Below are 228,763 nucleotides of genomic sequence, written 5' to 3' on the forward strand. Positions count from 1 at the left end.
GTTAGGATCAAGTTTTGCTGATAAAAAATAAGGAGGTGCCATGTTGGTGTCAGTGCTTTTAACCTTTTGACATTAGAGGGTATTTGCACCATTAATACATTATTGAAACAGCTTATTTTAAAACAGGACTTCTTACAATAAAGCTAGCAAAAAAGGAAAGTCTCAAAATTAAGATATAAGTCTCAGAATTATTAAAAAAAAATTGTCTTTGGTGTGTATAACTTGGCAGCCCCTCATGTTTTCAGTCCTTACCATTAATTTTTACCAAGTTGATGATTAAAATCTTGTAGAAAACTCAAAAAAAAACCCAAAATCCAGAAGAAAGCGAAACATTTTCCCAAGTACCCTCAGTGTGGAAGTCTGTCACCCCCAAGTGTTTGCTCCCTGGTGTGCTCTGCCACAGATCTAACCCATCTGCACCTGAAAGAAAGTTAGGACAAAAGCCAGAGCACTGCAGGATAACTTAAAAGCTCCAGGCATCTTGTGCCCATCTAGAAATACCCTCTACACTCCAACTACACCCTACACTGCAAACTTCAAGTCCCTGGGGCATGCCCTATTACCCCTACACCCTGGCTACGCAGCAGGGCAGAGCAGCGCAGGGCCAAACGCACACCAACACCCGTGACACAGGACACCACAAACGAGAAGGACGCAACACGGAGAGAAAAGGCTCGGCAAGAAGAAGGACCCTGAGGACCAAGAGAATGCGGAAGGAGATGACCGAGGTAAGATCGCTCTATCTTAAGCTTACACCCACTTGGCCGCTGGCATCCTGGCCCAGGACATCTTGCAAGTCGACCACCTAAAAAAAACCAACCAAACAAAACAGTGGATGCTTAGAGTTGCACCAGAAATTGAGACCTGAGCAATAGCAAACTGCTTCTGTCTGCTGGTCACCGCTCACCTTGTTCACTTCACCTTGATTGCCGATATCCCCCTTTACCTCCTAAAAATAAAGACAAAAAACAATGCTGTAATACAGTCACCATTTACAAGTGCCTGAGCAAAGCAAAATGTTACCTGTAAAGTCTTCTTTCTACTCCACCTACCCACTAATCTATTCCACAGGCCAGAGCAGTTCCAGAATAAATACAAATAACACATGACACTACAAACAGTGTGACAAAAGGATGATAGGAAAAAGCTCCCGACTTATCTTTTAGATGACCAGCAACGTAAATCCATGTCGGGCCTGACATAAGTCCACCTCAGAAGGCCCCATGATCACAGTTAGCCTCTTAGTCAGCTACAATAAATAAAAGCAAGACCAATGTATGAGTTTAGTAGCATGTGGGCCAAATCCCAACAGGTCAGGTACTCGCCCTCTCCTAAGTCTGCCTGGATCCTCGAGTCTCTGGCTTCATCCTGAGTCTAAGGCTGTAGCTCTTATTAAAGATCTTAAAAGTCTTTAAAGATCCACATAGGTGGATATTTTGTCTAACCACTCTGAAGGGCAGTGTCCAAAAAGCTTTAGCAATCCCTTGTCTTCTGCTGGTTGGGCAGCATCTGACCCCAGTTCTCAGGGGCTGCATGGTGATTCTTCCCTGTAGTGGGCTCATCCCTTGAGGATGAGCCACAAAGATTCTGTTGTTAGACTGGGTGAGTAACTATTTCTACTTAGTAATTGTTTTTGCTAGCTTTAATGTCATGGCTGCAGTGCTCCTTCAGACATCGTGCCCTGCTCCAGCAGTTCCAGCTCCTGTGCTAGGCAGAGAACACTTCTGGGGAAGGACTTTCTGTCTCATTAGTTTCCATTTAAATCCATTTATCTAGCATTAGGGTTGCTGCCTGCACCTGCTCTCAGGAAAACAGGGGTGTTGTGAGTGGAAATAATTTGTTTTATTTCTATCAATCTCTCTGGTTTGCCACCCTCGGTCCCATGGGACAGAGCTGACACAAAGAGACTTGGAGAAACATTTTCAAGGAGGCACTGGGGAAGCACTGACAAGACAAAAGGAAAAAGGTGAAAGATACTCTCTGGGATCCCACATGCAGCCCTACCTGCTTGGGAGCAGTCCCTTGGCACAAGGGCTTTCCATTGGCATTTTCTTAGATCAATGCTCCATGCCCAGGTGCATCCAGCTTCTCTCCAGTCCCTACAAAATGCTCCCACCATGGTTCCCGGAGAGACACTGAGGATGGACCTTTTCATCTAGCAGTTCCCTGTGCAGGTGTGCCTGGGTAACCCCCTGAAAGCAGCCCCTGGCAGGACCCACCCCCTCCTCATCCTCACAGGCTGCTGGACCATAGACTGGGGAGGTGAGGTGGAGAAAGCTCCTGCTGGTTGTTCCCTCCCCTGCACAGCTCTTTGCCCCTGAAACATGCAGGCTCTGGGCTTTCCTTCCTATGGAAAAGAGCTATTATCTTCCTCCAGGGGTGGCTTGGAGAGATTTAATCAAGATGTGGGGTTGCTGGGATAACTTCATTGGTTTGGGGCTGATTGGTAAGGGGCTGATGGAACAGTTTAGGTGTTCCTGCTTTCTAAAACAGGTTTGTGGACATTAAATATAGTTTGCACTTTTACAGGCCCCCTAAAAGCCTCTAGGTTCCCCTAAATCCTGCAAGGCCACTATAGGCCCTCTGAAACCCCTCACAAGCCTCCAAGAGCCCAAGGGGCCAAACCCTATGATGTCTACAGTGATGCCTTGGGAAGGCTGACCTGGAACAGAGAGTGGATAGAACTAGAGGATAAAACAGCTATTTATTGAAAGACCTTTAAGGGTACACCTTGGGCAGCACAAGAGCCTGACCAGGGTTACACCCATGGTGGACTTAAAATGGTCACAAAATGGACAACTGGTTACAAGGTCTTATACTTTTATTTCGGTCCATTTGCATATTGGGGTTTAATTGTCCAATTATAGCTTCAGGTTGTTAAGTCCTATCCTTTTCTCTCTTCTGTCCACCGTTGTTTATGCTTTTGGGCCTAAAATTTGTACTTGTTGTCCTTGGTCTTCAGCAGGAAAAGGATTTGTTTTGTCTACCTACTCCGTGAATAACGCTTACTAACACTTAATATGAGGCTTAGAGCTACACCCCTAGGCAGCACAGAATCTGAAAAACATAAAAGCTAAAACTTAAGGCATCAATAGTACCCCTAAAAACCACAAAGGCCCCAAGTTCCTGCTAGGAGCTAACAAAACACCCAAGGTTCTCCCTGCAATGATCATGACTCTCAGCAGGAACCCAGGTCCCTCCCTGGGCCAACAAGCTGTCACGTAATGTAGCTCAGAGAATCTCAGTGCCTCCCAATCCACGTGATCCTCTGTTATGGGTACTGGAGGATGACCATGTACAAAAAACTTGAGTTACATTTATAATGGCAGAGCAAATTGAATTTTATTAGTCACAGTAGCAATTGATAACATACTGACCCCTGGATTCTTGAGAAGCCACCAGACAGAAGGAGACAGAGCATGCCTCCTGAGTAGAAGGGGTAGGCAGGCAGCACACTTTCAGGGCATCCCCTGGATGAAAACAGCATGCATCTTGTCCTGTCTCCCTCCACCCCAGGACTGCTACTTACATCTTCCTTCTCAGGAGTGGCCAGTTACAACATCATGTCATGCAGGCAGGCTCATGATACCAACTCCATGCCAACAGGAGCTTCATTGTGTATTATTTCTCTTTCACAGGTTGAGGTTCTACTAATTGACTGATAGCTTGTTTCATTTTTGAAGGTTGAGTTCCTATCAACTAACAATAAGATCTTCTCCATTATCTTACTGATGTGCACAACAGTGGATCAAATATGGCAAGGCCTTATACACATCTTCGGTCCCTGACACACCCCCTGAGCCCCCAGTGTCACAGGGGCACAAGTAAGATGTCCCCTGGGAATCCAAGGCCAGACAGAGCAGTAGTTCCTGGCAGATTGTGTCTGGCAGAAATCCTCTGATATCATAATTCTATGAGGTAGATTCCAACTTTTGGCTCCGGTGTGAACAGTAGCTCTTTCCCACACATATGAAAGATTTCCACCCTCGTGTCTTGGAGCCAGTTCAGAGGAGGGCCCTGGGAGTCAAAGGCCAGCCAGAGCCCTACTTCCTGGCAGCTTTCATCTGGGAGAAAACCTGTGATGTTTCCAAATTAAGGAGATGGGATTTCGCTTTTGGCCACAAGCACTTGGATATGAATGATAGCGCTTTTTAGAAGAGAGCAAAGCTTACCACCCTTGTGGCTTAGAGACAGTTTGGAGGAGGCTCCTGGGAGTCCAAGGCCACCAAGAGCCATAGTTCCTGGCAGTTTCTGTCTGGGAGAAATCCCTCAACGTTTGCAATTTAAGGAGATGGCATCCCACATTCCCACAAGTGCCTTTGGCTTGGCAAGAGGCCTGGCATATCCTAGTCCAGGCTATTGGATTCATTTGCCACCCTTTACTGCAATTATCCTGGCATGGGGACCGTTAAATCACAGACTACAGAAGGAGAGACTCTTCCTGAAACCGAAATAAATTCCAGCTACAGAAAAGCTCACTGACACATTTAGAAACATTTCAGCAAAGCAAACCCTTGGAAAAAGCAAAGGTGATTTGTGGTCACCCGGGTTCCCAGGCTCTGTGAGCTAAACGGGAGAGGAGTTTAATGATAGAGACAGGGAGACAGAGAATAGTCAAGAGAAAAATAAGCTGAGAGACAGAGAAGGAAGAAATTAAAACATTGGGGCAGGGACCTGGAATGAGAGCATCTATGAAAGAAAAAATGTACTTAGAATACGAGGCATAGAAAATGAGGAAATAAAAATTGGAGGGACATCACAAACAGCTAGAGGGTATATGGGGAGAAGTTAAAAAAATCGAAGACATAAATGGAAAAAGATAAAAATAGTAATGGACTGAGATAGAGGATAAAGACAAGAGGGGTGGGGAAGAAGACGGAAGTGCAGAAAGAAAAAGAAAACAGAGAATGAGAGAGAAAGATGGGAGCTTGGAGAATGGGAGAGGTGCAGAGAAGCAGAAAAAAATTACATCAGCAGGAGAAAGGTGGTGGGGTGGTAGGGGTGGGATTCCAAAGAGGGGCAACATGGACTAATGGGACCAGGACTCATTCCAGCTCCCACTCAGAGCTGCTGGAAGAATTTGACAGTTCAGACGTATCTTTGTCTCTCCATCCCTTACTCTGTACTTCCAGTGGCTTAGCTGTCAGCTGTCTGAGACATTAAATTAATGTCTCCCAACTCTTACAGTGTAAGGCTTCACATGTGCACACATTACATGGTTACACATACAGGCCTTACCGTGCTCGGCGATCTGCTTAGGACTACGCTTAGAAAAATTCTTCCTCATCCAGAGAGACAGAGGAGATCTCAACACTCCTCCCCGGCAAGAATGACATGCTTTTCCCCTGAAATTTGCGGGGTCACGTCTCAGACTTTGTCCATGCCCCCCCTCCCCACGGTCAAATGGGGACTGGAACGCAGTGCTGCCGGAGCTCCAGTGCGGTGACCGAAAGCCGCGGGGACGACGACGCCACAAGCACCCGGAAGACTGCGGGCCTCATTCGCCGCCCGGCAGGCGGCTGGGCCGGCCCGATGAAATGGGGCAGGCAGCGGCGCCCGATTCCGCCGGAGCCGAACACCGGGAGACCGACGGCGCGGGGGAGCTGGGACCACATCCGCTCCGCGCCCCGCCCGTCCCTGCGGCAGCGCGCACCGCCCCCGTCGCTAGGGAAGTGAGGTCACGCAGTATGGTGTCTCGGGGCCGGAGGGGCTGAGGGGCCGGTCGTGTCCGGAATCCGTATCCATCTTGCCCGGGAGCTGCGACGACGGTCTTGCCTGTCTCGCCATTATCGAGTGGCGAGACCAAAGCCGCGATGGCATCCGAAACCGCAGGACTGTGAGGCATCAGAACGAGAGCCAACAGGCCGGGCAGAGCTACAGAACCGGTCGCGGACGAGGCGAGCTGCCGTCATGGAGCTGAGGGTTGGGAACCGGTACCGGCTGGGCCGGAAAATCGGGAGCGGCTCCTTCGGGGATATCTACCTGGGTAAGGAGGATGTCTCACTAGGGATTTAGCTTGCCTTTTTTGGCTGTGTGGAGAACATCGAGGGCCTAGCCAGTCGGGCAAGTACCTGGGCTAGGGGCACAGCAGCAGTAATTTAATATTTCGTTGACATCATGTCCTAATTTGGACAGTGCAGAAATCGGGAATTCTGGTTTACTCGGCTGCCACTTCTCATTGCTGTCTAGTGACCTTGGGCACTGTTCTCGTCTGTAAAATGGGCGTAAGGGTAAAAATGGCCTCACTTGAAAACGAGGAAGAAAAAAAACTCAAAACCACATAAACCCTAAAAGCTCCACAACCCACCACGTTCGGAAAAACGTTTCGGGAAAGAAACGTGTACCAGGGTTAAATATCGCTGCAGTGGACTAGGAAAAATTATTGTCAGAAGGATGTTTCTTTCTCCTGTGAGGCCTAAAAAACCTACACAATTACAGGTGATTAGGTTACAGTAAACAAATCCCTCTAAATCCTTCAAATAATCCTGTCGCCTAATTGTGATCGCTGTGCAACTGTAAAACGTTCAAGATTGGAATTGTCTTTGTCAGTCCATTATTATAGCTCTCTAACAGAATAGCCTAGTGCTGTTGCTTATGACAAGAACAGGTAGTGGGTACAACAAGTTTTCAAAGCAGGTATTTTTAAAATACTCTACATATTCGGCAAACTCTCAAGCCATGTGAAGTGGATTAATCAAAAAAAATGCGAGCGTTATGTCCCATCCCGTAGACACAAGTACTCTTTTGAAAATTGTTTTAACTTAGAAAAGCAAATCAAGAAAGAGGGGGAGGGGAGGGAAAGTGGAGCTTGCAGGGGCTAAGGTTCATTGACTGCGTATTTGTGGAATATAAAAATAATGTCACTTGCTAGATTATGGTGTATGTTTGGCAGTGCATGCAGTATGAGAGGTGGAGGTTGTTTTTCTAGACAGCAGGGCTTCATCTTGCAGTGCAGAGCTGGCATTCCAAAATAATTCGTTACCTAAAGCTGCTTGTCTACAGACAATGCAATACTGTTATCAATAAGGTAGATCATATGCCTAATGAAAAATACACATTTTTAACTGAAGGTATGTGGTTGTCTAGAGACAGAAAACATGGTCATTCTTCTCTGAAAAGCATGTATAGAAGATTGAAGACGTGATCATAGAAGACTGTGGTAAAGCTTGTGCAAAAATCCTCGTTTGCTTCTGTTGGGCTTGGGGGAAAATTAAGGCAGCAGTTAAAATCTAAAGTCTTAGATGATTTGAAAAAAAAATTTAATTTTTAACTACTGCTCAGATAAATTGATTGTATTACAGTAATAATTTCAATAGTAATAGATTGTATTACAGTATTAATTTCAAGTGCAAGTGAAATAAACGTTTATGTGTCACTTTTATCTCTAAGCATGCAGCTCACACCAGTGAAGTTGCACAAAAAGTAGTAGTTCCCTGTATGCTAGTGTATATATTGATGCCATACTGAATTCTGCACAATAAATCCTCTGGGTTTTACATTTATTTTTAATTCTAAATAATCTTCATGGATTTACTTTCAGGGCTTACTGCAGATGTTATGAGTCAGTAACTAGCATGGAACTATGTGAATGGAAGATCCAGCTGGTGGCATGGGTTTAGTTTTCCAGGGGAAATTACTGTCTCTCAAGAACTGAAGCCTTTTGTAGAGTCCCATTTGGTTTGCCTACCATTATCTGGTAGAGCAAATGTATGAAAACTATATTTTTCGTGATAACGAAATGTGGTCAGTTTCTAAAAAAATTCCAGTTATTGCTCGGTTGTTCAGACTGTACTGTAGACATAAGTGTCTTAAAATAATTCGTAAAGTTATTTCAGAAGTCATTATTTATTTTTAAGTACACATGCCTTCTGATAGGCCTCAGTGAATTTGTAGATTACTTCAGTGTACATTGCCAGCTCAGTTTTATGCTTTGAAAAGTAAGATTTGACTGTTTTTGCCTGTTTCCAGTCCCCAGGTTTTGTCTTAAATGCAGCTACAAGGGTTTCGAAGACATTCCAGAGTAGAGGGGAGGGAGTTCCTCCATTTTTCCCATCCTTTCCCTTTTTCCTTACTTTGGAATAAGGAGCTAATAACACTGTTAGGAGCATGGCTCTTTCACATTCTTTCCTCTTCTCCTTCTCAAAATTGGTTTTCTGGAATTTGGAATGGGGGTCTGTGGGACAGGATTTTTAAATGTAAGGCACTACTGTAAATAAATGAGCATGGACAACTTCAAGAAAGTAAAATTTAGGAGTTCACCTATGTTACCTTCTAGAGGAAGATACGAAAGGAGTTGATACACAGATATTCTAAGTAGTATAAAAGGTGGACACGAGTGTGTGGATCAGAGTAAGCATTTGTTTTGTTGCCCGGACCATGAGGTCAGGAAGGAATGAGTCATGACGACAGAGTAGTCAAAGTGCTTTCATGGTTTCTTGTGTTATGTGTATATTTTTCTTATGAATGACTTTTAGGTTGTAAACTAATTAAAATAATTTTCAAGGCCTTCCTTTGGGAAGAGGACTTCACAATTACAAGTAAATTAGAATTTTGCATTAAAAAAAAAAAAAAACACTTTCACAACCTTAGCTTTCTTTTTCACTTATAAATGGTGATTTCTCATTGTTACTTGTTACTATTTTTTCACGATTCCTTTCATAGAACTGCTGCTTCTCAACTATTACATAATCCTTAAAGGAAGCTAAGCTTTTGGTGAAATACAGAGTGCTATAAAATTTTAGAAACTCCTACTTGGGGACAAGCACTGGATTGCTTGACAAAATGATTTCCATTTGTGTGCCACTCTCATTGGTTTTGCTGGACTCAAAAATATTAATTGCACGATCTTCATATGAAATCTCTTGACTGGATGGAGAGGGCTTACACGGAAATGGAGTTCAGGCTAAGGATCTTGGCTTTATTAGATGGTAAAGACTGCTTGGGAGGAGCAAGTATGCTAAGAAGTGACCTACCAGATTGAGACCACAGGCTGTCAAGTAAGCTTAATAGTGCATTGAGCAGATCTTGATCCTGATAATACAGGTCTTGATCCTCCTACACAGTTTTTGCGTTAATTAACCAGAGAAGTCTGCAGTTGTCTTTAGAGAGATATATCTTTCATTATATGCAGATGGAATATTGTGTCTGTTTTGGATCAGAAAAGTTTTTTTAAAAAGCCAAAACAACCAGAACCCCAAAACAGCCTCATTGCTGTTGATTGCTCATATAGTTAATATGGTCTTCAGTCTACACTCTCCCTGATTTTGCCTCCTGTAGAACTCAGGAGAACAAGCGATAATCAAGAAAGGTTAGGAGTTGTGCGGTTCAAAATTGAGACTTTCATTTGAGGTGGGAAGGTCAGTATTAAGTCCTTGCTCCATGTATTGTTGATACGTTCTTTCAGATCTCTGGGTTGATGTTCACCGTGATTAACTTAAAGTCCACCAGAATAATTCATTTGTGAAATGTGAAAAATACTAGATTATATGTTGAAGAGCTTTCAGTTGCTGTGACTGTACTGTGACCAAAGGAATGATCCAAGATCCTGTCACCTGTTATGCTAGATAAAAAACAGTCCTATGAGACAGATACATGTACAGCCTTATTTTTCTTTCACGTTTTTCAGTTGTGGCCTTGAGTTGTGCTTATTGTATCTAGAGCAAGCTTTGTATGTTTTGTTGATTTTTAGGGTGCGTTGTGAAATGCCTAATAAATACTTGCTGGTGTGTCCTCTCATTGCAACTCAGTGTTGTGGCAACACCACCTTGATATCCACGTGTGTATGCAAATGGAAAGACATTTTATTACCGTAAAAAAAAGATGCTTAGTCTTGTGTGAGCTCAGATGATTCCATGCGGTATCAGTTCCTGCCAAAGTGAACAGTCATGTCTGTTTTGAGGTGTGGGATGTTAGCATGTCTTTGTAGCCTTAGTTTTCCCAACTTAAAAGGATAAAAGCCTGTAAAGCACTGAAGTAGCTCCTTAATCACAGGAACAGGATTTTGCAAGTATAGAAGTTAGGTCAGTACACTGTAATGGTCAAAGAAAAATGTAGGGGAAAAAATAGGTAGGCAGAAAAATACGTAATTATGCACGTATGTCTTAATTGCTTCATGTGACTCCCAAAAAGGGCATTATGAAGTACAGATAAGAGAAAAGGGAAATAATATGCAATAATTCAAAATTACCTACACAAGGAATGACAAGTGTTTGCACTCTGAAAATAGTTAAGGGAAAGTGAGGTAGTATAAAAGTGTATGCAATCCCGATCATTGAAAAAGTGAGTACAAAAAGATCATTTGTTCTTTCTCAACAAAAAAATAACAGCCAGTGAACCTCAAGTTAGGCTTTTGAAAGTGAGGATCAGATCAAACAGTGCTTCACATGATTCCTGAACGATGAGGTAAAGCAGAAGAGGGCCAGATTCCAAAAGGAGAGAGATTTGGCAATATGTCTATGAAGTGTCACATGTTTTCTTTTGCTATTTCCTCTTTTCCTATAGTTTGTAAGTTGCTTGGCTGTGAGAGTGTGTATTTTCTTTACTCTTTCTTTTTAAGAATGGCAGCTTCTCCCTACATACTTTGAAAGTAAACTGGTAAGCCATTTTTGGATTCCTGAAACAAGAATTTAATGAGATTTAAAGAAAGCTTTTGTGGACTGCAGGTTCTTCAGTCTAGATAATCTGCCTTCCAGGCAAGTAAAATGAGGTGTCAGGGTACAGCCGGAGTATGTTGAGATCCAGGGAAATTGCAGTCTCTATTTCCAAGACATAAGAGGAGGTGATTTGAATTCCTAGCATTTCTTCCATTGGTGGGGCTGCGTGCCACGTGTGTAAATATTAATTCTGAGCATTCTTACCACAAACTGGAAGTGGAAAGACATCCCTGAGAAGATGCACTTGGTTTATTTTTGTTGTTTGTTTTGTTGTTTTTTTGTGTTTGGTTTGTTGTTGTTGTTTGTTGGTTTGTGTTTGGTTTTTTGGTTTTGTTTTGTTTTGTTTTAATGGGATTGCAATTTTGGCTTCCTGTGCTACAGTGTCTAACAATTGTCTCTTGTAATCCTAGTCTGTTGGCGAATATCTGTAAGGTCTCAGAAGAGTTTTTAGATAATCATGGCTGAAAGTACTCAATCTCTGGATGTTTGCCATTGAGAAATAGTTTGTTGATGTTTGTTTTGTTTTGGACTTGGCAAAAGAAATGCATATTAAAAAGTATTTTGACCAATGCTTAAATTCTTCCGATTTTAGGAACTGATATTGCTGCCGGAGAGGAGGTTGCAATAAAGTTGGAATGTGTGAAAACCAAACATCCTCAGCTCCACATCGAGAGTAAAATCTACAAAATGATGCAGGGTGGAGGCAAGCAAACTATTTTCCTTCTTCAAAGATTTTACTGGTTTTACACCTTTGATGTATCCGCCATCTGGCAGTTAGTGTTTGGGGGGTCTCTTTTGACAGATAAGGAGAAGGTGGGAAAGGTAGCAGGGTAGATGAACAGCAGCATTTCAGTTCTGCAAGGGTTAGAGAGGAGCAGTTCCAAATCCATAGCTGCCACATTTCATGATAACCAGTAAGATCCTCCAAAGTTTCTCATAGGTCCTAAAATATTAAAATGGGAGGACCTTGTGCAATGTGGAACAAAGTTTGGTCCCAGAATAGTGATTTATTTCTGATTCTCATGGATCACTGGAAGATGGTAACCACTGCTTTGGACCAGTTCATCTGACTTGCTTATTATGGTAGCACAATTCTAAACTTTTAAAATTCAGGTTAATTTTTATTGTACATGTTAGTATTCTTTCTTCTGAGTTAAAAATACTTCCTTGCTGGAAGAGTTGAAAGACAAAATGGCATTAGTAGTGGAGAATAGGAGTGCAGCAACTTCGTAGCTACTGCGTGTTGCTCTGCTACAGTAACTTATTAATATATTTTGGGATTCCGGAAATGTAAGATTCCTGTGCAGTTCTGGGACATAAACCTGGTGTAGTTCAGTTTTGCATTTGTTTCATAGTCCCTTGAATTCTTCCTAAATGAGGATACATTTTGCATAAAGAGTACATCCCACACTGTGTCTCAAATGCCAAGTGTGTATTTGCATTTAGTTATTTTTTAATTCTCGCCTCATTCAGTTGCCACCTGTGTGTAACCCGAATAGCCTTCATAGATTAACATTCTTCCTTTAAATTTGGTGAATTATGGTGAATTTCACACCAAAATGCATAGAATTAACTCAGAGTAAGGCATTTAAAAATCTGAATGAGGCTACCTACATACAGGTTTCTTTCAAAATATATGACCATTTCTACATTTTTATGTGAAATAAGGTTCCTGATTTCCTCCGTAAATTTGGACTAATTATCATACTGTAAAACTGAATGAATAATGTGTCTTGTAAACAATGCTACTTTGATAGAGATTCATCAAACAGCAAATACTACGGAACTGAAGGAAAAGACAAGAATATGAAGGAAGGGTGGAAATTCATTGCAAATTTTGATGAGAGATAGGTATTTCATGGTGATTTTGTAGGCTTTGAAATTAAGTTAATTTCTAAGGCCTTCTTCAGTAATAGTATCTGGTGATCTAGTGGTTTGTCAGGGTCTTTCTTTTCAGACCTCTGATTTGTGTCTTATTGCATTTTAGAGACTATGTGAGTGTTAATATTGGTAAAATGCTTAGGGTTCAAATCCAACAAAGATGCTCAATATGTTAAAGTTACAAGGTAAGTACGAAGACTGGAAGGTTTCTGGGAAAGAGAAGAAAGGCTATTTTTAGACCTCTGTTGCTATAATTTTGTATTGATTCTGCTGGAAGTTATCAAACATTTAATTTTGGAATGTCTGAAGGTAGTGTAAAATATTAAACTTCACTAAATGGAAACACCAATGGTAATGACCCTCAGAATTCATCTTAAGAGCCTTGAAGATTTGTGTGTATGAATTAAATAAATCAAATTGTTATACTGACTAAATGGTTTATTTTTTCCTAGTGGGTATTCCCACAATTAAGTGGTGTGGAGCTGAAGGGGACTACAACGTTATGGTGATGGAATTGTTGGGACCGAGTCTTGAAGATCTCTTCAATTTTTGTTCAAGGAAATTTAGTCTCAAGACAGTCTTATTACTTGCTGACCAAATGGTAGGAAATGACTTTGTTATCTTGATAGTACAATATGTGGGATATTGAATTTTTTTTGATAGATCATGTACATTTTATTTCTCAAATTTAGAGCTGAATAGGTTTTATTAATAGAGAAAAGATTCAAATTTAGTTCTGTTTCTGTCAACTCAAACTATCCCATCAAAATTGATTACCAATTCTTCTTTAAAAACTGGACCTGCACTGTTTGCAAACCAGGTGTTGCACTGCTCAAAGACTAAGAAATTTCAAGAGAGTTTGTGGAAACAGATGTAAAACTGACACGGGCAAAGAGCTGGAGAGAAGGTTTGTCCGTTGTCTTCTAAATTATGTTCTCTTTAATGCCCTTATATTTTACAATAAAAAGGGGGGTTGCCTCTGTCATTATTAAGACAGAATTGCTAGTGTTTTTGTCAGAAAAAGATGTGTGCTTAGTCTTTTGACAATGATTTTTTTTGTGGTTCTGTATTTAGATTAGTCGAATTGAGTATATTCACTCTAAGAACTTCATCCACCGAGATGTGAAGCCAGATAACTTCTTAATGGGCCTGGGGAAGAAAGGCAATCTTGTCTACATTATAGACTTTGGACTAGCAAAGAAGTATCGAGATGCTCGAACTCACCAACATATTCCATATCGTGAAAATAAAAATTTAACAGGAACTGCTCGTTACGCATCTATCAACACTCATCTTGGAATTGGTGAGCTGGGGAAGGCAATAAATGGAAACATCAGAAGTGTCAGTGTGTGTAATTTTAGTCCAAGTGGATGTTGCTTTGTGAAGGCATGGGAGACAGTCCCTGGTTTTGACACTAAAAGTGCAGCATATGTGGCTTTGCATATCTTGATTAGGTGGGATTCAGTCAGTTTGTAATGCTCAGGTATTAGCACATTTTTTAATAAGTGCAAGGACAATGGGCTTTTCTTGTACTGAATGATTTTATTCTGGGTATAGTAACTGTCAGCTGTCTCTTGTTTTTGTAAGGGTCTTTATAACAGTCTTGTTGCACAGACTTTTGTTTTTCCAGTAGAAAATGAAACCTAATGAGTTCACTTTTTTATGCTGTTGTAGAGCAATCTCGCAGAGATGACTTGGAGTCCTTGGGCTATGTACTGATGTATTTTAACCTGGGCTCCCTCCCCTGGCAGGGACTGAAAGCAGCAACAAAGAGGCAGAAATACGAACGTATCAGTGAAAAGAAAATGTCTACACCCATTGAGGTTTTGTGTAAAGGATATCCTTGTAAGTTACTCTTCTGTGACGCTAGACCTATGTGTTCATGTTTTAGTGGTACATCTCCTTTCTTTAGTAATTAAATGCTACTAGTCTTTTTCACTCTCTCTCCCCTCTCCCTCTCTCTCTCCCTCTTCTCTTCCCCTTCCTCCCATGATTTTATCCCTATGATTTTTATGTGTGGTAAAAATTCTATGCTGAAGACACACCTTTTTGTGTTCATAGAGCATTTCTAGTGATCCTTTGTCTCAAATGTTGAGATGCCCTCAAGAGGAAGGGTAGCATGGTACATCTGATTTGTGCCTTATTTTTTGTGCACCTGTTAGCTGCATAATTTCTAACAGACAAATAGCATTTTAACGAACTGCCTCTTTCTCTGTCTGTGTGGATACTGTTTCTTGGATGAATTGGATTGTATAGTCCGATGCACCTCTTTTTTGTTGCAGTTGTTTCACTTGGGAATTATTATCCCAGGTTCATCTGGTTTGGCCTGCTCACGGATTAGAATTTCTGAGAGGCGTAAGAAACCCTGCTGTATCCCAGCATCATGCCTCAAAGCAGTTCTGTTTCTCAGTTTGTTATTTACAGCAAAATGATAATAAGTAATTTTTGAGTATTGTAAAATGATACTTAATTTTTTTAAAAAACCTAGTAACACTAGCAGTCATCAGAGAACATTTTCATTTCACAAAGAGTTCTGTCTCTTCTTTCCACTCTCTTGGCTTCAGCAACTAGTTACAATGACAAGAACTATACCTTTTGGTTGGCTTGTATGAAAATTCATAATTTTTGATGTGTTCCAAATGTTGCTTCAGACATGTTCTTTTACATTCATGAACTACATGTTTTCTCTGGGGTTCACAGGCGGGGAAGACTAATCAGCTTCTCTTGTGCCATTTGTTGGAAATTCGTTCTTAATATAAATTTAATATCCTATTTCATTTTGGAAGACCTAAAGTCAAAGGCTAGTATTTTGATACTGCTATTTTCTCTGGTGCACTGAATTCACTACAGTGTTCATTTTTTTGCTTTGTGTCTAGTATTTTGCTTGCCATTTAAAAACAAGTGTTCAGACTATTGTAAATTAAAAATGTGGCATGACTTATCTGGGAGATTAAGTTTTTCTGTGTTTTGTGATGTAGCAGACATGAATGTCTGTATGGCTTAACAAAGAAATGCTGTTCCATGTCCCACAATAAATTGTGTTCAGTATATTCCAAGTGTAGTTTTAAACCTTTTCTCCCCCACCAACTGTTGGTTAAAGAACTGTACTATTGGGTTCTCTCTGCTGTTGAAAAATGAGATCTTTGCCTGCTCCATGATAGAAAAATAATTCATTTTTCAGGCTTGACATCATAGTGTTCCTTTTGGTGGATTTCTAGTATTAGATCACTCATCTTTTTCTTATATTAAGAAGATTCCCTGCTTTTCAGATTCAGGGTGGTTTGGGTTTTTTTTTTGACTCAGAATTACAAAAAGCCAATGTGAAGCTGAAGATAAAAAACTGACATCCTTTAATTACAGCTGAATTTGCCACATACTTGAATTTCTGCCGTTCTTTACGTTTTGATGACAAGCCGGATTACTCCTATCTAAGGCAATTATTCAGAAACCTCTTTCACCGGCAAGGATTCTCCTATGACTATGTATTTGACTGGAACATGCTGAAATTTGTAAGTAGCTCACATAGCTTTCTAAAGCTTTGATTTTTTAATGGTTTCAGTTGGGTTTTTTACTACATTGTCAGTTTTGAGTATCTTAACTGATACTGTATGATTGTCTTTCACTTGTCCTCCTGGCAACTGTACTGCATAGACAAAAAGATCAGGAAATGAGGAAAGGGAGGAGGTACGGGATCCATGCTATAAAGCTTGGATGACAACTAAGTTACAGTTGCAAGGCTTTTAATGTGGCTTCTTAGGTGCTTTAGGGCAGTCACCAGGATAGGTTGTGGAATTACTACTTTCTCCCACCTTGATCTTTAAGATGGGTCATTTGCAACATTTGAGGAGGTGTCCAGCTGCCATAACATTATCTGTGTACATTAGCATTTTGAAGACTATCTGAGCAGCTGTATGAACAAAACCTATGGCAGTTTTCAAGAAATTTTACCAAAGCCGATGATACCCTATCAAACTTCAGTTTACACATTGTCCAGTTTTTTCTTTTCAGTATTTTTTTATCTAAACATATAGTTGTAAGCTCAATAATCCCCCAAGTTGTTCACTAGTCTTGACCCCTAGGGTGCAAGCAGGGCAGCTGAAGATGCTGAACGTGAAAGGCGAGAACGAGAGGAAAGGTTAAGACATACACGAAATCCAGCTGTACGTGGATTACCCTCTACTGCTTCTGGCAGGCTAAGAGGAGCACAAGATGTTGCTCCTCCTGCTCCCCTTACCCCAACTTCACGTGCGGGTAAGTAAGCTAGCATCTGGGAAAGTGTGTTTTGTAGACTACTCTAATTGGCAGTTTGTCTCTGGGCAGAGTTTGGCCGCTTGGTTTGTTTTTTTCTCCCTTGCTTTTTAGTAGATTGAGGGTAGTTGCATACGCTCATTGCTTGGCAGTTGATACTTGTATTTCTATGAAATGTTGAACAACAGCCTTGATTCCTTGTTAGGTTCTTCGGTATTTTTATGTGCAAACGGCAAGAGTGTAATTTTTCCAGTGATCATGTTAAAATGGCATTTCTCATTATGAGAGTCTAATGAAGTTTTTCTCATAGCCAACACCTCTCCTCGGCCAGTGTCTGGTATGGAACGAGAAAGGAAAGTGAGTATGAGATTGCATCGTGGTGCCCCAGTCAATATCTCGTCGTCTGATTTAACAGGCCGACAAGATACCTCTCGCATGTCAACTTCGCAGGTAAAAAAAAATAAATCTGTATATTGAAGAAAATGAGGGTAATTTGATAAAGTTAATTTGCCAAAAGAACTTACCAGGTAATTGATGTGATTTCATAGTGTTTTTGCAGATGATGTTCATGTACGTGCTTGACATTTAGCCTGAATGATGTGGGTGTAAAGAAATTTTTATTTTTACCTTGACAGCAATGAGAGGATGCAAAATTCTTGAGGTGCAGCATTTTAACCTACTATTACAGGATTTAGCTCCTTGACTCATTGAGTTTCTTGTATCTGTTACCAGTGAAGAAGCAGAGTAAGAGACAGAAGTGAATCGTGTTTCCAGATCAACAAAGCAGAGAATATTGGTGCAGAAAAGGCAGGAAGCATTTGGTGAAGAATGGAAGGTGCGATAGTGAAGAAATACTGTAGTGCAGTGCCCTTAATTCAGAGCTGATAAGAGGCCACACATAAGTATGATGGATATATTGCCGGAGGCTCATTTGAAGAGAATGGCAGGAAGATAAATGATAATCATTCATAGTCAGCACTGAAATCATCCTTACTGTTCACAGTGACTTAGTAAAGAAGTTTAGGGTTACCCTTTCTTTCCAGGGCTGACAGTGTTTAATGGGTTCCTGAGTCTATGCTACAGCTGAAACATTTCCTTCCTCAGCATATTGACAGTCTTGTCCCAAACAGTGTGTGGCTTGGCTTTGTACAATTTACTTTCAGTCTTACAAAATGGGAATCAGCCAATCTGTAGACATTCCTGCAATATTTCTGGGAAAGCAGTATGTTAGGAGGACTGTTGCAATGACCTAGGGGTTTTTCCATCATGCCTCTCTACTGTGCAGGAGCTCTAACTACATAATTTTTGCCAGGGACTTGTTCCTCATTGACAGAGCACATTGACAAAAATGAACTCGATTCCTTTGGCTTCATCATTTAATTGGCAGAGTTAATCACTTTTGGATAGTACATGTTCTTTTGTATGAAATCCTACTGCTAGAAAGAACAGTTTTTTAGATGGGAGCCAGTAGATATCACTAATGAAGACTAAGAGTGAGCTGGGTTTGAGAAAAATTCCATTGTGATAAAAGTGAAGTGGGATTTGGGGGGCTGTTTAAGCTGAATGGGTTATTTCACCATGTAGGTGCACAGATACTTGTGCTTGCACAAGGGATGAACAGTTCAAGAGCAGAACTGACTGGGCAAGAGTAGGGGATAGGTGAGGTTTTCTGTACTGGCTTTGGGTACAAGTTTCACCATCTTAAATTATTCACTGAACTGCTATTCTTGACACCAGAAATCCTCACATTAAAGTATTTTTAAATAGTATGAAAAAAAAGAGGGTAGAGTTTTGCATAGTTATGGATCTTGTAAATTTTGTAAATCCCTGTTAAAAGAACGTAAAGAAGGTGCAGACAGACTGTTCACAGCAATATCCAGTAAATGGACAATGGAGAGTGGGCACTAATTGAAATACAGGAAATTCAATTTAGGCATACAATGAACTATGAAACTGTACAATTTACTATGAAAGTGGGCAAGGACTGTAACAGTTTGCCCAAAGAGGTTGTAATCTCTCCCTTTTCCAAAATACTTGAAGCCCAATGCGACATTGTCCTGAGTGGCCTGCTCTAGTTGACTCTGCTTTGTGTAGATAGATAGGGTTACATGATTTCTAGGGGTCCTTTTTGAATTTGGATATTCTGTGAGGTTATGATGCAGACTTCGGCCTGAACATTTTCTTTAACGTAAAGATGGTTTCTTGGAAAAGTGTATATGCCAGGTCTTCGGCATTCAGAACAAATCTCAGATACTTTGTCTCTGTTAACAGTCAGATAAATAAGTAATAGCCATAGATAGAAATGTAGTGATACCACCTGATTCTTTTAGGTGAAAGTACATCTTTAATTTTTTTGCTTATGTTCATGACATGTCGCTCAGTGTGCAGGTGACACTATTGTAAACATTTCAAGATAGGAGTAATACAGTTGGCCTTGTAGATAGATTTTGGTTCTGCCTGGCTTGTAAAATGTGAATACTGTGAGGGCAGTGGTTGGTTTTCTGAGTGGTCTTTAAACGTCCAGATATATAATTTGTGTACGGGCCAACAGTACTGTCTGGCTTAATGGCACATTCCATACCTGCTCTTTTCAACACTCTGCTCCAGGTATAGGATCGTGTGGTCTGCTTCTTTACAGTCTCAACAGCAGTCTAGTTGGGATCTTCTCTTGAGTTTGTTAGAACTAATAATTCATTGACTGCTGTATTCATTTAGTTCTTAACACAGTGAACCAGTGCTGTTATCTACTCATGGTGACTGAATAGCTGTGTGTGACTGTAGTATAATTTGAACAGATTCCTGTGGGCCTGTTGCAGTTGGAAGGCAAGAGAGATTTGCCCGGGGAGTGGATTGGATTGGAAGGGACCTTAAAGATCACCTCATTGCAACCCCCCTGCCATGGGCAGAGAACCTTCCAGTAGGCCAGGTTACTCAGAACCCCATTCAGCCTGGCCTTGAACATCTCCAAAGATAGGTAGTCCATGACCTCTCTGGGCAACCTGTTCTAATGCCTCACTGCCCTTACAGTAAAGAATTTCTTCCTAATAAATAAATCTACCCTCCCTCAGGTTAAGGCCATTCACACTTGTCCCGTCACTACATGCACTTTTTACATGCCATGTGAACAGCCTTTCTTCAGCCTTCTTGTAAGCTCCATTTAGGTGCTGCAAGGCTACTCTCAGTTCTCTCCAAGGTCTTTTCTTCTCCAGGCTAAAGAGAGAGCCCCAGCTCTCTCAGCCTGTTTTTGTAGGAGAGGTGCTCCAGCCCTGTTGTTAGCTTAATGGCTCTCTGGACTCATTCTAACATTGTCAGCATTGTTCTTGTGTCGGGGTCCCCAGACGTGGACGCAGTACTCCAGGTGGGGTCTCACAAGAACAGAATAGAGGGTGAGAATCCTCTCTGTCGAGTTGCTGGTCACTTTTCTTTTGGTGCAGCCCAGGATGCAGTTGGCTTTCTGGGCTGCAGGTGCACATTGCTGAGTCACGTTGAGGTTCAATCCTTGAACACACCCAAGTCTTTCTCCCCAGAGCTAATTTTGATCCATTCTTCACGTAGCCTGTACTTTTGCTTGAGGTTGACCCACATGCTGGACCTTGCACTTGATCTTGTTGAACTGCGTGAGGCTCTCCACTTCTCAAGCATGTTAATGTCTCTCCGGATGGCATCCCTTTCCTTCCAACATGTTGACTGCATCACACAGCTTGTTGTTGTCAGCAAATTTGCTGAGGATACGCTTGTTTCCACTGTCCATGTTGCTGACAAGATGTTGAACAGCACTAGTCCCCATACTGATGAACAAACACCACTCATCACTGCTTTCCACTTGGACATTCATTCACTGACCATAGTTTATTGAGTGCAACTATCTGTCCTATTCCTTATCGACCAAGTAGTCCATGTGTCAAATCTCTGTCTTGTCAGTTTAGAGACAAGGATATCATGTGAGACAATGTCCAGTGCTTTGCACAAGTCCAGATAGGTGACGTCTGGCTCTTCCCTTGTCCACCACTGCTTAGCCTCACTGTAGAAGGTCACCGGATTTGTCAGGTACAATTTACCTTTAGCAAAGCTATGTTGTCTGATGCCAGTCACCTCCTTATTCTCCATGTGCCTTAACGGGTGCCAAGAGGATTTGTTACATGATTTTGACAGGCACTGGGGTGAGACTGGCCTATATTTGCCTTTATAAAACTGGGGGTTATGGTTTCCCCTTCTCCAGTCAGAGGGAACTACACTGGACTGCCATGATGTCTCAAATATGATGTTTAGTGGTGTAGCCATTTACTCAGCCCATTCCGTTAGAGCCCATGCATGTATATCATCTGATCCCCCAGACTCGTGCACTTTCAGGTTCCTTAAACAGTCCCAAGCCCGGTTGTCTTCCACAGTGGATAGTTCTTCATTTTCCCAATCCATGCCTTCACCTTCTGCAACTTGGGTGGTGTGGCTGAAACACTTTACTCAGACTTCAGCTTGTAACACTTGAGCTTGTTAGAGGGAATTCACTATTCATTTTCCCAGTTCTCACTCTCTAGCAGGCAAGATGGTGCAAGTTGCAAGTGTTGACAGATTATGCTCTTTACAGTCTTCATAATACTAAAGTAGCTCTTCTGTAATCAAAATTTATCCTTAGATGTTAGCCAGGTTAACAGTTACAGCCATGAGTTTCCAATTTTATTTATACCTTATTCTTAGAAAAACACAAAGTATTCAAGTTATGTGGCAAAGTCATTAAAGAGAATTTTGATTGGAGAGGTGTAAGAATATAGAGAGTCATCTGTATCACTTCTTATCAAGAGAACCATAGCAAATAGCAATCGTTTGTCCATTTCAAGTGTGCTAGTTTCATTAGTAAGTCTTAAGTAAATATTACCATAGGTCCTTTTTCAGGAAATGCTTGAGTTATACTTCTGGTAGAAAGCAACTTTTAGCATTTGCCATGCATATCTACAAATGTTTTCTGTTAAGAACTACATTTGTTAGAGTTCTTATTTATAACTTGGTAAGTTAGTTTTGTAATTTCATTTACTTTATGCCTTGGTTTGGTAAGCCAACAGTGCATCTGTAATCTCCACCTCTGATCATTTAGAGGAAAGGCTGCTGCTTGTTAAATTCTGGACAGTGAAATGCACAGAGGTTACTCAAATGAGGAAAGCTACTTGCCTCTAAGCAGAGTTCTTAAAGATGACTGCTCCACATGTTTATCTTTCTTTTTGCCAAACTGAATTCTGATCAGGTCAGACTGAAACTCAAAAACTAAGGGTGTGAATGTGAATAATAGCAACCAAAGTTCTCTTGTGAAAACTAGGCATTCTCAGAGAAATTTAATGCTTGTGGAAAAATGGTGATTAGGAAACATAGCAAAATAAGTGTCATTTATTCCCCAAATTTATTCCCGACCGTGTCTATGAAATGGTTTGTGAAATTTAAGTGTTTCTAATGAAATTACGTAAATTGTATGGCACCTATTATTCAATACTTTTCTGGATTATATGAAGCGAGTGCAACAGCAAAAAATCTGCAAGTCGTGAGTTCACATCAGTAATAAACACCAGTGGGAGCTGAACGGTCGAGCACAGTCTATTTAAAATTGTATTCCTGCAGTACTCCAAATTCTGGTTAGGATGAAGGAGTGGAGGCCATTTTCCTGTATGGGGGAACTGTATCTGTGGTAAGTAATGACTGAGGAGGCAGGTGTAATGTTGGAGAGGTTAGTGTGGTTTTGTAATCAAGGGGCACAATTTCCTCCTTGAATCTATGTATTATACAGTAATGACAGAACTGGAGATGTTATTTGGTCTCATTAGTGAGATGGATTGGGAGAACAGATTGTACAGTGTAAGAGTTTCAAATCTACTTCTTTCAGTTTGTCTGAAAGCTAAGAAAAAGTCTTGAGTGAGTTGGTGTAGTGTTTGAGACACAACGATTTTAACAGGAGTTCATGTTTAAGGAGAAAACATGCGAAGAAGCTGTTGCTTAAAATTAAAACCACTCACAAGTAAAGAATGGCGAAATAGAGGTCTAAATAAAGGTAGTTACCTACTGAAACAACTTCTAAAATAATTAAATCATCTCTGCCTTTGCATCAGTACTGGATTTATTTATAAGTGGTGTCTTCAAGTCCTAAGCAAGCATAAATTACAGGTCTGGACAGAAAATCTACCAGCTGTTAAAAGATCCTTCTGCTCTTAAACTCTCCAAGCAAATTGTTCCCTAAGTCACCTTTACACATAGTTTTTAAACATTTAGAGGCATAGTAAAGGAGGTAGTAAATGAGTAAAAACTAGTAAAACTATTCCAGTAAAAACTACTTTGAATCAGTTCTGTTGGTCCACATGCACAGACTGCATCCTGAAACCAGTGATCATCTTAAGAGTCTAGTTATGGGTGAGTAGTCTTTGTTTCTTTCAATGAAAGGTTCAGTCTGACTGCTCGTGGTCCCACAGTAAGTTGTTTAATACTTTTTTCTTGAAAATGTAGCACATTCAGCATCCAACAGTCAAAGCTGTGGCAAATTCCTATTGGTAATAGAGGTATTCTCTCTGTAGTATGAGGGAAAGATTGAAATGCTGCACAAATAACCATTTGATTAAGTCTCTTTCGCAGAAGAAGTTTTTAGAAGACTATAGCCAACACTGGCATTGAATAACTTAAATGTTGTGCCATACTTCCGGAGCTTCTGCGTTTTCTATTTCCGCATCCGCAGATCTTTCTCCACATATCCATCTTAATAGGCATCATACTCAGCATTGTTCTTCTGACCCTGTCTGCTTCCTTTGAGGATTAGTATTATGTGTCTCTTAATATGATAGAAATGTCTTACAGAAGTCTGAAATCAGAGCTTCTCAAAATACAGAGTTGCTACTGGAAATTCAGGTTGGATTTTTGTTAAGACATCTTTATATATTGAGACAGTGGAACTGTTACAAATTGCTGTCTTTTCCCCTACCTCAGAATAGCATTCCTTTCGAACACCATGGCAAGTAGCTGCTCGTCTCCTTTCGTTGGAAGGCAGCACTGGGTGAGTGCTCATTAGACACCAAAACTTTATATGGGGTGGGGAAGAAACTCTCTGGAAATGTGCGACTTCCTTCTACTCATGTGATCTCATAGTTGTACCTGTGCCTTCTGGTCAGATGCTTCAATGATGAAACATTGATTTTTCTCTAACTTAAAACTAAATGTCTTTTCAAAAGCTCAGTTGTTGCTGCTGTTCCACTTGGACTCTCAAACAGAATTGACAATAATAGTGTCCTGAAAGGTCCCTAAAATTGCTCAAGTATCAACAATAAATAAAATAACCAAGTCTAAATTTTAGCTGTATGAGAATCACATATCTTTCCAAGGATGTTGATGCAGCAGTATGTCATCCATTAAAAACCAGATCTGCTTCAGAATCATAAAAGCAAAATACTTGTATGAAGACTCAACTGACAGTATTGCTCAAATGAGGCTGTCTTGTCTTGGCCTGAATGGAATGTTCTGCTACAGCCGTGTCCATTTTTCACTGTTTTATATTCTTCTCCATGCCTTATGAGCTCTCATTTTAAAAATACTCAGATCTATTTCAGATCTATATTTAAAAAAACATTCACATACTATCAGCATCTCAGAGGTAGACAGACTTGAATTTGGGTATTACAAAGTCCTTTCCACTGTTCAGTGCAGTAGAAGTTTCTGCCTTTCTGTGTGCAGCTTTTGGCTTTTTAGTCTGTTCTGCTTTTGGCAATAACAGGTTTCATATGAGAAAAAACAGCTTTCAGTTGGAAACTGAACCTTAATGGCTGAGGGATGCTTTTCTTAAGTATTTCTAGAGCTTCTTTGATTTGCTACTTATTAATTAAAAAGCTGTGAGATTTTTCTGTTCCCTAATTAATTCTGTTGCATAACTCTTGTCTGCTGTCTCACTTTCTCTATAAAGCCTAAGCTTGCATTAATCCTGTATCTCTAGTTGGTGAAGAATCCTACTATTTCTCTTCTGTTTTCTCCTTCTGCTTTGTGTGCTTGGCTGACTCTGCACAAGCTGCTTCATGAACAGTTCATAACGTTAAAAAGATCCAACTGTAAATGGCAGCTTAACACTTCGAAGACTAGTTATCAGATTTTAGTAAAAAACAATAGATATTATAAAAATGCAAAAAAAACTTTGCATTGAAAAGCCTGTGTGCGGGAGACGTGCAGATTCTGGTCTTGGTTGTACCTGCGTTGGTCAGCCTATACTGTATGCCTTAGTATTTTTAGCTGTTCACAACTAAAAGAAATACTAAATACTGATCCAACTACGTAGATGTTTCTCACTTCTTAAATTGCAGAGCTGTATGGTTGTTTTTCACTTTCATGGTGAAAGTGGTACTGAAATAGTGCTGTACTCTTACTTCAGTAGGTCAAGCTATGGAAGTATAAGAAGTATCTTTTAACACAATGTCCCATGGAAAGTGAAAAGCTATTAAAAATAATTTCTTTTTAAATTTTTTTAATTAATTATCCATTGAGTTTATTACTGTGCACTAATAGTGTTTTCATCTGGTTGGTTCTTTCTTCTGCAAATGTTTATGCTCTGTCTAATTCTCTTCAAAACATCCCCTCTGGCTGGAAAGGTGAACTTTCCATGTTAACTTGTGATAAAAGAGAAAAATAATAGGGAACTTGGTGTAGCTACAGGTGGGTGTGAAACATCGTATTGCTCATTGTATTTTAAATTCACACATTTAAATTTTTGCAATTAATAGTTTAACGTTGCGAGACAATTGTATGTTAACTGGAAGGATATGTGCTGATGTTGTCTTGTTTTTTGGCTTTGGTAGATTCCTGCTCGGGTTACTACCAGTGTTCTCCAGTCTGCTGTGCACCGATGAAAATTATTTTGCCATGGAGGGCAATAATGCATGGCTGATCTCCCATGTTACCAATGGCTTTACTAGCAAATATACCCTAAAATAGAGCGGAAATTGGCGTTCTCCATGTGACCTAAAAGGTGCTTGGAGGAACATGCAGAGACTCCAGCAGCTGCCATTACAGGATGCTTTTGCCAGAAACCCACTGACCTTAAGAGAACCCTGTGGTAACAGGGCTGGAAAAGAAAGATGGTTTACAGAGTTCACCGCCTGTTACTGGACGGCCATTTCAGTTTTCCCTCCACAGGCGGCAGACTTTACTCCCTTTTTATTATTCTACTGTAACTATAAATCTTTTACTTGGTTTAAGAAAATTTTTTGTATCATTTTGCTAAAATTATTGGCTTACTTCTCTGTAAAGAACTCTTGCTTTTGTCTGATTTAAAAATGTAGAATATAAACAAACCTGAACTAAAGACAATGACTTGAAATTTCTTGTTTAAAAGATTAGACAGCAAGGGAACATGTAAATGAATCAAAACCATCTGATGTTATTTAAATTGTTCACTTCCATGTATTGTCCTATTCTGAGTCAGCTGTCTCATGGAATTTTTAAAACTGGTAGAAGTTTATTTTACTATTTGCTGTCTTCATTCACACTGGACATTTAACTTTCTGCGTAGCACAGGAATTTTTAATACTCACTGTGTTTCATAGAAGAGGATAACTAAATACCCTGCAGGAGAGTCTTAAGTATAGTAGAGATTGTAATGATGGAATTTTTGTTTTGTAAAGAACATGAAGGACAAAGTGAAAGACTGGTGTTTGAGGGATTTAGAATTAAAAAGCTTGTTCTGTCTCTCTGCTTCGTTTGGGTGAATGCATACTTTCAAATGTTTTTACTGGGAAAATTTTGTTTCCTCTTCTCTGAGGCTGGTTAGCCTGGAGACTATTACAAGTGCAAAATAGACATTACTGCTTAGTCTTCAGTGACTTTGCATGTTTCATTCAGTTACCCACATGTTTATAAATAAATACATTGATTTAGGCCTTCTGTTACATGCAGAGACTCAAAAAAGGAATTCTTAAACAAAAAAGAAAAAAAAATCTCCCAAACTTAGTAACCTATTCTTGCTGTAAAATCCTGAGAATTTTTACAATTCAGATGCATATCATATTTAATTCTTAAGTATGTCCAACCTCAGTATGCCCAGAGTCATTATCTAGGCATGAATGGCAACATGCTCGGGTTGTTGGCTCCTGTTGGTTATAGAATCTGGGAAATTCTTCATATTGTCTGTTACTGTAAATGGTCTCATAAAAGTATGTGTTCTGTCCTTACAGTACTTGGAACAGTACCAGAACTATTATGACTGACATTATGGGAAGTTCTGTGCTGGAAATGAAAGTATGTACCGAGATTTTGTTTGAACAGTTAGGTATTTTGAGAAATTCTTCACTGCCTGGAGACAATTTTTAAAGGTATATTGGTCTTCAGGTTTTTTTGGAAAGTAGTTGAGGTTTTTTTGGGTATTTACAAACTCTTTTTTGCTGCTCTCAAAAGTCCACATACTAAGTATTATCATTCTTCTTTGTATATTTTCATAACATCAGCTATTTGCTTATGTGTACTCTGGGTCAGACTGGGGAAGTGTGTGTTTAGGGAGAGTATAGTAGAAAAGCTTGAGTAATTGATGGATTGATAAGTTTGAATAAGAGAATTATTTCCTCAGTTGCTCTAAACTTTGGTGTTTTAGGCACGTGCACTACCATTCGAGCAGTTTTACACTTCACTGTGCTTTCCTTGTAAATATGTGTGGTTAATAGTATAATGTTTGAGGGACATACAAAAGCAGCCTTTTTATTTCGTATGTATCTGGACCATATAGATTGCTGTACTATACTTAAAAGATGACTGCAGACTCCTAGAATTGTACTCACTTGTGGGCAGTTTTTGTCCTCATAGTAGTTAAATTCCATCGTGCAGAAAATAGTTACGCTGTCTATATAAACTTGTGTATAAACCGGTATCTCAAAGCACTTCATTTGTACTACCACTGTATTTGTGTACTTTAGCCATTGTGTAAATACATTCATAATAACTTCTGTTCTTTGGTGTAACTTACTGATTTGCAGTGAATCCTTACCCTTTACCTGATGCACCTTTTTTCTTTCTTCCTTTTTCTTTCTTCTTTTCTTTTTCTTTTTCTTTTTCTTTTTTTTTTTTCTTTTTTTTTTCTTTTTTCAAGGGGTTTCTGTATCTACAATGAATATTGTCAGTTGCAGACATTTGAAGATACTGTCTTGGTACCAAAACTTCCAGTGAAACAGTTTTATAGTTATGATCCTGGGGTATACAGGAAGAAAGAAAAGGCAGTAATTGCTTTGCTCACAGAAAGCATGTCTTTTTGTCAGTTTAAAGGTAAATGTTTTTGTTTGGATACTTTTTTTCCAGAAGTTTTTCATTTTTTACAAATGCTTTTGCTCGTCAAGTAATGCATGGTATTGATAAGGAAGTATAGAAAGGGAATTGAGAATGCATCACTTATGGGAGCTAGGATAAAAGCAAGGAAAATAGTGAGCTCTAATTGCAGTGCCCTGTATAATAAAATTCTGGCTTTTGCTACGTGATTCTCAAAAGTCTATTATAATCTGAGGGTAAACACACCTTCAGGAACCTCCTGTGTTTTCTTATTAGCAGGTCTTTAAAAGTTGGATGGATATTTTAATTTCTTCCAGTGGTTTTCATTTAGAACTGTGTATATGTGTTTAATATGGAAAATACCACCTGTGCTGCTGTTTTACTAATCTTGAATGGTTACAGAGTTCTTGAGTTTTCTGTGGTACAAGTAAAAGAAAAAAAAAAGAAAACAAATCCTCTGCTTTAAGAGAGATATTAAAAGAAAACATTTGAGTCCATATAGTCCATGTTAACTTCATGAAAATATTCAAAATACTCCTTGGAGGAAGGCATATTGATGAACTCACCTTTTCCAGTGGGAAAAAATATTGTAAGCACAACTATTTGTCTTTGGTTCTTCATGTCCCAGACCCTTGAGTATAGCATTGGCTAGAGCAGCATACATGCTGATTTCAAGACTATTTTATTTCTTTTTTAAAATAACTAAATAAAAAGGTGTTTATTTTGTTCTTTAACTTTTGCTTTACAAAAGCTGCACTTCATGTGTACAAAATACCAAGTGAAAACAAACAGTGCTGCTGGTTTTTTCATAGTGCTGAGCCATCTGGTCAGAAATTAAAATTTAAGCTTTGAGATTGTGAGAAAGTGTAATCCATCATGAACTTAATCTGACAGTAACTTCTAAAATTCACTGGATGAGGTAGGTTAATAATAAAAAGGGTTGACTGTGAAAGAATGCAGTACTTTGTTATGAAAAACAGTACATGTCCCTCTGATTCATTCAAGTGTCAATTATTGATTTTATGTGTATATGTCTAGATTTAAGTGACCATATGAACCTGAATTGTATAGACTGTGTATAGATACTATATTTTGTCAATAGTTTTGTACAAGGAAAGTGCTCAGATGCCTGGTCTTCAGTAAGAATGTGTTTACCCGCAAAATTGTACTGACTTTTTCAGCAGATATTTGCATAGTATTAATACTTTACAACTTCTGCTTAGACATTAGTGGATTTTTTTCTTGCTTAATACTATTAAGACCAGTATGGTTTGTTTCTTCTGTCAAAACCATTGCGCACTGCAGGCAGAGACAGTAGAAAATGAGAGGAAAACTACATACAGAATCTACAAAAAACTGCCTAAAAGTGCTCTTTGTTAATCACATTCTGGGCAATTCTTGATTCAAAATGCTTAGGATCTAGGTGTGAGAGGTATGTGTGTGTGTGTGTGTGTGTGTATATATATGTGTGTGTGTGTATATATATATATATGTATATGCATGTATGCATATGCCTAATGGACAAGGAAGAATGTGGAAAAAGGGACAAATGGTGCAGATCATCCTAAATTACTAAGCCCTAGTCTACAGTCTTTGTAGACATCCCCAGTCCAGGATGCTTGGGGTGGGATGTGGAACAAAACAAGAATTCATTTAGTACATTATGCACTAGGAAGGAAATACCTAGTCCTGAGCATAACAAGAAAAAAAATTTCTTAATTACAGTCCTCAGCTTGGTTCAGACATGCAAGCATTACAGCCACAAAGGCAGGACACATCTTCTGGTGTTTCCCTTAATCCTTCCTTAAGTGAGGAAGGCTGCCAGCCTGAAATGTTGCTGACATGACGAAGCAAATACAGATATCAGTCAAGGAACTAACAGTGTATAACTAGAGGTAAGTAGCTTTTTACTCTGTCTCTAATTAGCCATACATTCTCAGACAAATACAGGATACACAGATACAAATACTGGATCTCACAGATCATGTCACACAAATGCTGATCTCACAGACCATGTCACTAGCAAAACGCTTTTAAGAGCATAAACATTTTAATGCTCTTTAGTAGATACACCTTTTTTCTATTGGCACAAAGATGAGCTCTATCTCAGAAGCATTGAGAAAGCTGCTAAAACAGCCCAATCCAAAGCTGTTGCTTCTCATAGACAGTGCCTCTGCTGTTGTCAAGGTTGTTTGCTCCTCCACAAGTAGAAGAGTACTTTCGTCAGCAGGTCCAGCAGCAGGGAACAATAGCTGTGCAACAGGTTGAGCCCATTTTTCCCTACAGTGAATGGCCCTACTTCCTTCTTTCAGACTCGAAGAGAACCAGAGGGAAAATAAACTCTGGTTTTCTGTCACAGGAATGAGGTGACTACATGCTAATAAGTTCTGTCATTTTAGTCCACGCAGCAACATTAATTCCTGTAGCAGCATATGGCTTGATTTGGCCATTGTGGTGGCAAAGCATATGATTTCACCTTACGTCTTGCCAGTGTAATTAAACTGAAAAGGTAGTCATGTATTTATTCACACATGGGAGGAGTTTATGTAAACTAGACCTATGATTTCTTTCAGTGTAGATACATAGAGAAACTTCTGAAGGTGAGCTTAGAGAGGTTTCTCAATGATTTTTTTCCCAGAGATACTTAGAATTTAGGACAAGTAGGTAAGAGCTTGTAATTTTCAATCGGGTGTTGCCTTGAGATTATGGCTTGAGACACCAGTCCTAGCTGAGATACCATAGAAGACAAAAAAAACACAGCATAAATGTATTTCTGGACTGTGTTTTCTTAGGAGCTTTCAGGTTCTAAAGAGCATCACTTGACAGTAAAGACAGCTTGCTGGCGTGTCGGTATTCAAAATATTTTGGCCTTTATAAGTCATGACGGTTTGTAAAACTGTACCTGCAAACAAAGCCTGGAGCACTATTCACAGGAGAACATTAATATTTTTTGCACAGCACAAAACGAATCACTGTTATTTTAAATTAGATGATGTTTTAAAATAGTCTTCAGAATCATTTGTAGCAGAAGCACATATCCATTTTGGAATTGGCCATACTATGAGTCACAGCAAAAGCAGTCCCCTTGTCCACATTAAATTCTGGCTGCCTGTCAGCTAAGTGTCAGCTCTTCCCTATAAACACTCTTGTCCCTGTGTAGCTGTTTAAAAAGCATTTGCAAATGAAGCCAAATGTCCATATCGGGGTGTTAATTTTTTCTGAGCTTATTTTCTCAAACCCACAGTTTTTGACAATCACATATTTATTCACTACATTTGCAACAGTTTACTAGAAAAGCATGAAAAAAATCTGAGTATAAATATACACGTTACATTAAAGTGCCTTAGCAAGAAACAAAATGTCATCTCGCACAAAATTGAAGTGTATTCCTAAAGGTTTAATCCTAATCCTGTAGTCCTAAAGACAAGTGTGGCAGAGAGACATAGACGCAAGACATACACAATACTTACCACTGTAACATGTTAAGAGTTTGCATTCTGAAATTCTTCTGTTTATGATTGTCTACCAAACTAAACATTTCCTTTAGGATGTACCAGAGGTGCATATGTGAATTTTGCTTTTTCATTTTGGAGTTTGGTTGCTTGATTAGGGAAATGGTCTAATTTATTTTTACAGAATGATTCTACATTGCCTAATACACGTTTGTGTGGATGGAATTTATATTAGCACGAGATCTCACCCGTCCTTTACACCATACCTTCATACCATCTTAAGTCTTAACTTTAGGGAACTGGCTTAGCTTGAAACAGATAGCTGCATCACTTTAAGACTTCTAGTTCTGCTGAGGTCTTCTAGGCTCCAAATGGCTACAAAATATTTAATTTAGAATTTTTTAAAAAGCAAACATCTTTGTATAAGAGGAAGAAAATAATTTTAACTCTGCTTATTGTCTAATAAATGGGCAAACTCTCTCAAACATACTCCTGGGGGTCTTCTGCATATTTTATGCAAAATACACATACATATGTAAATACGTATGTGCAAACATACGTATACTTTTTAACGTAGTCTCTGTGTATTACTGGCATTTATACACATTTCATCGTGCATCAGGCCCTTATTTTCCTAAGATCCATTACATAATCAATTATACAACATTTTGACCATAAATCCTACAGTACACAATTTATAGAATGTATAAAGACCCAAAATGCTTTATAAATTTTGCTAGCCTGCAGGGTAAAAGATCATTCACTCCTTTCAGAGAAATAGTCTCTGAAATGTCTTTTTTGTTTACTTTCCAGACTTCTTAGATATAGTCATGAACTCTGTGTCTAAGGAAACTACATTTGTTTCAATAGCGTATGATGCAGGAATAAACTATAATCTTTGGATGCTTGGCATCAGTTGCATGATTACCTACATTCCCTTCCTTTTCCTTTTCCCTTTTCTGAAATCACAAAATTTTATTCAGGTGAAGGTTGAACAAAGGTTCTTCTCGGTAGATATTGCATGAAACTGTTCTGCCTGTGACCCTGAGCAATCAGTGTTTCTTCAGGAATGCTTTATGGCTTCGATCATATACATCCTTATGGATGAGCACATCTCGCAGACTGCTCTTTAAGGGCATCGCAGTGGTATTGAGATTAAAGAAATACAGTACCAAAATACCTGGAGGAATTTTAAATCCATTCCTTTTAAATATATAAAATACATATTTTTTGTATTTATCAATCTATTTAAATATTTACAATAAGCGGAGTTAAAAAGGAACCTGGCTGCACAGTGCTGGGAACCTAAGGACTAGCTGCTTGTGGGGTTTAAGTTTTGGTTGTTTCGGTTTTTTAACACATTGGGGAGGAAGGAGAGAGGTCTATAAAACAAGAGATTAATGTGAAGGCCTTTGCGGCCATGTCAATAGGAACAGTTGGATACATGCTTCAGCACAGTCTAGTATACTGGCCAGCACGTGTCCAGCCTAGGGATCTGGCATGGTGGTTTCTTTCCCATCAGTATAACAAATCTCTTTCCAAGAAGATAAGGGCAGCTGAACAGAAGGAGGACTGGAGGGGTAGTACACACTTGGGTGTTAGCCTTGAATGAGACAGAATGAGAGCAAGGAGCTTAATTGTCTGTAGAACTCTGAAGTACTCTCAACCCTGCTACTTTTGATGTTGCCAAGAGAGCTGCATTAGGGTTTTCTCACCTTTGTATTGATGCTTCTTGTAAGTAATTAAAATTATTAAAGATTTTACACTGCTCATACAGCTTTTTAAACTGCTTCGTTAATTAAATTCTAACCCTTTTTTCCCTCACAGTCAATAAAGGAGTCCTGTGATTTGACCAGTCTCATTCAGTAAACATCTACTGTCATAAATACTGCAAGCCTTTGGTAGGTCTGTGCTGAAAACAGCACAAGAGCATTCGCAGTCCCAGTCAGAGTGATTGATCTTCGAGTCGAAGAAAATAACTTTTCTGTATAGGCAAATGAGGCCTTTCTGTGAATGCTAGTTTTACTTACGAGATTATTTATGGTTTCTTGTTGAAACATGTCTCCTTGTCTTCCTAACTTCCTCTTCTGTCTCAAATCACATAAAATTGCAACATAAAACTTCTTGTTTCCAGCTTAACCTTAAAACTATTACGTATGGAAAATGAAACAGTCTGGAAAGTCAGTATGATTAGCACAAATTACATTCTGTCACATATAAAGCAGTCTAGACATTTGCAGAATGTACAGAAACTTAAAATTGCGCCAAAACCTGAGATCAAAGGAAAAACCATTCAGTTCTGGGGTAACAGTGCAGCATCATCTAGCAAAGAAATCCAGTCATCAAAGCACACTGACAAAAATGGCTGAGAATCTGAATTCACCTTGGAAAGGTTTCTAGTTTTTACTTTTTGAAACAGGGAACTGCAATCTGAAATCTGTATCAGGCCTGCATGTATCATCTGAAGGAGTCTTCAAGGATATAATGAATTGCTCTGTGCATTTCATTTTTCTCTTGCCTTCTGGACCTATCAGTGTTGTGTTTCAAGTACCAATTTACTAGTCTTTAGCAAACTGGAGCTAAGTTCAGTAAGTAAGCTGGCTGTTACAACTGGGAAATGTCATTCACTACAATTGCTGCTATTAAATTAATAAAAGACTTTACAATAATGCACTATGTAGGATATAAAAACAGTTTATTCTGTGCAGCATCCATTTCTTTTAGAAGTTATGATTCTAACTTTCCAATTTCTGTGTAAGGTTGTCCTAACAATGCAAAACCGTTTTGAAGAAACTTTCAAAATGGAAGCCGGTATCTGAGATAGTTCATTAGAGAATGGTTCATGCTTTTGGCACTTTGTTTCTGTTAAAAATTTAAAGGGGATACTGAGTTTTAAGGGATTAGGGTCTTCTCATTTTCAGTTACTAAGCAGAACAATTTTGGCACCCAAAAGCCAGTATTCCTTTGCTACTAATAAGAAAATGGAATCTTTTAACAGTTAGTCTCTTTTGAAGATTTTTACTGCAGTTACAAAGCCTAGACAGCTTTTTATAAGCAGATTTGAGCGGTGGGGTACAGTAGCATGATTTTATATTTAAAAAATTACATTTCTTGAGTGGTTTCAGGTGGAAAAAAAAAAGAGAATGCCTTCCTTTTGCCTTCCTTTTCTATTCAATACTGTGCTATCATAAAAATGATGAACAGTTCTATCATGTTTCCTCAAACAGCAAGAATGGCACTTTAAACTTCCACAGATTAAGTCAGAGAGTAGGGAGGTGGGATAAACAGGGAAGAAAAAAATCTCAAAACCAAACATGTTAAACCTTCCTATTTTAAAATGCTAACATTGCATTTTATGGATGACTAACATGTTTCAAAGTAGTTAGTCTCTTCCCTAAGTCTACCCACTCTACAGGTCATCTGGAAACTTAATAATCATCTTCTCCATGTTCTACTAAATCTAATAATCATCTTCTCCATGTTACTTGTAATATTTTACAACGCTTGAGGGGAATTTTACTGAAAACAGTGTATGGAATTGTGGGCTAATTTTGTTTGCTTAAGGTCTGTCAGGATCCCTTCTGCTCATTTTTTTAATTTTAGTACTACCTTGGAATACCACTTACATGATCTGCTGAGGACACTATCGGTAATGTGCCTTTCCAAAAACAGGACTTCCAGATGATAATTGCAAAGGTTACAGGTTTAGGCAGAAATGCATTTACATAAGTCAAAGTTACAGATATTATCAAAATTAAATTAGGGCTGAGCCAATTAATCTAAAAAATATAAAAAGGTAAGAAATTCAAAAACCTCATGGAGACCTTTAAGTTCCTGAGATTTTTCAGCCATCTCAAACTCTTTTCCCTTCACAGAGAATATAGGGAAATTATATTTAGCCACACAATACAGCAATTTCATTAATATTGTCTGAAAACATACATATAATTCCACTTTTCTTAAAATATGCTTTTTCTGTATCATCCAAGTGAGCAGTTTCTGGTGATGCATAGCAAGAGCCTAATTGTGTTCATAAAAGCTTTTTAGTTTACATGAAATGTGTAACCACAATGTTCCACCTTTTACCAATAAAGCTAATTTTCCAGGAAGATGTTGTCTAGCTAATCAGCTTCCAAAGAGACCTGGTGAGCTGACTAGTCTGCAGTTACTAAATCAGATGGCCCAGCCCTAAACTATTTCTGTTTCTAAAATAAATAGTGTTGAAAATCTTTCTTTCCTAAACATTTTTCAGTTCCTTGTCATGCTCACACACATGTTTCTGGGTTAGTTACAACTTCGCCATTTTTTTCAGGCTCATCTTTCAGAAACTGCTCCACTTCAATAGAGTCCAGCTTGGCATCTTCAGGAGTTTTGTTTTCAGATTTGTTTAATTCTTCTCTCTCTGATGCTTCTTCTTTTATATGTGGTTCTTCTGATTTTTTCTTAATGCAGAAGAAATTTCCCAAGGCCAATACAAGGGCTGAAGTGGTAACTTCAATTCCAGCAATAATGAAAACAAACATGTACCTCCCTGTTGCATCCAGGAGTTTTCCTGAAAAAGGCAACATTCCAGGTAATCAACAAAAGTGATTATCGTGCAGTGAATATTTTTTGCTTTTTTAAAACATTTTGACTCGCCTGTCTAGAATCACCATGACTACCTAACCAAGTTTTTTGAAATAGGATTTAAACAAGTTTATAACAAAATATTTCTTAATTATTTCAGTTCAGTTTAACAGTCACTGACATTACATGAGATCCCAAAACACATACTCCACTGCACACACAGAGGCATTGGAGTTCAACTGAAATAAAACCAGCCTTGCCTTCAGATGCAAGAGATCAAACACATGCATTGTATTTCAGATAAAAATGTGTGCATCCATGGATGGGATCTGTATCACCTCTCTCATGATCTGATCATCATTATCCTCTTGCTCCCAATCTCATTTACCTTTCTACATGGGCAGTGCATTGTCTGCTTAAAATGCAAATCTTAGTCAATAGTCAGTCTGGAGTAACTGACTGATTCAGACACTGGTAAAAGTAAATTTTCACAAGACTTAGTGGATGTGAAAGAACAGGTAGGAGGATATGAAGGAAGTGCCTCTCCAAACCTGAAGATCAGAGGAAGCAGTGTATAGTACTGGTTTTCCCAGTACTATACAATTTCCCTTGAAGGGGGTTCTGTCAAAATAAAAATACTTGATGTTTTTAGTGTCTGATATAAACAGTAAACATTTTATAGCAGTGACATGGTAGGTTTGGGGACAGAAAGTGTCTTTCAGTTCAGAGTCTGTAAAATGTGTGTTCTTTGATTAGTAATTAATTTGTATTTTGACTTCAAATTAATGGATTTTACTATTTTGTCATGTCCCCTTATTCTGGGGTTGTAAGACATTCAATAGAAGCACTCTACCTTCCTTAAATCAGTGCAATTTTATAGTCCTCCTTGTAAGATATTTTTTCTTCCTTCAGATATTGTTTCCTCCTCCAAATCTACTGTGGCTATAGACAATATATCCTAGTATTTCTCAGAGAAAATTGACAGGTTCCATATTCTGAATCCCAGTCAGCTATCTACCAATAAGAAGTTCAGCACAGGCTTTCAGAAGACAAATAGCAGCAGTTAAATTTCCAGATGGCAATTTAACCAATCCTGAAATAGATCCAAGAGGGAAAAGGTTCATTCCATCCCTTTTTGGACTATTTCAGAGTGTAACTGCAGAAAGCCTTTGAAACGTGTGCAACACTAGCACACTCTGCATTTCTTGAATGACTCTCATCTTTTTCTCAGCTCCCTTACATTTTGTGTAAATGGATGCAATGCACAATTTTGAATTATCAACTAAATGGCATACTTACCTGCTGATGGCGGACCAATCAGAACAGCCATAGCTTCTGCCAGGAGCACTAAACCGATAGCACTGGAAAACTTCTGCGTACCAACAATAGCCATGAGAACTTCAAACTGAAGAGCTCCTACCATTCCATAAGAAATGCCAAAGAAAATGCAAAAGACCACCAGTCCACCATAATCAACAGACATAGAACCCATGAGATCTGTAAACCCATTAAAAATCATAGCAAAACTGAAGAGGTAGACACAGCGTGGTCTAACCCATTTAAGACCGGCTACCATTCCACAGATTGGACGAGCAAAGATATCAATGAATCCCAGAATAGTCAGAAGAAAAGCTGCTTTGGTGTCTTGATTCCCTAAATCCTTGGCATAACTCACAACAAACACTGGGGGAACAAAGAGGCCAAGCACCATGATAGATGCTGCTAGCGCATAGATTACAAAGCCACCGTCTTTAAAAACGCTGAAATCCAGAAGTTTTTTCTTCGCTTTCTTCTCAGCTGGCTCTTTGGTAGCTTCTGACTTTTTTGGTAGCTCCAAAGGTCTCATTAGTGCTCCACATACACAGCAGTTGAGCAGCATCCCACCCAGGATAAGGAATCCTCCTCTCCAACCATACTCATGTTGTAGTATCTGCCCCAATGGTGAGAGAGCACAAAGAAACACTGGACTCCCAGCAGCAGATAGCCCATTGGCTAAGGGCCGGCGTTTGTCAAAGTAACGGTTTAACATGATGAGTGAAGGCTGAAAGTTTAGCGCCAACCCCAAACCTGTAGTAGAGGGTACATAAAAATTAATGATGGCCTACAATATCACTGTTAAAGATATTCTAATCACAGTTTTCTGACTCATGACTTAAGAGAAAATAGTTTTATTCCAAACAGACAAAAGAATCATAAGATAACACAAAGTATTCTACCTCCATAGTATTCTACTTTATGATTACACTTCACGCTATTAAACATTCATAACAAAATAAATGACCTTTTAATTCCACATTTATCTGCCATCTTTATAAAAGCCCAGCTGGGTGATCCTGATGCTTCAGGTATTTCTCACTTACTCAAAACTTCAGCCTAAAGCTGAGACCTAAGTTAACACATTTCAGCAATGCATAGTACTTACCTGTAATCACACCTGCAGTTAGATAGATCTGAACGATGCTTGTGCAGAAGGAAGCTATCACCATCCCCAAGGAGGCAAAAAGGCCACCCACCAGCATGACAGGGCGACAACCAAAGCGATTGACACATACACTACAAAGTGGACCTAGGCAAGAAAAGCAAGTTACAGCTGCTAAGATAAACCCGCTTTTGCAACTGATTTTATGACACTTTATTTCTTTGGTGGACTTCAAAGTTTAACATTTATGGTTGGAATCAACGATCTTAAAGGTCTAAGGTCTTTCCAACCTAGTGATTCTGACTCATTTTGTACTTTGTCCATATAGTCAAGCCAATCAGGAAAAATGTCCTTTCCTCTGTAGTCAAATACTTCAATCTTTTTTGTCTTCAGCATGCCTTGTGATTTTTCTTTTTTTTTTATCATCTTTAGCAACTACCGAGTTACAGAGTTGTAATTTTAATTACAACCTGGATGGGCTTAAATAATCTTTTGGTTTGTGTGATTAACAGTAATTCTCCTTTGGAATGCCTTACTTGCACACAAGTAATAATATTCAGTCATGATACACACTGTAAATTGTTATTGTGAGCCTCACCAGAAAGACACACTGGAGTCCGGAGTTTGGGTATCTCAGAGCAGCAGCAGGGAGAAAATACCCACTTTGTTTATTACTTCCTATTTTATACTTCTCACAAGGTGACCATGGATTGGAGAGTGGGCATTCCCACTTCTCACCACAGTGGTCAAGGAGGCTGTCATTCAACTCCCCCTTCTCTTGGAGAAGGAATTCATAACAATGGCAATATTTTAAAAACACGATCTTCTGTTTATATTAACACGCGTGAGAAGGTGCCCCCTTCTACTTTAGTATGAATGCTCAGCAAACTAGGAAGATCTCATGGTGACAGTAAATGGCTGTAAGATCTACAAACTTAGTTGTATGGCACAATAATACTGTTTCAAAACCAGATAGCTACTCACCTGTTCCGTAAAGCATGGCCAACAGAATGGAGGAAATCCATGCAGTGTCGCTATATCCAATGCCAAATTCCCGGATAAGTTCTTTAAAGAAGACACTAACTGCCTTAGGAAAGGCATAGGAGAATCCTGTGATGATAAAACAGCCAAAAAGGACAGCCCAGCCCCAGCCTCCATCAGGGGCTTTAACACCTGATGGACCATCATCAGCTACCACAGCTCCCATGATGAAGAAACTTGTGTGTTCCCTAAGAAACAAAAAGCAATTAGTGTCTATAAAATTGCACTACCATTAAAACTAAGACATGGAACTACTTAAAATAAAAGTCTTGAAGATGCAGTGCAATTTAAACTATGCCTTGTTTGAGTTTAGTTCTTACAAAGCTTGCAAAAATACATGAAAATGAGATGCACACAACTGAGTTTTAAATGAATGGCCCCTCATGGCTCTCAAAGTCAGAGCTGGATTTCATCTAAATCACATAAAAAAACTGAAGCCATAACAGCACTTCAGGGGTGTATCTGACTTTCACAAATATGTAATAATTACTACATTAAAGTCTGCAGGATTTTTTATATAAGACCTTGTTGCATGAATCCCCTGGCCTATTCACTTAGGAGACCTGGTGCATCACAAGCGTTCTGTGAAATGGTGGACTAGTCAGCCAGATTTTTTTATTCCCCACTGAGGACAGCAGTACAGCCCTGATACACTGTTATCTTGAAAAGACAGAAAGATAGAAAGATCCTTTCGAGATGATGATGAACTATCATTTTTCACACATCAAGTAAGTTTGTAAGCTAAACTGTAATGAAAGTCTCCATGAGCTGTTTTTGTGAATGCTGGGAGTTAGTAACTGCAGCAATGCTCAGTACAACTGCCTGCCTGAAGCAAATACTTTCCATTGTTGTTACTACATGATCAGTAAGAAAAAGTAATATTTGATAAATCATATTTTTCACATTTTCTGTATGCAGACATAAGCATCTTTGCCTCTAAAAATTAAAATCTTTTGTTATGATAATGTTACATTCTAGGCAGTAATGCTGCCAGGTTTTAAAAGGGAGAGATGTGGGGTAAATAAGATACTGAAAAGGCACATAAAGAGTCCCTGTATGTGAGGAAAGCAGGGAGTAACTTCATCACAACAGCTAGGTTTTTGTAGGATCTGTGTTCTACACAAGTCTTGAAAATGTCAGTGACCTATAAAATAGGATCATTAAGCATTAAATCATATGTGTACAAAAATTGACCATTTCTTTGAAGTGCAATTGATTGTATCAGTGTTTCTCTTCAGTAGTACCTAAAAGAGGAGAGCAAGCACAGTTGCACAGAGTAAAGAATGTTCCTGCTTGCAACAATTACAGGCCCGCACAGAGATTGTTATAAGTTGGGAAATGCATAATTCTTACAGCTACATTTCAGTACCAGGCTATATATGACACAACAATGCGATGCAGACTTGTCTAGACAACTGAGCATCAAATGCATGATTGTAATAGGCCGATATGGGTGTACTTACTATGGTGTTTAGACCAGCACTCCCACTTCTTGTAAGAAACAACTTTATATGCATGATACAGAAATAAATCTGGCCATGACTATGGCTGTCCTAATGCCTTGGCCTATATGACGACATTAAGCCTCACAGTATTAGCTTCACCTCTTGTTTTCTGGAAATCAAATATAAACAGAAAACTATTTTTCCTAAATCCAAACAACTAGAACATAAAATAGTTTAACAGGAAGGGAAACAGAATACCTCCACAAAATTACTCACTGAGGTGTCTGTGGCTACAGATGGCTCATTTGCTGATTCCTGAGAGTATGTAAAAATGCATATCTTGGTAAACTCAGCAATTTCTGCAGCAGGCATTGAGTTGCTAAATAACAGTTATAAGATGCATCTCTGCCAAGACTCCCAACACTGGGATCTGTCCAGCCTTCAAAACTCTTTTTCCCAGGAGCTTTTCTTTGATGTAAGGTATAAAACATTCTTCAAATAAGGACTTGGTTTTTTAAAGCAATAACCAGGCAGCACAGAGTAAGTGCACAAAGGATAATCCCTGTGACAGTGGCAACTCTGTAATATTAATGTTAACAGGGGAAATGCTGACCGAAGTGTCTGAACTTAAATGTATAAAGAACAGGAATAAGATGTAAAATTGAAGCACTCAGGGGGATCACTTACACTACTTCCAAGTTGTCAGAATATTTCATTTGGAGTGAAGGTTTAAAATGTTGGGGGAAGGGTTAGGCAGTTTTTGTTCGTTTCCATTACCCATCTAATAGGAACATAAAGTTAGTAATAATATATGAGCATGCTTTGTTGAAAAATAGCAACTGGCAATCTCTCCAGACTGCTTATACAGTGCTGGATGGAGACATTCAGTACCTTACAGCATTCAGCTCTGCACGCAGGCTGGGCCAGTCTCCTTTACTGCGTCTACAGCAAAGTTGTTAAAAAGGCAGCCTCTACAGACCTACAGTGCTGAACCCGGATAGCAAAATACATCCACCTCTATGAAGCGGCGAGTGGCTTTGAGAAGAAATACCGTTAAGAACTACTCCGCAGCACGCTTGTTCCTTCCAAAAGAGAACTGTCCAGCCTTTTCGAGGGGATGGAAGCCAACTCGGCACCCGGCACACCGAGCCTGGTGCGGACGCGGCTCGGAGGAAGATCCATTCCCCGTCCGCTCTCCGACCCTCGGGGCAGAGGCTGCAGGAGCCGCTCCCGCCCGCGGCCCCGCGTGACCCGCGCGGCGGTGCCCCGGCAGGGCGCGCGCGGGCAGCCGCCGCACTGAGACGTGCGGGACGTGACTCGGGCGGGGGGCGGGCGCTGCTCGCGAGCTGCGCGCGCGGCGCGGGCGGAGCCGGGTCGGACCCCGCTCGCAACCGCGATTGCCGGAGCCCAGAGCTCACACAGGAGAGGGAAACATCCTCCTTCCTGTTCTTGAGCTGTTGAGCTCCATGCCCAGCAGAGCTAGTCAGCCTGTAAAAGACACATTCTGTTGAACCTGCCTTACGGAACTTACATCTTTGCCATGAGGAATAGTCCCTAAAACGGTTTTATGTTTTGCTCAAAGAGCAAGACTTGCTGATGTGAGGGCCTACTTTCCAGCATTTAATAAAAATAGTCCTACAGAGAAACATACAGTAATATCCATTTACTCTTCTTTACATCATGCCTACTACCACATTGGGCTAAAAATCACCATAAACCAGCACACCAGATCCTCAAGTGCCATCCTTTTAAGAGTGGTTCACATTTGCACACACATGCATCAACACTAGCTCTCTTAAAGGGAAAGCCTGAGAGAATTTAGATTGTTCAACCTGCAGAAGAGGATGCTCTGGGGAAACCTTATTGTACCTTTCCAGTGCCTAAAGTGGCTACAAGAACGCTGGAGAAGGACTTGTTACAAGGGCATGTAGTGATAGAACAAGGGGGAATGGCTTCAAACTGGCAGTAGGTTTAGATTTGGCATTAGGAAGAAATTCTTTAGTTTCAGGGTGATGAGGCCCTGGCAAAGGTTGCCCAGAGAAGCTGTGGCTGTCCCATCCCTGGGAGAGTTCTAGGCCAGGTTGGACGGGGTTTGGAGCAACCTGGCCTAATGGAAGGTGTTCCTGCCCATGGCAGCAGGTTGGAACAAGATGAACTTTAAGGTTTCTTCCAACCCAAACCACTCTATGCTTCTACAATCAATGTTATTCATCTGGTTTTGTCCATTGGTTGTTCATGTTAACACATCAAAATAAAAATACCATTAACCAGGACTAAAGGAACCCTGTCTCCATAAACACAGCAAAGGATGCATTTTGTCCTGTTGTGGTGTGTCTTACTAGGCTAAGACTGTATTCACCTTTTTAAGAAACAATAAGGAAGTAGTGCAGAGGTTTATGTGTGAAATGTACAAACAAGGGGCACCACCTTTAGAAAAGGCAGACTTGTAGTTGATCTCTACCGGCAAAATTTTTACTTAGGATTTCACTACAGTGCTGGGATGGTATTAAAGCCTACTAAGACAGGAGGCTACTGCCTAACTATTGCAACAGCTTGCTTTGCTTTCTGCTTTTGCTAGCTCAGCCCTATTAATGGCAAAGGATTACATTTGACTGGCTGTGGCTCCATTTCATATCTTCACAACAGACATGATAGTATTGTCAGTATTTATTCCAGATTCCTTCTGTCATGAATGGGTTCTTGCTTTGGTAATGTGTAAAATAAAGATAGCATCTGGGGTTTCATCTTCCTGATATTATCTTGTTGTCATGGAAACTAATATAGACTCAGGATGGGGTATTAGGTAGCATTGTGGGCGGTTTGATTGTGTGGTTTCCGGAGTGATGTATATAAAAGGAGAATATTTGTATTATAAGAAGGAGCAGCTAGAAATGGCAAGAATCTATTATTTGTGTTTAGCCAATATTCTTGCTATTTTTAGCTGTATTTCATGGTCAGCAGTATGGGTAGGAATGAAATTTATGAGCATGTACACTGACCTATATTGCTTGAGAATTTCCTGTTCTCAGAAAGAATTAATTTCAAGAACTCTCAATAATAATTAATTTCTTCTAACTGTGGCTGAAATCTAGACAACCTTGAATTTCTATGATACAAATAAAAGATGTTTATCAAAAATAGAACATAAGCTTCCAAGCAGGGAACCCAGTTCAGCCTAGACTTCAGTCTGGAACCCCACCCACTTGAGAAATGTATAACTACAAAATAAGGAAGATGGTCTAAGCTGAGCAATGTAGACATCCTCCTTCAGTTTTCTTATCTGTGAAACAAAGAAAATAATGACTCTCTCTTCATAGGATGTTGGGGGTATGAATACACTGAAAAGCATAGGCTGCTCAATACTGTGTTAATAGGAGTTAGAAACCTCCTGTATTTGCCCAAAGGTATTAAAATCTAAGCAGACTAAACAAAGTATGCATGTTATTCTTGGTTTTAAGTGAAGATTCCTAAGACTAACCAACTCTACCGAAATTTTTCATGAAATGATTCCTGAAAAAAAAAAAAATTAATATACCCCAGACCATTATGATAGCCCTCTACATATAGAGCAACTACCCTTTGTGTTGACATCACTGACATCTACCTATTCAGCATGACTTTAACTCCTTCCTGATTCTCTAAAGTACAAAAGCATATATCTTTAAATCAGATTTTATTACAATGATATAACCCACTAGTACATTTTCTGTGGCTTACTTGCTTAAATATCAGCCAGTTGAATTATATGTTCATTCCAAAGGCTGCTACAAACTTTTGTTCCCTACAAAATCACTACCATATTTACCAGTGCCTATCCTGACCTCCTGTCCTCCCTGCAAGGCCCACCAGTGACTGCCGCTGTCCCATTTTGGCCTCCTCCATTTCAACTGAGACAACTTTCCAGATCTGCTGCCTTTCTTAAGGGTTTGCCAGTTTCCTCCATTCTCTCATCTCCCTCTCAGAACTCCTAGGATAATTCTGTGCTGTCTGTAGCTGCAAGTGATGCTCCATACCAGATCTTGACTAATAATAATTCTTCAGTCCCCATTTAGCCTCGAAACATCTTAACTGTTCACTACTACTGCACAGTGAGTAACATTCATCACAAGTTATTAGCAGACTGCACTGACAATAAATTCACACTGCAATTTTATGTGTAGCAGATAACACTAACCAGTCTAAATACTATTACCTGGGTAAAGTGCTCTATAGGGAAAGTTGTGACTATTTATTTGCTTGTTTTATTTTGTATCATGACAATGTTAGAACCCCACTCTTTATATAATTTGGGAAAACAAATATACTAGTCCTATTACAATACCATGGTTGACCTCCAGATTTATTGTATCTATATCAAATGCCCAGTTCCTGGAGAAGTGAATTTATTTTGCTAAAAGTCTGTGGGGTTTTTTTACACCACATCCATTACCGTAAGTTCTTCATGTCAGCATCACAGCAGCACCTTAACACCAGAGAGCACATGTCCTTTCTGTGTTCACACAGAAAAGTGACAAACATGCCTTCAGTTATATTGCAATTATCTGACTTTTTCCATATGTTTTCAAAAATGTAAGTTGCAGCATCCCAACTTCATTTAGGAACAACTTACAATTAATTTTCATGTATCATGAAAATTAATTTCAGCCCTGCAACTATGATGGCTTTGCAACGTGTTGAAGCTTTAGAAAAACAGAAATGCTTGTCAATTGTTTATAGTGAATAAGTGTCCTTTTATTGTTTAGTATAAAACAAAAAAGTGATAGAGCTAGATAAACATTAATTAAGGGTCTAATCCTGTCACCAGCTAGGCATCTGTTTTTAATTTTGCAGAATACCATGGAACTACCCTAATATATAAAGCGCTTGCATGCATACGCACTGTATCTCAAGCTAGGTAAGCACATGTAGCTGAATATAGTGAATAAAGATTGTCTGGCTCAGAGGTGTCATTTTACACAATCACTTTGGACAGTGCAGCTTCATAATAGGTTGTCATACATTGAGATACGTGAATTGCCACTTCAGTCACAATTTAAACGTCACCTTTTTATTTCTATAATATACCTTGGGTTATACTTCTGACTGAACCACAAGAGGTGTACTGTACGAATAGATTCTGATTTACATTTTAAAACGGCTGCCACACTGCTTCTTCTGAAATAAACACTGCAAAACCGTACATGACTTTACTCTGTGATATCCTAAATTGTATGGTTTGCCCAAGTGGAGTGCATTTCCACTAGTGCTAACGGTCTGCACCTGTGAGGAAGCTGAATTACTGAAATTCAACTCCACTTTCGTGTGCTTTTCTTCTCTCCACAGAATTGCTTAGAAGGCAAGCCGGAGTCTCCTCCAGGTGGATTGTGAGCAGCATTAAAAAAAAAAAAAAAAGCTCTTTCCCAAGAGATGGAGAGGGGCTGCGACGACCATCGCGCGGGATGCGGTGGGGGTGGGAGAGGAGTTGGGAATACAATGGTGGCGGTCGCGACGCCGCCGCCGCCACGGCCACGACCGCTCGCGTGGCGCTCCGGGGCGGGCACGTAGCCCGCGCAGCCCTCAGCCGAGACGGCTCCCGGGGAGTGCTTGGGTCGCTTGAGCCTGGATGCTCAGGCAGACCAGAGAGACTCCGCGCCCGGGCGCCCCACCATTCTCAGTGCGCCTGCTGAATCGAGTAACGCAGTTCATGCTCGGGGCTGCGACGATGTCCTTATGAGGGAACAGTCCCTTAGACTGCTCGTCGCTCGTTCTGACGGACCTGAACCGTCACCGCTGTGACAAGGAACTCCGAAACCTCCTGGGGCTCGACACTGAAACAGGAGGTGAGCAGTAGCGAAGGGACCGCGGAGGCAAGGCTTTCGCGGAAATCCTCGTCCTCCAGTAACAGTATGAGGCCACGAATGGCGGAAACAAAGCTCGAGCTAGCGGGTGTCCTACGAGCCACCGGTGTGGCACTGTACGTGCCCTCGGGCCGGCAACATTGCGCGCCTAGGCGTGACCCAGCTGCCAGAGGGGAAGCCCGGGGCAGCGCTCTCTCGTAGCAGGCGGAGCGGGGCTCTGTGGCCGGCACCGCTCAGCGCCCGGACAGCGCTGTCAGGCCGGTGGCGCTGAGGGCGTTGGGCGACTCATATGGCAACGCGGGTTTCCCGGCGAAGAGGTGCGCCCGCGTGGCCCTATGAGCAAGGAGAAACGCAGCCGGCGGGACAGCGCCCCGCCGACCCTCGTGGAGTGGTGCCAAGGGGTACGAGTCGGCGTCGTGCCCACGTCCCCACCGGTGCCCAGCGCAGCTTCTGGACAAGGGATGAACCCACAACTCCTCCGCCGCGCTTTGCCCAAAGCTTGGGCGGCGCTGGGGCGCATCCGCTGGCCTGGAGAGCCCCGTGCAGAGAAGGGCTCTCGGTCAGCCCGCCGCTCTGGATTCGGCTCACCCGGCTCCGGACCCCCCACCCAGCGCTCCCCACGGCGTTCGTCCCCGTGCGCCAGGTAAGCACTCCGAAACATCACGCACGACGGCTCTACCTCAGTACCTGAGTCACGTCCCGCTCTTCAGGGTGAGGATGCCCGTGCTCGCGCCGGACCGCAGCCCGCTCTTCTCCGTGTGCCCACGTAGACCCGCCCCAGCCCGTCTGGTCCCGCCGGCTGGGGAGCGCTCCCGCGAGGCGGGTCTGTGGCTGCTCGCCCCGCCCTGCCACACGGGGCCGCGCCCAGGGTCCTATCGCCGCCGCGGTGACTCTCCCTCCGCCACAGGTTCTTCCGCGCAGGGGCCCCGGCCGAGTGCAGCGCGGCTCCGCCGGCGCCAGCTCGGAGCGCGGCCCCGGGGCCTCGTAAGGCATCAGCACGAACTTTGCGCTGCTTGCGCAGAGTGCAAGGCAGGGCTGGATCCTGCCAGCGTGGATGCTGCACTGTCTGTCCGGAGGAACAGGACCCGAGCAGTGGACTTCAACTTATGAATGGGTTTATGCGGTTGAGGTTTGTTCTGTGGTGCCGTTTCTGTTTTCCTGGGAGCGATCACAGTTTCTTCATTGTCTCCTTCCATGAGAATTACTCTTACGAGTTTCCTTGCTTCGTTGTTTTCTTCTTAGTAATTTTGAGTGTGATATTGTGCATTCCGTAGACAACCCTCAGGCTTCCCTCCTCATCCTTTACCAAGGCAGCACTCTCTGCGAATATGATTTTATAACATACTCCTCCTTTTACGTCAATACGGAATGAGCTTTCTGCATTAATCTCTTGTGACTCAACTGCGATTCATACGAATGTTGGATTGTAAAACTGAATGCGTGCTGATATTGCTATTTAGCATCAATGAAAGTTGTGGTGGGATTCTCAAGTGCACTACAGAAAATACCACTCCTATAGCTACCTGGGGCTTAGGAAATTTTGGAGTAGGTGCTCCACTCTTTTGTGTGCTTCTAGCACACAATCCACTGTGTAGGGGAGTGGCGTCACACCTTAAATCCTGTGTTCGGTTTTCAGCCCCTCACGACAAGACAGACATTGAGGGGCTGGAATGTGTCCAGAGAAGGGCAACAGAGCTAGGAAAGAGTCTCGAGCACACGTCTGAAGGACAGTAGCTGACGGAGCTGAACAGACTGAGCATGGAGAAAAGGAGGCTCAGGGGACACCTTATCACTCTCTACAACTACCTACTACTACAAAGGAGATTGTACCAATGTGGGCATCTGTCTCTTCTCCCAGGTGACAAGTGACAGAACAAGAGGAAATGGCCTCAAGTTGTACCAGGGGACCTTTATATTGGGTATTAGGAAAAATCTCTTCTCTGAATGGATTGCCAAGCATTGGAATGGCGTGTCCAGGCAAGTGATGGAGTCACCATCCCCGGAGGTTAACAGTTGGACTAGATGATCTTGGAAAAGAATCTTTTCCAATCTAAATGATTCTATTATTCCTATAACCTATGTTGAGAGACACAGGGGTAGGGTTCTAGCTAGAAGAGGATAGGTAGAAAACAATATTGTCTTTTGAGAACTATGATATTGCACAGATTTGTAGCTTCCAGTATTTTAAAACCTACTTGCTGAAATCATGTAATACCAAGGCAGGAATTGAAGCTCTTTCAATGACTTAGAAGTTTTTTTCTTTTCCTTGCACATTATGTTTGCATTGGCTATTTGTTCAGTTTTGGTAAAGAATAGTACCCATTTGTACATGCTTAAGGATTCATTGCATTCATGTGTGAAGATGAGCAAGGCCATGTGGTTTGAGTAGATAACATACAGCCTATAAGACTGATACTGCTAATCTTAAAGACTAGTAAAACCAGTTTTTGACTGTCCACTGTTATCTGAATTTAAGCCATCCGCTGGCAGACTAGGTATATTCAGGTTTCAGCATCAATCTCCGAATTGACATTGTGTAGACTGTAGTCTTTTTTACTCACCATTAATGTTTATCTGTTTGGGCACTACTTAATCACTGGAAGCCATCAATTACTCATTTGGGGAACTAACATGCATTTAACTACGTGACTAGAAGCTGAGGGATGAAGACAGCTAATTTGAAAGGGGGAGCAGGAGTGAGGAAGGGTTGCAAAAGATAATGCTGTTGGTAAATTAGGCAATGGCTAATACAAAGATGTAAATAATATCAGCAGTCAGAATGTTGTGTGGATTTAGACATTTGCCTAATATTCTGCTGATTCTGATGAATGCTCTGAGGGGCCAACTGCAGAATTTAAATTATGCTGGGACTTGCACTATAATTTCTGTGTGTTCAGATGTAGAAAGTTGTTTGAAGCTGATTTTCACCATTGTATTTTAAACCAGAGGTGATACATACAAATAAATGAACTAAATCCCTTTAATAGTTGCAGTATTCTGAAATTATAATAAGCAAAATGGAACTTGCTTTATTTCAAAAGTCAAAGTGTTAGTTCTGATTCTAATTTTCATTAATAGTTCCTGGTGAAAATAAACCTCTTCTTTCTATAACTGGTATGGGGCTAGGACACACAATTCTCTTCTGATGACATATGGAAAAATATATAAGAACTACTGATAATACTCTATCTTTTCTAAATTAGTGTACTTCAGGCATCATTTGGGTGCAGCATTCCAGTTTCTGGAAGGCAAAAGCTGTTTATATGATCTAGAAAAACAGAAGAGTGACAGAACATTACAGGAAGTTTGCCTCATGACTTCCAGACAAGCAAGTCATCCAGCGTGACTAAGGGAAAATCGTGCTTTAGGCCTGCTTTACGTGTTACATCTTCCTCTGTCTCACCTAGACAGTGTAAGGCAGTTTAGTTGATGGATACAGTTTTTAATAATTAAGGGCCTTGGCAGCAGAATGTATCTATCTGTTCTGCATGACCTCGTGTTACAGTTGGCCTGAGTTTGTTTTACAAGCTTTGTAAAGTTTTCCACATGATGCGGTGGGAGTTCAGAGAGCATGGGAGGTTTGTTCACACCCCTAAGGGCTGTACTTGAAAGAGGCCGTCTCCTTCCTGATCTATGCTAAGGAGTAATTGTTTAATACTAAACAGTTGGATAAACAAAATTTGTAGGAAGACAAGTGAACGAAAGAGCGAGATCTGAGAGTATGGGACAAGTATTAGCTGTACTTGTTTTGGGAGAAGGGGGTCTTACTGAACGAGACCGGGACTGCAAAAGAGTCCGTGCTCCCATTATGCAGCGAAGAGGCTGCTGCATGAGAGTAGTGAGGATGGAATGGGGAGAATGTGAGGAGGAGAGAATACACTGTCGCGTTCCTGGAAGTGAATGCAATGCGAGGAACTGAGAAACGCCGGATAGTTGGGCAGGAGAGGAGCCAGACGGGGCCTGGCGCTGCCTCCCTGAGCGGGGGCCGGAGAGAAGGCGGCTGGCAGCCGCGAGTGGGCGGAGCGGCAGCGGCCCTCTAACGGTGGCGCCGCGGGCCCCATGGAGACGGGCCCGCCTCCCGGCACGGGCCCGCCCGACGCGGCTCTCGAAAGAGACGCGGCCTACAGCCGTGAGCGGAGGGATGTACAGGTTCGTGCCGTCGGGAGGCGAGTCGTGACTGGGCTTCTCCATCAGAAGGCAGTGCGGTCGCACAGCATCCCGCTGTGCTGCAGGTTGTCTTTCGGAGCTCCCGACGCATTGCCTGCGCATCTCGCGCTCTTTTTTTCTCTCTGGGGACCCACTGTCTTTCTGCACCCTTCCTGCTAAGTGCCCACTCTTGTGTTGTCCCTGAGTCCAAGGCATTATCTTGTACTGCTCTCTACTGTCTTCATCTAACAGGTTTGACCTCGACAGTCTGCCTGCCATCTTCTCTTCTGCCTCAGAACATGTCACCCTCAGGCCTCTCCATGGAATCCTTCCTTGTGGGGTCTGCATCCTGCTAGCCAGTCGCTTAGTTGGCAGTGTTGTCTTTTCCCGACACTCGATTGTCTTTTCCTCCCCCTGTGCACTTCAAATTTATTTAATCTTTTTAACTGTGGCAGCCACCTGATGCATTTGGAAAACCTGTAGCTGAAAGCTTGATACAGAAAGAGCAGATCTTTCAGGGTTGTATGTTATAGGCAGGGAAGCAGTACTATTCATGAATATCCACATTATTGTCTTTTTAAAAAGGCATCTACTTGTCCTTACACAAATTAAGAAGATATTACTTGCACTATCTCTACATGGTAACGTGATTTGAATGCTGCCAACAAGAATCAGAATATGATGAGAAAATACTCTTGTAATTAACTTAGGGATAAATATGAAATCTTGGCCAGGAGAATTAAAAGACCATCAGATCATTGTGTCCTTAAGAACAGTTTGTTCCTCAGTATACCTGGGAAGAGCAAGCTTGAATTTTTTCATACTTCTCACATCCAACGATCCGTGACTCATGTTTTGATCCTAGAGAACTAGAGTTGTCTTGATTGTTTGGGAAGAAAAATGTTGTTTAAATTATGAAACCTTTAGCACAGAGATACTGCATAGCATTTTCTGGTCTGAAAGTCTCTCTTTTATTTAAAAAGATTAAAGAGCCACTATTTGAAAGGCATGCTTGTCTGATTAATTCTCTGCATCCCTGTGCTTATTCAGAAAGGATTATCTGCAACCAGTGACACAAAATAATAATGTTCAGTGAGAGTGTATATTGACTGCAGAGATTTTCCCAAATCTCTGGAGAGAGCTGAACAGAAATAATTTATTTTTTTAAAAGCATCCATAGTGCTTAAAAACAATGTTGTTATCTTTCTTCTACAGAATTTATAATTAGATATGAGGAAAATATGGAGAATAAACAATAGGAAGAGGTGGATGTGAAGCAAGTAAAGGATTTTGCCTGTAAAAGCACAGGCTCTCTGTTGGTTATTTTCTTTTTAAAGTAAAAGCAGGCAAATTAGACACAGTAGTTAATATTGTTAATAAAAGAGAAGGCTGAATTATGCCTTGACCCATCATACATATCTCAAAGCAAAGAGAAATATGTGTGCAAGTTTGCAGGGTGGAAGGAATAAACACTTCTTTCTTGAGTTCTGTCTGCACATAATTCTTGTTTAATGTAACAACTGTCATCAGCAATAACAGTCTCTTTGGGATTATTCTCTGTTTAAAATGGTAATTGTTGTAAAGTGCTGTAAACTATGCTAGATCCAACTACATGAGGAATTCACCCTTCAAAAATCTCTGTACGTGCAGAGTTCACTAATCATCATCCAGCATTACTTGGATTGTTTTCTGATGCCCATATCCACGTGCTTCAGTGGTGTTGTAATTGATACCTTAATAATTTGACAAATTGAGTTATATAGACAGAGGGGGAAAAAAGCCCTCACATTAAGCCAACTGATTCTATTGAGAAAAACAGACAAGCTTTCAGGAAGCGGGCTTGTATAGCTAGAAGTTTGCCATCTTTTTCCAGCTGTGTTGGTTTTTGTGTAATAAAATAAATTATTTCTGCCTCTAAACTCTACCTTTAGGGTATCAAAAGCTTACCTGGCCATTAGTGGTATCCATGGATCTTGAATGTTGCACAATTGGAGTTTAATTTCTGGTTTGGTTTACTTGTCTTGGGTGTTCTTTAAAGGATGCTGTTGTAATAGTGGATCTAAAACCACTTTGTCCTATTGCAGTCTTGACTATAAAGATTGTATGACCAACTGTTGTTTACTCAGCAGGAACAAAAGAACTGCAACTGCATGTGCACTTACTAAATGTAAATTTGCACATGTTGCTTACTCTGTGTCATGCAGTTTAAACTCTGATGGCACTTCAGAAGAAACCTTTGATCTTTGCAATTTTCTGACCTGAGTTCTTGATTGGAGATCTCTAATACTGCTTCTAAAACTTGCACCTTCTCTCTCTTTCTACACTGTGTTTTCAAGGTATGTGAATGCAGCATCCTTTTAGCCTAGAAATTTTACCCTGACAATGCAGCAATTTTAATTCCTAGCTCCTCCATATCTCATTTCTGATATCAGCAAAACAGAGACATGCTCTGGATGGAAGTACTAAGAGCAGTATTGATATTGAAGGGCAGTTTATGCTGCTTGAGCTGAAATGACCTGATTCTAAATACCCATACAGATGGACCCTCAGAGACTACTGAGCTCTAAGCAATTAAAATGCTTTTGCTCGGTAAAATGCTAAGAGTAGAATAGAACAAAATAAAATAGATAATATGTAAAACAGAACAAGGAAAGAAGATGAGGACAATAAACAAAGCTGGATTAAACTAACCCAAACCAGACCCAAACAGACAAAAAATATCCACAAAACATCCTTAGTATTTATTCTGCTGAAATCAACAGGTTTGCTCTTTATATCATAGGTCTAACCAACACCCATCTCTGGCAGCTGAGAAAGAATGGATTCTGAAACAGAGTAAAATGCAAGCAGAACTGAACTGGCAGCAGCTCTGTGAGAATGCTGGATGTAATTGGTATCAGAAATCAGAGGATCTAGCACACAGCCTGTCTTCATCAAGAGAGGAGGTGAGAATTTCAAATTAACTGCACATCTATTGCACAGAGAGCTATGGAGTTTTCCCACCATGGTATTTCTCAGGGAAGTATGTCTTTAGCCTTCTTTTGAAAATCTGTAAAACAGTAATTCTGTATTGTGCACAGCAGTTCATCACATATATTTTATCAGAGACCAGATTAATTTTCATGAACAATCTCTAATAGTGGCCTTTTCTCCCTTTCCATGTAATCAAGTTGGCTTCAGAGATGATTTTCCTTTGCCATTGTAGCAAAAGAAGAAAGATGTCTCTTAGAGTAGCCCCAGGGCAAAAAGAATTTCAGATCACAGTACCACTTGAATTCTATCAAGGGAACATTATTAGTCCTGAAAAGCTCTTGGGTATTTTTGTATGGAAAAAAAGTCCTATTTTGTGTAGTGTACAAACTTTATTATACAATGGTTAACAATTCTCAATGCCCAGTTGCCCTGAACTCACAGGTACAGATGAAAAACTTGTTCATGAAGTTCAGAATGCTGGCATTTACTCTAGTGTTTTATTTTATCATTGTCTTTCCAAAATGATTCATAAGCATCAATAGCTGTAGCATGTGAATGCATGAGGGTGATAAATCATCATTTTCCATTTCACTTAAAGAAGATAAGAAAATGATGCTAAACTATTTGTCTGTTAGGGCAGTTTTTGACAAAGAAAAAAGGGATGTGCTTAAGTTAATGTGCTATGTTTTAAAGTATTCTTGATTTCCTTGTTTTTCTTTATATTTCCCTTTCCCTTTCCCTTTCCTTTTCTCTTATCCCTTCGTTGTTGAGGTACTGACATCCTCCACCTCCCCTCCTTTCCTTCAATCCCAGCTTGAAGCTGATCTACAGAAAACAGACTACAGGTTGCATGAAGTGAAGACTGTTCTTTCTGCTTTGACTGTTGAGAGAGAACAGACAATACAAGCATCATTTAATCACAGTATTTTACCGGAAGGGGAGAAATAGTAGAAATGTCTACTTAATGTAGTCATGGATGAATTCATTCTAAGATAACCACATTATGGGCCTTGTTTCCACTGGACTTACTATAAACAGTTCTTCTGTTTCATATGTTTCGTTCAAAATACAGACATATCTAGCCTGGAATACACATAGATTAGGTGTCATGGGCTTAATTATGTCTCTCCTCCATTACTCACTGGCAAAAGGAGCAAGCTGGATATAGTTGTTCCAAAACGTGACAACGTGTTGTAGCATCATGGCAATCAAATGGGAAGAATTAATTTCTGGAGGTTCTGTGTCAGTTGCAGTTCAGGGTTGATTTTAAAGTTGTAAAGTTATAATTGTAAGACAGCATTTCAAAATACAAATATGCCAGCTGTTTAAAACATTGTAATGTCTTGTATTTGATTATCACTAGCTAGTTTTCCTTTCATTGCTACCTCTTAAAATGGATGTATTTTAAAAAGCCATTCAAAATTGCAAATGTAATGCTGGTTTGAAGTCATGCTGAAGGATAATGCATTAAGAGTAAAAAACTGTCTTTGGTAAAAGAGTGAAAGTAAAGCGTATGCTGCAGTGCACTCTGCTGGGCTGCTACAGGTGCTCAACTGTGACCAGTTAAGAGCATGTTACCAGAGCTTGGTAAGAAAAAGCAGTGCTAAGCAAGCCTAGTTCCTGAATGCAGCAAGTATTGTATTCAGAAAGATTTATTTCAAACTGGGCTGATTAGCTAATTGATCATTGAGATACCAACAGAATCAGGGCTGGACACAGTTTCTTCTTTTTATTCTTATATTCTTCTTTGTATTCACTATTCTCTTCAAGTGTGGTTGACAAGACTGTCTTCACTGTCACTCTTTTCTTTTTGTTCTTAAAAAACTCTGGCTTTGGACTTTTGGCGTGGAGAATAAGCAGTACCCATCTCGGCAAAACCTTTTTGGTCTCCTTCCTTTTTATGGGAAGGGCCAGTGTTTAAAAAACTAAATAACAAAATTTAAAAGTCGACTATTCTAGTCTAGAACCTTTTCTATACAAAATGGAGTGTAAACAAAGAGAAGAAGAAAATGTACTAAGACATTTGTGTCAATGAGTCCTCTTAAAGATGGAATAGTACATTGGCTAGCCTCTGTTTCAGATGACTGATGCAAGAAAGATTAAAATTTAAATATACTCTAGTACAGTGTCTTCAGTATAGAGGTCCTTTCTTCAAATTGGTCTGATACCCCAGCAGTGTGCTAGAAATGCCGCAGTAGTCATTCTTGGCCTTTCAATAAGCAACTGAAATGTGAAACACACCAGCCTGAAAAAATCTTGCTTATAACTTCTAATTTAGCATGACTTGGTTCATGTTTGTCTAACTAGACCATGCTAATAATATCATACAAGTGGACAGAAAATGGAAGAGTGCTTCAAGTAATTCTGGTTTATTAGAGTTTTTAGGGTCTAGACCCATTTCCACTTACAAATAAAAATGAAAATCTGGAACAGTTGTGTTTCTGGTTTAAACTGTGATGGTTCATAGTGTATATTGCAGGTTGAGATGAAGTCCTGGGCCCAAAAATTCAGATATGGGTGTTGCATTGCTGTCTACTGGTGCCTTTCCCTGATTCACCTTAACAGCCTCAGAGAGATTGTAAAAGCAGAATAGTGATTATTCTCATCTTCTAAGTAGCCTGTACTGTTAGGGTAGAATCAGCCACAGGAGAAAGAAACTGCAGGGCAGCTGTTTATGTTTTACGCCAGGGAAATTTAATTTGAAGGCCATTAGCATTCCAGATGAGACTTTCAGATCACACTTGCAGAACAGACTTATGACTGGGAAAGTAAGGGGGCTGAAGGAATTGGGGAATGATGGAGAAGATGGAAACAGAGTAGTCTTTGAGGCTGTGCAAGGCATAAATGTTGAGACTGAAGTATTTTGCTGAATTGTGTTAAGCACCTCATGGATTGCCATTCCCTCTGAAGAGGCAAAACTGCTGCTTTGCAACAATTTAAGGTTAGGGTTAAATATAAAGAAATGTTTACGGTCACCATCCCTGGATCTGTTTAAAAAAAGAACTGGATGTGGCACTCAGTGCCATAATTTATTTGATGAGGAGATGTTAGGTCATAGGTTGGACTAGATGATCCTAAAGGTCTTTTCCAACCTTGTTCATTCTGTGATTCTGTTTTAGCAACATTTTGATACAAGTACTCGAAAGATATTTCATGGCCTTTTACTTGTGCAAAACATCTGACGTGAACAGCTTGTGAATTAGGATTTGTTTAAGGACTGTAGGAGTATATATTCCTCTATTGCATGGCTTTCTAATATTCCTGTATCAAATAGTATCTGCATTTCTTAAATGGATGATGACACATGTTTCTGTGAAAGAAGATTTTACAGGGGTAGAATCTAAATTCTGTGTTCTCTTTTGGATGAAACCGCAGTTATAATACAGGACCATTGATCAAATGAAACGTTTAAAAATCCTTGCAGACACACTTTGAATGAAGAAACAGCAAAAGTAAATAGTATTGGGACCCTAATATCCTGGTCTTGATATCCCATTGGTCCTACTACATATTTTTTTTCCTGAAGATTGTGCTAGAATTTCAAGTGACCAGGAAATGTGCTTTCCGATCAATGTCTGTGTTTTCTAGATATTGTCCACGTTATGTGGGTGTGGTCCATACACTCCTTCCCCTTTTTTGGTTTAGCAGAGGACATCCAGTTTCTTTATGTTTACTGGGGGCTAGGGGGGTGTGTGTGTAGGTTGTTTGTTTGGGGTTTTTGTTTGGTTGGTTTTTGTTGTTGTGGTGGTGGTTGTTGCTTTTGTCCCCAGGAATTTTCTTCCCCTTCGTTGTCAGGTGAATAGACGGCGATCCGGAGACACACCATTGTAATGGTTCTGAGGGAATAGGGGGGAAGGGGGGGCGGCGGGGCAGAGTTATTTTGGCAGTTTCTTAGCTGGGGGTGGGCAGTCTTTGCCCGGTTGGGAACAGGGACTGTCGTGCGGTTTTTCTTCGCCTCGGACCTCTTCTGCGCAGCGGTTTTTCAACACTGCCATGGAGCTCCGCCTGCCGCCGGCTTCTGAGTCTACTGCTTGCAAGAGAGAAAGGGAGCCCGGCTGCTCCATTGACTGGGACTTCTCCGGCTGCCAGCGCCGACAGAGACCAGCTCAGTCCACCTGGGTGCCTGGGGAAGTCATTCCCTCCGCCCCTCTCCCGGAACCGCCTCATGGAGAGCCTCCTGAAGCTGGAGCAGCACGTCCGCCGGACGTCTTCTCTGTACGGTAGTGCGACATCGCGGTAAAGCCCTGCCTCCCTTCCCAGTGTGTACTGGCTGCCGTTAGCGATGTCGAAGACCGATCACCGCTCGCGTGGGTGCCCGGGGTAGTCAACCCATCTTCCCTCTCATCTGAGCTGCCATCACCATCAGGGCGGTCCCGGTCTTGCAGCTGAAGCCGCAGAGGAGTCATTGCAGCCCATCCGCCTCGACACGAGCCTACAGCGCCCCCTGTCGGTCGTCATCGTAACTACACCAAAGGGGAAATGGTTGATGGGCAGCAAAAGGCTGTTACTGAGTTTTCCTGTCGTTGCTGTTTTTTGTTTTGTGTTGTTTTATAGTTAGATAGATAGATAGATAGACCAGTAAAGAACTATTATTCCTTTTTCTATATCTTTTCCTGGAAGCCCCGTGACTTCGAAGTCATAATAATTTGGAGGGAGGGGTACTCTTTCCATTCCAGGGACATTCCCATCTTCCTTGGCAAATATCTGTCTTTTAAACCAGGACAATGTTATTGTCAACAGATGATCTCTAATGACACTTTCAAGACCTTGACAGGGCAGAAAGGGGACTGCTGTTACTGCTGTTGAGCCTGTAAGTTCATTAAGTAAGTGATTACCTTCACATGGAAGAGAGATAAACCATACCTGCAGAACAACAGTTACAAAACAGAGCCAGCTCTGAAGCCATGGTCCTCCCCATGTGCGCCTCTTCCTATGATGTTCTCAGTACAGCACTTCTTTCCCTGACAAATCCTCAATAAACACATTTTTTCCTCCTTCTATGGTATTTTTCTCCCACATATGTTTATGTGTTGAAAGTATTTGGATCTGTGTGGGGGGTGGTGGTGTGGAAAGAGTATGTGTCACTTATTAATGAAGGGTTCTTTTTGTCTTGTACTTTTATTTTCCAGATATTTCAGTATGATGATGAAAGTTCTCTGTATAAAGATATCCCTGCTTTGGAAATAAAAAAGCTGCAGGAACAGAATGCCAGCCTTCGGGCTGCTATTGCACAAATGAGGAAAGAAATGGAGAGTCTTGATGAGCAGATGTTGTCTTCTCTTCCTGTAACAGAAGACAGACAGCTTGCAGAGCAAGGTGACAACTCTTGACAAAGAACTTCAAAGTCAGTTCAAAGTTTAGCAGTCACAGTCACAATCTATGAGGGCAACCCAATCCACGAGTGTGTAAAAATTGTTGTTGTGGGCTTCTCAAGATTGCACCATACACAACCACACGGTAGTTTGAGATTCTGTGTTACAAATTACAAAACAATTATTAGTGAAAACAAATACACACACACACGCTATAAGTCACTACAAAATTATCACTAGAAAAGCAATCATGTATATATTTTGCAGGAGTAAAGCAATTCTATGGATGTTACAAGTTATAACAGAATTCCTGATAGTGAAGACAGTATTTAGAATCACAGAATCTACTGAAGTGGTATACAAGAGGAGGTTCAGGGGGAACTTACCACTATCTACAACTACCTGAAAGGGAGTTGTCGTGACATGGAGATCAGTCTCTCTTTCCTAGTAATAGGACAACAGAAATTACTTCAAGTTATGCTAGTGGAAGTTTAGCTTGGATATTAGGAAAAAATTCTTTTTGAAAAGGCTTATTCAAGCATTGGCACAGGCTGCCCAGGGAAGTGGGTGAGTCACCATCCCTGGAGGTGTTTAAAAGGCATGTATGTATGGGCCTTTTAGGACATGGTTTAGTGGTGGACTCGGCAGTGTTAGGTTCCTGGTTTCACTTGATGATTTTAAAGGTCTTTTCCAACCTAAATCTATGGTTCTGTGATTCTGTAACTAGACATTTATATTCATGGGACAGTGTTCTGAAGCAGCTCTTGCTATGAAATCCTAAACTCTCTTTAAATACATATACTGCTCTTTTAGGTTCATTGAGCACAAACAAAATTTCAACTGGAACCACACTGAGCAACATCAAAGTCACTTCAACTAAGTTGGATTGTATAGTAAACCCAAACACAGAAGAGGTATGGTGTGATTTAAACTACCTAAAAATATCTGTATGTATATGCGTGTCTGTGTAATTAAGTACCTAGTGTATTATTTTTGAGTAAATATTATAAACAGAAGTAATATGTGCTTATGTGATTGGTCAGATGAGAACCAGCAAAAATTTTTCAGGTAAACTTACTCTTATTCTTTCTGGGCAATAAATTTTGACTAGTCATCCCCTGGCACTAGTCACTTCTGATCTTGCAAGCCAGTCTTCATGGGTTTTTTTCCCACTTGGAACTGCTTAAGCCACTGTGTATCACCTTTTCAGGTTTTCCATTGTAAATCCATATTTTAGTTTTTTTTTTTTAATACCATGGTATTTTAAAGGGTAAGAACAATATCAGCATTAAAGTGACAGTGACATCTCTTGGACAAAAATCGTTATGGAATTGAAAACTGGGACAAATATCTAACACTCTGTAAGGAGTAGGTCACTGTATGTTCTCTTCCTGTCTTCCAGCAATTTTATGGCATAGTAAACAGAATCTGAGGTAAGACAGTTTAAAAAACAATTTTAAAAAACAGGGTTTACTAATTGTCATCTGTAAGATCTGCCAGTTTCAGTGTCATGCATTAATCTTGCTTTTAAAACCCACTTGTAACCATCTAAATTCAAGAACATTGAAATAATAGCTAATAGGTAAGCATGAGAGGTCTTGATTGAATAGTTAAGAGCTTTAAAAACTGAAACAATATCAATATTTTATTGAAACTTAGAAGCCTTGGGAACTTTGTGTGGAAACATGCATAACCAACCATGCACAAATCATGTTTAATGTGTTTTTTCTCTTTGCTGAATATAGAAGACAATTTTTTGTTCATGCTGTTATATTATATTTAGAAAATCATTGTGTGCCAGTAGAGACAGTGAAGATTTATTTTTTCTCTTTGGCTACTTCCAGAACTAGGTGACAACTGAACTTTATACCAATTCCATCCCCTCCCCGAAAATAAATGTCTTACAAACTCCTGTCCAAGGGGCATTATGATTTTTTTTTGCATTTCTGTAAGTGAAGATAGAGCCTTAAAAAAAATAGTCACTTTGCCTTGAAGACCGTAAGATAAGAAATAAACTTTCTGTGTTCCAGAGGCTAATCCTTTGCTACATGACGATGAATTATAATTGAATAATCATGGCTGGATATGAGAACAGGCAGTGATTTGCACCTATAGTGTGAAATGCTGAATTACTTGGGCTTTATTTGTATAGACATATAGCAAATAGGGGATATTCAAGGCAAAACTTCAAGTGAATAAAATGCTGGAATTGTAGTTGATGCTGTTTTCACTGAAGTTAAACTATTATTTCTTGCCTATTTCTGCTGTCTGCTTCATTTTGTCTTTCTCAGTAAGCCTTCTTAGACATAGACTGAGCTGGAAACAGTCCTGAATATGTCTTAAAAACAATGGGCAAAACTTCATTTTCGTTTCTTACTGCATTTTACAAGTGCTTATCTTTAGTACTTTTCTACTTCTCTGTGCTTCCTACATTTATTAATTGCATGCTAAGGATGTACTTAAGGCAATAAAGAATTACATGCAAAAATATTTCTACCTCAGGAAGCTCAGAATCTGTTAAGCAATAATGGTAACTAAACATAGGGGTGCAGTTGAAGTCAGTAAGGAGAGCCATAGTGATAGGTTTCTTTTTTCCATTTAAATAACAGAGTTTCTGTGACCATAATCTGGAAATTATAGCCTCCAGCACTAAAGAAGAAGAGGAAAGTTTACTGTGGAAACTAGTAAAAATAGCATGTAAATTTTTGCATGTACATATATTTTTCTTTTGTATCAGCTCTGAAGAGAGTTTTTCCTCCCACTCTTCTTTAGTATCCATCTTTTCAGTGTTTTCTCTCTTTTGTACTGTGGAATTTTGCTGTGGACATAGATCTACTGGTAAAAAGATTTCCGAGTTCCACTCCTAAGTCTACAGCTTGGAGTCTGCCACCTGAAAAAAAAATATCTCCTGTGCAATGCTGTGGAGCTTTTTCTGAAAAGTTCAGGAAAAATAAAAGTTTAAGCAAATGGCATTCCTTGTCCCAGCCAGGCGATGTGCTTTTGTCTCTTGATCTGGTGAAGGTGGTCCACAGTGTGACAACCAGTGGTGCCATAATTGGTAATTTCCTTTACCTCTCTTTATGTTAAGCTTTAGTATGTCAATTTCACTGACAAAGGTAGACTGTAATAATTTGTGGCTGCTTGTATTAGTTGCTTTTATACAAATTGCTAGATGTATGTCAAAGTGCTGTTCCTTTTTCCTTTCACTTTGGTGTCTGTCTTAGTATTTTTAGACTCTAGTCGTGCACTAATTTCTCTACCTTTCTCCCCCTGTTTGTAGGCCTGCATGCTTTCCCTGTATGTTCTCAAGAGCCTTCCTTTTTATGTTAAAACTATCCAAAGAAATAGGAGCATGGGAGTTACATGGCACAATAAGGCAACAATGTTTTGTTTTTTCTCAGTATGGATACTAGCTTTCAGTGTGTACTTCTTGAATCACAGTGTTTAGGCCGATTTAGTTGAAAACTGGGATTGTACAGTCAGTGTAGTATGCTTCTAACTGGTTTATATGTAAGAGAGTAACCATACCGATGAGTAATTGTAAAACAATTTTAATGCATGTGATACATTTAGATACTTATGGCTATATGTGAAATGTAAAATGTTTATAGGGAGATGACTGTTCAGTGAATGATGACTATTTAAATGGATATCAAAAAGTCTCCTCTTTGGGGGCTGAAAGAAGATAGTATATAGGTCTTGTAAAACAAGGATGTAATCTTTTGGGTATATAGCTTACCATTATGCATATGTGCAGGTGGACTCAGATTGGCAGAGATGAAACAGATTATGGAATCTTTACTTTTCACTAAATGTTTTAAGTCATATCTACCCCTTTTGTTTGTATCTACAAATGATTAAACAATGTACACAATGATTAAACAAAGAAGGATTTGTAGCAGATTGCTATTTGGTATAAAGAAGGGGTTTTTTCCACATTTTATCTTCAAATTAAGTGCTCTTTAGTTTACAGTTATACACTGTTTATCCTATGTCTATTATTTTACACTTATAGTTTACCATATCTGTGACAATGTCTCAGGCTATTACAGTGTTTTGCTCCACAGTTTATTTTGCCCTACTGCTGACAAAGTCTTGAAAATGGGCCCTTAAAAATTGACCGTAGCCTTCAATTTTACACTTTTTCTTCAACTGACCCTTTATGCGTATTTGTACAAATCTCTGAACCTGCAGACCTCACTTTCAAAATATTCATTATAAGCATTATCTGTTTTATTCAGGGGCCAGAACCCAAAGTACTTGAAGAAAACATGGTAAATTTTGGACGACAGCTACCTGATGTAGGTACTAGTATTGGTTGTCAGTATAGTGTCAAACACACTCTACAAGGAATGCAAAATAAACTCGAGGAAGCGGCAAGACAAATCTCAATTCTGAGCCAAGAAAAGCGACAGCTGATTGAAATGGGAAACAGACTCAGGGCAGAACTTGGAATGATGTTAAAGGAAGGTAAATTTATTCTAAAGCAAAGTACCAGCTTATATATTTAGATTAAAATGGGGGAATCAGTTCATCTGTTGAGCTAGAGAAAGCTAGGCTTCATTAAAAAAAAAAAGGTGCTGGACCTGACTGACCCTTGATCTGCATAGCTCTTGTGAGACTGGTACTAATCCTTGCAAGTAAGATTATCCTGTAATAGGAGATGCTAAGATAGAACAATGACAGTCTGTATGTAGTGTGTAGTACATGTGTACTTTTGTTGATAAGCATCTGAGATGAAGAACTCCCTAGTGCCTACATGTTAGTGTGGGGACTGGAACTTTAAGACTTTGTTTATGAGCAGAAAAGAGGTAATGTACCTATTGGAATAAAAACTAACACTTCAGGAAAGTGGAAGAGAAAGCAAAATAAACTTAGTATAAACTTGAATTAAGAGTATATATAATGTAAAAAGATTTCACTGTGGTTATGTAAGTTCCATAATTTTTCTGGCAATGAAGAAAATGAAAAAAGCACGAGGCCCATTTCTGCATAGCATTGAAACCATCTGCAATGAGAAGGCCTGTGTTCTGTGGTTATTAATATCTGCTGTAAACACTTGCTGGAAATGTAATATTGTTGACAAAATATCAACAAAGAATTCCTTCCTCAATATATTCTTTCCTTTATAGGACTCTGGCATCCTATTAGCTCTAAACGTTGCACAGTTTGTATTGCCTTTGGTAGTCTTCCTCCAAGAGAACTTGTCAAAAGAACACAGTGTCAGCTATCAGTTCTAAAGCATCTACAGCACAGACTCTCAACACAGGTAATTATATGCTGTTTGAAATCTATCGATAATAAGCCATTAAGCCAGTTCTAATTCCATGAATGTAACTTAAAATTCTGCATTTAAATTAAATTTGAGCTAAACTCTTACTGAGTTTATCTCAAATCTATCTTTGGAAGAGTCCATAGAATCATTGACTATCTGGAGCTGGAAGGAATCCATGAGGATCTTTGAATCCTGATGTCACACAGGACAACCTAGAAGTTAAGCCGTTTAACTTAGGAGCATTATCCCAAATGTTTTTTTGAACACAGAAAGGCTTGGGGTCATGACCACATCCTGTGGAGATTGTTCTACTGCTTGACCACCCTCTCAGGGAAGAATTGCCTGAATTTCCTGGTGCTGATTTAAGCCTTTCCTTCACATCCTATCACTGGACACCAAAACCAAAAATCAGCACCTCCTACTATTCTTCCCCATCACGGAAGGAAGTTATAGAGAGCCATGAGGTAATCTGTCAGCTTCCCCTTTTTTAAGCTGAACAAGCCAAGTATCCTCAGCCACTCCTTGTAAATCTAGCCATCTAGTCTTTTCACCATCTTTGTTGTCCTCCTTTGGACATATTCTAATATTTCTATATTCTTCTCATATTGTGGAGCCCAAAAATACACACAGTACTTGAGGTAAGACCATACTGATGCTGAGCATAGTGGGATATTCACTTCTTTTGGCTGATTAGCTGTGCTGTCCTTAACACACTTTAACACACTCCTGGCCACCAGGATACACTGTTGACTCACACTGAGCTTGCCAACAATCGAAACCCCCAGATCCCTTTCTTCAGGGCTGCACTTCAGCCTCTTGCCCCTCAAGTGTATACAGATATTCATGTCTATAATCCTGGGTACAGCATCCAGCTTTTTTGCTCTCATTAAATTTCGTGCAGTTGGTCATTGCCAAGCATTCCAGTGTATCAAGGTCTCCTCGTAAGGTCCTTCTACCCACAAGGGAATCAATGAGTCCTTCTCATTTAGTATCATCAGCCAACTTACTACCCTCAATTCATGCATCCAGGTCATTGATCAAAGACTGGAGAGAACTGACCCTAAAACTGAGCCCTGGGAAACACCATTAGTGACTGGCCACAAGCCAGATGCTTCCCCATAAGTTTAAAGGGTTTGGGACTTCAAAAGTAATATTTTTAAACATGATCTTCAACCAAGATATTTCAGAAACACGTGTGTTTATGCAGTGTAAATGCAATCCTAAATTACAAATTTCATAAGGCTTAGTTTTAACTAAGCAAAAAAGGCCTGAAGGATTTGCACTATGTTCTAATATAAACTTTAAAATGTTTAATCAGTGAGGATATTTCCAAGTATTCACAGTGGTGGAATTTTAAAGCACCCATGTCCAAATGACTGTAATAGCACCTTTTCCATATATGAAAGCGGTATATATAGTTAACCTGTCTCATATATTTTGTAATTAAAATACAACCTTTAATAGTTAAATTGCAGCTTTTATCAGAGAGACTAATGAATAAATCCTGGCTTCTCTAGTAGTTAGTGGCAGACCTCCCAGTAACTTTGATTGTCAGGATTTCAAACATTGCAAACATTCTAAACCATCCACCTGACAGTGATAAACTGAGAATGCCATCCTCCTGTAGCTTTCCAGAGCTAATGGAGACTTATTCTTCCTCCAATATTGCATATAATCTAAGACCACAGAAATGGAGGACTGTAACATGTCAGTCAGATAAGTGCAACGTGAGCTGGAAGTTATGGTATATTTTATCAAATTCATCTAATCAAGTTCTTTTGATTTCAGAAGTATTAGTGAGTGCATCAAAAATATGAGTTAAGACATACCATAGTGAAAGCCATCTGGGCTGTAAGACTGGGGATGATTCAAATTACTTGAGTTCTGTGACAAAACAGGAATCCAGTGCTGTTTTTCAACTCTTCATTGACAGTCTGAGGACTTGATCAAGAGTTCTCACAACAGCACTGCCATGAGAAGTATTAGCATCTTGCTGTAGCGTGAGGAGGGTTCTCAGAGAAAAGAATTAGGGACCATCAAATAGCCTCACTGGCATATCAATGCCACATCTTAGGGCATGGTGGCATGGGCTACTTCTGGAGCAGGATATTTTTAACTTCTTGTGAAGTCAAACTCCAAGGTGAAAAGTTCAACTCTGGTCCAAGGTGACAGTCCTGACCATATGATTCTGACTTCCCTCTTATGGGGTTTCAAAAGAGAATAGGTGAGGTGGCTGTTACAGTGTGCAGGATGCCTGGAATGTAGTCTGCCAACAGATGAACTTATTGTGGAATGCCTCAGCATGCTTGTGGATATATAATTCTTTTTCTGGATGCTTGTGATCATCTCATTAACTTAAAGCCACAAGCTTGGGATTCTTTGTTCACTCAAACTTTCACCTCTGTTTCAGAAATAGTGACCTGTTTATTAAACATTAACACTGGAAATAATTATTAGGAAATTAGGGTTCAGCAAACTAGTGTAGGAGACCTCTTGTAACCTACTTGTTTCATCTGTGCATTGCTGGGATTGAGGTCTGAAAAGGATTAGCTAAATGCTTATACCAAACATATATGAAAATGACTTCCAGATCTGGACAAAATTGCCACAATTCAAAACCACTTTTTTTTTTTCTTTTCCCACCTCTTTAATTATTCTTTCTTTCATAGCTCATCTTAGAACTTTGCAGACTCTCAAATTAAGACCAATGAATATTCATATCCGTCCATCCCAGTCTTCTCTTGCCTTATTTTTAATGAGCCAGATACTGTGTTTGTATTTTTCTACATATCTTGTGTCTCCTATGTTCTGTTAAAAATCATTAAAGATGATTCTTGCTTATGTAAGAATAAATAGATTTTAAAAATACAGTATGACTGTGGTGCTTGGAGAAGTAGAATTTGACTGTGAGTTTCCAGATGATGAGCTAAACTCTGGGAGTTCAACTTCTTCAGCTGATGGGTTGCTTGGAGGTCATGGCTGAAGTGGCTGTCATTGGGGATCTTTCCACCTCTGGAACTTTTGATTCATCATTTGTCCAGACTAGAAGAATAGCCCTCCTTACATCCAAGCTGTTCCGTACTCTCATTCCAGGCTGTTCTTTACTTTATTTATCTTTAATAAACATACCTGCTGAGGCTTCAGTTCCTACACTAAAGCTGGGCTCCAGGTTGACGTTTCAAAGACAACTATTATTCTGGTTTGGGTGTTTTTATTCCAGGTGATCACTCTTACTGGCCAGGCTACATATGCTCCCACATTGGAAGATCTGCATCCTTACAAAAAACCAAGATAATTTGTGACTGTCAGAGCTAGAGGAATTTCACTGTCAATTACTTTATGTAATGGGCTCACGTTTTGTTTCTTTAGTCTTAAATACATAGCAAAAGACTTCGATGTTTATTTGCATCTCCTTTAACAGGGCTGAAGCAGTTTGCTCTTCATCAAATCTCACTTTAGTTGCTACAAGTTGAAAGTTGGTGAAACTTCAAGAGATACATTAGTTTATTTTAGCTGCTGACGATTTACTTTTCCATGGCTGCCGTATTTTATTTGGGGTTTTAGGTATTGTTTTGGAGTTTTTCTTCTGTAATTTAATCATGGGAAAATACAAAAGTGAAGAAGTACCCTGACAATATAAGCTTGAACAACAAGCAAGGTGATAGTAACAGCACCAGGAAATGTAGATTTTGAACAGATTTGATACTAGGTTTATTAGAAAGGTAGTTTGGCCCTGTTGATCTGAAGGGAATATAATTTTGTTTAGTATTATTTATAACTGATTATTTTAAATCTAGCAGTGTAACAGCAAACTGAGCTATGAGAGTTAATTTTAGGGACCGTGACTTATTTGTGTTAATGTAATATTTCACATTAGGAGCTGCCGTATGCAAGGCAGCAGCATCTTTCAAGGTTTTCTTCTCTTACTGCCTGCCCTAGCTTAAAGGAAGAAGAAGCTCCAAGCAGCTATGGGGAAGAAACAGAATTACCATCTGCTGAGGTACAGTGCAGTTTTATGATCAATGTAATTCACTTCCATTTGGATTTTTCAATTTGAATTGCTCAGTAGTCATCTCCCGAAGGACTTAAAAACCTATGTATTTTTTAAATTATGCATTGTTCCTGTACAAAACAGAATTTGTTAACACTAAATAAACTAGGTTTTCTCAATCACTGTCATGATGTTGTAAATAATCTTCTTGTATAACCTTTCAAAATTAAAAATCATAGTTTTCTTTTGTCTTGTCTCTTGCTGAAACCCTCTATCTTTCCAAGTCCAAGATGTCAGTATGAAATGTAACCAATTTTCTGATGTCTTTGATGTGAAAAGTATGTATATCTGTAAGATTGTGTTTGAATTTGAACAGGTTCGGCTAAGGTTCGGCAATTTCTCTATTGAAAATCATGAGCCAGAGACATTCTCTGCAACAAATGCAGATACATCCACAAAAATTGTTCAAACTCAGCTGCTCAGTCAGAGTCCTAGTCAAGTCCAGCAGGTCCAGTTTTCTTCATCTAGTGCACATAATTTCTATCAAATTTTAGACACGGGATCAAGCCTTTCTCTGCTCAGTCCTCGAAAGAACACCAGCCAGGGTAAGCCTGCTTTGTAAAGCAGTCACAATAGTTCACTTTTCTGGAAGTGTGGAAGTACAGTGGATTCTGTTGCCATTCACTAATTCTTTTACATACTGTTCCTGTTGTTACAGTTCTGTGATCAGAATCTGAATGAGTTACTTGAAGGGAATTTCATGGTTGCCAGCAGAAGTAAGAATTAAGAGGGATGTCTATATAGCTTTCTGGTTTAAATGCCATCATTGTAAATACTTCTTCACTTTTTTTAAGTATTCCTGTAAAATGCAAATTCTATTTTGACATGGTGTAAAACTTAGCTGGGGCAGATAGAAAAGTGTCTGTTTGAGAACTGCACACTTGATCTGTTGACAAGTGATTGTTAGATCAAATTGTAATTTGCAAATCCTTGCTTAATTGGTTTTTTTTTTGGCTGATTTATAGCTACAATACTGCTTAGAGTGCTAAGACCTAAAAGCCAAAGGTGATATCACAGGCATAATGCTGGTATATGCTGTGGGGTTTCCCTAGAATTTTATAGTCCACTGCAACAAGTTGGAACAGGAAAAAATAGAAGTAGGCACTATTTATTATATGTGAGACAGTGTACCGTCTTTGCACGTGAGACAGTGTTGAGGTTAGGATGACAGGAGAAGGTAAAACCTAGGTCATAGACAGAACATGAATTAGTGTTATACTTCTACATCTATAGTAGTAATATCTATATTTCTACAAAAATCACCATGTGTTCTTGGAAATTTTAGCAAGAACACCATTTGTGAGATATGTGCAGTAAAGTGTAGCCTCTTTACAGGGCAAGTTGTTAAGGAACTTTTTAATGGCAGCTATTATGTTGAGGTATTATGTATTGAAGCTTAATGTTACATATTTCAAACTACTGGTCTGTTCATGAAGTAATCCTTCATTGGCTAAACTGTGGGAGACTAACATCTGCTATAGATAGGACAAAAAATAATGGTCTTACATTATAATATTTGAAAAATTTTAGGGATAGGTAATAGTGAAGTAGTTCCCTAGAGGTATTGTAGACCTTTCTTTATAAAAGATCTTTATAAATGGACAAACATTTCTCCAGAATGTTCCAGTAAAAGTGGTTTTTGGTGTGTTTTTTTTTTAATAAGAGGTGTAGCTTTCAGTAAGTTATTTCTCAAAATGCTGTAGGGTTTATGTGAATTGCTTGGGCTTTTTGCCTTGATATTATTATTTTTATCATTATCATTACTCCTGAGATCTGACAGTATCTGTATAGTAATATGGCAGCCATTTAGACTTTTCAAATGAGCTGTATTACAATTACATAGATATTCATATGTTATTAATCACATACAAACTGCAGGAACAAGAATGTAATCACTGGATTGAAGGAAGTGATTTGTTCCCCTCAGTTTGGTACTTGTAAGGCCACTGTGTCCACCTTTGGACCCTCTTGTACAAAAGACTGGCAAACTGCAGTCCAGTGGAGAGCCACTAAATGTCTAGGGCATCGGAACACAATACATGAGAAGAGGTTTAGAGAATTGTGTTGTTCAGTGTAGAAAAGAGTCGGTGAGTGGTCTGATTGCTGCTTTTTAACTACCCAGTGAGGGATTTTGGAGAAGACAGAACCAGACTCTCAGAGATCCACAGTGAAAAATGGCAGTGGACACAAGTTGTGTCAAGATACATTCTGAGCAGGGAGTGATAAGCACTGTGACATTTCACCCACAGGTCCTATCCAGCCTACGTTACATCTATTTTTAAACCAGTGTATGGAGGTAACGAACCATCTTTAGTAGCTCACAAGAAAAAATAATACTTAAAAGGCCTTTCAAAATGAAGAGTGGATTATAAGTGTATTTATTCACAACTGTAGTGCATTGCAGGGACAAAGTAATGTGCATTCACAGACTGGCAGGACTGGAATGGACATAGTGCTGACACTCATGATTCATGTGCTTTTTTTGTGAGGACTTTTTCAGCTAGGACTGAAATAGGAAGAGTATTTCACGTCAGGCCTATATTGACAGGATAAGCAAAAGGATGTATTTGAAACATTACTGATAGTGCCATGCAGTTTCATGCTGTTGGATGTGTGATGCAACAGCTCTTGGCAGCCTTACAAGGACATTAGTTTCTTAACGTCTAGAAATTTCCAGCCACTCTTGCAAAACTTAGTGTAGATTTTTGGGGATCTAGAAATAGCAAAAGGGACAGAGGATACTGCCAACGTGGAACAAGTGCAATGTGAGTCAATATGGGATAATATTTTCCTGAGACCAAGTTTAATTCGATCTCTGCATCCAGATTTATGAAGCACACCAGAAAGGAACTTCTTACTTAAACATGCAGGCCCTGAAATACTGCATTGCAAGAATACGATTTTTAGACACTCTTTTATTGCTGCTTAGCTTTCTTCTCCAGGAAAAGATGTCCTTAATTCCACTGTACTGAATTCTGTATTTCAGAATTAAAAAAAAAAAAAAAATATGAATGCAAAATCTTTCTTTTTTTGGAACAACATCGCCTTAGGAGCACTATATACAAAACTTTCAAATTCTGCTTCTGATTATTAGCAGGCACGAGCTATGGAAATTAATCCAATCTTTCCTCTTTAAAGCCACTCACTTGAATTTAATACATTCATCAGATATATTGGATAAAACAATGGATAGAACTGTTGAGACAGAGTGACTTGGAACTAAGCTTTCAGGTACAAGTGATGCACATAAAGACTTGGAAGCTCAGTGACAAAAAATTATTTGCAACAAAGCACTCAAGTTAGTTTGCTTATTCAAACCTTTTTTTCCCCAAGTTCAACTCTGTCCAAATTGATACACCAATAGATGTGTTTTGTGGGAATTTCTGGTTAAACAGAACTGTAGCTTGAAAACTATTTTTCTGAACCTGTTGAACAGTTTCATTTTTTTCATGTTACACGTACAAAACAGCCTACTGGCACTCAAAATGGTTGGCATGTCAAGTAAGCCCTGCAATTTGCTGTATTTCCAACATATTACACAATGCAATGACTAAATGTGTTTTTTGAAGAGTTAATGACTACATCTTAATTACTGAAGTGGACTGTTATATACTTTATTCATTTCACCATCAAATTCAGACCTTGTGTAAGCTTCCAAGCAAGTCAAAAGGCTATGAGATATTTTCATTTTCTCTCTCCTTACTCTATGTGCTGATTTTCAGTTTATTGTAGAAATTAGATGGATTTCATTGCTTGTATGTAAATTCTGCAGATAAGTAGAAGGAAGTGTTTAGAAGGATCATAGGTCCCTTCTTCAGGTATTTTTATTTTTCTGTATTATTGAATACAGAAATACCTATCCTACAGACAGATAGGTACAAACCATGATGATATTAAAAGGCTACATTGGATGGGATGCATAGACTGTACAAGTAAGAAATACACCTCTGTATTTCTTTACTTTTTAAATGTTCTATCCCAGAGGTTGAGAGCAGGTGGAGATTTTGATTGGTGATCCACATCATATGTACCTTGAATGCTGATGACAATCCAGCCTCAAAGGAAAGTAGAGCCTTTTTTGATTTTAGAGTAGATGTTAGGCAGGAGGAGGGGAAACTTTGTAAAACCTTTAGAAAATGGAAATTCATTTTTCTTCTATTTATCTGGATAAACTTACTATTTACTGTTGAAGATGCTTACTAGTTTTTCAGAGGGGAAATAAGCAAACATCACCTATTGAAGTTCAGCTGTAATACTGCATTTAGCATGAAGCCAGTACTGTGAAGGGTGCTGTGTGGCACTGTGTGAAAAACTCCTTATCTGCTCCAATCAGCTATCCTGGGTCAGCAGAGGCTGGGGTCAGTGCAGGGGGAATAAGGGTGTAAGGCAATCTGACAAACTTGTCAGCTAGTCATTTGACATACATATTTAGAGCAGATGAAACTTTGTATTTTCACATCCCACTGTACATTTTTGAGAAATCCCACCACACAAATACTCATAACCACGTCCTGGGTTTAATAATTTGTATTTACACTGTAGCCTAACAAAGAACAGGAGTGAGCTGCTTTAAGGTAAAGTAACTTTTCAAATTTAGTACTTGAGCTTGGATAGGGGAATTTCTTGTACTGTAATTCTCACTGTAACTTGCAAAGCTCTGTCCTCTGAAATTCCACACTTCATGGATCAAAAGTTACTTTAAGTGTTTCCACACTAGACAGAATTTCAACAGGTTTGACATCACTGACAGTTCTAAGAGCAATCCGTGTGGGTAAAAAGCTGGCCAGAGAAAGAATCTGGTAAAATATTAACAAACAGAAACAGTGGTCTGGCTCTGGCTTCACTGCAGCTCCAATCAGAGAAAGACTCTCGATCTCTTTTCTGCATTACATAAAACTTCATCTTTGAAGTGTTTCACAAATATTAGCTAATGCCTTGGCTACATTTTTTTCATTTCTGTTCTTCTCCTGAATAGGAATTTGTTTGAATTGGTGTTCCTTCAGAAGCACTTTTAGCCATAAGCAAACATCTAGTGACAAATTTCTTAAATGAAACTTCCTTCTGAGGAAATTTCAGTTTGCCTATACAAAATGTCTATATATATCTCTTTCATCCTGAAAAAAAACTCTGAATGTTAATTTCTGACTGAAGTTAACACACATCAAATAGAAGATATGTTAAGCATTTCAATACAATAAACATTTAGTTCAATTTTCAAAAGCAGTTTAGGTGCTTAGCTATGATCTTGCTAGCTCTGGTTACCATGGTCACTTGTGAAAGTAAGTTGCAGGCTTGTGAATTAGGTGTGGTTTTTTTATTGGTGTGAAAACCAAGCTACTGCATTTAAATAGTATTTCTAATACTGGAGTATTGATTCTTTATCTTTCCCTAATTTTTGGAACTAACCTTACAAGTTTGCAGTGATGGTTTTAAATTTCTGTGTTAGTATAAATTTTTGATGGTCCAGAACTTAAGAACAGCCATGTAGAATGCTTGTGTGCTGTGGTGTTGTTCCAAATACCTAACTAAGTAGCCTTTACTAGTTACAACTATAGTTTCTCTACTAATGACAGGACACAAGCATACAGAAGTCTTCACAGGAAGGGATGTATGTGGTGCATTGGTGCTTGGTTACTTTGCCTTTGGAATGATGCAATTAGGGCCTCCCACATTAATTTATGAAAGTCATTCCCTTGGGTGAATACAAAAGGGCCCCTGAAAAATGAGTGAGTATTTAAAAAACCAGACTGTCTGTAAGCAGTGTTAACTGTGTGCTGCTGATCCATGGATCTGCTCATTCCTATTTAGACCACAAACAAGAAGTAGTATTATTCTGCTGCTGTTCCTGCTCTAGTAAGTGATCTTTGAATACCTTTCTGACACTGCTGCCTACACTTTTCTAAATGGTTGATGTCGTAAAATTCTGCTTTCTTATCTGCCAGATGTGATAGAGGTGTTCTAATGATAAAAGTCCATTTCCCAGGCAGGAAAATACACCCAACAATCTTCATGGGCTCAAGCATGCTCTTCCATACCTTCTACATCTGTAGGAAGCCACTAGGTGGCAAGCTGGACAACAGGATTTCACATCCACAACTCAAGAGTCCACTGAGCTTGTCACCTGTGATTCTCTGCACTTAATCAGCCACCAAGCTGACTCTGTGTAGAGATCACACACACGAGTGAACAGCTGGTTCAAGCTAAGTCTGTGTATAAAAATTATTTTGAAAAGTGTCATGTTTTGACACTAGCCACAGTGTCATGCTTTGCACAGAGCTATAAACCTTCAATTGATCAATTCATTCCGTAATTCAGGAACATGCTATATTTCCTTTGATGTAGAATTTTGTTTAGACTTTCTACCATGTTCAGTTGACTTTGAAAATTTACCTTCTCCTACTAGTAACTGATCTTTGTCAATTTGTGCACCTTTTATTCCTGCTGTGATTAAGTAGTATCTGGGATTGCAGCCTATGATGCTTATTAAATCAAGCTAGTATAGAATACTGTAGCGTGTGTTATCAGAAGTTTATTACCTTCTGCTGTCCGCTTTGGCACTCCACAGAAAATCCGAAGTTAAAGTCTCAATGCCTTGAAAAATAAGGATTAAGTGGCTGGAGCCAAACACCTGTAAATATTACCTATAGTTTACATTGAATAATGTGATTGAACAGTTCCACTTCTCTTACCTAATGAAATGTGGTAAGACTGAAGTTCAGTTAGTTGGAGATAATAGTTTTTGGAGAATTATGTGAGAACTACAAGATGGACTCTGACTGCTATTAGGACCAGTCCCACTGCTTCCCAGACAAAAACATTTCTATTTGACCTAGTCCTTTCTGGAAAGACAGATATTTCAGACAACAAAACCAAAGATTTACATACTAAATGCTTTCCTAAGTGAGAGAAGATTGAAAAAAGACCCAAAAGATAATGGTAGTAATGAAGCTTTATCAAGCCAACAGTTAGCTCTGCGCCTTTTATACCATGCATATCCAAACACTTTTTCTCACAATGAGAGAGAAGTGTAAACTTGTAAAATATGATGTTTTAAAACAGCTGAACAGATAGGTAGTGCTTGACTTGAACTGTTACACCGACCTTCCAGCTGTCTTCCTCTCTCAAGCAGTTTGAGGCTAATGGAGAATGACCATATACAGATGAAGTGAGGATTGAGCAGAAGACGCTGTGTTATACAATCAGCATGGCAAGTCTTAATGGACTCTTCTGGGCCTCCTATGTACAGAAATGGTCCTGGTAATATAAGATTTTGACAATGTGGCACTATGGCAGCAGTATATTTAGAGGAAAAGAGTTAAACCAGCTCTCTTCAACTATCCAATCTCATAATTGAATACAAACATAACTACAAAGTATTTTTCTGTCTGTTTTTTGAGTAGTGGAGTTTGAAGTTGTACATTCAATCGAGCAATCTGAAGAATCTCAGCAAAATATCAAAGCCAAGGATAAACTTGAATCATCAGCTGAAGATTTGAAAGTCAGAGGAACAAGGCTGGAAGTTCGCCAGAAGTTAAAATCCAAGAGTTTATCTTGTGCTCATCTATTAAAACCAAAAATCTCTTCTAGCATGGCAAAAATACGCAATTACAATATTAAAGACTGATTTCTATGTTGACAGCATGTTGTAGGTCCGTGCTTGCTATTAACTTGACATTTCTATATCAGGTCTAATTCTCAGCCTCAGTTTTGTATGTTAGCTTGAGATATTTGCAGCCAGAAGAGAGAACAAATACCCTGCTTCATACACTGAAGCCTAAAATAAAGGGTTAATCTGTGTATATTATGAGATTACAGTCTTCACTGTTAATACTGATTTATTTTAATTATATATGTTAAGATTTTCTTGCATCATGGATTTAGAAATGCTCAGTTAATACATAGGTAAAGCCTCGTGCCTTCAGGCAGGGCTTGCAGGACTTTAGCAGATATTTTGTTGAGAAACTGTAGATGTGATTTAAGCTTAGAAGTGGGATGCCTCAACCTACTTGTCTTCTTCTAATTAACAATGCAACCGTTAATCCTGTGCAACTTTCTACTTGAAAGAAAGGGGTTTAAAAACATTACACCTGAGTCTGTATTATTTCTCATCTTCTGTAGCTCTTTCCACTTGTCCAGAGAGCATGAAAGAGTATAAAATTAAATTTCTACTGTCACACCAGTGATTGTATTATCCCTTGACAAGAGACTGTACAGACTTTGAAGCAGTGAGAAACACTGCTACCATGTTAGAATCATATACTCAGAACAATACAGACATGTCATAAGAAGTAAGTCTTAAAACAGACAAAACTAAAAGAAAACGTGAATGAGTTGTGATGTAACAAAGGATAGTTATGTAGTAAAGAACATGCCAGGACACTAATACAAGTAATCAGTGTATTTTTGTAGCATTTCCACTAATGCTGAGCTGTCCTGGGATATTACAGAGATTAACTTTCCTATAAGTAAAGGAAATGCACATGAAAATTTCAAGAAAAAACTTTTAATTGTGGGAATGGTCAAGCACTGGAACAGATTGCCCAGATGGGTTATGGAGTGTGTGGAGATAGTCAAAACCCAACTGGATGTGGGCCTGGTCAGACTGTTCCAGCTGACCCTTGAGTTGGGGACTTGGACTAGGTGATGTCAAGAGGTACCTTCCAATCTAAGAGATTCTGTGATTCTGCAAGTGGTATCACTGAAGTGAATAATACTTCTCGATTGCTGCTAAACATATAAAAATGATAAACGAAGGAAGAGAGCTACTTATCCATGAGTGTCTTTCTTTTTCTGGAGCTTTTTTATAGATATGCTTTCTTGATAACTCTTTGCAAAGAGGTGCTCTCTTCAGTACCTGATAATGTGGTAGTAATCCATTTGACAATTGGAATAATTATTTTGTACTACCTGCTGAAAATATTTTGCTTTAGTGCAAAGGTACAGTGATACTATAATCAGATGCCAAATCTGCAAGAAATTTCATGAGATGTTACTAGGCCAGTATGAGGCTGAGAGACCTTGTGAGCTTCTTTCTAAATATTTTCATTACATGAAAATCCTCTTACTTGATTCAACATTGTTCATGAGCCAGGACAACATGATGCACTCCCTTGAACCTGGCCCTGAATGAGCTCTTTCTGTAGCACAAAGCATAGTGGTTTCTAACAAGTACAGGAATTTTGGCCCAGATCACACCATTTAAAGCATTCACTGGTTATTTCTAGAACTTGGTGTGTAAATTCCAAATTTTATGATAGCTGTAGATCATCCTGAAAAACTTTTTGGTCTTTCATGATTAATATTTACCTGTGGAGATGCACAATAGTTCAGTGGTATCAGATTCTGTGCATGTGTTAAAAGCAGCGTAAAAGAGCAGTTTGTTCCATGATATTTGTAATAGTGCATCTGAACCTGAAAAATATTTCTCTGTATTTCTTACACCGTAGGTGTAAGCTGATGTGCTGCAGACTTCAGAAATGCTTTTGTGTAGGTTTGTATGCAGGTTTCAATGGCCTTTTTTTGTTTGCTTGTTTGAGGGTTTTCTGGTGTGTTTTTGTTGTTGTTGTTGTTGTGGTTGTGGTTGTTTGGTGTGGTGTCCCACTTCATCCTCCTCCCATGTCACCTGGCATGCCTGTTTCATGCAGACCTCTTGCCAGTAATGCAGTTTAAATTTATTCAGTTTCCCTTAGAAACAGGTTTCCTTAAGTAAACTGTAGGTAAGGAAAGATGATAGCTGGGTCGTTTCATTTAATTTTACTCATGCTAGAAAAAAAAAAAGAAGTAGTTCAGTTATTGTACATTTCAGAGTACTTCTAAGAACATAGCATGTAAGTATGAAAATTAACAAAATATGTATAATAATAATATGACCATACTGCTTCTCTCCTGTGTGGGGAGGTTGTCCTAAGGGTATACCAAGTACAGCAGGAAAATTCTCATTTATTTCTTTTATGACCAAAATATTTTAAAAACTGGACACTGATTTCTAAGAACTAGATTAGAAGAGTGGCAGCAAGGTACTACTGTGGATACTATTGAATTGTACAAAGAAAGGAACGACTATAAAGAAGAGAATTCAGGCAGATCAGAGAGTACTGAAAAGGTAAAAGAGGGCATTATTTATTATTGTCTTATCAAAGGGTTAAAAACCTGTTATGTTGAGGAATATATAGAAAAAGGCAAAAGGTCTGCCCCGAGAAGGTTGAAATGGAGCTGTATTGCGAAGCGGCAGTGCAAGCACTACTCGGGAGTGGGGCTCTGCCCAGAGCCAGTTCCAACCCATGAACGAGAGACAAGGCGGGGGACTTTCTTGTATCCCCGTGTTCAAACCCACATTTGCCGACCGAAAGACTTTTTTGTTTCGAAGTGGCAGTCGTAGGTAATACAGAAGAAAATTCAGCTTCGTTACTGTTCGGGTTTAACTGAAGGAATGCAAGTTACAGGGAAAGTGGATGAAAGGTGCCCACACGCAGAGCGATCCGCCCCGTTCCGTCGGTGGGAAGGGGGGCGTAGCAGGGGCACGGCGGGGAGGGAATCTCTGGTGCCCGCCCCCCCGCCTCCGGACTCGCGGTGCTGCCGCCAGTCAGGGCGGCGCGACGGGCCTGGGCACGGGGCAGCGCATCCCTCGCCGGCGTGCCTGCTGCCCTGTGGTAACCCCGGGACCGCGCTCTGCCGGGGTGAACGACCGCCGCCGCCGGAGAGCGACGGGCGCTGCTCGCTCTGCCGGCGGCCCCAGCCATCCCTCAGCCGTCACCACATCGCCTTATCGCTTAGCAACACCGCTCGGGCCGCGCGATTGGCAGGGTCGCGCCCCCGCCCACGTGCCCCCGCCTCCGTATTGGGTGCCGTCCCGGGATTGCACGTCCGGCCCCGCGTCCCTTTCCTTTGTGCGCCGCGGGTGCGCGCGGGCGCTGCGCGATCCGATCGCGCTTGGACCGGCGCCCGCGTCAGTCGCCGAGCCACGGTGCCGGCACGGCATGGCCGTACGCCCAATAGTGTACCTACCCGCGGGGAGGTGGGAGAGGGACACGAAACGATCCGCGCCCACGGGGGATAGGCGCTACCTCGTCCCCGGCCAGGCCAGCCCAAAGCCAGGCACGCCCGCAGCGCCTGGGCTTCCGCGGCCTCCAGTACGGGGCGGGACGCGAGAGCTTGGCCCGGTGCCGCAGGCAAGGGGGCCCGCCTGTGTCCGCCCCTGGCCTGGCCAGGGCCCCCTCCTCCCGTGGAGAGGCTCCGGCGGGCAGGGATTGGCATCACCCCGGGTCTGACCGGGGCGGCCCTGCCCCGGCTCTCATTGGACTGCGGCGAGGCGTAAACTGTCAGCCCATGTGGCGTGGCCGCCGGAGGTGGCGACTGCTTAAATAGCGGTGGGAGCTAGAGGGAGATAGTGAGGAGAACGCGGAGTATCGACCGTGCGCAGCTCGGCAACAGCCGCCGCAGCGTCCACCCGCAGCGCCCGTCCCGCAGCATCCCGATCCCGCACTGAGCTGACGACACAGTCTTGCCGACACGAAGCCACCCACAGCTGTGCAGGTATCGGCGGGACAGCGGGTGCGGCGTGGTGAGGAAAGTGGCAGCTTCTGCTTCAGGCTCCGCGGGCCGCTGTGCCCCGGAGGGAGGGGAGGCTCCATCTTGCCCTCTACGCTGGGTGGGCGATGAGGATCCACGGGTTCGGTCCACGCGACCGGAAGGTTCTGCTCACCGGCCCTGGGGTTGCCGCGCCCTGTTGCTGCGGGCCACTCTGTCGTGGCCCCGCGCGGTCGTTCCGAGGAGAGTCCCCCACCTCAGCGGCTTGTTACCGCACCGCAGCTTCCCACTCCGCCCGCCCGGCAAGGTGGTGCTGGCGCTCGGCCATCTTGGCGGCGGGCGGGGACTGTGCCGCCGCCACAGCCGCGAGCCCTCGCCGCCGGGCCGAGCGGCATCGGGGACACGGCCGGGCCCCGCTGCCCGCAGTCCTCGCGCGCGCCCGGCGGCAGCGGCTGCGCGAGGGACCGCGCATGGCGCGGGGCTGGGCGGCCTCGGCGGCCTCGCGCTGCCCGAGTTCGAGCGCACTGCCTCGGGTGGGCGCCGGGGCTGGACGGGCCACTCCGCCCGGGCAGCGGGGCGACGGCGCTGCGCTCTCCGCGCCGCCCCGGGTTAGCGCGAAGGCACGGTCGTGGCAAGCTGAAGAAGCTTGTACGAGAGGAGATCTGCGCTCGATATTGGGAAGGGACACTCGCTGATAGGTTCTGGGAATCCATCTGGAAAAAACGTGCCGTGTACTGCTAAACTATTTTTTCCCACTTCGATATAAACCAGCGGCTCAAACGAAATAGCCCGGTGATCGTCCACCAGTATGGATTTGATGATGCGATTCTGTTAGGAACATGATCGTCTTCTCTCTTTGGCTGCTTTCGCACCTGTTCGGTTCTTATTCCACGTTCCTTCCCTGGCTACGGCCCTGTAAGATACTGAATGCATATTTTCCTAGCTAAAAGCTTTATTTGTATGCTTAAATTTAAACAGGCAGTATTAAGGCTGTGTAAACTAACTTGCATACTCCATCAGACCACTTTTGTGGGCTTTGGAGCATATCTTGTCTTAAAAAAATGGGAGAAGAAATCTCAACCCACATGAGCAAAGGATTCATTTTTCCTGCAGCCTCTATCCTTGAAACAAAGTGAATAGTACATTGTGAAAGGCTGCATTTAGTGGGTGAATTCAGAGAGTGAGGGCAGTTATGAACAGATACTTTACAAACATGATCTAGTTATACTTGGGACTTAGATTTTTATACAGGTAATTTCTGACCACTTAGGAATAAACCAAGCTGTGTTGATCCCATGAGCAAAGTCTAACTTACTTTTTCTCCAGTAACAGCTTTGAACCAGATTGTGTTTCCCACTAAGTTGTGCATTTTAGATTTAAACACACTCTACTGTTTTTCATTTGTGTTGTGGTCAACAGGACAAATACTTACCCGAAACAGAGGCATTTGAAAGGTCTTAGTTAAATTGAATCTGTAACATATAGATTGATGGTAGCCAAATGATTTCAGAAGAATGAAGCCTAGACTGTATTTTCTTCTATTCTGTGAAGAGGTCTTTGGAGGCAAGTATTATAGCTTTTCATAAGTAAAGTTTCTGTGTAAGGACAGTTTTTTATTAAAAATTGTAGAAATTATAGCCAGAGATTAGGAAGCTTGGGTTGTGATGTAATCATTCTGAAAAACAAAGAAAACAGTCCTTTTGTCAATATCTGTGCTGAAGAAAGCTATGGAGGAGTCATGAGTGTCTCCTTTTACAATAATGAGAGCACCAAAAAAGATTAAGATTTAGACTGTCTAGAAAAATAGCAGAACTGACTTTAAGGATTCTGCCCCACCGTGATGACAGCTATCAAAATAACGGTGAAATAAATATTTTGATCCTGTCTAGGAAAAGGAAGTGCGCATCAGGCAAAACAAGTTTTCGTTTTTATTTGTTATTTCTTTGCGAACAGCTGTTTCTCCCTCCCTCTCCCTTTCTTCACCAAACCCTAGGTGAACAAGTTACAGCAGAACAAGTTTATGCTCAGTGGTTGGCAAGTCAGGTATGAGCAGGCGAAGGCATCAGATTTTGCCTTCATTTTGTTTGTAGTTTTTGGGGTTTTTTGGCTTTTTTTTCCCCTCTGTAAGCTTATATGCTTAATGGTCAGAGGGTTATTTCTGTAGGGAAACAGTAGATAAAAGTATTATAAAAAAGTTTACAGCTGCCAGGGATGGTGGAAAATGATGGTTAATGCTATTTTGATTAATTTTTGGTGCCAGATTAGTGAGGGATGGAAAAAATGTTTTAAATGCAATAGAAAACAGTATTTCAGTTTAAGAGTAGCTTTGATACCAGAAGGGGTTGTTAGTTATTACTAGTCACAAACTGATTGAGTCAGCAACACAATAGAATTGCTGAAAAATATTGTGCAAATCTAGCGAGATGATAGTTTAGGCTTAACTGAGGTATCTACTGCACTGATACTTCATCAGAGCGAGGGAAGGTTGGCTGTGGTATGGTTGCTCTCTACTCAATTAAAAACACAAGCTGTGAAAGGAAAACTTGCACAACTCAATTTAAACAAAAGCATGGGATAAACTGAGGAAGAAGGATGTTAGTTGTCTAGTTGGATTCAGAAAATACAGCTTTAAGAAACAGAAGACTCCTGTTTGTCCGTCTTTGTCTTTGTCTCCTGATTTGACCTGTTGCTTTTGAACACTGTGCTCATCAGAGGTAGTAGGAGCACTCTGTTTGTATGTTTGCTGTAGTCTAATCTCCTTTAAAACATGTAGAAATAAATGTTCTTTCTTGATCTGTGCTAAGCCCTATACTTGAAAATTTGTCAGTGTACTGTGTTACTGCATATAGTCAAAAATGCTCTATGGAAAGCAAGTCTCTAATAAAGTAAAATAATAATGCAATACACCATTTGGGGGCAAAGTCAATCAACTTTAAAATGGTTTACCTGAATACTGTCCGTCAAGGAAGACCGAAAACGTTATTGGTAGCTGTAACAACTGCTGTAATCAGTGTTTAATCAGGGATGGCTTAATATTAATGACTTTTCTTCTGACCACTCTTGTTTTCCGATAGCAGATTCTCTGTGCTCTCTGCTGCTTATTCCATAATTTGTATCTTATCTTAGATGTATTGTGACAGTGTGTGAAACGGATTTGAAGCACTTGTCTTTGTGACAAGTCTAAATCTTTCTGGTTCTTTGTGTATTAAAATATTTCAATTTGTGGCTCTTCTTACCCAAGTTAAAATTATCTTCTTGGCTCTTGTTTTCCTGATTTTGATTACTGCAGCATCTTTTTCTCCACCTTTGACATAGTCTTGCTCAACTACATTCATAACAAGTTGGCAAAAATTGCTTTGTTGATGAATTTCATTACTTCACTCTCTGAAAGGAGTGCTTTGTCAATTGGTTGTACCTGGATAGAGTTTTTCTGATGATCCAGGATGGGAAGGAACAATCCCAGAAGTCATGTTTCAGTCCCCTGAAATAAAGATTACATTTCTCTCCTGAAGGATCATCAACCAAAGAACTGAGGTACAAAACTGAGTCGTACTTAAATTGTAATTTTCATGTCTCATACCTTAAGCTTAAATAGTAAACTTTGTGCCCAAGATCTCTCTTTCCCTGCCCCAGAACAGAAATGGTGAAAGTGTAGTGGAGTTGTGGCCCGTGATTGGTGTACAGTGGTGAGGCCAGTAGTAAAACTGATTTACTAGTTTTGTGTGAGTGGAAAAACTGAGAGGTTTCTCTCAACTCTTCACTGGGTGGACTGAGCTTATTACTACCAACTTGAATTTTGGGGACTAGTTTCTCAGTAAGGGCCATGGTCAATTTGGCCCTTAGTGTTTCCTTTTTTAAATGAACAAGAGGGGAATAGACCTTCTGTTGTTTGGATGTTTAGCACAAGACCTAGAAATCCAAGATGTCCTTTTGGGAGCACTTCTGTTTCTGCTCCCAGAAGGAATGGACTGGGTGAAGTAATCATCTCTTCTGCTTCATGTTAGGTGTTGCATAATTCCAGTTACTCCACAGATCTGAATCAAGATTACTACTGAAGGAAAGAAGGGCAAAAGAAATCAGACAGACTCTGTGGTGTTACATTCTGGCAGAGCTACACCTCAGCTGTGCAGAGGGTTCTGCTTTCCTTCTGCACACCCTATCAACCTCATGCAGCTATGAGAAGTATCACCTTGCCTGAGCAGTCTAGTGTGTGGATGGAAGAGGGGCCTGTTTCTTGCTCAAAAGCATCAGGAAGTTCTGAAAGAGGCTGCAAAACAATGCCCAGATGAAACATCTTGGGTTGGAAAAGCTGCAACTAAGCACTCATCAGAGAGTACCCATTAGTAATGTATTTTGGAGATGATCAAGCACCAGCACCACTTGAGCAATGGGCCTGCATACCACTATGTAGTGTAATATCTTATGGAAGTCAAACTTCAGCTCTTTCATAACAAAACTTTTCCTTCAAAGTCATTAAGGCAGACTTGTAGTTGTTTGAATGCCTACTTTTCTTTGTATTTTTTACTTGTTTAAAATCCCACACATTAAAGAATATTTTGCTCCTACTTACCAGAAGGATTATTTAAGGAAGTACTGTGAATGCTTACTATCTCTTTGAATCCTGCAGCTGTACTTTTATTTATTCTCATCTTAAAAACCTCCCACCATATGTGTGAGAATTTCCCTTACTCCTTTAACTTGTCTACTTAGGATCTAAAATAATTTGAATTTAACTGAAGCATCAAGTTAACTTGCCTCATCTCTACTTAGTTGTTAATGCATTTTTACTGTAATAGAAGATAAAGGAGTTTGGTATATAGTCTGTCATTTGGTGCTGATGTGGTCTGATACAGGTGCCCTGCCATGCTATGTTATGCAGCATGATGCTTTCTTGTGGTATTTGAGATTGGGGTCTTGAATGCAAATTTCTTGGGACAACAGCTGAAGTTTTTCATCCTGTCTGTATTCCAAATCTCTTCTGCCAAAGCATATCTTAAAGCACCACCCTCTATCATGTGTAGTCAGCTCTGCATTCCCAGTTCTTTAAACATGTGGTGCTGCAGGGTCCAGTTAGGAAACACTTTAGATGTAACATTTATATCTTCTGTTTTGGCATTTAAAGTGATGCTAAATGGGAGGGGGGGGGGTGCGGTAGGGGGTTAGGGTTGTGCTGTTTATTTGGGGAGGGGAGGTGATTTTGTGCAATCTTGTAGTTTTGTTTGTTTAAGGTTTCATTTTTTTCATGTCCAACAAATCTTGATTATTGATTCTTAAGTTAGCATTTAACTTTGGAATGATTGTAGAACTTGTTTTGCTACCTGTTAGGTTTGCCTTGTAATTATGTATTTTACTATATGTATTTCATAATTTCTCCACCCACATCTGCTGCAGCATGTTAATCTTTCTTCTCTGCTGACTTCACAGAGGCTGTGCTGTGCATTTGGTAGAGGCAGACTTACTAATTTTCTGATTGTTATATAGAAACTGGTGGTTCTCAGACTCTGATGCTGCTTTGGGATAAATTTTTCATCCTTATCAACCCCGTGGATCTTATGATCTGTTTGATTAGTTGGAATTTTTTTTTAATAGTAGAGACTCCATGGGCTGTTCCTGTGTGGGTGTTCCTGCAAATATGCTTGTTTGTCACAACATGTCAGGAAGACAAGACACATATACTTTGCTCTGTGTGAAATCTTACTAGCCTTACTGCTTTGTGGATCTCAGCAACAGGGAGAAGTTAAGAGATGGAGGACGTGGTGATTGCAGGCATAGCAGGAAGGCTGCCAGAATCTGAGAACTTGCAAGAGTTTTGGGAGAACCTGCTTAATGGAGTTGATATGGTCACAGAGGATGATCGGAGGTGGAAACCAGGTAAATGTTTATTGTCCGTCCTTTTGGAGCCCTGAGTTCTAGTGTTTTAGAGGAATTATCCTATTAAAAGAGAATTTATGAGATTGAAATCCTGCCAGACCTGAATTAATTTCAGATAAATCATCAAGAAATTCAGTAACAGAATACTTTTATGAAGGTCTCACGCAATCCATTTCATAATGTTACGTCCTATGCAGTAGCAGCTTATAAATAATATGTAGCTTACTTTCAAATTCAAGAGCATTCTGACAGAGCAGCTAGGCAACATTAATCCTGTACCTGCACCTGATAGCTGTGACAGTATGATGTCTCTGACATTTTTCTGCTGTTCAAAAGTAGTACAGGGATTCCAGTCCTGTGGTTTATGACTTCTTACAATGTTCCTTTTTTGTCTGATTGTCCTTTTGAAGTATTTGGCACATGTCTACCTAATCCAAGCTAGTGATTTGCAGAAGTCAAAAGCAGCTTTTGTTTTTCTTCTAACTGGTGACTGACTGGAACCACCATTTAGACTATATGCGCTTGGTACAACTTGCCAAAGCAAAAATGGTTAAACTAGGTAGATATCTTTTGCTGCTATATCCAGGAGATCCTAAAAATTGCAGTTGTTTTTGCTAATGGAGCATGCTCATTCCCAGATGAGGTAGATACTCATGCAGCCCTCTGGGTACTGCACAGGGGTGTGAGGTTTCATGTGTAATTGAAAATCAACTGCAGTCATTCTGGTCATTCTGTACTGTGTTTCACAGCTTGTAGCTGCTTTGCCGTTGATGTATTTTGGGACTCAGTGTCAGATTTTTCTTCACAGGAATTTATGGACTGCCCAAGAGAAATGGAAAGCTCAAGGACATAAGCAAATTTGATGCGTCTTTTTTTGGGGTTCACCCCAAACAAGCTAATACGATGGATCCTCAACTTCGCTTGCTGTTGGAAGTTTCTTATGAAGCTATTTTGGATGGAGGTAAGTGGATGAATGACTAAAGAGGGACAATTAAGCTGTATTGTCTTTTTGTAACAGGTGCAGACATGCACCTGTGTGATGAGAACTCTAACAAGGGAAAGCCATCACATTAGAGAGGAGATCCAAGACATGGTATGGGGGTTACCAGATCCCAGTGTAGGGGTTAGAACAAAGCTGTTGTCTCTGGAACGCAAACAAGGAATCAGTGCTGGCTGCTAACAAATCTGTACCTGCATCATATGGTACAACCAGTATGACATAATCACTTCAACAGTTCTTGAGCTTTTCTGTTCTTCTGCTCTACCCTAATATTCCGTAATAATTCCTTTGTGAGAGGAAAAGGAGCATGACTTGATTAGAATTCCCATCTGTGGTCTAAAAGAATGACAGATGGCCTGATGTATTCCTGTCTATTGGCCGGATGCATGGAAAAGCTGTAGCATTTGATCTGTTTGTGTAGAAGGTTTTCCTAGGAAGTGTGCTTTCTGAAATAGGAGCCTCTCTCTTCTATCACTTCCAGTGTTACGAGATTTTGAGTTACTTATCCACTGAGCCAAGAACTTTATTTTTCATGTTAATCAGTTTCATGTCAGAACAAAAGCACATGGGGAAGAAGTTGGAACCACCTCACTAGTACTGACTAGTTACAAATTGAAAGACAGCAAACTTAGGTTAGATAGGAGGAAAAATTTCTTTGCTGTCAAGGTGGTGAGGTATTGGAACAGGTTGTTTTGGGAGGCTGTGGATGCCCCAACCCTGGCAGTATTCAAGACCAGGTTGGGTAAGGTCTTGAGCAGTCTGGTCTAGAGTAAAATGTCCCTGCCTATGGCAGTGGGGGTTGGGACTAGATGATCTTTTAAGGTCCCTTCCAACACTTAACATTCTGTGATTCTGTGACTTACTGAAATGAACTTCTGCTTCTCTGCTTCTCAGCCTCCATTTGGAGATTGAATAGTCTTTTTGTCTCCAGGATGCCTGAAGCTCAGAGAAGAAACAGCAGAGATTTCTGACAGTTGACCTTGCTATGAGGTTTTTTGAGAGCAAAATTGTTTCTTGTTCTGGTTGTTGGCTATTTTTGCACTTAAGAATTCTCATTTCTATTTTGTACTCCAGATCTGGGCTGGAGATAGATATTGATGCGCTCACATGACATTTCATGTGCCATGATTTTTCTCCCATTCAGTCTGTACTAGAAGTCAGCTGTTAGCTTCTGCTGTCAGCATTTGTACTTTTCGTAATCTGTGCACTTTTTTACACAAGACTCTAGCAATGCCCAGCTCTGCTGAAAACTTTTGTGAGGGCACAGTATGTTCTGGCCAAAAGCCGATACCAAACTTCCTGATGGACTCTGAAGTAAGACATGTAAGATCTGCAGTTGCAACAGTTGAAAGGTTCGTAAAGGCAAGGCAACAGTGCTGCAGGCCTGCCAGAAAGGGACAATAAGTAGATTTTGGTGAACTGGTGCCAGTGTATCTGGTGTCTCTCCAGTTTGCCCTTCACTTTGTTTACTGTATCCTACCTTCCAATCACCATAGGTATTAATCCGGGCACCCTCCGTGGCACAGACACAGGTGTATGGGTTGGTGCCAGTGGGTCAGAAGCTGGCGAAGCCCTTAGCCAAGATCCAGAAGAGCTTGTGGGGTACAGTATGACTGGCTGTCAGCGTGCTATGCTTGCCAACAGGGTTTCCTACTTCTATGACTTCAAAGGTAAGTGCCCCCCAAACTTATTGATGCTGATTGGCAATAGCAATTTCAACATGACTGTACTACGGTTGCTGTAGAGGACTGGGATGGATATTATGGCACAGACACCTTTTGGAAAGTAGCATGTAACAATTTTGAGGAGGCTTATGAGAAGTAAAAAATATGTAGTGACTATATGATAGGACTCCCTGTAAGGCTTTATAACTCAGCTGCTGATGCTGGGCATAGCTGATGTTCATTTGAAAGATGGTGATGTCAGGAAGCCGTTATATAAAGGCCTCAGTCCTTTCTGGCCTTTAGACTGCTATTTGGTATCAAGATGTGTGGAAGTTGGCAATACCAGAGATAAACTGCTACTGACTGTAGCAGTTGGCTTTATTCTGAGTAAAGTGGAAGAAGTAGGAGAGCCATGGAAATGATGTGATTGAAAGCATGGGTATGATTCAATCCATGTAGGGTATTGAAAGGAATGGATGGATGGATGGATGGATGGAAATGTGGATTCCAGCAGAGAACAGAGATAATGGCAAGGGCAGCAGCATCAGGAAGGGCAAGGGATTTTTATTGATGAGAATGGGTAATTAGATGACTTGCCTGTAAAGCTGTGTTCTCTTTTGGATGGAGAGACAAAAATTTTTTAAATGCCCTTAAAGCAAATCTGTTCATAATTTTTTCCCGTTTTTGTCATGCCTTACCTTGTAAGAAACAGAGGTGGTGGTTCTAGCCTCCCATTGCATTAGGTTTATCTGCTATGTTCTGAAGCGACTCTTATTTAACATTGTTTTAAATATGTTTCTTATAATCCCATTCTGTAGTCCTTGGAGAAGAATCTAGGAAATAAAGGTTGCTTTTCCTTATGTTTCTTAAGGACCAAGCCTAACTGTTGACACAGCCTGCTCCTCTAGCCTCATTGCTCTGGAGAATGCTTATAAGGCGATTTGTCATGGGCGGTGCAGTGCAGCCCTAGTAGGAGGGGTCAACCTCTTGCTGAAACCCAACACATCTGTGCAGTTCATGAAACTGGGTATGCTTAGTCCTGATGGTGCCTGCAAGGCTTTTGATGTTTCAGGTAAGGCATTAGTAGAAAAGCTTAAGTTGTATGAGAGTAACTTTCTGTACAGTCTGTGACCAGCTACTCTTTAAATACAGCAAAGAGCTAACCTTGAAGCTGTTCCAAGGTGCACTGTGTGGGACATACCCTGATCTATGTTGTGTTCTCTATTGAACCTGGACAACTAACTGGGGAAGAAACTAATTCCATATGGTTCATCCCTCTGCCTCTGGGGAGAAAAATTAGCTGTCGCTTGATGGAAAATTGCTGTTGTCATTTGTGATGAGCACGGTGTCTTTCTAGGTCATGACAACTTTCTTTAAAATAAATAGATATATCAAATTCTCAAATCAGTCTATTGTAAGCAGCAATCTTACTGCATGGTGTTTGACAACACTTTACAAAGCAGAGCAGAAGTAATGACTCGTTCTCTCTGCTCTCAGGAAATGGATATTGTCGTTCTGAAGCTGCTGTTGTTGTTCTTTTGACCAAGAGATCTATGGCTAAGAGGATCTATGCCACAATAGTGAACGCTGGAGTGAATACTGATGGCTTTAAGGAGCAAGGTGGGTCTTGAGCTGCTGAAGTGAGATACCTACAGAACTGTTCAGTCTAGAGTCTTTGCCATAAAAAATGGTCTGTTGTAGGGTTCTTTAGGTGTGTGAATGGCTTTTTGTCTTTGAGGTTTTGATAATGCAAAGTTCAGGGCCCTGTTTTGGAAGCGTTGGTTTGTACTGAAGTAACAGTGGTGTTCTCTTGCTAGTTTAGCATTCCTCACGACAACTTCTGCACTGGTGGCAGAAGTGTAGGGACATGGTTATAACTGTAAAGCTCTTACTGGACTGTTGTCTAGCTTCTCCTGCTCTCCAGTTGTGGTGACACAAAGCTCACACGTTTTACTTAATCTAGACATATAGTATTCTGTTGACCAATATCTTTCCACCCTAGTCTAACTCGTTGCTTTAGGTTAATTTCTGGTTCCTCTGCTCTTCTTACAAAGAGCCTGAGTTTGGAGCTAAGGACGTGGTGAAAAGGTCTTTAGTTTAGTTTGGGTTTTGGGGAGGGACCTGGCAGCCCAAAGCAAATGAAGGGGTGCTAAAATCAGAACAGGAAGCACCTGGGGAGTGGAATTGACAGCAATTTTGATCCTAGGTGTGACATTCCCGTCTGGAGAGATGCAGGAGCAGTTGGTCAGATCTTTGTACAGGGAAAGTGGTGTCAAACCTGAAGAAGTGGAGTATATTGAAGCTCATGGAACAGGCACCAAGGTCAGCATGGTCCCTTTAGGGACTGAATGTTTTCTTCCCTTCCATCAGTTGCCACACTTTTCTGTTAAATTATTCTTTATTTTCCCAAAGTGAAATCCTTTTGCCTTCTACCAATTAGTAGAATATGTTCTGCTTCACTACTTTTGGACTTTGCCCAAACACTATAACCTCTCAGATTTCTCTTTTGGGGTGGTGTTTTGGAAGTGCTGGCTAATAGTCATTCTGATTCTCTTCATACTAGGTTGGAGATCCACAGGAACTAAATAACATTACAGGTGTCTTCTGTGAGTGTGAGCGGGAACCACTGTTGATCGGATCAACCAAATCAAATATGGGTCATCCAGAGCCTGCCTCAGGACTTGCCGCATTAGCCAAGGTAACAGGAGGCTTGAGAAGGAAAATTTGGGATGATGGGTAATGCCAGCGTGTGGGGTTTTGTTTGGTTGGTTTAGGGAAAATCTGCATTGATTCAGGGCTCACTGATAGGAACTCAGGTGTTTCTCATTAACTACTTGCTTCACATGTAAATACTCACATGTGAAAAGCTCAGGTGGCTATCCTGCAAACCACTAAATGTTCAGGTGGCCCTCTGCTGTGTGCATACACTTCAGTTCCTGCTTCTTACTGAATTCTATAGGAATGTAGCTCTGCTCAGAATGAAGGCTTTGGGATCCTTTTGTTAATCCTTATCGATTACTTTGTCAATTCTTACACTGGACCTTCCAGCAGAACTGTGCTGCAAGTCATTTGGGTTTGAGGCACATAGACCTAGAGGGATTTGAATGTTTAGAGTAGTTGACAGTAACCAAAGATGAGTGTGGGCTTTCAGAGCCAAAAGAGCAGCTGATCCTTCTGGCTTTCTGTGAGGGATATATCATCTCTTCCTCTTCTTGCTTAGGATGGCAAGAAGCCAGGTGAGTTCTCTGGGATGAGGCTACCAGCATGAATAACTGTCTGTCTTAGCAACCAGCTTGCTAACTACTGCTGTAGGCAGACAGTCATCTATTGGTTCTGGCTGCTAAACTGCTTAGCAGAGAGCTAGCTAATGTTCACACTTGTTTATAAGCCTATTAGCACAGAACCCTGCAAACCAAAGTGACGTGCACTGCCACTGCTAGAATTTTAGACTCTTCAAAGTGGTTACTTGTGACCCAAATACAACTTCTTGTGAGTAGCCTCACCTGCATGGCGATAGCAGTGTCCATCTCTCTGCAGAGAAAAGTTCAGGGGTTTTTTAGTGCCTTTATCTCTGACTGACACATTCTTCTTAGAAGGACTGATAGCTTAGTCATAGAATTAGCTTCTCAATCCATACTGTGTTTTATGTAACAAACTGTTTAGTGTGGTTCTGTGATCTGTCAGAACAGGATCATAACTTGGAGGTACTGTTGCCCCCACCTCTACACCAAACCCAGTGTTTCTTAGACAGTAACTGTCTCAGGATGTCTTCAGTTTATGTAAATGTTTTCTTCTGGAATTCCATAAAATGCTGCTGTGTGAGGTGTCAGGAAATTAGATCTTGTATCAGATTTCAGAGTTGAAGAAAATCCATTAATTATATAGATAGGAATGAAACTAAGGCTTGCCAAGGCCTCTTCAGTCAAATTCTGGTAAGGAAGGGAAAACTCGCCTGCATCTTTGAATTACTCAGGCTGTCTAATCACTTGCTTTGCAACAAAGGCAAAGCTTTTTGGTGGCACTGGTGGTATGCTCACTGCACTGTGTTCTCAAACCTAGGTAGAAACCATGCCAAACTTAAAATAGAATATGTATCAGTGTAAAGCAACAGCACATTCCAAGTGCATAGTGTTGTAGCTGTAGGACAATATGCATGAAAATACTTAGACTACAGCTTTAAACATATTGACTATGAGTTGAAGTCGTATATTTATACTGGTTGTTCTCCCTGGTAAGCTGCCATGTCTGATAATCAACTTGGAAGAACAGTTCCCAAGACAGTATGTCTCACTCCCCATTCTGGGGTGATGAAGGAACTGTCAAACGTACAGAGCACACTGTGTTTGCGGCTGACCTTGTGGTCTGCAATTTGCAGACTACAGATGAATGTGGGCTTGATGTGATGAGCTATATGTAGAGAGAAGCTACTGAGAGAGGAGGGAGCTCTTGCTTTTTTTGGCACAATTATTTTGTTCTTCACACTGTTTCAATACTTTCCTTTGGCTCTGCCAGTTCTGCCCAGTCTGCTGTTTCTGCTTTTTTGAATGAAGGAGACAACAAATGGGTACAAAGCAGCAAGCAGCCTTCTTTACCAGTGCTTCAGCTTGATTCTTTTGCAGCAAAGCAAGAAACAGAAGCATTTTGTTGTGATAAGGAAGAGGATTTGTGACTGTGTGCAGTTGGGGAGGGATGAAGTAGAGAGTGATAAAGGGATGGGATCTGAGAGGGGAAAAAGATGATGTGATAGTCTTAGTTCCTAGGCTGCTTTCCCAGCAAGCCTGCATGGCTTGCCAGTTAGGAAGAGACTGGGTTCCCTGCTGACTTCCTGCATGGTCTTAAAATTTGCCTAGGTGATGCAGTTGCTGCCTCAGTAACATCAATAGTGCTATTCTCTGAAATGTCCCTTTATCCAAACATAGAGAACTGCTTCAGAATATGCTACATGGTCATTTGTAGTAAAATAATAACAACAGAAGAATGTTTGTCATGAGACAATGTGGAGCAGAGAACACTGTTTTTTTTTTCAGGTGATTCTCTCTCTGGAACATGGACTATGGGCTCCAAATCTTCATTTCAATACCCCAAATCCAGATATTCCTGCCTTACAAGATGGCTCTCTCAAGGTAGTTTGTAAACCAACACCAGTGAAAGGTGGCCTTATTGGTATCAACTCTTTTGGCTTTGGAGGTGCTAATGCTCATGTCATTCTGAGGCCAAATAAGAACAAATGCCAGCCTCTGGAGACTTGTAACATGCCGCGGCTGGTTCAGATTTCTGGCAGAACCCAGGAAGCTGTGGAAACACTAATTCAAGAGAGCAGAAAACATGGAGGATGCAGCCCATTTGTAAGCCTGGTCAGCGATATCTCTGCAGTTCCTGTGTCCTCCATGCCCTACAGGGGCTACACACTAGTTGGCACCGAAAGTGACATAAGAGAGGTTCAGCAAGTTCAAGCAGCTGGTAGACCACTCTGGTACATATGCTCAGGTAGGTGTGCAGCATTGAGTCCAGACTTTTCCATTGCTCTTTAGATCTGGGACTTGAGCAATTTTATCCTGTGCTCTGTTATTTTACAGTGTAGCATGAGGAAATATTTTGCAACTCTATGACATGTCTAGGAGTCTTGTGTTTTCTGTATTTTATGAAAACCTTCCAACTTAACTGTCTTCCGATTATAGCAAAGTCCAACAAAATAAAAAGTAGCCCCAAATTTAGAGAATGTGGGAAGTGTACATTCTAATGTACCTAAGTGTTCATAAGTGTTCTGCTCTTAGAATTCTTTAACTGCCAGAGGATGTGTGTTGTGTCTACTGTTTCAGAGTATTACTGAAAGCTCACTTTCTTGTTGCCTATCCTGCAGGCATGGGAACACAGTGGAGAGGCATGGGCCTGAGCCTTATGAAGTTGGATCTGTTTCGCCAGTCTATATTGCGTTCAGATGAGGCTTTGAAGAACACAGGCCTGAAGGTCTCAGACCTGCTGCTACAAGCAAATGAGAACACTTTTGATGACACTGTCCATGCTTTTGTTGGACTAGCTGCTATTCAGGCAAGACTCAGAGGGCTAGTGGAGGGGGGTAGTGGACTCAATCCACATAAGCACCTTCTGCTAATGTGTCTGTTTGGCTGGTAACACTTTATACCGATTAATGGAAGCTCGTTTTGTGTAATCAGCAAGTGGCAGCTGTTGGAGAGGAGGGAGTGTGTTGTGCCTTTGACTGTTTTGGGCTTTGCCACTTACAAGTGCATAACAAACCGTTTGGTACAGACATTCTTGGCCTCACTGCTTTTTTCTTACAAGATATTTGGACTAATATTTGTCTGAACTGATTTGCATGTGTATATGTGGCACAGTTTCTTCCTTTAATAGATATAGGAATGTCTTGAAGTTTTAGGCAAACGTTTGTACCAAGGAGCAAGGTTCCATTTAATGTCTTCTAAAATTTGTTCTGCAAATGAACTAAGTCAAGCTAAATGAAGTATCTTCATAATTCTAAGTGTCAATGTGGGATTTATAGTTTCTTAATAAACTAGAGGCCAGGCTTTTAAAGTGATCTGGAAAGCTGGCCTTGCCTCTTACTTTGTACAGACACATTCTTGGCAGCCTCCTGTTGTTGGAAATGTTTTCTTAATGGAAAATTACGTTGTGAAAAGGCCCAAACAATACTGGGGTTGCATGATGATTCTTGGTATTGCTTTGAAAGGAGAATAGAGCTGTAGTTGTGAGGGAAAAAAAAGCAGCGAGGCCAAGGATGTCTGTACCAAAAAGTTTATTATGTACTTGCTACTGCTGTGTACCCTTGAGGCCTGGCACCTCCTTACTCTGGCATGGAATCAATAATCTTACTTCTGCTTGCAGATTGCTCAGATTGATATGCTGAAGGCTGCAGGTCTGCAACCTGATGGGATTTTGGGCCACTCAGTGGGAGAACTAGCTTGTGGCTATGCAGACAACTCCTTAAGTCATGAAGAAGCCATTCTTGCCGCTTATTGGCGGGGACGATGCGTTAAAGAGGCCAAATTGCCTCCCGGAGGAATGGCTGCTGTTGGTAGGTACACCTTTACCAAAAAAGTGATTCAGGAAAGTGTATCTGATCTCTGTTGTATGCCATTGGGATAACATTGGTCTGAAACGATCATGTCTGTAGAATCTTGGCCACTGTTACCTCTTCTTTCTTGTCTTCTGATGTAGAAAAGGTTCTTAAATATTCAAGTGGATACAACAGCAGTGATCTCTATCCTGGAATACATCAGGATTTTGGTAACCATCCAAAATTTAAGTGGAAATGAAAGGATTTATTGTCAGGTAACCAATGACAGGCCTGATAAATAATCACCTTGAAACAAGGTGAAAATATAAAGCACTGAGGTTTTTTGCTCTTAATAGATATGTATCATACACACACAGATGTGTGTTGTTTGTTTGTGGGGTTTTTTTTTTGTAATTTTCTTCAAATGGAGACTTCTGATTGTCTGCAAGAGTAATAAGATGTGAAAACAGTAAGCCACTATGATGTAGTGGGCAGCTAGCTAGTGGAATTTACTATGGCCAAATAGCACTTAGGAATAAGCTTTCTCCTGAACAAGCTTTGCTTTGTGTTTGTATAAGTCATATAGTTTTGCCTGCTGTTGGGTAAAATTTTGGATCCAGCAGTTATGCTTTGTGGTGTGGCTTTATAGTAATTTACATGTTTAAAAGTAAAATTATTATTGGTAGCACTGTTGTTCTTCTGTTTCTTATTGGACACAGTAGTCAACTAAAACCTGAAACATTTAGGAGAAGAGCTGTTGAAGGTATAATGCAGTATATTGGACTAGATTGCTTGTTATAATCTCAGATTTCTTAATTTAAGTAATGCTACAAAGGACTACCTACCTAATTTAGCTTTTTTCCTCTTGAGATTAAATAAATGACACTCTTATCATGGAACTTGAAAAGCTGCATATAGTATGTTTTTGATAATCTGATGTTGAGTTCAAGTTCTTCCTGTGACTTATATCTCTATAATGTATGACCAGATGCTTCATATATTAACCTAGCATGCCACTAGAGGTACTGATTTCTGTGGATATTTTGTGTCTCTCAGCAATCCAAGCTAGAACAGGGGAGAGAATAAGTGGGCTTGACTCCTAGAAACTAATTGACAACATGAGACTAAACAACCAATTCTATAGCTTCTTTGAAAGTGAGGGTTACCCCCACTTCATTCATTAAAGGGATGGTGCAAAGATTTGGCCTTCTGTTCTTGTGTTCAGCATAACGATGATAAATGTCATGTTAAAGCTCTAGGGGAAATATCCTTAGCTTTTGCAGAATTGCTTTGGAGGGGAGTGGTAGATACCGGTCAGTCTTTTGCAAGTACTTCCCAATTTTGCAAAGAGCTGAATTGAGCACAGTGACTGTGCAGTTGAGATAGCTTCCTCTGATGAGGTTCATAGCTAGAAACACTTTTGTTGTCCTGTGGTCTTCCTTCTGCAGGTTTGACATGGGAGGAATGTAAACAACGCTGTCCTCCAAATGTGGTGCCAGCCTGTCACAACTCTGAGGACACTGTCACTGTTTCGGGGCCTCTGGTGAGCATGGAACTGATACAGTGCATGCTGGGATTGTGAGTGGGACCTGTGAAGTTCAGGTTTGAAGAATGCATGAAACTTACTTAAGAGTTCAGCTGCTTGAAACGGGGAGCTGGATTGAAGTGGTGGAGTGGACATAATACTTTGTACAAACTTAGGCATTCAAATAGTTGATCACAGCAAATGATATTAGTACCTCAGTAAGCTAGTAATAAAATGTCTCATATCCATGGGCATAGAGGATGATAAATTATAAGACTGAGCAATAACCTCATCTGTTCTGTGGGTCCCCTTAAATGGCAACTCATGAAGGGTATGGAGGGACTACAGTGGCTTGTACAGATCCCAAGTATTTTGTGAGCTTTTCTCTTAGTTCATTTATATTCCTCTTCTTAGGACTCTGTGAATGAGTTTGTAGCCAAACTGAAGAAAGATGGTGTGTTCGCAAAGGAGGTGCGCAGTGCTGGCGTCGCTTTTCACTCCCATTACATGGCATCTATTGCACCAGCACTGCTCCATGCGCTGAAAAAGGTAATATTGCCAAACCATGGCTTGCATGGCTTTGCTCTGGCACCTAGGTTGACTGTGGGTTATGCTGAGCTTAAGGGCACTCCTGTCTTCAGAAGGAAGAGAAAATCTCTTGAAGAGCATGTAGACCTCTATGAAATCTAATGTTTGAAATCACGTGGCCTCGAGCAGAATGATATCCTGAGCAATCAGCCTGGGAGAAATGACCTGCAAAAAGGAGGAGCTACTTGCTTTTGTCTATCCTATTGTTCTCTGTGATTTGTAACTCTTTCTGACATCCTGCTTTCTTGACTGTCTGTAGGTCATTCCACACCCTAAACCTCGCTCAGCACGATGGATCAGTACATCTATCCCTGAATCTCTATGGCAAGGTGATCTGGCTAGGAATTCCTCTGCAGAGTACCATGTGAACAACCTGGTGAATCCAGTGCTGTTCCACGAAGGTCTAAAGCATATTCCAGAGAATGCTGTTGTAGTAGAGATTGCTCCACATGCTCTTTTACAGGTATCATATTCACTTGTTTTAGTATGACACTATATTGATAGTATGGTGCTGTTGCAAGTAGTTTGAGCATCTGAGGACTAGGAAGGACTGCAGCTTTTATTTTTTTTTACTCTAGTTCTGAGAACATTTGCTTCCTTCAGTAATTCTGAGCTTTTCCCAGTTTTAATGTTTGGTTTTTTGTTTGTTTCTTTGTGGTTTTTTAGGGGGTGGTGTATGTTAATGTTAAAAATAAAAAGATCTCTAACACACTACCACTTCCTCATCCAGACATTCACATTACTGCTGTTATTTGTTCCTATGCACATCAGATAACTGGTAGCCAGCTTTCTGAACTGCATAATGAGTAAGGGAGGTATTTCATTGTTTGGATCTAATGGAGAGTGTGTGCAAAAATTACGGTGGAGTGAGACAAGCCAAGACTTAACAGATCTCTGTGAAAAAAATCTGTTACCATCTGTACACTGAATTTGGGTTGTGGTTTTGTGATGGATGGCAGTGGTGTTTTCTCTTTTCCCTAATGAGATCAGATCATTACTCCTTTCTCCCCACCCTGTAAAAATTGATTCTCGTGGAATTAGCTCCATAGTAGAGAATGCAGAACATGGGGTGCATTGGGAAATACTTGCTCCTCAGGATCAGGGGTGTGGTCTTGTCTCTGTCCCTTAAGTCTCAAGGACTAATCTTTTTTATTTGGTCAGTGGCATGCAAGAGAAGTCGTCTTAGGAAGAATAGTAGTTACTCATGAATCAAGATAAATAGTTACACAGTGCTTCTGAGTTTCAATCCAGTGTATTTTTACTACGTCATTTTAGTCTTATGCTTTGAAAGTGACTTGAAGGGAGAATCAAGAGTACAGTTTTTTAAATTGGGCAGGTATTTTTCTCAATAAAGAGACTATATGCCTCATGTTGAAATTATTGAACCATGTTGGACTCCAATGCAAGTGACTAAGACTTCATTGTCTGGGTTTGAGAGTGTTCTGATTTTTTTTGTCCATTCCTTTCTTTTCTCATGTAAAGACCATGGGATCAAAATGGAGAGAAGATAAAAATTGAGTCAAGTGTTCAAGGCTGTTTCGGTCTAATAGCTTTTGCTTCAAAAATGCTTTAGGATACTTCAGACTAGAAGGTGCTGCTCCTGGAAAGGGCATGTGTGCAAGTGGGAGGCATGAGAAGGTGACCTGGCAATTCTTCAAGTGCACAGTCTGCTTGGGAAAAGGATATTTGTGTTTTGGCAGAATTACATTAATATTCTGTAGGTTCTGCTTTACCAGATGTGCAGCAGCTTGGGTTGCTGCAAGGGTACTCTTCCCTGTTAAAGTGGTGTATGTGCCAGCAGCTAGCACAAAATTCTTGGCACAAAGTGGTTTGAGACTTACAGACAAAAATTAAGACCAAGTCATAAAAATGCCTTCCACCAGTGATTTGTGGATTCTGCTTGACCAGGCTATCTTGAGGAGAACTTTGAAACCAACTTGCACCATTCTACCTTTGATGAAGAAGGAGCACAAAAATAATTTGGAGTTCTTCCTAACACAGATTGGAAAGATTCACTTAACTGGGTAAGGAGACTAGGGGAGGAGGGTGAGTGGGATAACAGAAGGGAATTCAGGTCTCATATGCATGTCTTCACGTGGATTCAAATACTCCTTCAAGAAACCTTGAAAAAATGAGATGTACATTTGTGCTTTACATACTTAGCATGCTCACTTGTGGGTTAGAGACTGCTTGGGCAGGAAAGGTGCCTTATAAAGACAAGTCCCATTTCAAAGGCCTAGGAACCTGTAACTAGCTTCTGGAAATAGACTTTGCATCTTATAGAATGTTAATTACAAATTGGGCTGCAGTAGGTGTTCATGGTACATCTCAGACAATGGAGTCCAAGACCAACTAGTGCCCAACCTCTTAAGTATTATAACCAATTTTTTCCCTTACTTTTTCTTCCTATCCCTTCCTCCACTGTCTTGATAACTTTTGTCTTTCTAGGATAAATGTTCTTGGAAATAACTTGTTCCCATCTGTGGAATACCCTGTCCCTGTGGGAACACCCCTTATTTCTCCATACATCAAATGGGACCACAGTCAGGACTGGGATGTTCCAAAAGCTGAAGACTTTCCAGCAGGTTCCAAAGGCTCTGCATCTGGTTCAGTCTACAATATTGGTGCGTTGCTGGTTTGGGGTTTATTATTTATTTGTCACTCTCCTGCTTTACCTGTGTGTTTCCTTTTGTAAAACAAAGAAAAGAATACTCAAAACAGCATCCTGAAAGCCATCCTCTGAAGCTTAAATGTTTGGTTTGGATTGAAAAAAAACTGTATCTGTTTCTGAAATGGGATGAGAGAACATGTAAAAACCAGGGACATCTGTTGCTTTAGAGTTAGAGTAATTTTAAGACCTGCATATGGTCAGGCAGGATAGTTGGGGAAACTAGAACCTCTTGTAAATATTAAGGGGTAAAAACCTCTCTATTAGAGTGTTTTTATTATTTTTATTCTGCTCTTTGTTCTTTGACAGATGTGAGTCCTGACTCTCCTGACCACTACTTGATTGGTCACTGCATTGATGGCAGAGTTTTGTATCCAGCAACTGGGTACCTAGTGCTGGCTTGGCGAACACTGGCACGATCTCTTGGCATGGCCATGGAGGAAATGGCTGTTATGTTTGAAGATGTCACAATTCATCAGGCAACTATCATTCCCAAAAAGGGTGAGTGAGGAGTGCTGGTATAACAGCACAACTGTGTCGTGAAGATGGAGGGAGTGGGAAGAAAGGAATGCATGGGAAAAGTGAGGAGGAGTGCAGGAGAGAGACTGTAAAGAAGAATGCAGCATGACCAAGCAAAGGAATGGATTCATACAGTCAAGTGGCATACATTATGGTCATCTTTATGGCATGTTGTGAGCACTGAGTCTAGAGACAGTGAAAGAACAAGTTCTGCTTGAGGATGGTAGAAATAAATGGCATCACAGTCTTGTCTTCCTCAATGTTTGTTGCAGGATCAGTACAGCTGGAAGTAAAACTCATGCCTGCATCCCGCTTCTTTGAGGTGTCAGGAAATGGGAATCTGGCTGTGAGTGGTAAGTGAATATATACGGTCTTAGTAAAATCCATTATTTATAAACATTTGTAATGATTCTTATTCTTGTTTCTGTGCCCTTCAGGGAAGATTTCCCTCCTAGAAAACAATGCTCAGAAAAATTTCTGTAACCAGCCAGATGGTTTTTGGACTCAAGTAGACAGGAGCTCAAAGCCCATGCTTTCAAAAGAAGATATTTATCAAGAGCTGCATCTGCGTGGATATAATTATGGACCAACTTTCCAGGGTGTTCTAGAATGCAACAGTGAAGGTGAATTTCCTTTCAAAGGAAGCACAACGACCCTGGGTATTGTAATGATGAATATTTGATCTTTTAATTCCATTTGTATTAACAGTTCAGCTGACTGTGCCTTGTGAGGTAACTATACATTGTGTGGTAAGAGAGAACAACCAGGAGTTCTAATAGAGCATTGGGAAAGCTGTTCTCTCCAATGTGTAACTGTCTGATGGAGTTTACAGGGGAAGCTGGTTACATACACCAAACTCAGCGTTCGATAAGCAGTCGCATTCTAGCATCTGATGAATGATGAAATAGTGAGGCTTTCTCTTTCTCTTCTGCAGCAACTGTAGGGAAAGTTCTGTGGAATGGGAACTGGGTGACCTTCCTTGACACTCTGCTACATATGCTGATCTTACCTGAGACTGGCCGCAGTCTGCGCTTACCCACAAGGATTCGCTCAGTCTGTATCGATCCACTGCTGCATCAAGAGCAGGTGTGCCAATACCAGGACAATGTAGAAGGTAATGTCTCTTGTACTTGAACTTTTGCTGGTTGCTTTGACTACTGGGTGAATGTGTGAACTCTGAAGTAGTAGGATGGACTTTGAGGGAGCCCTCTTAGTCTCCAAGCTATTCTGCAACTCCATAACCTCTCTGTGTAAGAGCTGTGTAAGAACACAGCACTGTTCATCAGATCACCTTGAACAAAATATTTTTTGTTTTCAAATGTACATTTCTTTCCTGACTTTCAGCTTTTGAAGTTCTTGTGGACCACTGCCTTGATAGCCTTAAAGCAGGAGGTGTTCAGATCAATGGTCTTCATGCTTCTGTGGCACCACGACGACAACAGGAACAGATACCTCCCACCCTGGAAAAATTCTGCTTTGTGCCCTACACTGAGAGTAGCTGTTTGTCTTCCAGTGCCCATCTGCATGCCTATCTGAAGCACTGCAAAGGTAAAGTGGTATTGCTTTCTTGCCATACTAGGAGAATCTTCCAGCCTGAGAGAAGTGTCTGAGAGGAGCTGTTCATACTCCTTCAGAACATCCAAGATATTAAGTGTTGGTCTCTGTAGAAGACTTCAGCAGGGGTTCTCTGTACGATTGCTAGAAGCTAAAAGCACGTTCTGCCTGAGATCTCTAGAATGTGGGAGAGAGTAAAAAGCCATGAAGGAGAACATCTATCATTCTGTAACAGTCGGATGTAGTGTCAGGTGGCACAACCCCTTCTGCAAGCAGAAAGGCAGAAATCGTCTTTAAGGAGAAATCCAACCTAGTTGCTTTACATACTGACAGGAGAGCTTACTTAAGTGAGTTTTTAACCTTGTTTTGTTTTTCCGTGTGAACTGCCAAGATAGGCAAGGTGACATCCTTGTTCCCATTTGATTGTGGGCACTTATCCAAACAGGGAAAATGATTTCGTGAGGCACACATCAAAACAGTTGTTTGCTACAAGAATAGAATAGGAGCAATTCAGTCTGTTGTGAAACTGGTAGCTAAAAACAGTGTTTTATGGATGGGGAGACATCCACTAAACTAATAACCTGAAGTGCCTTTTCATCAAAGAGAAAAAAGTTATTTTTTAAAAAAAATTATTCTGAATTTTGCTTCATCTTAAGACAGTAATTTATTTTCATTCTGTGTTGATAAAGTGTCTTCATCCTTAGATTTAGCAATAGATTTTAAAGGTTTCCCTTTCCTTTATTTTTTTTCCCTTAATTTTCCCCTGGAGCATTCAAATACTGCCCTCATAGGGGTTTTTTTGCCTAGGCTGTGGTGGGAATACTTTATTTTTTGTAATCCAGTTCCTGATTCTTAGTCAGGATGAACTATTTCCCATCAGTTTATAAACAAAAAGCCATTTTAGTATTTTTGTATCTGCAGAAACTTAAAATTTTCCTCCACAGCTCCCTAAATCAATCACAAGTTTTCTGTTAGTTGCCCTCTTTCAGTCAGGCTTACCACAGGTAACTGTGCGGGTGTAGTTTGTTTTACTACAAAGCCTACTTGTTTCGGGCAACTACTGCATAGTACATAATCATGTGAATGTACAGAGGTTGCACTGTATCTTTGTGGCTGGGCTAATGGTATAGGATGCTGTAATATGCGATGCTGATTAGCTGGTGTAGCAAATGGAGACAAAGAGGAAAAGAATTCTTGGAAAATCTTGGCTCTTCCTCTCATTTCCCCTTCTATTCCATAGGTCTGATCCAGAACTTACAGTCTAAGGTGGCAGTGCATGGGGTCAAATTAGTCATCCCTGGACTAGAAACTGCAGTGGATGCTACAGAGTCCTCATCCACACAGAAAGGCCTTCAGCATATCCTCACTGAGATCTGCCATCTGGAACTGAATGGAAACCTCCATTCTGAGCTGCAACAAGTTGTGATTCGAGAGAAAATGCACTTCCAAAATGACCCTCTTCTCAGTGGATTGCTGGATTCTGCAGAGTTGAGGACTTGCTTGGATGTGGCATTGGAGAACATGATCAGTCATAGGATGAAGATAGTAGAGGTTAGTCAGAAGCCTGGGATAGGACTGTAGCTAGTGTTTCTAGGCCTTCCGGTAACCTGATTACGTACTGCTGTTATTCCAGTTACAATTCTGGATATCACTCATGTTTTGATGTGGTTTCTCCTTCCCTTCCTTTTCCTACAGGTTAATGCAGGAAGTGGACAACTGTTCTCTCGTGTGAAAAGTATTCTGAATGCTCAGCCCCTGTTGCAGGTGGACTACATTGCCACTGACTGCATCCTGGAAAACCTTTCAGCTATTGAAACAGAGCTGCAAGATGCTGGTGTTGTCTCTAAGCAGTGGGATCCATCTAGCCTTCCCTCTGGAAATCTGACCGATGCTGACCTGGTGGTATACAACTGTTCAACAAGTGTTTTAGTGAATACCTCTGAAATACTCAATAATTTGGCAGCTGCTGTGAAAGAAGGAGGGTTTGTTTTGCTACACACTCTTCTTAAGGGAGAAACTATTGGAGAAATTGTCAGTTTCCTTACAAGCCCAGATCTGCAGCAGAAACACAGCTTCCTAAGTGAGGTAAGTCTCCTGGAAGAACAGATACTTTCACCATGGATAGTCTGAGTCTGCTGCTCACAGAACCCCTGATGGTGAATGTATAGTAGCTTGCATGCCTTTCTGTTGAGGCCTTCTGCAGAAATATGTAATAAACATCTCTTCAGAAGAGAGGGCTTGCAAATTACTACATATTAGGTTGAGAGAGCAAATTGTAGGTTCAGTCAGGAAAGCCTTTCTTAATGCACTGAAAATTATTCATTGTCTTTTTTATATCTGTCTAACCTGTATGAAAACACTGGCCAGGACAATTCCTTTATTGTTAAAATCACAATTTTGCTGTGTTGCTAGGTGAGATACAGCTCACTGCAGGATCCTGAAACGCTTCAGTATTAGAATATCTCTTACTTTTGTTACTACTGCTTGAAGTGCAATTTTACAAATTAGTTAATTTCTTCTAACATTAAAGTGCTCCCAGAAGGAAGGCTTTTCTCTTCTATTTTTCTTCTCTTCCTTTCCTCCTCTCTACATTATCTGATCCCATAAGATGAGATACACTAAAATAAGCCCTGAGAAGTTGCAAGAGGGAGAGAAGAGTGTCAGCATTATATCTTCAAACCAGTATTTCATGCAGATAAACTAATGCCAAGGCCGGCACAAGAGGAGAAGAGTGAATGGCAAGGGTAAGGGTGGAAACTGGGCCATCGTCTTCTCTTGGCAGCTGTTAGACCAAGCAGTAATGGAAAAATGCACCTCTGCAGGACTTACCTATTTTTCCTGATTTGAGGGCATGCAGCCTCTCAGCTCTCTTCTTCTAGAATAAGAAGAGAGTAGCAATTCTAAGAATTTGGGTTCTGTTTATAATTCTAGTTTGGGGTAGTTGAATTTTGAATTTTGCAATTACATGGTTTCTAGCCCTTTACTTCCTGCAGACATTTTCCAGGGGGATTTGAGACAAAAGATTAAGTTCTTTGCTCTGCATCTTTCGCAGTGAATAGGGGGAAAAAAGAGAAGACACTGAGATGCTACTGGCACCAATAACAAAAAACATAGATCTGTCATTAGTATCCTAATACTAATAGCCTGGTAATATACAGTGGCCTGGTATTAGCAAATCCCTGGCAGAAGATGCATGTCAGTTGAATTCACCTTCTCTGAAGGAAATTATACAAGCCAGGCAAGAGTGTGCAGAACTTAATAGTTCTCAAAGTTTTCTAGATACAGATACTGTCCGTGGCCCTTGATACAAGCTATCACACTGTAAAAACCTTCTGCTGGTCTGTGCCTGGTATATGAAAAGCAAATGGATGCTTTTCTGAGAGCCTGCAGTCATCTTTATTTCATTCAGATGGTAGATCCCTTAAGTGTTGCTGGATATGCCATACGTGTGTTTTCATTCTTTTATTTTTCTGAAATGCTATTTCAGTGTAGCTTAGAAATATGAGTGCTTCTCCTCTTGCTTCTCCCCATGTCTGTGCAAACAGGCCTTATGTCTACATAGGGTAGACACATTTGAATACCCTGTGGAATCTGACAGCATGGTCACTGCTCAGGTCACCTTAGCACACTTGCTAATGTGCTAAGAGTGGTTTCCTTACCAGGACTTAAGAGATACTTGTACTCCCACTTTTGGAAGATCCTTTAAGGAAGAAGTAGTCTAGATGTGGATAAAACACTGTTATGTTAATCAAACATGTATTTGTACTGAGACAATACAGAGCAGGTTTTCAAGAAAAAGCAAGAAAAATTGACTTTGGACTTTGCTGTTAATTTGTTCTTTTGCCTGATTTGACAGACACAGTGGGAGGACTTATTCAGCAAAGCTTCATTGAATCTTGTTGCCATGAAGAAGTCATTCTTTGGCTCAGCTATTTTCCTGTGCCGTCGGCAAGCTCCTGTCAAAACACCCGTTTTTGTGCCAGTAGATGAGACTAACTATAAGTGGGTTGAATCCTTAAAGGTGAGAATTCCTGTGTCCTAGGTATCTGAATTTCCAAATTATTATACTTTCTAAATGAGATATTTACGAGTGTTAAAAGAAGAATGTGTGTGTGTGTTCAATTACTTTTAATAAAATAGAAGTTATTAATCTCTGCCAGGGATATGAGGGCTATTTTCTTTGCGGTTCCTAGTAAAACAGTTTGGGATTTGTCCTGTAGGAGGTCTTGGCTGATCCATCAGAAAAGCCTGTGTGGTTGACTGCCACTAGTTGTGCGAACTCAGGAATTTTGGGAATGGTGAACTGCCTTCGCCTTGAAGCAGAAGGCCACCGAATCAGGTACATAAGCATGACCTTGAGTCACATTTGGGCGATGAGATATTTGTGTTAGCTTCTTCTCAGGCCTATAGCAAAACAAACAAAATGACAACTCTTGTCTTCAGGTGTGTGTTCATTTCCAACTTGAACCCTTCATCTGCTGTCCCACCCACGAGTCTTTCTTCCCTGGAAATGCAGAAGATTGTTCAGAAGGACTTGGTGATGAATGTGTATCGTGATGGCAAGTGGGGCTCCTTCAGGCATCTCCCATTGCAGCAAGGTACAGCCTTTGAGAACTGAGGATCACTTGCAAAGCCTTGAACCTGAATGAACTCTGAATAGAAAATAAGTAGTTATTGTTCCTACAGTTAGCTTTTATTATTATTTTTAATGAACAATTTTGAATTCTTCTGCTCAAGCTCAAAGTGAACAGTACCACACTGTGGTGGTAAGAGGAGGGATAGGCTATTTAGGGCATCGGTAGTATTGCAAAGCAAGAAAGGGCTCTCTGGATAGCAAAAGGAGGATGAGTTAGAAATTGCACAAGGAATTTACTCATTTTGGAAATCACTTACCTTTGTTAATGTGTATAAGTTCTTACTGTTCCTTCTTCTGCAGCACAACCTCAGGAGCTGACAGAGTATGCCTATGTAAATGTGCTAACTCGTGGAGATCTCTCATCTCTTCGCTGGATTGTCTCTCCACTTCGACACTTCCACACAACTGATCCCAATGTTTTACTCTGCAAAGTCTATTATGCATCTCTCAACTTCCGCGACATTATGCTGGCTACGGGGAAGCTTTCTCCAGATGCTATCCCTGGTGAGTTAAAGTTACACTAGAAGGAAATGTATTTATGTATTGTTGTTCTAGAATTAATCTCTTGATTGCTAGTTTAGCAATGGCTAGATTGCATGCCAGTATGCCAGAAAGCATGCTTTTGGGAAGGAAGTACAGCCCTGCTGCAGGGCTGTACACCAAAAATTCCCAAGTTCTACTTCCAGTTACAGTTCCATTTTTTTTGTATGGCACAATTAACAAACCACGCTCTCAAAAATGCTGCTTGCCGCATTGCATAGATACCAAGTGTGAGGTAAAACAAGTTGATGGAGGTTCCAGAGATGGGCATGGTAAATACTAAGGTGAGAGTGTTGAAGTTTCATGCTGCCATGCTGTTGGGACATGCTTGGATTTCAGGGAAGAAAAATGCACAATGAAGTAATTGCCTGTTTACAAAATAGGTGGTATTATCTTGCTTCATAGCAAGAATTAATGTAATGCCTATTAAATTGTTTTAAAATATGTATTTAAAAGAGAAGGGGTGGAACATGTAAAAATGTAATGGTTTGAGTAAGTCTGGGTTCCCCTTCATGACTGAACCACCTTGCATAATGGAAGGTGCCCCTCCCATGGCAGAGGATTGGAAGCAAATGATCTTTAAGGATCCTTCCAACACAAACCGTGCTATGATTCTATAACGACATAAGTGTCTGCCTAAAATGTGACTTAGCAAAAATGAATATTTCACAGTATATTTTTGCAGTGATCATCCTTTCTAGTTTAGGTATTATTCTTTTTCTGAGGGACAGAATTGCCTCTGAAACAAGATGTTTTCATGAAATTTCTCAGATGAAAACTGGAAACTAAGGCAGTATTGTCAAGGGTAAATACTTCAGATTTAATGAGACCAAGTCCTTTTTGACTACTCTTGGAGTCAGACATTAACTATGGCAACTTATGAACTGTGTACAGAATAGCCAAATCCCAGCACTCCTCCTGTCTCTGGGGTTTAGACTTTCAGGGACTGCTGCTGTAGTAAAGGAATTTTAGAAGAGACTTTCGTTTTTGTGAAAGGTGTTAATGTTCTTTCAGGTAACTGGGCTTTGCAGCAATGCATGCTAGGCATGGAGTTCTCAGGACGGGACCTGTCCGGAAGAAGAGTGATGGGATTGTTGCCAGCAAAGGGACTGGCCACAGTGGTAGACTGTGAGAAGAAGTTTCTATGGGAGGTGCCTGAAAACTGGTAGGTCAACTTCTGTTTTCTGGTTAAGATTTGCCTTCCTGCCTGAGGCTGATGACAGCCCTGATCAAACCTGAGTGCTGTACAATGCGTAGATTCCCTTCTGGGAAATGTTAATAGGGCTCTAGTGTCCCAAGCAGCTGTAGGATTTTGGATTAGATTCACTGCAGGGGTTCAGCAGTAGTTTTCGTACAGTGGCTTGCACAAGTTTCTCGTCTTTTTTTGGGCTCTTAGCTTCACATGTTTCAGTATACACTGGGATATCAGTGTTGGTCATGTTACTGGTTAGTTACTGAAATATTTTTGCAGAATGATGAAACTTGGCTGTGCTTGGCATCTGTGGTAGTCTGCTGTATGAATGACAACCACTTACACTTTATTATCTGTCTCAGCAACGGAACCTTTCCATTGCAGAAATGCACATTTCGTCAGGAGAATCTAATAGTCTTTTCCAAGGCTAAAGATACGTCTTCCACTTTGCTCCTTAGGACTCTAGAAGAAGCAGCTTCAGTGCCTGTGGTTTATGCCACTGCTTATTATGCTTTGGTGGTTCGAGGTGGTATGAAGAAGGGTGAGAGTGTCCTTATTCACTCTGGCTCAGGAGGTGTGGGCCAAGCAGCCATTGCCATTGCCCTGAGCATGGGCTGCCGTGTCTTTGCTACTGTAGGTGAGTACTGAGGGCCCAAAGTCATGGAGAGAAATAGATAATAAACTTACAGATAATAAATAGAGGAAGCATGTGTACATATATATAAGCATATGTACATATTTAGGTATATACTTATTTCCTGCCCCCTATATGATCTGCTCTAGCTTTGATCTAGTTTCCAGGCTGAGAACAGGTTACATGGTAAATACAATTACCGACTGTGTGCTTGAAAATTCCACAGCACACTCAAACGTATCTGTCTCTACACTACATAATCAAAAGTATGGAAGAAGATCATGGTTTCCTCGTTTTAAATTTAGTAATATGAATCCAATGCCTGTCCATTGAAAGGCTCTAATCAGCTTCTGGTCCTTCTTCTATTTCATAAATGAATGGTAGCAACCAGACAGCCTTTGTCTTAAAGTCTGACATCTTGAGAGACTGAAAGCTTGGAGAGGGCTTCTCAGACTTACAGTCCTTGGGGGAAAGTTGTGCAGCAGAAAATGGGCAGTTTTTTCATAAAAATGAAATTAATGACATCTTTCAACCTGTATTCTACTTCCAGGTTCCACAGAGAAACGTAAGTATCTCCAAGCAAGATTCCCACAGCTAGATGCTAATAGCTTTTCCAGCTCCAGAGATACTACCTTTGAGCAACATATACTTCGAGTTACCAATGGAAAAGGTGAAGTTCCAGAAACATTTTTCCTTTTTTGTCAGCTAAGCCACATTATGCAGTTTTGCATTCTAAAGACAGTAACATGAATCGCTGGGTTAGGCTCTCAGCAGAGTTAAGTAGGTGCTTCTCCTGTCATTGCAGGTGTCAACCTCGTGTTAAATTCCTTGGCAGAGGAGAAGCTCCAAGCCAGTTTGCGTTGTCTTGCTCGACATGGACGCTTCTTGGAAATAGGCAAATTTGATCTATCTAACAACAGTCATCTTGGTAAGATGGGAAAACACCTCTCATTAGGTTTTAACTGCTGCCCAGCACCCCCAGGTCCTTTTCTGCAGGACAGCTCCCCAGCCTCCCCAAAATTTATGCTTGTGTCTGGTTTACTTGGTCTCAGGTGCACAATTGGCATTTGCTAAATTTTATATCACTGGTGATTGCCCAGTGTTTGGTCTGTCTGGACACCTCTGCAGGGCCTCTTGTCCCTCAAGGCAGTTAACAGCATCTACCAGTTTTGAAGACACAGGGCAAAATAACCCTGATTTCTCTTGGGTGGGAAAAAATCTTTGAAAGTTTTAAGGTGATGTGTTAGTGAAAAATTATGGCAATGTTCTTTTGTAGAATGATTGCATATAGTGTCGACAGCCTGCTTCCTTATTCTAGTTAAATTTCAAAAGATCCTATCATGTTGGGAAACCTTGCTATGAGGAAGAGTCTCCTGTGGAGATAGACATGATGTATGTAGGATTCTAGGTCCCCTGTAACTTCAACTCAGCTGTCATTGGACAAAAAAAAATGTCCTTTTAAATATCAGTCTGACCATGATATAGCTTGTCCTCTCAACACACAATTTTTTGGAGTGGAGATTCTGTGAAACTGGTCTGCTCGTAAGAGAACAACGTAATGTGTTGGAGACTATATGCAAGAATGAGTTTGGAAAATGTAGAATTCAAGCATCTGCCTGCTTTACTCCTGTGACCTGCCCAGAAATGTTTCTGAAGCAGAGGATAGGCTCCATTTTGAAATGTCAGCAGCATCAGGTCATAACCAAGTTGCTTTTTCTAGGAATGTCTCTCTTCCTCAAGAATGTGGCATTTCATGGGATCCTACTAGATTCAATATTTGATGAAGGAAACCAAGAGTGGGAAGTAGTATCAGAGCTGTTGAAGAAAGGCATAAGAGATGGTGTAGTAAAGCCCCTGAGGAGTACAGTCTTCAACAAAGAAGAGGTAGAAGCTGCCTTCAGATTCATGGCACAAGGAAAACATATCGGCAAAGTTATGATCAAGGTAATGAGATAACGATTTTAATTCTCTGATGCATCTGGCTGTCCTCTGGTGACTGTTGGATATTTTGATCCATTTTGAGTTGAAGTTCTATGATTAGGGCAGCAAAGGGTCAGTTTTTACTGCTGACAGTGTCACAGTTATAACTGTCAAGTCTGGCACTGATTCTACAAGGTTCATTCCCATTAACTGGAGGAGCATAGCATGGAAAGATAAGAGATGCATTATGTATCTGATTACCTCATTGTAACTGCCTTTTCTCTGTGTGTGTGTGTGTGTGTGTGTGTTGTTTCTGGTTGGTTGGTTGGTTTTTTTGTGGGCAAGGTCCAAGAGGAGGAAAAGGAGCATCCTTGCAGAAAGTCTGAACCAGTTAAAATCTCTGCAATCTCTCGAACCTCCTGTCCATCTACCAAGTCTTACATCATCACAGGGGGCCTAGGAGGATTTGGGCTGGAGTTGGCACAGTGGCTAGTTGAGAGAGGAGCACAGAAAATTATACTGACGTCTCGTTCGGGCATTCGAACTGGTAAGCAAAAATTGTAAGGGAACACGGAATATGACTGCCTTTCAACAGACCTCAGTTTGTAGTTGCTTTCCATTTTTAAGTGTCCTATGGATGACTAATAATATCTTGATCTCTTTTCTTTCCTTTCCTGTATTATGTCACATGAAGCTGTTGTCTCCTTTAGTGTAAAGGAGGAACTATCTTTCAGCTTGACCCTTTTTTCAACTACTACTTCCCCCTTTTATGCTTCCTCATTATATCAACCCATTTTCTCTCTTATACAGGGTTTTTTCTGTGGCCTTTCTTTTACCTTTATGCCCTCTGCAAAGTCTGGCTACCTCACTGATTTGTCCACTGGCTGTAGCATGTTGGATCACATGCCACAAGGAAGGGCCTAAAAACTCCTTGTTAAAGATATTTTGTCCCTCATGTTACATATGTGGATGCTCACTCTTGCTCCTTACATAGCTCGTCTGTAAATATGAACCTTACTGTCTGGTAGCATCCATAAACATTTTTACTCAGGTTTAAGGCATTATTTTGATTACAATGACAGCATTGAGATTTATCAGTGACAGTCTTCAGTATTTCCTCATACAAATTCAGTCATAACACAACTTCTCTCTGTCTCTACAGGTTTCTTCTTTCTTTTGGCAAGTTCACAATCACACCACTTGTATGTACAAACACATAGATCAAATACTACTGCTCAAGTTTGGCTGTGCAACTATGATCTGTTGCTTTGCTCTAATCTAGCCCATTTTCCCAATCTCAGTACCCAAATTTTTGTTTATTTCTCTTCACAGTTGTAGTTTTCCTTCCTTCCCCCACCACCACTCTAACCTTTAGGTTCTCCCAATGCTGTTCTCCATTTCATCTATTTAGAATCTCTGAAATTCAGATGATTTCTAGCTGCTGTTCAAGTTTTTTCCAGTTTTTATGTTGTAGTTCAATCAGGAATTATTTAGCTATTCAGTCCCTATCTTGTCAGACAAGCATAAAAGAGCAGCTTAAACCAAAGCCTTATGGTTGGGATGCTTCATCTCAGGACCTGTGCATCTTTATTTTTTCTAGGCTACCAGGCTAAACGTGTGGAAGAGTGGAAGGCGCTGGGAATCAAAGTGTTGGTATCTACCAGGGATATTGGAACACTAGAAGGGACACAGCTATTGATAGAAGAAGCTTTGCAGCTTGGACCAGTTGGAGGCATCTTTAATTTGGCCGTGGTAAGTGAAAAAATACTCAGGACTTGTAAGAGGCAACATCCATTCTTGTGACTTTTTTACTAAAGGCAGTCAGGTTTCATATAATTTTAGTTAAGTTCTCTGTATTTCAAAGGACACTATGATTTGGTCTTGCCTGGTGACTAAAAGCTTGTGGGTCTGTTCCCTTAAACTGCGAAGCAACAGTATTTGGACAGTGAGTTCAGATCTGTGGTAAGACAAATGTTGCCCTAGACTCCTGTGGACAAGAAAAATCCCATGTAGGACTTGCCAGAATTTCTGCAGTTAGAAATACTGAAAAAATACTGAAAAGAGCAGACTTGGCAAAAGCCATTTTGTCATATTTTGAGATATTCAGGATATGTCTGCACTGTGAACTTAAAAAAATACATTGTGTAGCGATATCCTCTCATATCTCAAGCCAAGTGGCATATTTAAACAGAGAAACTGGAGATACTGAAACTACACTTTCTTTTTTAATCCCTCTCCCCACCCCCCATAGGTCCTTAGAGATGGCATGATTGAAAATCAGACCCCAGAATTATTCTGGGAGGTCAACAAGCCGAAGTATTCAGGCACCCTTCATTTGGATTGGTAAGTGTCTGTAGAAGGGAATAAGAATTGCTTTTAAAGTCACGAACTGATCAAACTTGGTTGTTTTAGTCTTGCACTAGCCTTGGACAGTAATACAGTTAGCAGGTTTTTCTGATGGGGTTTCTCTCTCCTGCTCTGCTCCAAGGGTGACTCGTAAGAAGTGTCCAGACCTGGACTATTTTGTTGTGTTCTCCTCTGTAAGCTGTGGAAGAGGAAATGCTGGGCAAAGTAATTACGGCTTTGCCAATTCTACCATGGAGCGTATCTGTGAGCAGCGACGTCATGATGGACTCCCAGGTAAGATGACTCTTTACTCATTGCACAATATCAACTATCTTGCCAAACAGCCAGATGAGGACCAGCTCACCAGAAACCTGTGCACTTATCTGGAGTGATAAAGTATGTTGAAGGCTGTTTTCCGCTCCTAGATGTTACCCTGGGTCATTAATGCGTGAATGAATCCTGATGAATACCATTTAACAGTACAAAGGAAATGTAGGCCTTAGCATAGCTTGTTGCTAAGTCTCTATTATTAACTCGCTCCTGTTGCTGCCTTGTGCTTTAGTTAGCTGCTTAGTGTGTTCTTCAAATTTCTTCTCCAGGCCTGGCAATCCAGTGGGGAGCCATTGGTGATGTGGGTATCTTGATGAAGACAATGGGAAACAAAGATATTGTGGTGGGGGGAACGATTCCCCAACAAATGAGCTCATGCCTGGAAGTGCTCGATATCTTCCTGAATCAACCTCATCCTGTCATGTCCAGTTTTGTCCTAGCAGAGAAGGTCTCAGCGAAAGCTGAAGGAGGTAGTCAGCGGGATCTTGTAGAAGCTGTTGCTCACATTCTGGGTAAGTGCTGTCACTCAAGCACTACTGGATGGTGCTTACTCTCTCATTAATTTTGGAAAGCAGTGGTGTTGCTGTAGGTGCTCTGTTCAGCATCTCTTCCTGATCTCCTGTGGTGTGGCAATGTTGCTGTTGTGAGACTGTATGCTGCTTTTTTTTTTCCCTTTACACTGTTCCCTCTCTCATATAATCACCGTTTCTTGTATGGGTTTTTCTGTTACTGTGTTTACATAGATACGCATGTATACTCCAGTGTCTTGGGTTTTATTTAGAGTGAACTGGTACCTTTCTCCAATGGAGAATCAACAGGAGCAGCCCCCAAGAGCAAAATTCTGGGACAGCACATACATAACTAACTTTCTGAGTACTATTTCAGCTTTCAAACATCCACCTTGGTATGTCCCCATGCCACAAAAAGTAGCTTTTCTCTACTTATTGCTTAACTGGTAGTGTATTCACTAACCAGCTCTGCCTGTCATCCCATGTGAACATCTAATAACCATAGCTTAACTATGCATTACCAGTGCCATGTCCTTCTGTCTGTCTTGAATCTGCTTTCTTTTACCATTGTGTCTTATTTCTGTGTTGGTAGTGAATAATCCCTGTCAATTCTATCTACTACTGTCCACTTCAGTTGTCTCTTTTGCAAACAGAACTGTCTATTGATCCTATTTTTTTTGCCAGAAAGGTTACTGATAAATGAAAGACAGTCTCCTGAGTGTTACTTAAGGAGTTATGTGCAACTCACTGACAGCAAATCTGATCTCTCAGAGCAGATGCGGCTTTTAGAAGCAATAGAAAAGAGTCTGGGAAACTGCACCAGCTATAGGGTTAGTTTGGAAGAGGAGTATGAAAGCAACAAAGGGAAGAGCTAGTAATGAAGACAAATAGTGGGAAGGGTGGCAACATGGGGCAGCACAAGGTGGACGAGGGGACAAAGAGCTGTAGATGCAGGTGTTATGAGGCCTGTTGTGGGTAAGGAAAGGGTGAGGGATTGAACAGTGTGGAAAATTGAAGGGGAAAAGGCAAATGAATCCCAAACATATTACCTTCTCCTCCAGTGTCATAGACATCAAGTGTTGCAGTCAGTCAGCACTGACACTGATGACTTTAATGTCTTTGTAGCTGAGGACTAATTCCATTAGGTCTAGGACTGCAGTTTCAATTAGACCCTCCAGTGTGTAGAATTTGTCTAGCTGACTGACTGTTCTGTATTTGGTCTAGAGCTGATGTGAAAATATTCACAGCTATTTAGTTGGGACTGATGTATCCCCTGTCATAAATCTGTGCATATTTAATATGTTCTCTAAATACAAGATCCGGTGTAACAAGGTGGGGGGCTGTAGAAGAGGTGACTTATGAAAGTGTAAGATGTTCCTGGAAGGTGAACTGCAGCTCTGCAGTGGCAGTTTATTGAGATTTTAGGAAAAAGAGGAAAGTGGAGAAGGCTGCTAGAAAGGCTTAGAGCTGAAAAGAAATTGGCCTTTTGCTAGTATGCTCTTTTGTTCTCAGGGGTCCGTGATGCAAGTAGTCTGAATGCTGAGAGTTCCTTGGCTGACTTGGGCTTGGATTCCTTGATGGGTGTGGAGGTGCGCCAGACGCTGGAGAGAGACTATGACATCGTTATGACCATGAGAGAAATTCGACTCCTTACGATCAACAAACTGCGTGAACTTTCTTCCAAGTCCAGGACAGCAGAGGGTAGAGTGTCTGGATTAGGGTTGCTACCAGTCACCTGAGTCCAAATAATTAAGCTCCCAATCAATTGCTTTCATCTCTAGTGACATAAACCTCTATCAGATCATGAAATAAAGTTATAATTGAATAGCTTTTAAATGGCAGACATGTCACAGAAGTGTATTGACCACTAGGACAGACCCATCATTTCTGGGGGCAGGGTGTAAAGCAAATGTGAAAGCTGCTTTCTTGCTTGGCTAGCAGCTGCATGCATGAGTACTCTTATGCAGCTGTGCATGGATGCAATTTGAGACCTTTTACTTGTCTGGGGAATAAACAATATAATGTCACTTTTACAGGAAGGTAAAAGCATATGCAGTTGCTGCAGAACAACTGACAGTAGAAAGATCCCTGTGTCTATGACTTGAATAATGGCAGTGAGACTAATCTAGGACAGCCCTGAGGTTGTCGTTTAGGACTATGGCTACATAACCAAGACTGACTCTGAAGCTAATTGGGTTTTTTTGGTGTGCTTTCCTTCAAAGATCTGAAGTCATCCCCACTGATGAAGACAGGCCCAGGCGAACCTCCAAAACTAGATTTGAACAACTTACTGGTGAACCCAGAAGGGCCAACAATCACTCGTCTCAATGATGTTCAGAGCATGGAGCGCCCTCTTTTCCTTGTTCACCCCATTGAAGGTTCCATTGCAGTTTTCTACACTCTGGCCTCCAGACTTCACATGCCCTGCTATGGGCTCCAGTGCACAAAAGGTATCGCAGTTCTTCAGCATTCTGAATTTGCAAACCTAACACTCAGAACTGTGGTTGCTTTTAGAGAGGGCTTTGTTTCTAAACTATTAAACTTGGAGGAACAAGTATCAGGCCTATTAGTCTGCAGAGAGTCATGTCAAACATCCCCAGTATCAAGAGGAATAATAGATTAAATTGAAGAGTGTATGTATGCAAAAGTCAAAGCATCCTGTTCAGCCTGTCCTTGGAAAGCAGGAATATTACTATTACTTGTCCTAAATGCAAGTTGTTAACAATAATTTAGTAATTTACTTTAATGAAGCAAAGTAACCTGACTGTTTCCAACAGGATTGTTTCTGAGTGCATGAAAACGTATTTGTCCCTGCCAGTGTCTTTTCACTAGTCTTTCTAACTCACTTCCGTGTTCTAGCCGCTCCTTTGGACAGCATCCAAAGCCTGGCAGCCTATTACATTGATTGCATGAAGCAGATACAGCCCGAAGGACCTTACCGCATTGCTGGATACTCTTTTGGTGCCTGTGTAGCCTTTGAAATGTGTTCCCAGCTGCAAGCACAACAAAATGCTTCCCATGCACTCAACAATTTATTCCTTTTTGATGGGTCTCATTCCTTTGTGGCAGCATATACCCAGGTAAGGGGCAAAAGAGAATCTTCTTTCTGGGAACCATCCTATCTCATCAGGGCTCATTTTTCTCAAAGGTTACTATTCTAGATATGAGCAATCTGAAAAGCTGACAGACTTCTATTCAGAGGGATTTTGGAATACAGCTGTAGACAGTAGATGCTTAGAGATGGCTGAAGGGTAGAAGCACATGAGAGGTGGTCTTCTTTAAATGGCAAGAGTTCAGGCACAAATGTTGCTCTTGCTATGATAAATCATAAAATATTAGTATGTCTTCTGGAAGATCGTGGTGCCTGCAAGTCAAGATCCTCTTGCAGTAATGTGAGGAAACCTTGCTTCAGGCTTCCCTTTCATTTTCATTGTACTTAGAAGAATACTAGGTTCTTGGCAACTGCCACCTGTAGATTTGCTTTCTAATCTGTCCTGAAGGGATTTTCCCCCTTCCTTTTTTTCCCAGTTCACACCTTTGGTTCTATAATTGTTTTTGTCTGGCTTTTAACATCAGACACATCCCTCTCACGTTCACATTGTATTCTTCTCTCTTCCAGAGCTACAGAGCCAAACTGACCCAAGGAAATGAGGCTGCACTAGAGACTGAAGCATTGTGTGTCTTTGTTCAGCAATTTACAGGCACTGAATACAATAAGGTACTGTTTCTTATTTTCAAGATCTATATGTCTTGATATTGCACAACAGGGTGTATGTCTTTTTGTTTAATGGGGATGGATTCTCAGCTGTTGAGACTAATGTGAAAAAAATGTTAATATTTCCAGCTGCTGGAGGTTCTTCTGCCCCTGAAAGACCTGGAGGCTCGTGCAAATGCTGCTGTAGACCTAATAACTGAGATTCATACAAACATCAATCGTGAAGCACTCAGCTTTGCTGCTACTTCGTTTTACCATAAGCTGAAGGCTGCTGACAAGTATATACCAGACTCCAAGTATCATGGGAATGTGACACTGATGCGGGCAAAGTCTCACAATGAATATGAGGAAGGTCTGGGTAGAGACTATAAACTCTCAGAGGTCAGTGAGAGGCCCACTGGTAACTGTTGAGTTTCTTCTGGTATTTGGGGAAGCCAAATGAAAGCATGGGAAATCATCCTTACTGGGAGAAAAGGACAAAACCAACCTTAAAGAAATTATTGTTGTGCAGCTGTTGTGCTCTAACAAGAATTAGAAGTCTCCAAAAGCAAATGAGTTGATTGGTTCCAGGCATTTTCCATGGGTAGTGAAGGCCAGAAAGTCTTGCCTTGTATATAGGATGTGTTTTCTATAGCTGCTTCTTGCTGCTCTCTAGAATGACTTTGGATAATAACAATGTTAAAAGAGAGCAACTTCCAGTCTCTTTTCACCCTAAAGTTAGTTCACTGAATGAGAGCAGCCTTCTGAAGAGCAAGTGTCAGCCTTCTGACAATAAAGGCGGCTTTTTCTCGGTTACCTTTTTTTCACTTAGAAGCTAGTAGTTAGAAGTAGGTTTCTTGTGGGCTAGAAAAGGTTAGGGTTTGGGCTGTAATCAGATAAGGTCACTGTTCTTTATCCCCTGCTGACATACAAAGCTTGAATTGATGCAAATACTGGGGAATTTGAGAATTCCCTTCCTGCTTCTGGCATTTCCTATCCTTTCAGACATCTTAATTTAGTCATTGATTCCAGGCTAACTTCTATGTTATTAAAGTTACATAATGATCTTAAAGGAAGATTTCTGGTGGTAGGAGAAAGATGGTGAGGAGAGGGGGTGTTTATTTGTTTTACATAAGGGCTTGGAAGTAGCTACTTTATCATTCATTCTTTGATATTGTAGGTAAATTATTATTTTGGTACTAGGTTGGTTAACTTCCTGCCCAGCTTGTATTTGAGTCAATCTGTCAAGCTGTCAAACTATTGTGCTTTAAAACACTGGTTCCAAACAGTGCCCCACAGCTATCTGTGAAAATGTGCCAGAGTAAAACTGGGGCTGTTTTTAACTGAGTTTGACAGTGGTCTAAATTATGAGTAGCTTAGACTAACAAACCCAAAGTGGCTAGATTACCAGCTGGTTGTAAATGGTGAATGGAAAGTTTTTCTTTTTCGTCCTTATGCAGGTATGCGATGGGAAAGTATCTGTCCACATTATTGAAGGGGATCACCGCACCTTGCTGGAGGGAGATGGCGTTGAATCAATTATTGGGATCATCCACAGCTCACTGGCAGAGCCACGTGTCAGTGTCAGAGAGGGTTAACACCTACTTCCTCACTGTCAATGACGAAGAAAATGCCAACAACATTCCTAGTTGTGACAGGCCCCAAGGAACTCTTCCTGTTCAACATCTCATCTGCACTGCTGCCAGAACTGGGAAGTCCAACTGGATGCAATTGGTGTTTTTCTGTCTCTTTCTTGCTTATCCTTTTCCAACTTTCATGGGTTCTGTCTCCTTTTCCTATGGCTGTTTTTCCCCCTAATCTCCCCGTCCATGTTAACTGTAGTGCTGTGACTCTGTCACTGTGCACTGCAGTGAGGGTTCCCCACAGATGGTTGCTTCCTACACCCTTGGCAGTATAAAAAACAAATTTAGGAGTAGATTTCTTGTGCTTTATATTGTTTTTGTCTTAACAGTATTCCAAAGGGTATGTGATAGCACTTGTTGACCAAGCCTAGTGAACAGGGAGAGGAGAGGAGCTGCAGCTGATTTTGGAGATACATCTTATCTGTGAAGAATCTATCTGCAGTATAGGTCAGAAAGAGAGTTCCATTGAGGGTTTTGTAACTATATTTTTTAATTTGCTATATTCTAAGTATTTATTGTGTCAAACCAGGACTTCTTACTTGGTTTTAATTTATCGTGGGTTATAGAAACAAAGAAACATCCCTTTTTGGAGGGGAAGGTTTATTCTGCAAGGGAAAGTTCCCCATCTTTGAAATAAATTGGTTTCTTGTTTGTTTAGGGTTTTTTTTCCTTTCTCCCACTGCCCTGCCCTTTTCAGAAAGGAATAGGTAGAAGGAAGGATTCTTGTCATCATGTACTCTTCAGAGGAGAGAGGGACCTGGGGGGATAAGGTGGATGGTTTGACAGATGCTGCTGTATTGAGCAGCCATAACACAGGCAAACCTGTCCCTAGGCAGGTACTTTGTTTATATTTGTGCAAGGTTCTGTGGCCTGCTCTATCAGAACCTTAGTAAAGCATTAAGATTATTGCTTTACCTTATTCCCTCTCACCTCCAGTCTTGCCACCTAATGAAAAATTTGGAATGAGGAGGGCGGGGAATAGAATTTCTTAACAATAACTGAACAAATCCTCCCACATCTGGTCTCCAATAATCAAATCTCAGGCAAACATACAAGTACCTACCCAAAGCCGCTATATATTTTATTTAGTACAGGGCTTGCTTAAGCCTTGTGTATTCATTTTCCTTTCAGTAATGAGACTGGAAATCCCACATAAGTTAGCTAAGTAATCAGTTTGATGGTCTGATTTTAAAATACAGTAGTACCTTTTTAAAGGAAATTTGCATAAAATTCAATTGAAAAATTTCTTGGCTTTGCTATGCTGTATCTGTCCTTTCTGAAATCAGTAAATCCTTGTTACACTTATGATACAGAGGAGACCTGGGTAGCAACAAAGCACCATCTAGGAGGAGTTATTGTGCTTCTCAGAACTGCTGTAAAACCTTGGTTCTGTCCATATTCATCCCCCAGCAAAGTATTCTGGTAGTACAGGAGCATTCCAGGAACAGATGCTCTTCACTGCAAGTTCTGACCTAGTGTCTTTGGCTTGTACCACCCTCTGTTGATAGTGGCTGGGTTAACTGATTTTAGTTTTATAAAGTATTTTTTTTGTGAAATCTGAAATAAAACACATAATGTCAGCTTAAACCATTTTGAAATGTCTTGGGTTTTTTGTTTGTTTGTTTGTTTTAATACTTTTTGGCCTGAAGAGTGTCTTTTGCTTTTCTAGTATTAAAGAGAATTCATCACTGGTTGGCTTTTGAATTAATTTCTAGCATCATTTCTTAATCCCATGTTTCACCTGGAATCTCTCACTTCTTGGTATAAAGCACAAACTGCTGCTGACATACCTGATTTGTGGTCTGTAGACATAATAAGAATAATAGTAATGAAAATAAAAATGAAGACTTAGTATTTTGAAGCATGGCTTCTTGATGCCATGATTTTGGTACCTTAGATACAACCAAGTTACAACCATAATATTAAAATGGAAACTTTTAGAAGGGCTTTTATTTGCAGTATTGGACAAGCCATTAATACTCCTGCCTCAGTTTTCCCATCTGTAAAATGAGACAATAGCATCTACCTCAGAGTCTCTCTGAGGGTTAGATAGGCAATGGGTATAAATGCTGTGAAGTTTTAGGTATGATATCTAAGTGTTAGACAGTAACAGAAGGAGGAAAGTATGTGATGTGTGAGGGATACTGATAGTGGAGTGGCTGTATGAGCTGTGTGCATACACCATGGGACTTCATTAGTGCACACCGAACCTGCACCTACTGGCATTGGCATAAAACAAAATGAATGGGGACTAGCTGGTTTGGTTTAACTACTGGCAGTTGTAGTGAGCCTGAAAAAAAGGTGAAAGAATGCTACTTGTGTTGGTTATATTTAAAACTGGAAGGAAGAAGAAAGGATTAAACATAAAGCAAACAGGTGCAATAGTGCTGTGCTAAAGTGTGTAATATCTGAATGGGCTGTGTGAAGGAGCAAAGACTAATGCTGTCCCATCTGTTGAAACAGGAGTTTGATGAGTTCCCTGTATAAACAAATATGCATGGTTTCATGTAAGCAGAGCTTGAAGATACTGTTTTAGTCATAGAAGTTACTGAAGAATTACTTACAGCTTATATACTGTTAATGGTCTGTGGTAGTTGTTTGAAAAGCAGAAGGTTGTTTTGTTTAGGGCTTTTTTACCCTGTAAAGCATCTGATTATGAGCTGCTGCCATGTAACCCATTATATAACTGGCTGCTAAACACAGTGTGCCAAAAATAAAAAGCTTGTTAGTGCTGGTATTGCTTGTTGTTTCTCAGTAGCCCATCAGATTAGACAGATGTAGAATAGTATCAGAAGGCAAAATCCAGTATTGCAGTTTCTGTTTTGAGAAGATGACAGAAGTGAAGTCCCTTGCACCTACCTACCCTTCTCTGTGAAACTGAAGTGGGGATTCTTGTCATCTGATGCGTTCCATCCTTTTCAGATAACTTCTCATAGGCTAAAACCATGCTGATCTTAATCTCCAAACTAAAGAACAGTTCTCTGACCGGGGAACTGTTTAGGCTCACATTAAGGCTCTGCCCCGACCATCCAACACCAAGGACAGGACAGGCCTCTCTCTTTGTCGAGCTCTTGCAACGCTCAGTCACGGCGCTTCCTCTCGGCACCGGCTGCGGCGGAGGCCCAAGTGCCCAAAGACGCCCGGCTCGGGACTCCGGGACAAAGGACGGCAGTTGCTGCGAGGCGCGTACCGGCGGAGGGTCAGAGCTCCCTGTCGCCGTCACGACACCTGGGGGGAGACCGCCCGAGCACGGCGCTCCGGCAGGCGCCCCTCAGCCGCCCTGCAGGCGGCCCGGGTAGCGCGGGGCCCCTGCTGGCAGCGCCGCGGTTTCTGGAGGGGACGGCGCGCGGCTGCACCGCTGAGCCAGCCGGAGCGAAATGGCGGTGGCACCGTCCGGCTGCGCCGGTGCCCGGCCCGGGCGCAGCCGTCGCGGCAGCCTGCGGGCTTCAGGCCGCGAGCCCCGGGGCGGCAGCGCGGAGCGACAGCTGCCGCAGCGCTGCACGGGCGAGCAGGCGGGAGATGCCGAAGCTGCGCGGGGAAGCCTTCTGGAGGGAGACGCTGCGGAGCGCCCACTACGTGGTGGCGCCCATGGTGGACCAGAGCGAGCTGGCCTGGAGGCTGCTGAGCCGCCGTCACGGCGCCCAGCTCTGCTACACACCGATGCTACACGCCCAGGTCTTCCTCAGGGACGCCAACTACCGCCGCGAGAACCTCTATGGCGAGGCCTGTCCCGAGGACCGCCCGCTCATCGTGCAGGTGAGCACGGCCCCCGCCCCGGCTCGCCCTGTCAGCCCCGGCACCAAGCGGCTGCCGGGAGGAGCAGCTCATCCTGCGGTGCCGTTCTTGGGTAACGTGGAGGACGCAAGGCAGCATTGCCAAACGCACCTGCGCTATCCACCCCCGTCATGCTGACAAATCCAGGCGTTTTCTAAATGTGCATGAGTTGAAGGTAGTCAGCCTCATCCACATTTTAACGTGCTTATATAGGATGACAGAAATCTCATTTTCTTCATCTAAATACCACTGACAGTACTTAGCTTATGAAGGTGTTTTTCTGTTTATCCCATGTTTAACAGATGATTTGCTGTCTTAACCACAGGGACCTGGAGCACTGGACTTCTCACAGGGTTTCAGTCCCTTGCACCTCATCTTTAGAAACAAATTACTGTTGGTCTTGCAGTGTCAAGGTGTGTCCCAGATCTGGTACCACTCAAGGAGGATCACAGCTTTTTGAGTAATTCTCTGAAACCCTCAATGTTTAGCTATAGAGAAAAGATGCAAGGAAGATAGGACAGATTTTAAAGCATGTGTTGCTTCTGCTTCTGGACTACTGTGTGATGTTCAGGTACTTCACTCTGTCCCAAAGAGGGAAAGTGGCTTCTAGAGGTGGAGAGTAATGCAGGGAAATATGGTTGTCATGAGCAGAGGAATGACTGATTTTCATATTTGGAACAGTTAAATGATGAGGACTCTTTATCCTGGGAAAAAAAGTGTCTCCCTTGACTGAGGGGAGAGATGAGCGAAGCCTGTGGAGATGCCTTGAAGATGATAAATGGGAAACAAGTAAGCATAGTGATAGTTATAAACTGTGGAATTCATTGTTGTGGGATGTACTGGATTCTGAAAGATTACATGAGTTTAGAAAGCGAATCAAAGAAAACACTTGAGGTAGGTGCAACAAACACACCTTCTGCTTCAAAAGTCCTTACAGACACTTTTTTAGCTTCTGCTGTTCCCTAAACACTTTGGTGTTGACCTTTGATCTGTCTCAGTACAGCTTTCACAGAATCATGGAATATTCTGGGTTGGAAGGGATCCACAAGTACACTGAGTCCAACTTTTAGGTGACTTGCCTACACAGGGATAGAACTCACAACCTTAATGCTGTTATCACCATGCTCTAACCAAATGAGCTAATCTCAGCATCTTGTACATTCTTCTTCTGTGGGAGGTAGTTTCTTTTGACACAGAAAAGTACAAGTGGTGGAAATTCAAGTAATCATAGAAAGCTGTAAATCACAGATCTTCAGCTCAGTAAGCTGTATGTTCTGGGTGACACTACCTGAACAGGATCACTTGCTGTGAGCTTGCTGTGTTACCCTTCTTCCCATTGGCCACTATTGGACATAAAGTTCAGAACTAACTAATCTTTGGATTTATCTTGTGCAGCAGTCCTTACAGATTTGGTCACAGAGTATCGCAATTAGATTAGGCAAAGGTACATCTGAGCTTAGCGTGCTCTGAAGACTTTGTTTACTGTGCTAACATTCTCATTATATGGCATGGTTGGAGGCTTTCCATTGTTTCAGTCATCTCAGAGAAAGCAAATGATTTTTTATTTTAGTTGCTGTCAGTCATAATTTTATGTAGTGCTGTAGGGTTTAACTAACACCTTCTGCTCAGAAGTGTTTACATTTTGTTTCAAGTTTATATAAAGACATGATGGCATTGGTTTTTGTTAAAAATGGGTTTAAGAAAATGTGTTTAAAAGCATAAATGAGAAGAATAGTCTGTCCTCTTCAACAAAGAAGCTTCAAATTAACCTATTTTATTAATTTGCTTTTTTTGTGCTGTGCTTTAAATGTAATAGTAATTATATTCAGTTAAGACTGAGCATTTGACTATAGCCCATGTGTCTGTTTCATATTCCATGGGAATTCATTTTAGAGGCAATTGTACATATTGATATCTACAAAGTTTGAGCTGTCTCAAGACCCAGAGATGTTATAGGTGACTCTTTTCCTAAGCTCTGCCTTTCTGTGTTAAAATGCTGTATAGCTGTTTGTTCTGCAGAGGATTTTAAAAGTTGTTTCCACTTATTCTTGGGTACCACGTGTAAAATATTCATCTGGTATTTCTTTGCCTCTTGAATGCTCATTTTTCTCATTTTATCATTTGAAGGTTGTGGATCTTTAGCTGGTAAGTGTCACAGATTTTGTTTGGAGTTTTTTTTCATAGACTCATAGAATATCCTTAGTTGTAAGGGATTCACAAAGTCCAGCTCCTGCACAGAACAGCCACCAGAATCCCACCAGTGTTGTCCAAATGCTCCTTGAGCTCCGGGAGATTTAGGGCCATGACCACTGCCCTTGAGAGCCTGTTCCAGTGCCTGACCACCCTCTGGGGAAGAGCCTTTTCCTGATATCCAGCCGAAACTTCTCCTGACACAGCTCCAGACATTCCCTCAGCTCCTGTCACTGGTCACAGAGAGCAGAGATCAGAGCTGTCCCTCTGCTGCCACTTGTGAGGAACTTACAGACTTCTATGGAGTCTCCCCTCTATCTTCTCTTCTGTAGGCTGAACAAGCCAAGTCACTTTAGCCACTCTTCGTATGGCCCCTCCAGACCTTTCATCATCTTTTAAGCTCCATTGGACACTGTCTAATAGCTTTCGATCTTTCTTATGTTGTGGTGTCCCAGACTGTCCCCAGGACTCGAGGTGATGCAGCCCCAGTGCAGAGCAGAGTGGGACAATCCCTTCCTCGGCCCAGCTGGCGATGCTGGACCTGATGCCCCCCAAGACACAACTGGCCTTCCTGGCTGCCAGGGCACTGCTGACTCATATTCAACTTGCCATCAATCAGGATCCCCAGGTCCCTTTCTGCAGCACTGTTCTCCAGCGTTTTTTTCCCTTGTCTGTCCGTACATGCAGAGTCACCATATCCCAGGTTCAGAACAGGCTGTTTGTCTTTATTGAACTTCATATGCTTGGTGATTGCCTAGCCCTCTGATTGTCAAGGTCTCTCTGCAGGGCTTCTGTGCCTCTCAGGGATTGGATAGCTGCTCCCACTTTAGTGTCCTCAGCAAGGTTACAAATGTCAGCAAGGTTACAAGTAATTTATGGAGCTGATAAAGAGCTCTGGCTCCACCTAAGGTGGAGCGCTGCGGAACCCTAGTCATGATCGGTCAGCAGCCTAATGTCATCCCAGTCACTATAACCCTTTGCGCTTGACTTGTGAACCAGTTGTTCACCCATCACACAATGTGTTTATCCAGCTGGATATTTTGTCCAAAACCATCCTGTGAGAAACAGTATCAAATGCTTTACTGAAATCCAAATGATAACATCACATTGCTTCTCTTGATCATTTTGAGAAATAGTATTTGGTATTATTAACTGTGCATATTTGCCTGTTTTCTGTAGCAGGTAGTTGCTTCATAACTACATCATAACATTTTGTCAGTATTTGAAGAAAGCTATTGCCTGATTATTCCACTTCTCTTTGGTTTTCACAGTTCTGTGCCAATGATCCTGAAGTGTTTGTCCAAGCAGCACTCTTGGCTCAGGATTACTGTGATGCCATAGACCTAAATTTGGGTTGCCCCCAAATGATTGCAAAGAGAGGTATGTGCAAATCTGAACCCTGGATAAGCAGATAAATGGCAAATGGTATTTCAAATGTGAATGTTGGCAGTAAAATATCAAGAGGGCCAAATCAAGCCTTGGGGAGGGGCTGAAGTCAGACTCAGTTACACCTAGTGTAGCAGGTAACACTTTGTAGTACCTAAAGCAAAAATTAGATATAATTAATTCTAATTTCTCTTAAGTGACAGCTCCTGTGTCTAGAATATCCTTTGGAAACATTTTTTTTAATAAGAGTTTGATTTTCTTTCTGATTTTTGCTCAGACAGCCTATTTTTTAAAAACTGCAGTTAAGATTACATCATTCAGTCACTTAGGATCTCCTATTTCCCTGATACTTGCACAGAGCTTTTTCACAATAGTGTAGAAGAGGATGACACCTGCTGAATCCCTTAGATACTGTATGTTTGAAAACCAGAACCTGTGTTCGAAAATTTTGTATCAGTTAAGGTGTTGAGAAAATATTTGTTCAGTAACTGCCCGTTCGTCTTCTCAAATATCTTTCAAAGACTAATAGGAAATGATTAGTAGTGCAAATAGATCTTTCAGTCTGATCATCTATTATCCTAATGGGATTTATTAAATATCTGGTATAAACCCTTAGAAGCTGGACTCTGAGCTGCTAGTGTCAACATATCAGCCTTGGAGAGTATCAGTGAAAGTAGGGTGTGGGGATTCCTTGTTTATCCTGTAAATCTAGGGTGGCAGGGAGAACAGAATGATCCCACTCTTCCAGTTGGGGCAGGACAGAGCAACTCTGTTTCTGCCAGTGAGGCATAGGAGTGTCTGGATATTTGTTTCTGAGAGTTTATGAAAACTGTGCTACAGGATCTTACTCTTCTGCACAAGTCTGTCATATGCTATTTTATCATAGGTCACTATGGAGCATTTCTGCAAGAGGAGTGGGATCTTCTTCAGAGAATGAGTAAGTACTTAGAGAGGAATTAGAATAAACTAGTTATTGAGAGGAGGTTTAGGGATTTTGGGGGAAAGGAAGTGTGTCATATTTTTTTGGGCAGAGTTGTGTTTGGGTTTTGAAGGGGCGGTTGTGGTGGGTTTTTTCTTTTTTTCTTTTTTTTTTTTTTAATTTCATACTGTATTCCAGTGGCACCCTCAAGATACTTGGTGGTATCCCACTTGAAACTCACACTAGATCTGCAAAAAGACTTTTGTGCCTGAAACAGACTTCAGGTGAAAGTGAGTCAAGTTCCAGTCTCATATGATAGTTTAGTGGTTCTCCAACTCTAGAAACAGCAGAAGTCCCAGTGCCTTGCTTTTTGCACTTTGAAATTCTCAGGTGCCAAGAGTCATGTTTCTGCTTGAAGCCACAGTTGCCCTTTCCTGATCAACTATGTGTACTCTTTCTGTCCCCAGTATAGTAAATTATGCCATTCTTCTCTTAATTTGTGTAGGTTATTTTCAGGCTATCAGTAGCTGTTGTGAACAGTTGTAATAATAATCTGCCAGGACTCAGTTTCCTCATGCAGAAAAAAAAACCCCATTCTTTATTCACATAACTCATTTTTTACAGTTTTTACAGACCTCGTGTTCAACTCTAATTGGCTAGTAGTTTTCTGGCCATATAATTTATTGGTTAAAAGGTGTTTTGTGTGTACTTGCTCAGACTCTCTCTTTCACTCAGATGTTTACATATTTCCTTTGTGGATTCTCATGGGACAGATCTATTGTATATGCAGGTGCAGACTTATTTTTCTCTCCAATAGGTTGCTGTGTTAACGAACTTTTCATTCCCAAGATTGTTTCGCATAAGAACTTACAATCTATTGCTAGGTTAGCTAGGGTAGTAGGACCTAAACTGTATTTTTTAAGACACATTTCTTTAATAATATCTTTACTTGTCTGCAATAAATAGTATCATATTTTTTAAGAAATACAATTGTAACTGATATAAAAAGCAAGGTTTTGGTCATGTTGTAGAACTGAGAATGTGCCTTCATCCCACTTCAAAGCAAGTGTTGGCACCGTGAAGTTAGAGAGTCTTATTTCTGTTTGCATTCCCGGTGGTCTGAGGAATCTTGAGTGATGTTTGGTATAAAGACACTGCTGACAACCTGTAAGATAAGACAGTGCTTCCTTGCCCATCGTGGTTGTTGAGAAATATGCAAATCAGAATAGCCTCAAGCTGTGAAGAGAACCCAGGTCATCTAGTTGGGCGAGAACCCAGGCTGTCTAGTAAGAGAGTTGTCTTAGGCTTCTTCCTCCTTCTTTCCCCAGCCGCCTTTAAAATGGTGGAACACTCTTTTCTGCTTGCACCTGTATACACCTTGCTTGCTCCTTTGAAATGGTGATGGGAAGTACCTATCATTAGGGCTTGTAGGATTTGGATTAGAAGACAGCAGATGACTTCATACATTGTATATCCAAGCTCTGGAAGAGAATTTCAGACACAACTTTACTCAGTGTTTTCCTGTTGGCTGTCTTTGTTAGCTCTCTTTTTGGTAATTTTGTGATTCTGTGTACTGTGTAAGGACTGGGAGTTTACCATTATGTTCTAGATTTCACCCTGACTCTATAACTTACATTTACTACTTGATTGCATCCACAGCCTACCTCACTTGATAATCCTCTGCTTGCCATGGATCAGACTATACTTAAAATGATTATGTTTGTGATAAAATGCAAAGAAGTGAAGCACCTTTTTGTGGGAGAGGTAGACAAGCAAGTGTTAGTGTTGGAGGAGTACAACAGCCTGTGGTGATAATAAACGTGTATCAATAATTAAGTTGTGAGGGGGTGGTCTTTGAAAGTGAAGGCTTAATGCAGTGGAAGTGTTAGGGCTATTAAAAGAGTGACTATTTTATGCTACCTTGTTAGGATGCAGATTCTGTGTTTCATGTGTGTTACTGTTACGGGATTAAACTGTGCAATAAGGATTGTAGAGGACACTGCTGATTTTTTAAGCTTTGAGAACTGCATGACAGTAACTTCTCAGGCTTTTGCCATACCGCACCCAGCATCAGATCTTGAGAAGAGCAGACACTTTTCATAGCATTGTGCAGCCCACTTACCTGTCTTTTCAATCTTTCTCAGTTTTACTGGCTAACGAGAAGCTCTCTGTTCCCATCACATGCAAAATCCGCGTTTTCCCAGACATTGACAAGACAGTGAAGTATGCACAGATGCTGGAGAAAGCTGGCTGCCAGGTAAGAAGGCAGCTGCTCCCTCTACTCTTGCACTGGACACATAACTTTGTGTAAAGTATCTGATGACTAGTTATTGGTGTACTGTGAAGATGAATAGGCTGCATTATTTTGCAGACAGAGCAAACAGGATGCAGACAGATTCTGTGTGTTTGCAGTCCTAGGCCGCTGGTCAGTAGCATGGTACAGAAGACACAATGATTTCAGTCTCTTATAATCACTGCACTGTGCAGCATCCTTCACTGTGGTTGAGCATCTCAATCTTCACATAGTGCTGCAGGAGGCAGTGTGAATGCATGAAATCCAGAGTACTGCAGAAGAAAAAGGGTATCAAAAGGTATCACTAGAAGAAATAGGCAGCCTTCTAGGATTTAACTCCAATTAAATTGGAAGAGATGGTCAAGAGATAGTTAGAGACAGTACTAACAGTATTTGGATGTTCTGCTGAGGTGAAACCTAGGTCAATATATCACAAATTCCAGAGTGAATCACAAATGGAATCCAGTGCAAAAGGAAAGCTGTAGGTTGTCCCATGATAGAATCTTGTCATGCCTTGGAATAGCAAAATGAAAGAAGCCTAAGACCACGGTAGGTGAGCTGCTGCTATCTTTCGGTGTTGCTAAACTCCCTGCACTGTTGAAATAGCACCAGGAACTCAGTGGTATCCATAAAGTGTAGGGAGTGAAAGGAAGTTTTTTTTCAGTGGATTTATTCCAGTAGTTGATACATGTGGAAAGTAAATGTAATTTTGTGTTCCAGCTGCTGACTGTGCATGGCCGTACTAAAGAACAGAAAGGACCTCTTGCTGGCGTGGCATCTTGGGAGCACATTCAAGCTGTCAGGTTAGTGAGCAGTACCAGTCTTAGGGGATTCCTACTAGCACTCTGGATTTTAAACAGAGTATGCAATGGCATTGAAGAGCAAACAAATTTGTGTGACAGGAGGAGAATTTCTGGGTTGACTCCAATTCCCAGTTTTATGCCTCTGTTTTATTCACTGGTATAGAAAAGCTGTAAACATTCCTGTATTTGCAAATGGAAATATCCAGTGTCTCAGCGATGTGGAAGAATGCATTCGTAAGACAGGAGTACATGGCGTCATGAGTGCAGGTAAAGAAAATTAACTTTTACTCAGATGAGAATATGAGTTGTTTCCCTTAGTAGCCCCGTATACATTTATTAAAAACTTTTATCAGATTGACTAGGTGAACAGCTTTGCTTGACAGCTGAGTGGCCATTCTCACTTGTCTCATACTGGCCATCTCATGCCAAGACCAGGAATCATTTAAGATTTGTAAGAATTGTTATGTCAGACTTGCAATAGCATTGACTCATTGAGCTCAAATCTAATTATTTGACAAAGGTATATGGGGCTCCTGTTTTCCTGGAATATTTTTGTGACATCTGGTAATCAGTGGAACAGTTTTTGAATGGTTCTTGATGAACTAAGTGCATCTGTGGATTAATATTCCTGCAGGTGGTTCACATTGGGTTGGAACAAGAATTGACATAACTTCCTACAGGAAGAGCTAGGATTGGCATGAGAAAGAGCTTTTTGATCGCTCACACAGTTAAAGAAGGATTGTAGAATCTCAGTTTTAGAAAATACTGGTTAACAAAAGGCTTGTGAAGCCAGTAGAGGAAGGCACAGTGAGAAGCTGTATCTGTAAAGCTGGGCCAGACAAATATCAATACAGACAGAAGGCAAGACACTTGTCATTTCAGTATTTAACCATTATGCAAAAAAACCAGTGATTTCTCTATTTATTAATTTGATTTACTGTCTTTGTGTCAAGGTTAGATGCCTTTCTAGAAACTGTACTTTAACTAGATATGAGCTGTTCAGTGCAATTAGGAATTGTATAGTGAAATACAGTATCCCACGGTCAGGCTAGAGTTTTACGGACCCTGTGTTCTTCTGGAGAGTACATGGGTGATGTGTCTGTGGCTGTAGAATCACAAAAGGGATGATCAAACTCCACAGCAGAGATGTTTGCCTTTGCTTCAATCCTGAAATGAAAGTTTGAGTATTTATTTTCATTTCCTAGAAGGTAATCTTCATAACCCAGCTTTGTTTGAGGGCCGGAACCCATTGGTGTGGGAGATGGCTGAGGAGTATCTGGAGATAGTGCGGAAGTACCCTTGTCCCTTGTCTTACGTTAGGGCTCATCTCTTCAAGCTCTGGCATCACACGTGAGTATCTCCATAGAACTCTTAATGTTTTCAGGGCTCATCCTGTTTAGCACGTATCTGGGTTTTCTGGACAAGGATTTGTTTGGCCAGAATGAGTATGCTCAAGGTTTTCTTTCCTGGACCTGGCTGGAGAGGATGTAGGCTTGAGGCCTTTACCCTTCATTTCATATCTGGGAAACAGGGCATGGGGAATGAACAAGTTGCCACAAGATCAGCCAGGGTGTGAGCTCACAGCACTCCAGTTGCAATGTGGTAATTGCCCATGTGCACACACACACTTGATGGCAAACACAAGTTAACTATCTCCTTGTTCATTGTGAGGCAAAGTGCTCTTGCATTTATTGTGGAGCAAGAGCATGGCTATGGGCAGTTACTGCAAAGCAGCTGATGCACTGTACATTCATGGTTAGCTTATGTCAAAGTACCTTGGTTGTCTGCCAAGTATTTATCTGGAATAGACATATGTGTGCTTTTCTCTGAACTTAAAAAGAAGAACATAAGCTTCTACCAAAGGCAAATGAATCAGGAAAAGTGTATAAGAGGCTTTTATAGAGTTATTTTTAGTTGATTGCAGTCTAAATATAACTTTATGTTTGGGATTTGCCTCAGGCTTCAAGTTTACCATCAGCTGCGTGAAGAATTAGCAAAAGTGAAGACTCTAGAGGGCATCGTAGATGTCAACAGGGAGCTGAAACTGCGATGCCAGGTACCAAGATGGGCCCTAATTTCCCAGAACAGCACTGCCTGCACTTTGTGGGAATGTACCAAGTATGTCATAGAGTTGACATCCATTAGTCACTTCTCTGTGACTTTGTGGCTTACTAATCTTGATATTGGTAACTTACTACAGTAGCATCCCCTTATGCCTGGACAATTTTACGTGATGAAGCTGATTTAGGAGTTACAAATGTGCTTCAGTTCATCTATCTTGGTAGATTTTTTTTTTTTTGCCAATATGTAAGTGGCAGTAATTGTTAGCTTAATTTTCAGTTTGTGATTTCCTGGAGTTTGAGTGTTTAGTGTATTTTCTGACAACTTCAGGAAGACTGACTGTAACTCTTATGCTGCAGGAAGAAATAGCCAATCAGAAGGAAGGAGAAAAGCCAAAAGAAGGGTTGCCTTTTTTCCACTGGATCTGTCAGCCATACATCAGGCCAGGGTGAGTTACTATTTTGATACTTACGGGTACTCATAGGCCTTTCCCACCCATACCATCAGTATCAGCCATTGAGTCTGTTCTAGGAGCTTACATTCATTTTAAAAAAAAGGCTTGAAGACTTTGTATTCTTTTTATTCTAGTTTGGTTTTCTCCTATTATTGCTTTGTTCAAGGGGATGTTGCTCATTGTTTGCATCTTCTCCTTTGGATCCTCCTCAAATTTCTCTCTCTCTGCAAAGTAAAGATTAGGAATCCCACTGCAGCTCAGAAAAAGAATCTGATGTGCAGCAAATACGCTACCTGATACTGCTTTGTTGTCACATGCAACATGAATGTTGCTGGTAACTGCTTTGGTAGCAAAGATAAGAACTAAATTATATTCTGTAAAGGATGCTTGTAATGAATGGACAAGGTTTTCAGATAGGTTATTCCCCTTCTGCTGAAAATCGGGCTGAAGAAGAGAACAAGTGTGTCAAGATTAATACTTAAGTAAATACTTTAAAAAATGCTGAAGTAAAACCTGGGAATAACAGGTACCTAATTTAGCTGACCAACTTTAATTGGCTTTCACGCTTATATATCTGATAGTGTGTCTGTTAACTGCCAGTGTTAACCAAAAAAGCTAGGTTTTTCTAAGCCACTTCTAAGGGCAATGACACTTCATTGTAGCCATGACAGACAGGTTTATGGCGTCCCCAGATTTCTGTAAACCAGAGTAATGGTCAGGGAACAGCTTCTTCTTCCCTCCAGCCAATTGATGATGAAATTCACTGTTTCAGGCCAAAGGAGAGATGCAGAGAGAATGGAGATAGTGGAACTGAAAAAGGTGTGCGAGGGAAACGTGCTCTGGAAGAAGAGGAAGATGGAAATGCTGAGCATCTGTCAAAGAATAAACAAAAAAAGAAGTTAAGAAATCCAAATAAAAGCTTTGATCCATCTTTAAAACGTAAGTTCCATTTATTGGCATAAATGTATGGAGAGTTACTGATACCACCTTTGGCATAACTTGCCTCTATGAATTTTCCTGGCTTGTGTACTTGTAGAAACTTCTTGAAAAAGAGAAGGAATTGTTGCTATTGAAATTTCAATAGCAGATAACATGATTAAAATAGTGTTTATTAGTAAAGGAAACAAACAAGGATCAAAGTAGTAGGTCACTGATTCTCTTCTCTGTAAGCATCTTTTTAAGATCAAAATCTTACAAACTGAATTGTAGCTGTCACTAGCATTTGAAATGGAAATTTTGTATGAATTTCAAGCTGTTGTCCTCCTGTTTTATGCTTGACTTGAGGATTAAAATTTTCATGTTTGGAATTTAGCTTAGAGGCACTTAAAAATTCGAAGTATTTTTACCTTAGTGCTGTTATTTGAGGTACAGTATTTTTATTTCAAAAAAACTCTCTGGCTAGAAAAGCACCAAGCTTTGTGTGGTTCTGATTTTTTTTTTTTTTTTTAAATTTTTTAAACTTACTCCTTCCACATAAAAATACCATTGGTGAAATCAGCTTTGTCTCTCTCTTTCTCAGCCAAATATGCAAAATGTGATCAATGTGGAAACCCTAAGGTAAGTCAGTACAAGTGTCCACAAAAGCATTTTCATTAAGTGGAAATAAATTACCATTTAGGTACCATTTTAGGGATCAGTCACACAATGTCTGGATGGAGGTAAGTGGCAAATGGTGTCCCTCAGGGGTCTATGTTGGGACCAGCACTGCTAAGTGTCTCCATCACTGATGTGGACAGTGGCATCAAGAGTGTCCTCAGCACATTTGCAGATGACACCAAGCTGAGTGGAGTGATGACACACCTGAGGGACAGGGCCATTCAGAGGGACCTGGACAAGCTCAAGCAGTGGCCTGTGGGAACCTCTGAGGTTTAACAAGGCCAAATGCAAGATTCTGCACTTGGGTTGGGGCAACCATGGTATCAAATCTAGGATGGGGGGATGAACAGATTGAGAGCAGCCCTGCCCAGGCCTTTGGGGTGCTGGTGGATCAAAGGCTGGCTGTGACTCAGTAATGTGCGCTCACAGCCCAGAAAGCACCTGTGTTCTAAACTGCATCAAAAGCAGCATGGCCAGCAAGTTAAGCGGTGAGGGGATTCTGTGCCTTTCCTCTGCTCTTGTGAGACCCCCACCTGGCGTACTGCATCCAGCTCAGGGGCCCTTGGTGCAGGAGACACATAGAGCTGTTAGGGCAGGCCCAGAGAAGGCTGCAAAGATGATTGGGGGATGGAGTCCCTCTGCCGTGGAGACAGGCTGAGAGACTGGGCAGTGTTCAGCCTGGAGAAGAGAAGGTTCTAGGGAGCCTCACTGCCCCTTCCAGTGCCTTAAGGGGAATTAAAAGAAAGACAGTGATGGACTTTTTAGCAGGGCCTGTTGCAGTAGGACAGGGGGCGATGGGTTTAAAGAAAAAGAGAGTAGATTCAGACTAGTTATGTCTTAGATTAGAAGTAATTTTTTATGGTGAGGCAGCAGCCCAGGTTGCCCAGAGAGGTTGTGGATGCCCCATTCCTGGAAACATTCAAGGTCAGGTTGGACAGGGCTCTGAGCAACCTGATCTAGTTGAAAATGTCCCTGGTCTTCGCAGGGGGTTGGAGTAGATGACCTCTAAAGGCTCCTTCCAACCCAAACTATTCTATGATTCTGTTCTGTTATTCCAGATCCTGAGGTAGATCTATGCCAGTGCCCAGTCACACAGGTGCATGCCAAGTCCTGCTGATAAGTGTGTGTGGGGGGAGGAAAGTCCATACTTGAGCAAAAGCTTTTTAACCATTAACTGTAACCAATCTCTGAGGTTAGGATGCTGCACAAAAATCCTTAACATACATAGATTCTTTGAAAGAATTTGCCTTTCTCTCCAAAAAAAGTGCAGTCTTGCTGCTGCAGAGGGTATTTATTGCTAAGACAGTTGAGTGAGTTAATTGAATTTCTCAAGATATCGTGGAAAAAAATCTCCAGACTTCCACAGATGTATGACATGCATATTTTACTGTGAAATGAAAAACAAACCCCTCTTACGATGGTTAGTGGTGGGTGGAGTTTTTCTTGAAAACGAAAATTTGAATAACTGGTGTGGTTCTTAGTGTACGAATAAAAATACTTCAAATGTCATCCCAGTACAGCCTGCAGTGAGCGTCAGGCAGCACCTGCAGCTCTGGTTTGTGTTGTTTGGATCTCTGCCTTTATCCAAACAAGCACAAGCACCTCTTCATCCTCAGTTCTGCCTTTGCAACAGATTAACATTGGCTTTCACTATTAGCAATGCGAAATGAGGTATTAGCAAATGCTGATTTTACATGTTCTGTATTGAAATTTCAAATATTTTGATACCTGCAAAGAGTTCATTTTGCTTTTGCTTGTTTATGTTTTCCCTTAGGGAACATAGTTGATGGCTTGACAGGGTGGTGTTGCTGAGCTCTGTGAGCAGAGTGTATTTATTACTACTAATATATCTGTAGACCAGGGTGTAAGATGCACGTAATATTGCGTTCTAGCTTAAAAATTTGCATTACACCTTGCAGGTCGGGGGAAGCCTGCAACACAAGCATGGGATGTTGCTCCCTGTTGTAACACTGTTACCACAGCACAGCAGGGGCAGCCAGCTGGGGGTAAATTTGAAGCTGCAGCTACTGAAAAAAAATGGGATTTTTTTTTTTTTTGCTGTGTTCGTTATTGGGAAAGCATTGAGCAGTGGGCTGGCATGCTTTCAAAGCCATTCTTTTTCATAGCTAGTCCAGGTGACATCACTTGGTGCATAAACCAGGATCATCTGCACCAGGGCTTAGACTTATTTTTGTTTTGGTCTTACATCCCTATAATGTTGCAGGGTAGCACTTGAAATCTTCTGACTAGGCCTGTAATTTTTTTTTATCCCCCCCTAGATTATGTGTTTCTGAGCTATGTCATGAAATGAGGTGAGGGGGTGTGAGGATGTGGAGAATAATAATAAGAAGGAACTCAACTAAAGTCTCCCTAAACATGATGATTTTCTGACTGGGGTGGAAGGAACCTTGCTAAACAACATCAACGCCCTTTTCTAAAATATGTGTGAGCAAAGCACCCCAGAGACCCAGGCTTGTATAGCCACATCACCAATTAGCCAAGGTTCAGCTGCTGCTGTCCCCTAAGAGTCATAGATTATAGTTTATTAAATACGCAAGTGTATTTTAAGATGCAAGTAGGGAAGTAATTCTCGTGGTAACATATTTTAGGCGTAGCTGCAGATGGTAGCACATCAGGCACTGTGTTTCATGTTGCAGAGAACTTTGCAGAGCAAGTTCACCAGCACCAAATGTGTTCACGCTTGTTCCAGAGGGCTTATGGCATGTGCCTGCTTGTGGTGGGGTAACTGGAGCTGCCCAACAGGCTATGGGGGTTATACAAGTTGAATGTGGATTTTTTTTTTCCTGTTGGTTGGGGTTTTTTTGTTCTTTTTGTGCAAACACTAGATAGCCCCTAATATGACATCAACTCCATCATCTTCATTAGTCTGAGTACATGTTTTTTTTCCAAAGATCTGAAAGTGCAGAGCTGTGTTGTTACTTATTACAGTAAACAGTAATAATTTTATTTTCACTGACACAAGCTTCTTTATACCACTATCCCAATCCAGGGCAATAAATGTGTGTTTAACATGTGCCGAGGATGCTGTAAGAAAAGAGCATTCAAGGAGGTAGCAGATTGTCCAGGTAAGTGTATCTGGCCTTCAAGCAAATATCTCATCCATCTCCCGTGTATATTTATTACTTTAATCTTTGGGTTATGGGGTGTAGGTGAGTGTTAAAATTTGCATCCTGCCTCAAATGCAACATGCTATCTAAAAGTGTATAGTACCATTTTAAAAGACTGCTCTTCCTTCTCTGTATGTTATTGCTCCTGCTTTCCAAAGCCTTGGGATGCAGTTTCCAGTCTGCAAAGACCCATTCGTTATAAGGAATGAGGTATTCTGTTTACCATTCTAGTTGTCTCATTTCAGGATGTTGGAGTTTTTTTCCCCTTTTGTTTTTTCAGGTCATGGATTACTTTTTAAGACCAAGTATGAAAAATCCCTTTCATGGCAGCACAATCAAAGAGGAATTCAAACCCCAGAGATCAGTCAGAGAGGAGATGCAGAGCGGGGGGAGATGGCAGTGCTGAAGGAGGCTGGTGACAATACAGGGTGAAGCTTTGGAAATGAACAGTCCAAGAGCTCCTGCCAGACCACTACTTCCCTGGGCCAAAGAATGTCATCTCCAGCTCACTGTCAGCTGTGTGAACTTTTTCCACATTATTAACTTCTGGAAAAGTTTTATTTAAGTAAAAAAACTGCTTACTCAGGGAATTATCCTGCATTTGAAATAAAAGAGATGCAATTAAATATGTCTCATGCTGTATTTGAAAGACTGAAAATCCTGCATTTCTGAGTGAGACAATTGCTGTAAGCTGCCATTACATTCTGCCTCCTGTATGCTCCTTAACCCTTCACGTTGTGTTTTTAATACTGGGGACTAAATGCATTGTATTAGAACAGCCTTCTGGCACACTAAAAATAAAAATGTCTGTAACTTCCTCACTAACAGATAATGTGTCACATCTCAGTGCAGAAATTAATGCAGCAGTACATGGAAAATGTGAATGTAAAACTGTAATATTTTCCCATATCCACATTAACAATTATTAGTTTCTTAACAGTATGATGAAATTTAACAGTCTGCCATGAGCCAGAGGTTGGCAGAGGAGGAAATCTCTATTTTAACAGAGTTGTCTAAAAATATGTGTGAAGTTTTTCATGCCAGGTGAAAGAATTATAAAGGAAAGGCCCCATAAAATCAGGCCTGCTCTGCTAAATTGCCAAAGTTAGCCTGTCACTTCTTCTAAGTATTTTGCAAGTTCCCATGCGTAAACAATCTTGGTACGAAAACTCTTCAGCATAACAACCTATTCCTGGGTTGAAAAACAAATGCACCTGTAATCACAAGGGATTTGTCCCATGAGAATCAGTAAAGAAAATATGTAAACAATCCAAGAATAGATACATTTGATGGACAAGTAGAATACCTTTTACTAACCAACAGAGTTAATTGGCAAGAAAGCTATTAACCAATTAAAGTTGCATACGAGGTCTATAAAAACTGTATAAAATAAGTTATGTGAATAAAGAATTGGCTTTTCCCACATGAAAATAATGAAGTCTCTGCTAACTTATTACAGTAGAAATTGGAATCAAGTCCATGAACATTTCCTTGCCCAAGGAATTATGTGGTCATTTATCCTTCCTACGTGATAAATTCTGAGAGATGTGCGATGAAACCAGATGCAGGTCCAACACATGCCTTTTGTAAAGATGGGAACATAAAACCATCTCTCCCACCTCCTGTGGAAGTAGTCCACTTCCTCCCTTGGACAGGCATACATGCTAAAGCTGTCAAGTATTCTGAGTTTCCTGGTCTATTCCCCCTCTCCTCTAGTTAGAAAGCTAAATATTCATTATCCTAGAATTTCAAACTGTTTAATTGACATCTTCCCACACAGCAACCCTACATGTTGAATGGAATTCAGAGATTGATAAGAACACGGAAGCCAAAATAACATTAAAGCAGACAGTAATCCTTCCCTATTCCCTAACAGCATTAGAGGAAGCAGAAGTCAGTTCCACAGAAGTTTGGTGGTTTTCACCCTACTGTAATTCACTGCTGATGAGTGAATCTTCACCAGTGAAGTGAAACACTGACTTGTCTCAGCCTCAGCTGACACAAGAAGGTGGTACAAACAATACTCAGAGCCCTGTCCTGTGCGGCACACTGCTGCCCCACACACAGCTGCAGTGCTGTCTGCTTCATAAAGAATAATGAAGATGGCAGAAGAATCTCAAATAGTCAAATTAAGTTGGTTGAGATTTCAAAAGAAAAATGTACCAGTGCTTGACAAGCACTTTCTACCAATACATGATGGATCTTCATCAGATTAAGTTTCCTCTTTTTTTTTTTTTTTTTTTAAGTTTATATTGCATTGCATGTATCAGAAATAATACCTTGTTCAGTGGCAGTTTTGGGAGCTATCCAGAGGATGGAACAATGCTGAGACCATTGCTGCAGAGTCCCAGGAGAGATGTACAGATCATACTCACATGGCATGGGTCAAAGACTGAGCTCTGTTATTTTTTTCCTCATCCACTGATGCCTTTCAGCCAAAAGCAGCTCACAAATGATGCTGCACCAGCCATGGTCCATAATCACCTCTAACAGACCTCCCCCTGCAAAACTTGGCAACACAGACCACTGCTGGACAAGTTCTGGGTAGATAATAACCAGTCACCCCCAGCTACTCTAACACAAATCTCACAACGGCAGCTTCTACATTACCACTAAGAATGATTGTGCTAATTAAAACTGCTTTTGCCAAAAGAACAAAATTCTTTCCAACTATTTTCCTTTCCAACTATTATTCCTAGCAAGGTCATGTAAAGAAAACAGGATTTACGCTGCATGAGGAACCTGTCATGGCCTGCTGCTGACATTTCCTTAACAAAAAGGTGCTGCACAAGTCCATTAAATCCATACGAATAAGCCCCTCTGATCATATCTCAGACATCCCAACATCCTACACATTCCACAAAACTTCATCCATTGAATGACCTTGGTGGTCACAGGGAATCACTGAAAATTCATTTTATGTGGGTCCCTTTATTACATGAGAAGTTACATAGAAATTTAAGTTAAGAATTATTTTTACTACAGGATACTGCTTATGGATGCAATTTACCTAGAACTATATCCACACTGTGTTGTATTCTGTGGGGCTTGGGACTTGCAGGCAGTTAGGACTGAGGCAGAAGAAACGTGCATAGACAGCCCTGACTCCAATCTACAATATCCTAAAGCGACAGCAGCTTCTTTTATAGGCTAAAGGAGAGAGTTACATGCCAGTAATTCTGCACAAAGCACCCACGATGCCAATGCAATAAAAGAAGAATGCTCAATCTCTCCTAAAGAGGCTGCAAGCATTTTTGTGTGGGGCGATGAAAACTTACCACCTCTGCTAAAGCTACGCAATGGCCTCGGGCCACAGCCAGAGCTGGAACTGCTGCTGCCACCTTGTGGGCCCCTTGTGGGGCCACCGCTGCTGAGCGACGAAAGAACAGAGACTCCAGTCAGCTCAAGATATCACCGACCACTGAGGAGCCCTGCAGCAGAAATCCTCCAGCAAGGGACAGAGATGAATCAACAAAATCCTGAAAGTGGAAGTACAGACAGCCACCTGGCATGGTGCACTTCACTGGGATGCAAAACCATCTTCTAAAGAGCAGAGTGTAAGATCTTTCCCTTACAATAGTCCCATTTGGGGAAGAAAGCAAGAATGTTTAAGTAGCATTTTAGGACTGAAATCTTTCCTTCAACATGAACAGAAATCATAACAGTGCTTTTCCTGCATTTCTCATAAAGATGTACATCAGTTTACCCAAAGAGCTCAACTTGCCTTTCTCACTACACTGGCCATCAGTGATGCTTGACACTAAGTTCTTCCCTCAAAAATGGGAGAATTTTTCCATGCCAAATGTAACCAAAGACCTCACAGAAACTACTGCTTCCATTTTCAGCGCCTAAGTCATAAAAATCATGGGAAGCCAGAAGAGCCCACTGTTGCTACAGGAATTTTGTTGTTTGAATGTTCCTTCAAAGTGCACTTTCTTCACAGCTCACTCAAGCGACATCTCCAGCCAGATCAGAAAGCAAAACACAATCATCTACGAAACACCACAAAGCTTAGCAAAAAATCAATGGCTTGAGATCAAAATAACTAAGCCCCAACTTTAACACAAAACTCCACTCAGAAGCTTTTTAATCCTGCTATTTAATGCACTAGATATAACAACTTAATTTTTTTAAAAAAGCATGAACACATTAAAAGTAACATCTGTAGTCAGTTGCCAGACCAGTCAGGGATGGATCAAAATTCTAGGCTTGCCTTATGGATTACATGAATACAAGCCTGCAGTGACTTCAGAAAATTCAGTGCATATCTCCTTTCATCAACACAGGAAGAACAGATACACACACACACACACACACACACACACACACACAGGGCTGCTACCTTTAACCCTTTTACAAAAGGAAGAGCAGAATAAATGCACCTGGAGAGTGGGCACCTAAACTGACTCTTCTTAGCGCCTCCACAAGACTTGAGTGGTGTTTTATGGCATTTATCCATTCTACTCAAAACAACTGTTGCACATGTGGAGAAATCATCACACGCTATGGCAGTAAGACTGGGCAAGCAGTATTTGCATGAAGTAGAGATTTACTGCTATGATAACACTGGACCCCAAAGCCAGGTCACACACAAGAGAGAAACACATCAGGAAACAGCTCTTTGAAAATAAGAGACCAGAGAGAGAGAGAGAACCTGGCTGCAGGTAAACATAAAACCCTTAAATAAAGGCCTGTGACTGAATGCACGGAAATAATGCCATGTTTTCTGGTACAGGTGAAAATTCTCCAAGAGTTTCTCAAAGGAAATCTCCTCCCCCATCAGAACTCTAGTTCCATAATTGAGAGCAATGCACTTGCAAGTTTATTTGGAAAACAGAAAGCTCAGCATTGCTCAAAATCAAGACAATACTTTCAGGCCAGCAATATTAATTTTATATCATGCCTGTCCATTCAATTAACTACGTTTGCAGCTTTGAAACAAGAAAACTAATAGCAGCTGAAAAACTCTCAACTCAGCATCTGTATGAATAACCAGACAGCTCTTTATGGAGTGGTGGAAGGAGAATGAAGATTTTCTACCAAAACTGAAATGATGACCCATTTGCAGGGATGCTGTTTTTAAAAAGAATTTCTTTTCAAGGAGAATTGAAGTTACTGGAATATTCATATTATCCACCACCAACCCTGACTCTCTCAATCCGAGTAAGAAGTGAGGGAGATAAGGGACAGTTTGTGAAGCTCAGCAGTTAGTGGGTGAGACACTGGGTACAGTCCTGAGGGACCATTTCTTTTGGTAGTGCACGAAGTTTTTCACATGTTGGTGCTCATTCTGGATTGGCTGTTAGCTGGAGTGAGCTCCCCTTGGCTACCTTCCCTCGGAGGAGACTGCAACAAGACCAAAACACGTCCTAGTTAGTGATGTGTAAATATTCTGCAGCCTATTTCCTGAGAGACAAAATAACGCACAGGTAAAGCACAGCAGGATGGCAGAAGGGGGCGAGCATACCCCCAGATTCATTAATGATGGTTTTGTATTAACGACTTCTATAGTTCACAAAAGCTTCTTAAAAAAGTCAAACCAGAACTTTTAAGCCACTCTTATTTACTATGTACAAGGTGCTGTTGACCCCAGAAATTGAATCCTATCTGGCATTTAGTAACCACAGGGATTAATATACAACAGAAATGAATGCATTCTGTGCAGATGGCCTAGCCTCCCTAAAGGACAGGCCTTTTTAAACTGCATTCCAGAAAGAATACTCCTAACAATTTAAGCATTTTTTGCTTCCTCTGCTGAAAAAAATTACTTCAAACGATCTTTACTGAGAAGGTAAAAGATGTCTACCAAGGACTGGACCAAAGGAATTATTCAGAATTAACCCAACCATATAAACTTCAAAGGAGATTCTGAGCTGTAAAAGCAGGTTAATGTACTGGCTAGAAACATCTGTTCCTTATATATTCAGTATTTACTATTGTGAGAATTTGTCCAATCAGGAACACGACAGATTAATTCCCTTCCAGAATCTTCAATTCACCAACTTGTACAGTTCTATTTAAAAAAAAAAAAAAAAATCTTAACACTGCCCTTCAGTCCCTGTTTAGCACACCCATACCTTGACGTGTATCTGGTTGCGCAGCACTGCGGCTCGCAGGATCATCGCTTTGGCACGGCGCTGGAACTCTTTGCCCATTAGTAAAGACTTCTCAAAAGTTGTGCTGCGCTGATCTACATCTCGAGCATACAGAATCTGTAACCAATACAGAGGACTGTGCGTGGGAGCTGTGCCAGGGTTCCACAGCAGGAAAACAGCTGAGGCATTATGGAGCCTGAGGTCACACACAGCTCACCCCACTGAACACACCAGGCACTTTCCAAGTGTCTCAGGAATGGAGAATTTCTGTGCTTAGTAAAACAGTTTAGTCTCTAATCGATGGGTGAAATGCCCTCACCTTACTGTGCGAGTCTATTCTGGCATTGATCAGTCCCTCCAAGATCAGCTGAGTGAGTTCATCTTCCAGAGCAGCCACTGTGGTGTTAAAAGCAGTGGCCATCTTGCGCATGTCTGCCGACACATAGGGACTGAAGTACTAAGAAGGAGAAAATATTCAGTTGCCAAGGGCACTCCATCCTCCAAGAAAACAGGGGAAATGCAACTGCAAAGAGATGGCCTATCTCCCTGTTTATCCACCTCTGAGATGACAGGAACAATTACCTGGATAAGGGCACGATTCCGAATCTGGGTATAAAGTGTCCTGACATGAGGTGCAAGGTACATATCTAGCAGCAGGTTGTCCTATGCAAAACAATAAACCACATCAGAAGATGAGAAGCAATCTGGAAAAATATATTATTCCTGTGTTCTGAAACACTTATGCATACATACTTAAACCTTAAGAGTATTACACTACAGCAACACAATACGATAAAACAAGGATGAATAAAAGAATTAGGAATATGTTTAAAACGTTTATAATTTCTCTCCACTAATAAATTACTCCCAATTTCCATGCACCACATCAGGAGACACAGAGGACAAAGAAGAGCTGAACATTTAGTATCTACTTTTGACAATCAACGCTTCTCACAAAAGGCTAGGCAAAGGGAACTTCTAGGGTCTGCTCTGCACTGCTCTCCTGCAACTCACCTTCATCTCATCCAGCATTTTCAGGCATGAAGCATATTTAGATTCATAAAACTTGAAGATGATGTCACGAACCTGTGGCTCCAGTTCCAGAAACAATTTGAAGGAGCTACAGATAAAGATGGCAGTGATCAGACATTGGAACCCACCAGTTAAATATCCCATAACTCCATCACTCCAAGTCACAATGTTAAAAACTCCCATTATCATTCGAAGACTGCAAGAATTTACCCTCTAATAGATCAGACAGCCCATTTTCAGCCGGGCTGGGAGCCTGGAACACAGAGAGATAGAACACAGCATCAGAGCTGTGATGAAGGAAGACAAAAGACTTTTGACAAACCAAGTAGTAGAAGTGTTTGTCCACACAAAAGAAAATAATGAACAGGTCAAAATCAGGATACATCACCAGCAAACAAATGCCATACTGTAGTCTGTGTTGGCCAGCTCTGTGTCCCCTTTCAAAGCATAGCCTTCATTAAGTACAGCATGCCATAGACAAGTCAAGCATGGCAATTTCTCAGAGAAATTACTTACTGCCAGTGTGGGAAATCTTAGGGATGTACACTTTTACTCAGCACAGTCCCAATTCTCCATCATAGATATTTAAACCTTAGGATCTCACCCCACGTATCAGCCCATAAAAAATGGTAACAACCACTTTTCCACAGCAATTTAAGATTACTGCTTCTGTACATCTAGCTGACAGGAATTCAGTGTCATTGCAATTCAATCTGTGACGCACAAATGTCCACTTTCTTCCAAAGACTGTAATTCTCTTAACCTTCTGTATGTTATAGTTAGATTACACTCCAAGGTGTACTAATAATTACTAAATTGTTTTAACAATTAACATACACCAGAAAAAGGATCAACATGAAGGCAAATGATCCTAACAGCTGCCTTTGACAAAGGGCTGCGTCCCTCGATTTAGTATCTGATGCACTACTGATGGAGACTGACAGCTGGGCTACGCAGATGCTGGATTTAACCTGGGTTGGAAATTTATACTAAGAAAATTTCAGCTGTGATTAACCACTGTGTTTTAGACAGTGAAACACCACTTAATGCTAAAGCCAAACTAAGGCTCAATGATTCTTTCTCTCCTGTATGAGAAATACTCCTGCCAGAATCCACTCTTAACCAAAGTCTCATGTTCCAAAAGATGTCCAGTACGTACAAACAGCACTCAAGGCATCACTCACCTACTGGAGATAACATTTCGTTGCAGTTCCTGACGGTCAAATGTAGCAAGGGCACAGAGCCCACCATACACAGCCACATTGCTGGGAGATAACAGCTACAGAGAGAGGGAGAGACAGAGTGCGAGCTGTCACTGACTACCAAAATGGCGTAAGGGTAGCATTGAGTCTTCTACCCCAGGCCTTTCTTTCATGCAGTGAGACAAGATCAGTCCTTATCAAATGCAGTGGAAGCACTCAGCTTGCTCTCATGCAAGTGTGTGGGGTGACAGGGCCAGAGCAATAACACTGCTAAGAGAGCAGACGTGAATTTCAGGAGGTTTTGGTTGATTGAGCGACACAGAATTATAAATCTCACAAGTAACTCTTACGTGATCTAGAGTAGAACATTTAGAGATGCCAGGAACAGAGACTTAAAAAAAAAAAAAAAAAAACCCAAAACAAAACCAACCAACCAGCACAGTTCACAGCACCACCAAACTAAACAGGAACACTGCAAGAATAGCTACAATATCTGTACTTTACAACCTAATACTTAGAAGAACTACACCCCCTCCAAGATTTGCACACAGCTCCCTCTTGGTCCTCACCTCAGGGAAATCACAATGATCAAATGATGCCAACAAGAAGCACTTTGCTGCCTGTTTGTACTTCCGGGCAGCTAGTTCAGCCAAGCCTAGGAACCAGAAAAAGTTAGTCCATTTTTTATGACATCATACAAATTAGGGAAAGATTGAAAAATCTGGGGAGTAGGAAAGGCCCCCACATGGTTGCTAGTGCCTTCACTACTGAAGTAAAACAAGATCTGCAGACTGTATCAACCATCCTTTGAACTACATTGACTCACACAGGTATATCCTCTCTGAAGAAACTCTGGGAGAAGAAAGAGATGGCAAAAACCAGCAGTTCTATCTCACAAGTTTCATTAAATTTTGCATGTCTAGTGTGGAAATACAAAGTCTTTCAAATATGGGAGAAAAAATAAACCCAAGAGCCCTACAGACAGCTAACTATACATATATATATATATATGTATATATATATATATATACATACATATAAAGACAGGCAAACTATACAGGAAGTTGAAGGACTCACTCACCTGCTGCACATTTCAGTTTGGTGAGAATTGCTTGTGTCTGGCTATCTCTTTCTCCTCTTTGCTAAAGCATAAAACAAAGCAGTAGTGAGCAAGCAGTATGAAAGCTACTTTGCTTACAACTGTCCCCAGGATATTTCACCCTGATAATTAACTTGCCAATCTCAGTGGCAAGATAACTTAACCTTATTTGTCTTGGGAAATATGGCAAAACTGAGGACAGGAAGTACCTGGTTTTACCACAAGTCATATTTTGTACACATATATCAAAAGGGGAAAAAAAGAAATCACTTTACAAATTTTGGAAACAGAAAACAAAGGGAAAATTTACGCAATTTGAAGAGCAGGAGCTTACTTCTGCAATTTCCGGCGTAGACTCAGCCTTGCTTACATAGCTCAGAACATGAGACCAGTTCTGGAGGTAGACACTGACCTGCAGAGAGCCAGAAACACTGTGGGGCAGGCATGGATAAATGGCACTCCTTAGATAAGCCACATCATTGCAGACACAAGAGCCAAGTATGAGGGGCAACTTTGCAGCAGGTACCACAAAGACACCAGGTACCTTTGCCTGCAAATCTTCCTACCTTGATAACATTGAGACACATGTTGATGACATGTTTAGCACTGGTGCAGTAATCACGGGCTCGCGAGTAACACTTAAGAGCATTGCTGAGGTCTCCACAGTCCAGGTAGTGATCACCTAAATCATCATGACCTCTCCTGGAGGATGGGAATTAAAACATCAATATTTGTACGCTCAGAAAGGGACAAAGTCAGTTTGTTCTAAACAAGTAAGTCAACACACTGACCTAAGGACACATCCCATGTTAAATGCGTGGAGGAGCAGAATGCTCTCCCTTGCTCCAGCAGAGCCCTCTGCATCTCACCTGATACTCTCCTTGATGGAGTTCCCTTTGTAATTTTTCAGATCTGTATCGAGTTTCTCCAGTTTAAGAAGAGCTTTTTTGCGTGTAGCTTCAACCCAAGCTGTATCAAGAGGAGGGGGTTCAATTCCACTATCAGGGACAGCATCAGGTGTATTTTGCAGTTCTCTGAAAGGAAAGTATTTGAATGAGGCTACTAGGCTGAAAACGTTTCAAAACAGAGGTCTGCTAAGTGCCTGGCACTGTTACCCTAACCATCAGTACTGCATACACAAAATAGACCAAAGAGAAAATAAGGGTAGTGGGAAAGAAAGAAACATATTGCTAAAATCACCAGTACAAACAGCAACACAAGCATCACAGATGTTTACAAATATTTCACAACGTTATTCTAATGATCTTAGGATGAACATACTGCCACACACATGGTAAAGACTCCCCATCCAAAAGAGACAAGAAATCATGAACTAGGCATAGCAAGAAAAATAATGTAAAGATGGGAAGCATGGATGAATAAGTGAGATATCAAAGGTTATCCTTAACAGCAAACCCGCTTTTAGAGTGGGGAGAAAGGAAAGAACAAACCAAAACAAGGCAAAGAGTTAGATTAGATTTTAACATATGAAAACAAAAGCATCTAGAACAGGTCTCCATAAACTACCTCAGGAAAAACAGATATGTTCATTAGTATTTGAGGCAGTTGCAAGGACTAAATTCACCTCAATATCTACCTGCAGCTTCTTAAAGCACAGAGACTTCAGAATGAGTTCATGCCTTCTGTGCTCTATCTTTTAAAAAATCACGAACACACATTTCGCTGCCATTAAACTCTAAGGGCAAAGACAATTTGCGTAAGGTACATGCTGGTATTACATGCAGGTACATATCCACTGCAGCCCATCAGTCTTTACTCTGTCAGGAAAACTCCCCAGGTTCCCATGGCCTCTTGGTACCTGGTGGCCTCAGACAGCTTTCTGTGAATTTCTTCATACACATCAACATTGAAAGTTCTCTGGACAAATGACAGAGCCATCTTGAGAGCTTCCACCCGCAGCTGTGGGCAGTGATCAGCAATGAACTGCAGCCGCTCGATTCGCATCAGCCCACTGTAGCTGGACGCATATTGCTCCAAATCCTGCCAACAAAACCTGGCCTCAGAGGGTGGAAATGGACACACTAAATCAGGCTACTACACTGTCACCTGCACAGGTTTTCCTGCAGACCTGACCCCCTCAAGGAGGGCAACATGACCCAAAAATCATTAAGATTAGTCCATGTCTGCTTTCTTCAAATGTTAGTAATTTCCTCAGAAATATGCTCTACATTACAATTTACCTTTTTAAAATTTCAGTTGTGATGCTTTTGGTTAAGACTAATCAGACTTAAGATTTTTCAGAAGGGATTTTTTCAAAATTCTTAAAGGAAGAGACCACACACAAGAAATGTACCCACAGCCCTCAGCAGCACGTACCAGCGTGGGGTTCTCCACCACATAGTTGATATCAGGTGAATTTTGCTGATCTTCTTGTGGATCTACGTCAATCTGCATGGGTTCCACTGCACCCTAAAATAGCAAAACAAGGTTAGAAGTAAGCTTATCACGTTTGAGCAGGAAATAACTATGTTATTCATTTTATTAAGGACTTGCTTAAATACATGTTAACTTTTAAAAATGAAAAAGCACTCCTCAGTCTTTTGATATGTTTGGGATTTTTTTCTAGCAACACCACCAGTCAGCAAGATGCTTGGTCTAACGCAAGCAGCAGCGTGGCTTAGCATTCACACACAGCAGTTTATTTGGGTTGGTAAATTATCAAGCAAAAAAGTGAAGCTGCCAATAAATCTGATCCTAGAAAATATCTGAGAAAATATTCCATTTCTCCTCCTTGAGCAAGAGCAGGTGTTAACACTCAGCTCAAGAAGTTCCAGAAGGCAAATTGTACCAAAAAACTCACCACAAACTTTCAAAATTGCTTTAGTGCTTAGAAGTAATATTTTTGGGGGAGAAAAGAGGCAAAACCCGTTACACTTCTTTGGAGTATTAAAAACCATAAAGAACAGAATGCAGAATGACAATTTCAGTGTTTCCAACATAGCAAGGAACAACTTGTCTGCACTGCAGAGACCTGCCATTAGTCAAATCACCTTACTGTAGTTTTCAAGTCAAATTGCTCAGACAGAGCCTCTTTTGGAGAAACAACAGAATTTTATTCTCCCAGTATATCTGCACTTCTTTGAGCCATAAGGACTCATACCAATGCAGTGACTTCAGCACAGCTGCATTGTTACAGCCCCTGCATGTATTCCAGGTAAGACTGGCTTGCAATCCCATTCCACAAACTAACTGGTCTGCTGGCAAAAATTCTTTGTCTCCTCCTAGTCAAAGTGTGCTAACAGTCCTGTTAGGAATTATCCATTTAAACTGAGGAAAACTTAGCTGAATGTCTTCTTACAGAATGCTGATTTTATGCATGTTATATAAGCCTGAATTGATGTAAATTGCAAAAGTGGATCTCACAAAAGACAGACACGCCAACCACCTTGCCCCCATACACATCTGATTATTTCCATATTTTTACTGATTTTACTGTCTGATAAGAAATCAAAGATTGAGGGTTTTTTGACTGAGTTGATTGTTTGTTTGGGTTTTTTCTTTGAGAAGGAACAGGGCATATCCAGATTTCCTATCTAAAAATTACACTTACCCACAGTCTGGGGGTCTTATTCTTTCACAAACTGGTACATATCAAATACATACTTTAACACTGTAATCTCCCAAAATCTGAAGTAAAACTAAATGAAGCATAAAAATGTTTGTTTCCTAGTTTAATAACCTTTCCATGAAGGAAAGGGAGGGAGGGAGCAGAGGAAATTTTGATTGTCTAGATCACCCCTCAGGCAAACTGCAAAAAAAAAAAAAAAGGTAATTCACCATATGCTGAGATCATTACTTTTTCCACTTTCTACCTTCTGGGTTTTATCACAAACACTAAGTGCCAAGGTTAGTTTGTTTAGGCTGCGCTTGCCTACCATAGTAGAAACTCAATTATAGACTCCCTAAAAAACAGCATTACAAAGGTAACTGTAATTCCAGCTGATGGAACAGAACAATTTGTGCCTCGCTACGCTGAGAGGCTGCACTCTGCATTCCTGACTTAACTCCCACACAAGGAAAAACACAAGTGGGCTGGAAGTCCCAGTAGGACAAGCAAACTCAAAACATTTTCAAGCTCTTTATTTTGAAAGGAAGATGCAAGATTGCCTTAAAAACTACTCACGGAGCAAATAACGTAACAATCACTCCCCAAGATTTCCTGAGCCCCAACGGGTACTCTGTTGAGGGTATCTCACTAGGCCTCATACAAGCACACAAACTGGTGCTTGAGCTGAAGTCTTCTACTATACTCAGAAGGAATAGGTGAATTGCTGGAGGCGGTGCAGCACAGATCTGTCACTAATGAAGGAGCTGAACTGGATGCTGAACTGTCCCTCATCCTCTCCTCACGTCCCAAAGCCCCGTGCCCTAACACAGAATTTAGCTACTGCTAAAACTTGCGAAGGATAGCCTTCGCAGGTACCTAGTGTCACCGACCCACCCGGCGCTCCTGGGGCTGTCCCCTGCACTGCAGACTCTCAGTTCCTCCTCATTGGGCCATCTATGCCAGCCCTGCTTACGGCGCATACAACGCGGGAATCAAACACGGCGCCACCGCAGCGGCGGGGGACGCCACGGGTGCCGGAGGATGCTCGGCTGAGCGTTGCTACCCGCGAACTGCGGCGGAAGCGACACAGACCCGACGGAAGGACGAGCGCGGGCCCAGGGCCAGCCGAGAGTCGCTCCCTTCCCGTGGAGCCCAAGGAGAAGGCCTCACGGCGCCCCCAGAGGCCGCGGTCGAGCTGGGGTCCCAGACCCCGCGTGGGAGGGACGCGGAGCGCGGCGGCGCGCGGCGGAGCGCGGCGAGGCCCGCCGGGCCGGGCCAGCGGGACAGAGCTGCCCCATACCTGCAGGTTAAAGACCTGGACGGGCAGCGGCATCCTCCCTCAGCCGCCGCTTCCGGCCGCCCGCCCCTCCCGCTCCGCTTCCGCTTCCGCTTCCGGGCCGCGCGTCGCGGCCAGGCCGTGGCGGACAGGTGAAGCTCTTAAAGGGGCCGCGGCCCCGCTCGGCCCCGCGGCGGCGGCGGCGCGACGACGTCGGGCGCTCCCTCCGCGGGGCCACCGCCACCTCCCAGAGTGCGGGGCCATGAGGTGGCCGCGCTCTGCGGCGGGGGCCCGCGGGGCTGCAGCATGAACGGTCCTTGCCTGGGGCTGCGCAGAGCCGGGGTCCTGCTGTCCCTGGGCGCCGCCGCCCTCCTGCTGTTGCTGCTGCCGCGGGGGCAGCGCCCCGCCGTGCCCCGCCCGCCGCCCGCCGCCGGGCCCAGCGCGCCCCCGCCGCACCGCGCGGGCGCCGAGGCCTCTGCCGGAGCGCAGGGCGGGGGGCCCGGGGCCGGCGGCCGCGGCGGAGGCCTCGCGGGCAGCCCGCAGCTCGCGCGGAGGGGCCGCCTCGGCGCTGCCGGCAGCTCGGCCAGGGAGAGCCTAGAGCTGAAGGACATCTTTATTGCGGTGAAGACCACGAGAAAATACCATAAGAGCCGGCTGGACTTGCTCCTCCAAACCTGGATCTCCCAGGCGAGGGGACAGGTGAGACTTCGCCAGCGGGCGGGGACAGCCGGTAGCCTCAGACCTGCGCTCTCTCGGGCAGCTGCTGCACTCTCACGGAGTTTTTTCTTACTTGTGTTAAAAGCGACTTTCTTTGTGAGTCTGTGGAAGGTCTCTTATATAACCGGTTGGTGTGAACGTGTTTCCAAAAGTTTGTTACTGATTAAGCCAGTTACCTTTAATACAGTAGTCCAGGCAGACGTAGTTTGCTGTTTTTTGCATGACTGTGGAAAGTGCTTTCATGATACTGAAAGATTCCTGGTGATGATGCATCTAAGATGATATTTGGGACTAAGTAACTCAGCTGCCTAAGTTTTCCTGTAGAACATAAAATTTGTTCCCTTGTTTCAGAATTTCAGTCCATTCAAGTATATAATGAGATTTTGTCCTGCAGTTGGAACAAGACCGTGTTAACCACCTTCCACTTCCCACCCTGACTTGCATTCTTTCTTCTTAACCTGCTTGACAGCTGTGGATGACTCTAGCCAGAGAGAGGAGGTAGTACCAAAAGAGACCAAAATCCTTTCTGTCTGGAAATCAGTTGTCTGTACCCTTAGACAAGGAGGGTAAAAATACAGCCTGCTTTCTTGAAATGATACTCTTCTAGTCTGTAGTGAAAAAAGTAACAAATAAAGCAGCTGCAGAAGTTGCTGGAGGCCTCTGCACCCCTACTCCCTCCCCATTTGCAGTGGATACTGTGAAACAAATGTGTACCAAGACAGACAAAACATTCTGAATTCTGACTGAAACTGAGCAAATTTAAAATTAGAATCTAAAGTTCTCAAATATGGGCACACCATTTTTGTCTCCCACAGACATTTATATTCACGGACTGGGAGGATCGGGAGCTACGCCTGAAAGCAGGTGAGCTGTGTAGCAGCATAGGTGCACACAGTCTGTTATAACTGAGTTTTGTTTCTTTCATATTTTCTATAGAAGTCCTTATTTTGTGCTGTACAAGCAATTAGGGAAATTAAGATGGAGAAAATAGAGAAAATTCCTCAGTAATTGCCACCTGGACAAGATGCCTGGAACTTCCAGAGTACTGGGTTTACCTTTGCACCTCCTTTCTTCTTGTTAGTAAGCTTATGTGGTCCAAAGTTATAGTAGGTATTTCCTTTGCACACCTCTCATTACACCATTTATGTACCCTCGCTTGTCCTTATGCACTCACACAGTTTTATGACCTCTCCTGCTTACATGCCAGATGGATAACCTGTGAGCCCTGCCTGTCCTGCAGTTTCTTCTCCACACGTGCACCATGTGCACCTCAGATGTACAGTATTAGTGCCAAATGTGCAGTTCTTTTGTAGTCTTTTTTTGATTACACATACTTCTCGAACCTGAAAGGGATGATCTTTATTCTTCTAGGGGATCATATGATCAACACCAACTGTTCTGCTGTCCATACCCGGCAAGCTCTCTGCTGCAAGATGTCTGTGGAATATGACAAATTCCTGGAATCTGGGCAAAAGTAAGTGAAACACATTGTTCCTATTGGCTTTGTTTCTTCCAGTTCTGTGCTTACAGGAAACTTGAGTAACTGTCTCTGTTCTGTAAGGAATGCGGTATTAGCTAAAATGTAGGGATGAGTGCAGGAAAGGGAGGGAGCACAGCACGAAGCAGTGTTTATGAACAAGCATCATCTGAAACGTGTAAAGGATTATAATCTAAGGGGGTTATTAATTTCAGCCTCTTCACAGACTTAGCATCTGTTGGTGCTTTCATCTTTCATATTTGGTAATTTGGGACAACAAGAAATACTTTCTGCTCCAAGCCTGAAAAACTATGACTGAGTTGTAAACCTATAACTCATTTCCTTGTCCCTATCACTTCTTGTTTTGTTTGAAGATGGTTTTGCCATGTGGACGATGACAACTACGTGAACCCTCGGACTCTCCTGCATCTCTTGTCTGCCTTCTCGCACAGCCAGGATGTCTATGTGGGGCGACCGAGTCTGGACCATCCCATTGAAGCAGCTGACCATGTCCAAAGTGATGGATCAGTAAGCAAACTTTTTCAGTTTGTCCCAGAGACATCCCGATCTTCTAAGCCTTTAAAACCTTGACAATTCATAGGATTCCCCCATAAAATTCCCCCATAAACCCAAGTGATTTAATCTGCAAGAAAGGAACCTGGTGATGGTAATTTTTAGAGGCAGGATGCCAGGTTAAATGCATCTTCACTCTGATGTTGTATGCATATGTATGCACAATGGAGGTTGCCTCCTGAATGGCTATCTGTTTCTGTTCCTTTACTCATGTATGCTGTGATCTCCCTCACGCTGAGTTTAGTAGGGCCTCCCTACCTTGACTCTTCCTTTGGGGGCAGTGTTCCTTGTTTTAGGGCTTGGGAGTTTGGGTGGAAGTTCAAGAGGTTTTTTTATTTGTTTTGAGTGCAGTATCACACATATTGTCATCATCTTGAACCAACCTCAGATAGGTAACAAAAGCTTTCTGGATAGATGAAGCATTTCCAATATAAAGTGGTTACTAGGTTTCCAAGAACCAGAAGCAAACATATCTCAATCACAAGATACATGTGCTAAGGAAAAAGTCCTAACCAGGTCACCTGCACTGGCAAGTCTCTTTAAAGATATATCAATCCACTGGCCAGAAAGTCAGTTATAAAGCAGCTTGTTAGGGAAGACTCTGCACAACTCTCCTTGGACATGGAGCCAGTATATATATGGACCACCTTTGACGTCCTCAGTAACACTGAGCTGGCTATGACCCTTGGTTGAAATGAACAGGGGACAGATGGAATTGGGTAGAAGTGGGACTATCATTTTCCATTTCATGTGTGCTACCTCTCTTATGCTAATCTGATGGTTTACCTGCTGTCTGTTTCAAGATAGTTTTGTTTGAGAGAACAGCTAGCTGCACTTTCAGCAGCCTAAACAAATAGGGATTCATCTTGTTCTGATTCAGATGTAGTAATGTGATATCAAATAGAACATTGAGTTCCCTTCCCTGCCCAGCCAAATGCAAAAAGCTGATTATCAGTAACTGTTGTGTGTTTTTTCCTTTTGCTCTTCAGAAGACAACTGTGAAATTCTGGTTTGCCACAGGTGGAGCTGGGTTCTGTATCAGCCGAGGTCTTGCCCTGAAGATGAGTCCCTGGGCCAGGTAAACACTGTTCCTAGCTGAGCTCCATCAATACATGGTTGGGAGGCTTTAAAACACATTTTAGCTTGTCTCCTATGCTCTCTGTCACAGCCTGGGCAATTTCATTAGTACTGCAGAAAGAGTGCGTCTTCCCGATGACTGCACTATTGGCTACATCATTGAAGGGCTGCTGGAGGTAAAGCTGCTACACAGCCCGTTGTTCCATTCCCACCTGGAAAATCTGCAGAGACTGCAAGGCGAGTCTGTGCTGCAGCAGGTAGGGCTATGCCTCATGTCCTGTTCTTATAATTACATCTCGGTCTGATCAAAAGGAATACTCTGCATAGATTTAGCACTCCTCAGCAAAGAAGGATATCTACAGACTCACTCAGAGCTGTGTCCAGCTCAATTCTTTCATTTAGGTAAAAGATGCAGTTTCACCCAAGCTAACTAGGTCATACAGCTGTCTTCCTTTGGGGACACATTCTGCTAGCTGAAGCCTAAATAGGGTGTTCCCCATCTCCTTCTAAACCCTGACTTTTTGCGTGTAGCCATAGTAGAAAATGCAGAAGCTTGCTAAATAGTCTTCCTGGTTTTGCCTAACAAAGTTTCAGTCTTAATTCATGCTGTTCAAAAAGGCAGCTGTAGTAAGTACTTCTTCAATAGCTAAGACATAATTAAATGTTTGATCATTTTTAAGAATAATTGGTCTGAATTTCAAGAAACTTAAACGTTGCTTCTGAAAAGTTATTTTTTAATTGCTGGGATACATTTTACCTTCCAGGCAGCAGATGGAGCCACAAGGCCATCTAGCAGTGTTCCCTGCATCACACTGCTTGGCACCATAAGTAAACAGGAATATGGTTTTTGCCCCTGCATGGTTATATTTTCTTTTGCATGCTGCATGGTTATATTTTCTGGCAGTTGTGTTAGGCAGCAGAAATGTGCGCTTGGGGCCAAATTCCACTGTGATGTCATCTCCTTCATTTTAGAATTTGACTGTAGCATTAATATATTATTTCACTGGTGATCACTGGTTCCATGAGATGAAGACAGCTATCCCAAAACCCAGGAAATGTACAGTTATAAAGAAAACGTAAGTCTTCTTGTATCTGACACCTGAAGAATTCTTAATGCAGTGCTTGTGTGCAGGAACAGCCCTCATCTGGGGTTCCAAAGATCTAAATTTTGTTCCAGATTTGAAATATGACAATCCTTTCCATGCCATTTAACATGCAAATATTTATATTTTCGCCCTGTGCTAAAATATTGCTATTGCAGACTTCAGGCAATGTCTGGGGAGGATGAACGTATTATTTACTGAAGGTACAGACAGTAGCAGGATTAATGTCCTTACAAAGCTTACAATTGAAACTCATCCTTCAGAGCAATGCAACTTCAGATCTTCTGTGTGTTCTCCCACATTACCCTTATGTAATGTGCCGTTCAGTGCCAACGTTGCTTACGTCAGTTGCCAGCTAACTGCTGTCCTCCAAATGTGATCCATGTTCAGATCAGACAGCATCTTTGGAGACTTTCTTGGTACCTCATTAATAACCCTGCTATCTCCACTCTGATTTTATGCATTAGTGTTACAAGTTCTGAATACTGATTTGTTTCCACAGGTGACCCTGAGTTATGGTGACCCTGAAAACAAACACAATGTCGTGAGTGTTGGAGGAGTGTTTGGCCTTCAGCAAGATCCAACCCGGTTAGTGTTCACTTCTAAAACAAGCTCGCCCTACCTTGTTCATGTTTGTCATCTGTAAGATGATCAGACCCACTAATGGCGTTATTTTCTCATGTCACCTCTTGTTATTGTGCCAAAAACAGACCCACCCTCTGCTCCATCAGATTGCTGCACATTCACTGCTAGTATGTTCTATGTATGGAGAATTCCAATCTAATGCTGTCTTTTCTTTTTTTTTTTTTTAATATAGATTTAAATCTGTTCATTGTCTGCTTTATCCTGACACTATTTGGTGCCCTGCTAAGAAGATGTCATAATTCTTGACCAGCCACTGACACCGGTGTCTTAGCTAGTTTGCATAAGGCAGGAGTTGTGGAGATTTTTGGTGGTTTAACTCTTCTTCTGGGAGACAACCAGTGGTATCTACAAAGGAGTTAGACAGACTCTGTTTAGAAAAGCAATGAGGTGTGGTTTGTTCACCTGCAGCCTGGGACATTCCAAGAACAATCTTTTTTCTTTTGTCTAGTGGCTCTTCATACAATGACCACAGTCCTGTGTGTATGAGTCACTTTACACTTTCATCTGATGTCATGTGAACCTGTGCTTGGGCACGTCTGAGGCAAACGCAGTACTGGGAGTGAGAGTGTTCTTACTCCCCTAAGGGATTTTTAGAAGCCACTGTTTTGAAGCTGGAGTGCTAGAGCAGACTGTAGTCCCCATGGTGACAAGAGAGGGAAAGTTTTCACTCATCTTTCTTGGGAACAGACTTATTTAAGAGCTTCTGTGGCCTGCCAGATTAAATCTCCTGTGGGTCAGAATACAGAAATCCTGAAATCGCTAGGGTAAACAAGGCTGAAAGCCTTTGTCATGAGAAAACTGTGTCAGGACTGGCTAAATTGGTCAAAATGTACATTCTCCCTGTCATCCATGTGTACCTCCTGTGGAGGTAATTGGCAGACCTGGTTCACTGGCAACTGAATTGCAATGGTTGATGATTATGATCTATTCCCTTGATATTTGATATTGGAGAAATATTTGCCGGACAAGATGGTAATTGTTCCTCCCACTTGGCCAGTAGTTGGTCACATGAGCTGAAGAAGCTTGTGCTGGCAACACACCCTGTTTCTGAAGCAGTGTGAGGGGGGGAGGAATGCTAGATAGCTGCAATGCACCAAGGAGGGTTTTGATGGTATCAGTTGAGGACCTTTAACTGTATGACCGTGGTTACTCCAGCTTCTTCAGATAATCTTTTAATTACCATAAAGTCAAAATCAGTGTTTGTTTTTACTCCTTAATATTTCAACAAATAGTTCGTGCAGTCACTAAAAGCAGATTGCACACTCACAAGGAGAAATTCAGTGCTCTAGCAGTATCATCTGCTGCTGCTTTTTAAAGAAAGTAAACTCAGTTTTGAAAGCAGAAGGAATGGACCTCCATACATTTACTTTTTTGTTAGCCCAGACTTTGGCCATATGCAAACCCTACCTGACCTGAAGAATATAATTAAAAATACCTTTGCAAAATCACTGTTTACTCTTATAAAAAACACTTGCTGGTTTAGTGCTAGAGTTTGAGGCCAAATTAAGGGAAGAACAATAGAATGCCATTGGATGATCTGGACCTGTGATTGCTGGCTTGATTGTGGACCTAGGAGAAGTTTCAGGTCTCTAAATGGCTGTGCTCAGCTGTGCTGTGGGCTTCAGCTAGTTACTTAACTTCCTGGTAAGTGCCTGTAGTGTATTCAAATATGCCACTTAGCACAGGTGGCAGCCTCCTGAAGTATACCGCGTTCCCTGCATTTTAACAAACCCTTCAGTGTTTACCTCAATACATTGTCCTCTTTGCATGATTTTAGGTAGTTCCACTAAGGAGCAAACAAGCTGACTGCTACTTACAACAGTCCTGCAGCTCATTCTTGTATTTCTCCTTTCTGTTATGCGTACTATGATGCACATGGGGTATGGAAATAAGAAAGCTGCAGGGAACTGGATCAAAGCCCAGCTAGCACACTGGCTGTTCCATAATGGGCTGTCAGTGTTACAGGTGTGCCTGTCACAGAAAACAGAGGAGGATTTGTGGAATAGTAGGTTCTACCTCTTTATTAGGTCTTCTGCTAATTAGAATTGAGGCATCCTGCGGTTTAATTATTTGTCATTAATAGTTCTGGAGATTCCTGGTATCCATATATTTTTTAAACAGTTGTTAGGTTCTTGGTGTTAACATCCTGTAGCAGAAAACTGTGAAACTTGATGAGCTCTTGAGGTGATTTTGTCTTCAAGCACTGCTTCTGAACTCTTCTGTTGGAACTTTTCTTCCCCTTCCACTGGAAGCAGCCTCTTGTAAGATGACACAGACCAAGGACTGGGCAGCAATTATGGCAAACTGGAGTTTAAAAATTACAACACCTTATATTGATGGCAGCAAAACTAAACAGTGTAAGTTTCACACTGCGGTCACTGGTCACACTAGATGTGTCGAAGAGGCAGTGCCCTCAAAGCTGGGAGTGTGCTTATGGAACTTAAAAAGGACCATGTTCTCCTGCAGGGCAACATGAAACGGTTCAGTGTGTTCAGGCTCATTCCAAGGTTTATTGTGTTGAGAATACAGTAAGCTGTATGGCTTTATCAGGATGCAGCTTTTTTACCAAGCTACTTTTTCATACATAAAGTGATTCTATAAAATAAATATTTAAATATGTCAAAAGCTGTGTTTTGTCGTATTTCTTCACATGTGCTCTGTATCAAAAATGTATCTGCTAATCCAGAAAACTATGCCCTCCTGTCAGGCTCCTGTGATGCCAAGGGCCAAAACGCAAGTAAGCTCAAAGACTGGGCTGTGGAGAACAGATATGGATGAGAAGAATCCTTGTAGCTGCTTCTTAACAGAGTACAGTCAAAGAATTGAGATAATGAGGATTTTAATTGTCATCTTCAGCAGGAACGTCGAGGGAGGAGAGCTGGTCCTTTTCATCAGACTCTAAGAAGCCTGGTTTTCTTTGGTCGCTCAAATGATACTTCAGTCACCAGAGCCACGAAACTTCACCTCTCTGTGCCTGTCTTGCTTGATGCGCCTGGAGACGGTTTCGTGCTGCGTTCCCTCGGCGAAGGGCAGCGCCCGGCAGCGGGAGCGGGCAGAGATCGCGCTGCTCGCCCGCCCTATCGAGCCGCCCCGCTCCCAGACCCCGCCCCGGCCGCGGGCCCGTCCCGGCCACGGGCCCGTCCCGGCCACAGTCCTGCCGAAGCATGGAGGCGCATCTCAGCTTCCGCGGACGGCGGGCCCTGGTGACTGGGGCCGGCAAAGGTGACGGCGGGCGGAGGGCCGGGGGCGGGGGTCGCGCCGGGGCGACTCTGACGCCGTCTTCCCGCAGGGATCGGTCGCGCCGTGGCCGTGGGGCTGAGCGGGGCCGGGGCCCGCGTGACCGCGCTGAGCCGAACGGCGGCGGACTTGGAGAGCCTCAGGCGGGAGGTACCGGACCCCTCCCTGCCGCCCTTCCCCGCCCCACTAACCCCGCATCGCGCCCCCGGGCTCCCTCGCGGCCTCCCGCCCATGGCGGCTGCCCTCGCTGCAGTGCCCAGGCATCGAGACCCTCTGCGTGGACCTGGCGGACTGGGAGGCTGTGGAGGCGGCGGTGGGCGCGGCGGGGCCGTTCGAGCTGCTGGTTAACAACGCGGCGGTGGCGGAGCTGCAGCCGTTCCTGGAGGTGACGCGCTCGGCCCTGCAGCGGTGAGTGCCCGGCCCCGGCCCGCCAGGCGGCTCCCGCACGGGACCGCAGCTCCACGGGGAGCTCTGGGGCCGAGGATGCCCGCCAAGGCGTCACGGAACTATGAACGTCAGAAACGCTGGCAGAGCTCTCCAGAAAAGGGTGTTATTAGAGGGGAAGCAGCTGGAAGGAACAAAGACAGCATAGGTCCTTTTTCTTTACTGTCTTTTCATGCTTTACATCATCACCTTTCACCCCTTAAACAGCAAAAAGAAACAAAGCACTGGCTCTTACATCCATTTCTAAGTAGCCAAAACCTGCAGTGTCACTTCCAGAATGGTGGGGTGCACCTGCCATCCCACTGGCATGGGAGGAGTGCCTTTGCTGCTCATCAAGCTCAGAAGTTCCAGTCTAGTTCCAGCTCCGTTAAATTGAAAGGCAGTTGTTGCTAAGACAATTCAGAAATAGATTCAACAAACCCAGGTAAGGAAGCAAAAAATGGTCATGGTGGGAAATTAAATTTGCTAACTACAGTAACATGACATCTTTTTTTCTCTGAAAAAAGGTCCAGTTTTGTTGTTAGTATGCCTTAGGATACAGGTTGAGTCCATGTCCTTCTCAGAAAATGGGTTATGCTGTGTCCCTACGTTAAAAATGGCTGTTGAGAATGTAGAATAAAGGTTTGTGACTTGAACATAAAATGTATGGATTCTACTAAGATCATTCTGCAGAACTGGCAAGTGGAAGCCTGACTAAGGAAGCACAATGTGGCAAACAGAAGAAATGCTGCCTCTACCCACCTTACAGCAGCTTTGGTTTATAAATCTGTGTGAATGGTTTGCTTGACCTAAGAGTCATCTGCCCTGGCTGAGGCCTAGGGCCCTGTTTAAACATTGACAGAGGAATTCCATTAGACTGCAAAAGAGCAGAGTCCTCTGCAAAACGTGCCTCATGCATGCCTGCACCTCCCCACACATTGACAGGCTTGCAGCCAATGGAGAGTTCTGTTTCATTGCTGAGATCACACCTGACCATTCTGGCTCTCCTGACAACTTGGCATTTCTGTCCATGTCCTAGAGTATCACCACTGTTTCCAAGAAACCAGCAGCACTTTTCCTCTGCTGCCTCCCAAAACAGCTCCCTGGGCTGGGCTACAAGCATTCTCTAACTTAAATTTGACTTATTCATTTGTAGGTCTCTTGATGTGAATTTTGGGGCTGTGCTTCATGTTTCCCAGGTGAGGAAGAGTTGTCACTGCAGCTGCCTCCATGAATAGCAGTGACTAAATTGTACATAGTAGGGGTATGTGTCCACTGGGGGGGTTGAAAAGACTGCAGTTCAAAGTCAATCTGACAAACTACATATACAACCCCTTTACACTCTTGCTTTGACTCTTGTAAGCAGGAGGCAGTGAAGACTTGCTTCCTCCAGATGTTTTTGTTCTTTGGTCTACCATAATAGCCGAGCAAGATTCCTATGGAGTGAAATAATGATTTTTCTTGTTAGGATTCTGGCATTCCTTTTTTTTTTTTTTTCCCTCCCAGATAGTTGCACGGCAGATGATTGCACATGGCGTGCCAGGGGCTATTGTGAATGTCTCCAGCCAGGCATCAAAGCGTGCACTGAGGGATCATGCTGTTTATTGTAAGTGTGTGCAGCTTTAGCAGTGCCCCTCTCAGTTTTGACCAGCTGGAGACCCGTAGTCACCAAGCTGCTGGCTGCCAGCTACCTGTGTGTTCCAGACCAGGTGCTCTGCAGTTAAATATCTCCTCTTCTTTATTTCTCTTAAAGGTTCCACAAAAAGTGCTTTGGATATGCTGAGCAAAGTAATGGCAATGGAATTGGGACCCCACAAGGTAGGAGTCTGTTAGAGAAAAGTGTGAAAGCTGAACCTGAGCAGAACCACAGCAGTTGGGTTAGACTGTTTGCTGTTCTTGGTCCCAGATTAGGGTGAACACTGTGAACCCCACCGTGGTTATGACTGACATGGGGAGAATTAACTGGAGTGACCCTCAGAAATCTGCTGCCATGATTGATCGGATCCCCCTGGGAAAGTTTGCAGGTCAGTGATGTAGGTCTGTCCCCAGGCTGTGCTCTCGTGTTTGCTCCAAGCCTTCCTTCTCACTGACATCACAACCAGAAGTTGCTGATTTTTGGGCAAAGTGACAGCTCTGTTGAATGCTTTTTGGCTGAATTTCTGCAGTATTTTATCAGGACAGGGTGAGAATCAACCCCCCTCTCACTTTTTCTACAGCCTCCTCATCTTGGGACAAGTGAAATGAGCTTATTGTTCATAAACCTGATTGGGTGTTTGCTGTGGCCACAGCACCATTTGAGCACAAGGACAGTTTGATGGCAGAAACACTTTCTGGCTCTAATTACCTGCAGAGGTCAAAGGCAGAGCTTTATAGGTGCTTGTTTTTCTGGTACAATTTGAGGAGGGCATCAGATGTTCTCTGTTTGATTACAGAGGTGGATGATGTGGTGAACAGCATTCTCTTCCTGCTGAGTGACAAGAGTGCTATGACAACTGGCAGCTCACTGATGATTGATGGGGGGTTTCTTGTCTCCTAAGATGACACCTGCATTTCACACCTGGCCTCAACTCATAAATTCTGCCTAGATGTAAACTGGATAGAAAACAATGCCACAGACTTCTTGCTGGAGGGGCAGCAGGGCTGAAGGCTGTATTAAAAGTGAGGCAGAAAAACAAGCTTTGCAAGGCTGCTATATAATAAAGCTCACATACACCTTCATGGAGAATGTTTATTGCACCAAATAAGGTTTTATCTTGTCACTCTACATGATGATTAGAAATTGGACCTTTCTTCCAACCCTGTTCCCCCCCCCACAACCCTTCAGAAGCTCTCCCTGTTTCATCCAAATCCACAGAGTCTGTATGCGGTTTCAGTGGGAAAGGGAGGAAGTTAGCAGACTCCTCATTGCTTCCTTTGTTGTCTTTAGTAGGAAAAAAAAGTAGAGGCAACAACCCCAGCCCTGCTCTGCAGAGACTGGATTCTGGGCGGGGGGCCTGCTAAAGACTAATGGGGGGAGCAGCACCATGCTGTCCTAGGGTGTGCACACACAAAAAGGCAAATGCATTGATTGCACAGAGCTGTTTCACTCACAGAGTTTGGCTAGTACCCAATAAAGCACCTAATGATTCATTTTTCAGCTTCTCATTTACTTTGACCCCTTCCAGGGCTGGTTATGATTTCTTTAACAGTCTCAGAAACATTCTGCTAGAGCACCAGTTTGTTAACTGTTACCCACAGCAGGCTGGGCAAGGAGACCTACTACCCTCCCAGCTATTCTTGTCTTTCAGCACCATTGAAATCAGCTCCTTCCCCACTCCCACCAGGATGTTCACCACCTGTTTCACCTGCAGGTTGAAAACAGGTGTTTCCAGAACAGGATGGATGTCTCAGCCCTTTCCACTTGGAGTTCAGGAGAGCCAAAACAGCTTGTTGCCCGAAGGAGCTACCTTGCCTTCCCCGCTGTACCTCCCCTGGGGGCTGTGAAGTCCCCAGCTGGTCTCCTGTCCCCACTGCCCCTTCACATCAACACTGACGTTAAATCAAAGAGACATTTAAAAAACACTGACTTCATACATGATGAAGGGCCCTACACATCCCAGCCCCCTTCAGAAACACCCAGCTTAATATGCAATCTGTCAGAGGATAACAGCATGCTGAGCCAACACCTAGGCCACAGCCCTCAAAACATGGTACACTTTTTGCCAGGCTTCTTCACAGGCGGTGGGCAGAGCACAGCCCGGATGGCTTCATCAAAGACTGTCTTCAAGCCCCTCTGCGTCAGGGCAGAGCATTCGAGGTACTTTACCGACCCTGGGGAAAGAGAGCTCCAGCTCAGCCACTCCAGTTCTACCACCATTCACTGTCCCTCACCCACTCACAAAGTTCAGTGCCACCGACATCTGCCTGCTCGTGAGACTCACCGATCTCCCGAGCCATGGCCAAGCCTTGGGGATAGGTGATGGGGGCCAGTTTCTTATCGCGTAACCTTTCAATGGTGTCCTTATCATCCCTCAAGTCCAGCTTGGTGCCCACCAGGATAATAGGAGTATTTGGGCAATGGTGTCTGACCTCAGGGTACCACTGAAACAGAGGCATAAGAACAATAGTTATATGAGTAGCCATAACCATGAGGATGCATTCCTATTACTGGGAATGAAGAAGTTCAATACTGACATGGTGGCACACTGCTGCCTACAGTTCTAATGTGCTCTGCAAAAAGAGACTGGTGCAGATGTAATAATGAAGGCACCAAGACAGAATCCTGACAGACACTGCCAGCCAACTCTGCACACAGTGCTTCCCTTAACTGTATTTTAGCTTCTAAGACATTCCTTATCTTAAAATGCAGATTCAGAAAGGCAGTAATTTACCCAAAGAAGTCATGAACAAAAAGCAGGCTCCACTTAAAACCTGCAGACCATGATTTTCCCTCACCAAAATATCACTGATTGAAGCTTTGGGCTTGTAGGTGTGGTGCTGGGTGGGGCAGGGAGCATCACTGGTTCTTCTCTTCTACTGTTTCACCCAGGAGGAGAATACTTTACCTTAGCTCTGACATTCTCAAAGGAGGCTGGACTCACAAGGGAGAAGCAGATCAAGAAAACATCCTGTACAAAAACAAGAGGGTCAGCTGTGCAGAAAGAAACAGCTAGAGTGAAGGGAGGCTGCAGAGGGAGCCTGAGAAAGGACAACCTCCTCCCACAAGGACTGCTGTGGCTTTAAGAAATTCTTCCCCATTAAAACTTCCCCGTTAAAAACTAATTCAGAGAGGGAAGGAATGGGCCTTGAGTGTATGATTGTATTTTCTTTCACAATGCTGGGCTCTGCACGTTAAGAGCCTGAAGCCTCAAACATCTTAACAGCACTAAGGGCTCCACCAGCAGCACAGTAGCTTAGGAAATGCTACACCCAGAAACACTCCTATGGCAGGCCAATGGGGATCTGTCCTGCTGAGAGAGAATGGGAATATGGAACTGGCTATGCTGCACAGCAGCCCTACAGCATTCCTTTTACTTGAGCCTCCCTGGGGCACCCATAATGCTTCAAAGACCATTACAAAGACAAGACAATAACAGGACAATCTCTTAGGAGAAAATCAGCTGGGATACTTCTTAACCAGAATCAGGAGCATAGCTACAGGAACTCGGGGTTTCCTCAAAGGAAAGAAACATGCCTGTCCTTGGGAGCCTCCCTGTCTCTGAGAAGGAGCAGTCACAAGCCAGTCCAAGCCCAGCACTCACCGTCTGTGGATAGGAAAGCGGCCGCAGTCGGTCATAGTCTTCTTGCCCTGCTGTATCCCAGAGGCCCAGGTTCACTGGCTTTCCATCTACCATCACATTGGCAGAATAATTATCAAACCTGCCAATGAGGAGTTGCCATCAGTGACAATTTTGTGGAGACCTTCACATCTCCATACAGAATTCAAAGGGGCAGTGAATCAGGCAAGGATACTGGAGCACAGTTCCAGTGGGGACAATCTGCCTTCCTCACATATGCAGCCAAAGCATCATCCTTACCTGTCAAGTTCACAGTCTGATTTGCAACAGCCACCTCCTCACAGACAAACCCAACTTTTACACATACATGCATACAGATCAAAAATGAAGCCCAAGGCCTTTACTTACACAGTGGGAATGTATTCTCCAGGAAAGGCATTTGTGGTGTAACTGATCAGCAAGCAGGTCTTCCCTACAGCTCTGCAGAGGGTAAGAGTGGCAAGCATAAAGCAGGGTACAGCATGGAGCACTAAGGCAGTAAAACTCACGCTTTCCCCACCGGAAACACATGTTTAGGTAAAAAGTTACCATGTGAAAACCAAGCTTGTAGGTTGGAATTCCCTAGTTGTCACAGACATGGCCTGAACTCAAAAGGTGCACCTTGCCTGAGCACTTCCTAACCCTGCTCTCTGCAACTCCTTTTCCCTACCCATTCAGCCTTCAGCAAGACATCAGTCAAAATATAGTTGCTCCATGAACCAAGAGAGAGAATAAATTAGGGTTGTGTACTGGGCTCAACAGATGCATAGTAATTGAGCAAAATGGATAAACAGTGAGGTTAAAAAATATGCAACAATGCAGAATTCTGCAAGCTCCTCAGATACAGGAATTCAGTATCAATAAATACAAAAGGGAAAAAATAAGGTTCCTTAAACAAAAACGGACTTTAAAATTTGACCGCTGTCAGTTTGGAAAAATATTAGTGAAGAAGGATAAAAGCTCAGGGCTTTGCTAAAGGTTGGTGGGATTGGTCAGCCCAGCAGTGGCAGCTGGCAAGGGCCAGGCCACGGCTGGCTGGCAACAGCATAACAACAGACTTTAACCAGTCCTGTAGATTTCCTAATGGAGAGCTTCACTGTAAAACGAAGGAGTACCAGCAGTGTGTGCAACTTCTTTATCCTGGGGAAAGTTGTGAACTGCAGACAACCTTCCAGAAAAAGACTGTGAGTGCCAGTGCTGGGGAAGGCTGGCTGTGAGGAGCCTCGGTGAGGCTGAATAGCTAGCAGAGATGCATATCCCTTATCCAATTCTGCAACCAGACTGATGTAAGAGGATGTCAGAAGAGAGGAAGAGAGCTGACAGTCCCCTGCACACACCAGGATGACAGAAAGCACAGAGAGAACGAACCACTATTACAACTTTTGCTCTGGATTAGGTCCCCTTGGTCTGAGAACAGAGAAGTTTTGTCATGAACCAATATGCTGACTGGTCCAACTTTCCTCCTGAACTGTGACTTCTCTTTCCCACCAAACAGGGAAGCTTATAATTCACAAAAACTTGTGTATCTATATGTTTCCAATTTCTTTTGGTCTGCATTGTTGCTTTGGTCTTAATGCAAAACACAAGACAGCAAACCTTCAGCTTTTCCAACATCCTGAGCTTCCAGTCATTCCACTCCCTTCTGCAATAAGGCTGTGCTTTCTCCTACTCCCTTCTGTAGCCCTCACAGGCTGGAACCTGAAAGGCCTCACTGCAAATGTGTATTTGAGAGGGTGGCATGCACAAAAAAGGGGAAGTCTGCCTAAGATCAGTTAGCATTTAGGTCTGAGTACCTCAGCTCTGTTCTTGCTACGGTGATCAGAAAAGTAAACTGGAATTGTGAGGAAAAATATGGAGAATGAGCTAGGAGAGTTACAAAGCAGCATAAATCTACTGCATGCCTGCATCTTGGAGGCAGATGTGTTCCCAAAAAAAGGCATTTGGGAAAAGCCTAAAGAAAAAAGCAAAAAGGGTGACAAGGAGCACGTGGTGAAATCAGAAAGAGCAACGCATTTCACCTCGGAACAATCAACAAAAGGACACATGAGACCTGCGAAAATCAAGATTTTCAGGAGGACTCTGGTCAGGAATAAAGCAAGTACAATGAAAAACAGCAAAATACCGGCACCTAAATAAAACAACGAGGAGGCAAACGTAAAACCCAAGTCTGTGTTTGCTACCCAGGCAGCACCCAAGTTCATGAACTATGAAAGGAGCAGGGCAGGGTTGCGCGGACCGTGGCAAGGCCCGTCTCCCGCCGGGACTCAACGGCGGCTCGGCCCGCCAGCCCCGCTCCCGCCGGCCCCGGCCCGGCCCCACCCGAGCCAGGCCCTCGTCGACCCAGGCCGGACCGAGCCTCGCCGCCTGGCGCGGGGCCTCCCGCCGGCGGGACGCAAGCCCGGACCAGCCCTCCCTCCTTCCCTCGGCGCCGCCGGGCCCGTTTGGTGCGGGGCTGCGGGGGCCCGGGCGCGGCCGGAGCGGCCCCTCCCGCACTCACCCGTCGCCCACCACCACACACTTGATCGCCTGCATCTGCCCGCGATGGCGGCGCCGCGACTGCGCCGCAGCGAGCGCCCGCGGGGTGGGGCGGGGCCGCGCGCCGAGCCGAGCCGAGCCGAGCCGAGCCGAGCCGAGCCGAGCCGAGCCGAGCCGAGCCGAGCCGAGCCGAGCCGAGCCGAGCCGAGCCGAGCCGAGCCGAGCCGAGCCGAGCCGAGCCGAGCCGAGCCGAGCCGAGCCCACCACCGCGGGCAGGGCCGCGGCTCCCGCCGGCCCCGCCCCCGCCGCTCTCCCGGGGCCTGAGGCGGCCCCGCCGCGGGCGGTGGCACGAGAAGCGGCGGCCCCGCCCCACGAGAGAAGCGGCGGGTGCTGCTCGGAGCCGGTTACTGCATTAGGGCCCACCGGCTCAAGGACAAATCTTTAAAACCCAGTTACGTTGTAGCTGCACAGTTCACCGTCTTCCACCCAGAGCTGCTGAGGAACAAAGATGGAGTAGCCAAAATCCTTCCGGAAGATGGCTTTTGGCTTCGCCCAGCTCCCCAAGGTACCCTGCTACGAACAGAGGTGCCCACAGTAGTGGCCCCGTCTGAAAGCAACAGTCTGCTTTTCCCTTAGCTGTGGGTCTGCAGTGCTGCCCATCAGCCACAGATTCTGCTTATTATGACTAGGGAACAGCTTCCCAGCTTCTTTGCTTTTATCTTAGTCCAAAAGCAAAACCATGCCCATCTTATCCACCTGTAACAGCCTTTTAGCTCCAGGACAGGCTGACAGGGTCTTCACAAGAGCAAGACAGCAAAAGGTCCCACTCTCCACATCAGCCAAACATCAGATCTGCCACTGTCCAGTGTTAATGGCAAAATGCAAAAGTTCTTTATTAAGCAGAGCAAAACCCAATATAAAAATCATGAGCACAAAGCAAGCAGTCTACACAGAGACTTTCATCTGCCAGGCGTCTCTTAAAATATGTACTCCAAGATATGTTCCCACCCCAGACTCACAGGAAGAGCTCCCTCAGGGCTCAGTATGGCTGACCTGACAACAGGTCTTGCTTTCTCCTATTCAGACTCTCGTAACCCCGCTTCCTTTTCTCCAGGTCATGCAAGGACTTGTGCTGTCAGGAGAGGAACCACCTCCTCCCCTTTGTGCTCTGAGAAGCAACTCCCTGGTGTCACACCAGAAGCATCGCTCCTCTCCAGGTTAAGGCCACGGCACTCAGTTCTAGGAGCCTGAGCCTCAGGAGAACAGTTTTGCCATTTGTATTAGTGAAACTAAATCCTGTAGCAATACTGGCCACAACACCTACAGTTAAGGGCTGCAGTTCACAGTGAAGAAGCACAGATGTTAATAGCCAATCATCCTCTCACCCTTTCCCTGCCTCTCGTCGCAGAAGTAGAACCACTGCCCAAGCCCAGCTGTCCCACAGGGACATGGACAGCACTGCACCCGAAGCCCCTGGGTACAGCTGTCTCTGTCCATTTGGAATGTGTATCTACTGCCCACCAATACAGCCAGAGCCACAGCAGGTGGGTAAACAGGCCAGAGAGGGCCCCATCAGACTCTGCTTCTGTCTGTAAACACTGTGTAAAAAAAAGCACAGGTGGGTAATATCTGGCGTTTCCAGCAGTTGCAAGATCCCACTAGCAAGGCAAATTGCTCCGGCCCATAGGGAACTGTAAACACTCCTGCAGCTTTTTCTCATGTTTCTCTGTGAACAGTCCTGGCATCCCAACAAATGCTGTGGCAGGACCCTGCCAGGGAACATACAAGCTTCCCCAGTAACAGTAACTCGCTGTACCAATAGGCTGCGGCAGTGCAGGGGAGGGGGCTCCACATCGGGGACTCGGACCCACAGGCCTGGATGGTTGTTTCCGCCTCTCCCTTATGCCATCAGGAGTAAGATTTCTGAACAGTAAGAGTCTTTGTCTGTTTCCGAGCCTTTGTGTCACCCCACTCTGACAAAACTTGTCCGATTTAAGAAGGAGTTGTACCTGAGTTGCTCACTCTTTCCCTGACAGCAGGTATTTGGATCCATTAAGCCACACTCATTTCCTAGAAGTGTGGGTTCCCAAGGGAGATCCCTGCACATATGCCATGATGGCATTCTGCAAGAAACTTGCGCGCTGGGCCTCCTCTTCCCTCATCCTGGAGATCTCAGCCTCCTTCATCCTCAGCTTCTCCAGCAGCAGAGAGATCTCACCCTCCTTGTCCAGCAGTGCTTCACGGTGATTACTGGATAGGGCTGTGAAAAAGCAGCATAAGAACATCAAGGTATCCCCAGAATAAATAAGGAAAGACCAAAGGCAATGGGAGTGGTATGGTCAACAAGCACACAAGAGAAGCTGCATGAGACAACACGAAAGGTTTTGCACAGACAGCATGCACTCTTCACTGTGCAGGAAATCTGAACATTTTGCTTGCTGTGCAGCTTTGGGTGGTCATCTGAGTCTTGGTCTCTATAAAATGAGGTCAGGAATCCCTGTAAATACATGTGGACAGAGAATACAACTCATAGGTGTATACACAAGCAGGAAGCACTTGCTGTCACTACCTGTAAGCACATCTCAGTTCCAGGCCCAATGCAGAGTAACTCAGTGTTACTATCTGAGAAGCATGAAAGGATCCATCACCTTTTAGCTGTCTTTCCAGAGCTGAAATCTTCTCTCTTAGCCCATCCTGGGCTGTGCGTTCAGCCTCCAGGTGCCCAATCTGTTCCTGTAATTCCACTTTCACCTTATTTAGCTCTGTCACTTTCTCCTCTTCCTTACTGTCCAGGTCCTGACACACAAAGACAAATCCATGAACAACCAAACAACTTCAGCAACTTGTTCTAGCCCTGTGGTGACTATCTCTACTCCAGTCCAAATACCTGCTGAAGTTCATCCAGCCTCCTCCTGAGTCCATCAGCATACAGGCTCAACTGTTTGGCTTTGGCCTGGGCCTCAACAACCATTTCTTTTTGCTTAAGGCAGCAGTTCTGAGCTTCATCCCTTGACTCAGTCATCAGCTGCAGCTTCTTTTCTAAGTGTTCTAGTCGTTGCTGCTGTAAGACACAAAGGAAAATCAAAATTAAACAGTCTCACTTCATTCCTGTGAAGAGATTCTCCCCTCTTTGTTCCTAATACAGTGAATCCTTTACGCACTCAACTGGCAATGACAAGCACAGGACACAGCCCTGCTCCTTGCACTCAGGAGTGACTCCAAGCTGTTTCCTCTTGCCAGGGAGGACACTGACAGACACTGAAACACTCAGCTGAGAAACACAGAGAGGTCCTTGGCAGATGCATCAATGCCACTGCCCGTGTTTACAACTAATGCTCTACTTTCACGTCCTCCATACCACAAGTGGCAGCATCACTGCATGAAGCTAAGCACTGCTGGGTCTCACACATCAGATTTGTACGTCTGTAACTCAGTGAGACATTTTCTTTTGTGATGTTACAAGTAAGTAAATATTCTAATATTTTTGTGTATTTTCCTCATCTCTTGTTCTCTTTCACAGGATATTAAACTTTATTGCCATTTTTACAGAGTTCAATACTACAATGACTTTATTTATCTAGCAGCAATAGCCACCTGAAGAAATTTCTCAGAGTTAGAGAAACAGGTGCACCCCATGAAAGCTGCCATTAAAAAGAAGGATCAACATCTGGCCATTGGTTTCAGATGTTGGCAACTAAATCTGGCACAACAATATCCAGATCAGTTCTGTTACTACTGAAGACAATTGAAATTAGTCTTTTCAGGGCTCCTTCGTCAGCAATCACACAATTTGTGGGTCAGTGAAACCCAGAGATGAGTTCCTTAACAGCTCCCCAAGACTAAAACATAGACTAGGTAGCCAAACCATTTTCTTCCCACAGGGGCAGGCCCACAGACAGGTCTTGTCTTTACCTCCTCCAAGCGTGCCTGACTCCGGACTTTTATTAACTCCTCCTCTGCCTGTCCTCGCTCAGTTAGTGCAGCTGCTTTGACTTGGCTCAGCTCCTGCCACAGAAACATGGAAAATCATTCCAGACAGAGAAGCTGTATTGCTGCAACACTGACCAGAAAACACCAGCAGCTTCCAGTCATAGGCTATGATATGTTCTCACTCAGGGGCAGCAAAAGCAAAGAAAGATGACAAACCTTTCCTCACTTCAAGACTGTTACCTAAATTCAATGTGAATTTCAGTTATATGAGGGCTTGGTATTGGTTAAAGCTTTCCAAAAGAAGGGAGCAGGAAAGAGGAGTAGCTGGGGAAATAGATATGGATAAACATGCTATGCTACTTGTGACAACATGAGAAACCTGTGAAGTCAGATCTTAGTAAGGCTCTAACCATGTCCAATGGAATCCTTATTTTTGTCCAACCTGAATTTACGAGTTTCTCCTTGAAATCTTCTTCCTTAGTCCAAAGCAGTAACAATAATTTTAGCTGATATACTGCTGTTTTCTGTTCTTCCTTAAGCACATGACAACCTTTACAAAGGTCTGCAGTGGGAGACTCCACAGAGCTTTCCCGGCAGCTTTCTCTGTGCACTGCTATATAAGTGTTCAAACGTGCCTAGAGCACTTTTTCTCACCTCCTCCAGAGATATCCTGATGGCCTCCAGACTCTGGATCCTGTTGTGCATTGAACGTTCACTGGCCTCCATGTGCTGTGTCATGCGACCCACCTGCAAAGCAGCAGAAACCATTTAAGCAAGTGACAGAAAACCATTCCCATCTCCAGGCACAGCAAGCAGCAGGACTACTTGTCACAATAGTGAAGCATCCTCTCACTGACCCACCTACCAGCAAAGAAAAATTCTTACCTCTCCCAGAATTCCACTAGGAAACTGTAATACAGATAGAATCTACCCTCTAGAAACTGGTAATTTTTAGACAGAGATCCTTCCCAGGCCACAAGGAAGATACAGTCCAAGCTCTCATTGTCAAGTGGTACAAAACATAACAGATTTGTTTTCTAGTTGTAATGTTGGTAAAATCTTTCTGGCCTGTGTCTTTTCTTAAAAGATTTCAGTATCTTCAGAGAACTCTATTAGTATAATTTTATTTTGGAGAGATTTCAAACCTCAGTAAACACTGCAAAGAGAATTGGTTGTAGTCTGTTGGCCTATCCACACTCAGACATAATCCCCTTTGAAACATAATAAAGAAGGAACTAGCATGCTGAGCCCCGTTAAAGGGCTGCTTGTGTAAAAGCAATTAAAACATTAAAATGTATTTATTTCAGAAGCGGGCAAATACTCCTGATTTGTAATTACCTCTGTGCACAGACACAAAGGCCAGCCTCCCAGCGTCTGTTGTAGCATCACATACCACTCTGGCCCATACACTTGAAAGCTAGAAAATCTCACTAGCTGGTAGCTTACTTGTGATCTCTTCTGTCAGGCTTTGCTTGAGGAAATGGCCCATTATTCCCACAATAAATCTGAGTCCACTAACTTTTTAACTTTTTTAAGAGCACATGACAGCAGACAATGACCTCCAGTCTTGATGTATGTCAGGACCAAAGAAAGACTAACCAGGATGCTGCAGAAACCCCATTCTTACCTCTTTTATCCGAAGGGATTCCATATCTTCAAGGCTTTGTTTAAATCTTCTCTTCTCCATTTCCAGACGTTCTGCAGATTAAAAGCAGATATACCACAATTCTGGCATTCCTGCCACACAGCTGTATTCATACTTTTTCACATTCTGCCAACCCTTTCTCCTTGGCTGCCTGTGCTGTTGACTCAGGAACAACGATCCCAACCACAGGTGTCCACGAGCTCTTTCTACCCCTCCACTTACCTTCAGCCTCCACAGCCCGCAGCTTCAGCTCTGCTGTTGTGTTGGTCAAGTCTTGTTTTACCTGGAACAGCTGGTCCTGCTGAACTTTGCACTTCCTCTCCAACTCATTCACCTACACAAGGAAATTACCACCACAAAGGTTTTCTTTTCCTATTAGCAGAGAAAGTTGCCTGTACAGGACAATGAAGAGACATCCGACCAAGGATCAAAGTAGAGACCATATATATGGAGCAGATACATGTTCAAGTGCCACTTCTCAGACTTGGATTTGGCTTCCTACCTGGTTTCTCAGCAGCAGATTTTTCTCACTGGCAGCAGACAAGTCATGCAAAAGCCTGCCTTCCCGATCAGCACCTTCCTGCAAACAGGATCAAAATTAAAAACCTGTACTCCCTCTAGTTCTTGCACTACCAACCTATGCCGACCAACATCACACCCAGCTAAATCCAACCTACAACATAAAAACCAGAGCTCCTCTTCATACCTGACAACTATCTATCTAGTTTACACAAGAATTTTTGTTGTGGTGGCTTCAGTTAAACCAGTAGTGGTAAAAATCATTCTTCCCTATTCCATCCAGCATTCCTCAAATCTACACAAATCAGTTATAATCTATAGCCCTGCTCTCAAACATAACTAGGACTTACCCAGCTCACCTGTTTTTGTTGCTGGAGCTCCCTGAAGTGGCACTCAGCCATACAGTTTTGTTCTTGTTTCATAGCATTTAGCAGCTCTCCCAAGCTGTGCACCTTCTGCTCAGACAGAGCCAGGGCAGCTTCAGTCATCTGCAGCCTATAAAGAAAAGCACTTTATGGAGTCTTTTCCAAGGCAGACACTGCAGTAAGCTCTCTATGACACCTGGTATGCCTAATGTCCATCTTGCAGTAGATGAAATCACGCTACTTAAATGATACAGTTTTTGCTTTTGGGAAAAGGACACCACTGACCTCTCTACACAGCAGCATCTGCAGTGACCTGGGACTTCTCAGGGCCAGTGTTCTGTTGCCCATTGCATTTGCCCTGCATTGTCTTCCACGAGGCATTTTCCCCACCCAGACCTGTCCAGGATTTGCCTGCTCCCACAGAACAAAGCTGGCCATTTTTTGTCACTGCAAAGCTGTTGAAAATTAGAGACAGGATTTTAAATGTGGGTAGCAGAAGCAATTTGCTTGTTCTGTCCAAGAGGGACATGTCCACATCACTGCATGGCATAATAACACTGCCTTTACCTGGTAGAACTAAACTAGGCAGGCTCAGCAGTGTTTGAAGTCAAACCACGGCCATGTGCATATGGCTCTGCATAACCTAACACTTCTTTTGTTTTTTTCTTTTGCTCGGGAACACTTCTTTTATTCCTCTTCCTCATTGTTCCCAAGCCAGGCTCCTCCATACCTGCAGCAGTTCCCAGAGAACACTGTCAGCTGCTGGGGGAAGCAGGTAGAAATTCCTGCCAGGCTATAAACCATGCAAGGAACATGCCCCAATCTCATCTGCACAATCCTTTTTCTTTCTTCCCACCTTCTGCAATTCGCTTGCTCTTACACCAATGCACTGTAATTTTACTTAAAAGCAGGCTAAGTACCTAGTGTGGCAAACTCAAAGGCTTGATCTGACTCTAATTTCTGGATATTACTGCAGAACTAACCAAAACAGTAATCCAGCTACCCTACAAGATTATCCCCCTTCTTAGAATCTCTACTTGGCACTGCTTATACAGCACAACAGTAAGAAGACAAAGGCTTTCCTCCTCCATACTTGGTTTTCAGTGAATTCATAATGGAGTACTGTTCATCCAATGCTTCCTGCAGCTGGCTGACTCGTGCTGCAGACATTCTGCATTTGGGAGAGAAAAAATGAAAAAAAAAAAAGGTGGGTAATTTCTGCCAGGAAATAGAGAGTACTCAATTCTGCCATCAAAGAGCAGAAAAATTTAGAAATCTAACTCACTTTGCACTCCTGGCTCTTTCTTCTTTCTGCTTGTCTACAGCATCCACAAAATCCATGAACTGTGAGCAAGGCAAAATTTAGTGAGAAAATTAACTGCGTCAGCTACAAACCTTTACATTTCTCATCCTTCTCTTCCCAGCAACAGCTGAACACATGTCAAGCCATTCTACTGGAAGTAGACTGGAAGTCTAATTGTTTTATTAGCACATCTAAATAATGTAATCAGCTATAGGGATTGTGTATCTTGAGGTGTCAGATGGAAAAACAGATCTCTAGCTTTACACCACTTGGAAAATATCAAACCAATCACAAAAGAAGAAATGAAAATACAAACAACCAAAACTCCTCCAGCATCCAGAGCGAATATGTTCAGCACACTCATACTGTCACTTGACTCCTGGGCAACTTAGCTCAGATGGACTCAATGTACTAAACCATGCTGTGTGCAGCCCATAAAAACGCACATGCAACTTCTGCTGCACAATACCACTGCCACTGAGTGTTCTGTGGGGACCTCAAGGGAAAGCAAAGGATTCCAGTTACCCCATTTGAACTACCAACATCTGCTGACCTGCTTGTTCTTCTCATCCTTCAGACTCAAAACCTCCTTGCTGAGGATGTTCACTTGGTTCTGAGCCTCACTTAGGATAACCTCACGATCTTGGTTGTGATCCAAGGCTTGTTCTGATGCAGAGAGAGCAGGAGAACATGCACAAGTTTCTAAAGCAACAGAATAGCAAGCATTTCTGGAAGAGACAGCACTCAGGATGACTACTGGCTATCAGAAGAACCAGGACAGTTGTCCTTCTCAGGCTGGCCCGTGTATAGAACAGAGTCCCACCTTACATCACAAGGTGGCATGGGATCAAAGAGAGCAGTGTGTATAGGGTAATCAACACCCAGCCTCAGGAAAGCTGTTCAACTCTGCTACAGGCAGGACAACGACACAGGATGTGCTGCGTAAGCCACATCAAAACTTGGCTCGTCAGAGGCAAACAGTGAGCAAAAGTCTCAAGTTCTCCCACATTCACATGGCAGAGCAATCTCTAATAACTCAATCAAAAATTTTTTTTTTTTGCTTTAGCTGGTGAAGGTGACACTTCCAACTTGACTCACCCTCACTAAAGGACAAGAAGAGGAGACATAGGGCAGCGTGGAAATGCTATTGAGAAAGGGAGGGAAAGAGGGTTAGCTCTCTTCTGGAGCAGCAAGTATCCTATATTCCCCAAGTGCTGGACTGGGAAAGGAGTTAAGTGATTCATTACTGTACACACATCATACTTACCCACAGCTTTCAGGATGTCACCAGGAACATTGTTCCCTGCCAGCTCAAGCCTCTTCAGGGACTTGTTGCTATGCAAGCAGTTCAGCAAAGCTCGGCCACCCAGAAGCCCAACGTTATTCCATCGCAAATCTGCACAGAAAGCAAATTTTCATCATGGTAGTCACATATCTGCTGAAAAATCCAGGGCTCAAGAGAACCCATGCTCTTTATATATTTACAAGCACAGTTAACTTATCCCAGATGGTCTTAGCACAAGCACACGTGACCCCTTTCAAGATGAATGACAGGGAGAGAAAGTGGCAAAGCAGGAAAAGCAAGGCTAAATCTTTAGTAAACTGCAGGAAACCATGACAATTGAAACTATACACAAGTTTGTATCTCACATTTGGCTCTCAGGAGCCTTCCTTCCACAGACAGAATCTGTGGATGAGAAAGAACTGGCAACAAAAGCCACATTCTCCTGAAGGAAATTCCAGCAAAATTCCATATAAGGACAAAGCAAGTGTGAATTAAGAGTCTGTCATGAGGCAGGCCAACAGCAACAATAAACAGGAATGAAAACATGTCCTCCTCCTCTAAAGACTGTTCTTCTCCAAGTACACAATTCTTCACCTGCAGGTTTGGTTCCAGAGATTCCAATTTCAGTTCCCACTCTCCAAAGGCCATGGGGTTGTGACCTCTCCCTGTACAAAGCCAGCAAAGCACTCCAGATTGACAGGAACTGGGAATAACACCAACCAGTTGGAAGAAATTGAGGCAAGAAACCTGAAGATACACGTATGTTTGCAGGCATATATGCATACTTGGGCAAAGAACTCTTACCCAGCTCCTGAAGGCTGGTATTTTGTGTCAGGGCCACAGCCAGCTCTCCGGCCCCTTGATGGTTAATCTGGTTATTGCGCAGATCCAGATGCTGAAGAAAGTTGTTTGCTCTCAGTCCTTGGCAGAAAAAGGAGAAGCCCTCCTCCCACATGCCGAGGCTGTTCCACTCTAAGGTTAAGCTAGGGAAAGCAGACAGGATTGACACTTGTGGAGTAAATGGACAGCTGTGTGAACTTGAATGACACGTGGATCACAGTATACCCAGTGAAACACCCAGCTCTGTGAGTGGACTTGTTTCAGAGAGCAGGATGCTGCCAGGGCCCAGCATCCTCCAAAAGAGCACCTACAGTCTTCATGCCTTTGCCTGTCCCACCCCTCACAAGAAATTGCACCATTTGGAATTCCTCCTACCCCAACAAAAAACACCCTCAACCCTTTTCAAATGTTGTGCTCCATCCAGCAGGAATAGCACAAAGAGAGGTAGATACAATTTTTTACCTCCTGATGGATTTGTTCTGCCTAAGAAGTTTTCCCAAAGCCTCAGCTCCCATGCTTCGCAGGTTATTTCCCTGAAACAGAAGCCCCAGGTGATCAGGAGGCGAAGCCTGTCCCAGTCCACCTAGACCACAAACACCACCAGATGCATCCCAGCTGTAATGCCAACTTCAGTTGGGCAAAGATGTCCAATCAATATTTGTTTCAATATTTGTATCAGTCAGCCTTCCACAAAATGAAAGACCCTGGAAGAACAAAGGAACCATAGGCAGCACTGCTCTTATGAGGGCACCATGACTGAGAGCTTGCAAAAATCACAAAATAGCACAGGATCAGCATGGGCCACAATGGGACAGAAAACGGCAATTCCAGATACGCGGAACTATTTTACCACACTTCATTAAGAAGGGCTCTGTTAACAATGGCACAAATAAGAAAGAAAGTTATGATGCAGTTTGTGACTGATGCTGTTCGTGACTGTAAATTCAAGGGAATAGCTGTACGCCAGAGGAATACAGACAGAAAGTCACTCTCAGTAGAGAGACAACCACATCTGAAGGCAGATGCTTAGTTCAAAGCCCAGGCTAGTCAAAAGGCAGAAACACAAGTTGAACAGCTAGTAACTCACTGATCAATACAGAAATCCCACCCAAAAACCTACATATGCCTCATCTGCCCCAGCAGCAACTGACAAAAGGTATAAAATAGACCAACTGAATAAAAAAGGATAATCTACAAAGTTCAAAAAATTGTGACATGTTGTTAAAGAGTGAGAGAATGAGTCATCTGAGAACAAAAACCTTACAGAAGTATGCATCTTGTTGAATAATCCTGCACCAGGACTGTCCAGTTCTATTTCTGATTAAGCTTATGCTCCTTTTTCCTACTTCACCACAGAACACTTTTAATTCTATTCAAAGAGACTCACCTTCAGATCCAAAGATTTGACTGTGGTGTTGGAGCAAAGACCATGCAACAAAAGTCTTACACCTGAGTAGAACAAAAAAGCTGTTTATTTCATCTGCAAAACTCTCTGCCTGAATCGGCAGCATATCATCCCAGCGTATCACCCACCCTGTTTAACAGCTAGCTCAGTGGACTAGGCTGCGATAAACAAATTACTTGATAAACTGCCACTGCTGCTAGAAAGCATGAGCCTGAGCTTTCAGGGCAGGAGACTGCTTATAGAGTCTCAAAAATACGTCCGGGCAGAGAACTACATGTTCAGATGTCAGTTTGTGCATGTACCTGATTCAGCCCTAAAAAAAGCCCACGTCTAGACAGGCTCTGCGGACACTGATGTGCTGCCGACGGAGCCCCCTCACTGCCGGCCTCCTCAACCAGCCGGACGGTCCCGTCTGTCCGCGGCCAACAAAGGCAGAGCTGCCCTCGCCGCCTGAGGGGAGAACCCAGGGGTGCGGGACCCCCGCACGGACACGGACCGGGCCCCTTCGCCGGCCTCAAACACGAGCGCCCTCCCGCCCCACCGCCGCGCCTCGCCCGCCGCCGGAGGGAGAGCGGGCCCGCCGGCCCAGCCCGAGCGGGCAGCGGGGCTTCGGGCGGCCCCCAGGCCGAGCGCGCACCTTCCTCGCTAAGGCCGCAGTCGCCGAGCGCCAGCGCGACGAAGGGCGCAGCACCGGGCAGCAGCCGGCCCAGCGCGCTGCACGTCTGCAGCGAGAGGCTCTGCGCCGCCAGGTCCAGGCGGCCCCGCGCCCCGTCGGGCTCCCGCAGGCGCCGCAGCACGGCCTCCTGCGGGGCAGCGCCCGCCGCCGCGCAGAGCCGCGCGTAGTCGCGCCCGAACTGCTCCATGGCCGCGCCCCGGAACTGCTCCCTGCCCGCGCGCGTGCCCCGGAACTGCTCCCTGCCCGCGCGCGTGCCCCGGAACTGCTCCCTGCCCGCGCGCGTGCCCGCCCGCCGCGCGCCCCCGGGAGGCGGCCCCGGCAGCGCGCGGGCCATGGAGGAGCGCGGCGGCCGCGCCGGCGGCTTCAGGAAGGTGCGGCCGCTTCGGGCGGGGGCGCTGCCCCGGGCGGCGGGCGCGGCCCCGGCCCCGCTCATCCGTTCCTCTCTCCGTGCAGGAGACCGTGGATCGGCTTCTCCGCCTCCATTTCCGAGACGGGAGGACCCGAGGTACCGCGGCGGCGGCGGCGGCGGCGGCGGCGGCGGTGGCGGCGGCGGGCGGGTTCGGGCGGTTCGGGCCGAGCTCCCGCCTCCCTTAACCGCCTTGTCGTTGCAGTTAACGCTGATGCGCAGCTGCTGATGGCCGAGTTGCTGAAGGTCTTCGTCCGAGGTGAGCGCGCAGGGCCACCCCCCGGCCCAGCCTTAGAGCGATGGGCTCCCGGCTCCTCCCCGAGCACCTGGCCAGCCTCCGACTGCTCCCGTCCTGCTTCAGCTCTGCTGCCTCCTGCACAGCTGGAGGGAGTCCTGACCCAGCTTCCCGGGCTCATCCGGGGCGCAGGGCCACCTCCCTCCCTCCCAGGACAGCAGCCCGGCGCCCTGGACGAGACGCCCTAGGTGACAGCTCCCAGACCCCTCTCACTGCCCTTCCCTTTCTTTCACTTGGGCTGCAGAAGCGGCAGCACGGGCAGCTCGGCAGGCTCAGGCAGAGGATCTGAAGAAGGTGGATACTGAACAGCTGGAGAAAGTGTTGCCACAGCTGGTATGTTACTGTGGGCCCTGAACTGCATGGAAAGAGTCCAATCCTCATCCTTTTGGGAGCTGTTTTGAGAACCTAGCCTCTGTCCTGACTTTCTTGCTGCTCTTTCTTTACAGCTTCTGGATTTCTAGAGGCCTCCTGAAGCACATGTCACAAAACAGTCCTGACGTGTCTCAGCCTCAGAGACACTCTGGGACTGTCTCAACTTTTTCTTCCTCTGCCATTTTGCTTCTCTCCTTTACCAAGCACAACACAGCCCAAAGCAACGATGCTGTCAGATACTGTTTGTGAGAAGAGGCTGCCATGGGCTTATTTTGTTCAGCTGAGTGCATAACCGGTTTTCATCTTGCTGCCTTACTCCTGTATTTCACAACATGATAAGACGCTGTTACTTTATCAGCTAACGTGAGAAAGAGGTGCTGCTTCACAGAGATGCATGGAAACACTTAATGGCTGGAAATACCATCCAGCCTTCAGGCTCTCACTGCCTCAAGCAGGCAGCTGTAACAGCAACTCCAGGGGCAGCTCCAAGCCTTTCTAATGAATAGGTCATTAACAGGAGCTTAGTCACAGGCTCTTGCCAAGAGCAGGTAACTGATCTTTATTTTATAAATAAACAGTGTCTGTCCTTCACTACCTTCCAGTATTTCTCCAGGGCTGTGACATCAAAGAATGCTTGAAACCTTTTAACCATTCAATATTCTCCTCAGAGGCTGCTTCCCCTCTGCTATAAATTTGTTCTCACAAAGAAACATCAGTAAGCTGAAAACAAGTCTCCCTTCCTTGTGTAGGCTCTTTGCTGCAATTCATCAAAAGTCAAGTTGCTTCAAAGACTTGCAGCTTCCCCCTCACCCACCCTCTTCCCTAAATCTTTGTAGGACCAACAGAAAAAAGGACAAAATAACAAACTGCATGTGTGAGAATCCCACATCATGGGACAGCCTGGCCCCTCTGGCAGCGGGGGGGCCACTGTGAAATAAGAAACCTTACACATGTGGGCAGGAGCCACACAACCCAGCGGGCTTTGCTGGGACATGCACGGCTGCGTGCACGGAGCGCAGCTGACGGTGGCGTGCTCCGGGGCTGCTCCTGCTGCTGGCTCGCTGCAGTATCAGCAACAGTGAGCTCTCCTTTTCTATTGGGGTCATCCCTCAAGACAACAACCACTTGGAAACCTCAGAAAAACTGCACTTTTAGTACACATTCTGGGGACAGTACCAGCTTAAGCAGTCCCCAGGCCTCAGCACTGCAGCTTCTCAGCTGAGACAACTGTTCAGCTGTACAACACATGCAATGAAGGAACTGACCTAGTTCAGCCTTCAGCCCCACAACCATTGGGAAAAAAAAAAAGGCAATAGCAAAATCAAAAAGCAAGTGATATTACCTCTGAATGCCCTAAAACCCCAGGGATGAGTTCAGCTACTATAGCAGAAGTAATAATGAAACAAAACCAGTTCATCAGGTACGTGCAGGTGCTGTTCTTTGGAAAAGCAGGAATCCTTATAGCAAGTACCTTAGTAAAGAGCCCACCATTTTAAATGTGGGGGTGTCCTCTCCCCCTTAAAGAATTCACTCCTACTTCCTTGCCTTTTCCAGATTTCAGATCGTCATCTCTGCCTCCACTCTGACTCCTACTGAAACAGCAGTCTCAAAGTTGCTGCCCTAAAAAGGCTCAAGTTCCCTTCCCTGACACACAGAAGAGAACTGCTCATGTGGACATCCACAGTAAAGCAGCAATTGAATGGCAGCAGCAGTAGCTAGAAGTAACTGTATAGGGAAGGGGAATAAGACCTGTTGTCTAGCTATTGAAGGTAGCAATTTTTCATTCTTTTGGTTAAACTGGGTTTGATGCACAGCTATGTTACACAAGGGATAAGCATAGGCAGGACTGCCTGAGGGAATACAGTCAGAAATGTAAAGCCCCTACACTTAAATGCATGAAACTGGCCCAGAAATACTCATATTGCTGCTTCTGTCCCTAAACTTGTTTTCCCATGTCAAGTACTTGCAGGGGATACTTATGGTGCTAACCCTTTACAAAAACTCACATAATTAAAACAGTTATGCAGATTGTCCTCATGTCACCTGATTTCACCTGTGCTCTTCAAAAACTAAGGACTGATACATCTGAAGGCATACTGCAACTTCCTCCCAACCACACTGCTTCTGCATATTCTAATCCTGGAAACCAAAACACCAGCACAAGTAGTTCACCACCTATCATTAGCAATAGGTCCTGGTTTCCCTGCAGTATATCCTGTATAAATTCAGCAAGGCAGCTCTAGCTACTGTCTACCTCTGATTTGTGTACCATGAATGAGCCTGACACAGACCCTGAACCAAGATACCAACAGTCCTATGTAGCGTAGGCTCAGCCCACACTTGATCCACTAAACAGTAATAAACTAAACATTATTTGACTGGTTCTTTGGTTTGCTGTGTTATGTCTTTTATAGCCTATCAAGTGGCAGAAGGGCTTACTTTCCACAGGGAGGATTTAGTACAGGAGCTGTGCACAGTGCTCTCACATTCCCACTGCCAGGGGCCACACAGGTTCCCTGTTTACATTTGGGTGTCATATAAGAAATCAATCACCCTTTTTGCTAAAGCATTCTGCACTCCTTCTGCTTTGAATCTCCTTCCTTTTCCACCTTTCTTTCATTCCTCCCCCTCCCTCCAAGTTTCTTCAAAGCATCTGTGAACATTTGGAAGTAATTAGACCTGAAGGGAAATGTTGGCCAGCCAGGGAGACAATGACAAGTGCCAGGAACCCAGGGTGCCCTTTCTAGCCACTCTGAAATTCATTCAGATGGTACAAAGCTCGTTTGGCTTTGTTGAAAAAAATGGGAGCAAGGGAACAAGGCATGACAGGCCTATTGAAAAGAGAGCAGTTTCCTGTGAACTGACAGACACACCAAGTGCCAGGGCAAGAAGCTTATCAAAGGGACCGACCAAAGGGGCCCCCCTGGCCACTCTGCTTTATTACATCTACAAATTGTGCAGATGCACACGTAGAGCAGGGAGGAAACAAGGAAAATGGAAAACATGGTATTACTGTACCATAAAACCCCAGCTCTTCATGGATCAGTGATCCATGGAGAAGACTTCAAATAAAACCCAGCACATGACTGCCATGGCACTACAAAGTTCATCTCCACTGTAAGGGCAATTCTAATCAATATTCATCCCTGCCCCAAGATGTCTGCAGGAGATGAAAATCTGGACTGGGCCTTTTCCCTGTATACTGACTGTGGTGCAGAGCACAGCTACCCTGGGAATACTCAGGCCACCAATCAACTGTCATTTGAAAAGACCCTTTAACTGAATGGTTTTTTCCTTGCTGTAACTAATTACTGATGGTAATTATACACAGTGAAAATAAAACTAGAGCTTAAGGCAGAAACAAGCTCAACAGGCATTCCATGAACAGACACCTGTGTTGCTTGTCAGCAAGATTCTGGCAACTGAACACAATACGAGTGCAGCAGCCTGAGTGCTTCACAGGAAAGTTCATTGACCTGAACTTGTTTAAGTAATTTAAGTACTTCCTCTTCATTCATTTTCCAGCTATCTATGTCCAGACTTATCAGCAGCACTAACCCTAATCACTAAGAGGCAAAGAGAAGTCTTGTTCTAGGCACCACTTAACAATTATAGGTAAAGCTGAACCAGATTGTATCTTGCTGCTAGAATACAGGCAGATAGACTCAAGTGATCTCTGAGGGTGGAACTGAGAAGATATGAATTTAAAAATACGGATAAAAACAAAGTCGTTTGCAGAAAGTATACAGGAATCATGCCCCCCTTAATTCTCTATTCTTATTATTTGCATGCAAGAAACCTTAAATTTGGCCTCTAACCTTGCTTCTGTAGTCACAAAGACCACAAACAGGCTCTCCATTCCTTCAGCAGGTCCAACTGGTATCTCAAATAGCCATTCTCTTTCCATAACTAATGTTCATACAGATTAGATCTCTCCAGGCCCACCAACACATTTTACACATTCTTAGTAAGTTTGTGGAGAAAAGGGCACAGCTGACAGCTGCGCAGTGATCCAGCAGCCCAGGATCCTTCATCTCTTTCCACCTACAAAATAAACATAGCACCATTAAAACACTTAACATGTAATTATCACTTACTAATTTCTCAATAACATGATCTGGTGGCTGAGGGCTCTGGTCACTGCTGTGCTCAGGCAGCATTGGGGACCATAAGAGAACACTTGGGGAGATGAAATGGTGAATACATCATAGTTTTCAGAGCAGGGAACTTCCTGTTATCCTAATAAACCTCCATGTTATTAACAGGCAGTTTAGAGCATATTATTAACCTTTCATAATAGCTGTTAAATGGGAAACCTGCACAGGTAGATGAGATGATCTTTTGTGCTTTATCCAGATAATCTTGGAAAAGAAAACTATTTCAAATGCAATGCTTCAAACATACTAGAAATGGGAAACAGTGAAGATCCTGTTTACCACTTCATCGGCATCTCAGCACCAGTCTAAACCAGACCAGCCACAGCAGGGCAACACACTGACCCACCGTTCACAGCCTTCACACCTTACCCTCTGCTTGCTGAAAATGATAGCCCCACACTGTCTTCCAGAAACAAATACTAAAATTCTCATTCATTAAGTTAACATTTGGCATAATTAGCCAGGTCACTCTATATAAGAATTACTAGATTTGCTGCCATTAAGGGAGCAGACTGAATGTCCCTTTCTTTCTCTTCCTCTCCCTCCTACTCCTCTTGTCTTTGCCACTGCATCAAAAAGTGAATATTGCCAATTGTTTAATTCAGGAATTCTTTTTATAATTACTTCATATTCTGTATAAATTCTCATCTAAAATACACATATAAGCCATTTGTTCTGGGACTAAAAACAAGGTCACAGTTTTCTGATCAGGATAAAACAAGAAAAAAACCATAATGGACACTTGGTTGCAATCTGAATTATGGAAAACCCCTATTAGCTTGCAGTGAAGATTAAAAAAAGGAAGACCAACTAAAAAATTCAAGAGAAGTGTAAGTACCAAAACAGACTACAGCAGCAAAAGGAGAGTTATGCCAGAGAGTTAACAGATTACATGGGGCCCTTTTTATGTAGAATAACCTGCCTATTAGTATTTGAACTACACTGGCAGAGATAAGAGCTCAGCACATCAAGCTCAGAACACAGTTAAAAACGCTAAAAGCATATGGATTAGGCATCAGATTTCTCAGTATTCAAAATCTGGATTCAGATACTTCTCCAGTGAAGGCTGAGGTTCAAGTCACCAACAAACTTGTGACTGACAAGCAGAGAACCAAATGTCCTGCAAGCATAAGCTGACATCTGCAACAATACCGTCAATATCCAGCACAGAGAGGAGGCTGCCTTTTGGGGCAGTTCAGAATGTGTAGAGCTCTCCTATGATCCATTGATACCTGGAAGCTTCAGCCATTTGGGTATTTTCCCAGGGGCCTTTCTAAATACTTGCAGAGCTCCCTGAGTGCTGGCTGCTTCTGGCTGCTCAATGGTCTTTTTGTCACTTCTCACTTCTGGTTCAGATGGAGCCACTGATGCTAAAGTTGATGAAGCAGAAGAAACTAATGATCTGGACAAACATTGGAGAAAGGAAATAAGCAAGTAGAATTAAGCTTAATTTTTCATAATAGCCCCCTGTACCACCACCATCTTTAAACTTTTAAAGTTAGATTTAAAAAGCTCTTTTTTTTCCATGACAGAAGCACTAGTATTTACTTAATCTGAAATCTTAGTCACTGAAATCCTACTTTGCAAAGGACTTGCAAAGCTATGAAGTCCAGTATGACTGTCTCTGGAGAGAAGGAAGTCCTAGTATCTTCACATTTCTTTGTAGTAAGATGGGCTTGTTTCATGCCTCCCATTCCTGAAATACTAAGGCATTTGCAACTCTGTTCAAACCCTACATACCTGGTTACTAATAAATCAGCTGCAGAAGGAGAAACTGCAGAGCTCAGCAGGTCCGATTTCAGGTAACAAGCTGTTTAGAAATGAAACCAAATCACTCATTTGGTAACATAGATACATCAATCACCACAGTATCACATGGCTCTCAAATATCTGCTGTGTACTACAGTAAACCTACATCACCTTCACCCAAATGACACAGGACATTAATAAACCATGCCAGTTTCTTTTGTGACTCAGAGGTGTTCTATTTCATCATTCAGATCTCAAGACCTTGACATTTTCTTTCAGGGCTCACTGCATCTAAGGAACTTTTCTTTGAAGCCAGAGCATACTTTGGTCTCTGGGAGAAACAGGGATTCTAAGCATAAACCAAAGATGTCAAAGAGCCAAAGATTCAGATCTGTTCTACCATCTTCAGCCAGTCCACTACCACAGGAGCTCTGCAAAAGCATTTCATAGACATTTGTCTACTTAACATTTTGAACAACAGGATTTTTCTTTACAGAGTCATTCTTCTATCATTCTTCATCCCATGGCAGACAATGCCTACTCTCCAGCCTATCAAATCCCATAAAAGAGGTACAATGTCTACATCTGTGCTCAAGCTAACTGACCAAACCAGATCTGAAGAGCTTTAGCCAGTAATAATGGGGACATTCACCAGCATTCTTAAGGACTTAAGTTTCTTTTGACAGAAGAACTCTGACAAGTAAGGATGCAACACTGAGTCTATTACAGGAACTATACAGCCAGCTGAAGGAGAGAGGAAATGCACTCACCCCTGCACTCCTCTGATCCAAAATGAATGACAGCAGTTGGAAAAAGTTTAGCCTGCAGCAAAAGGGGGAAAAAAGGTATCACTGCCTGTAGATACTTTCACAGTTCACTGTGAACATTAGAGGCAAGTTAGACAGCTATAGACAAATTCGTGGAGTTCAAGCCAAGGTCACTAACCATCTGTAATTCAGGAAAACTTAAACTTGTGCAGAGCACAGGCCACTAAGGGTAAGACATAGAGGAAAATTTTATGATCTGTTCTTCCTAACAGGTGATGAGACCTCATACAGCAAGTGCTCACTGCAGGACACCAAGAGAAGAAAAATTCACCTATGCCCTCCCAAAATCTATTCTAAATAATTTTATTACATTTATACCCTGTCTATAGCTAGATTTTAAATTTATCTAGTTTCAACACCTTTCCAGGGTTAAGTATTTCCTTTTATAAATCCAACCTGAATTCCTAGCTCCTACTTATCAGAATAATTGCCATATTCAAACATTTTTTTCTATCCAGTGGGTTTGGTGGTTATTTTTTTGTTTGTTTATTTCAATGGAATTTCCTGTAATTTGTGTCCATTTCCTCTTGTCCTTTTCCAGGGCACTGCTAAGAACTTTGGACCCTATCCCTTGCTGTTTCCCATCTCTTTCACACACATTGACAAAACCCCCTAGAGCATCTTTTTTCCAGGCTGAATAACCTTGACTCTCCACCTCTCCCCACATGTCAGATGCATGTCCCTTTTCTTTTGGTCGTTTTCTGGGTACCAGAGAAATTGTGAAACTGGACTCCCACACCCCCGTTCAGCTAAGGAATCACAAATGCACCTGTAGGTATAAAGGACGGACCTACCTATGGAGGCTGCTCTGCCACCTACAGTGACCCCAGTGTCAGACCACATCTTCAAAAGAACTCAGTGATACATTACAAAGCTCTACACCACCACATCCAGTGGTGCATCCAAGTGTTCCCAAGGGAAACACAGAGCAAGACAGTCCAAGTTATTACATTTCATGCTAAAAACAGACACTACTGCAAGCTCAGGCTTCGATTTTTAAAAGATTTGGATATGCAGAAGATTAATATGATATGGAATAACCAGCTGTACCAGAAAGGATTCTGAAAAAATAACCATCATATTTATTACCTGCAGTATATGCCAGTATAATACCACACAAAGAATAACTAGCTGAGACAACTCTGTTAAGCTTTTAGGAAGCCTTGTACTAAGAGACAAGTAAAGAAGCCAAATCATCATGGTGTAGAAGAGGCAAGCACTGCTATAGCCAGAAACTGTACAGCAAATGTTAATTCATGGTCTACGTTTTCCCTGACAAAACAATAACACTAAACTTGTCACACTGATCCAACAAATAAATAATGAGATAAAAGCAAGTCACTGCCCCGCTTGGTATCGCTCATATGTACTTGGGAACTGTGCAGGGCAGACTGACTGCTCTGAAGTTTTCTTGAACCTCTGTTGCCACCATCAGCCCAAGCTGGATACTGGAATGATGGTCCTTGGACCCAATCCAGCACAGCAATTACCAGACCTCAACAGAACCCTGATCTTCACAGAGGAGGCTGTGGACTGCTGCTTAATATGGAGACTAATAAAACTGTATTAACTGAAGGCAGAATGAAATAGCTTCACCTCTCTCCTTGCCTACAAGCTTCAGATGAGCATACAGTATTACACATTCTTTTGACATTAATCCAGAGGCCATAGGAGACATGCAGCACAGTCAACATCACACCAGGCTGAAATAGGAGACATTTATCACTCTACTCCAAGACTCAGCTCCTGCTAAAGCATCCAGGCGAATTCACATCCTTGAACTGACACTTTAGCAAAATAATTATTTATTAGGCCTTTTAACATTTCATTCCTCAATCAACAGGGTTGCCTGGTTGTGCTCCAGTCACAAAGACAGCTCTCCATAAACTTTTTTAATTACAAAGTACCAGACATGGTTTAGAAACGCCAGAAAAAACTTTCACAAGAGCTTTGATGTTTCTACAGCATTTGTCTATTTAGGAAATGGGTGCCTTAAAAAGCCCCCCCCCAACACACATACACTCAAGCCCTTTTACACACAACATCCTTTTCATGCCAGCTGCAAGTTGGAAAATGAGGTTTTTGTAGTGTGTTAGTGTTGGAATTTTTTAATAACCTCCCCTCTCTTTTTTTTTGCCTCCTGACCAATTATCTTGGTAAATAATTAACATTCTGAAGGAGATAAGTAAGCACAGAAACTCAGAACTCAAAGCCCTTTAGTTCAAAGCCCTGCCCTTTTCTCCTAGTTTCCCTGCTGTTGCCACTGAAACTTCCTTGTCAATCAAGCTCTGGGCACACACATCAAAGCCTCATGTGGGAATGGCCCCAAGGGGTCAGAGAAAATTCATGGCAGGGCCTGTGTGAGGCACAAAGAGAGAAAGAGAGTGAGAAACAGACCAAGAGCTAGACAGACTCACTCAACCAACAAACACACAGACAGACTGTGCCCCAATATAAACCCCTACCCTATTTACTCCCAGGTCATCAAATAACCACAGTTCACAGTTTCAAGATCCATGTCCACAACCATTTCCCACTGCTGGCAAAACATCAGTCCGAATGTTTCAGTTCAAAATCCTAACTGAAAGAAACTTAAAGGAGCTAGACAGCAGCCCCCAAGTACACAGAATGCAACGTCCTTCCCATGGCTCCTTTCCCTGCATCCCTATCCTTTCCTGGGGGTCAGCCAACATGGAGTCCCCTTTTTCCAAAGCTCCATCCAATACGTTTTCTTCAATTCAAACAGACTATTGGCTCATGCACAGAGCCCTTGGCCTAGCTTCCTTTGTGTGGAATTGTCAAGTACCACCCCAATCCCAGCACTCCCTGAGGGTGCAGCACAGAAGGCAGCCAGCTACACCTCATCTGGGAATTCTCTACAGAGTCACTGGCAGGTCCTAATGCTGTCCCAGAGTTTTTTATAATCTGAAAGTATTTAAATCAGCAGCAATTTCACGTTAAAATATAAAAGCAGGCCAGTAGAATGATCCCACTGTCCAAGGACTGTCTCAGCATAAAGATGAGGTTTTAGTAGATTCTGCCCATGAAAACATATGAGCCCAAAGTCAAAGCCTTTAGCATTCTCCATACACCTAAGAATGCCCTGATCAAACACTAGGCAGACTATCACCTGAAAACTGTATCCTCAAGCCAGCTACTCTAATGTTTGCAGTTGTTCTAATGCATCTGCCAATGTGCCCAGAAGAACAACTCTGCAGCTCTTCACTGTGTAGAGCTCTTGCAAGAACATCTGTGAATGAGAAGAGATTTTGAGAACTGTTAGAATCACACTGAGCCTGCCAGATTGACCAAAGGGGAATCAAAGGATGTTCAAAACAAGTAATTCAAAAAGCTCCACTCACTTATATGCAGAGAATTACTACAATAGGACTGAGCCAACAGCCAGTTACTACACTCCAACACCCAGCATTTCTCTTCCTTGCTGCTTTGATTTCCAGCCAAAAAAACCTGCCACATTCTGACTGGGGAAATAGATGCTATTAATCTATTGAACCATAATGTTCATATCACACTGTGCAAGGTGTATTTACAACATACAGTCAGTTTTACTGCACCAATACCTAAAAACCCAACTGAAAACGGTGTCCCATTGTGCAATTATATAGATGCGATGTAAATAAAAATACTTTGAGTTTGTGGGTTGGTTTTATTTTCTGGGTCTCCTTTTTTTGTTTCATTTTTTGGGGGCTTTGCTTTTTTTATACAGATGAAAAACTGAGACCTAAAGAGATAACTTATTCAAGGTCACACAGGACGGCAGCAGCAGCAATAAAAACTAAGCATGCAAGTCTCCAGAGCCCAATCCAAGACAATAATCACAGGACAGCTTTCTTCTGAAGGGATTAGAAAGTCACTGAGGCAAGGAGAAAAGGAAGCCAATGTCCTGCCCTGTCACCCTCCTCATTTAATAAGTATCATTCTAAATAACCAGCTCCTCAGATTTTAAAAAGATACAACACAGCTTCATCCATTTGCTCAGTTACAGTTGCAGAAGTTTAAATGAACACTTTCTATTTCAGAGATCTGAAGACCAGCCTGTTACTCATAAAGCCACATTTAGTCTGAAACTATGCAGCTGAGTAACTCCGGTTTTCCTCAGAGAGATAGCGAACAGTTACTTGGACACAGCGGTGGTGAGCGTGGTTTGTGACAGCATGGCATCCTGGCTGTGGAGTGGCACCACTGGGGCTGCTGCATCTCACATTCCATGATAAAAATATCCACTCTAGAACAACAGTCCCTTGTGAATCCAGCTGTGATACAGCTGAGAGACATCTCTGCTTTGTTTTACTGCATGCTTTAGTAACTTGTTCTCTAGAACACGGAAAATATTTCAGGCAGAAACCTCCCCAAATAACACCTCAATACTTCCTTTTCTCGGATATACACATGCAAAAAAACCTGAGAACAGAGCATTGCAGATGAAGTACGTTATTCCAAGGAAGTTGTTCTCTTCCTTGACAGAGCAATGCTGTCAGACCAGGCAGAGGCTGCTGTTGAAGGGAACTTGCAGCTGCCAGAAGGAGCAACATTCTTTCCGTTACACAATCTGAGAAGATCAGAGTGCCACAGGTCTGCTGTTGGATTGAGGTTAGGAAGATGAATGAGAAAATAAGCACTTCAAAGGAACATGCACATGGAGGGAGAAATCCAAGCTACCAACATGAAACACTGCATAGTACACACACCCCAAACACATAAACTAGCTCTTGGAAAATTCAACTGGAAGGCCGGTGGATCAAAAGTTTCTCCAGCAAGACTGCACAGCATTGCTGAAACAGAAATAAACACCCCAGTTATGGTGAAAGAGGCATATCAAGTGGTTCATTTTTATAACCTGAGAACAAAGCTACCCAGTGTGGACTTAACTGCCAGAGGAGATGAATATCCTGTGGCCAACATGGAGGAGGTCTGATCCAGCTAGGGCAGGGGGCCTTTAAAATTCATAAGGCAAAGACAAGATTTGAAAACATTGTTTTGAGAAGGCTACTTATGATGAAACTCAAGTACAAAGAGCATTCATTGAGACCTTGATAGCTGAGATTCAAGAGATATGGCCTTCAAAACTGACAGCAGCAGTGAACATTTTGGGCAGGATTTCCACTCCAAATTCAGTTGTGCAAGGAGCCTCTCACTGAAGAACCCAGCTGTCCTCAAAACCAGCATCATCAGGCAAGCATGGACAGTCTCTGCAAGCATAAGTAACAGACTTCACCACAAAGAGAAGGTGAGATTGCTACCAAATGCAGTCAGATTATAAAATCCTGTATGGAGAAGACTAAGACTTTTAGGTGAATGCCATCCTCTGTGCTGGATGAATTTCAGTATTAATTGCAAGTTTCTTTGCTAGTGAGTGCAATAACCACAAGGTCTGCCACAGGAAATGCCTCTGATGGACTGACTCTGATGAAGTAATTTTTTCTGAAACTGCATTCAGACTCTTGCCAGAAGAGAAGACTTCGTACTGCCCGAGTTGTAGGCAGGTTCACTGAACAAGCATGCCAGACATACTGCTTAAACTGGCATTAACAAATAGGATATGGTAAGAGAAGCAAAGGCAAAGAAAGGAACAAACAGCTCATCTGGATTTCTGCCTCACGGTACGCAACAGAGGAAACACTCAGTGCACTCTAAGATCTGACTAGAAGACCTAAATATTTATGTGGAAGCCTGTGGATTCCTTTAGCTCCTCTGTAGACAGAGGATGGCTTCCTGCCCTCTCTGCTGCCTCAACATTTCCAGTGACTGGTACTCATACCTTCTGCTAAATCTTTCCTAGTATTAACACAGCAATCAATGATTTTTTTTCCACTAACCCACCCAGAAACTGCCTGTTTCTGGGAGGAGAAAGAAGCTAAGAAGCAACTCTGAAAAGCTCAGACAGCCTAGAAAAAAACACAAACAAGCCACTGGAGCTATAAGGAACCCAAAGCCAAGTGCTACAACGGGGAAGCCTGTGGTTGATCAACTCTGGAGAGCAGAACATTGTAAAACACTTCAAGGGACACGAGGAGAAGGCCGCCAGCAAAAACAGCAACAACAAAAAATCAAAGCAATGCCTTGAAGTCTTTATGGGTTCCAAAACCTCCACATTGCTTCCAATCTGTGTGTTCACTATACTGTAAATACACACAGATTTTAGGAGACTTCACTTCAGACAGTTCTTTCAGTCCAAGCATCTTGGCAAACAAGTCAACAACATTTGTCTTTTTTCCTGGTTTTGCTAGCAGCATAAAGGTTCTCCCTTCATTGTAAGTGATCAAATGTAATGAATGTGGTGCCAAACTTGTCAGCTTAAATGTAGGGAGAGGGTGAAAAGAGCAGATCTTAACCATCTCCCCCCTATCTTTACAGAGCAGATCTGTCTTTTCCCCTCCCTCCTTCCAGATCAGGGAACTGAAGGAGAGCTCTGACTGAAGTACAAGATGTTTCCCTTTCATGACGACAAGATGAATGAAAAGGGAAAGGTCTCCACAAACCCCCCTGCACAGAGCCCAGCCCCATCCCACACACAGTCAGGTACTGCAGGCTGCTCTACAGCCAGGCCACAAGGTCATGTGAGAAGCAGTGAGCAGGTCTCACCACCAGCACTGTCCCTCCCACCCCAGCATCACAAACATTATCGCTTTCTTTCCTGGTCTGGGCCAGGGTTATTTTTACTGAGAGCCCCAAGGCTCAGGCAGTGCAGCCTCATTGGGAACAGACACCTCTAAACACAGCATCCAGCAATGACACAGTGGGCATGGACACAACAGCTGCAGTGATTTCCACACCAGTTTCTGTCCAGAGAAGAAAGGCTTTTCAGCCCCTTTCCTCCAGGCACCCAGACCTCAGCAGAAGGGAAAACTTACCCGAGCAGGAAAATGATGGCATGGGGCCTGCACTAACATGGTCAAAGTTAAAAAGGGAATAAGGATTTACATTGGTTAATGGCAGCAAAGCTTCTTTCAGAATCAGCCAGCCCAAACTGGGATAAGGGACCATCCTCACAGGTCATGAGTTTTGTGGTCTTTGACAGCAGTTTGGGTAACCAGAACAGCATGACAAGTTCTCGTCAGGAATTGTTTTTTTTGTGTGTTTGATGCTTCATCCAAGTAAAATGTTTATAAACACACAGAACCATTCCTGTTGTAACAGACCATGACCTGAAAGAGCTGAAGAGCCCCAAGCAAGGGACACAGGCTACACAGCCACTGACATTAAACACAGCTCTCCCAAGGACAGAAGAATCATAGGCAGAGCAGAAGTCCATTCAATCCAGCCAGTACCCTAACAGTGAACAAAAACCAGATGAACAGAAAGAGTATCCTTGCTTATAAGTGATTAGCTAGCAATGATTTTCAGTTTAGAAGCCTCCTGAGAATGTTTCTACATATTAAGACACACTTACTAAGTATCTTCCTTGAACTTGTCCAAACTTCTCTCAAATCAGTATGTACTTTTAGTATATAGCACCCCGTGACAAGGAATTCTATACCTCAGTTTTCTGACACACAAACAACTACCTTCTTTCATCTATTCTAGCTCCTGCTTGCCTCACTTGATGCAATTTACTCATAGTCAAGAACAAGAACTCAATGCATTCCAGCTTCTCCTTGGCATGTTATCCCCTTTCCAGTCACATCTTTTACAGACAGGCAAGTCCTAACCTACTCAGTCTTTTTTTGGAAAGAAATGGACAGGAGACATTGCAGATCTCTGATGAACCTCATTCCCCTTCTCTGCACCTTCACCAGATCCTTTTGAAGATCTGCATGTTATTCAGACAAACCCTGGTCCATTACAGCGACGTTCACTATTTTGTTCTGAATCCTTCACTTTTGGAAGGAGGTTGTTTTCGATTTGACTGCTATTCAGTAATGAGCTGATGATTTTATCACCTTAAGACTTTGCTTCAAAGCCATAATGATCAACACAAGAGCTCACTGAGCTGCGTATGAAGCTCGCATTATTGTCCCTACACATTATATTTACCTATGTTGAGCTAGCTGGGTAAGCCAAAAATGCAAAGTCATGCAACTGTGAACTAATGTGATAATAATATCTCTGTAATGTCATGTTACAATCTGTAAAAAATATCCTAAGCATGAGATTTTACTTGCTTTCCACATTTTGCAAGTAAATGTACTGATTCTGTACAGTTAAGATGTGGTGTGATTACATGTGGCATGAATAAAAATGTATCTTAAATCAAGTTTGGATTTGACATCCTTTATTTTAGTTGGACATTATTCCTCTTTCACGGTGACAGAAAGGATATAAGAAATGAGAAAAAATCCTTTCCTGAAACAGCCCATTTACAACGGATTTTCCACTTTTGAGCATAGCACCTTGAACACAGTTCCAGTTCTGTATCAAAGTCAAGGCTTTGCACCTTTGCCATGTGCCACAGCAAGAACTGCAGTCCATGGAAGGCCACTGTAGACTGGAGATGTTTGACACTAAAATCGACCAGGTTCTTCACGAAGTTGTGATTTCTAATGAAGTCCCTAAGCTGGGCTGTAAGACACCTCCAAGTCTTTAAAGAGCACTAACTTAACATCTTTTCATGTTTCAGGGAGCTGCCACGAAGAATGAATTTCTCAGTAAATGTCACAACTAGGAAACTGGGAAATTGCCACACGTATAACAAGCAGCAGTAATGGTGTCAGGTATAGAACAAAGGCTTTAACCCAGCAAAATAAACAACATTCCTGCCATAAGGTTTCTTATTTCAAAGACAACGAGATGTAATTATTCCTGTGGTGCTTTACTGAAAAAATTGTGTTTCAGGAGACATCCAGAGAAACATGAGATGTGCACTGAGGAAGAAAAAAAAAAATAGAACAGCAGGGCTAGGGGGGCAGGCAAGGGTTAAATGGAGGTAAGCAGAGGATTTAGAACATTTTAGAAAACAGAGCAAAGTTAACAAGGGAGACCAGAACCAGCATCAGACGATCGAGAGGCAGATACCGGTCTGAACGTTCAACCATTTAAAAGCATCTGCATGTATATTTCTTCCACATGGCCTGGTCAGGAAGTTGTGGAACTTGGAAAACTCCATTGCAAACAACTTTCAAGACATGCTAATCACTGCCTAATTCACCATGCTGCCTGAAAGTCCCTTTCTCTATCCCTCTCTCCACTCCAGCCCTTCTGCTCCCTCAGGGGCATCAAACAAGAATTGTCACTGCCGCTGCACGAGCCTCTACTCTGACAGATCTCTGGTGCATCACTCTGGAATGGTCCACGCATTTCTGAATGACAGAACACCTTAAGCAGTGTGAGTCTGGGGCAAAGTCACTGGCAAAATCATTTGATCACTCCTAACACATGTGTAATTTACACAGCCAATAGTCTCTGGCTAGGGACTTCAAGACCACCTTATCTGACACTTGCAAAAAATCTCCAGGAATCTGAATTTGAAAAACTGTAATTCAGTATTTTCAGAGAAAAATTACACAAAGAGAATGCATATTCCTCACTGTACATTGACTCTCACATAGTGATTTCAAAAAGGTCAGATTTTTGTCTAATATGGCCTCTAGCTCCCATGGTAGAAATTAAAAACAGTTCCCTGTCCCCATCAAATCTCCTCTCTTACTATCCTAGTCCAGCTACAGATAGAGCACACTCAGCTCAGCTCTTGCAATAACATCCCAGGTTAAATATAGCTCCAACTCTGAATGGCACTGACTGTGTACCAAACAATGTTAATCCCCACTCCTGGCCCTAGTGTGCCTCTGCCTATTGCTGCACAAGGTGGACCTCTTCTGGTGAACAGCTTGTGCTCCAAAACACCTGGTTCCACTAGCCTTGGCTGAGCAGAAGCCTACAGGGATCACAGCATTATACAGCTTCTTTTAGAAGTAACTAAAGCCTGAGGCAGGGTTAAGAGGAGCCTAAACCAGAGAGAATTAGAGCCCACGAGTGAATCCTTACCTCAAACAGCGTCAGACTTTCATCGTTCAAGATGATTCTGGGAGGTGCAACAACTGAAGTTAAAAAACAAGTTATAAAACAGAACCACCTAGCAACCACAGCATCAATCACAGGTTTGGGAGGCATCCCTGCTCTCTGAAGGGGTGACACGTTCATATGCCCACAGATGCTGCTTCTTAGGCAGAAGCGAAACATGGCTGAGTGAGCAGGTTACACCTTCTTTGCACTGTGAAGCTTTGTTTTAGGGAAGGCATTCCTTCCCAGGTTATATCTCAGACATTAACATCCCACAGCTAGAAATAGGCTTTGTAAAGTAAGGACAAATATTACCAACAGCACTCACATAAATAAAATGGCAACTCTGCATCAGCAAGATGGCTTCTTACAAAGTCTCTCAAAACACCAACTGTGGAAAAAAGAGAGAAAGGTTTGCTAAATTATATTTGGTTCTTCAAATGTTGGGCAAGAAGCCTAACTTGTAACACTACAAATGCCCTCTAGAAGTATGGAGATTGCCTTTTCTTCCAAGGTACACAGTTGCTATCACAAATTTCTTGTAGAAAACAAACAAACAAATCACTTTGACATGCTGGTCCCTTGGAAAAATCCACGGATGCCTACAAAATTTTCAAAAAAGTTTGTGCAGGTAACCATGGCTGATAGCTGAAAATAAGAGGATCTCCAATAATAACAGTAAGAGATACCTGGTGCGTGGTCTGATTGCTTTTTGTGAACTGACAGAGCCATAAAGGTACATCCTTTCTTAGTGCAGTTGGTAAAGTTTTTTTTTTTTTCTCCTTCCTGCTTTTTGGGGTTTGTTTTGGATTGGAGAAGGGGGCGTTGTGTTTTCCCCAAAAATGTTTTACACATTAACACAGAGGAAGTCTCCAAATGCATCCCAGTAACACATTATTTAGACACAAACAAGGGGATAGCAAGTGGGACAGCTTCCACACAAGGACAAGTATTTTGCCATCTCCACCAAGTAGCCCTTAGCTAACTTAACTAGCCCAAAGTCTCCTCTTAGTCCATTCAGGGGCCCTACAATAACAGTGTAACTACCTACTGCTGCTTTTTCAAAGCAGCTTTACTTTGTGAAGCAACAGAAAGACCTGTTTAGACACACTCTCTGCTGTCATGGTGGGAGCCACGAGTTGCAGCTGCACAGGCTGAAGGGGTGGTTGGTCTTACCAGTTTCAGTGGGATGGAAGAACCCCTGTAGGACATGGCGGTCTGGAAAATGAACTCTCAACACCACCTAAAGCAGAGACAAAGTCAATTACGACAGTGGTTTATCACTGCTCTATAACAGTTGTCCTTGGCTTAGAATCTGCAAATTGTGGGGGGTTTTGTGGGGGTTTTTTTTGTGGGTTTGTTTGTTTGTTTTGGTTTTGGTTTGGTTTTGGTTTTTTAATGGGGAGATCTGAGGTATTTACAGGGATAGAAGAGTAACCCGGCTTACAGTGTTGTGCAGCTTCTTAGGGAACAAGGGCTGTCTGGCTTTCAAAGGGGGCACAATAGCTCATCTATCAAAGCACTGTAGTGTAAAATGCAGCAGCACTTGCTCAGAGAACAGGAGCTCCCTGTGCTAAATGATGCACAAACAACAAAGACAGTCCCTCATGGACAGGTGCGGGCAGTTTATTGGCATCCTAATGTGTCCACAGCAGTAGGAATCCTCCTGATATACCTCTGACCTTTGTACTTCCAGCTTGGTCAGAAAGCACTTAACTTGAGAACTGCACAAGGATCATAGTTACAGAGTAAAATAAATCTAACTTGTCACATTGAATCACTTAACTTTCAATGAGATTCTAACAGAATGTCTACAGATCGGCAGGCAGGAAGGCTCAGTCATACCGACTGATGTGAGCACAACAGAAGGGTTTTGAGACTTCTGGAACAGAACAGAAGTAACTCTACTGCCTGTCACTCAACCAGTGACATATTACCATATTACAGTACAGCTGTGTTCACATGGCACAACTGTTATGCAAGTCCCACAAACAATTAATAGGGATGGGATTCTGAAAAATCTTTCTGAAAGCATCTTAAGGGCCTGTTGATCACACCTGAATCCCAAGGTACTCAATCCCCAAGCCTGGACTAGCCAGAGGGACTGGAAAATGAACAAATACTACCTTTGGGTAACGCTCCAACTTCTCCTTCAGCTGGGACTCCTTCAAAGACTTTGTCATCAGTGGAGCTTCTTCCAGGCGTTTCCTACAGACATGGGAAGAAGGCGATTTGTCTGTAATTTTACAATGTGTTTTTACTTCATTAAGCTAGCAGAAGACCCAAGCAGGGTTGAAGAGAACTGCACAACTGTCCAATGCATCTCTCACTGGATTTTCCCCACCTCCTGAAACTACTGAGCATCAGCAACAATACTACATAACATTACTTTTATTGTGCAAGTTTAAAAGTAAGTTCACGACAGCAGATGCAAGCAAAGATCCTAAGAGGACAGGAAAGTCTGCTTGGACTACTAAAGAAGAGATGAACTTATTAATCCAATAAAGCAGAGACTAGGGTTGGACATGAATACTTCACATGGGCAGAAGAGCTACTGAACTTGAAAAACAATGCCAGCACAAAAAAGTTAGTAAGTATTAATTAGCAACAGGGAAAAAAAAAAAAGAAAAGTTTCAAATTATTCAAGAGCTGGTATTGTAGATGGTTATTAAAAGGAATAGTGGGTACAAAATAAAAGGCTTCTTGTATTTAAGGTGAAACAATAAATGTAAGAAAATAATTACATATTTGCCCATAAGTAAAGAAATTAGCTCAGACCAAACAGATCCCATACTCAGCTTTAGTACCTTTTCTTTGTATCTGAGTAACTGATGTGTAACTTGTCTTTATTTTTTATCCCTGGCCGTAAGGAGAAAGCATCAGCAAAACTGGAAATCAGGTATTTTTGGGGGGGTCTGTATTCCAGTAATCCCCAATCAAATGACTCTACATTTGTACCACTAAATACTCCAGACCTACAAGCAGCAGAGCAATTTACAGGCCATATTCTGTGTCCTCAGTGGCCTGAGGGAAAAAAAAATCAACTCTAAGTAAAAAGTTCTACTTGGACTTGGCTATAGTACATAAAGGAGACTGTTTTACAGTCTTGGAGAGTTATTGTAATGTTTAAAGGAATGCTTTGACCCATTTGAAATTAAATACATTAATGAAATAATTTCTTTAAGGAACATACAGACAGCAAAATGCTGTTGTGACAGGAAGGCCAGTTTATCTTCATCTGAGTTTTTATTGAACTGAGTTTGATAAAGTAAAATCATGAATATTTGAAAGCAAGCTACCTAAACAGTGCAATACACTGTTAGTCAGCTTCCTATAATTGCTATGTGTGTGTGTGTGCCTGTTCCAAACAGTCTCAGGTCTTGACTTGTGGCTAAGTTGGTCTTTCTGATGAGGTCTAATAAAAGGTTAATTCTGTTACTTAGAATATAAGGTATTTCTTACCGGCCAAAAATGCAACAAGCTCGGCTAATCACTGTCACTCTGCTTAACAACAGGACACAGCAAATCTCACTCACAGCAGAAAGGGAACTTGCCTCTCATTCTGCAGCTGTGCCAAACGTTTCCGTACATCATCCACTGTGACTTCAAAAAATTCATCAGGGAGCTCTTCTGGGGCATCAGGAAGTTGTTCTAGTAGGTCTAGGTGACATATAAGGGGCTCTCGTTCTACAAGCTACAGGAAAGAAAATGCACTTCAATTAGTTTTAAATGCATTACTTTGCTTTTCTTATAAGGTTCCTGAAAAAGAGTGAAAGGACAGTATTTGCAAACTGTCTTTTGACCTGTTCAGCTCTCTGAACTAAACCACTGGTTTCAAAGGGTTCCATTGCACACCTTTCAAAATTTTACCCTGGTTTCTGGTGCACAGAAAGATCCCTTAAACAGTGAAACACTTTTGTTTTGCACTTACAAAGTAAGTGCTTCACCCTGAGATCAGCCTTTGCTGCAACCAGAGCACACAGATGCAGGAGAGCAGTGCTCTGTGGGAATCAGCTGCAATAAAGGTACTTAAGACATTTACTGGCAACTTTCCCTACATACCAGAGCTGAGAGCAGGCACTCCAAGCTGTACACAGACACCTCTCTCACCTGCCCAGCAGGGCACAGAGAGCCTGGCTGCCTGCTCCCCCAGCCTCCAGAGCCCAGAGCTGGGTGTCATGATGGCAAACCTTCCAGTGCAGCTGGGCCTAGCCTAGAACTGTAGTTGCAGTTATGGAAAAACAAAAAAACCCCAACAAGCCAATACCAAGACTCACAAACCCCTAAAAATCTCAAACCATAGCCCCAACCACTTTGATCAAGAGCATTTGCCATCTCTGCAGGCAGCAGGGCTTTAATGGACCCCTCTCCAGGAAAGGTTATGTGCTGGCTACTCTCTCTTTTGCCCAAAGCACCAGCCGTGCCTGCATGTGAATACAAACCACGGCCAGAGTCAAGCATATGAGAGGCAGTTACACCTCCTGGCTCTCAAACAACTCAAACTTTTTAAATTCCAAAACTGTTTAAAGGAACAAAGCTTGCAAACATAGAGAACAGCATACTGAAGGCTAGAGGAGATGCAGGGAGGATCCAGCTCGTGGCTGAAGGGGTTCACAGGAACAAAAATTCTAGTAGTTAATCCAGCATTTCTTCCTAGTCAGCTGCCAGTAACAACGCCACCGTTCTGTGAATGAACCCGCTGCCCATTTCTTCTCCCCTCATTCTCTTATACACTCTTTACAATGCTAATTAACACCCAGATGTCCTCCCTCCATCCACTCACCCCTCCCCCAGGCACTGGCCACTTGGGAACAGGAGTCTTCTCAATTGTCTAAAGCATAACACAAATTACAAGGCAATGTTCACTCTACTTGTGGGTACTAAAGGGTAATTTGAGAAATTAAAAGATCGAGGTTATGTGGGTGGGACCTTCGGCTACTTTTAGAAAGCTGAGCAGGGTCAGCCCTAACGAGTGGGTAAAGGAGCCTGGCTGCAGCTTTCCCCGGGGCGGGGTGGGGGTGCCAGAGCTGCAGGAAGGACCCCAAGTGCCCAGGACCATCTGCTGGGGAGAAGCAGGCTGCACCGCGACCCCGACCACTGCCCACCGATGCTCCAGGGAGCACACATCTGTGTCAGAGGCCAGAGGAGATAATCACGCCTCCACAAGAACCCAGTGCACTTTAATCTCCTCAAACAGGCTGAGTTTCATTTCATTCTAAACACGTAGTGAAAGCAGATGTCTTCTGAAAAAGCCCAAACCCAAAAGACTGAGGAGGTATATCCTATGGCATGTTGTGAAGGGTGCTAGGATACAATGGAGAGAACTCTGAAGTCTGCATTAGCAAATCCTAGTTATCATCTAGTATTGGCTCTAGCCAATAGGCCTTTAGTTAATCCCAACAGCAGTGGGATTCCACAGGGAAAGGGCCAGCCTCTATCCAAATTACAGATAATGGTATCTGCCAAGGCCTTGGCAATCACAAGATGGCACAAGGCAGATACTCCAGTCATAAGTGTTCACTCCTCTTCCTTGCTGTGGACTCCAACAATCCTAAAGCGCAGACAGAATCCAAAAATTAACTTCCCACAATGATTACAAAAGAGACCCAGGAATACAAACCCACTTTCCAGCCCACTGTACACGCAGTGTTTTCTGCAACTGTGATAAAAGATAATCATCTCCTGTAACAATAAATGGCTACCACACGGATGTTCTACTTTCCATTATGTAAACTGGAGGAAAGCAAGCAGTAGGTTTTGCTGTCCTGCTTCTTGCAGGAGCCAAAGATGCTGTGCTAAGGTTTGGCACCTTCCTTCTTCAAAGTCTATTCTATAAAAACTGAAATGTCAGTCACTTTTCACCACGAGGCTGAAGCCGTATGTTCACAACAACATCTACATAAGTTCAGCCTATGTGACAAAGCCAGGTGTCAGGAAGAATGCAGTTCACTCTGTGGTCACCATCCTGGTCCCAGGGAAGCAAGTAAGCTGAGGAAAACTCTTCTGATTTAAGTAAAATAGTAGTCATTGTGCTTTCCACAGCAGTAAACTCTCCCTAGAGATCCACTTCCTCCCCACCACCTCTGGGAGTTCTAATCTCATGGTGAATCTGGTTTAAAGTTACCTTCTAATAATTAACATTCTGACATCAAAGTCAGCTTGCAGCTGTCTGTAAACCATCTTTAGCCCAAGAAATGAAGGGATGCCGGCACAGATTTTATCCAGCCTCTCTTCAGCTTCAAAAACCACACACAGGCAAAGCATTAATGGGAAGATTCTTTTACAAAAATGGACCTTTGATGTTTAAAAATAATTTGTTTTGTTTTGGTTTTTTTTTCCTCAGAACTGAAAAAGGACAAAAAGCAGATGCCATGTGGCTAGTCCTACTTGGCTGTTGCTGCTGGGAGAGTGCAAGATGGCAGGAGTGGAGGAGGGAACAAAATGTAATCAATCAGCAGCAAAAGTACCAGAGATCAAAGGGCTTGAAAGCAGCCGTCAAAATCACATGCTGTTTAACACAAGGACACAACTCCCCCAACAGAATCTGCAGCTGCTTCCAAAGCTGCTCTCAGAGTGGAAGGGCGGCTGGCTCCAGAAATGGTTTGAACTGGACTGTGATTCTGAGAACAACATCAGTTCATGTGAGTCCTTCAGTCACCACCACTCAGCCCATGCCCAAGAGCACAGCTCCACACCAGGCTGTGATGGCAGTGAAATGATGGAGTTCTGCCTCTCCCACCAGTGCACAGGGAAGTGTGGGCATCAAGACTGGTGAAGGATACCACCACAAACCCTTGCACTTCTTCTCCCTTCCCAGACACAATGGAAACTCCTCCTTTCCAAATCCCTCAGACAAGAGTGCAACTGAAGCAAGCAACATATGACAAATCACACAGCCTACTGTTTAATTCTCCATGTTAAGGGTCTGCTCCAAAAGGTTAAATAACACTGATCAGACAGACCCAAACATGTTGCTAATATACTGAAATATTCATCACTGCAGGTTGGCATGGCCTCTTTCTACTACTCCTACAATTCATAACTGCTCCACAGTCCTTCCAGGGCCTGGCTTCTGTTCCTAAACAATTCTGAACTCATAAAAAATAGGTTGCAACCACCAAGAAGTCAGCTAAGGTACAGTCTCTACATCAACGTGAAAACACTCATAGTCTTGCTAAATTCATCCTGAACTAAGCTCCCTTTGAAGCTCCCCAGGCATCCTTTCTTTCTACTAACAGCTTTCTATTGTTCAATCCTGGCTGGATCAGACCAGAGGAGATTCAAACCTCCAACTCTAGGAGGTACCAAAGAGTCGGAAACAACAAAGGGGATCTCTGAAGATGAAAGCTGGCCCCAGTGATGAGCTAAAAGAGCCACTCAATGAGAATCCAAAATGGGAAACTCTCAGTGCATAATAACAAGGAGTAAATTATCAATTGAATGGCTTCTGTACTTCATGTTATGCTACTTGCCAGACATACCCAACCTTCCTGAAGGGATTCAATCCCATACAGCTGCCCTACAGAAAACACACTTCAATGCCATTCCCAGCTCACTCTGGGATGGCATCACAGCACTTTTCAGCCATCAGTTCTGGTACCACAACACAGGCTCAATCACTTTCAATTTTAACAAAAACAGTTTTATTTCAGAGAAATCAACAATGGTGAGATGTGCAATCTGTCTTTCTCAGCAATAGTTAGAGAGAGACAGACCATTTAAGACACAAGATATTTTAGATTAAGACAAAAAACACTTCTATAAGCAAGCAGAAATACAAAAGGATGGAAGGTTTCTGCTTCATCTGCAATACTAAGAAAATTAAGTCACAGGGCTCAGGTAACAAAGTGGGCATTTGTTCATGAAATCTGAGGCACTGAGGTGTAGGATCTTCTGGAATGTGATTTAAGGCAGCTGCATTGCTTCTATTTGAACTATTCATCAAGGAAACCTAGACATTCAAAGTTTCGCCTGCCTCTGGACAGCAAATTCTTAAACTCTCCTTCCTCCTTCCTACTTCCTTTCTGAACTCAGGCAGAACTATATGTCATCAAGGCACCTAATCCTGTGACATCGGGAAAAAGTCCTAAATCTGGAAACATCTTTTTCCTCATGGGAGTGCAGCCTCAGGCAAGGCAGGATAAAAAAAAAAGCCCTTGTTGCCCAAACTGTAAACACATTTTCCCTTACCTGTTCTTGCTCCTTTCGCAGTTCTTGGCTGTTCTTAGATTTCTTTGGCTTAGAAGGGCCTGCAGGGCTGGAAAAAGTTGTTGGCAACTTTGAAGATGGTACAGCTGCAGGAGAGTCCCCCAGACACTCTCCATCTCCAAAGAAAGAGACAAATGGGGTAGGCTCAGGCTCTGGGGAATGCCATAGCTCCTCCAAGCTAGCATGAGAATCTTTAATTGAGTCTTGTTTGTGTGTGCAGCTGTTTAAAGATATAGCCACATCCCTGTGCTCCAAGTCCTTCGGAACTGTGCTTGCTTGAGGTAGAGGCACATCCACTGCTTCTTCCATAGAGCCTCGCCTCACTGTTGGCTCATTACAAGGCACCGTGGCACCCACAACTTGCTCCCCAACAGATGAAGTGCATTTCTTCATGACAACTCTTAAAAAAGACACCAAAAGAAAAAACAAAAAAATCATAATCCTAAGAGTACTGCCCTCTCTATTCTCAACATGTCCACGACACAAAGACAACAGATGCCTCAAATGCACCCTGATTTAACAACTTTCTTCTTCCAGATGCTTACAGAGAACAAGCTCCAGTTGCTGTGAAGTGTGGGGTAGAGGGTCAGGGGGTTGTGCAAAACAACAGAACAGGGATCTGCTCCTCTGGAAGAAAACTGCCTTCCAGAGAAAAACAGCAGTCAGTTGTAAAGCACAGCTTCTAATCACTCCTGCCTTCTGTATATACTGCAAAGAGCTGGCCAGGAGATCACAGAAAGGATGCCCCTACGCCAAATTCAGCCCCCAAAAGCCAGCAGAGCATGCAGAGGCTGGGAGTTAAGTGCCTGAGATCCAGAGCAGAGAAGAATGAAGTGGTAGCTGATTGCCCTCTCAGAGAGACTTTTAACTTTGAATTGTCTGTTCCACTCAAAGGAGGAAGGAAAAAAAAAGAAAAAAGAAAGAAACAAACAAGCTCTTTTAATCTGCACACGACTGGTCAGTGCCAGCATCTGCTGCTGTGCAAAGCACATCTGGGCAGCAGTTTGAGATAAACAGGCAAATGCAATAATTTCTGAGTGCCACAATGTTTTAGTTTGGTATCTTTTTTTTGTGAGTTTTTTCTTTTTCTTTGTCTTTCTTTAGGTATTTGAAACAAAATAAATTCACCACCAGAGTGGAAAGGGAAAATAAAGAGGCCAAACTTTGTTTCTCCCAACCTGACAATGGCATTGCCTCCAATCAGGCCAAGTGATTTCAGTGTTGTCTTCTCCAGGGCATCTTTTCCTGATATCTGCAACAAAACCAGAGGAGAGTAATTATGGCCTCTGATTCCTCAGGAAAGCATGTAAAGCTCTGTATAGAAAGAAGCCTGTATCCAAAGAAACACCACATAACACACGATACAGGTGAAAACACACTCCTGCAGTCGGAAATCAGACCTGAATCATCTGTATAAACCTGTACTGTTTTACCAAATTCAGAGCTTAATAAATAATCTCAGTGGGAGATGACCTACATATATTTTCATCTTATACACACATCCAAGTGGGATCCAACTACAGCGAAGCTACTTTTATGTCAGAAGTTAAATGACAGGCAACATCTCAGAGCTGCAGGACAGATGATTTCCTTACATACATCTCCTATCCATCTGCAATGATCTATTCCAGAATAAAGATGATCTGTCCACAGAGTTCAGTGGGAAGTAAAGGGGACAGCTAGAGAGAGCGAATTCCATAATATCCACATACAAAATATTTAACAAAACATTAATAGCAGAAGATCAAAACAGAGAAAAGCAAATATTTACTAAAATGAAAACACTGTTTTGACTCAAGCTTTAAAAGAAGTTGGAAAGAAAAACACAAATAGGTCATTGAGCTCATTTTATGGGCTCAGAGGTCTCAACGGCTCAAGGTTATGTTCCAAGAGAGCTTTTTTCCATACAGACACGTCATGCTTTGAAAAGACCAACATTTTTCTACTTCCCCTCTCAAGAAAGCTCAAAAGAAACACTTTCCAGGTTGGAAAGCAGAGCTAAGTTTTCTTATGTTTTAGGGACATGAGACAGTTGAGAAGCCTTTGCTGCCTTACCTCATCTCGCATGTAAATACAGACTGGAGACAATTCACCATGCTGTTCCATCAACTCCCTGCAAGAAAGAGCAAAACACTGCAGCATCTGCAGAACAGCCTAACCCCTGCAAAACCAGCACAGAGTAACAGTACAAAATGAAATCAGCTGGCAACACTGCAGCCTATGTTTCTCCATGGAGTTCCGAGTTCACAGGATCACTATTAGACATTAGGTAAACAATTTGCTTCAAGGCATTCACTTTTTCTTAAACACAGCCTAAAAGTTTAAAAACAAAGAAATAATTAAAGTAAATTCTGAAATTAGCTGATCTTACTAGATAAATTTAGCTCATCACTGTTCGTGTGCCTCAGTACCCAATCTGAAACATTACTTAATTATATTTGCTCTTTTTAATCCAAGTTAGAAACTTCATTATGGTTTAGACTGAACTTTCACTGGGGAGAGGTCCATTTCTTTTCACATATACACAGCAACAAACAAAATTAAATACCGCTCTAAAGCACATCAACTAAGGACAAGAAACTTGCCTGTCATAGTATCATTTTTAAAAAAGAAAAGAGAAAGTAAACCAAAACAAAGGGCATAATCTTTCAGATTCCGGAGATCATAAAAAAAGTAAAGCCAAATGAAAGGCTGCCACTCTAGACAAAGTGAAAATCAACCCGTATTTAAGCATTTCAGTGATGCAGGACACATATGAGCAATGATGCAAACTCTCAACAGCTCATCTGCAGAGGAAGAAGAAGTGAAGGACCCTTAGCACTGAGATGGGGAAAAACCAGTAAGATGCTACTCTTTCCATTTTCCTCTAGATAAGTAATTTTGAGACATTCCAGTAAAAGAGAAGCTTTATTATATGTTCATTTGGCCAAATATGAAAGACGGACAGGGAAAGCACAATCACAGCCTATCACAGCAAGTCTCAGTTCTCATCCAGCCAAGATGATGTGATTTCAAAAGGGGGAAAAAAAGGATTGATACTTTCAGCAAGAAAACCTCAGATGTCTACAGAAAAGTAAAAAGCCTTATAAAATTAACCAGTACATTATGCTGAATCACTGGAATCAGTGAGAGCATTATATTCAACACCAGAAGAAGCTCTGTCACACTGGTCTCCACTTTCAGCAAAGTGAAACTCAAACTGAAATCAGACAAGAATGTGGTAAAACAAGAGACTGAGGAGAATACTTGGCTTCTCATGCCAAGCATGCCAATCTAAGAGGCAAACAGGAAAACACTGTCCAGTCTAAGATAGTGCTGGTTTGGAAAGATATACCTGGCTGAATTCTCAAAAGCATTTTCTCAGAAGTTTCAGATTCAGACATTTCAGCCTACCTCAGCCTGGGAAACTACAAAAGGTGAGAACGTTGCCCAGGATATTGCCCATCTACACAATGAGGATTGAAAAGCTTTATCCTTCTCCGCAGACCCCGTCAGCTTTTCTTAGCACATTCTGTCTTGAACTCCCTGTGCTTGCAGTCGCACCAGGATGTCCCTTGGTAAAGGGCTGTATGCACCATCTGCACTGCAACAGTTGGTTTATCACGAAACACAGAACAGTGGTAAACTCCCTTGATCTTACTGCTCTCTACAGTCCAGTCCTGGGGGCAGGGAGGGGGGAATGGCTTTCCACTCACCCCAACAGGAAACCAGCACCTATCACCCATGACTTAAAGAGAAACCACCCCTCTGCAAAGCAGATAAGGAAATCCACCTGGCAGCCCAGGAACATGACATATCCTTGCTCACCTCCTGAGGCCTTTGGAGCCAGTTCCCAAGGTCAGCTTGGCATTTTATGTCTATCAATACAAACCAGTGTTTGGTATTGAACACCTAAGGAGCTTTGCAAATGACTGACTTACAGGTTTATGTGAACACTTCCACTTAGCTAACTCTTCAGCCACCAGATTCAGCCTGCAGCGAATTTCACAGGAAAAACCAAAACCTACAGGACCCTAGCTGCTTGAAAAAAATTCCAGTAGTTTTCAACAAAAATTAGAAGTTTTGGGAAGATATTTCTACTTCATATTACCCTGAATTGTTTGTAATTCCCCAGTAGCAATAATAACCACACTTTCTCCTAAGCACATATGCAAAACATTAATTAGTTTGGCATTCAAATGTCACAAAATTTAAGCAGAAACTCTGACTGCTTCTATCTAATACATCACTTACACCTAGATTTGTACATTCAGGTACATTCCCTACCTTATGCCTAAAATTGCAAGCACTGTAACTGGGGCATGGAACAGGGTATAAGTCTAAGAACACGATGTCAGTGATCAATGCATGCTGCACTATGACTTTTCCTGGAAAGGAGCTTAATGAACAGAGACCCACCACTTAAAACATTGTGCCCTCAGCATCACATAACTTAAACACTTCTGTTTTGAGATGCAATATTACCAGACACAAAGTTATGTCGGGAGTTACGTAGGAAAAGGATCCCTTAAGTAACAGTCAAAATCTACCCAGTCAATCAAGTGTCTGGTTCTGAAGTGACGGTACATTGCGCGGTCTGTCTGCGCTGTGGCCACACTGACTGCTGCTGCTAGAAATCTGAGAACTCCACAGACAGACATGCAATACACCCAGCCAGCAGGGAAAGACCACCTTAGGACATGGGTAACATTTTCTGTTATGGTAACAAGGAAATAGCCTTTTGCACTTTAGCAACCCACCTGCCCAGCAGAGGATCAGAGTCTGCATAATCAAACAGGTCTTATTGCTCTCAGTGCAGCAGTTCCAATTAATGTTCAATTGAGTAGCATCATGTTCACAGCTACTTAACAACAACAGCTTTGTCGATATTATCTGCTACATTCAAAATGCTTCCTGGAGGAGCAGATTAGAAGAATACATACAATCAATGTATTACACCATACTGTAACACATACCTATTTAGCCCAGCATGAAGTAACAAAAGAAACTGAACTGAGAAGGAGTCAACCAGCCTATGAAGTAGAAAATGAAGGGAAATAACCATTAAATTCCATGAAAATTCATCAAGGACATTTAAACTTAGACTCAAAACTAAGCTACAATGACATATAAGTGAAACCAGAAGACACTCAGGATCGAGAGCACCACTGGAAAATTATGATACTTAATCTTTGAGTAATTCTCAAGAGCCAGAGAACATCAACAGTTTCCAGCTGAAGGATGTGAGGGACCAAATCTGTTAAGCACAAACCAAAACTGAGATGTCTGGTTTAATTGTAGCAGTCTATATGCCATCTTGACCAAATAGTTAAAAGTTTGCAACAGCACAGTGGTATGGAACAAGGCGGGTCACAAGGAAACCCAGAAGTAGAGCAAATCCAAACAGAGCAAGCTACAAAACCAGTCCTGAGGGTCAGGTCTATTTTAGAAAAGTCAGCAGCTGAGAACTACTTCCAGACCAGTTGCAACATATTCCAAGGAGTTTATAGTACCAAGACTGTAAGACCGCTACCTCAGAACCCTTCTCCCAGCCACCACAACAAATCCATTGTGCAGAAAGTAACAGACACACCAGAGCATCCAAAATACTATATTCAAGTCTCAGATTATGAAACACCGTTCACCCTCTGACTCAAGGTGAACAATCAAACCAACACTAGAATAGGGTTGCCTCCATTATGATTCTGCAATTAGTTATTCTCCTTCAGAAACAAAAAGCACTATACAATGCTCTGCAGGAATCAAGAGATTAAGTTGCTCATACAAAAGAACATTGTCTTGTGATACAAGACCCAGGCTCCAACTTCCCTGACTCCTCTGGCAGCAGTACCTGAGGAAACTCCCAAGGTCAGTGCCTGATGATGAAAGGCAGAAAAAAAACCCCTAACTTGCCTCAATTGGAGAATTGGAACAAAAGATGACCAGAGTGTGTTTAGCACACCATAGCACATTGCTGCACTCAGACTTCTCCAGACAATCCAGGAAAGACACTGATCCCCACCTTATTTTCAATAGATTTTGCTTCCAATTAAGATTACCTGTATCCCTTGAGGAATCCTCAGTAACGGTGCACAAAAGATAAAGGACTGATGAGACACAGAGAAACAGTACAAAATCACAGAAAAGGCAGACAGAACAGCCCAGGGAATAAAAGCTTGAACCTCAAGCTGCTGTCAGGAAAGGTGGATGACAAACATTTAAGAGAAAAAAATCTTAGGCACAAAGGAACATGTCCTCACCAAAGACCAACAGGAGAGAAAGCCAGCTGGACTTATAGAATCTAGTTTCATTCACTTTTCCAAAAAATGCTTTCCACTTCTATCCAAGCTACTCTTTGAAGAGTCTTCTAAAAATGTATAGAAAATAACTGAACCGAATGAATGACCCCATAGAAGCTGTGAAGAATCATAATGACTATCAAAGATGTCTCTGAGTGTCCATAGTGCAACCACTCTATGGACAACAGCCCATAAAACTGCTGAAGGTGCAAGGCAGGCAAGAGTGGGAGACAGAAATGCAGGCTTCTTGCTCATAGGGCAGACAATACTGTGCCCTCAACCAGCCTCTGAAGCACAGACTCCACGCAAAGATCTCCAGAGACTTATTTTTGTCTAACTCTTGGACGCAGCAGGCTCCTCCTCCAGCTGCTGCTAATCCATTACATGCACCCACTGAGGCAGGCACACACATCAAACATACTGTCCTCTCTTTGATGTGCTGCTCTTCAGAAGGGGAACAGCAAGCAGATTAGATTCCTTCATGTAGTGATCTGACAGGGCCTGTAAACATCTTGTGCAAGGACTGCCACACGCTGAGAGGAGGAGCAGCCCTACAATAGCTTCCAGACCTTCTTCAGACCCAATTAGCCAAGATGGATGCTGGAAACCCAGGGGAAATTCCAGTGGATTTAGAATACTTCCCCTCACGCACTTAGAGCGGCTGAGCATTCCAGGAAAACATCTCCAGTTGGAAAGTCCAAGGAAGGATTCAGCAAACATCAACAATTAGCTGACTAGTTAGTCAACTGAATCAAAACACATTCAACAGCAACTCAGCCCATTAAATCCATACAGATGGCTGAAAATTCAGCTTGTTCTGTGACTAAATCACACACAGCATCTTTGCTGCTTGTTGAACTTAACCAAGATTGCAAAGTCCATCCAAACATCTGAACTTAGATTCCAGAGGGCAAAAAAGAGCAGATGTGTTCTGAACTGAAGTTACGAGTGCTTAGCACACTGCAGCAGTTAGAACCTTAAGATCAACATGTACATTAACTAGTAGTATTACAATGACCTGTAACCAATAAAACCACTTTGAAAGAGCAAAAATTTATGAAAAGCTCAAATTTAAACCAAAGAAACAATCAATTAATATGTGAGAAAGTCACACATAAAGGTTGTCACTATCAATAATTACCGCCTCCCACTAGTCTAGCAGTCCCCAAACTGCAACAGGCACTCCTCTCTCACAGAGGGCTCAGAGGGTGTAGTAAGGGACAAGAGAGGACTTAAAACACTCGGGAAAATTACACCTGTGTTTTTTGTCCTACCTCTTTCCTCAATTCAAAGAAACAGAATTCTTTTATCTCTAGCATTTATGTGAATACTGTTCCTTTGCTTATGAATAAATGTCACATTGTAGACCTGGTCCGTGATTAAAAACAGAATGGCTGTCACAGCTTCAAGGCTTCCTCTTCCAAACCATGAAAAATAGAGAAGTGCCTTTCTGTGAGAAAACTTTATTAGTTTGACATTTCAAAACAATACAGCCTTTTAAAATCAAAGCTGAAGACAAGAGGTAGCACTCAATGTAGACTGGACTAAAATAACAAGATTTCTAACCCATGTACATATTCAATAAACGTAGAACCAGAAATTCTTCTATTTAAACAGGATCTAATGAGTCTTTTGAAGATTCCACATTAACTTGCTGAGAGCTCCAGATTTCCTTGAAGAACTTGCACAACAGAAAGCCTCAAAAGCAACAGCAACCCATAAGAAAGAATTCCCTGCACTACAGGGAACTGCAGCACAGAAATACTGGGGATCAAGATCATCCAGGCTTGACACACACATCTCTAGCAGTAACAACTTCAAACAGGTTTGTGTAAAAGAAAGGTGGTGCAACATATCCCAGTATTGTCACAGCTTTAGCAGTTTGTTGCAGTTTATGCCCTGAATCAGAAGTCGTATTCCTGGATTAAAAAACAATAATAAAACTATGGATTGTCAAATCTGAAAGACCAATGAAAATGCAAACATCTCTGTTATAAACGAGAAATCACATCCAAATAAATGCAAATTCTACAAATCTGAAGGATTTAGCTGGGTCACTGTAACAAGTAATCAGTGGCATGCAGAGATTTAGCCAAACAAGTATTTTCTCACTGCATTGCTCACCTGATCTTTGCAAAATGGTTAAGAAGTTCCCACAAGGTCTGTTGGCAGAGGAAGGTGTCTTGCAAACGGGAGCCATCATCAAGTTGTAATGCTATCCGGACCTACAAGAACACTTCAATGAATTCAACTGAATATTGAATGAAAGCTTATTTTTCTTCACAATTTTTTAAAATACTTCAGTGCTTCTTGTTCATCTGTGCAGGCATTGAGGCCTGAATTCTTGTTTGTTGGGATGAATGGCTCCTGAGCATGGGGGAGGCCATCCTGGAATATTAACTTCCATGGGCCCCTCTCCCCTGCCGTATCTTGAACTGAAACATATTCAGAGAAAAGCCAATGCAAACATTCCAAATAATGCGCCATCGCAAGCAATGGAGGCTTTCTGTTTTATACCAGATGAAACTTTACAGTAGGGGTTTTCACAGCCACATAAAACAAATTCCAATAACCCAGACATGACTGATGCATTTGCACCATCTAAAACACCAACACAGAGCACAGTTGACTTCAGCATCATTTTGCAGAACAACTTCCCTGGGACAAAACAGTTTACTTGCATATCCACACAACAAAACAATGAACACAGATAGTTCCCATTTATCCCAAACAACCAGTCCAAAGAAATGACATTCGTAACTTGCAACTCACTAATGCTTCCTAACATCACATTTTGACATACAATTTAAGAGTGAAGTAACAAAAAATCTCAACAATAATTCTAGTGGTTAAATTAATGAGTTCTTGAATACCTGCAGAAAAAGGCAAGGGCCAGATAGTGGCCAATTTTAACAGGTCCTTTCCAACCTGGAATGCGAATATCCACATACATTATCAGGTGCTACACAGACTTTAGAGAATTGCTTCCCTACCTCTCCCCCACAATCAATCAATCAATCAATTCAAGGCATTTCTAAAGTGAACATATGCTGGGGTTGGTCCTGACGAAATTTAGCAGCTAACCAAGAGACAGAGAATGGCAGAGCACTTCAAGTGTTATCTTTACCTTTTAGAGAATACTCAGCCTTTTTCAGAATGTCTAACTCTTAAGTTTCCAATTAGCTCACCTGTCTAAAGAAAAATCATAAAAAGTCCTGTATCCACTAGATAGAACCTGGTTTCTCCAGTCAATTTTAGTTTTCAGAAGTCCACAAAAACTGGCCTTATTCCAGAGCCTGAGAAGGACATTAGCCCAAGATAGCCAAAGCCACTTTCTTTCATTCTGTGTTTTCATGTGTCCCTTCTGTGTGCAAGCATGAGGGCAGGGGCTATAGAGACATGGGAAAGAGACATCACACATTCCAGCAATCCACCGTGATTTCCATGCAGGAATATGTTTGTCATCTGCCTTGGCTCCCACTAGTCCTCGCAGGACTGCAAATGCTGATCTGCTGGAGACAGGAATTTTTCTACATAAAAGGAACAGTGGCACCATTAATAATGAGCCGACAGTACAATGTCGTTTCATCCCACCGCTAACACAACCTCCTGGTTCTTCCTACATGGGAGACAAGCCTTAGATTATTCTCAGCTACAGCAGAGCGATGACAGCTGACATCACTATTCTGTAACAATCCAGCCCAGAAATTCACACTACCAGTTGCATCAGTTTTTGGGCAACAGTTCAAAGCTAAACATGTCACGAAAGTCCTATTCAGTCTCTTCGAAAACCCCAGGGACTACATAAAATAATAGAGATCAGTGCCAATTATTGTCTAAGTTTACAAACATTTAAACAAGAGGCTGACAACTTTAACACCAGAGCTGTACTGATGGTGCTCCTGCGTCACCTGCCATCACAAAGGGAATTTGTTCCATTTTTCACTAAAGAACTGTCTTACAGGAAACAATGTTTTCCACATGCAAAGGCAAATCCAAAAGTCTTCTATTTTTAAAACATCAGATTTGCTGAACAAACTCACGATTTATCAAAACCTGTATTCTGTCTCTAGGGTAACTACTTTTACTACAGGAAAGCATACCACATGCATAATCTTAACAGAACACACAATAACAAAAGACACAGAATCAAATTCATCCCAGCATTACTGCAGCTAGCCAGCACAACTGAGTCTGCATCTCAACTGCCACTACATCCCAGTCACAGTCATCTGGGTGTTATGAAATTCCCCATTTTTTAACACATACTCCCTGTGGCAGGGAATTCTCTTCAGTCAGTTTTCTGTACAAAGTCTTTTCTTACACTGTGAAATTCTCCCAAGTAAAATCTGCTCAAGTTTGTTGGGCACGGACTCCACTCTTCACATGCACTTTTGCTGCATCTTCTCACGTTTGTGACACAGAAACCAGCAACTCCCAGGAAAGCCTCACTTCTGTAGATTGTTCTGCTGAACTGCAACTAAATAATAACAACTTACACTTCTATTAGCTTTTCTTTTTAGTGATCTAAAATAACAATTCCACACTATAACCCCTCTCCTAACAGTGAATAGTCCTTCTTGCCCTTTCTCGCAATTTAACTTCAGGGGAAAAAAAATATCTTCCTTCAGTACCTCCCAAACTGGATGCAAATGTCAGATAGTCATCACTGCATCATTTCAAGAGAAACACTTTTCTCTGGAAGACAAAATCCATTCCACCGCAACATTTCACTGACAATTCTAAGCAGATGTGACTGGTTTGTGGTATTTTTTTAAGTAAAGACATCATTTGAAGTACAAATGTCTTTCTACCCCCAAATCAGAAAAAAGGCATTAGTGCCAAAACAAAGAACATGGAGGTTTTACAGACAAAAATAGGGACATCGGGGACCCCCAAAACTATGTTACACAGTGAACTGAAGCAGAGACTCCAAAGCTGCCTCACACCTCAAAGTTCACTTTTCAATGTATCCGTTTCTCTCTGTGACAGAGTAACTGCCTTTAAAAAACACCACTAACACTGCTTAGCTGAAAGACATTAAGAGATCAGCACCAATAGACCTGAAACTTACATGAAAATGGAGAAATTTCCTATGAGTAAGTTAACAAATAGCAAGATGACTGCTAGAGACAGACAAATTTCCAGTCCCAGGCTACTTAAGTAAGACCACGCATCATTTTTACAACATGAAGAGTTTACGCTCAGTAACACATCCATCGCTTGATAGCGATGAAAGTTAGGCCTATGGCCACAGGGATACATACAGAAGATTTTTACACTCCTAAAAGCGGCCACAATTTCTAGCAAAAACAGCATCCATAAGCCCTTTGCAAATGATACTAAATAGGGATATTTGACCACTGATGAACACAGAACATGTTACGAAAGACTCTAAAGTCTTTCATGTGTAAACACACCATGAACACCAATGCTGTGAAAGCAGCAAAAGACGGTTCTGTAAGAATCAGAGATTTAGTCAAAATCCAGAGCTGGACAACAGCAACTGAAACAGAAATTAGGAATGGGAACTGAATTAGTCATCACTGGTGTTTAACTTCTTAGCTATCCAGGACTACTAGTTTTTCAGCTCCCCAAACCATCCCACTCTCCTCCAGCACAGCTGCTACTCAGTGTTCATGCAGACTAAGTAAAGACTTTCAGCTACCTAATTACCATTTTCGACTGTACTGCAACCAGTCTTCAGGTGGTCTCTCACATAGACATTGGCCATGCCAGCCTGTGCTCTTGATCATTAGATCTGATGGGATTATATCAGCACAACTGATAACTGAACAAATCAGGTCACATTGCATAAATGAACATACCGTGGTTCCAGCTACTGCTCTGTTGGAGACTGGCACCATCTCCAGTTTGGCATTGTTGGGCAGCCTAGCAAATCTCCACTGCAAAGAGAGGTCCAAAACATTCCTCTGAAATCTGAAGGAGAACAAAGCCTATGAGCAATACAAAGTCCAGGTATTGTGCAAGAGCATTCCCAGGAGGCTGACTAGAAGCCATAGAACATGATTCAATAATAAACAATTGATAATTATAAAAGCATCATCAACAAAAGCTAATCTGCACACCAAAACAACTGCAGTCTGTAGAGGTCACAGAAAAGATACCCAAAATTATGTACTCCCTTTAAAGGTTTTAAAAAGATAAACAGCAACCAACTACAAAACCAAGCCTGGTTAAATATATATATATATATATATATATATATATATTTTTAGTGCTACTCAGACAATTGAGCTCTCAATTAAGACACCATAAAAGCAGAGGGTCAAACCCCCGCGTAAGAGAAGAGACGGGCGTTGCTGGTCTGTGGCCTGGATGAGGTGCACGCGTGGGTGTCCCGTGGCAGCGGACATGGGGCCTCGCCCTGTCCCAGCAGCGAAAGGAACGTGGTACAGGGACACCGGGACGAACCGACTTGAACAGAGTTCGGAGCGTGCCCCGGCCCCTCGCACTCCCACCGCCCGCTGCGGGCTCCGCCAGGCCCTGCACACCCCGCGGACGGGCCGCGGGCTCCAGCAACGCCGGGCCCGGCGCGCAGAACGGGCCCCACGGCCGCAGGCAGCCGGGCCCGGCCCCACGGCGACACTCACTTCAGGCCGTACTCGCCAGGGCTGCCACCCTGCTTCCTGCAGACCTCCTCGAGGACCTGCGGAAAGAAGAGAGGCGTCACGGCCGGCCTGCGGCCCTGCCACCGCCTTCCCCTCAGCCCCCTCCCTGTCGCGGACCCACCTGGAGCAGGACCGTGCCGGGCCCCACCCGCACCGTGACCCGCCGCCCGCTGGGCGCCAACACCGACACCGCGGCGCCGCCCCCGCCCGCCGCCGCCATCTTCCCCTGCCGTGCCAGCTCCGCGCGGCCGGGGCGGAGTCGGCCCGGGGCCGTCCCGCTGCGGGCCCGCCCCGGCGCGCCCGGCCCGCACCGGAGACGAGGAGGATGGGGGCACTGGCCTGGCCCGGCTCGGCCCGGCGGCTGCGGAAGTGAGCCGTCGCGGACGAGTCCCGGCCTGGCGGAGCCAGCCTGCGGCGGGACGGGCAGAAGGCTTCGGGGCCGGGGCGGAGCGGTTCGCCCGCGGCAGGCGGCGAGCGGAGCTCCCTGGGCGCGAGGGGGCTGGCGGCAGCAGCAGCGGCCCTTGGACAGGGCAGGCGGTGGGCGGCTCGGGCTGCTCCCCCGGCATTGGGCGGGGGCTACCCCCGGCCCTGCCCGCTGGGCCGGGGTGGGGGCGGCTCCGGAGCCGCCACCGTCTCGCAACTCCGCGGGGAGCGGAGCGGAGGGGAGCCAGCCTCACGTCCCGCTGTGGCTGACGGCGCTTGTGTTGTCCCTTGGGGTTCCAGTGTCGGGATCAGCTACCTCCTCCAGGGAAATAAAACATTTTCTCGTTGTACCGAGACCCTGCCCGGCAGCGCAGGCGGCGACCCCGAACCGAGGGCCGGCCAGCCCGGGCATCTCCAGGCAGCGCTGGTGGCCAGAAATCCGTTGGGCTGAAGGATTCGTGTCTCTCTCCCAAGCAGCGATACTGAAAATCCCTGCGCGTACAGGGGAGGTTTTCCTGGGCCAAATAATAGCTCTGTTGAACGCCGCTTGTCACAGGGGAATGAGGAGCATCCTGCCGCCTTCCCAGTGCCACAGGAGTGTCCAGGCAGTGTCACTATCGGGGCACCGTTGGTCAGACAAAGCACAGCATCCTGCTGCCCCTGAAAGCCATTTCTTCCGGGGAGAAAAGAAAAAAAAAAAAAGAGAGAGAAAAAGTTGATTTGGAACCTCGTGGTCAGTGCTGCAAACTCAGATGGACAGGAGAGATGGCTGCAGCAAAGGAACTGAAATTACCATACATTTCACAACACACAATTTCCCAGAGACTATTTCATTTATGGGTTTCCCGTTCAGTCTCAGCATGGCCTCTGCATCAAAGGCACTCTCAGATTCGATGACAGTCTGTTTAGTTTGCTATCATAAAAACAAAACAAAACAACTCACCAAATTAAAAAAAAAAACAAAACACACACACCAAAACTTTTAGTTTGAGTAACCACTAGAATTTATTTAGCCTAAGTTGTAACCACATGCCAAATACTTTCTCTTTTCTCTACTTCTATATTTATCCTATATGTTAAGCTTAAGTCTCCACTTCTACCCCCAGCACCCACAAAAATGTCTGGTTTGCTTGGCTTAAAAAGGAAAAAGATCCTTTCAAGGAAAGACACTATCATAAAAGATAACACTTGTGCTTACCATATCGGCAGTGTCAGAGAAGAGAGAAAAAAGGGAATTTTAATGATGGAGAGACTTACCCTGGCTTAGGCATATGAAGGCCTGAGTCCACCCAATACCATAACTGTTCAGTGAGATGTAGACATAGTAATAAAAGATGTCCAGGTATAAAATGTTTAAAACAATGCTTCAAAATGTCTCTACATTTTGTTCATTCCATTGGGCAGTATCATTACCATCACATTTATAGAGCTACACTGTTCAGGATATATCGCTTTCTACCTTTTCCATTACCTTTTGCTGTAAATATACATGGAGAGGTGTGATGACTTAAAGGCAAGATTTTTTGAAAGTTGACACACTTGTCTATAAAAAAGGTGCAACAAATATCTGATATTCAAGTACTTCCTAGTCTTTAAAATAGGGAGAGATCCAATGCTCTGCAACTATCTCACGCATAATGAAGATATCCCATTTTTCCACTAACTAATACTTTTGCTGGAGGAGAACAAGCAATTCAGATGACTTTGTTAATTGCAGTGACTATCCTCCCTCTCAGGCAGAGCAGCCATTCAATTTGAAAGACACATTTTGGGTTTCATAGCCCAAAACACTGGTCTCATTTCTGGATGGGTGTAGCTCCTATTTGATGTCTGAAGTAGGCAACTGTTTCCTTTTTCGCATCTGGAAGTGACATAGCCCTTAAAGAAACGTTGCTCCTATTAAAAAGACACCAATGTAATTTGAGCTGAACATTTCCAAGTTGTGGGATTAGAGGTGATTCTGGTTATTAATAGTATGTCATAATCACAAAGTTGCATGGAGGTGAAGGGTCACATTTCATACCCAGAGCCACTTCTCAAATATTTATCTGAAATTAGAAGCATCAGGAGAGAAATGGGGGAGGTGACTACAACCTGGAGTCCATTAAAGTGCCACAAAGAAAGAGGAACTTATTTAGGAATGGCTGAAAACACCCTTATATCCGATTTCTGCCACTGTCAGGCCGGAGGATGACTGCAAATCTACCAGGTGAGCCCCAGCCAAACATCCTCCAAAAATTTGTCTTAAATTGCATTTCTTTGGTAATTACAGTGAACATACTGCAGAATGACCTTCCTTAATCCCAGTTTTCAGGAAGCTGGTGCTTTGTATTCAATACTAGCCCTGGCACTGTCTGCATCTGCATTGTCACAGGCATACAGGGAATAATGCATATTTGCATCTTCATAAAGCAGCAAAACATCACCTGCTTTTATTTTTTAATTCTTCTTTCATAATGAATAGGAAATTAGCTGTGAACATCTAGAAATATGTAGTAATGAGCTCCAAAACATGATTCAGAACATGCTGCTTATCACAGTAACAATAATTCAGGAGTGTTTCCTGCTGCCTGTACCAGCATCACTGACCACAGAGTGTCCTGGGGATGTTCCAGAGATGGTTCCTACCAGAGCATCACCCAGCACACCACATGTGTACCCAGGCTTTAGGAAGGCTCTGCTGCTGTCCTGGGGCTCTTTACAACCCCTGGCCTCAGGGCCAGAGGAGGCAGCAGTAGCAGGACTGTGCGAAAGCAGGATTCTGTTGGTGAATAGTGCTGTACATGGTAATTTACACACGACACAAGACCCAAGCAATAAGCCAGGGAGCTTGGTCTGAGCCAGGGCTGCAGAATGGCTCAAATGAGGAATGAGAGGTCGCTGTGAAGGGGAACCATATCTGTGGTAGGAGCCCTTACACAGGACCTAGGTGTAACCCTCTTGGTTCCTGGATTTCCTTGGGAAATATCTAAAGGGCAAGTGCTGGGGCTGTCTTAATCCTGGAAGAGTATGAGGGAATTCGGAACTGTCTCATAAGCTTTTGTACAGCACAGTCCAATATACTGAACATATAGGGACATACCTTGGGACATAGTGGAACACATTATGCAGGACATTTCATTTTCAAGGGTATTAAATGAAAACAGTATCTCCCATAACATTATTCCCAATCATTAAAAGTCTCCTGCTTGCCTCCTATGTGCCTCACTTCTACCAATAAAAATGCCAAATGGGTACCCAGTGCCTGGAGCAGGATTCCAATTCTTTCAGCCTTCTCTGAGCTTATTTTTGTACTGAGGCCAATCTATTCAATGTAGGGAGGCTCTTATCAAAAGATTAAAACTCAGAGAACCTCTCATGCTGAAGTATAATAAAATTATCTATAATCTGTGTCAATATGATGTTCACTCAAGTTCAGTATGTCAAGGAGTTGAACGGTACCAGATTTAAATGTTTAGAAATCAGAAAGGCTGTTATACCAGACCTACAGCCTTACGTTCTTCCTCATAGTCCCTTGCTCAGCCATGAAAAGTAATACAACATTTTACTGAATTTTGGAAGGATAGCAGGAGTACTCTGAACAAATCCTCCCCTGAGTGACCTGAACCAGAGGTCTGAAAGCTGAAAAGGGCTCAGTAAAACCAAGCCAGGCAAAATTTAAATTTCTTTGCTTCATTTCTTAGGACAAAGATCTACAACTTTAACATGCATTCCTCTCTGCCATAAGATGCCTCCCTGGTGCATCATAATCAGTCATCCCTTAGTGCGCCAGCTGGTTACCAAGCAAGGCCTTACAGAGTGCAGGAACTCAGCCCTCTGTGGGGAGAAAGAGCAGGGACACCAGGAGGAATGCAAGCCTGGCAACGGGAGGCACAGCAGCCTCACTGTGAAGGATGGAGTTCAGCAATCTTACCCCTTCTGGTTTCTTGCTGTACCTAGTGGACTATGAGGTCCTGAAGTTGTTTATGCCATCTTCTCCAGGGATCCTGGAGCACTCTGAGGACTTACTAACTTCAGACTTTGCACTAACTGACCAGTTTCCAGATGAAGCTCTGCTCAGGCTGACTGTCGAGTTCTTTAACTTCCCGTGACTAGGGTCAGTGATCCATTGCTTGGACCAGGCACGGACAGTGAGGAAGGGAGGTTTAGGCCAGTGTAGAGAAAGATAGAATGATGCAGAAATGTGCTGGGACCACAAACTTGTCAGGGGGTGAATGTAGCAAACTTGAGGAGGTATAGCTTTTCTTGGCTTTAAAGATACTGTTGTCAGTATTAGCACTTAAATAAAACAGTAGAGAGTAAAAATTTGAGTGAGAGCAGAGCAAGAACTGGAGAGTACATAAGAGTAACTAAAAGATAAAAAACCGAACATGGTAAGGAAACCAAAACCACATGCTACGTGTGTAGGAAACATAGAGCTGAGCCTACATTCAGAAAGTCCAAACACAGTAAGGTAAAAAATGTAGTTGCAGCAGTTGGACAGCCCTAATTCCAGCTTGACAAAAACAAAAACAAAACAAAAAAACCACCACACCACCAAACTACCTTCCACGTGCTATTTTAAGATTATACTATTTTCACCTTTTCTGATCCCAGATAGATTATATTTCCCAGTAAAGACAATCTTCCTGCTCCTTTCTGGAGGGCTGGTGAGGAGCGTGAGTTGTCCTATTTCGTATCTAAATGAATTATGCAAAGCGTCGCATTTTCTCTGTTTTTCCTCGGTTTTTAACTCCGAGGTCTGCGATAAGGCCATTTCCAGGGAAATCCCCCTCTCTCAGATGACCAGCACTCTGGTGACAACACGGCTTTTTCTCCAGGATTTTTCTTGCAATTCCTGGAAACGTCCGTGCCCCGGGGGAGAGCGGCCGGCGGTAAACCTCACGAGCTGCGGAGAGCAACAGGGCGCGGAGACTCCGACCCGCGGGAAACCCGCGCCGGCGGTCGGGGGCTGCAGGGGGCCGGAACCCCCGCCCCCGGCCCGCAGGGACTCCGGCACGCCCGGGGCCTCCACGTCCCCTCCTGGTCCCGGCGGCAGCATCCTCCGGGCCGGGAGAGACCCGCCGCCGGCCCCGGTCACCCGCGGAAGCTAAGCAGACCGGACGCCGCTGTCTGGGATCAAACGACCGCTTCCCGCTGCGCTCTGGGAGCCGGGGCCAGGCCGGAGCGCGGCACCGCGGGCCGCCCTCGGGACGGCGTGCGGGATCCCGCACAAGAGCGATCGGGGCCCGCGGGCTGAGCTCCGCCGGTGAAGCGGCGGCGGCACGTCCCGGGGCGGGGCGGGCAGTGCCGCCGACGCGGAGCCGGGGAGGAGCTGCCGTCGGGGATGTGGGGGGAGAGGGGCGGATCGGGGGGCGCGGCGCGGGCCTGGGGCGCCGCCACGGGGGCTGCCACGTGCGGGGTCTCTGGCTCGGGTGGCCCGACCGCCCCCCGGCCCCAGAGAGAGGCCGCCCCGGGCCCCCGTCGCTCTGCGGGCGAGGCTGTCGGGCGCCGCCGCCACCGCCGCTGCCCCGGCGCCGGCAGGGGCGGCGATGGCGTCGCCGTCGAGCGCGGGGCGCGCCCCGACGGAGCGGCCCACCGTGCCGGTGCGGTGCGGCGCGGCGCAGACCCCCCGCTCCCTCCGCCTCGCTCCGAGGGGGCGGAGGGCAGGGCAGGGCGGGGGCTGGCCGGCTGCTGCCCCACGCGGCGCCCGGGCTGGCGGCGCCCCCGGCGCGCTCCCCGCGCACTCCGTGCCCCTCTGTCATGCTCGCCGCCTGGGAGCGGGCGGCGGGCTCCTGTGCCGGCAGCCCCGCCGCCGAGCCCGAGCCGCCGGCGCTACCCTCTTCGCCCGCCGCCGACCCCCGTCCCCGCGGGTGGCGCGGCGGGGCGCGGCGGAGCGCAGGCGGCGCTGCCCGCCGCCGCGGGCTGGCTGCTGCCGCGGCGAGCGGCGGGTGGCGGCGGGCGGCGATGGGCACGGCGGCCGTGCACCTCCTGCTGCTGCTGGGGCTGCTGCACGCCGGGCCCGGCGGCGAGGGCAGGAAGGGCTGGCGGCGGCGAGGCCCGGCGGTCCGCGAGCGCGGCGAGGCGGCGGCGGCGGCAGCCGAGAGTTTCCCGCTGGACTTCACCGCCGTGGAGGGCAACATGGACAGCTTCATGGCGCAGGTCAAGAGCCTGGCGCAGTCGCTGTACCCCTGCTCGGCCCAAGCGCTGCCGCACGACCTGCGCCTGCACCTCCTGCACAACGCCTCGGTCACCTGCAACGACGGCAGCCCGGCCGGGTGAGTCCCCGCGCCGCGCCGGCCCCTCCAGGCGCCCCGGGGCTGCCCCGCGCGGCCGCCGCCGCTCCCCGCGGCCCGGCCCCGAGGGCTGCGGCGCCACCGCGCGGCGGCGCGCGGCACCGGCGGCGACAGGTGCAGCGAGCGCCTCCCGGGCGGCGGCCCCGGCGCTTCCCCGGGCGGGCGCGAGCGGCGCCGCCGCCTCGGCGTGGCCCCGGCCCGACTGGCACCGGAGCGTTGCGGCCGGGCCCGGCTCCCGCTTAGGCGCTGCCCCTTGTCTGTGCCCGCAGCTACTACCTGAAGGAGTCCAAAGGCAGTCGGCGGTGGCTGCTGTTCCTGGAAGGTGAGCGCCGGCGCCCCCGACCTCCGCACCGGCGGCCACGAGCGGGGCGGCGACCCGAGGCTGCCCTCGGTGCCCTGGCCCCTGAGGGCCGCCGTCCCTCGCCCGCGAGCCCCCGGCCCTTCGGGGCGGCTGACCCCTGTCCCCTCGCCAGGAGGGTGGTACTGCTTCAACAGGGAGAACTGCGACACCCGCTACGACACCATGCGGCGGCTGATGAGCTCCCGGGAGTGGCCCGCGACCCGCGTGGGTGAGTCGCCCCCTCCACCCCGTGGGGCAGCCCCGAGGGACCGGGACCGGGACGGGGCTGAGGTAGCGCCCGCCGTCACCAGCCTGTGAGGCGACAGGCTGCTGCCCCGTGCCGAGCCCGTGCCGCGGGGACGGGCAGGCGTTTTGGGTGCACGGGTATCGCCGGTAATGAGTGCTTCTCTCTCCGTTCTCTTCTCATGCTGCAGCCTCCTGGGTACCCAAACCTCCATCACTCACACAGATCGTCTGAGTATATTGGAATATACCTGCTAGGATTTGTCTTTTGGGGAGGTGCTTAAATAGGCATCACAGGTCTTTTCTGTACTTCAAGAAGCTTCTAGACAGGCTGCATCTGTAGTGTGAATCAAATTCTGAATGTCAAATCTGCCTATGGGCAAATTTAGAAATGTTCCTTCCACTTCCCTTGCCAATGTTTTTCATCATGGATGTTTGTTTTCTGTGTGGTCAGAGGTCTTGCATGAGACTCCTACGATTCCTCTGAAATCACAGACTGTCATCTGTATGTTTCTTGTTTCTTTGTGCCCATCTGCAGGAACTGGGATCCTGTCCTCTCAGCCAGAAGAAAATCCCCACTGGTGGAATGCAAACATGGTGTAAGGAGGGACAACGGAGGGAAATAGCTTTATACTTGAACAGCATCTCCTGCCTTTTAGGCTAGCAAAAGTGCTGCAGAGACAGGTTAAGACTAACACTAGAAAAAAAGGAATTGTGTGTTTCCTCATTTTCTGCAGTTCAGCTCTCTAACACATAGGGCTGACAAGGTCAAGAAACTCAGGTTCAATCTCCTTGGAGCTGTAGGGTGATCTAATGAAGAAAAACTGGGGAT

The 228,763-nt window shown here is 42.7% G+C and overlaps 12 protein-coding genes and 1 long non-coding RNA gene across 26 annotated transcripts in view; 7 read left to right on the forward strand and 6 right to left on the reverse strand.

Moving 5' to 3' along the window:
- The window catches only part of LOC134556810 (uncharacterized), a 1,985-nt gene extending 1,237 nt beyond the window's left edge, over positions 1-748 (reverse strand). Inside the window, exon 1 of the long non-coding RNA XR_010081941.1 lies at positions 346-748. This is a non-coding gene — a long non-coding RNA (uncharacterized LOC134556810). The remainder of the gene's footprint in view (positions 1-345) is intronic.
- Positions 749-5,683: 4,935 nt separating this feature from the next.
- On the forward strand, positions 5,684-26,474 carry CSNK1D (casein kinase 1 delta). Of its 2 annotated transcripts, XM_063409142.1 has the most exons (10): positions 5,685-5,986; positions 11,245-11,355; positions 12,986-13,134; positions 13,608-13,836; positions 14,208-14,378; positions 15,894-16,042; positions 16,613-16,784; positions 17,092-17,231; positions 23,736-23,802; positions 25,586-26,474. In XM_063409142.1, the coding sequence occupies exons 1-9, from the start codon at positions 5,911-5,913 to the stop codon at positions 23,766-23,768; spliced, it is 1,230 nt and encodes a 409-aa protein (XP_063265212.1). In that variant the 5' UTR covers positions 5,685-5,910; the 3' UTR covers positions 23,769-23,802; positions 25,586-26,474. The 2 variants fall into 2 exon arrangements, with proteins under 2 accessions (XP_063265211.1, XP_063265212.1); XM_063409141.1 differs by lacking the exon at positions 23,736-23,802 and having other exon boundaries at positions 5,684-5,986.
- An 8,017-nt stretch (positions 26,475-34,491) lies between these two features.
- On the reverse strand, positions 34,492-47,629 carry SLC16A3 (solute carrier family 16 member 3). 3 transcript variants are annotated; one of them, XM_063409138.1, is made up of 5 exons: positions 47,485-47,629; positions 39,459-39,703; positions 38,478-38,621; positions 37,355-38,122; positions 34,492-36,041 (listed from the first exon to the last, which is right to left on the reverse strand). In XM_063409138.1, the coding sequence occupies exons 2-5, from the start codon at positions 39,679-39,681 to the stop codon at positions 35,755-35,757; spliced, it is 1,422 nt and encodes a 473-aa protein (XP_063265208.1). In that variant the 5' UTR covers positions 39,682-39,703; positions 47,485-47,629; the 3' UTR covers positions 34,492-35,754. The 3 variants fall into 3 exon arrangements, with proteins under 3 accessions (XP_063265208.1, XP_063265210.1, XP_063265209.1); XM_063409140.1 differs by lacking the exon at positions 47,485-47,629 and adding an exon at positions 41,976-42,736; XM_063409139.1 differs by lacking the exon at positions 47,485-47,629 and adding an exon at positions 42,012-42,734.
- Positions 47,630-50,806: 3,177 nt separating this feature from the next.
- Positions 50,807-78,311, forward strand: CCDC57 (coiled-coil domain containing 57). The gene is made up of 9 exons (XM_063409130.1): positions 50,807-51,029; positions 53,726-53,888; positions 59,046-59,232; positions 60,042-60,142; positions 63,470-63,698; positions 64,361-64,497; positions 68,381-68,503; positions 68,871-69,099; positions 75,955-78,311. Exons 1-9 carry the CDS (start codon positions 50,857-50,859, stop codon positions 76,176-76,178), a joined length of 1,566 nt encoding a protein of 521 aa, XP_063265200.1. The 5' UTR covers positions 50,807-50,856; the 3' UTR covers positions 76,179-78,311.
- A 1,632-nt stretch (positions 78,312-79,943) lies between these two features.
- On the forward strand, positions 79,944-121,634 carry FASN (fatty acid synthase). Its single transcript, XM_063409121.1, has 43 exons — positions 79,944-80,086; positions 85,805-85,951; positions 86,760-86,912; positions 88,448-88,621; positions 89,487-89,687; positions 90,113-90,235; positions 90,822-90,937; positions 91,179-91,313; positions 93,643-94,102; positions 94,476-94,663; positions 95,474-95,663; positions 97,094-97,188; positions 97,585-97,719; positions 98,018-98,221; positions 99,667-99,782; positions 100,207-100,382; positions 100,736-100,927; positions 101,218-101,298; positions 101,383-101,568; positions 101,880-102,059; positions 102,290-102,493; positions 103,740-104,050; positions 104,195-104,584; positions 106,356-106,520; positions 106,720-106,838; positions 106,943-107,097; positions 107,436-107,639; positions 108,690-108,840; positions 109,326-109,504; positions 110,052-110,171; positions 110,307-110,429; positions 111,222-111,445; positions 111,767-111,968; positions 113,022-113,173; positions 113,673-113,764; positions 113,910-114,061; positions 114,367-114,609; positions 116,119-116,307; positions 116,829-117,056; positions 117,466-117,686; positions 118,226-118,324; positions 118,451-118,702; positions 119,761-121,634. The coding sequence occupies exons 2-43, from the start codon at positions 85,825-85,827 to the stop codon at positions 119,896-119,898; spliced, it is 7,545 nt and encodes a 2,514-aa protein (XP_063265191.1). The 5' UTR covers positions 79,944-80,086; positions 85,805-85,824; the 3' UTR covers positions 119,899-121,634.
- Positions 121,635-123,174: 1,540 nt separating this feature from the next.
- DUS1L (dihydrouridine synthase 1 like) lies at positions 123,175-139,981 on the forward strand. Of its 3 annotated transcripts, none has more exons than XM_063409134.1 (13): positions 123,327-123,699; positions 127,179-127,287; positions 128,180-128,230; positions 130,357-130,469; positions 131,226-131,308; positions 131,472-131,575; positions 132,514-132,658; positions 133,268-133,364; positions 133,729-133,817; positions 134,596-134,762; positions 135,343-135,380; positions 138,430-138,505; positions 138,828-139,981. In XM_063409134.1, the coding sequence occupies exons 1-13, from the start codon at positions 123,463-123,465 to the stop codon at positions 138,977-138,979; spliced, it is 1,461 nt and encodes a 486-aa protein (XP_063265204.1). In that variant the 5' UTR covers positions 123,327-123,462; the 3' UTR covers positions 138,980-139,981. The 3 variants fall into 3 exon arrangements, with proteins under 3 accessions (XP_063265205.1, XP_063265204.1, XP_063265206.1); XM_063409136.1 differs by having other exon boundaries at positions 130,417-130,469; XM_063409135.1 differs by lacking the exons at positions 127,179-127,287; positions 128,180-128,230 and having other exon boundaries at positions 123,175-123,699.
- A 783-nt stretch (positions 139,982-140,764) lies between these two features.
- Positions 140,765-153,602, reverse strand: GPS1 (G protein pathway suppressor 1). Of its 3 annotated transcripts, XM_063409133.1 has the most exons (15): positions 152,844-152,982; positions 151,547-151,744; positions 150,313-150,405; positions 149,795-149,976; positions 148,845-149,009; positions 148,542-148,677; positions 148,310-148,387; positions 147,958-148,018; positions 147,446-147,531; positions 146,859-146,953; positions 145,657-145,762; positions 145,225-145,305; positions 144,962-145,099; positions 144,625-144,759; positions 140,765-143,893 (listed from the first exon to the last, which is right to left on the reverse strand). In XM_063409133.1, the coding sequence occupies exons 3-15, from the start codon at positions 150,388-150,390 to the stop codon at positions 143,819-143,821; spliced, it is 1,416 nt and encodes a 471-aa protein (XP_063265203.1). In that variant the 5' UTR covers positions 150,391-150,405; positions 151,547-151,744; positions 152,844-152,982; the 3' UTR covers positions 140,765-143,818. The 3 variants fall into 3 exon arrangements, with proteins under 3 accessions (XP_063265203.1, XP_063265202.1, XP_063265201.1); XM_063409132.1 differs by lacking the exons at positions 151,547-151,744; positions 152,844-152,982 and adding an exon at positions 153,462-153,602; XM_063409131.1 differs by lacking the exon at positions 151,547-151,744 and having other exon boundaries at positions 152,844-153,020.
- Positions 153,111-161,036, forward strand: RFNG (RFNG O-fucosylpeptide 3-beta-N-acetylglucosaminyltransferase). 2 transcript variants are annotated; one of them, XM_063409143.1, is made up of 8 exons: positions 153,111-153,518; positions 154,352-154,400; positions 154,908-155,010; positions 155,388-155,541; positions 156,576-156,664; positions 156,755-156,920; positions 158,269-158,354; positions 158,584-161,036. In XM_063409143.1, exons 1-8 carry the CDS (start codon positions 153,126-153,128, stop codon positions 158,648-158,650), a joined length of 1,107 nt encoding a protein of 368 aa, XP_063265213.1. In that variant the 5' UTR covers positions 153,111-153,125; the 3' UTR covers positions 158,651-161,036. The 2 variants fall into 2 exon arrangements, with proteins under 2 accessions (XP_063265213.1, XP_063265214.1); XM_063409144.1 differs by having other exon boundaries at positions 153,116-153,518; positions 156,773-156,920.
- A 446-nt stretch (positions 161,037-161,482) lies between these two features.
- Positions 161,483-164,789, forward strand: DCXR (dicarbonyl and L-xylulose reductase). Its single transcript, XM_063409148.1, has 8 exons — positions 161,483-161,633; positions 161,701-161,798; positions 161,902-162,056; positions 163,228-163,270; positions 163,578-163,677; positions 163,825-163,889; positions 163,978-164,095; positions 164,504-164,789. The coding sequence occupies exons 1-8, from the start codon at positions 161,576-161,578 to the stop codon at positions 164,605-164,607; spliced, it is 741 nt and encodes a 246-aa protein (XP_063265218.1). The 5' UTR covers positions 161,483-161,575; the 3' UTR covers positions 164,608-164,789.
- Positions 164,780-170,126, reverse strand: RAC3 (Rac family small GTPase 3). Of its 3 annotated transcripts, none has more exons than XM_063409151.1 (6): positions 169,824-170,126; positions 167,696-167,767; positions 167,312-167,429; positions 166,616-166,678; positions 165,992-166,151; positions 164,780-165,881 (listed from the first exon to the last, which is right to left on the reverse strand). In XM_063409151.1, the coding sequence occupies exons 1-6, from the start codon at positions 169,856-169,858 to the stop codon at positions 165,751-165,753; spliced, it is 579 nt and encodes a 192-aa protein (XP_063265221.1). In that variant the 5' UTR covers positions 169,859-170,126; the 3' UTR covers positions 164,780-165,750. The 3 variants fall into 3 exon arrangements, with proteins under 3 accessions (XP_063265221.1, XP_063265219.1, XP_063265220.1); XM_063409149.1 differs by having other exon boundaries at positions 169,845-170,001; XM_063409150.1 differs by lacking the exon at positions 167,696-167,767 and having other exon boundaries at positions 169,824-170,001.
- A 538-nt stretch (positions 170,127-170,664) lies between these two features.
- LRRC45 (leucine rich repeat containing 45) lies at positions 170,665-186,785 on the reverse strand. Of its 3 annotated transcripts, none has more exons than XM_063409122.1 (17): positions 181,731-182,132; positions 181,076-181,137; positions 180,151-180,221; positions 179,653-179,831; positions 178,831-178,959; positions 178,117-178,229; positions 177,546-177,604; positions 177,354-177,431; positions 176,246-176,390; positions 175,879-175,956; positions 175,599-175,710; positions 175,359-175,429; positions 174,386-174,478; positions 173,714-173,806; positions 172,689-172,862; positions 172,450-172,597; positions 170,665-172,061 (listed from the first exon to the last, which is right to left on the reverse strand). In XM_063409122.1, exons 1-17 carry the CDS (start codon positions 182,101-182,103, stop codon positions 171,865-171,867), a joined length of 2,175 nt encoding a protein of 724 aa, XP_063265192.1. In that variant the 5' UTR covers positions 182,104-182,132; the 3' UTR covers positions 170,665-171,864. The 3 variants fall into 3 exon arrangements, with proteins under 3 accessions (XP_063265192.1, XP_063265194.1, XP_063265195.1); XM_063409124.1 differs by having other exon boundaries at positions 176,255-176,390; positions 181,731-182,131; XM_063409125.1 differs by lacking the exons at positions 180,151-180,221; positions 181,076-181,137; positions 181,731-182,132 and adding an exon at positions 186,661-186,785.
- On the reverse strand, positions 183,376-221,020 carry ASPSCR1 (ASPSCR1 tether for SLC2A4, UBX domain containing). 2 transcript variants are annotated; one of them, XM_063409126.1, is made up of 17 exons: positions 220,772-221,020; positions 220,633-220,688; positions 219,847-219,958; positions 216,143-216,243; positions 212,696-212,752; positions 209,796-209,853; positions 208,919-208,992; positions 207,723-208,140; positions 203,087-203,226; positions 201,659-201,740; positions 200,709-200,775; positions 199,861-199,923; positions 199,518-199,570; positions 189,519-189,570; positions 188,740-188,809; positions 188,232-188,401; positions 183,376-186,886 (listed from the first exon to the last, which is right to left on the reverse strand). In XM_063409126.1, exons 1-17 carry the CDS (start codon positions 220,868-220,870, stop codon positions 186,873-186,875), a joined length of 1,686 nt encoding a protein of 561 aa, XP_063265196.1. In that variant the 5' UTR covers positions 220,871-221,020; the 3' UTR covers positions 183,376-186,872. The 2 variants fall into 2 exon arrangements, with proteins under 2 accessions (XP_063265196.1, XP_063265197.1); XM_063409127.1 differs by lacking the exons at positions 188,232-188,401; positions 188,740-188,809; positions 189,519-189,570.
- Positions 221,021-226,815: 5,795 nt separating this feature from the next.
- NOTUM (notum, palmitoleoyl-protein carboxylesterase) overlaps positions 226,816-228,763 on the forward strand; it is a 6,972-nt gene continuing 5,024 nt past the window's right edge. Inside the window, exons 1-4 of the mRNA XM_063409129.1 lie at positions 226,816-227,330; positions 227,618-227,670; positions 227,822-227,917; positions 228,470-228,530. Of these exons, the coding sequence (XP_063265199.1) occupies positions 226,816-227,330; positions 227,618-227,670; positions 227,822-227,917; positions 228,470-228,530 (725 nt within the window). The remainder of the gene's footprint in view (positions 227,331-227,617; positions 227,671-227,821; positions 227,918-228,469; positions 228,531-228,763) is intronic.

This window comes from Prinia subflava, chromosome 12 (assembly GCF_021018805.1).
Source record: "Prinia subflava isolate CZ2003 ecotype Zambia chromosome 12, Cam_Psub_1.2, whole genome shotgun sequence".
NCBI lineage: Eukaryota > Metazoa > Chordata > Aves > Passeriformes > Cisticolidae > Prinia > Prinia subflava.

Excerpts from the sequence above, each read along its gene's own strand:
- CSNK1D (XM_063409141.1), top strand. The coding sequence starts at position 5,911 with ATGGAGCTGAGGGTTGGGAACCGGTACCGGCTGGGCCGGAAAATCGGG. Across the intron at positions 5,987-11,244 it reads CTTCGGGGATATCTACCTGG|GAACTGATATTGCTGCCGGA; the intron begins GTAAGGAGGATG and ends TTCCGATTTTAG. Across the intron at positions 16,785-17,091 it reads TACCCCAACTTCACGTGCGG|CCAACACCTCTCCTCGGCCA; the intron begins GTAAGTAAGCTA and ends TTTTTCTCATAG.
- SLC16A3 (XM_063409138.1), bottom strand. The coding sequence starts at position 39,681 with ATGGGAGCTGTGGTAGCTGATGATGGTCCATCAGGTGTTAAAGCCCCT. Across the intron at positions 38,622-39,458 it reads GGCCATGCTTTACGGAACAG|GTCCACTTTGTAGTGTATGT; the intron begins GTGAGTAGCTAT and ends TTTCTTGCCTAG. Across the intron at positions 38,123-38,477 it reads AACTGCAGGTGTGATTACAG|GTTTGGGGTTGGCGCTAAAC; the intron begins GTAAGTACTATG and ends CCTCTACTACAG.
- CCDC57 (XM_063409130.1), top strand. The coding sequence starts at position 50,857 with ATGGAGACGGGCCCGCCTCCCGGCACGGGCCCGCCCGACGCGGCTCTC. Across the intron at positions 53,889-59,045 it reads TGTCTTCATCAAGAGAGGAG|ATATTTCAGTATGATGATGA; the intron begins GTGAGAATTTCA and ends TTTATTTTCCAG. Across the intron at positions 64,498-68,380 it reads AGCACAGACTCTCAACACAG|GAGCTGCCGTATGCAAGGCA; the intron begins GTAATTATATGC and ends ATTTCACATTAG.
- FASN (XM_063409121.1), top strand. The coding sequence starts at position 85,825 with ATGGAGGACGTGGTGATTGCAGGCATAGCAGGAAGGCTGCCAGAATCT. Across the intron at positions 104,051-104,194 it reads ATAGGATGAAGATAGTAGAG|GTTAATGCAGGAAGTGGACA; the intron begins GTTAGTCAGAAG and ends CTTTTCCTACAG. Across the intron at positions 117,057-117,465 it reads TGGGCTCCAGTGCACAAAAG|CCGCTCCTTTGGACAGCATC; the intron begins GTATCGCAGTTC and ends TCCGTGTTCTAG.
- DUS1L (XM_063409134.1), top strand. The coding sequence starts at position 123,463 with ATGCCGAAGCTGCGCGGGGAAGCCTTCTGGAGGGAGACGCTGCGGAGC. Across the intron at positions 133,365-133,728 it reads AGCTGAAACTGCGATGCCAG|GAAGAAATAGCCAATCAGAA; the intron begins GTACCAAGATGG and ends CTTATGCTGCAG. Across the intron at positions 138,506-138,827 it reads GGAGGTAGCAGATTGTCCAG|GTCATGGATTACTTTTTAAG; the intron begins GTAAGTGTATCT and ends TTGTTTTTTCAG.
- GPS1 (XM_063409131.1), bottom strand. The coding sequence starts at position 152,876 with ATGCCGCTGCCCGTCCAGGTCTTTAACCTGCAG. Across the intron at positions 148,388-148,541 it reads TGTGTCTCAATGTTATCAAG|GTCAGTGTCTACCTCCAGAA; the intron begins GTAGGAAGATTT and ends GGCTCTCTGCAG. Across the intron at positions 143,894-144,624 it reads GCAACCAGATACACGTCAAG|TCTCCTCCGAGGGAAGGTAG; the intron begins GTATGGGTGTGC and ends GTCTTGTTGCAG.
- RFNG (XM_063409143.1), top strand. The coding sequence starts at position 153,126 with ATGAACGGTCCTTGCCTGGGGCTGCGCAGAGCCGGGGTCCTGCTGTCC. Across the intron at positions 155,011-155,387 it reads TTCCTGGAATCTGGGCAAAA|ATGGTTTTGCCATGTGGACG; the intron begins GTAAGTGAAACA and ends TTTTGTTTGAAG. Across the intron at positions 156,921-158,268 it reads GCGAGTCTGTGCTGCAGCAG|GTGACCCTGAGTTATGGTGA; the intron begins GTAGGGCTATGC and ends TTGTTTCCACAG.
- DCXR (XM_063409148.1), top strand. The coding sequence starts at position 161,576 with ATGGAGGCGCATCTCAGCTTCCGCGGACGGCGGGCCCTGGTGACTGGG. Across the intron at positions 161,799-161,901 it reads TGGAGAGCCTCAGGCGGGAG|TGCCCAGGCATCGAGACCCT; the intron begins GTACCGGACCCC and ends CCCTCGCTGCAG. Across the intron at positions 162,057-163,227 it reads ACGCGCTCGGCCCTGCAGCG|GTCTCTTGATGTGAATTTTG; the intron begins GTGAGTGCCCGG and ends ATTCATTTGTAG.
- RAC3 (XM_063409151.1), bottom strand. The coding sequence starts at position 169,858 with ATGCAGGCGATCAAGTGTGTGGTGGTGGGCGACGG. Across the intron at positions 167,430-167,695 it reads GGAGAATACATTCCCACTGT|GTTTGATAATTATTCTGCCA; the intron begins GTAAGTAAAGGC and ends CCTCATTGGCAG. Across the intron at positions 166,152-166,615 it reads TTGAGAATGTCAGAGCTAAG|TGGTACCCTGAGGTCAGACA; the intron begins GTAAAGTATTCT and ends CCTCTGTTTCAG.
- LRRC45 (XM_063409122.1), bottom strand. The coding sequence starts at position 182,103 with ATGGCCCGCGCGCTGCCGGGGCCGCCTCCCGGGGGCGCGCGGCGGGCG. Across the intron at positions 175,957-176,245 it reads AACAAAAACAGGTGAGCTGG|GAAGGTGCTGATCGGGAAGG; the intron begins GTAAGTCCTAGT and ends TCCTGTTTGCAG. Across the intron at positions 175,430-175,598 it reads GCGGGCTGTGGAGGCTGAAG|AACGTCTGGAAATGGAGAAG; the intron begins GTAAGTGGAGGG and ends TTTAATCTGCAG.
- ASPSCR1 (XM_063409126.1), bottom strand. The coding sequence starts at position 220,870 with ATGGCGGCGGCGGGCGGGGGCGGCGCCGCGGTGTCGGTGTTGGCGCCC. Across the intron at positions 219,959-220,632 it reads CCTGGCGAGTACGGCCTGAA|ATTTCAGAGGAATGTTTTGG; the intron begins GTGAGTGTCGCC and ends GTTCTCCTTCAG. Across the intron at positions 199,571-199,860 it reads AGAGTTGCCATTTTATTTAT|TTGTTGCACCTCCCAGAATC; the intron begins GTGAGTGCTGTT and ends TTTTAACTTCAG.